The 243,793-nt window shown below is 40.8% G+C and overlaps 2 protein-coding genes across 2 annotated transcripts; one reads left to right on the forward strand and one right to left on the reverse strand.

Moving 5' to 3' along the window:
- The first annotated feature begins 27,075 nt into the window (after positions 1-27,075).
- ISM1 (isthmin 1) lies at positions 27,076-73,532 on the forward strand. The gene is made up of 6 exons (XM_075864533.1): positions 27,076-27,771; positions 51,476-51,697; positions 64,987-65,251; positions 66,383-66,526; positions 69,662-69,751; positions 70,479-73,532. The coding sequence occupies exons 1-6, from the start codon at positions 27,655-27,657 to the stop codon at positions 70,994-70,996; spliced, it is 1,356 nt and encodes a 451-aa protein (XP_075720648.1). The 5' UTR covers positions 27,076-27,654; the 3' UTR covers positions 70,997-73,532.
- Positions 73,533-119,183: 45,651 nt separating this feature from the next.
- TASP1 (taspase 1) lies at positions 119,184-241,578 on the reverse strand. The gene is made up of 15 exons (XM_075864534.1): positions 241,477-241,578; positions 234,348-234,404; positions 223,444-223,614; positions 220,207-220,274; positions 217,630-217,698; positions 216,931-217,051; positions 212,925-213,009; positions 206,571-206,650; positions 197,920-198,026; positions 179,203-179,322; positions 174,391-174,469; positions 148,998-149,108; positions 134,647-134,760; positions 134,496-134,569; positions 119,184-120,454 (listed from the first exon to the last, which is right to left on the reverse strand). The coding sequence occupies exons 3-15, from the start codon at positions 223,583-223,585 to the stop codon at positions 120,362-120,364; spliced, it is 1,263 nt and encodes a 420-aa protein (XP_075720649.1). The 5' UTR covers positions 223,586-223,614; positions 234,348-234,404; positions 241,477-241,578; the 3' UTR covers positions 119,184-120,361.
- Positions 241,579-243,793: the final 2,215 nt, after the last annotated feature.

Here is a 243,793-nt window from a genome sequence, read left to right on the forward strand (position 1 = left end):
AGCTTAAAGAGGCTCTGTCACCAGATTTTGCAACCCCTATCTGCTATTGCAGCAGATCGGCGCTGCAATGTAGATAAGAGTAACGTTTTATTTTTAAAAAACAAGCATTTTTGGCCAAGTTATGACCATTTTTGTATTTATGCAAATGAGGCTTGCTAAAGTCCAACTGGGCGTGTTTAAAGTAAAAGTCCAACTGGGCGTGTATTATGTGTGTTACATCTGGGCGTGTTTACTTCTTTTACTAGCTGGGCGTTCTGACGAGAAGTATCATCCACTTCTCTTCAGAACGCCCAGCTTCTGGCAGTGCAGACACAGCGTGTTCTCGAGAGATCACGCTGTGTCGTCACTCACTTCCTGCCCCAGGTCCTGCATCGTGTCGGACGAGCGAGGACACATCGGCACCAGAGGCTACAGTTGATTCTGCAGCAGCATCAGCGTTTGCAGGTAAGTCGATGTAGCTACTTACCTGCAAACGCTGATGCTGCTGCAGAATCAACTGTAGCCTCTGGTGCCGATGTGGCCGACACGATGCAGGACCTGGGGCAGGAAGTGAGTGACGTCACAGCGTGATCTCTCGAGAACACGCTGTGTGTCTGCACTGCCAGAAGCTGGGTGTTAACGAACAGAAGTGGATGATGCTGATTCGTCAGCATCATACACTCCCATTCCTAACGCCCAGCTAGTAAAAGAAGTAAAAACGCCCAGATGTAACACACATAATACACGCCCAGTTGTACTTTTACTGTAAACACGCCCAGTTGTACTTTTGCAAGCCTCATTTGCATAAATACAAAAATGGTCAAAAAATGCTCGTTTTTTAAAAATAAAAACCTTACTCTTATCTCCATTGCAGCGCCGATCTGCTGCAATAGCAGACAGGGGTTGCAAAATCTGGTGACAGAGCCTCTTTAAAGAGGTTGTCCCAATAGGACAACCCCTGTCCATATGCCCTATTATGGGATCCCTATGTACTAGAACGGAGAGTCACTCTATAAAAGCGGCACGCGCTCTGGCGTACCTGGCACGTCCTTGCATTATATGGATGGTCGTTCATCTGAATGGCAGGGATGCAATACTACATGTTCCCTGTAATGGCTGATGTAGGGGAAATGTGTATTTGGCTGCATCTTCCCCAGTGACAGCAGCGGATCACTGAGCAAGGGAAGCCGTACCCATGGCAATCAGCTCATCACCACGACGGATTCTTTTTGAAAAGGGGTTGTCTTCATTTGCCATGCCTAAAATATAGATTGTATGTTTAGGTAGATACATAGAAACATAGTTAACTGTCGAGTATGATCATACAGGTGCAGGACTGATTACACTTACAGTGCTCTTACCAGAGCTCTGTCTCGTAATAAGCCTTGCATCTGTGTGTCCACATGTCAATATAACAAATCGTTATCCACTGGAATTACACAATCAAGGCGCCTACTGAATTACTGCAAGCAGAGATCTTGAGACATATGTGTTAATGCAGAAAGTATTGCGTCTCAAAACCAAAACCAAGTGTGTTTTTTCCATGCAGCAAATACCAGAGCATGACCACTGAGTGTATGTGCACCCGAGGGCCAGTTTCAGGCAAGCATAAGAGAACATTTTTGCACCACGTATAGCGGTCGCAAATCCCAATACAATGGCGGTTCTAATCTCCAGAACTAACAGCATTATAAAGGATAATGATGGGTCTGGATTTGTGTCTGTAATACGGACGCAAAAATGGATTCGTACAATACGGGGGCAAAAATGCATTCATTTTACACTTGTGTGAAAAAGGCCCTAATGGAAGCAATGAAGGTTGAATCACGTTTTTTGTTGCAATTGTGTGCAGTTTTGCTAAACCACTCCAGTGACAACCTGATACTCAAGGACATACTGTATGATCTATAGAATCTGAACAAGATCAGTAGCACAAATTTGCTCAAATTTGAATATCAACCTAGAATATTGCAGTATTTCTTTATTTTCTATGTCCAAATCTCTTTTAGGATTTAAGGGGAAAAAAGCAACATAAAAAATATCTATCTATCTCTCTGTGTAGAAGTAATCATGACCTAAGCACTAATGGCCCTTTTACACCGGCCAATTATCAGGCAAACGAGCCTTCACAGAACGCTCTTTCTCGATAATTGCCCAGTGTAAACAGAGCAAACTCTCGTTCATCGGCTGATTGTATAGTTTGAAATGGCCAAAATATTATCTTTGTCGGCAGCACATCTCCCTGTATAAACAGGGAGACATGCTGCCGACATGATAGAAATGTATGGGGACGAGCAATCGTAGTAGCAAGCGCTCGTCTCCCATACATAGCTCAACAAGCTGCGCCGAAGTAAAAGGACCTTAAAGAGAACCTTTCACCTGCCCATACATGTGCAGCTGAGCGCAGCATGTAATAGGGAGGGCTGCACAAACCCTGGGGCACTTTAAAAAATGTTCCTATCCTCCTCCTTTATTTAGATATCAGTGACATTATATTTGGTGCCCAATATTTAAAAAGCCCCCCTGAACTGTCAATTGGGCGTGTAATTGGCAAGGGGGCATGTAACATGGCGGTGACACTGTCTAATCACCTAACGGACAGTGTCACAGCATGTTCTGGAGAGAGGAGAGCGTGTGAAAGGTTCTCTTTAACTTGTCCAGCAAGATACACTATTTTCAAGATTTGCAACACTCCTAAACATGTAATGTATTTACTTTGTCATTTGTACCCAGCCATTGTCCAGTCTTAGGGCCTGTTCACATCAGTGTTGACTTTCCGTTCCGGGGTTCCGTCGGAGGTTTCCGTCGGGTGAACCCTGCAACGGAAAGTCAAACTGAAACCACAGCTTCCATTTCCGTCACCATTGATATCAATGGTGACGGAAACATTGCTAATAGTTTCCATTCATCATCATTCCGGCAGGTTTCCGTTTTTCTGACGGAATCAATAGCGCAGTCGACTCCGCTATTGATTCTATCATTAAAACGGAAACCTGCCGGAAACCATTAGCAATGTTTCCATCATCATTGATATCAATGGTGACGGAAATGGTAGCTGTGGTGTCAGTTTGACTTTCCATTGCGGGGTTCACCCAACGGAAACCTCCGACGAAACCCCAGAACGGAAAGCCAACGCTGATGTGAACAGGCCCTTAATAATATTATTTACAATGTATATCACGATGATTCTATCCCTATTGTCTATAAGGAAATAAGCACTAATCCAGACAGCAATGTCTAAAAGAAGAAAATTTTGTTTTGTATATTTCAGTGTCAATTGACAGAAAACAAGTGCAATAAATTTGCAGACTATGAAAAAAATATTTCACCCATCTGAAGGTTAGAATCCTATTGTCTATCCCTATTGTCCTCATCTGCTGTTTTATTCATTTTGATTTGGCCAAAGAATGACTACATAGGATCTTACATGATGCTATCATATAGCAGCACCTAAAACCAACTCTAGCTGCCATGACAACCCATGTTATCGGCCTATGTGAAATTTAACACATGGGCTAGAAAGAAAAGCTTTTATTAGTTGTTTGGCCTACTCACGTTAAACATTTGGCCTAGTGAAATTTGACAAGCATCTACATTAGAGCTGAACCATCCCTTTTGTGTAATCATATGGTGATGTAGAAAAAGTGATCAGTAATGTTGCCTAGACCAGTTATTTGATTTATCACATATGCGTTGGAGGCCCCATTCGGAGTAAAAAATAGTTTTATACATGGCCTTATGAACATAGCCTTACACATAGCCTTATGAACATAGACATACACATAGCCTTATGAACATAGCCTTACACATAGCCTTATGAACATATCTTTACCATAGCCTTATGAACATAGCCTTACACATAGCCTTATGAACATAGCCTTACACATAGCCTTATGAACATAGCCTTACACATAGCCTTATGTACATAGCCTCCTTACACATAGCCTTATGAACATAGCCTTACACAAAGCCTTATCAACATAGCCTGACACATAGCCTTATAAACATAGCCTTACACATAGCCTTATGAACATAGACTTACACATAGCTTTATAAACATAACTTTACACATAGCCTTATGAACATAGCCTTACACATAGCCTGTAATGGCGGGGTAGGGAGACAGACAGGTGAGCCCTAATCTACCCGCCACTCAGTCCCTGCCTACTTGCAACGGCCCGTCCTAAGCGACGGCGTACAACTGGGCGACGGTCCCTACGCTCACTAAGTGCACGACAGACCAACAGACAAGGGTACACAGAAGCTAAGGGAAATAGGGCTGTTGCCCACGGCAACCCCGTGAGCAACAAGGATAGTGAACGAGCCGAGTCAAACCAGGAGTGGACGAGGTACAAAACGCAGAGCAGAAGAATAGTGAACGAGCCGAGTCAAACCACGAGTGGACGAGGTACAAATTGCAGAGCAGGAGAATAGTGAACGAGCCGAGTCAAACCAGGAGTGGACGAGGTACAAAACGCAGAGCAGGAGAATAGTCAGTCAAGCCAGGGTCAATATGAAGCAGAAGACAAGTAGTAAGTAGCAGCAGCAGAGCCAGGAAACAGACTGAAACAATCACAGGCAAAGGAGGAGCAGGAAGTGAAGGTATAAATAGACAGAGGGCGGGAGCTAGCTCCGTCTGGCCAGGCTGTGATAGGCTCTCCCACTCCTCAGCCTCCCAGGCTGATTGGTGGAAGAAGGGGTCACTCGACCAGACCTAGGAGCAGGTGCAGAGTGAGTAACCACGGGCGTCGACACAGAAGCTGTGTCAGGCAGATCCTTTACATAGCCTTATGAACATAGCCTTACACATAGCCTTATTAACATAGGCTTACACATAGCCTTATAAACAAAGCCTTACACATAGCCTTATGCACATAGCCTTACACATAGCCTTATGAACATAGCCTTACCCATAGCCTTATAAACATAGCCTTACACATAGCCTTATGAACATAGCCTTACACATAGCATTATGAACATAGCCTTACACATAGCCTTATGAACATAAATATACACATAGCCTTATGAACATAGCCTTACACATAGCCTTATGAACATAGACATAAACAGAGCCTTATGAACATAGTCTTACACATAGCCTTATGAACATAGACATACACATAGCCTTATGAACATAGCCTTAGACATAGCCTTATGAACATAGCCTGACACATAGCCTTATAAACATAGCCTTACACATAGCCTTATGAACATAGACTTACACATAGCTTTATAAACATAGCTTTACACATAGCCTTATGAACATAGCCTTACACATAGCCTTATGAACATAGCCTTAGACATAGCCTGATGAACAACGCCTCACACATAGCCTTATTGTCACGAGGGGTCTGTTGACCCACTGGGCCGTACCGCCTTGGCGGTAAGGCAGCTGGCCAACAGGGTGCAGGTGAATGTCTATAGTTCATATAGGTACCTGTGGCAGCTCAGACAGCAGCAGAGCAGGCTCGGCTAGGACTAGGCAGCAGGTAGACGTCAGGCGAGGTGAAGCAGGTCAGACGTGGGATACAGCCCGACACGACTTTAGCACAGCACAGTGCTCGACCATGCTAGGAACAGGAACTTGAACAGGTACAGGAAACAGGAAACGGGAACAGACTAGGAGGCCATCACATAGACAAACCTCATGCATTCTCTCACCGGACACTATGGTCACAGGTACGGACAATTTAGATGGAAGTCCAGCTTTACCCAAGGTTGTCACTCCTAGCAACCCTAGGTTTTGGGATCTTTGGGGACACTGGCGCACGAGATGACCACCGAGGCCGCAATAAAGACAGAGTCCAGATGTGCGTCTGCAGTGTCTCTCCTGGGTGGATAAATTATACTGGTACATTATCACCGACTCCTTAGGAGGATCGACATCTGAGGACAGCAGGGCTGGCTGCAAAGTAGAAGCCAGACTGGGAAGGACTCCCTCCCATCGAACCTCTTGGAGGCGTTCTCGGATCCGTGTATCAATCTGGGCAGACAGAAGGATGAGGTCATCCAGGGTAGACGGCAGATCCCGAGCGGCAAGTTCGTCCTTAATTCTAGAAGCTAGTCCATGCCAGAATGCAGCCACCAGAGCCTCATTGTTCCATAACAGCTCTCCCGGCAGGGTGCGGAAGTGGATGGCGTACTTACTCACGGAGGTGTCTCCTTGTCGTAGGTGAATGAAAGAGGCCGCTGCAGATGACACCCGTCCAGCCTCCACAAACACCATGCGAAAAGTCTGGAGGAAGGCTGGGAAGTCACGGGTCTCTGGTCCTTGTCTCTCCTAGATAGGGTTCGCCCATGCAAGAGCCTTGCCAGTGAGGAGAGCGATGATAAAAGCGACCCTGGCGCCACCAGGTGAAAATGTCCTAGCATACAGGCTGAAGTGGATCTGGCATTGATTAAGAAATCCACGACAGGTACTTGTTTCTCCATCATAGCGGTCAGGAAGTGGCAAAGAAACACGTGGGTCAATACTGCCAAGTGGTGTAGTCTGAAGATCAACATTGGCAGGAGGTGTAGTAGGAGAAACAGCAGCTTGTGCCTCCTGCCGACGTGCAAGAATGTTAAACGCCTGGAGGAGTTTGTCCTGTCGAGACCGGAGGTCTAGCATATCCGCTCGCCTCTCTTGAGACGTCGTCATAGTCTTGAATCGACCAGCGGGGGTCCATGGCTGAGCGTACTGTCACGAGGGGTCTGTGGACCCACTGGGCCATACCGCCTTGGCGGTAAGGCAGCTGGCCAACAGGGCATAGGTGAATGCCTATAGTTCATATAGGTACCTGTGGCAGCTCAGACAGCAGCAGGGCAGGCTCGGCTAGGACTAGGCAGCAGGTAGACGTCAGACGAGGTGAAGCAGGTCAGACGTGGGATACAGCACGACACGACTTTGGCACAGCATAGTGCTCGACCAGGATGGTATGGAATGCTAGGAACAGGAACTGGAACAGGTACAGGAAACAGGAAACGGGAACAGACTAGGAGGCCATCACATAGACAAACCTCATGCATTCTCTCACCGGACACTATGGTCACAGGTACGGACAATTTAGATGGAAGTCCAGCTTTACCCAAGGTTGTCACTCCTAGCAACCCTAGGTTTTGGGATCTTTGGGGACACTGGCGCACGAGATGACCACCGAGGCCGCAATAAAGACAGAGTCCAGATGTGCGTCTGCAGTGTCTCTCCTGGGTGGATAAATTATACTGGTACATTATCACCGACTCCTTAGGAGGATCGACATCTGAGGACAGCAGGGCTGGCTGCAAAGTAGAAGCCAGACTGGGAAGGACTCCCTCCCATCGAACCTCTTGGAGGCGTTCTCGGATCCGTGTATCAATCTGGGCAGACAGAAGGATGAGGTCATCCAGGGTAGACGGCAGATCCCGAGCGGCAAGTTCGTCCTTAATTCTAGAAGCTAGTCCATGCCAGAATGCAGCCACCAGAGCCTCATTGTTCCATAACAGCTCTCCCGGCAGGGTGCGGAAGTGGATGGCGTACTTACTCACGGAGGTGTCTCCTTGTCGTAGGTGAATGAAAGAGGCCGCTGCAGATGACACCCGTCCAGCCTCCACAAACACCATGCGAAAAGTCTGGAGGAAGGCTGGGAAGTCACGGGTCTCTGGTCCTTGTCTCTCCTAGATAGGGTTCGCCCATGCAAGAGCCTTGCCAGTGAGGAGAGAGATGATAAAAGCGACCCTGGCGCCACCAGGTGAAAATGTCCTAGCATACAGGCTGAAGTGGATCTGGCATTGATTAAGAAATCCACGACAGGTACTTGTTTCTCCATCATAGCGGTCAGGAAGTGGCAAAGAAACACGTGGGTCAATACTGCCAAGTGGTGTAGTCTGAAGATCAACATTGGCAGGAGGTGTAGTAGGAGAAACAGCAGCTTGTGCCTCCTGCCGACGTGCAAGAATGTTAAACGCCTGGAGGAGTTTGTCCTGTCGAGACCGGAGGTCTAGCATATCCGCTCGCCTCTCTTGAGACGTCGTCATAGTCTTGAATCGACCAGCGGGGGTCCATGGCTGAGCGTACTGTCACGAGGGGTCTGTGGACCCACTGGGCCATACCGCCTTGGCGGTAAGGCAGCTGGCCAACAGGGCATAGGTGAATGCCTATAGTTCATATAGGTACCTGTGGCAGCTCAGACAGCAGCAGGGCAGGCTCGGCTAGGACTAGGCAGCAGGTAGACGTCAGACGAGGTGAAGCAGGTCAGACGTGGGATACAGCACGACACGACTTTGGCACAGCATAGTGCTCGACCAGGATGGTATGGAATGCTAGGAACAGGAACTGGAACAGTTACAGGTACAGGAAACAGGAAAAGGGAACACACTAGGAGGCCATCACATAGACAAACTTAGGAAACATCAACAACGCTCAGGCATAGAAGCAGGGGGCTGGACCCCTCTTATAGTCCAGGGTACTCACGGGTCAAAGTTCATCAAAAGGTTCGGTGCGAATGCTGCCCCTTTAACAGCGGGCGCGAGCATGCGCGCGCACCCTACGGGATCTGGCTGAGGTGAGTGGACGCGAGCGCTGGCGTCTCCTGAGGAGGAGGCTGGGGCCAGCGCTTGCCGACTCGTGGCTGCGGCTGTCAGGGGAGGTTGGAGCTGACAGCTCGCATCCACGGACATTACACTTATGAACATAGACTTACACATAGCCTTATAAACATAGCCTTACACATAGCCTTATGAACATAGCCTTACACATAGCCTTATGAACATAGCCTTACACATAGCCTTATAAACATAGCCTTACACATAGCCTTATGAACATAGCCTTACACAAAGCCTTATAAACATAGCCTTACACATAGCCTTATAAACATAGCCTTACACATAGCCTTATAAACATAGCCTTACACATAGCCTTATGAACATAGCCTTACCCATAGCCTTATGAACATAGCCTTACACATAGCCTTATGAACATAGCCTTACACATAGCCTTATGAACATAGCCTTACACATAGCCTTATAAACATAGCCTTACACATAGCCTTATGAACATAGCCTTACACATAGTCTTATAAACATAGCCTTACACATAGCCTTATGAACATAGCCTTACCCATAGCCTTGTGAACATAGCCTTACACATAGCCTTATGAACATAGCCTTACACATAGCCTTATGAACATAGCCTTACACATAGCCTTATAAACATAGCCTTACACATAGCCTTATAAACATAGCCTTACACATAGCCTTATGAACATAGCCTTACACATAGCCTTATGAACATAGACTTACACATAGCCTTATGAACATAGCCTTTGTCATCAAATGTGAACATACTGTAGTCTTAGATTTTCTGCCCCCTAAACGAGCACGGATCGACAATACAGCATGACACAGCTCAATTTAAATGGAGCAATGATCGGACTGTATGGGAAAGAACGATCGTTAATACGAACGATTGTTGGCCCCCATAAATTAGTATCTTGTCATCTGCTTACACATGAAAATGTGCTTCCGAAAAGCAACTATTTTTTGTGCCACATAAAAGATGTTATGGGCTGCTCACTGCCCTATTTAAACAATTTCCACTAGGGTCTATTTCTTATGGGTTGATTCACAAATAACATATTTAGATATTTACTTATTGTTGCTTTTATAGCAGCAACATATTCTGCAGAGATTGTCCTCATTCACTTCAGTCCCTGTTCCCAATGGGACTCCCAATCTAGTTTCTCTATCTCATAGTTCACCTGTTGATGATATGTCTTGTGTGTGCAATGATAACAAAAAGTTTACGATAAAATTAAAAGTGTACGTGCACAAGTTTTATGTACATGGAAGAAACATTTCCGCTAAAGGGGCTCAAGGGACCACAGTCCAAAGCTGTTGAAGTGTAGTAACTATTATTATTTATTTGGCAGTAAATAGGACAAATTCTGGTAAAAATGTTATACTAGTATATATCAAGGGTGGCCACAGTGTGACTCAGGAACACATTTGCCTCTTAGGCCGCTTTTGTGTGGCTCTTTGCTCCCCAACCCCCTACCAAATAAGTTTCCGTGATCCAGTCAGACAGTTCAGAATTCCTGGCACTGCTCGAGTACATGGCTGTGTATCTGCCATACATTTTATATCAGGGATGAATTACTGATCACCTCTGTCCAATGGTATTCTCTAGTTCATATTGACACAGAAAGAGATTACTACATTTGTATGGTGAGTTCGATGTCCTGTTAGTGGAGTAGAGAGGAGTGCAGGAGCACAGGCCAGTGATTGACAGCCAGCTATTATTGGGTAGTTTGCTGGCCATCCCTGGCACACATAAATGTATTGGTCAGTTGATCTATATTTCATATTTTTAATTTGTTTTAAATCATTAATAAAAAATTATATTTGGACGTAATATAAAGGACTGTGGCTGGTTATAAATTATTCCAGACTGTGTCAGAGTTGGCATGGAAAAGTTCATGGAAATGAATGTGAAGGAGAATTGGTATACCGGACATGAAGTTAGTTTAAAGAGGCTCTATCACCTATCTCCTATTGCATGGGATCGGCGCTGCAATGTAGATAACAGTAACGTTTTGTTTTTTTTAAAAACTTTCATTTTTGGCCAAGTTATGAGCTATTTTATATATATGCAAATGAGGTTTGAAATGGACAACTGGGCGTTTTTTTTTTTCGTTATGTCCAACTGGGAGTGTATTGTGTTTTTAACTGGGCGTGTTTACGTCTATGACGCTGACCAATCAGTGACCAGTCAGCATCATACACTTATCTCCATCGATTTACACAGCAGCGATGTGCAGCCACATAAACAGAGATTAACGTTAATCAAGTGTCCTGATAATGAATACATATGATCATCCAGCCTGGACGTCATGTGTATTCAGAAGCCTGGCACTTCTGACTCTTTTCTTTGAGATTTCTAGCAAGTGAAACGAAATCTCGTTTACCTCCGTAATCTCGCGAGATTTCGCTTCCCTTGCCGGAGTCTCACAGAAAAGATTCAGAAGTGTCAGGATTCTGAATACACATGACGTCCAGGCTGGATGATCATGTGTATTCATTATCAGGGCACTTGATTAACGTTAATCTCTGTTTATGTGGCTGCACATCGCTGCTGTGTAAATCAATGGAGATGAGTGTATGATGCTGACTGGTCACTGATTGGTCAGCGTCATACACGTAAACACGCCCAGTTAAAAACACAATACACGCCCAGTTGGACATAACGAAAAAAAAACGCCCAGTTGTCCATTTCAAACCTCATTTGCATATATAAAAAATAGCTCATAACTTGGCCAAAAATGAACGTTTTTTAAAAAACAAACACGTTACTGTTATCTACATTGCAGCGCCGATCACATGCAATAGGAGATAGGGATTTGAGAATCTGGTGACAGAGCCTCTTTAAACATTCAATGAGCAGATTAAATAACGGGTATATTTATGAATAAACAGTGGGTGACCTAGAAGCTCTTACATCCAGCTATAGTGGAACATATAGGTGATTATGGGTTGGAAATGAAGTAGGTATGACAATTTAAGGCCTTTAATATGTACTTCCTCATACAGTATAAAGCTCTTGTAACTTATTTGTAGTATTGTGTAATGTGTCTGTTTCCCATAGGCAGAGATTATTAATATTGCTCAATAACTCAGGGACTATTTTGCCTGAACATGTATTTGTTGCTTTTTAACATTGACAAATTATGAATAAATATTGTCCTGTGTCTATGACTCACATTGTAGCTTTGATATGTTGGCTAACCCCTTTCTCACATCTACAAATATTCCTGTATTCAGTTTCTAGAATTTCATATTATCATAAGGAATGACCTGGATTACACTACAGGGAGTGTATATAACGATAACCGTTAAAATTCTTGCTAAACTTCAATGAGAAAACCGCAAGTTGTATATTCCCGGTTAAATGTATTTTATTGTAGTAATCCAAGCAATTCATGTTGTCAAAGTAAAACTGATGTACACAAATGGATTTAAATCCCAAGGTAAACAATTAGTAGTTCTTATCTGTCTGCTTTTGTGAAGGTTTTTTTTACTTGTTTGTACTAAAAAGCAGTGAAAGATTTAGCAGTTCATTGTGTCAAAGAGTCACAAAAACTGCCAGAAGGGAATAGCCAGCTCAGTTTCCAGAGCAGGTAGATCCGGCCTTGCTTAAAGAGGATCTGTCACTAGTTTACTAATGCCCTATCTCCTAGCCAATCTAATGGGCGCTGTCACACTGATAATGCTAGTGAAAATAGTGTCCCAAAACATTTATTATTTTAAAAGTTATGAACTTTTTTCTAAATATGCAAATAAGCTTATACTTGACAAACAGGTGTCAACAGCAGCGATTCTCCTGAGGCGGAGCTACCTCACAGCCTCTGACACTGTCCTATCAGCATCGAGCTCCTTCACACAGTGTGAGAGACTGAGGCTGGAGGGAAGGGGGATCAATTCAAACAGCCATATCTCCGGCTGTGAACCACCTAGAACAGTGGTTCTGGTAGAATATGAAAGATGAGATTCTAATCTTTCATATGACACCTGGATTTCTAGCTTAGAAACAACCAGAGATATCACCAGTTGAAAACACAGTTGGGAATGGAAGCTGTATACTATATGATCAGGCTATGTTGCTGGGCTGGGAAGAGGAGAACTGTATGACGCTGATTGTACAGCGTCATACAGAATACATTACACTGCCCAGAGTGAAAAGAAAGACTCACCTCCTATTTCGCAAGTATAGCCAAATTTGCATATTTAGAAAAATGCTCATAACAATAAACGTTTTTGAAAACAAATTACACTGTAGTTATCAGCATCGTAGCACGTATTAGATTAGTTAGTAGATAGGGAATTAATAAACTAGTAATAGATCCACTTTAAAGGCTATGTACACCTTTCTAAGCAATTTTTTATTTTTTTATTAAATTTATGAATTTTGTATTTTTAACAACTTTTAAATTCACTCTTATAATAAAAAATGTTTACTATTTAAGATAGAGCTGTTATGTATCCTGTATACATAGAAGCTGTCTCGTTCTGTCTCAGCCAATGCCACAGGCTGGGTTCACACAACCTATTTTCAGATGTAAACGAGGCATATTATGCCTCGTTTTACGTCTGAAAATAGGGCTACAATACGTCGGCAAACATCTGCCCATTCATTTGAATGGGTTTGCCGACGTACTGTGCAGACGACCTGTCATTTACGCGTCGTCGTTTGACAGCTGTCAAACGACGACGCGTAAAATGACTGCCTCGGCAAAGAAGTGCAGGACTCTTCTTTGCAGCGTAATTTGAGCCGTTCTTCATTGAAGTCAATGAAGAGCAGCTCAAGATTTACGAGCGTCACAGACGCCTCGCATAATGCGAGGAGGAGCTTTTACGTCTGAAACGACACAGCTGTTTTCTCCTGAAAACAGTCTGTCTTTTCAGACGTAAAAGGCACTTCTCGTGTGCACATACCCTAAGAGTGGGTCCTGCATGGGTCCTGCCTGACACACACACACGATCCAGCTAATAACTAACACATATAAGTTCATAACAGAACGCTATAGCTTCTATCTATACAGGATAAATAGAAGCTGTATCTTAAAAAGTAAAAAAAAAAAAAGGTTAATTAAAGTGAATTTGAAAGTTGGTTATAAAAACTGCTAATTGCAACATTATCTAGTGTAAAACAAAACATTCTGACCGTGCTATAAGGACCCTTTTACACCGGCAGCTGGTAAATGAGTGGTGATCCACAATGTAGCACATCGATTGGCGCTCGTTTAGCTCCATTTACATATAGCAATCATTAAGTTGTATGGGGATGATCGAGATCATTCGTCCCATACAGTTTGCATCATCGTCGGCAGCACATCCCCTGTTTACACGGGGAGATATGCTGCCAACGATTATTTTTCGGACCACATGAAAGATGCAATCATCATTTGCTTGTTTGTCGGCTCATCGCGGGGCCTTTTTATAAGCACTGATGATCGGCATGGATCATTTCATTCACCTGATCATCAGCCTGTTTATAAGCGCCATTACCGCCAAGAAGAGGTGTTCATGTGCAACAACAACCTTGAGAAAAGCCATTCAGTCAAAACGTTGATGCATTGTTGTTTGTTGATGTGTCACTTGGTGAAAGTGGAGACTTGGAATTTCTTTTTACGGTCTGGTTCCTACAATACCCAGAGAAAACGCCAACTAGACAGCACAATTCACCTATAGCATCCCTCCTTTCCCATGACTTCAATTAGGGTCCAGGTACTACGCTGGACCTGAACTTCGGTGCCTCTAGCTAGCCTTCTGGTTGATGCTCTGGATAGCATAAGCAGAAGGGGAAACAGAGAAATGATGGGGAGGTTGGAGATATGGTTACTAAGGATTACAGCCAACAGTTCAATAACAAGTTCCATGTAAGAGAAGAAGGTCTAACATAATAAGGGATCAGTAACGGTCATATAGCAGAGTGGGGTACGTGGTACAGTTGCAGAGTTCAAGAGGGTAGTCAGACCAAAGTTTGGCATTGGTGATGTAGCAGAATCGTGTCGGAGACTCATTTCGGCAGCAGCCAGCAGTGAGAGACAGAGCTGGATCACGGCGAGGTAAGTACGTTGAATTCTTTAATTTTCGGTAACGTAACAAATGGCAGAAATCCCTGCTCATCAAATTCTACAAGTTGTTGGAGCACTAGGTTAAGTTACCATTGTCTGGGAGTCTTTGTAAATTTAAATGTCTTCAAAAATCAGAAGACCACCAGATTCTTAAAAGTTTTTGGGTTCCCAACACACAGGTTGCACATCTCATTTACAGTCCAATTATCTAGAATTTGTGCAAATTCAATAACCTACAAAATAGTCGAGTTACCAGATTAACGAAAAATATAATCTAACAGAATCCAAAAATATAAAATACAAAAGTCATGTTTCATGTTCTATACTAATATACTTCAATAAAAGGTGCAATAACCACTATTATTTCTGCATGTACAGTAAGTCAACACCATCAAGGAAACATTGAATAAATATTCCCCTTTTCTAAAATCTCTGGTCCCTTTAGCCTGTATGAACAATCTGGGCCGACCAGTTCTCCATATTCAATTATCCTTCCAGCCACATGTTCTAGATTATCTAAAGACCATTTTCCTCTCGATCTATTTTTACCTTTACCTTTTCGTCTCTGTCACTCCTGTAGGTCTCTTTTTTTGTTTTTTATACCTCTGGTTTCCTCGTCCTTTTTGACATTTACTTTTTATGTTATCTGTAGCGCTATTTATTAATGAAGAAGATTGAAATCTATTGGTAACAACGACATTCAATTTTATGATTCTGTATTTGGACCAGCAAATATTCACATGCTTGAATGTGGCCAATGATTGGATTATGATAAAACTGGTCTCTAGGTAAAAAATAAAAAATAAAAAAATAAAAATATATATATATATATATATATATATATATATATGGAATGATATGACCATGGTGGACTGACACTGAAGGAGCCAGAGCATGGTCTCATTGTAAATGCCAGGTGTGCTGTTTCAAATTTTACAAAAACATCTTTTTGGGGGGACTTTTAACATACAATAGACTAAAGGGTCTAACAAGAATGGCACCACAAGCTAAACATCAACCTAAACATTCCTGTCATTGAAAACAACAAAAGGAATTGATTTGTGCAACACCAGTAGACAAATTGCAAATCAATAGGACAATAGTGTGCAGACAACCATACCCAAAACCCATGACTCGTCAGTCCTTGTCACAAATAAGCTTTAAATGCCATCAAACACAAGGTGCTCTTCTGTCATTTAAAAACAAAATGTTGCTGAAGTGGTATCGACACCGAGAGTAGACAAGTGACCAAGCATCATGCTAATAATATGATGTGACAACATATATCCCCATAGGTCAGGTACATGTTCATGGAAGAGGTATCCAGTTGAAGGACCTGTGGGTGACGTCACGCTGTGTCTGCAGTGAAAGAAGCTGGCTGGAAATGATGACGTCACGCACAGGTCCTTCAACCTTGGCGTCGGAAGAGAGAAGACACCACAGCTCCAGGCGTACAGTTGAATTTGCAGCAGTGCAGGTAAGCATAGTAAACTCCCTAGAGACGAGCATATTAACCTTTTGGACGCCTGGAGCTGTGGTGTCTTCTCTCTTCCGACGACAAGGTTGAAGGACCTGTGGGTGACGTCACGCTATGTGTCTTTAGTGAAAGAAGCTAGGTGGGAATGATGAGAAGTGTATGATGCTGATTTGTCAGCGTCATACACTTCTATTCACAACGCCCAGTTGGTAAAAACACAATACTGCCCAGTTGGTAAAAACACAATACACGCCCAGTTGGTAATACGAGAAAACACGCCAAGTTGTCCATTGAAAAGCTCATTTGCATAAATATAAAATTGGTCATAACTTGGGCAAAAATGATCGTTTTTTAAAAAAAAACAACTTTGCTGTTATCTACACAGCGCCGATCACATTCAATAGGAGATAGGGATTTGATAATCTGGTGACAGAGCCTCTTTAAGTAGGACTATTCATATTTTTTCTGCGAATTGTGTCTTATAGAAAATCTCTAAGGTATTCCGAAATTAAGGAGAATCTGTCAGCAGTCACACCTGCCCACAGAACTGCTGGCAATGCTATATATATGGTGGAGAGTGTAGTGCAAGTTGTATGACTGAGAAATCAACGTTTTATTGCCCCAGGTGACACGTTTGCAAGTGCTCCGGAGGTGGCCCCTTGATGTTCAAGTGCTCCAGGTTCTCCTCACTGAGCTCTGCCAGTCCTCCCCTCTGCTCTGAGTGAAGCCCCATAGGATAGAGAAAAGAATCTAACATGTCTATCGTCTATCTAACATGTGCCACTGTGATCAATTTGGCGGATCTTCTGCCTGTCTCCTCTAGGTTTATGTTGTTTTTATTTTAGACAATATTAATACATCTGCCCCAATGTGTCGGATTCTCCAGAGAGATATGCTCTTTGTAGCTACTCTCCACTGCACTTAATTGACGGAGGTCCTGAATCAGGGACCTCCTTCTATTAACTCATAATTTCCGAATAGGGTTTTTAACCCATTTTTAAAATGGGTCTTCTAAACCAGACAACGCCTGAAATGACTGAAAGGAAATTAACTAAAAGTTCTATACTTTTATATTTGTAGAGGGAAATAATATTTCATAAATTAGCAATGCTAAAATCATTTTGTTAAATGCTCACTTTTTAACAAAACCCATCCAGAAGAATATTACATTATTGTAATGACGGGGTAGGGAGACAGACAGGTGAGCCCTAATCTACCCACCACTAAGTCTCTGCCTACTTGCATGGCCTGTCCTAGGCTACGGCGTACAACTGGGCGACGGTCCCTATGCTCAATAAGTGCACGACAGACCAACAGACAAGGGTACACAGAAGCTAAGGGAAATGGGGCAGTTGTCCACGGCAACACAGTGAGCAACAAGAGTAGTGAACGAGCCGAGTCAAACCAGGAGTGTACGAGGTACCAAACGCAGAGCAAGAGAGTAGTCAGTAAAGCCAGGGTCAATTTGAAGCAGAGGACAATAGTATTAGCAGGTGCAGCAGAACCAGGAAACCAGACAGAATCACAGGCAAAGGAGGAGCAGGAAATTAAGGTATAAATAGTCAGAGGGCGGGAGCTAGCTCCGTCTGGCCAGGCTGTGATAGGTTCTCCCACTCCTCAGCCTCCCAGCCTGAGTGGTAGCAGATCGAGTCAGTCTAACAGACCTAGGCACAGATGCAGGCTGATTAACCACGGGCGTCGACAAAGAAGCTGTGTCAGGCAAATCCATTACAATTATACTTCAATACTCTGGGTCAGTGGCAGCGTCGGCATGGGGTTCCAAGATCCCACCAGAGGAGATGATTCGGAGTCCACCCTCCTTCTATATAGAACATGTACATGTCCACATTTAATTTCATCATAGTCCTTGATGTTATTATTGTGCACACAGGATATATCATCAATAAAGTCTCTTAGGTAATTTTGGAATTATCCCATCAGTACTAGACCCTAGTGGCAAGTGATTGGCTTCAAATGGGGTTGTCTTCTGCTGGACATTTAAGGCCCTTTATTGTGTTAGAGCATGGGTGCACTGGCATCTTTTGTATATGTTATGATCATGTGAAACATAATTTTATCATAAATCAACAAGATGTAAAATAGTATTAAAAACGTACCTACATGAGATCAAAGATAATGTTACATTTTTCAAGAAATCCACCATTTTTGCGTCTTTCTGTGTAAACAAATAAAGTCAACATGAATAGTGCAATTCAAATGTACTATAACAAATGAAATCTTTTACTATAATTTTTCTTTTTACTTTTTTTTCCCCCGTAGTTTCCAATTTCTTACCAGTCACTTTTAAGCAGACAAATAAATACTGCTTGGCTCTTATAAGACATAGTAAATGCCACAAAAATATATAAGTGTCACACAGTTCCCTTGGTGACACAACAAGCACAAACAAGTCCTGAAATGTTGCTCGGCATTCAGTACATATGGTGCTGACAGTGAAAGGGGTCACATGACGGTAGATCATATCCAATGTGTCTATATACACTGGCTTAATCGGATCTATGTTATGACAAAGTACAGGTTACTTGGCGCATGTGCACCCCATTTGCAGCATACTTCTCACAGGAATGATGAACTCCATTCCAATATTGCCAGTTTACATCTTTCTTACCACACTGAACTGGATGCCTACAAATATGTGGTAAAAAATATTTGTACGCTAGAATTCTGGTGACTGCTATATATAGTCCACAATTTACAAGTCACAACTGCAGTTAACAAGTGACAAGTTACTTAGCTGTTCAAATAATGGTGACAGTGTAAAGCCACACAGGGCTCCAGATCTTAAAGGGGTTTTCCTGGATATGTTTTTATTTTTAGGATTTTTATTTAGTATGAATAGCTTTGGAATTTAATATATTCTTTAACAAAAATCCCCCTCCCTTTGGCATCCACAGGACTAAGCACCTTTGCATGTAAACGTTGCAGCTGAGCTCAGTTCGTACATAGTCTCCGCTCTCGCACCCAGTAAAGGAACACATACATTGCACGGAAAGATTGATCCCACTGTGGCCGTATCACAGAAGATACGGATGCATCAGGTACACCCTTTCTGTGCAATATATGGGTGTACATTTTCTAATCCAAAATAATTCAAGTAAAAAACAAAATTATCCCGGAAAACCTATCTAACATATATGCAATTTGTTAATTATATAAACCCAAAATGATATTATAAAATTCTGCTTCCCTGCAGCTGCCACCAGGGGGAGCTGTTTAGAATTGAGTTCAATGTATAAATGTGTTCCCGTAGCGGTGGCTGCAGGCACCCAGAATTATATTATATTACTCTATGGCTAAGCTGGGGATTTGTAGCTCTGTACCAGGAAAACTTCTCTCCAAACCCTAGAAACATATAGTGTGAAATTAATCAGCCCAGAAATGCAGACCTATGTAGATTTTGTTTTAAAGGGAGGACATTCCCTTTAAAGATTTGGAAAGTGCACATACTGCTATAAGGAGAATGACTACCATGAAGAAGCAGAGTAACCACATCATGACAACCTGTGTTTGCAGACCTGTATGCTGCTGATGACTTCTGCGGAGTGAGTGCAGGGAAATTGAATTTGCCAGCACTACAGCCGGTTATTATAGGATTGTTCCTTCTTGAAAAAGGAACAATTCCACTATTAACATTATTTTGTTGAATTGCTCATCTGGAAATAACACAGATTTTTTTTTTCCTGTGTAAAAGAAGCATGATTTTTCTGCATAAAACATATTGTCCTCCTGACCCCAGTCTATAGTATGTAGCAAGGTCTAGGGAATACAAATCAAGGATTCTGTTTTTAACATACATTTTCTGCATACCTATAAAACTACAGTCTGTGGAAGTTATAACCAGCATATAAATAAAGTTCTATCCCATTGATTTCTAAGCCTGGAAAAATTTTGTCAGGAAATAACATAAAGAAATATGGAAAGATTAAAGTATAAACTGGCTGCATTTTTCTTAGAAGTCAGAGATCACAGCATATCAGTAGCACCATGCTTTATATCAGTTATTATCAAAGAGCACTTCCTACAAAAATAAAGTCATCGAGTTGCCCTCTTCTGTGTAGTTGGTAAAAATGATATTCAAAAGGCTTTTTTTTTTCATTATTATTATTATTATATAAATTTATTTTGGTATTCATATAACTGGGTGACAGCCAATATGGCAGACTCCAGATTGGCAAATCTGCCCAGTATTGCAGTGATACATTCCTTGGTCTTACATAAAAAGGTACATTTAGGAAAGTTGGCGCGCAATCCCTGTGGTAGCTGTAATATTAGCCATATTGGTTGTCACTTCACAGTCTCAATATTTAAACAAAGTTGCCCCTGCCATCAGATACACCTTATTCTTATATCAGTAAGCTCTTCACCCCCGGAGTTGTAATCACTAAATAGATATACAATGCCTCCTGTTGGTGACTGGTCCAACCCTGAACAGCTTTTCTTTTTTTCTTCCTCATCTAAATAGCTACAACATTATGTGCTGATTAATTTCTTATATGTCTATAGGGGGTCAGGGTTTCCTTTTTCAGATACAGAGCTCCAAATCCACTCCATTGACAGTTACGTGATGTAATTCTGTCTGTCTGTAGTCACCACTAGGGGGAGCTTAGGAGCAAGCTGCATATTACTGAGAATACTATCCCTCTAGTGGTAACTGCAGACAATCCAAATTTTACTATGTAATTCTACGGGGAGAATTTATAAAGGACTTTATGACCGTTTTCTGGTAGCGTATCTGTGTCTCTGCTCCTTTCTCCTGCTTCCCCTCTCCTCTCCATAGACTTCTATGGGCAGCAGCGGCTGTGTCCCTGCTCCACCTCCTGCTCCCCCTCCCCACTCCATAGACTTCTATAGGTATCATCTCTCTCTCTTTTCCTGACTCCTCCTTCTGCTTAAGCCTTTCTTCTCCATAGACTTCTATGAGCAGTATGTCTGTGTATTTCTCTTTCTACTCCCCCTCTCCATAGACTTCTATAGGCAGGCAGCGAAGAGACAGATCCCCCACCTCCTGTAGTCTGTCTCCTCTGCTATGTAACTATGGACGGATTTTGTTTGACAAGAGGGGGTGGACAGCAGATCATAGGAAGGAGGACACTTAGTGGCAGTAACTTTACACAGAATTTGCATGAATAAAACAACTACAATTTAGCAGTAAGTAAATTCCAAAGTTGTTCTATATCAGATATACTATTAGATCTACATTCGTTGCTTGAAAAGTTAGTGTACATTTAAGGAAACAATGATGCACCAAGCTTAGCGACGCTTAAAACTACTGGGCTTTAATGCAAAATCTGTACCAAGGCCCTCCAACCATCACTTATCATTTACAGTACTGCTGTCCTTTTATGTGGCAAAGGGGCTTTTGTTCCTGACAGGCACCAGGGTGACTGCAGCCTTTGTACCCACTACATTTACACCACAGTAACTGAGTATCTTCTAAGGTCATGAAAATCACTTGGCATTTGGGAACACAAGCTTGGACTTGAATGTACTTTTTCATATAAACAGATATGTTATGTTTTTCTTTCACTTTCCTGAGGTACATAAAATTGTCCTCATGAAATAGTGATTTTCTTTTAACTATGCACCAAGCATTCCTTTGGTATGAGTTATCATATTTATGTGAAAGTCAGTTGCTATTAGTCAGCATGCTCGGAACGTGAGGATGAACCCACTGCCTCTGTTTATAATGCCATTTGGCCCAGACACCATCTACAAATCCTTTTTACAATCCTAAGGAGCAAGGGCCACATTCCCACTTCTTATTCATATTTCCGTTCCTATTAAGAACGCCCAGAGAACACTTACAGTGATGGTACTTGGAAACCATGTGGCAAAAATTACTAAAACCACAATGAGACTCCTGTACACACGCTGCCCAGGGTGAAACTCACTGAACTTTCACACTGTCGTTTCCTAAAGTTTATTTTCTTACTACACTGATTTTAAATGTGTTGTGACCCCGTGTCTGATGTTACGGTTTATGTACTGTAGGTATGCTGCCCTGTCATTTCTTATTTAGGTATTAAATGGATTCTTCCTTTCTTACAGGAAATTTAAGCTGCTCTGTCTCCAGTTCTCTAACACGTGTGAATAATGCTCTCTAAAGCCTTATTCGGACGAGCGCATTATACATCCGTGTGCTGTCCGTTAAAAAGACATACAGCTATATACTTGTTTTCGATGCCAATCTGATGTTGCCACATATCTCCATTGTGTATGGCTATTTCTTAAGGTTTCGCCCTTTTGGTCGTTAATTGTTAAATTTCTCCATGACAAATTCCAGTTTCTGAGGCTTCTTTCCCCCCAGGTTTGCTTGTTGGGGGTCCTGAATGACGGAGTACCGGATTTTACGTTAAGATTTTCTTTTGTTTTACACTCTTCTCCCACAGAAAGGTCATTATTATGTGCTGGAAGGTGACAGAGGTCCCGATTGTTATGCACTGGCTTCAACATATCAATAAATATTTACCCCTGTATTAAAAACTGTATAATCATAAGAAATGTCCGTACAAATTTGATCAAATCTGGTCTAGATGGCTGAATACGCCTGAAACTGCTGTGTCAATCTCCTCTCGGTAGATGTGAGTGTCGGGATTGGGGTGAGTCGAGAAGCGCTTCTGCTTGTCTGTTGTGTGAATGAGCGCTGCTGGTATGTATGGTATGGATACAAAAATCTCGGTTGGATAAAAATATCAGATTGTTTCTTTCATGTTTACTTCCCCTTTTAAGACAGGGAATCTGTATGACAAAGTGCAATATGTCCTGAATTGTGGGGTAGTATCATCTTAGCCAACCATTGTAATTGACTGCATATTTTTACTCAAATTTTCTTGTATGCTTTATTATGTCATTGTTAAAAAAAGAAAAACAAAAGTATAAATAAAAACTTAAAAAAATAAATAAATGGACAGCACATGGACCCATGCAATTAAATGGGGCTGTTCACACGGCTGTTGTTTTAACGGACCATGTGAAGGGCCTGTGAGAAATAGGGCATGTCCTATTTTCGTCTGTTTTCACTGATCCCTCAATAGACTCAACTCTATGAGTGATCCGTGAAAACGGGCCCCGCACAGGTGCAACTCGGACGTGAAAAACTTCCGTTTTCACGTCCGAGTTTACACTCGTTTATCTGAATAAGCCCTAAGACAGACAGACATTTCTATTTGTAGTAAGAACATCCGAGTCATTTATAAATAGCGAAAGCATCAGTGCTATATGAAATATTTGTGCTATAATTCAATTATTGTTTGATGTGAAAATCCAACTTAGGACAACTTTCTAGAAAATATTTAGGAACAGCTTGAAAAATACCTGATGTTTTTTGTTTAGTAAATACTTGAATTCCCCATGAAAAACCAAAGCTGGAGCTTCTGTTCTTAGAACTCTGCACTGTGCCGTTCCTCTGTCATTCCTCCTAAAATTTCGTTTATACTACATTCGAATTCAGGAAAAACCCCACAATATTATTGTCATAGAGTGTGAAGTTGACTTTAGTCAGCTTTAGCCAGAATGCAATGTTTTAAAAAGTGGCAGTCGTTTTCTTCTTTATGGAGAGCGACTTTTCAAACTTTTCCTAGAGAGCGTTGCCCTTAAAGGGAACCTGTCATCATTTTTGACAACCCTAAACTGCTAATGCTGCTATATAGGGCCTAGGGAGACATTTGAGAACATATCCATGCATAGCAGAAGTAATAAAGCATACCATCTAGGCTTGATTGACATCTCTCATGAGTCACCCACTGCTCATCCTATGTCTTCCAAAGTTAAAACTTTTTCCAAGGAATGCTTTATTACTGCGGCTAAACATGGATATGTTCTGAAATGTCTCTCTAGCCCCTATATAGTGGTAGTAGAGTCGTAAAAACTGATGAAAGGTTCCCTTTAATACTCCCTACTAGCTGGATCTCTGCCCAAAAGCTGCTTTAATAAGGAAGTTACATCAACTAAATTCAATTTGCTGCTTAGTGTCTCTTTAAGAATGAATCCATTGGGCAGTGAATATTCTGTGACACATAAATCTATTCTCATGGTTTTGACATAATAAATATTCGGGTATGATCAATTTTAGCTATATTATTAATACTTCTAAATTAAGTCAAATCCCTTCTTTTCAGAACCATTTTGGGCACTAGAGGGGCTTATTAACTATCCACAGGATAGGTGATAAATGTTTGAACCTTGTAACCTTGAACCTGTCTCAATTGTTTAGTTGCTTGTTAACCACTTTGTTAGTGTTTCCTGAAAAATATTGGCGAATTCATTAACATATTCTTGGGTTCCACTGGAAACCTCCACCGATCTCCAGAATGGGGTTTCCGGCCCCGTTCCTCCACACTGTACGATCGCAATAAGGAGGATCTTGAATGGGGTAGTGGTCGCGCATGTGCGTTGCCGCCTAGTTCAAAGTCTGTGGGAATGACGGAAACAGCTGACTGCTGTACTTGGCTGTCTCCATCAGTCCCATAGACATTGAATGGAGCAGCGGGCAGATGCACGACCACCGTTCCATTCAAAAGAGGAAGTTTGGGAATAGGTGATAAATATTAATTGCGGGAAAACAACTTTAATAATCAGACACAGATTTGGCAATTTTAAGTATTTGTGGGTTCATAACTTAGATGTGATCGATTTCAGGTGGATCCTGGACCCGCCGACACTGAACCCGTAAGGTCCGCGGGACTGACGGATTCAGTGTAAAATGAGCGATACAGCTGTTCTGTATAGAGAATACAGGGCAGTTGTATCTCCAAAACTAAAACGATTTTTTAACACAGACTAATTACAAAGTTACACTAAACACACTGACTGATCTAATGATTTAAAAAAAAATTGTGATTTTCACGCGCGTCGCACGGACCTATATTAGTCTATGGGGCCGTGCAGACAGTTGCGTGATTCTTACGCAGCGTTAGTCCGCTGCGTAAAAGTCACGACATGTCCGTTCTTTGAGCGTTTTTCGCGCATCACGCACCCATTGAAGTCAATGGGTGCGTGAAAACCACGCATGTCACACAGAAGCACTTCCGTGTGACACGCGTGATTCGCGAAACAGCGGTGAAAAGGATGAGTGAAAACAGAAAAGCCCCATGTGCTTTTCTGTTTACAAACATCCAAACGGAGTGTCATAATGATGGCGGCTGAGCGAAAAGCACGCAGCCACGCATCATACAGGGCTGAAACACGGAGCTGTTAAGTGCCTTTTGCGCAGGCAAAACGCCACGTTTTTTTGCGTGCGCAAAAAGCAAATGCTCGTGTGAATCCAGCCTAGCTGAGTTAGTAAAGTTACATAGAGCAAATAGTAGCACAGACAGACACAGACAGATAGACAGATAGAAAGATAGACAGATAGATAGATAGATAGATAGATAGATAGATAGATAGATAGATAGATAGATAGATAGATAGATAGATAGATAGATAGATAGATAGATAGATAGATAGATAGATAGATAGATAGATAGATAGATAGAGAGAGATAGATGATAGATAGATAGATAGATAGATAGATAGATAGATAGATAGATAGATAGATAGATAGATAGATAGATAGATAGATAGATAGATAGATAGATAGATAGATAGATAGATAGGTAGGTAGATAGAAAGGCTCATTACTAACCATAATATTAAAATAAAATTCTATCTGTAATTGTTTTCTATGGTACGTTTGGAAATGAATAGATTAAATTGTCTGTAGAAAACTTGATCAGCAATGAGTGAAATGTGTATTGACTGTTGATCAGAACTGCGTACGGGTGACGTGTATATAGCAATCTAACAAGTTACGGGGCACATTGAATATACAGGTTGTGGACTTTTAGACTGTCTATGTAATTGTTTGTATTGCAATGGTTTTCTTTGCAGACACTGACCTGATTGTGTGTTTTTCTCAGAAACTATAAGACTCCATATTGTTTTAAGGGCTAATTCTTTTAGACGTAAGAACAAATGAACGTATTGCGTCCAGAAGAAATGGCCATATTTTCTTCTTTATGGAGTTCCGTAGTCATGTATTAGATCCATGTTGGATCTATATTAATCTGTTAACATCCATACATCTTAGAAAACCCTGAACATACAATCCTCTACTGTCTCAACCGTATTATACGGATGGTTTTTAAGATCCGTATAGTGGATTTGATTATTTTGAGTCTCCACTTAATTCTTTGGAGAATTCTTAGTCACAAATCGGCATCCGATGATGCGTGCTGCGTTTTTACTTTTACGGCATCCGACTCTGTGTGCGTCCATGCAAAATAACGTTCATGTGAATTGAGCCATTTATTATTATACGTTCAGTGTGCGAAGAATATTGCGCTCGTTGCAGACAAGAATACTACACAGATATAAAAAGGGTCGCGTGAATTAGTCCTCAAATAAATAATTTGCACCACTTCCACGGAAGCAAATGTGTCACGACTTATACGACCGCGTTAGGTACGATTATTTCTTGCTAAAAACCGGAGTGAATCCCAACAGAGGAAAGCGGGAAAAGCTAAACTGTGGGACCTTTTCCTCAATTGCGATCTTGTTTTGCACATGAAATATACAGAACTAACATGGAGCAAAAACACGGCGAATGCCCCCTAACACCGCTACTAAAACAAAAAGATGTTCTGCAGCAGCAGCATGTCTCTCCCATCCCCCATTACCCTGCAGACATGTTCGGCTCTACGCTTGGTTTGTATAAGATGAATTAGTTGTGTCAGTCAGAAATCTTTTGGCATGACCCTGTCAGCGACCCCCAGGCCACCATATAGTGCTATGTGAGGCGGCATCATCCCCTGTGGAGAGGAGAAGGGAGATTGTTTGTAAACTGACTGAGCTGGAGGAAAAAGAGGGAGAGGGGAGAATGGAGGGGGTGGGAGGGAAGGGTAATGACAGGGGGAGGGGGAACACACACAACAACCCGGGGACTGCACTATAAAGACCATTTGACACGCTGGGCGTCTATGTGCACAGACTGACAGTGAGGAGAGACTTGTGCCCAGGAGTAGTAGTGACAGGGGCAGCAGACCGCAGGGGGGCGCTGTGCTGAACTGGGAACTTTTTACGTGCGGCAGGTAGGGGAGCGTATGGAGTCCTGATTATAATGAGGAATGGATACACAGCAGCCACAGAGCCGGAGATGAAGAGCAAAGGAAGCATCTACAGCCACCCATGATATGTGACTGTCACATTGTACCAGTGCACGATAACCCCGCACCGAGCTGCACAGCGACCCCCGCACTGCAGCTGGTGGACTGCGGTATTGCACACCTGTGCACATTTGGGGATCCGGCGTTGTGGGGTGCAGCCCATGTTAAATCTGGATCTCCGCTGGCTCAAACAAGTCCTGCCCGCTGGTGATCCGCCTCCACCCCCGGCTTGGGGAGACCCTCACTCGCCTCCTCCCTCTCCTGAAGCTTTCCCTGGGGCTTTGTTCCTTCCTGTCCCGCAGTGGCTCCCAAGTGCTGCTGCTGCTGCGGTGGTGGTGGTGGCGGTGCTGGCGGCGGCTCCTCCACCCAGCCGGCCCCCTTGGACCCGGAGAACGGGGGGTCTGCTGGCCCGAGTGAGCGGGCACTAAAAGCTGGACGCATCAAGAGGATGGTGCGGCTGGCAGCGGAGTTTCTGCTGCTGCTGGGACTTGTGCTGCTTACACTACACATCACTGTGCTGAGAGGGAGTCCTGCCAGCCCTGCCAATGTCAGCAGCCAGCACCAGGTGAGAACATGGGCACTAGCTATAATCACTGCTTATACAGATGGAGCAGAGCTTGGTTTGTCATCCTGTGCAGCTCATGAGATCACCATGTGCAATCTAACTTCTACTACTACTGACCAGAGATGCGCAGAAAATGCAGATGCCACATTCAGCTCTGCTACTTGGTGTAGTTTTCTTAATATGTTTGAATAGAGAATGTTGTAATCTGGCCTGAGAAATAACTATATCAATGGGAATGACACTTATCTACAATATTTGCAATGTGTATCTTAATAGAATTGGTTACAACTATTGGAAATTGACTCCATCCTGATAGTGACAAAACCCTGGCTGGAGGAATCTCGCTGTATGTGGGCCGCTTTATGTCTGTGGGATGTCAAGGATCTGCCTGTTTCAGGTTAAATTATTGTATGTAGATATATATGAATATTACTATACCGGTATTGTGAAGTATTCTTATATGTATTACTTTGTAGTGTGTTCCGGTAACTTGGCTCACATCTTCTGTAAAGCCGGCCACACACAGGGCGATGTGTCAAATTCATCTGTGGTGACCAATAACCATAACCTTAGTGCAAACCGCTGTGTACGAATGCCAACATGAGCCTGGGAAATTGTCTATTGATTGGTTTTTCAATTAAATTATTAAACGTTATCAATGCCAAGAACCATGCGGGCTTAGATCCCTGCTAAAGTCATGTAGCAGAGCTGAATTTGTAAGACTGCATTGTTTGGGTACTGCACAGCTTGCTGATGTTAAGGTGTAGTATGTCCTTTGTAAAGTCATAGATAACGCATTGTGACATCACCTGGGGTTGTGTGAAATTGAAAAAATTAGCAATGCTACATCTGTCATTTATATAAAAAATATTTAAAAGAAAAAACCACTAGAAGACCTCATTGTAGACACAAGTATATCACATAAGCTGGAAATATATGCAAAATTATTTTGTCATACATTTCCCTTTCAAACAGACCTACAATCAACAATGTGGTATTTTTATCTTGTCCTTTTGTGTTAGATGCCATGGAACGGAGTTACTTTATTCAGAAACTTTAATTTTACCAACTCCATAAGACTGGTCTGGGCAAGGCTCTGGGACTTGGTAGCCAATGTACCTCAAAATCTATTGATGGCTCCTGGAGTGTAACATATGACTGTAGTGTAAATATTACTACCAGTATCCTAAATAACTAAGACTTGTCATAAGATTAAAAAAAAGAAAACATTGTCTGAACTGTCAGTATTTATGCCATCCACTTTCTATGTTTTAATAGCGGAGATTGTAAACTCTTCTCAACAGAGACAGTCCAAGGGTAAACGGTAAGATTTATGCCCATGTATCAAAGCAATCCTGAAACTTAAACATTGAACTTCAAAAGGTGGCATCAATTTCATGTGGTATTTCTTCCAGTACACGGTCCTATTTGATACTGTTGTAAAAGAGTTAGCTAAAAAAAACTGTGATGACAATACTGAAGGTATGTGGTGAGATGAGCATTTCAAGGCTAATAAGGGAACTCGTTGAAGATGTTGGTAACATGGCACAAAAGGGGTGGGCAATAGTTGGAACATTTGAAATATCTGAACACTATAACCCTATAGGAAGTTATAAACCAGTAATATGGATTGAATTAAACTAGATAAATTATGCTGTAGCTGTAGCCTCCTGACGCTGAGGTGATGACATTACTTACATCTACAAATTGAGACTTCTAATATTCTCAAAGGAATGATCTATAGTGAAGTAGTCATTGACTAAACTATATAGTACTCTTTCAAAGCATCATGTGTATATGTGTATACATATATTCATCCCCCCCCCCCCCCCCCCGCATTTGGGATGAACACATATTGAAGCAATTGTAACTGGGAGGTTGAAAGACGTACAATGAGGTTCTACCACTACTGTGTGCTCATCTCATACATTGTGGAGCATTCATATTGATTTACAAAGTACTATATACCCTATTTATATATACTCGGAGATATATATATATATATATATATATATATACATATATATGTGTGTGTATATATATATAATGCTGTTAGATGTATCATAGATATTTGACCCATTGACTATGTACTCTTGAGGCTTCTCAAATATAATCTGCAGGACTCATTGTGGACTTTAGAGAGCCTTTAAAATATTGTTGACCACTGTAGACCGACTTGCACGTGATCCAATCATAAATAACTCTATAAAGTGTATGTGCACCAAGATTCAGAACCATTCTCTAGAACGAAAGCTTTACTGGGAGATTTCAAAGACTGAAGCTAATGGGCGTTACAGTCCCATTGATGTCATGCGAGCGCCCAATTTGTGTATACAGAATCCTACAGTGAAGCTCTCAATCTCAGAGCTCCGGTCTTCCTAGTGATCCTTGGTCTAGGCTTATGAACCCCACCAAATACAACTTCTGATGTGTCAGAAGATTTTTAAAAGGTACACTTAGCCCGTTAAAGTTCATTCAAGAGGAAACACCCCCCCCCCCTAAAAGTTTTGATTATATACCATAATTAAAGTTAGCTTCCTCCAACCTGTGTCTCTTTAGTTGTTGTAAAATGCCAACTCCCAGCATGCTGGGGGTTGTAGTTTAAGAACAGTTAGAGAACCACAGGTTAAAGACAACTGATCTAAGGGTAAGAAACTTTTAATCAATTCTTTATCTCTGAAAGAGACTTTCTAAGCGGGTCCCTTATATATATAACAAAGAGAAATCCGTGCCAACAACGCCCTGAGAAGTGGTGCTGCTACCAAAGTGATACCAGAGATTGCTGGGCTCTTCCATCTCAAACCAAAAGATGCTTCTTTCTCTATGTAGCAGAGTTGGTTCTAATTGGAGCTCTTGGTTGTTCTAGGACATATATTTAGATGTCAGTGAGTGTGACATGGTCACCTACATTACCATGTAAGAATCCTATGCATTGTGCATGCCCTTTATTCGACAGGTACTATGTGATCTAGATTCAGCTTGTTGCAGTCTCAAAGGATAATCCAAAGCCATAGTAAAACTGTCACAAGGTGACGATTATTTAGGAGGGAAACTGTCCTTGGTGCTATATGTAAATTGCATAGAAAACCGCATGTCTACAGAAATATTATATTCCTCGTTCATACTCTTATTGATAAGTCACACCAAGGCGACCTCAGAATCATGACCTTTTAGGTATGCCTCCCTAATAGTAGAGTAGACCAAATTACTATTAGCAAATGAAAAAAACTAAAAATAAAAAAGTCTGAAACTCCAAAACACCATGACATTTCTAAAAACTTCAACTTGAAAATCCTCCCTGTAGTACTGAATGGTTTAAATTATCCTCCTCAATGTAACAGGAATTGAAAGCTCCAGTACGGTAATTCTATCTCTTCAAGTCCTTTCAAGTAAACTATTTTGGTTTAGGCAGCTGTATAACTATAAATTGTAATGATAACAAATATTAGCGTGACCATATTTATCATGTATACATACATATAATCCTCTATCAGCTGTAAGGATCTTGTATATAATCAGTTGTTGTTGGGACACAGAATATATAGAATTATTTGTGTAATTTAAGTGTTTAATGTTCCACCGTAATTTTCTGCTATAAGATCATGTTTTTGGTACAATGTCTGCACAGATGCCGCGCTCTTCATAGGTGCTCATGGGCAGAGTAGAGGTGTCTCATTTCATTCCCATTCATTTTATGGATGCTAAAAGATTTTGGGGCTGTAATCCATTCTCGGTGCATTGCTCAGCACTGATTTTGACGTCGCGATTCTGAAGTTTGTGTTTGAAAACTTCTGTTAGCCCAAGAAGTTTTTTATTTTTTATTTTTTTTAAACAGAATTTAAGCCCCAAGTTTTACCCTAGGAACTACATAAGGATTTGAACACCAATAAGACGTGAACCAAACGTCTAAACTGTGTGACGTTAAAACATAAAGAACATAATAATATTTTACATTGGAATGATGAAGTCCATTTGGTATGTGGAAAGAATTTGGTCAGAAAACTCTCCATTCTTAAAGGGGTTGTCTCATCTACTCAACTCTGTTACCAGATGTCCTAGTAGGGCTTATAGACATCATGGGGGGGTCCCCTGTTCTGGACCCCCCCCCCCCCCCCTCTATGGTCCAGAGCAGACAGTTGCTATCTAGCAGTGACTCTCGCTCTGGTGAAAGCTGTCCTTTCATGATGTTTCCTGGATGGCCAACTGAAAAAGCAGCTGTTCGCTTTGGGGCTATCTCCTGAGTCCCCTCACAATCAATTGATCTATATGTGTTGTCTTCATAAAAGACTATCAATGGTTAAAATGTTTGGTCACTCTTTCTGATATCTGCAACTTGTCACTTTAAAAATGTTTTCATTTACTCCTTGGCAATAAACGGCTTGTATCTGGTTGCTGAGGAGCAACTGACAGAAGCCTAAAACACAAGTGAAGTGGCGAATCTTATCAAGACTGAACCTACATGTACATGAGCTGTGGGTCCTTAATGCATCGCAACGTGAACAGCCTGCAGATTTCAATCCAATTTATGAAATTTGCAGCGTTTCTTCATGAAACAGACAGGGCATGGTGTTAATGTCTGCAGTGTGTGAATGGGGTTTTGTAAAACCACTTTCCCTTGCGTTTTACTATATTTCTGTGTGGATTCCGCACTAAAAATTAACGATTTTGTGTGATTCAGCAACATGTGAACATGGCCTAAGATTCCCATCACATTCAATCAAGAACAGAATCCTGGCTCCCCATTCTTGGGATCATCTGTCCCACAATGATGAATTTATGACATATCCTATAGATGTATCCAAATGTCTCCAGTAGGATAACCCCTTTAATTTAAACAGGCTCTCTCCATGTTGGTCATATAAACAAGTGGACAGTTCGTGTATGATCATCCTGTTGGGATTTCTCGGTTTGTACAAGTGTCCCACTAAACTTCAAACCTAATAATAGTTCTGGTGCCAATCTACTTAATGGTGATTCAGCCACCTCCTTGAAGAGCATTCACCTATATAACACTGGGATATACACATAGAGGATACGTTGAAATATTGTGTGGCTCTTTATTTAGCAGCCCTGTTCCTCAAGCATATTATACAGCGAGCAGTTGTAGTTCGCATGACTGTGATCATCTTACAGCAGTACTTTCCAAGAAGCTTGATTACTTTTAGCAGGGCTACAACTTTGACCAACATAAGAGTAAAGCAAGACACTAGTGATTTTTGACAATCAAAAAGGTTGATTTAGACCATTTTCGGCAGAAAAAGTTGTGCTGTTGTGTTGAATTTTCTTTCGCTCATTGTGGGATGCCTTGGAATGTCGTTCGTGCCAAAAGACAGATCTGCATTCCATCGATAGAAGACGAGGCCAGAGATGAAGGCAGAGATTGATCAGTGATTTGTCATTTTAATTTATGGCATTGCTGTCCAAAACTATATCCTTCACAGACCAACTTTGAATAATAAGTCGAACATGAAAACGGATGTCTGAATCCCCTAATATATGGCCAGCTTAATAAATGAGAATCTCACTCATTTTAAAGATCGAATATTCACTTTTTCGGTTTATATTCAGACAGGTTTTTGCTTGGTCTGTAATTTTAAATATAAAATACACCCTAACAATATTACTTATCCTACAGTACAAGTCCTTAAAGAAGCACTCTGGCTATTTTTTTTTCCCTCCACCCCCTTCTGTTTGAAGTGCAAGGTAGTCCGGTGTGTTGGCTTATCCAGTGCTTTATTTCACGGTTAGCCGCTCTGTTCCAGGCTGCCGTTGGGTCACGTGATCTATACTCTGACCACCCAAATCCTACAGTGTCTGTTGTAGGAACCGGAACTTACATCAAGGCTCTCATAGACTTGCATTGACAGACTGATCCCCGGCTTATTCAGCAGACGCTTTAAGGTTTTGGGGGTCAGAATGGAAGTCACATGACCCAATGGCGACCTGGAACAGAGCGGCTACCCATGAACTAAAGCGCCAGGTAAGCCAATGACTACCTTGACCTTCATCACATTTTTAAACGGGGGAAAAAATAGCCAGAGTGCTTCTTTAAGGCTAGAAATCCATGAGGACATGAGGTCGCCCACGAATTTACTCCACTGGAAACTTCCCTATGGAAAAAGTTGCACGTGACCTTCTGGCCATTGCAAAACATCCAACATGGTCACATTTTTTTCAGTGGTCACAAGGAAGTTTACAGCGTGGTTGCAGTAATCCTGAAATGTTACCACAACTGTGTGTTATCGAGGAGCCCTAGCCTTACGAGAGTAACCAACATTAAAAAAAAAACACCTCCCCTGCGATATTTTACAAGGGTTTACCCTTCAAACATCCAGAATAATAAAATCTTTTGTTTTTTCCTTTTTTTTCATGACTGGAAAAATACTTTCCTTTCACTTTTACAAAAAAGACCATTTGTTACATACCCTAAAGTCCTTTTTATCCCCCCCACTCCCCCAGATATAAAGCAACCATTGCTCTAAGAAAATTATCATAATGTTGAACAAGAATCTACTAACATTGAGCTTCATGTGGATTTGGAAATGTATTCCGCGTTATTTAAGACCAGACATAGTCTGGGGATATACATGAGGATTTTCCTTAAGCGATTTTGCCAGTAGCTTTGAACTTGACTTTGCTTCTGATAAATTGGAAAAGAGCAGTCACAGCTGGAGAAGTGATAAAGAAATGATGGCACTTCTAAAAAGAAAACCACTGACCATCCCGAACAAAATCCTTCTGTTGAAAAGATCATTGATTTTCCCCTGACAATTTAAGTGAACATCTGTGCGGTATTGAAGTGGATTTCTTCTGAGGTAGCATGTGCCATGGTGTGTGATATTTGAGATCACAATGCAGGGCCTTCTTTCTGCACCCTATAATGAATATAGCAGGTCTGTTGATATTTCATTATGCCGTGCCGTTGCGTATCATCACTATTTAACGTGCTTGTTCCAGGAATGATCGCTATGTCTCATCTCAGATCAATTTTATTTATGCAAAAAAATATTTAAAGGGTTTCGTCAACGGACTCCATTCTTAACCCTTATGCCCTAACAAGCAGCTCTGGAATTGCAGTGATAAGTGCTCTGCAAGTTATTGCAAGAAAAGTATTGTTTTAAAAAATAAAAAGTAACTTGTATTATTATTTGTTAATTCACCATAGACATAAATGTATTTTTGTGCTGTATGCAAAGTTTTTATAAAGATGGGTCCTAAAAATTTAGTACCCATTCATTCTGGGCATTTGAACGGGGGGTGGGGGTCGGCTCTCAGACCCTACCAGAGCCTTTTCACATTACACATCAATAAATGCTATTCTCTACACCCCTATTATCTACACCCCTTTGCGTATTTTTGTACAGAGAAAATATTTTTGAGAATTTGTGCAGGTAAGACCATTTTCTGATGACCATAATACAGCCGCATGTAGGTGTCTGTATTATGGCTGCCACACTTGAACTTCCCATAATACTATTGGACAAACTTGACTCATCTTAAACCCTAGGTTCGGTTCAGTAGAACCCCTGGGGATCCAAGCGTTACAGCCCTAATCTGGTCAAATACGGGTGCAATATACCCATCAGGTTGGTGAATGAATAGAGAAGTGGCCGCAGTTATCCCCTTTCTGTCTTAAGGGACTTATTGAAACAGCCGACCAAGAATGCTTGGCTGTTTCCATAACTCCCATAGAAATGAATGGAGGCAGATACACACATGCTTGACCACCTCTCCATTCATTCTCCGACTGGATGCTGCGGCCGCTTCAAAAGGTGAAACTGGGTTGGGGGGCATATATCTTATACGGGAACAACGCTTTAAATTGTGTTCCCATGTCAAAGTAGTCCTCAAATCTCATGCCTGTCCCAAGGGTTTTACACAGAAATCATAGGGTCCATAGCAAAATTTAGAATGGGCCCAATCGCCACTGAGAATTCGGACAAATGTTGGTTAACATGGCGTGGGGTCAGGCCTCATGCACACGGCCGTGCCCATAATCACATGCTTCATAATACCCGGCACGGTACTACGGCACGGACATCCATCCGTAGTGCTGCAGAAAGGTGTCTGCAACCAATAGAACCGAATGGGTCCGTAAAACCGCTGTGGTACGGTCTGCGGTTATACGGTCGTGTGCATGGGGCCTTAATGTAGCATTGTTTTTCTAGTAAGAAGAGTGGCAGAGTGCGACTCATCTATTAACAAAGTGCGACTCTGGAGTCAAGCCTGCTCTTTCCACCCCAGTTGCACATGTTGGAGAAAGTGGAACGGGGGCTTCATAAATATGGCGTTCAGCCTAAATGCCACATTTTTCAATGGATTTATGCTCAAGGGATGCTTAAAAAATGTTTTTGCAGTGAGCTCCCCCTAGTGGTGGCTGCAGGCAAATGCTGAGACTTTTTATCGGGAAGCAGAATAAAACCATTTAGAGCCGGGCCCCCATCCACCACGTGCCCCTTAGCAGTGGTGTTGTCTGCCTCCATGGAAGGTACGCCACTAACGGTCCACCTATTTGTGCTACTTATGTGTGTGGCAGTACTTCTATAGTCAAACTTCTGCAGTACTTGTGGAAACAGCACACTTGCACTAAGGCCTCTTGCACTCGACTGTATTACAGCTCTGTATATCCGTTTTACAAAGCCATAACACACCAATAGACTTCCATGTGGCCATAAGTTACCTCCATATGCCTTTGATTCCATACTAGGATTTTATTGGCAGAATTCATATATATCCAACAGAATAATTTTTTTTGCCAAGTTCCATCGGACACCATGTTATCGAGCTATTCTCTGTAATATGTTTGTAAACACCATATGGAGTTGCAGGGACTTTGTGCCTCCGAATGGGCTCCATGGTCTGCCTTATGTGGGAATGCCCGCATGACAGTTTACATGTGCCCTGGGTTCAAGCAATGCAAAATCCTGCTCTATGTAACAGTTTTTATTCATTTCAAAGGAAGGCGGACTGTTTTGTAATGGAAAATGGCTACAAATTGGTAACAAGAAATGTTGCACAAATAGTTGGAAATAAATAAAAAATCTCCTCTACACACTTCAAACTTGGTTTGTAGTGGCAACGTGTTATTGGTCTGTTCATTGTAAGACTTTTTGACCACAAGTATATTAAACTACAGTTTTTCCGGTGCAATCAATTTAACAAGTGTCAGGTGGCATTACTGGTACTGTAAATGCTTTGTGTCTATAAATATGGCATTTCCAGACCCCGACGTTTCCGCGTGCTAATTATAAAAGCAGGCCTTATTTGCTACCCATTATCACAGGGAGTGCAGCAGAATTACACCATTGCGTCATTCATTACATAACTATATGTATGTGCATGGTTGTACTACCGCAATGCTGGTTGGATCTTTATAGGTCAACTGCAAAAGAAGGGTGAATCCTCCATCGCAGCGATCGCTGAGGCCTTCTGGGTGATCTATGGTGGTGCATCTATATGTTCCAGTCTCCAGGGAATGACTTGCCTTGTTTTGCACCAGAACTTTTTTGGAACAAAATGGTCACCACGTGCTAGATTAGCCACGACTTGTCCTCAATCGACCTGTTCCTCATCTCTAGGTTGTGCATTAAGTGCTGCGGTTCGCTAGAGGGAAAGTAAAGGAGACTTTCAGTAGTGATGGGAAGTATTAATTTATTGATCATTATGTCGTACTTTACCGAATTTGGCAGGGTAAGGTTGCATGAGGGTTATCAATATTTTTTGTTTTCCTTCCCTTACAATTTTTGATTTCAAACAGAATGGATGAAAGCAAAATGCGTCCTAAATTTGTTTGTAAATGAATTGTAACTTGTTCACAATTTTAGTTTCCTCCTTGGTTAGGGGTGTACTCCTACCCTTAGGGTATGTTCACACGAGGTCATTACGTCCGTAATTGATGGAAGTATTCCGGCCGCAAGTACCGGACCGAACACAGTGCAGGGAGCCGGGCTCCTAGCATCATACTTATGTACGACGCTTGGAGTCCCTGCCTCGCTGCCGGACAACTGTCCCGTACTGTAATCATGTTTTCAGTACGGGACAGTTGTCCGGCAGCGAGGCAGGGACTCCTAGCGTCGTACATAAGTATGATGCTAGGAGCCCGGCTCCCTGCACTGTGTTCGGTCCGGTACTTGTGGCCGAAATACGTCCGTCAATTACGGACGTAATGTCCTCGTGTGAACATACCCTTACAATTCTATTTAAATGGAGGACTGATTGTAGAGATCTCTATTTCTTAGGCCCCCTGCACACGTAGCGGATTTGTTGCAGATTTTCTGTCCAGATTTGAAGGTGGAAAAATGTTGCAGGCAAGTGAATGAGCTTTATAAAATGGAAATCAGAACATGCAGCATGCTCATTCTGTTCTGGATGTTCACTGTGAATTTAATGCTTTTTATTGTAGGTGAAATCTGCAGCAAAATCTGCACGTAGCACGTGAGCGTGTTGCTATGGAAAATTTGCAGCAAATCCGCTAGGTGTCCTTAACAGGCCCCTGTTCTGGCTTGTAGAGGGGTGATCCAAGCAGGCCCTTTACCTGCAATATCAAGTGGCCATAATTAATGGGAACACTATTTTGCAGGTAAAGGACCGTTTTAACCGCAACAATGCACGGCCATTAACGGGCTATTTGACAGCCGCACCAAACATAGTGGCGGTGCAGTTGTTGGCTGCATCGCGACCGGGTGAGTACTGCTTTGCGTGGCCTTGCCCTAAAAGCAAATTGACTTGTCAGCTATGCCTGTTAACAACCTGTTACGGTCTAAAAAATTAAGATTTTAGTCGGTCATGGTGGCAGTGGACTATGCATTTTGCCTTTGTAATTTCTCTGGTGCTTTAGTGGTCCTTTTGCTATAAGTTGATATGTGGGTCATTGAATGGATGCCATTAACAATTTCTTAAGCCCAAACATTATAGGTCACAACTCACTGAGAAATTAGGTATCCACACAGCTGTCTTTTATCCATATTGTGTTATCACTGAATATCATAAGGGACACTCCGGCCAAAACTAAACTTTCCCATGTGCTCCATTATGGTATTCCATGGCAGTTTATTTTTCTTGCTGCTTCTATCTCTATATATCAGACTGGGATGGTTGCTCAGTAGCAGTGTGTGAATCCGGCTCGGTGACACGCTTTCTCTATTTGAGTCTATGGAGATCTATGTGTCACCCATCACAGGCTTCAGCAGTTCCGGTACCACACTAGTTTTGCAAGGGGGGGGACGACAAAAACTTCTATCAGCAACCACTGTTACTTAGAAAGGTTCCTGTCACATAGGTATAATGTAGACGAATATAGTGCAGCCTCCCTGTCTGACTTATGGTTTCTCAGCTTATTTAGGAGAATATAGAGAAAATGATAATCACAGTGTCCCCCAGCATGCAGAAATGGTATGGTATTTAGCTGGTCATGTGATGCTGTGCTGAAGCATCACAGGATTGATAGCAAAGCAGAGAGGAAGAGAAAGCTGGGGAAATCTAAGAATCCAGATGGAGGCTTTTTTAAAGCACAGACAAGGCATCAGTTCAAATAGTAAGTACAGTATACATAAAAGAAGTGTAGAGTGTGGTATACAGTCAGGTGGGGGATGCAGACGTGAAAAGTTGTGTTTCCACTGGAGGTCTTCTTTAATAAAGACTATAGTAACCTAAACATTATAGGTTGTAGGGTTTCTCATGATGATGCTTTGAATCGTAAAAATGTTCCACTAATCCCATCTTAAACCTGCCAGTATGTCATCAAGAATAGGCTTTTTGGGTTTCTTGGCTTATCCAGGTGGTTTAAATTATTGCAATTAATATATTTTCTAGCTTTGTGCCAATTTATCCTAAAGCAGGTGCTGGCAGACCGTAAAAAAATTGAAGATTATAAAATGCTCAAATTAGATTTATTAATCTTCCAACAATTAATTTTGAATTTGTGGTAAAAATGTGCTTTTCAGCAAATATACCAAATCCGGGTTTACTGCTAAATTATTTTTTTTTTTGTGTGGAACTGCTGCTTTTATGTTATTGCCACATATAATGGTTCCCATATTTCTTAAGGATTTCTTAATTTTTAAACAGATCAAGTTACTCTTATAGCAGTGCCTGATTTGCTTTTAAAGCTAAATCTAGATAATATATGTAACTATATAAAAGGAGGATCATAGGGTTGTTTCTTGTTTACAGTGCTTTCAAAGTATTTGCCCCTCATCCGATTTCTTCTATTTTTGCCACATTTAAATGTTTCAGATGAACCAATTAGATTTTTTTTATAAGATAATGACAACACGAGTAAACACAAAATGCAGCTTTTAAATGATCGTTCCATTTATTAAGGATAAAGATTTATTAATTATAGGACATTCTCCTTCAGGATTTTCTGATAGAAAGCAGAATTCATGGTTCCATCAATTCTAACCAGTAGTCCAGGTCCTGACCATCTCACATCCACCACTATGTTTGACTATTGGTATGATATTGTTATGGTGTAATGCGGTGTTAGCTTTATGTCAGTTGTAAAGAGACCCATGTCTTCCAAAAAGATCCACCTTGGGTGTCATCTAGATGTTTCCTGCCAAATGCGAGACGCGATTTTCCGTTCTTTTTGGTCAGCAGTGGTTTGTGTCTTGCAACTCACCCGTGGATGCCATTTTTGCCCAGTGTCTTTCTTATTGACCAATCGTGTACATTGTCCTTAACTGAGACAAGTGAGGCCTGAAGTTCTTTAGATGTTCGTCTGGGTTCTTTTGTGACTTTCTGGATAAGTCATTGATACGCTCTTGGTGAAATTTTGGCAAGCCGGCCACTCCTGGAAAGGTTCACCACTGTTCCACGTTTTCTCTTTTTGTGGATAATGGCTGTCACTGTGGTTCTCTGGAGTCCCAGAGCCGAAGCAATGGCTTTATAGCCCTTTACAGACTAGTAGATTTCAATTACTTTATTTGGCATCTTTGAATCATCATTTGAATCTCTTTAGATTGTTGAGACCTTCTAGCCGGCTTCACATTGCCAGACAGGTTCTATTTAAGTGATGTTGAGATTCAACAGGTCTGGCAGTAATCATGACTGGTTGTGGCTAGTGAAATTGAACTCAATTGTCAATTGAATTTCTTTAATTGGTTAATTTAGTAGCAAAGAGGGAAATTACATTTTCTCATAGTGTCAGGTAGGGGCTGAACAGCATTTTTCTTTGAATAAATTAAATCCCCATTTGAAGACAGCATTTTGTTCTTACTTGGGTTATCTTTGTCTAATATTAAGGCCAACTGCACACTAGAAGGAAATGCTGCATAATTTCCATGTGGAAATGCCACAGCGGTAACGCAAAATAAATGGACATGCTGGAATCTGCACCGCACGTCAGTTTCCGCACTTGTTCTCGGCTGGGTTTTTTTCCGCTGCGTGTGGATGAGATTTTTTAAAATCTCATTCACTTTCCTGCTACTGTAATATGCTGTGGAATACAAAATGTCACAAAACCAAAATGGCAAAACCCTTAAAATCCATGTTGGGTTTTTTTAGTTTTTTTTTTTAACAAGCTCTTGAAAATGCTGGAAAGTGTGTGAAGATTACTTAACACTGAACTCTGGCAATAACAGATGGATTCATAGTCCGCTCTAATCTTATCTACAGCGTTCTTAGTTTTCAGCACGCTACTCAGCCGATAAGTGTTTCACCAGTCAGATTTAGATGTGTATATTTATTATGCTGACATACAACTCTGTTAGTGAATGTCCACCTTTTTAATAACATATTGTTTTAAGGATTTTAAACTATTTATAGGTGACAAAGCTTGTGGTTTTTTTTCTGATAAAGAGCAAGAAATCCCTGAGAAAATGAAGTCATCACTAGGGGGAGCTGACTGCATACAGGTTTATTATGAAGTCTAATGTACCCTTTCCTGTCACAGCCATTTCATTTTATTTTTTCCTCCCCACCTTTCAAAAGCCATAACTTTTTTTTATATTTTTCCGTTGATAAAGCTATATGAGAGCTTGTTTTTTTGCTGAACGAGTTGTAGTTTTTCACGGAACCATTTATTGTACCATATATTGTACTGGGAAACTGGAAAGAAAATCTTTGTGGGGTGGAATAGGAAAAAAAACAGCGATTCCTCAATGTTTTGAGGGGTTTTGTTTTTACGGCTTTCATCGTATGATAAAATTGGCATGTTAACTTTATTCTACCAGCCAATACAATTATGATGATACCAAATTTATATAGTTTTTTCGTTTTTTTTTTATGTTTTACTACTTTTACAAGGAAAAAACTAATTGTTAAAAAAAATAATTGTGTTTTTGTTGCCATATTCTGAGAGCCATAACTTTTTATTTTTCCATCGACCGAGCGGTATGAGGGCTTATTTTTTGCGGTGTGAGCTGTAGTTTCTACTGGTACCATTTTTGATCACTTTTTATTACATTTTTTGTGGGATATGTAGTGACCAAATAAAAGCGATTCTGGCAGTTTTAATTTTTTTATTTTTTACGACGTTCACCGTGCGCGTTAAATAATGTTATATTGTAATAGTTTAGACTTTTACAGACGCAGAGATACCAATTTTGTTTCATTTTTATTTACATTACTTAAGAAGAAAAATGGGAAAAGGCTTTTTTTTTTTTTTTTTTTTTTAACACTACTCAAAACTTTATTAAACTTTTTTTTTTTTTACACAGTTCATTAATTCCCCTATGGGACTTGAACCAGCGATTGTTGGATGGCTGGTACAATACAATGCAATACTAATGTATTGCGGTATATTGTCATTTTTACAGGCTCCTGTAAAGCCTCAGAATTGATAGCAGCATTTAAAGGGTTAAACAGCCAGGAACCGCTCGATCCCTGTTTCTGGCCGTTAGTCCCAGTTGTCAGCTGTAATACACAGCAGTTACCCGCAGCGTATGGTGCGGGCTCAGCGGGTGAGCCCGCTCCATACATCACCCCCCAGCATAATGACGTGGTGAACGTTCACTTTAAAACTTCATCATGTAACTTACTGTCTCCTATCTCAAAATTTCCATCTTCATGACTGAATCATGTGGTTTATCAATGAACGGTGACTCAAATTGCTTATTATTTAAGACCTAATGATAACACTGAACCGTATTATATGTAATATGTGATAAGTCATGTTTAGCGTTTGTTGTACTAGACTATATTTTACAGTTCTACTCTCAACTATAATGCTCCATTTTACACCATAATCCCGAGAGCGTACCTGGGTACCAGTCCCCGGCTAGTGTACTTGGAAATTGGTTGACGTCTTGAAGACGGTAATGTAGAGTAGCACGGCGTAGCAGGGACGTCTTGAGAAAGGTTAAAGCAGAGTAGCACAGTATAGCCGTAGTTCGGCAATAATTTTTTTCTTATGTCCCATTTTAAACTCCTACCTAATTTAAATCCATAAATTTATTTCCCCTTGTGAAGTAGAGTGACAAAAACAATGTCACATGTAAATTCCTGGCCAATCCTATTTTATTTACATTTTCCTTCCTACATTTATAAAACAGCCCGTACCTGTATCGGTCATGTGTTGCTACTCGACCAATCCTAATTGATTTATAAGTGTGGTACACCGACCTGCAGTTATTGGACTGGAGAACATATAGAGTGATTAGACACGTCGATAATAACATCTTGATACTATTTTACTTGTGTGTGCACGAGGGTGGTGACTGATTCGCATTCGGAATTTGCGTCATATTTCTAAACAGCCATGGCGACTTTTCTCTTTGGTGTATTATTCAAGGTTGCCATACTGCTTTAGTAAGGTCCCTCTAAATGAGCAATTTCGTAGCAGTAAATGAGGGATGAAGCAAACCTTTAGAAATGTAAAGTATAGCACGGATGTCTAATCTGAACTTGCTGAAACCACTTGAACCCAAAAATTCACCTCCACCACTGGAATCAACAATATTAAACCGACCCTCCAGTCTCAGGACAAATTTATAAATGTGATCGGGTATATGGAATAATACTACCTGGTGCCCGCCAGTTGTGCCCCTCTGCCGTGAATCTGCCATTTTAGTGTCCCCTCTGTGTTGTGGCAAAATGGCCGCAGCGATTCTCAAACTGAGTCTAAGACACTCCCTCTGTTCACGGATTGGACGGAACTTCTCACATGAGCAGCTCTGGCCAATCCGAGAATAGTGGGAGTGTCTCAGACTTGTAGTCTGAGAAGCGCTTTGGCCTTTTTGGGACAGCACAGAGGGGACCCTAAAACAGCAGATTTACGACAAAGGGGCAAAACTGGCGGGCACCAGATATTATTACTCCATATACACAATCATATTTAAAATGTTGCCCCGGGACCAGAGTGTCGCTTTAAGAGACTTTCCCTGAAACTGGCAAGGCAAAAGTTGATATTCTAGTCTTTGACAAACGGTCTATAGATTTAGAAAATACCTGGATTTGTGTCCGCAGCCAAAATCAAAGCACACTGGAAATTTCCTAAAATTTTGGGGCTGTATTTCTGCTAATCGAATTGGTGATTAAAATAAAATCTCAATGCTCAGAAGTAAAAGCAGATCCCCCATCATGCAATACTAAGGACGTGTCTGATCTCAACGTCTTTCAAATTTTATGGTTTTCTTCTGTTATTTTTTTCCATTTAAAGACGTTTGATATTTCTGAAGGCATCCTTGTTTGGGCTGAATTTTATTTTTGTACAGTACACCATTATGTAGTATGTTGTTGCCATAAAATATATTTATTTATTGATTGTATATAATAATGTAGAATATATTAGAGCTGTTGGCATTGTTGCTCGGGTACCATTAATATAGGCATGTATAAAGTTCATTTTCAGGTGTGATTCTTCTAGGCAGTTGTTTTTTTTTAGCCAAAGTGACAATGGCACTACACTTTTGTCCTAGAGTAAAGCATTTTGTGCGGGGCTCAATCTCCTTGGTTATGCTTATGTCTACAGATTTCATGTGATCTAGTCATCGGGCATGCTGCAACACTTTGATATTGTTTATGTAGGATGCAGATTGTTGGTTACTTATTTAGTCACCATTTTGGTCACTCTCCTACCTATGGTTTTTGTGGTCAGTTGTTGGTATAAGGTGTAGAACTGGTGAAGAATCATTGGGTCTGGATTGAGCATATCCAATATGGCAAATCTTCTTGGATTTTTGTGCACTAAAGTATGTATAGTGCTCAATGAAAGGTGTTTTTACAGATTCCAGTGTAGCTCGGAAATGAACAAGGTTCTTGGCATGAAACACAAGTGCAAGATGGCAAAGACCTTATGGTTCAGGATCCAGCTACAAATTCAATTTGCAAACTTAATGGCAAGAAACCTGTGGGATTATACAAAATGCAGAATAAGAATATCCGCTTTCTAATGCTAAGTATAGACTGAAGTATAGTCCTGAAAATAGTGGAAATCCATCTGTAGAATGTAGAATTTATGTCTTGACTATTTCTGACACCATTTACCGATTTTCAATTTTTTTTTCTTATATAAAATATTTTTACCATGTTTCATTTTCCATGGCCGATCCTAGAATATACTGAAATAATAGTTTGTTGTCTTAAGATCAGTTCAGGAGAACCACACAAGGTCAGAATTTTGTGGTCGTAATACAGACACTAACATGCAGCTGTAATTGGGGTGTTCTGGGGGGGGATAGCTGCTTCCTGAGAAAACCGCTGACCGTTTTCTCATATATAGGGCTGGTTCTATCCACAAAACGTAACAATAATTGACCTGACTGGCCACCAGGAGTCATATTCTACATAGTGCAGTTGCTGTATGCATATTAATTTTCTTTTCTATCTTTCTTTTCTATCTTTCCTTTCTACTTGTCCTTACTTTAGGATACACAAACTGCAACAAAACCCCACTTTGTGAACAAGACCTTAGGGCGAGCTACGTGGTGTCGATATTAACAACCAGATTGTTGGCTCAGGGGCGCAGCATGCGCCGTACTAATCCAGTATTCCCTTGCTCGTATGCTGTGATGTATACCGATACTGTATCCCAGTACTGTCATTCATATAGTTATTGGGGTTTCAGCCCTGGAATAACAGCATACAAAACCTGCTGCAGTGTGAATTGTATGTGCTTGCTATAGAGGTTTTTAAATTGGTTTACAACGTACAGCAGCGTAGATTGATGGTGCGATATTAAGGGCATGTTCAGACGTGGCGCAATTGCTGTTGAATTCCGCTGCAGACAGTCCGCAGTGGAAATCTGTAGCAGCGTTTTTTTTCATTGTTTTCTATACCTTTTTAGGTAACTTAGTTCAGATGTTGCGGAAAATAACAGTGCAGAATTTAGGCAGCATTTTCACTCCGCAGCACGCACATTCTGTTATGGAGAAGCAGCGGAATTTCACTGCGTATTTCAGCCTTTGTGATGCAAAGGCTGAATTGTGCGGAAAGTCTGCTGCGATAACGTCTGAATTACCTGTCAAATATAAACATTTTGCTGTAGATTCATTGCATAATTGCCGCGAATTTGCAGCAACATTTGCTGCAGAAAAATTCTGCCACTTCTGAACATGCCCTAATAGATTCTAATTAATTTTTTTCATAAGGTTGTTTTATTGAAAAGCATTGCAATATACTATAATTTAGTAATTCTATAGGCTTTGCGCACTTAATGTGCAGTTCTTCTTTTAAAAGCAGAGTTTTCATGCAAGATCTTACCGGGAAGTTATACCGGACAGACATTTCTTTAGGATTTTATGAGTGTGACTGTCCTATTTAAAGGGAATGAAGTCAAGCAGTAAATTCACCGTTCACCCTTTTCACATTGACCGTCTCTCCCAGCATGGAGTCTTTGATCTTGTAACAATAGAACATTGACATGGTGTAAGATTAGGACCCTTGAGGAATAAAAGAGAGCCCAATGCAATAACCCTTTGTTTGGATATAGCCATAGCTGCTTTTCTACACAGCACAATATCAGTAACACGGCGATACTCACTACAATATGTAGAAATATATGTTCTGGAAGAATTCAATGTTGAACTTTATTACCCTTTTAGCATGTTGACATTGTCAAAGTAAAGTTCAATTTTTGTAAGTACTGTTTTTGCATTGCATAATTATTTAAAGGGGTTAATTTATCAGACACCATTTATTCTGGGGGCCTCTGATCGCTGTGTATCTGGAGCTGATTTTGCTGTCGACCACTCGTTAACCCTGCAGCAGCCACTACAGGAAAAATGCAGTATTACATGCGGCCATTCAAATGAATAGTCTCAATGTAATAGATGAACGGCTGGAGTCTGCCAGAGCTGGAGACGTTACTTGTTAGAGCCTCTGGCTCATACAGAGGGTCCTGAGCTGCGACCATCCTCTACAACCCTGTAATATGTCATGTGGACAGGAGTTGTCCTGATAGAACAACTCCTTTTAATTGGCAATTACCCAATGTTATTGGAAATTGCTCTTCTTACAAATTGGGGTGTTTTAGTGGTGACCCTACATGAAGTTTCAAATATATTTACAGCAGCCTGTATTCTTTCTATATAATTTAATGGATGAGCATTGTCTTTTTATTTTTTAAATCTGTTTTTGCTTTGTAGATTTCGCACATTCTAGAAGTATTAGTGTTCTCAATTTCACTCGCATAATAAATGATTTGTACTAAATATCATATAGATATTTGGAACTATTAAAAACATTTTATAGAAAGTGGCTTAGACTGCTGAAGGGGAGCCCTATTGGACTTTTCCCACAAAAGACCTATCCATTACTTCACTTGGGACCAGTGAATGAGATCAGCACTGTTTATATCTGGTGAATACTATAATGCTTCCTGGTGATACTTGTGAAGAGGGTGTGGATGGAAAGTTTTTGTAATGTATATGCTAAAATACAGGAACAAGTTCAATAACCACAAAATTTTGAACCGCTGAAATCTTAAGAATTTGACCTGGAAAACATTCATCACTTGATATCCCCAATAGATAGTTTGGGTGTTAACGGCTTAGAGAGTGTCGCATATATTAAGTGATTGAAACTGGTTTCTAATATAGGAAGATTTTAAAAACCTTAGGGTTTGAAAGAAATTCCGACTTTGTTAAAGAGGCTCTGTCACCAGATTTTGCAACCCTTATCTGCTATTGCAGCAGATCGGCGCTGCAATGTAGATAAGAGTAACGTTTTTATTTTTAAAAAACGAGCATTTTTGGCTGCTGCAGAATCAACTGTAGCCTCTGGTGCCGATGTGGCCGACACGATGCAGGACCTGGGGCAGGAAGTGAGTGACGTCACAGCGTGATCTCTCGAGAACACTGTACTTTGCTCCATTCATCTTTCCCTGACCAGTCTCACTGTCCAAGCCGCTGAAAAACACCCCCACAGCATGATGCTGCCACCACCATGCTTCACTGTAGAGATGCTATCGGGCAGGTGATTAGCAGTGCCTGCTTTCCTCCAGACTTTCCTCCTTAGAATTGAGGCAAAAAAGCTCAATCTTGGTTTCATCAGACCACAGAATCTTGTTTCCTAATCCTAAAAGTCCTTTAGTTGCTTTTTTTGAAAACTCCAGATAGGCTTTTACATGTGTCTTTTACTGAGGAGAGGCTTCTTCCTGGCCACTCTACTATTAAAGCCCAGATTGGTGGAGTGCTGCAGTGATTGTTGACCGTCTGAAAGTTTCTCCCATCTGCAAACATGATTTTTGGAGCTCAGAGTGACTATTGTGTTCTTGGTCACCTCACTTACCAAGACCTTTTTCCCCCGATTACTTAGTTTGGTGGAGGGCGGCCAGCTCTAGGAAGAGTCCCGGTTGTTCCAAACTTCTTCCATTTTAAGAATGATAGAGGCCACTGTGCTCTTGGTAACTTTCAGTGCAGCAGAATTTTTTATGTACCTCTCTCCTGATCTGTGCTTCCACACAATCCTGCTTCTGAGCTCTACAGGCAGTTCTTTCCTCCTCATGGCTTGGTTTTTGCTCTGATATGCATTGTCAACTGTGAGACCTTATATAGACAGGGGTGTGGCTTTTCAAATCATGTCCAATCAAATGAATTTACCACAGGTTGACTCCAATCAAGGTGTAGAAACATTTCAAAGATCTAGAGAAATGGGAGGCCCCAGAACTAAATCTCAAGTGTCATAGCAAAGGGTCTGAATACTTATGTCCATGCGAAATTTGAGTTTTCCATTTTCAATAAATTTTCTAACATTCTGTTTTCACTTTGTCATTAATGGGGTATTGAGTGCAGGGGGAAAACTTTTTTTATTTTTTTTATTTTAGCACAAGGCCTCAACATAACAATGTGAAAGAAGTGAAAGGGTCTGAAGACTTTCCGAATGCACTGTATATGAGAAATACCTGATGGGAATTAAAACATCACTCTTATATTGGAACACATACAATCAGAAATAAATAGGTCTTAGTACCAAGATCATTATCTGTGCCTACATAGTTATGTAGACAAAGCAACGTGACCACCACATTACACTTATACCGAAGCACAGCGATGGGTGGTCACCTTGCTGTTGCATGGCCTGTTGCTATGAAATACCCGACAAACTTTATAATAGTCTTATAATATAATAATAATAATACAAAGAAGGCAACAATGTTCATGTACTTGTGAAATGTGTGGATTATAATATAGAGGGAACATGCAGGAGGCGTTCAATAAGTGCTGCATTTACAACTTGCCTCCTAGGGGATGCTGTTTAAAGTGATTGTGGTGTTCATGGTTTTGCTGCTGTAATGCGGACCTCACTTTAATACACTCCACAGGGTGCACTGTACACTGCTGGCTCTGAAATTCTTTTCATTCCTGTGTGTTCGTGCAAGGTTATTTAAACTCCTCATTTAAAGTGCAGGAATGGCCATCTGACAGGTCTATGCTGTGATGGGTTTATTTGTCAGCACAGAGATGTAATTGTTTAGCTTTCTACTACTGTGTCTCCTCTATCCAAATGTCTAGGGATGTTAGGGCTGCAGGGTTGTATTAGAATAATCTACCCCCGCATGAAATGCCTAATCTGATCCCTACTATTTACAAATGTCCTTACACCATGTTTTTCTTTGCACATTCTGGACTCCGTGGTATTTTACTGCAGCAGCCAGATGTTATGTTTGCAAACAGAATTTTTATAAATCCTATTCGCACTTTTTTGCAAGAATAAACCCTATTTCTAGAATTTGTGTGACGGTGTGGGCTGCAATGAAATCAGTAAGGCCCCTTGCACATCACATTTGGAGATCTTCTTTCCTTTTGGTCTTTTTAGATCAGATTTGATCATGGCACAAGAGGAGAAACGGTCCCTAAGAAAATATTGGAGAATTCTTCCCCTCCCTCTTGTGCCATAATCATCATCCTTTTGCAGATCTCCTGATTGTGATGTGCAAGGGACCCTACTCTTTTTATCATGACCTTGAATTCTAGGAACATTTAGTTGAACCACTTCTTTAAAAAACTGTACTGACTTATTATGCCTCATGCATACGACCGTTGTGCCACTCGGGTCGTTTTTTACGGCATCCGAGTGGCACCCGATAGTCTTCATGGATCCATTCACTTTAGTGGGTGAATCGGGTCTGTGAAAAATGGTACAAGTCTGCGATCCGAGGAAAGATAGAACATGTCCTATCTTTCCTCGGATCGCTGACGGGACTCGGATGGCACACACAGTCGTGTGCATGGGGTCTAGGGCTGACTCTTTGTTTGGAAATTTGATCAGGTAAAAATGTCTAAAGTCATAAATAATATGACTGACGAGTTTGAATGGTGATCTGTTAAAAGAGTCTCTGTCAGTATACTATGCTGCCCTTAAACATTATGGAGACAGGTCCACTGTAATATCAGGCCCAAAGGAAACAATAAAAAGTTGAGCCGTTTAGCTAAATTATGAATGAAGCGGAACCTGTTATGAGCTAAAGTAGCACTGTGGTCCCTTCAATCTCAGGATTGGTGGGGGTCCCAGCATTTGGCCCCCCAATTGTCAGAAAGTGATGGCATATCCTACTGATATGCCATCACTTTCTGTGATGGGAATAACCCTTTAACTATAGTAATCAAATGATTTGGTTTAAAAAAGTATGACTCTTGGCAGCTGTAAGCTACCATATACCAGACCCAAGTCCATGTGATTTCTAGAGCTTTAACCAAAAACGGAGAAATTATTCTAATACCTGAAGTTGGCAAAAATTTACATGTTTATCTATTTACACCTTGTTTCAATTTTCACAGACCAATGGAGGAATAGTCACAATGGAGAAATCAAAAGTTGCAATTTGCGCAATTTTTAAAGAAAACTTTTAATGAATTTACGGTGCTCAGGCGATTTTTAAGTGGGCAAAGCCTAGCTGAAGTGGGCAGGGCACACATGGCCCGACACATTTACTCTCATTTATGCCAGAAACGAGCATAAATGATAGGGCATAGATTTCCCTTTCTGGCGCAAGTACAGCATAGGATGCAACAAATTTATTAAGAGGCGTGCACCTCTTAATAAATAAGCTGCATCATACTCTGCGGGCTTCATATTAAGACTGGCGTATGAAACGCCATGCTTAGTAAATATGTCCCATTCATATCGTTAGTATTTTAGCTGTTGTGTAGATGCTTTTTGTTTTCTTCCACAAAGTAGTTGTCATTTGAAATATCTGATATTTCTAATTTATATAAATGTATTGTATCCTAAGTTTTACATAAGGTTGACTATGCATCGTTTTAATAAAAAAAAAATTGACTTTTCTGTGATTTATTGTTTTTTGTTTTTGCTTCTTCTGCAGAATGAAGAGTCTACTTCTGAATCCAACTTTCCATTTTCACATGGTGAAAGACAAGAATATCTGGATGACCAGGCTACGCGCAGGTCTCTTCCTAAACATCATCTTATGACCAATGGACACTCCTCTTTACAAAGAGATGGACCAGGCTCATTCCTTTTGGATCTTCCAAACTTTCCAGATCTGTCCAAGGCTGATATTAATGGACAAAATCCAAACATTCAGGTAAAAAGCAACTCTTCTATTTGGAAGTCTACGTGGTAAAAGTCATTGGTCCATAGTGTCAGTAGCTTTTTCATCATTCTCTTAGGTCAATGGAGAATTACTCTTTAATTTAGAATTTTATTTACTCCTGTGACTAGATTTTTGTCTGTAGGGTTTAAAGAGTGATAGAGCTTTTCAAATGAATGCAATATCTGCCTCAAATGAGAGTCATCACTCCCTGCACTAGAAGAGGGAGGAGAAAATGCACTGCCTATGTCAGGGGTATCAAAATATTTTTCGTTAAGGTCCATTTACCTGGTTCTGCCATCAGATGAAGGTCCAATCTGGACAACAACTATAAGGATTTGTTCACACGGGTTGGATTTGACATAGGAAATTTCAACCCATGGATGTGTGACAGAAATCCTAGGCTTATCTGCCCCTTGTAGTGCCACACACAGTGCCCTTTTTAGATAGTTGCCATACAGTGTCCCTTGTAGAAAGTGGCAAATAGCCACAAACTCCCATGCTGTCATCCAGCGATGCAGGTCTAGCCTCTTCTGGCCAGGCCTACTCCACCACGACGCAAGCGATGCGATGATGCCTTCCTCATAATCCCTACTGTTGCTTTTTCTTAGCCAATAGAAACTACATAACATGATAAAAGGCTTGAAAGAAGCTTCTTCTTTTAAAAGGCACATGGTAGGCTTGGGGCCCTGTTACAAGTTTTGCACTGGTTACTCCTCTCCGCTTATCCAAATTTTCCAACATGAATGAAAAGGTCGTGTTCGCAAAGCTCTTACACTACTGTGGAACAGGAAAATACATGGCAAAACCACTCACAGCATTTATTCTCCTTAACAATGATCTGTACTTTGTAGACACCACTTTGTTTAGCTGTTGGTATGTTGATGTTACTATAGGAAGTAAAATGTCAGTAAAAAGTGGTCCATACAAGCCCAAATATGGCTAATTATCTCGAATCACCATAAAAAAGCTGGTGGATGTTTTGTCACTTGGGTGAGTTGCTCTGTCCTTTAACCCCTTAACGCTCCATGACCTACTATTAGGTCATGCTAACTGTAGCGTTCGCGCTCAGTGACCTAATAGTAGGTCATGGAGTAAACACGGCGCCGTTCGCGCGGGGCGCGTTCATGAGCTGTGATAGCTGCTGTTTCCGACAGCAGACTATCACTGCTCAATGTGCCGGGACCGATCGCGGAGCTCCCCCGCCGATTAACCCCTCAGAAGCCGCGTTCAATAGCGATCGCGGCTTCTTAGGGGTTAATCCGCCATCGCCGGCCTGCTACACGATAGCGGCCGGCGATGGTGACTATGGCAACCGGACACCAAACAATGGCGTCCGGCTATGCCATAGACGGAAGCCTAGTGGGTCCTGACAACGTCAGGACCCACTATGCTTGCTGTCAGTGAGTAGCTGACAGCTCTAATACACTGCACTACGCATGTAGTGCAGTGTATTAGAATAGCGATCAGGGCCTCCTGCCCTCATGTCCCCTAGTGGGACAAAGTAATAAAGTAAAAAAAAAGATGTGTAAAAATAAGAAAATAAAAGTTTTAAAAGTAATAAAAGTAAAAGTCCCACTTTTTCCCTTATCAGTCATTTATAATTAATTTAAATATATAAACAAACAAATAAACTATACATAATTGGTATCGCCGCGTCCGTAACGGCCTGAACTACAAAATTATTTTGTTATTTATCCCGCACGGTGAACGCCGTAAAAAAATATATTGATAAACCGTACCACAATCACAATTCTTTGGTCACTTCACCTCCCAAAAAATGGAATAAAAAGAGATCAAAAAGTCGCATGTACCGAAAAATGGTCCTGATCGAAACTACAGTTCGTTACGCAAAAAATAAGTCCTCGCACGGCTTTATTGATTGAAAAATAAAAACGTTCTGGCTCTTAGAATAAGGCAACACAAAAAGTGAATGATTGTTTACAAAACGTATTTTATTGTGCAAACGCCATAAGACATCAAAAAAAACTATAAACATCTGGTATCGACGTGATCGTATCGCCCCGCAGAATAAAGTGAATATGTCATTTATAGTGCACGGTGAACGCTGTAAAAAAAAAAGTATACAAAAACAATAGTAGAATTGCTGTTTATTAGTCACCACGCCACCTAAAAATGGAATAAAAACTGATCAAAAAGCCGCATGCACCCCAAGAAAACTACAATGGATTCCTCAAGGGGTCTAGTTTCCAAATTGGGGTCACTTTTGGGGGGTTTCCAATGTTTTGGCACCACAAGACCTCTTCAAACCGGACATGGTGCCTAATAAAAAAGAGGGCTCAAAATCCACTAGGTGCTCCTTTGCTTCGGAGGCCGGTGCTTCAGTCCATTACCGCCCGAGGGCCACATGTGGGATATTTCTCAAAACTGCAGAATCTGGGCAATAAGTATTGAGTTGTGTTTCTCTGATAAATCCTTTTGTGTTATAAAAAAAATGGTATAAAAAGAGTAAATTTCACCTCTACTTTGCTCTAAATTTCTGTGAAACACCTAAAGGGTTCATAAACTTTCTAAATGCTGTTGTGAAAACTTTGAGGGGTCTAGTTTCTAAAATGGGGTGTTTGATAGGGGTTTCTAATATATGGGCCCCTCAAAGCAACTTCAGAAATGAACTGGAACCTAAAAAAATAAATAAATGAGGCAATACTTCGCTTCTTACATTATACTGATAATGAGCCGTGCCCACCCCGAGATGACCCCAGTTTTGACCGTTTGGATAAACGGAGACCCCTATTAGACCGTTTCAGTGCCCGGTTTTCCCAAGCATACACCCCCGAGAAGTGTTTTTCTATTGATGAGTCCCTGGTACATTTTAAAGGGAGGGTTCAATTCCGCCAGTACCTGCCAGGTAAGAGGGCAAGGTATGGCGTGAAGATGTATAAGCTGCGAGAGGGCATCAGGGTATACCTACAGATTTAGGATATATGAAGGAAAGGCCACCCGCAAACCAGACTGCATCCTGGACTACAATAGGTACATGGGAGGGATGGATTTGTCAAATCAAGTCCTGAAGCCCTACAGCGCCATGCGGTGTGGTATAAGAAGCTGGCCGGGCACATCATACAGATGGCTTTGTACAATGTGTACGTGCTACGTCGATGTTCAGGCCAGAGGGGAACTTTCCTGGAATTTCAAGATCTAATCTTTAGGGACCAGGAAGGGGGGGCACCCAGTACTTCTGGAAGCGAGGCCACACGCATCGTACCAGGGCAACACTTTCCAGGAGAAGTTCCCCAAACCGGTGGAAAGGGAAAGAGTCAAAAGAGGTGCAGAGTCTGCTATAAGAGGGGGATAAGGAAGAACACAATATACCAATGTGACACGTGTCCCGAAAAACCAGGGCTCTGTATAAAAGATTGTTTTAAAATGTATCATACATCCCTTGATTTTTAATTTACCCTGATGCACTCCGCACAGCTTACCCCCCTCATCTTTCCCTTCTGAGCCCTGCCGTATGCCCAGGCAGCTGATAACAGCCACATGTAGGGTATTGCCGTACCCAGGAGAACCCACATTACAATTTAAGGGGTGTATATCTCCGGTGGCGCATGCTGGGCACACTATATTGGACACTGAAATGGCATATATATATATAAAATTGCAAATCTCACACTGCACCATCTGCTGCGCATTATCTTTTACACAGTACCTGTGGGGTCAAAATGCTTACTACACCTCTAGATGAATGTCTTAAGGGGTGTAGTTTTTAAAATGGGGTCACTTCTCGGGGGTTTCAACTGTACTGGTACCTCAGGGGCTTCTGCATACATGACTTAGCACCAGAAAAGCTCCAGTAGGCCAAATGGTGGTCCTTTTCTTCTGAGCCCTCCCATGGGCCCAAACGGCAGTTTATCACCACAAATGGGGTATTGCCGCACTAAGGACAAATTGGGCAACAAAATGGGGTATGTTGTTCCTTGTGAAAATAAGAAATTTTGATCAAAAATGACATCTTATTGGAAAAAATATCATTTTTTTAATTTCACAGCCCAATTCAAATAGGTGCTCTGAAAAAACTGTGCTGTCAAAATGATAACAAAAACCATAAATGAATTCCTTGAGGGGTGTAGTTTCTAAAATGGGGTCACTTCTGGTGGGTTTCCATTGTTTTGATACCTCTGGGCCTCTGCAAATGCGACATGGCACCCGAAAACCAATCCAGCAAAATCTGGACTCCAACAAACACATAGCGCTCCTTTCCGTCTGAGCCCTCCCATGGGCCCAAACGGCAGTTTATCACCACAAATAGGGTATTGCCGCACTATGGACAAATTGGGCAACAAAATGGGGTATGTTGTTCCCTGTGAAAATAAGAAATTTTGATAAAAAATGACATCTTATTGGAAAAAATATCATTTTTTTCATTTCACAGCCCAATTCAAATAGATGCTGTGAAAAAACTGTGCGGTCAAAATGATAACAAAAACCATAAATGAATTCCTTGAGGGGTGTAGTTTCCAAAATGGGGTCACTTCTGGTTGGTTTCCATTGCTTTGATACCTCTGGGCCTCTGCAAATGCGACATGGCACCCGAAAACCAATCCAGCAAAATCTGGACTCCAACAAACACATAGCGCTCCTTTCCGTCTGAGCCGTCCCATGGGCCCAAACGGCAGTTTATCACCACAAATGGGGTATTGCCGCACTATGGACAAATTGGGCAACAAAATGGGGTATGTTGTTCCCTGTGAAAATAAGAAATTTTGATCAAAAATGACATCTTATTGGAAAAAATATCATTTTTTTCATTTCACAGCCCAATTCAAATAGATGCTGTGAAAAAACTGTGCGGTCAAAATGATAACAAAAACCATAAATGAATTCCTTGAGGGGTGTAGTTTCCAAAATGGGGTCACTTCTGGTTGGTTTCCATTGCTTTGATACCTCTGGGCCTCTGCAAATGCGACATGGCACCCGAAAACCAATCCAGCAAAATCTGGACTCCAACAAACACATAGCGCTCCTTTCCGTCTGAGCCCTCCCATGGGCCCAAACGGCAGTTTATCACCACAAATGGGGTATTGCCGCACTAAGGACAAATTGGGCAACAAAATGGGGTATGTTGTTCCCTGTGAAAATAAGAAATTTTGATCAAAAATGACATCTTATTGGAAAAAATATCATTTTTTTCATTTCACAGCCCAATTCAAATAGATGCTGTGAAAAAACTGTGCGGTCAAAATGATAACAAAAACCATAAATGAATTCCTTGAGGGGTGTAATTTTCCAAAATGGGGTCACTTCTGGTGGGTTTCCATTGTTTTGATACCTCAACACCTCTTCAAACCTGGCATGCTGCCTAAAATATATTCTAATAAAAAAGAGGCCTCAAAATGCACTAGGTGCTTCTTTGCTTCTAGGGCTTGTGTTTGAGTCCACGAGCGCACTAGAGGCACATGTGGGACATTTCTAAAAACTGCAGAATCTGGACAATACATATTTAGTAGTATTTCTCTGGTAAAACCTTCTCTGTTACTAAAAAAAAAATTGAATAAAATTGAAATTCAGCAGAAAAAATGAAATTTGCAAATTTCATTTCCACTTTGCTTTAATTCCTGTGAAATGCCTGAAGGGTTAAAAAACTTTCTATATGCTGTTTTGAATACTTTGAGGGGTCTAGTTTTTAAAATGGGGTGTTTTATGGGGGTTTCTAATACATAGGCCCCTCAAATCCACTTCAGAACTGAACTGGCACCTTCAAAAAAAGGCTTTTGAAATTTTCTTAAGAATTTGAGAAATTGCTGTTTATGTTCTAAGCCTTGTAACGTCCAAGAAAAATAAAATAATGTTCAAAAAACGATGCCAATCTAAAGTAGACATATGGGAAATGTGAACTAGTAACTATTTTTGGTGGTATAACCGTCTGTTTTTCAAGCAGATACATTTAAACTCTGAAAAATGCTATTTTTTGTAAATTTTCTCTAAATTTTGCAATTTTTCACAAATAAAGACTGAATATATCGACCAAATTTTACCACAAACATGAAGCCCAAAGTGTCACGAGAAAACAATCTCAGAATCGCTTGGATAGGTTTAAGCATTCCGACGTTATTACCATATAAAGTGAAATATGTCAGATTTGAAAAATGGGCTCTGAGCCTTAAGGCCCAAACTAGGCTGCGTCCTTAAGGGGTTAAAAAACAATGTTGATAGTCCAGTCACTCCTGGAAAGAATGGCTGTAAAGATCAATGGAGTCCTAGTGTTTTAGACATGGCTTTGGAAAGTTTCCAGACATTTTTCTTCTTATCTGGAATTTCTTTTGATCACATAATTTGTGTTATTGTGGTATCCACTTATATATCATAGTTTGAATTCAACAGGGCTGGCTATGTTTAGCGGACTAAAGACTATTGCTACGTTTTATTTGGTGGATAGATTGAATTATGAAGGGTGCAGGTACATTTGCATAAGTGTTGAATAACTCTCTATTCCTTACATATCCTATCCTTCCTATGGAGTTATAAGTTAAAAGGTACTATTTACTCAGGTTGCCGATGTTCAGTCTGACAGATATGCAGTACTAGGCGACCCATGGACGAGACAAATACAATTAAATGATTGCAAGGTATATGTTGGAAGAATGATACATTGCCCGGCATGGGATATATTCTCTTCTGTTAGGTCTCCGTCTTTATGCTGACCTGGCGTTGCTATTTTATGGATACTAGACTGCATGTTTACATGTGATGACGTTAGTAGCAGATCGTTTTGTGATCTGTATGGGATACTAGTTACAACAGCTGTCTGGAGTATGTTGATGATACATAGCATGCTGCAAAATGGTTAATAGAAGAACAGTTGACATAAGATTGTTGCACTAGTCTCATTTCTTATCTTGTTTGCAAATTTTATGCCATGATACCGCAACAGCTGTTACAAATTCATGATCTCCAGCTGCTCATTTATACAATTGCAACGAATCACTAGATTCTAAGTTATTGATTTGGGGAGTCTTAGGACTACACAGTAGAATGCAGGCTTTCATGATGGTTAGCCCTGTTGGCATCTATTAATCTGTACATACTTATTTTACAAGTAGAGCTCTATTTTACTGGTGAAGCAGGATATACTAGCTAGAGGTGTAACATCTGTGGATCATTAGAAATTACAGGGTTTGGCCATTTATACCAGTAATGCCATTGTATTCTGTTGGGCTCATAAACATCTGCATAATCTTTTGCTGCATAAAGATCAGTAATCTGAGTATCTGATGTCGCCCCCTCCCCAACTGTAGAACCAAGTTGGAGAATAATGTAGGATGTGACTATGTGAACAAAGCATAACTTAAATTATATGTACGGCATTTTTTTTTTTTTTTTGGGCAAAGCTAGAATTTTTAAAGATGGGTCCCTTAAATGCACACTAACTTTTCAATAAGCTTTCCATAAATTAATGGTCTAAGCGAATATAAAAAGCTTTGTAATATATCTTAGATAAAAATGCCTCTATCTTCTCTTATCAGCCCCCCCCCCCCCCCCTCTTAACTGTTCACTCACTCTAAATGTACTGCTTTTTCCGTCTTAAGACAAGACAGACTATCATCTCACTAAAGGATTAGGCTACAGTAGTAAGTTGTTTCTCACCCCAGTGCTGGATTCACTGCTACACTGCTCATTACTGCTGTACAATCTCCTCCATGCTGCTGCAGCTTCTATATTTGTGATAGAGATCGGAGAGTAGGATTCTTTTCTTCTATGTCTGCAGTTTATAAAAGACATGACAGCAGTTAGTCTCCACCCACTGGCTCAGGGAAGACTCCGAATTCGGGAGAGAGACTGCAAAGGGGAAAACAACAAAAAAAAATTTTTAATACAAGTCACATAATGGCTAAAAATAGTGTTATTCCTCTTGTACACATAGATGACAGATTATTCTGAAAAGTCACCTGAAATGACAGGTATCCCAACAAAATGTTTATTTGTGTTTTTGTAATTGTACAACCATCTACTACCCCTCATCTCACTAGTATTTGCTGAGGATTGCTGGGAACTGGGTTGAAGACTAGACATAGTACAATATTTCAAGCCAGACCTAAATACAGATGTTAACAATTTGAACGTCTTGTTTGGAGTACAATTTTCTACCTTTAATAATGTAAACAGTTATTTCAGTAATGCCTATAATTTCTTTAATCGGGTCAGTTTATCTTCAATATGAATGATGTGGGTTATGTCTAAATTTCATTTTAGTTGGTTTAGAAAGTGTTTAAATTCAAGAACTGTCTCAACTTTTTTTATAGAATTGTACTGCAGCCTGGAAATGTCCAGGAAGGCAGACCTATCGCATATAGTTCTGCAAAATTCCTGCCAGTTACTTCGTTTACTACCTATATGTTCTTCCAGGGGTGACCACTCCACGAGCCAGTTACTTTGTATATATATATAAATATTAACGTAAAATATTAACGTGAAACAATAAAATTACTTTAGGGGTAGCACTACAGCCAAATTGGTACAACTCTAACCAGGGCTATATCTGCATGGAGTTTGTATATGGTTTTGAAGACCCGATTACTGGATTACCAACCACCAAACCACAAAAAATAAAGAGTACTTTTATCTTTAAAAGATGGTAGAAAAACCAAGCCACAGTCTTTCTTCATATCTGAAAATGTCCACAAGTGTTTCTGTCCATCCTTCCGCTGTGAGAAGACGACTCAACGCTAAGGGTCTGAAAGGATGTGTAGTTGTCAAGAAGCCTTTACTCAACTTTACACAGACCTCAACAAAAAAAGAGCATATACACTAGAACACAAAAACTGGACATCTGAAAGGTGAATTAAGGATTCATAGACCGAGGCAGCATGTATGACAACAAGGGAAGGAGACTGTCCACAACCATCATTCATTCATTGTGGGGGATCAGGGAATGTTTGAGGATGTGTAGTAACAACTGGAGTTTACAATGTATTTATTTGAAGGCATCCTGAAAGCTGACGAGTACAAACTAATTTTAATAAATCATTGAAAACATTTGAATACGAAAAAAATAATCGTATAGAAAAATAACCAAGGCCTCATTCACATCTGCATTGAAGGCTCTGTTAGAAGTGTCTGTCACAGATTTCATCAAAATATCGCAACATGCATTGCTATTTTGCCCGGTAACATAACAGAAACCCGACAGAACTTATTAAAGTAAATGGATTCCATGGGGCGCCGTTGGCGTCAGTTATGTAACTGATCCAGCACTTTCATCATAGGAACAGAAAAATGAAAATAGTGGAACAGAAAAATAGATATAACAATGGAGATGTGAAAAAGGGTGTGTTCACATGAGCGTTTGTTTCTGCTGAGGGGTTCCGTCTGAGATTTCCGTCGGGTTAACCCCCTCAGCGGAAACCTCAGCTTCCGTTTCCCTCACCATTGAACTCAATGGTGACGGAAACGTAGCTAATGGTTTCCGTCTGTCACCGTTGTGACAGGGTTCTGTCATTTTGGACGGAATCAAAAGCGTAGTCGACTTTCTCAATGTTGGTGGTTGTCATCCGCTTCTTTTCTCTTCAACTCTGATTGTTTAGGAGGATTGTATTGTATTACTCCAGTTTTGTTTTTCTGTTTTGAATGGTATAAATACAAGAAGTTGGGTGCGACATAGCGAGGATATCGGTATTTGTCCAGTATAAGCTTTTGTTGCATCAGAAGCTGTTTTTGGGCGAATAAGTAGGTGTCCATATAAATTTTTATCATGTGTGAAGAAGGTGTTTTGGCTCCCCATTAAAGGATGGAGGAACTGTCTTTAAACTCTCAACTTTTGGCAACAAGTCCAGCACAATTATGCAAGATTTCTTTCTTTCAGGCATATAATAACTCTCTGAAAAGGAATTTATTAACTTGCTTTGTCTGCTTTTCATGAAATCTAAAACATTGTTTTATTAGTGAGAGAACTGTCTGACCCCTAGGTGTATGCGCACATGTATTCAAAATCCTGGGCTTAAAGCAGATGTTACTGTCCTTGAAATTGCTGATATTCTAAAACATCTGTGACGCACATTTTCTCAATAGAAAGTCAGTCCATGATGTATAACATGTAAATGTGATCTGTAAGTATCTATCTTATAATGCCTAGTTTAATATAATATTTATGTATATGAGAAAATTAAACTTATTTGAGACAGAAGGATCTGTATCTCGTAGATCAGGATAAAAGCTAGAATTAATCTATTCAAAATGTGACATTGTCCGTAAATCAGAAATTTAGAGTGATCCAAAAAGTTTAGTATTTTTATGTTATTTTTACTTGGTGATATTAACATTTTGCTATTTAGTTAATACAGACATTTTTGTAAAGCTGACACAGGCTGTATAGCCTTATTGGTTCTCACCTTTGAAGTAGTAAATTCAGTCTATAACAAAGTGACAATTCACCGGGAAGCTCATAAAATGGCCTCTGCAACTGAATAGAAGAATGTCAATATCTCTTACGTAAATAAAACAGCAGTAACAAACTTTTGTCTACTGTGTAAGGCATCTTGTTGTGTGCACACATTTGTGGTATACGACGACGTATACGTTTTTAAAGTTACAAAAGCGTATGCATTTGTAACATACGCTTACATTTTTTTTTTGTATACGTTTTTATACGTTTGTGTCCGTTCTTACTTCTAAAAATGTATACTTTTTTTGTTCTTGAGCTAAATCAAACTTTTTAAAGTCAAGATTTCCCATATAGTGACAAATGTTTACGTTTTACGTATGCCAAGGTAGAGTTTTTGATTGCATATGTCGTCTATACATCGCCATTAACTTCAATATAAATAAAAATGTATACGTGTGGTATACGATTGGAAAAGTACTGAAAAGCATAGTAGACTATGCTTTTCAACAAATGGAAAAAAAAAGGATAGAACGTTAGCAAATAAAATGTATGTTCAAACTATACAATTAGGGCATCCGTCCTGACCATAGAAATCAATGTACACGCTGTGGTACACGGTTTAACACTGTTTTTTCATGTCAAACCGTGCAGTAAAAACGAAATGTGAACTTAGCCTTAAATGGAACAGTCAGATATTTATGCTGCCCTGTCTGAGGGCTGCATAAAGGAGTGACAGACATGCTGATTTCAGCATGCTTTCACTTATTAGTTAATGTTAAGTAGTTTAGGACAATTTAGAACTTATACTTGAGGCCGCAAGTATAAGTTCTAAATTCTCCTAAGCTACTAATGCTCTGTTCACACCTGCGTTCAGGTTTTCTGTTGCTCTGCTCTGTCATAGGAGCAGAACAACAAAAAAACAGAGCCACTGGATCGGTCACAAACCCACCACACCCGACGAGACTCATTGACTTTAATGGGTTCTGTTGGGTTTCCATCATGGGGTCCGGTGTTTTGTCAGACAAAATAGCACTGAAAGCTGCAATATTTTATTCTGTAAAAACGACTGAATCTGTGATGGAAGCCCTTAATGGCACCTGTGGCGCAAATGTGAACACAGCCTCTATTTTCACGACTTTATTAGATTTATGCTAATGAGTGTCTTAATGCCCAAGTGGGCGTGTTTTTACTTTCGACCAAGTGGGCATTGTGCAGAGGAGTGTATGACGCTGACCAATCAGCGTCATGCACTCCTCTCCATTCATTTAGTCAGCGCATGGGGATCCTGCTAGATCGCTATGCGCTGTCTTACACTAACACATTAACAATACTGAAGTGTTTAGACAGTGAATAGACATTCCACGGGATGTCTATTCACAAACTCTGCACTTCGTTATTCTGTCTGTGGTAGTTACAGCAGAGGAAGCGTAATCTCGCGAGATTACGCGGTAAATGACAGGTTACAACGAGATTATGCGTCCTCTGCTGTAACTACCACAGACAGAGTAACGAAGGGCAGAGATTGTGAATAGACATCCCGTGGAATGTCTATTCACTGTCTAAACACTTCAGTATCGTTAATGTGTTAGTATAAGACAGCACATAAGGATCTAACAGGATCCCTATGTGTTGACTAAATGAATGGAGAGGAGTACATGATGCTGATTGGCCAGCGTCATACACTCCCCTGTACAACGCCCACTTGGTCGAAAGTAAAAACACGCCCACTTGGGCATTAAGCAACTCATTAGCATAAATCTAAAATCGCTAATAAAGTGGTGAAAACAGATCGTTTTTTTTTAAATAAAAAGCACTGCTGTCACCTACATTATAGCGCCCATCTCCTTATGTAGGAGATAGGGCACTTATAATGTGGTGACAGAGCCTCTTTAACATTATCTATTAAGTGACAGCACGCCTCAGACAGGGCAGCATAAATCTCTGACCGATCCGCTTTAACTTCTAATTTACTTATAGCTTTCCACCCATAATCATAACATTGGACATATATAAGTAAAATTGGAAACTATAGAACACCTTTGGGTTTATTTTTGAAAAGTATTCTTAACCCTCTTATGTGATCTATTTACCTGCTGCCCATTAACCACAGTGTGCGGTGATATAAAAATTGATTTCCCCCCTTCCAGGAGTCCCTTGTATTGGTAAAACTGGATAGTTTCTAAGGAGTAAAAAAATACGTAATATTAGGAAACCTGAGTAAATATATAAGGTATTGAATTCTTGATTTAAAAACATGGTAACTCCCAGTTGTCAATTTATTCATACATTTCCAGGAATAATAACCGAGGAATGACAACGCAGAGTTTTTTCAACAGATTTGTTATTTCATGCAATACAAGTATTTACAAAAACAGACATGTCATGAGAGCGCACAAGTGCTCCTTACAGAATGCTGGTTTTCATTACCTGTATAATCCAAAAAGATGGTTTAATTTAATAACTTGTTGAACAATAATTGCAACCAAACATTTTGATATCGATCTTTCACATTGTTGTTGAACTTTTTCTTATTGACTTTGAACACATGATCTCCTTTCATGGTATGTGTTAAACCAGATGTGACCTTGGCCAGCAATTGATTTTGATATTTTGGTGGAGAATCTATTTAAAGACATTCAAAGTACAATATTGGGTCGAGTGCTTCCCACACTACCACATATTGCCTGGGGTTTCTTACTTTCTCTCTAGATGTTTTTTTTTTAAATACAGCATGGACCAGTAGTGTTTTGGCATTCATTCTAGTATGTGTATACATGTTGAAACAGAAGTCCTCTGGATGACTGTATACTGGAGTGTCAATAACCTTGCTGTAAAGTTTGTTGCATAGTAATATAATATATGGCCAAAAAGATAGATTAGAAGTGATCACTCTTATGCATCAAATAGACCTTACTTTTTCCCTTATTACTTTGTACTGTCTCAGGTTACAATTGAAGTAGTTGACGGAACAGACACAGATCCGGAAAATGAAATGCCAAAGGACAACAAGCCCAGCTGGCCAGTTCCATCACCTGACTGGAGGAGTTGGTGGCAGAGGTCATCAACACTACCCCGGATAAATTATGGAGGCCAGGATTACAAATATGACAGCACCACTGAGGATAGCAACTTCTTAAACCCTCTGAGTGGGTGGAACAGACAAGTTCCCAGTCACCGTACACTTGATCTGAAGGAACAGCCAGAGTATGGTAAGTTCACGTTACACAGCTCATCCTATGCACAGATGAGGGGGTCGGTAAAATACAGTTCATTGTATATTTCAGAAGATTGAAAAGGTGGGCTACTTTTTAAAACACTTATTGAGTTGATCGCCGCAGGTTCGGCTCCTGAAACCTCAATCAGCTGCAATCGCCAGGAAAAGTTGCGGCCAGCCACACAACTTTTCTTTTATCCAGTAAAACTTGTAATATAGTGTCGCTTTCATAGAGATGTCACTTCACATGACCACAGCAGCAAATCACTTCATGTCACAATAGTCACATGATTGGCCGCCACATGAAAATAGGACTAACCACGGGGAACCTTGACGGAACTCACAATATGTATAATATGGATTTTTATTTTATTTTTTACTGGCATCAAAGGGTTTTCCCTTGATGCCATAAAGGATATGCCATAAATGGCAGATAGATGCGGGTCCCACCTCTGGGACCCACACCTATCTCTAGAACGGGGCCCGCTAAACCATGTCCTATCTTTCTCTGTTCCCGCTACGACTTGTAATTTCCGACCATGTTAGTAGAAAACAGCGTAGCTCGCTGAGCCACGCTGTTTATGTAACTGACATTAATTTCTATGGGAGTTACGTAAACAGCATAGCTTAATGAGCTACGCTGTTTTCTACTTACATGGTCGGAAATTACAAGTCGCAGCAGGAACAGAGAAAGATAGGACGGGGTTTAGCGGACCCCATTCTAGAGATAATATGGGACCCACATCTATCTGACATTTATGGCATATCCTGTGGATATGCCATAAATGTCCCTGATGGTTTTAGAATTTAGAACATCCCATTTGTATGTGACAAGTCATGTTCTGTACTGACCGGCTTCATTGCATTCAAATATAATCACTATTTTATCTATACGTTATTATAAAGGTTATGTATTGGCTGCCAGTCCAATCAGTGATTTGATTACAAGTTTTTAGTTTGCTTTCCAGATATTGGCAGATGTTTAGGAGATAATGGTTAGAAAATAAATAAATGACTGCATTTCTTGTATCTTTAGAATAAAAGAAAACTGAAAACACGGAATTGTACAGATGATATGACGATTATAAAAACAAATAATTAAGTGCTTGTTGCTGTTTCTCCATAGATTATGCGGATGGAGAAGGAGACTGGAGCACTTGGTCTGTGTGCAGCGTTACATGCGGCAGTGGAAACCAGAAACGTACCAGGTCTTGCGGATACGCCTGCACAGCCACAGAGTCGAGGACGTGTGATATGCCAAATTGTCCCGGTATGTGAAAAAATTTTCAGACCTTAATATCTTAATGTAATGCATTTTTTCACCACCACAAAATATCATTGCCACTTCTTTAAAAATTAGGTGTACTTATGGGTATGTATCACAGACCTGTAAGCACAATGACCCATATTCTTCCTCCGAATATTTCTATTACGTGAGAACACCTCTGCAATACACATACACAAAATTAATGAATGGGGAAGAGGGGGGAGGTAGACCTCCAGCTCACCGTTTGGTTGTGTCTGAGTGCAGACAGCGCCCGGATTCCCGCGCGGCCAGCGGTACACAACAGGAAGAAAAAACAGAACCAAGATCCAGCGCTGGGTGTGCGTTAAAAAGGAACTCCTGTTCCAATTTTATTGGTATAACAAAGATAAAAATGATAGAACTATATGGAGTAGTTCTGTGGCAGAGTACAGGAATGAATGTTAGGTGAAGGATAGCAGTAAGCCCTGTTCAAATGTGCCTACGCGTTTCTGACACGTCTGTCCTTATTCATGGCATGCATGCCATGAATAAGGACACAGACGTGTCAGAAACGCGTAGGCACATTTGAACAGGGCTTACTGCTATCCTTCACCTAACATTCATTCCTGTACTCTGCCACAGAACTACTCCATATAGTTCTATCATTTTTATCTTTGTTATACCAATAAAATTGGAACAGGAGTTCCTTTTTAACGCACACCCAGCGCTGGATCTTGGTTCTGTTTTTTCTTTCTGCAATACACACTTTTTAAAAAATTATTATTATTTTTTTTTTTCTCATGGATTCCACCGCATGCGTAATACTCATGTGCATTAGACCTTATTGTTTGTGTGGCTAGTATGTTTTTTTTTAAAGAGAATGGTTACTTGGTTAGTGATCCAGGTTACTCAGAACACCTGGAAAATGTACATGCAGTTTATGGGCTCCTAAATTCTAGGGCTTGATATTTTGCTTCAAGCCCTAGTCTCCTGGAAGGATGCCACTATAAAACTACCAATGAAGTATAATAAGCCAATTATTTATTTGGTATGAGTTATGCCCCCCCTAAATATGGATCTGTGTAGTTACTAGGGCTGCCCACAGCTGTATTTTGGTCTGAAAAATGAAAATGAATCCAAGCTGAGAAAAGTAGAAAAATCCTTCCCAAAGTTATAAGTTCCTGCCGCATTTCATAGGGTCCACAGCATTATTCTGCCATTTTGCGCTCGTAACATTCACAGCACAGGTGGCACCTGGTGATCAGATTTTACACAGCAGCAGTGCAGGCGTAATGGAGGATTTGGTATAAAAATTTTATTTTATTTCTTCACTTAAAGTCCAGTACCACTTAATTCCTTTCAAATAAGTCATTTTTTGGCAGTTAAGGGCGTTTCCTAAAGTTGGTAAGAAAAGTGTAGCGTTTCATAACCAATGAGGTGTTTGTAATTAAAGTTCTGTGTGGTCTTTGAGCCTCTGAAGCTTTTACAAAGCTGCCATTTCCAGCACAATACATTTACAGTAAGTAAGATTTTATGGTTCACAGGATGCAGGGTTAACATTGATTTTTTTTTTTTTATATATACACATATTGCTGTCTTTGGCGAATGACTGAACATGTCTGGGTACAGTTAAGCAGCGCTGTACTTTATACCACCAATTACAAACGCAAAATTTGGTTTGTGTTTCTTTGTCAATGGCTTATTCACAAAAATAACATTACCATGACCGGAAATCTCACCAGTTTCAGTTCACTACACTAGTAGCTCATCTGCCATCTTCCGCCTGGTTTACATAATAGGGTATGGCTTGGCATCAACTCCCCTAGTTAAAGGTGTTATAGTTATAAGTTTAAACTGTTACATTTAATAAAATCAAAGAACTTGAGTTGTCCTTGTATGAAGTCTTTAAATCTTCTTGAAGAAAGATTGGTGACTACCAATATGGTCACCATTGAAGATCGCACAGGGGCTTTGCACAACAAGTCCTGAATAGAAAATCTGCCTAGTTATGCCGCAATATATTTGAAAAATTATTTTCCATATTCAGAAGTCTTGGGTTATGACAAAGCTGGACAACATTGGTTCCCACATCGGTTGTATAAAATGTAAAAAAAAAACAAAACAATTTAATATAATTAGGCAGTTACTTGTTTCTTTAGAAAAGTTTAGTGTTGCCCAAGTGACGTGCACATCTTCTTATATGGGTGATCACTTACGTGGGAGTCGTAATAGTGGTACAGACCAAACAATTCAAGGCTGGGAGAGAAACCCCAACACGTTTTTCACACGATGCTTCTCCGGGGGATTTATAGCTGATAGGTGCCTCTCCTTTCCCATTTATTTTTTAGTAGAAAGTGCAACTGTCCCAATTGAAAGAGATTTACGAAGATTCCTTTGGGTGCAACTATTTCATCCAATTCAAAAAAGCTGTGCCAGGACTCAACCCAGTGCATCTGCACAATGGATGTTACATTGGTACGCTTAAACACCTGCCACTGCCCAGTGGATGGCACAAATCTGTATAGAGAAAGGGAGGAAACCTCCAGCTCACCGGTTCTGCGTCTCCAGAAGTCTCGCTCGGATCCCCGCGACGGCATGCCATGACTAAGAACGCAGTCTGCGTTCGAAACGCGTAGGCTCGGGTACATACCCTGACTACTCCTGCCTAGAGACTGCGTCTCCTTCTCAATTTTAATGATATCTTCAATAAACATGGGAATTGCTCTTCCCTTTTAATTACCATCAGCGCTGGATCATCTTTTCCTCTCTCTTTGCCATGGCACAAATCTGTCTAGTTCCAGCCACAAAATGATGTCTTGATAAATGCTATTGTTTGCTGCCATTTGTTAGCCTTCGGCTTTTTATTTCACCTGACTTGAATTCGAAGGTTCAATGCCTGGGATGCAGGTGCCAGCGATGGCTTTAAGAATGAAGTCTAGCTTGTACAGTAAGGGGTATTTAAAATCGAAGTAACTTATTAGTGTTTGTTCTGAATAACCTTGTGCCCCTTACTCAATGAAAGCCATGCTTTGCCACCTGCTTTGATCTGTTTAAACCACCTGCAAATACTTGTGTGCAAAACAGATTTGTATGTGCACGTTATACAAGAAAGGTTGTAGCTGCTATTTATTAACTGGCTTTACTTCTTCTTTTCTGCAGGAATTGAAGACACATTTAGAACAGCCGCAACAGAAGTGAGTCTCCTTGCAGGGAATGAAGAATTTAATGCTACAAAGTTGTTTGGCGTTGGTAAGTGGTAAAATGTTCTTAAAGGAGTTATCTGCTTTGGACTAGCTTTTTATTGGCTGGGTCCATGATGTTAAGCTAACCACAAGGTGTCCCACAAGCAGGGGACCCCCAGTAATTTGTGAGTGAACTTTTTAGCAAGTGTTCAATTACCCTGCAGCGCCTCCACAGGGGAAACATAGCATTACACAGTGCCCATTAAAATCAAAAGGCTGTTCATGTAATGCAGGTACCTGTCGAGCCCTCCAGAGCGAGAGGTGCTCTTTGGATCCTGAATTCTTTATAGGGTATTTGAAAATAAATTTTCTAAACCGGACCAACCCTTTAAAGAGGCAAAATGTGTGCTTTGCACGCTTTTACACGTTAAAATATAAGATTGTTTACTAATTGTACTCTATTAACTAAAGACTAGTATAACAGATGCCAGTAAAAAGTTTCAGAACCCTGTAATTAGAGGGTTCCAGAATAGCATTGCATTAGGGTGATGGCACGTAGGTCGATCTAGTGCCAGTATCTTCTCCAACCTACAAGACACCATAGCAATGTATATAAAGTTTTTGAAGTATACAAAAATCATGGTAAGCTCACGGCCACTGGCTACTTGCTTTGCAATTTGCTGGTGCTTACGCCCATAGCAACCATACTAGTAGGATATGTCTGACAATTAACCATTTTGTGTTTACTACAGGTCTAGCTAACAACTGTAATGCTTCTTCCTCTTTGTTCCTAGATACTGACAGTTGTGAACGTTGGATGAACTGCAAAAGCGAATTCCTCAAAAAGTACATGCATAAAGTAGCCAACGATCTTCCAAGCTGTCCTTGCTCTTACCCTACAGAAGTAGCCTACAGCACCGCTGACATATATGACCGTATTAAACGGAAAGAATTTCGTTGGAAGGACGCAAGTGGTCCAAAGGAGAAACTTGAGATTTACAAGCCAACAGCAAGATACTGCATACGGTCAATGCTTTCTTTGGAGAGCACAACTCTGGCTGCCCAGCACTGTTGTTTTGATGATAGCATGCAACTAATCACCCGGGGTAAAGGTGCAGGGACCCCAAATCTGATCAGCATAGAGTTTTCTGCAGAACTACATTACAAAGTAGACATATTACCATGGATCATGTGCAAAGGTGACTGGAGTCGGTATAATGAGGTGCGACCTCCAAACAATGGACAAAAATGTACGGAGAACCCCTCAGAAGAAGACTATGTGAAACAGTTCCAAGAAGCTCAAGAATTCTAGACACTTGCCCTGATGGCTAGATATTTATAGCAAGATGGAGTTACCATTTTAGTGCATGTGTCTTGTGTACTGTGAGGTGTACAAGACTGATGCAAAAGTCTACCTTGTTTGTAACCAATGCGGATACATATCTCTATCTAGATTACCCCTAGGAATCTCTATAAAAATTTGTCCGATAGCAATTTTTTATCTGGATCCTGTGAATTATTTACATTATGAAATTTTGCTTATACAGACCATGTTGAAGCTGGAGCTCTGTGTAGAAGACAGTAACCGCTTTTGGAGTGTTATTATTATTGCAACACATGACCTGCCGTTGCCTGCTACTGCATAGACCGCTTGTGATGCTGCGCAATAGCCAGATAGTCTTCCAGTTGCAGTACAACTGAGTGTGATTTATTGTATGTTGCCCTAGCTTTAAGGACTACATGGGCAGTTCATGTATATGGCCCATAAAGCCTCTTTGCCCCTGCACATTTTTATATAAACGTACTCTAAAGATGCCCTTACAATCATAATATTTTTGCACGGATATGACTGTCTAATATAGGCAATTGAATATTCCACCGTCCTTCCATTCGTAACGCAAAATTACAAAGGATAGGAATTTTATTTTTATTTTTATTATTACTCCCAAGTAAAGCTCCATTTACATTACGGTTTTTCCCTAGATTTACCATGTACGCCATGAAAACTAATGACGTACACGCTAAATGTATCCGTAGGTTAACATTAGCTCGATGGAAGCTTTTGGCCTCCGCATTTGCTTAATATTCCATATTATATTTTTTGTGGTATATTGACAAATTATATTGAACTGCGCTACTCCATACAACGAAATCCTGTAAAAACATGTAAACGTGCAGTAAATGTCTTTTTAACATGGGTGACTGATGCCACTCTATCTGTTTAACATATACGTCATGAAATGCTCATGATATATATGTTAAACAGATGCTCTAATAGTCTATCGGTGGCATCCATCACCCATAGTATATTATGGCATAAATTTAACGTATATGTTGTAAAAAGCTCATGATGTATATGCTTAACTGATGCAATTATAGCCTATGGGAGATAGATACCACTGTTAAGCATCCATCACAGCCTAGGTTTTAACGTATATGTCGCCAGCTTTTACTGGTGTATGTTAAACCTAGGCCAAAAAACTTAATGTGAATGAGGCCTAAGCCGTTATGGAGGATCTGACAAACACTCACCCTCTTCCTCTATTAATATATGTAAAATTGCCTGACCTGAATGGGATTGGGGTGATGATATTTACAGTTCCCATTGAAATGAATGGGATGGACCTGTTAGGTCCTCCCGAGTGAGCAATGCTCTCTGCTTTGGTTAATAGATGAGAACCATCTGTTAACTCACAATTGGGCATTTGAAAATGGGTTTTCTAAATCAGACCACCCCTTTAATAGTTTACAGACTTCCATGTAAAAGTGATGAGGCTTCTGTTGGGGTCAGGCCGATAGACTTTGCTCACCACATTTCATCCATCATGTCATCCTAAATCAGGAACTCAAGTTGTCTTATATTAACAAGCTATTAATAACATTGTCACATATATTAAAGCTCTCACTTATTATGTTATCGAAAACAAAATGGTGGAGAGTTATTATAAAAACAGTGGTGTATTTTATAGTGACCAATCAAATTACGACTACGTTTTGTAAGATATATATTTTAAAGTAAAAAAGTACTTGAGTGATTGCTGTAAACAAAGGAGAGTCCGACTTCAATATCTTTCCAAATGGATTATTGGACTGGAAGACTGCTGTGTGTGGTAAAAATCCTCTTTCTTGTCTGTCAAACTATCTTTCAATATATTTATGACTAGCGTTCATAGCTCTTATATTTAAAGTGACTTGTATTACAGATTTAGTGGTTTTCAATGGAGCTTCCTTTTCTTTGGATCTGATTGGGATAAAAAGTTATTATCCATACCTTAGGGCTTTAAAGATGGGGCTTTTAAAAACTTTTTGGTGTTTTTTTTTTAATGAGAATCCTTCTTATTCTAATGGGTAACCTATAGCATGCTACCTTTTTCCCCCCAAATGGACACCATGGTTATTTATACACAATTGGAGGAATTCAGGGTAGCTCATTACATGTGACCTTTTTTTTCAGGGACTAAAAATGTTAAGAAAAGTGGCACTTTCTCAAAAAGACAGTGTTTTGTCTTGTTCTATGTTAATATGGTGTTTAGGCCTCACATTTATTTTTTATTTTTGGGCAGGTATCAACCAAATGGCGTTTAAAAGAAAAAATTATTTGAAGAGCGTGTGGGGTTCATGTTATTGCTGTTTACAAATACTACAATATTTTTGTAAAGTATTTATTACGTTGTAGTTATATCATGCATTGTGCATGTCTATTGTATTGTGTTTTTTTTTGTTTTTGCTTTGTTTTTATTTTCCTCTGTTGGAATGTGATCACAAATGTGGGAGATAACCACAAAGTTTGAAGCTGGTCATCTGTTATTTTTGATGTCCATTAAGAAGGCAATGCTAAATAAATTCACCCAAAGAGTTGTTTTTTTTTTTTCCTTCCTATAGTTTTTTTGTTTGATTTAACTTCTCCAAATGGTTTTCTTTATTATAATAATAATTAAAAAAAAAAATAGGAACCTCTTCAAAAATACATTTTATAGTAAATGGCTTAACTTTGAGTCAAGGTCTAAGGCTCTGTAGACCTTTTTAACTCAGACTAAGCTGACCTGGTTAGCAGTATGAAGTACCAAACGTACAGCTCTGGTACTCATTGAATAATCCTCTGTCCAAATCTGCATTATGGCTTCCGTTTATAATGTCAACTGCGACGCAGTGCCCTATCCGTCGTATGATGGATACTACCAGCGCCTAACAGACCTTATTGACTTAAAACAGGTTCTGTTTCAGATTTGGTTAGATTTGACTGATACGATAACAGAACCCAACGGACCCCATTAGAAGTCAATTAGGACCGTTGGGTGCCAGTGGTATAATATGTAAGATTGATCCGGCACTGCATCATGGTTTCTGTTATAAACAAAAGTCACAACGCAGAGTTAAACAGAGACTTACACATGGAGCACCAGAGTTGTACTATTGGTTCTTCAACTCAGAACAAGTTGACCTGGGTAGTAATCTGAAGTCCAGAAGACATGCCTTCAGATAGGAATCTGGGTTTGGAAAACACCATAAATTGCAGTATGTGATGGCAATATTATTTGCTCTTTATGTAGATTTACAAATCTGAGCATTTAAAGTAAACCACTGGATCTGAGCCTGTTCTGTGAGATTGTGAAAAATTTCCTTAAAGAAGGAAAAGGTTTTCCTAATCTCACAGGACAGGACCCTCACTTAAATGCAGGCTCATTCATGGTTTACAAAACCCCATTCACATTTTCAATGGAAAAGTCTGCCTCATGTCGTTTACTTTTGCCACAGATTTTAACCATGGTAGTTCTATAAATTTCAAGAGTATGATATTTATAGGGGTTATATCCTATATAATCTTGAAATGAACTGAACGGTCTGGTTTCTAATTTAAATAATCGTGTGCTGGTACGCATTAAGAAATAAAGGGTATTGTAAAAGTTTCTCACTCTGCTTTTTGTACACAAATTGTAGCTGGTATTATTCTAGTAATGTTTGGGGACACATAAAATATACTTCTTCTGCAGCGCTGTACATATATTGTAATCACACCAGTTCCTGACCTTAGTGGGGCTCAAATTTCCCTATCTCAGCATCTTAGACAGGCCAAATAACCTACAAGAGCTCAGCTATAGGTGGTGCAGAGGTAGCTGTTACACCGAGACCCTAAAGACAATTTGCCACAGATATTATAAATTGCAGATCCTAGATGGCGGGCCCTGTAACAGATTTTGCATCGGGGCCAAGGACACCTCTGCTAACCTACCAGTATATTTCGGGGTTTCAGTTTCTTGACTGAAGTAATCCGAGTACCCGGAGGAAATCCACACAAAGACTGGAAGAACATTACATACGGCATGCAAATGTTCATTTGGTTAGATCAGAAACCTATATCCAGGGCTGCAACTTGCTAACCACTGACCCTTCATATTCTTTTAGGTGTACGTTCAGGTATCGTGTACAATGCATGTGGATAGGTTCTTCAAAACCCCATTCAATTGTGGCAAATAAAAAAGTCCACATGGAAATTAGAGCATGCTTGTTCTGTCACGTAAAAGCAGCGGACTGTCAGACTTTGCAGTGCAAAGGAGCAAATCTGCTACAAAATCTCCAAGTAATATGGATTTTGCAGCGGATTATCAGAGGAAAAATTCTGCTATGTCTGGACATATTCTTAATTTTTCTAGTTTAGACGTGACCCGTAGTATAATATACTTGTGTGCATGGAGTACTTTATCTATATTGTTAAATGTCTGATCAGTGATTGAAAAAGATTAGGAACCAATATCACCCCCCCCCCCCCACTCACCTAAATCTTGTGTTACTGTATGTTATATGAAGAAAAATATAAAACTGAGCCACTGTGGTGAGTTCGTTGATTTGAATCTGCCAAGGGTAACATTTTCATGGAGTTTGTAGGCGAGCCCTGTGTTAATGTGGATTTCCTCCAAAATTAGTGTGTGCTTGAGATAGGAAAATAGGGAATTCTCTGAAATGAGGATTATCATACAAGGTGAGAAAGTAGTTCGAAGAGAGAGACCAGAGGGGGATAACCCTGGCCATACACATGGGATATCTGTCAGCCAAATGATATTTAATCTGCAATTAAAGGGGTTTACATACCGCATATCTGCAGGATTTGCCATAATTCTGTCTGCCATGACCCCCACTGATCCTCTGTTCAAAGCGTAGGATTGGTGGCGCAAGCATGGTCATTTTCTATTAGGCCTCCTATACACGGGATAGAAATGCTGCGGTTCAGACGACCCATGATGAAACATCTATCAATATGCCATGAATGTGTATGATGGAAAAGTTCCCTTTGGCCAAATGTGCATATGAATGATGGGAGAGTGGATCGGCTGCCATACATTGCTGGTGCCATTTATCCTTCCCTAATGATTGAATATCAATATTTAGTTTATAATCTGGAAAGCAAATACCGAAGATAACACTACAATCCTATGTGTAGGGAGGGCTCTAGTGGATCTTGTGTAGCCATTTGATCTCATGTCATTTAGTATCACATGAGGAATTTTATATTTACGTGAAATCCCACTTTGCAGGTTTGGATCATAAATGGCTTTTCCTGCAGATAATTTACTTTTTTTGTGTGTATTTTGCTGTCCTATTACTGTAAATAGACAATTGTATATATAACTTATTCACAGTTACGTTAACATGACAATCACACCCTTATTCACAGTAAAGGTATTTATGCAGGAAAAAAAAAAGTTGATTTCAGTTACTAAAAAATAACATACTCTATTTTTTTTGGCAATGTGAAAGCAAAGTTTCTGTTTCAAGTGGAAATGACTGATTTTATACTTCATGTTTATTTTTTCTACCTTTCTGGCTTCAGACGTTCAGCCAGTCATTCTCATTTATCCATTCATATTTCAGAACCCATTTTTATGCAGCAAAGGAATAATAAAGCACACAGGTAGGGCCATAAAATATGCCAGTAGAACATGATTCCATGTCACAGAGTGCTCTTGTATTTCACTGACTCCTGTATGACTACACTGGTAACACAAGTAAAACTATTTTAATGACCGCCACACTCTCGGGGTCTGGTGATGGATCTTTGCATTTGTAAAAGAGCAACTCAGGCTATTTGGAAACAAACTCTGGAAATACTTTGATGATTGACAGATCTCCTACTCTCTAAGAAATGTATTTGCAAAGAACATAAACTGACTGCAAGTACGGAAATACTGGAAAGAAACATTTTATTTTTTTTAGTTTACTAGCAGCGAACATGACTTCATCCATAAATCTTTCTTTCCGCACCTCTGAGCACTAAATTTTGTTCCTATTATGTAAGGCCTTGTTCATACTAGCATTTTAAGCGTTAGCTTTTTTAAAACCTATTTTGTGAGGAAAAAAATAAAAAGTAATCCATTGAGTGACAAGTCCCACTCATCTCAGTGCAAGTTTGCATCAGATTCCAAAATGCTCCTTTTTTATAAATTTTTTAACCATTTTTTTTAAAGATATGTTTTAACTCCTTTAGGACGCAGCCTGTTTTCGCCTTGTGGACACAGATGATTTTTTCAAATCTGACATGTGTCACTTTATGTGGTAATAACTCCGGAATGCTTTTACCTATCCAAGCGATTCTGAGATTGTTTTCTCGTGACATATTGTACTTTATGTTAGTGAAAAAATGTGGTCGATAAATTCAATATTTATTTGTGAAAACTTCACATTTTCAAAAATGTGCATTTTTCTAAATTTAAATGTATTTGCTTGTAAAACAGATAGTAATACCACACAAAATAGTTATTAGTTAACATCCCCCATATGTCTACTTTATGTTTGCATAATTTTTTTTCACGTACTTTTATTTTTCTAGGACGTTACAAGGCTTAGAACTTTAGCAGCAATTTCTCATATTTTCAAGAAAATTTAAATAGGCCATTTTTTCATGCTCCAGTTCAGTTCTGAAGTAGCTTTGAGGGCCTTCTATATTAGAAAGTCCCCATAAATCACCCCATTTTGAAAACTGCACCCCTCAAGGTATTCAAAACCACATTCAGAAAGTATTTTAACCCTTTAGGCGTTTCACAGGAATTAAGGCAAAGTAGAGGTGAAATTTACAAATTTCATTTTTTTTGCCGAAATTCATTGTAATAAAAAAAAATCTGTAACACAGAAGGTTTTACTAGAGAAACACAACTCAATATTTATTGCCCAGATTCTGCAGATTTTAGAAATATCCAACATGTGGCCCTAGTGTCCTAATGGACTGAAACACTGGCCTCAGAAGCAAAGGAGAACCGAGTGGATTTTTGGGCATCCTTTTTTTTAGGAATATATTTTAGGCATCATGTCAGGTTTGAAGAGGTCTTGTGGTACCTAAACAGTCGAAACCCCCCAAAAGTGACCCCATTTTGGAAACTACACCCCTCAAGTCATTTTTCTAGGGGTATAGTTAGCATTTTGACCCCACAGATTTTTGTGGAATTAGTCTGTGAAGATGAAAATCACCTATTTTTCTGTGGAAACATAGAATTTTTTCATTTTTACAAGGAATAAAGGAGAAAAAGCACCCCAACATTTGTAAAGCAATTTCTCCTGATTATGGCAATACCCCATATGTGGTCATAAACTGATGTTTGGACCCACAGCAGGGCTCAGGAGGGAAGGAGCGCCTTTTGGATTTTGGAGCGCAGATTTTGCTGGATTGGTTTTCAGTGCCATGTCGGGATTGCAACGCCCTAAGGGACCAAAACAGTAGAAACTCCCCAAAAGTGACCCTATTTTGGAAACTACACCCCTCAAGGAATTTTTCTAGGGGTATAGTGAGCATTTTGACCCCACAGGATCTTCTTTAGAGCTAAGGTGACCAAAAAACAGCGATTTTGGCGCTTTAAATTCTTTATTTCTTACAGCGTTCACCGTGCGCAATAAATGACGTTTTACTTTATTATGGCGGTCGGTAGGATTACGCCGATACCATATGTGTATTGTTTTTTTAAGTTTTGCAGCGTTTGCACAATAAAATTAAGTTTCTATAAAATATATTTTTTTTTGAGACACCCTATTCTGAGCCGTAACTTTTTTATTTTTTAGTCAAAAAAGCTGTGGGAGGTCTTTTTTTGTGTGGGACGGGTTGTAGTTTTTATTGGTACTAAGTTGGGGTAAATGCAACTTTGTGATCACCTTTTATTCTATATCTAGGGAGGGGTGGTGACCAAAAAATAGCGATGCTGACATAGTTTTCCGTTTATTTTGTTTGCGGCGTTCACCGTGCGGAAAAATTAACATCATAGATTCATAGTTTGAGTCGTTACGAACACGGTGATACCAAATATGTGTACTTTTTTTAACGTTTTAAATTTTTTCCCTATAATAAATGACTTATTATAGGAAAACCAAAACTTTTATTTTTACACTTTTATAAAACATTTTTATTAACTTTTTTTTTACTTTTTACACTTTATTTTTTTGACCTACAGCTCTGATCACTGCTAGAATACATTACACTACCTAGGTAGTGTAACGTATTCTAACTGTCAGTGTGACGTCACAGTCACTCTGACAGTAAGTCTAGGAGGGCCAGCAAGAGGCTGGTCCTCATAGGCTTCCATACATGGCAGACCCGGAGGCCGTTGCCTGGCCTGCGGATGCCATCACAAGCATCAGCAGCCCCCAATTGCATGGGGGCTGCTGATGTGCTACAAACCCCCTACATGCGGAGATCGCAATCGAGCCCCGCATGTAACGGGTTAATTGCCTAAATCAGCGGCGATGAGCCGAAGGTTGGTCCTGATGGGCTTCCGTCCATGGCAGACATGGAAGCCATTGTTTGGCTTCCGTTTGCCATACTAACTATCAGCAAACTCCGCGATTTCGGACTGGGGTCTGCCGATATGCTAGAAACCCCTAAAATTCGGCGATTGCAACCGATCGCCGAATTTAAGGGGTTAATTCACCGAAATCAGCGGCAAAGGACCGCTGGCCGGCAAGAGTGGAGTGTCAGCTGTCGGCGACAGCTGACCTCCCGGCTCCCGGTGCACACTGTTGCCGACAGTGTGCACTGGAAAAAAAACTCAGTAACTGTATGTCCTCGTGCGGGAAGTAACCTTCTGCAACGACGTACAGTTACTTACTCGTGCGGATAGGGGTTAATAAAAAAAAAGCAAAACTTATGTTGCCTTTTTTTCCATCTTTTTACATTACAGTGCCTTTGTCATGAGACAAGGGCACTTTGAAGGAAAATTCATTCACATAGATAGATAATGCACATGAAAATTAAAAAACTGAAGTTTTCTTTTTTCACTAGATGTATGCTTTAAAGCGTACCTCCACTTTCAGTGAAAAACGCTTATAGTCCAGGAGTGTTGTCGTGGAAGTCAATGGCTCAAAATATATATTAGACTGAAATTTAGACAAGTGTTCCAACAGACACTCACGCCAGGAACTTTATTCATCATCCTAATCAGGAGATTTCATACCGATATATATCGAGAGAGGAGAAATAAAACACAGATGCTGCTGGTATGCTCAAAATATTCCTCTGGGGGTTTATTGCCAAACTCAATTACAATAATATCATTCAAAAGGAGGGTAGGCTTGAGGTAGACCAATCAGAGGCAATGTGACAATAATTATTATTCAGCCAATAGCATACCATAAGAATATTTCAAATACATAATTATAATTCTTCATTAAAATGCTGACATCAGGTAACACCTGGAGAAAAGCATACAATGGAGTGGTGTTAACTGTTCTTTCCCATGAGGGAGTTTGTTGCAATAACGACAAATAGTTGCATTTTATGTCTGGGCGTTCAGGTAACCCGCTAGCCATGGATGCATGAAAAATAGCTGCATTTTATGTCTTGGCGTTCAGCCATCTCGCTAGCCATGGATGCATGAAGGCCACAGAATGAGCACATAAAGATAACACATTTCTTTGAGACTTGAGCAGAACTGTGAAGAGGAAAGGTCATTAAAATAATGGAGAATACATATCTTAGTAATTCGGCATCCTGCTTGATAATTCATAATGTAAGTTAATACAGAGAATATAAGCAAATAGACCATCCTTCACAGTGTGCACTATAATTGTTTTTCCAAATCACTTGTATTACCGTTATTGCTTCTAGCAGCAGCATGGACTGTGTAAAGTCTGTGCTCCCGGCTGCTCATAACTCTTCAGTCGGAGACAGAGCGTCCTGCTCGCCTCCATGGCTCTCGTAAGCAGAACGGTCACCAGCACTATAGAATCCTACAGCGCTGGCGGCCATTCTGCATACGGGAGCCATGGAGACAAGCAGGGTGCTCTGTCTCCAGATAAATAGTTATGACCAGGAGCACGGACTTTACACAGAGCGTGCTGCAGCTAGAAGCAAACATGGTAATACATGTAATTTGGAAAAATGAATATAGTGCACACTCCTGCACTATAATTGTTTTTCACTGAAAGTGGAGGCACGCTTTATAGTTCAGCCGTAAGTGAACAAGGAGAGGTCTGCAACACAAATAGAAAGTTGTTATCATTGTCAGCCATAATACAGTGCAGCTACCGCCCAGTGACACTGACACTGGTCACTGTTTCTACAAGCTTGCTAACTCACATTACACTTGATACTTCTCCCCTAAGGCTGGGTTCACACGACCTATTTTCAGACGTAAACGAGGCGTATTATGGCTCGTTTTACGTCTGAAAATAGGGCTGCAATACGTCGGCAAACATCTGCCCATTAATTTGAATGGGTTTGCCGACGTATTATGCAGACGACCTGTAATTTACGCGTCGTCGTTTGACAGCTGTCAAACGACGACGCGTAAATGGACTGCCTCGGCAAAGAAGTGCAGGGCACTTCTTTGCCACGTAATTTGAGCTGTTCTTCATTGAACTCAATGAAGCACAGGTCAAGATTTACGAGCGTCTCAGATGCCTCGCATAATGCGAGGAGGAGCATTTACGTGTGAAACGAGGCAGCTGTTTTCTCTTGAAAACAGTCTGTCTTTTCACGCGTAAATGCCTCTCATTGTGTGCACATACCCTAAAAGTACATTTATTCTCTGCATGAATCGGTGCCAAGACTGCTGTAATCACAGGACTTTATTAGCTCTATAGACACACAGACCGCTTGTAATTCCATGTTTTGGTAAGTTAGTCATTTTAACTATATCTCTTAACCTATCTATACACTTCTGCTGTTGACTGCAACAGGGAGGAAGTAAAAGACTGCAGTAATTCAACTCTCCTCCTAATCTGCCCTGTATTAAAATGAATAGATTGTGTAGAATGCAAGTAAATGACACTTAAAAAAAGTTGAATTTACAAACTGAGTTGCATATCCTAGGAAGGATCATTCCTGGAATCCGGGACTGTCTCACTGATCCTGGACACCTGTGGCCCAATGGCCCGCATTCACTAGACTGGAGTATCTTTTGCCAGTCTAAGTAAAGAAGTTAGTTGGAGTGATTTGCGCCAAATTTATTAAAAGGCATACACCTCTTAACAGATTTTGCGCATTTGGGATTGTCTAATAGTCAGAAAATCAATATGCCTGCTATGAACAGGTAAAGAAATGCACTCAATATTTGCACCACTTTTTTTGCTTTCTTCATAATAAATTTGACTAAATTTATGTTTCCTGATGTACTTAGGCCTCCAGCAGTACAATAGAACTGTCCCCTGTCATTAAATCACCTGCACTCTAATGATAGTGAGATGACTCTGCTGGTCCTGTTCTAGTCTACACAACAAAGCTGCAGTAAGCAAGAAATATTAGCCTCCTGTGTTTGCTCTACTGCCAAGTGTGAAACCTGGAATATTTCAGGCTTTGTTTTATATAAATAAAATAAAAAAATACACCAAAAATAAAAAAATTATATTTAGAATAAAACCCTAATTGAAATAATATGTAATTGACATTCCCTTCAAATAAAAACCTGCCATATATTTCCATCTAATGGAGTTTTACTGAAATCTACAGGCCTGAATTTCCTATGTTTGTTGCTGTGAACACAGAATTACTGTATCATTTTTTTCCATTTCCCAACACAATTAATAATTCTTTAAAAGTACAAGATGGAAAGCAATTGCACAACTTTTGAAAATCTCATCCATCCTTTCCTTACAAAATCACCTGCAGCAAATTTACAAAAGGAATGTGAGTAGGTCGTTCTTGGAGTAACTACAGAAATACTTTGCTTTGAAGACTCCAAACTGCATTGCTAGTAAAAGCGCTTGGAACTTCACCATCAAACAATTGCCAGCCAAGGAATTTTACAGAATTGTTAAGCTCTTGACAAGGATCCAAGCTTTGTAAAAAGAGAAAGGATGTTAGAGAAGAGCTGTAGGTCAATGGATGGACATAGTTTAAAGAAGTGGTTCACTAACATATTGGTGTTTCTACTTTACATAGTGAGAAAATTACCTAGAGGATCTGGAACACTTAACGTTTGTTTGTGAGCAAATGTGTTCTGCATTTTTATGTCCTCTTGACTGCAATTTCTGTATTTAAAAGAGAGAAGCCATTCAAACGCATAGAGCTTAAGGGCTGCCAGTCACTTAATGCAAAAACACTCAGCTCCCTCCCAAGCAGACCATGAAAATGAATGAAGAGTATGACTGTTTCTAATATATAGCAGCCAAAAGAAACCTTGGAGGAAGCAAGGAGGGTAAACTTCATACAACTCTGCCTATGTTTTCTCCCTCCAAAAATAAATATTTCTTTTGGCGAAGCTCAGATCAAATGCTTCATAGGTTATTCTGGCATCTCTAAGTTAACACTAAAAATAAGACTAATTATCTTATATGTCATTTTATTTGTTGCTGCCCAAATTAGCACTTACAGTTAAATAAGAGATGTACAGACAGTATATTATTTATGCGTAGCAAGCTTAGTTACAGAATTAACAGACAAATCTGACAGCCGTGTGCTGATGGCTGTGTGGAGGCCGACATAGACCCTGTGACTGCCATATGGTGCCTCTGTACAAAGATATTTTCCCCATATTATTATCTACAGTATAATAAGGTATTCAATGTAGCATGGCAGGTATTGGAGTCAAACAGAGGTACATCAGGGCCCCATAGAAGTTTATGGGTCCTGTATTACAACTCAGAGGTTATAGGTAGCCATAATACGGTCATGTGCATGAGGCCTTACTTGTACAAGATGTGCACCACAGGTGTATTATTATTCTCATTCTAAGTGAAACTTTCTTGCTTACTTGAGTACATACAGCTTTAGACAACTAAATAAAGGAGTTGTTCTAAAAGTAGCGCCAAGCAAAGATCCTGTCATGTTTTGCATGCTTTAGTAACCCCTCGACGCACCATGATGACACTGTACATCATGGTGTGGGGAGGGCAGTATGGAGCGGGCTCATTGTCGAGCCCGTTCCATACACTGCGGCTGTCAGTTGACACCTTACACTATCGGCCAGGATCAGAGATAAATCTGATCCAAGCCGTTTAGCCACTTAGGTGCCGCGGTCAATAGCAACCGCAGCATCTACACCGCTAGAAAGAGGCTGGCGGCCCCCTACGCCATCCCATTGCTCCCGAACACGACGCGATTTCAGGGTACCGATGGTTGTCATGGCAGTCCGGCGGCCTAATGAAGGCTCCAGATTAGCCATCTTTTTGCTCTATTAAGCCCTGCCTCTGCTGGAAAAAATCACAATATACTGCAATACATTAGTATTGCAGTTTATTGTACTATGGGGACTAATAAAAAAGGAAAAAACAGTTAACTGGTTGCCGACACAGGGCGATAATACTCGTCCTGAGTGGCGGGTGCTTGCCGTATTAGGACGAGCATTCTCATCCTGTGTGGCCCACAGTGTGCCGGCGTGATCAGGAGCGGGTCAATGGCTGTAATACACAGCTACAGCCCCGCTCTGCCGTTAACATGCCGTTAACATGCCGTTAAAATATGACCGCGCCATTTAAAGTGAAAATGAGATCCCCCTTTGATCGCGTCACTGGGAAATCCTGTACGCGATTGAGGCCCATCCCTTGTATGGCCGGACAGCCCAGGGTCCATTGAAGGACCTCAGGGACGTCTGACCATATTTTCTGTTGTTAGGGCATACTGAGGTATGCCCTAACAATTTCCTGTGATCTATCAGTACACAGGCTAATAGATAAATGACAGTGTATTAAAGTTAAAAAATGTAAATAAATCCCCCTATGGGATTAAAAAAAAATTATTTAATTTAAAAAAAGTCATGTTAAATTTAAAAAAATCAGTAAGAAAATACACAGAAATGCATATGTTTTACAATTAATAAACTTTACAAAATATAAGTCCCAAAACATAAAATAATACAGACATATTTGGTATCATCACGACCGTAACAACCTGTACAACAAATGTATAACATTATTTATGATGATCGGTGTATGGTGTAAAAAATAAAAAAGCAGCGGAACTGCTTTTTTTCAGCATTTTTGCCAAAATAAAACTTTATAAAAATTAAGCAATGTAAATGTACCAAAAAGTGTCACTTCCATAAATTACAACTCATCCCGCAAAAAACAAAGTCTCATACAGCTACCTCGAACAAAAAAACAAAAAGTTATGAGCGCAGGGATGCAAAGAGGGAAATATGAAAAAATTGTTCTGTCCTCAAGAGTAAAATTGGCCGTGCCCTTAAGGGGTTAAATAAAGGTTTTAGTAGTGTAAAAAATATAGAAAATTATAAAAAATTCAAAAAACCCTGAATAATGTAATAAATGAACATAATTGGTATCACTGTGTCCGTAAATATCCAAACTATTAAAAAATAACATTATTTAACCCACAGGGTTAAAATGTAAGATAAAAAAAACAGAATTGCTGTCTGTTGGTCACCTTAGTGCTAAACTTTTTTTTAAATAAAAAGTGATAAAAAAGTTGTATGTACTAAAAAATAAAGAAAAACTACAGCTCGCCATGCAATAAACAAGCTTTCACACCACTCAATCGACAGAAAAATAAAAAAGTTATGGCTCTCAGAATGTCTAGCTGACTGACAGATTCGGCTAACAGCGGCGCTATGCAGCTTCTATGTATAGTGGATACATTGGAGCTGCAGACCAAAAACGAAATAAGATTGTAAATTTGAAAAATGTATATAAACACTAAGCACATAGATTTATTTTAAGGAAAAAAAAAAAAGGCTACAAAGGTTTACATAGCCTTTAAAAACTCTGGGGTGAATGCCATCTGGACTTATTGCTTTATTTAACTTTAAACGCACAAGTTCACTTAAAACATCAGCCTTTAGAAACAGTGGAGTTGTGTACAAGAAACCCATTTTCAGGCGGATCATGTTCCGATAATTAAAAATAAATATTACCCGGTAGGGTATCATTGCAGTAATCCGAATGGTAAGACTAGAGGAGTTTCTATATTCCTGCATAAATCCTTTCAGGGTAGGGTGGTAAATTCCTATCTGGACTCTGAGGCACGGTTTATTTTTCTGAAATGTGAATTGGGTGATCGCACAGTCACTGTAGCCAATATTTATGCTCCTAACACTAACCAAGTCCCTTTTTTCCTTAAAATGTTAGATGATCTGGGCTCTTTCTCGTCGGGCACACCTATACTATGTGGGGATTTTAATTTGGCCATTAACCCTTTGATTGATACGTCCTCCGGGCGGACTTCCCTGGCATATAATAAGTTGAGTAAATTGAGGAAGAGGCTCAGAGATATGCAACTTTGTGATGTGTGGCGTTTAGCTCATCCAGATAATAGAGATTTCACCTTTTATTCCTTTGCCCATAACTCCTATAGCAGGAGAGACTATATCCTGGTTCACCATAGCTTACTATCTTTTGTGGTGGATACTTCCATAGGCAGTGTGTTTCTCTCTGACCACGCTCCAGTGTCTTGTGCACTGTGCTTTTCACCGCAGCGACGCAGAGAATTTACCTGGCGGCTCAACGAGTCTTCGCTGAAGGATTCCTTGTGTATGCTAGAGCTGAAAAAAACAGTGGAGAATTTCCATGAGGATCATGCTAGGGACGCAACTGCTCCGGTGGTGAAATGGGAAGCCCTCAAATGTGTGCTTCGGGGGGTCCTAACCAAGCATGGTTCTCGCCTTAAGAAGGAGCGGGGTGCGAAGCTGAATGTGCTACTAGTCCAGTTGCAGTCTCTAGAAACCCAGCATAAGCAGACGTTGCAAGAACGTACACTTCGGGAACTTACTAGGACACGCCATGACATTCAACTTCTGTTGGACAAGAAAAGCGCTCGGCTCCGTCAGGTTTGTTCCTGCTATTATTATGAGTGGGGTAATAAGGCGGGGAGAGCGATTCGTGAGCGTGGGGCGTCTTCTTTTATACCCTCTATAAGAACTGAGTCGGGCAGCTGGCGTACAAGACGGAGGATATAGCATCGTCCTTTTGTGCGTACTACTCATCGCTTTATAATCTGCCCTCTCCAACTTCGGGTAATATTCCTCCCGAGCCGCTGCCCTCTCTATCGGAGTATATTAGGGAAACAGCGTTGCCACGGTTGTCCCGAGATGAGGCTCTGAGTCTAGATTTACCGTTCACTAAAGAGGAAATAATGCAGGTTATTAAAGCTTTACCAGTCGGGAAGAGTCCGGGGCCAGATGGGTACACGGCGGGTTTCTACACGTCATTAGCGGAGGAATTGGTACCATCGTTGCAGGAGTTGTTTAATTCCATATCGGACCAGGCTAAATTCCCTGATTCATTTTTGCAGGCACATATCACGGTAATCCCAAAAGAGGGTAGGGATCCGCAACACTGTGCGAGCTATAGGCCGAACTCTCTCATCAATACAGACACTAAGATGTATGCAAAGCTTATAGCAAATAGACTGGCCTGGTTCCTGGGATCGCTGATTCACCCGGATCAAGTGGGTTTTGTCCCAAGGCGCGAAGCCAGAGATAATACGCTTAAGACCTTCTCCCTGATTCATCACGTGAAGGAGAGTAGCATTCCATGTATGCTCTTGTCGCTGGATGCGGAGAAGGCCTTTGATCGGGTGGTTTGGGGGTTCCTGGAGGCGGCTTTAAATCAGATGGGTGTGGGTCAGTTAATGCTGACGGGTATATTGTCCCTCTATAATAATCCCCAGGCGAGAATTAGGATTAATGGTTCTCTATCTGCTCCATTTAGGATTGGGAATGGTACTAGACAGGGCTGCCCACTTTCACCCCTGTTATTCGCGGTGGTTATGGAACATCTTTTGGTAGCGGTGAGGAAAAATACTGACATAAGGGGTGTTCAGGTAGGAGATATGCACTTTAAGGTATCTGCGTTTGCTGATGACTTACTATTCTATATTACACAACCACACCTATCATTACCTCCTCTGATGAAATCCATACAGACGTATAGTTATTTTAGTAATTATAAGATGAATATCTCTAAGAGCGAGGCCATGAACATTTCATTGCCGGCTACGGAAGCTCATCAGGTGCGGAGTAATTATTCTTTCTCATGGAAGACGGGCTCTCTGATGTATCTAGGGGTGCGGATACCTGTTGCTCTTGCGGATTCCTACTCTCTCAATTTCCTGCCTATTCTCCAAACTCTTAGAGCTGATTTGGCCAAGTGGGAAGCCAAGGATTTTTCTTGGCTGGCAAGAATAAGTGCTGTAAAAATGAATGTCCTGCCTCGATTGATGTATCGCTATCAGACGGTTCCGTATGTACTTCCTAGGGTTTTTTTTCCTTCAGTTCAATAAAGCACTGAACAGGTTTATTTGACAAGGTAGACCACCTAGGATTGCGAAAGCGACTCTTTTTAAGATAAAGCGGTGTGGGGGATTGGGATTGCCTGACTGTCTGGCCTATTACTTTGCGGCGGTGAGTGTTCGAGTATTGGACTAGTTCCACCATGCGAACTCTAAGCTATGGGTGAGGTTGGAGGACTTCTTGTCGCCGGTTCCCCTTACTGCACTCCCGTGGCTTCGGTTGAGGTACTATACAGCGAGAGGCAACGCTCTGCTCCCTTTGGTGGCGGGACAAGCGGTACCCACGTATAAACGTTTCCGGGCTTTAGCGATACTGATACTTCCTGATGGTCCGCTGGTGGAGATATCACATAATGTTGATTTCCCCCCTGGGATGCATCCCAATTTCTTAGCCTATGCATCCAGACCTTCGCCTCTGACTTTTTGCAATGTGCTAGTGAGTCAGGGTCTTAGGTCTTTTGAGGCATTGGTCCCGGAACTGGAGAGATCACTGGTTTGGTGGTGGAATTTTTTGAAGATGCAGCATTTCTACACTGATAATAAGATGAGGCTGTGTTTGCATAGAGACATGACACCGCTGGATAGTTAAAACTATCTCCCTCATTTACAATTTTTTACAGGACTTAAGTAATGACGTTCCTCCATCCTTTGTGAAGGGATGGGAGAGGGAGCTTACTTCGCCCCCGTCGCCGGCTGACTGGTCAAAAGCATTTGCCTTATGCCATAGATTCTCTATCTCTTCTAAAGCCCAGGAAACTAATTACAAGATATTGTCTAGGTGGTATAGGGTTCCAGCATTTCGTCACTCATTTTATCCGGCGGTACCTGATGAATGTTGGCGGTGTAGCAGGGTGGGTGGAACTATGCTGCACATCTGGTGGGGATGCCCATTAATCAATGCATTCTGGTCTACAGTAGTGGACTTGATACACAGGATCACAGGTCAGGTGCTTCCCAATACCCCGAAGGTGTTGCTACTCTCCATGCTCCCCGGAGCGGTCAAAAGATACACAAAAACCCTGATTAGTTTCCTGCTGATCGCAGCGCGCACTGTTATCCCACGTTTATGGAAGACCAGTAGCGTGTCAACGATTACTGACTGGTTCCAGGAGATACTGCATCTGCTGAGAATGGAGGAAGCAACACAGGACCATCACACAAATTCATGGACTGCGGGGTTGGTCTGGCAGGCTTGGAGGGAGTTCTGTGAGTCAGAGGATTATTTGCTGTATGCATAGGTCCCATGGGGTGTGTAGGTTAGGTTTCCTGGCAGCTTGAGGGAGAATTCCGCTAGCTGAAAGCAGGGGGAGCACATACACTGTATTGAGGGGGAGGTGGCTGGGCTGGAGGGGGGGGGATTTCATTGGTCTGATCCGTTAGATGGTCTTTGGGTTCTCTTGATCTGCTTACATATTTTATCCTCTCTCTGATTCAGGGCGTAAATATAAGTTCATTGTGATGTGTAATGGTTCTGATGCAGATCGACGTGGTGCCCATTGTACTGAATGTACTGTCAGTATTGCTTATTTTGTATTGACGTGTATTCCTGATATCCATGTATCTTGCCTATAATATTATCCTCTCTTCTACTGGATCAGAAGACTGCTGTGCATTGTGTTTTGGAACATTATATGCATAATTCCTTTATTTTATCTTTATTTGGTTCTCTTCTTGCTTTCTATTGCTATATATGTATGATGGATGCGTATATTTTATGTTTTGATGTATAAAAATTCTGATGAAAATAAAAATAAAGGAATGTTAAAAAAATATATAAAAAAAAAAACAAAAAAAAAAAAACAAAAAAAACAAAACAGTAGAGTTGAACCTTTACGAATTGAGGTAATATCACACCCAACCATTGTGATTTTGAAAGCCACCTTCTGTAAGGTTCCATACACACGGTAAAACAAGAAAAATAGGACATGCTCGATAATTCCCGACACGGTTCTATGGCACGGATACCCATCCGTAGCACTAGAACCGAATGTGTCCGTACTACGGTCTGCGGTTTTACGGTCGTGTGCATGGGGCCTTAGTATTGAAAAAGTAGGTATACAAATGGTCAGGGATAGCCTTTTCTTCATTAATATAGTTCTTTTTTTTACCATTTTTAATTCTTGTAATTTAACAGTTTTTATTCCGTCACTAATATACCTAAAAAAAAGTTTTTTTGCCTCCTTAAAGGGGTTTTCCAAGTTATTTTAAAAATTGGCCACGGTAGGAGGGATGCAAAAAAAAAAACACATGGATCCCCGTCGTACCAGCACTGCCGCTTCTGTACCACCCTGCCGATGTGTATTGACATAGTTGCAGCGATGATGTGCTTGTACACGCATATGATCGCTGCAGCCAATCACTGGTCTCAGTTGGTATACGGCACAGGATCGCTGAGGCAGTGCTTGGCTGCAGCGATCACGTGGGTATACAGACACGTCATCGCTGCAGCTATGATAATACACAGCGGCGCTGGAATGACGAGGATCTGTCAGGTAAGTAATGGCTCTTTTTTTTTTTACATCCCTCCTGGCCAATTTTTTAAATAACTCGGAAACCCCCTGTAAAAGAGTTAGCCATTTCTTCTTCCTTTTGTGCTTTAGCAGCATTAACAATATGTTTTGCCTCCTTCTGTCTAGCTTTACACCACTCTGTCAGCTACAATTCTCTATACCTTTCATAGGCAGACTTCTATTTTACTATATGACTTACTACTTACTTCTCTAGAGTTTTTTTTTTAACTTTTGCTAATTTGTTTGACCTATTGCTTAGTTACCTTTAAGGTGACCATTTTTAATGCTGTCCACCGGGCACTCACTCCTGAGGTTTTATTCTCCACCCTTTAAATTTTTGAATACTCACCATTTCCTTGAAATTCGTCTTTTTTTAAATCTAATATGTTGGGTGTAGGATTGCTCAACGTCTGTTTTTATGTCAAACCATGATGTTTGGTGGTCACTAAAGTCCAAATTTTCTTACATCAGATCCCCATATGTAAACACTAAAACATGATGCAAAGGAAGAAAAATTTCCGTAAATACTAAATCGAAGATATTATCTCCTCTGCTTGATGATTTATCAAGCTGTTTTAGAGATGCCCCCTTTAAGTGCCTCTGTCAGATTCCTGCTTTTGCATGTGAGTGCACTAGAGATATTCCAATCAACATCAGATATATAGAAATCTCCCATCATGACAATATCTCGCTTTATGAAAACTCTGCAGAAATCAAGAACGTCTGAAGACTAAATAGCTACTCTACTTAAAGCTCAGTCTTTACACGGAATCTGTTGCACATAAGCAAACCATATTTGACCCCTTCTCTTATATCGCATCCCTGTAGTTTATACATTCATGAGATGATAACCATCTGTATAAAGTAACCTATATCAATAGCATAAATAGGCATATGGCCTTCAAAAACACCAGGTATTTTTAATATGCCCAGGGAATAAAAGATGGGTCACTAACCAAGAAAGCACAAGCATAAGAAATTGTATGAACAGAAGAAAATAGAGGATATCCATAAAGTAGAAGAATAGTCAACACAACCGTACATGAAAAGTTGGAATGCTTGCTGCTGGCTGGACCTGGTTATTAAAACCAGTTCTGACATTTTTTATAATGTTCTTGGCATAGCATAGTTGCCATGTACTACATCCAAGAGGAAGCCTTTGCTGTATTAATAACCAGTTCTAAGAAATCCAATTTTTCTCAACTAATTGGCTACAGATGCTATGAAGAGGTCTCAGACTGGTATTCTAGTGACACATTCGATTGCCACCTCAAACAGATGTGGTCCACAAAAAAAACATACCTAACTGATCAGGAGTACCTATCATTACCCCTAAAAAACAAAATCACAATTCCTTCTCAGACATCTGTAGCTGTATATTAGATATACTGCAGCCAGAAATGTCATATTTTGGGTAATTTCCTTGCCTCTCGATCATATTGGAGAATGTTAATTCTCTCTTTATAGCTTTGCTGAGTGGGTGGCATCATCTTGGCGTCCAGCATCATCCCCCTCTTCCCTCTCCCTCTCGTCTCTGTCTTTTTAACTTTTTTTTATTTTTGTTTTTTTACTGACTGAAAGAACTACAGGCTGCTGGAAGGTGTGGAAAAAAACGATGACAGACTGATATATTGTAGCAAACTAGCAAAGAGAGTTTTGCAGCTGTTGCTGATGTATTTAGCTCGCAGAGCATTGCCTAGATTTATCAACATCAGGTTCCCTAGTTGTCTGACCAAGATATGCGTGCAAAGCGCCTGCAGACTAGCGCTCTGTGGAAAAATGTTCCTACTTTAATATACAAATAAAATAATTATAATATTCCAAATACACCATATATTAATGTGGAATATATATAAATATTATTGTATGTTACAGTAGTTTCCTACACATTTTCCAGTATAGGATAGCTCATGGGTAGCGGTTGGCCATCACTGTGACCAAAGAGGCGTCCGACCAACAGCGAAACCCTGTAATGACCGGTCTAAGGAGAGACTACTGTGGGGAATGAATGGTTCTTGTGTGCCAAGTAATAAAGTCCTTAGAGGTAAACCCCGACTGAGCTTGGATTTTCTCTGCCCTACATCTTTCCTTATCTTTCCCATCCAGCCCAAACGTCTATAATGAGTTTCCCAAGCCACGTCTCTTCTCTGCATAGTTTGCTACCCAGATGTCTTTGGCTCCTCACTTTTGCAGCACATCCCCACCAGGAGTAACGACACGTACTCCTCAAATGGCCACACACGTTGCCTCTAAATATAATACTTCCACACACTGTGCCCCTTGAATAAAACAGTGCCACACCCTGTGCCCCCTGAAAATTAGTGCCACATTGATATACAGTATTGACCCTGAAAATATCAATGCCACACAGTGCCTCCTAAAAATATTATTGCCACCTGAAAAAATGTATGCCACATATATTGCCCTTAAGCACCTCAATGCTAGCCCAAGTGTCCCTGTAAACCTCAATGCCACCAACAGTTCCCCCTGAAAATATTAGTGACATACATAGTGCCCCTGTAAATAGTGCAACAGATATAGTCCTTCTGAAAGTTAGAGTGCCGCCCATAGTGCCCCCTGAAAATACTAGTCCTACATATAGTGCCTGCTGACAAAAGTGCCACACATACTGCTGAAAATAAGAGTGCCGCTGATCCTCACAGTAAATAATATTTACCAGTCCCCGTTCCATGCCATCTTCTACCATTGCAGACCAAGCCATGCCTCTTCCGGCCAAGTTCTGAAGTAGGGCTCCCTTGCACCCATCACCATGCTCAATTGGGTCCTTGGAATGTGGATACAATTGAATCCAGAATGAAACTGCTGTGGCATCACGCTTCTTTCCAGTTTTGAGAACTGCTGTTGTTTTAACAACCAGTTCAGGTGAGCCAGGGAAAACTGGCTAAATCCCTCCCCTGGTATCCACTCCCCAGCTGTGAGAAGGACTACTGTAGGTATGTACGTGTTTGTAACCTCACAAGGGTGTTCTCATTCACTGACAGCATACAAATATCTTGAAAACCGTAAGGAATTAAACCTCAAAATATATTAAAAACACGTATACCTTTTCATTTATACAGTGATTGAGCTTTATTTACATAAAACTCTAAAACCCCTTTAAATGTTCTGAGAGTAGTGTATACAATGAATGTACACTAAAGTGTAGCATCATTTTTGTGAACCTGCTACAGTACATTGTATTTATTTAAAAAGGCTATTGTCCCGATAACAAATAACGAAGAAATGGGTGGGATTATACTATATTCTGACCAAATTAAAGATTTCCCTTAAATGGGTTGTCAACTGTTAAAAAAAAAAAAAAGGTTTTGGCTGCTGAATATGTGTTAAAATAACAAAAGAGACAATGTTCACCTGTTAAATCCTCGTCTACTCCAGTGCTGATGCTTCCATAGTCCTCCGCCGGTTTCAGCTGCAACGTAAACAGAGACTGGCGGGGGACCATAGGAGTATTGGCGCTGGATTTAACAGATGAGAATTGGCTGTTTTGTTATTTTAACACATATCTAGGAGCCAGATTTTTTTTTTTACTTCTGGACAACACATTTAAAGTTGTTTTTTTAATCCATTCTTATTTTCACATCAAGTAAAGACCACTTTTAAATGTACTCATATTTTTGATATCCATGCTAAAGTTTTCTTGCAGGAGTCGTCACAGGCCTGTGTTTTTTTTGTGATGGATGATGTCACATACATTACAAGTCCACACTGAATAAACCTACTCTCCCAATGTATAACACCGACCCAGCCGTACATGGGGCAGGACTGGGTTTCTGAGCTGTTTAGCATGCCACACTATAGCTGTGACGCATGCTCAATGAGCATAACCTCAATCCCCAATGTACGGCACATCAACAATAACATGCCGTACATGGGGCAGGGCTAGGTTCCTGAACTCCAACGCATGCCTTGCGAGCATAAACTCAATAGCCACCCAATGTACCGCACATGGGGCGATCCAACGCATCATGGTAAATGAAGATTTCAGCGTATTGCAAAACTATGGACCCACCCCCCCCCCCCCCCCTTTCAGGAAGTCTAGAAGAAAAATGTAAGAGCATGCAACAGAATCACTGTCTAGTAGATGTAGGACCTTTTTCTTTTTTCGGAGACCAGAACACCCCTTTCAGGGCTCATTTACACAGAACCATAGTACAGCTCTATTCAACCTCCAGGTTGTACAGTGGTGTAATCCCATAGCAGTCTCTCCGTTTTTTTTTTATCAGAGGCCGTATTATAAAGGTAATCTTCCCTAGAAAGCATATGGTGAAACACTGAGGCACCGTGCGACGACACACGGTGTGCCTATGGCTCTGTACTACAAAGTGGTAGGAAGCCAGTATACAGCTGTACAGGCTCCGTGCCCATGGCCCTGCTGTGTTTATAAGGCTTATGACGTAGCTTAATGAAGTCATATTATATGTGGTATAATTGAACTGTAAAGCAAAACGTTGTCACTCACTTAATGCAAAAATGTACAAAAAATGTACCCATTTGAACACGGTTTTTAATTCATTGGGAGCGAAGGAAGGAAATACAGTCATAAATCCATCATAAACTTAATCTGATGAATGCCAGATTTTGAAATATTCTGTATTATTGGCGAATCATAGAACAATATATAAAAGTTCTATGTAATATTGTTACTTTCTATATTTATATTTTACTTTATTTTTTAGTTACTGCCCTGAGTCACCATGAAGACCTTTACTTATCCCAACATTGTAGATAATTGTGAAGAATTTTACATGTCCCTAAGGCTTTGATCCCATGCAGCACTTAAACAGACTAAAAGGAGTAGTTATTGCAAGGTTTATTATTTATACTTTGTTAATGCTTTTGAGGTTGTCCATACATTTGCTTGAGTGGTGCTTTTGATCACTGGGTACTACACAGTCTGTTCTGGATTTAAGATTGCCAGTGATCAAACAGTGCACCTGGGATGGTTCCCTTGGACAAGGAAAAAAAGCCTTATCTGTTTTAAACTTCATGATCAAAGCTCTGCAGCCAACCTCACTTTCTGCTGTGCAGCCTTTAGTGCACGTTTCAGCAGTACAATCACTGGCTTTCCATTTTATTAACCTTTTCTATTCTCTGCTTAGTTATTCTATGCCTGAGGAGTCGGTTTGTCTCTTAAATATATGGCCGGGTTCACACGTTGCGTAATTACTGCAGATTTTCCGCAATGTATTTGATTGCGGAAAGACTGTTGCATGATACAGTAGCAGCAGAATGGATGAGATTTGAACAAATCTCATCCGCAAGCTACGTAAATGATAAGCCTTCTCTTTATGGTAGACTTAGACACTGATACACCTAATTCCAGGAGAGTGTTCTTCACTTGGGTAGATGTTGTGAAGGGGTTTTTCTTCACAATGGAAAGTATTCTGCGATCATCTACCACTGTTGTCTTCCATGGACATCCAGGCCTTTTGGAGTTCACGAAATCACCAGTGCGCTCTTTTTTTTCAAGAATGTATCAAACTGTTGATTTGGCCACTCCCAAAATCTGTGCTGTCTCTCTGATGGATTTCTAAAAAAATGTTTTGCCTAACGTTGGTCTGTTTTACTTGCATTGAGATCTCCTTTGACCTCAGGTTGTGGGTTCACAGCAACAGCTTCCAAATGCAAATGCCACACCTGGAATCAACTCCAGACCTTTTTCCTGCTTAATTGAGGATGGATTAACGAGGGAATACCCCATGCAGCCCATTAAGTAGCTTTTGAGATAATTGTCCAATTACTTTTGGTCGCTTAAAAAAGAGGCAGCTACATATTAAAGAGCTGTAATTCCTAAACCCTTCCTCAAATTAAAGCTGGGAGTCTGCACTTTAAGCCCAAATTGATTATATTACTGTTAAAAAAATAGTAGCAATTTAAAAAAAGCAAATAAAGCACCAAATAACTTTTATTTGCTTAACCCCTTCCCGGCATTTGACAAATCCATATGCCAAAGTCGGGTAGGGGAAGTATGGAACGGGGCTCACGTAGTGAACCCACTCCATACGATGCCGGTGTCGGCTGTTTGTTACATACAGCCAACACTTCAGAGTAACGAGCGGCATCGCACTCGAGCGCGATCCCGCTCGTTTAACTCGTTAAATGCTGCAGTCAATAGCGACCGCAGCATTTAAATCGCTAGAAAGAGGGGGCAAAAAGGCCTCGCATTGCACTCACCAAGCTCATGATGGACAAACAAGAAGGGGGTTTGAACTTCCCGAATATCAGGGGCTATAACGTGGCATGTCTCTTTCATCATGTAGTGGATTGGCTTCACGAAACGAGCCATTATTCCAACTTAGATCTGGAGGGGGAGTATTCCTCACCCTGGAACCTGAAAGCTTTGCTACATTGTAGAGTTGCTTCTCTTCCGTGCCGTCTCAAAACCTCCATTGTATTGAGAGATACAGTCCTAGATTGGAAAGCGGTACGTAAGCACTTTGACCTATCTCACCTGCTATCGAAACATATGCCGTTGGGCGGACACCCGGAATTTCTACCGGGAGTATGCAGGGGGGACAGATTTGCCTCTTGGGGGACTGTAGGCATTAATAATGCAGGGGATCTTATGCATATAGAGGAAAGGAGATGGTTAACCGGGGCGGAAATCACCGCTAAACTTAGACCCTTAGAGGGTAGGGTTAATTTTTTACAAATTCTTCAGGCACGATCATTCTGCACCTCTAGGCTCAGGGATTTGAATAAGGAAGCCACCTCTCACACTCTAGATGAGGTCATAGGTCCAACGACTGTGCGTGCGACTATTTCAGGGTTGTATAGAGCACTGGGGGATGGTTTTGTTCGTCCACAATCAAGGGTTAGATTCAAAGTCTGGGAACGATGGACTCAAGATTCAGGTATAGGTGAGATCATATTGGGGATTGGGAGATGGTACGGAAGAGTGTTATAAACGAGAGCTGGAGGGAAACCTATTTTAAATTGATGCATTCGGCTATATATGGCTATAATTTTTTACCTTTACAATCCTTCCCCGACCGCATTACGTGTTGTCCCAAATGCAACACCCCCCTGACGAATTTGTTGCATGGAGTATAGGGGTGTGTTCAAACTAAACGATTTAGGGTGATGGTACACAAATATATTTCGGATCATTGGAAAACGAAACTCCCAATGACGCCTCAAGCGCTGCTGTTCCATCAGGCGCGACTGCCGGAGGAAGAGGGTGCTCGAGGGGTGAGATCTCCTCCCCTGCAGGTGCACACGATTTTACTGGTGGCCTTGAGATGCCTCCTGAGTAAATGGCTGGAAACAGACACGCCGGGGTTAGACCTGATAGTGTCTCGCCTGAAACAGTTATTAGTTCTTGAGAGGGTGGAGGTGGAAAGACGGAAGGAAACGGGAACCAAGAAGCTATTCGCTAAATGGCAAACATTCATAGAATCGCAGTGCACATCGGCCGAGGTAGTGGAAATTGTTACGCCTTTTCGGCACACAGCGTGGTATTATACGCAACTCTTGGCAGGCACTTTAGGGGGTCTGCAACTTTGATCCAGTCAGGGGATAAATGAAACGTAGCTACTCATTGATGACCTAAGTCGTGTCGGGGATGGGGGAAGTCACCTTTTCTGCTTATATGAAGATCGACACTTATGCCATGTTTGTATGTCATGTTATGTTGTGTTTAATTCAATGTTAATTTGATGACAGTTGAGTGCTGTGCACTTATGACGCAACCTTTGCGTGGAATGTTTATAAGAAAATGTGAAAACTGTTAATAAAAAATGATGTTTTAAAAAAAAAAAAAGAAAGAGGGGGCGACCCCCTCTAACAGCTCATCGCACCCCCCGCAACGCAATCGCGTGTGGGGGGGGGCGATGGTTGCTATGGCTGCCTGGAGGCCTAATGAATGCCCCCAGGTCTGCCATCTTTGTGCTCCTATTAAGCGCGGTCTCCGCTTAATAGAAGCCTGTCAGAATCACGATATACTGCAGTACATTAGTATTGCAGTATATCGCGCAAGTGATCTAACAATCACTGGTTGAAGTCCCCTAGGGGGACTAATAAAAAAAGTAAAAATGAGTTAACTAAAATATTTTTTTAATGTAAAAATAAAATAAAAAACTTAAAAGTAAAAAAATTTCCCATTTTCCGCATAAAGCATAGTAAAAAAAATGAATAAATAAACATAATTGGTATCACCACGTCCGTAAAAGTCTGATCTATTAGAATGTATCATTATTTAACCCGCACAGTGAACGCCATAAAAAAACATTGTAAACGCCTGAATCTCTATTTTTTGGTCACCTCATCTCCTACAAAAAACGATCAATACGTCGCATGTACCCCAAAATGGTATCATTAAAAACTACAGCTTAGTCCGCAAAAAATAAGCCCTCATACCACTTAATCCACGGATCTATATGGCTCTCAAAATTTGGCGACACAAAATACATTTTCTTTTTTACACTTATAGAAAAAACTATACATATTTGGTATGACCGTAATCGTATTGACCCACAGAATAAAGTTAACATGTTGTTTTAATTGCACAGTGAATTCTGTAAAAACGATGCGCAAAAAACAATGGAGGAATCGCTGTTTTTTTCATTTTCTACCCCACAAATAATTTTTTCCCCGTTTCCTAGTACATTATATGGCACAATAAATGGTGCTACGAAAAATTACAACTCGTCCCAAAAAATCAAGCCCTCATAGGTCTTTATCGACGGAAAAATAAAGACGTTATGGCTTTTGGAAGGTGGGGAGGAAAAAACTAAAATGATCATCTGAAAAAGGGCTGCGGGGGGAAGGGGTTAAATGCATTGGAAATACGACACATTCAATTCCAAACCAAAACAATAACATTTATCCAGTTTGTGCTAATCCTTTACAGAAAGTAAAGAAAAGGAATATTAGGCTGTTCAAAAAAAATAGAGGTGTCAGCATTTTTCTTTACAAACTCAAAAATGTAATGTATAAACTGAAAAAATGTTTCAGATTCACTTTACTGAACTAATATTTAGTGGCATAACCATTGTTTCTGAGAACTGCTTGACATCTGTGTTGCATGGAGTCGACCAAATTCTGCCCCATCTGAACAGGTATTCCAGTCCAGGAAGATTGGACGACATTCCACAGTTCTTCTGCATTTTTGGGTTTTGCCTCATAAACCGCATTTTTTATGTCATCCCAAAAGTTCTCTATGGGATCGAGGTCAGGGGATTGGTCTGGCCACTCCATTACCTCAATCCTGTTTGTCTGTAACCAAGATGTTGGTCGCTTACTTGTGTGTTTTGGGTCATTGTCATGTTGAAACACCAATTTCAAGGGTATTTCTTCTTCAGGATAGGGCAACATGATCTCAATTATTTTGACATATTCAAACTGATCCATGATCCCTTGTATGGGATAAATAGGCCCAACACCATAGTTACATAGTTACATAGTTAGTACGGCTGAAAAAAGACACATGTCCATCAAGTTCAACCAAGGGACGGGAAAAGGGAAGGAAAAATTTCTACACATAGGAGTTAATACTTTTTTGTTCTAGGAAATTATCTAACCCTTTTTTAAAGCCATCTACTGTCCCTGCTGTGACCAGCTCCTGCGGTAGGCTATTCCATAGATTCACAGTTCTCAGAGTAAAGAAGCCTTGTCGCCTCTGCAGGTTGAACCTTTTTTTCTCCAGACGGAGGGAGTGCCCCCTTGTTTTTTGAGGGGGTTTTACAAGGAACAGGATTTCACCATATTTGTTGTATGTGCCATTAATATATTTATATAAGTTAATCATGTCCCCCCTTAGTCGTCTTTTTTCAAGGCTAAATAGGTTTAATTCTTTTAATCTTTCCTCATAACTTAAATTCTCCATGCCCCTAATTAGCTTCGTTGCTCTTCTTTGTATTTTTTCCAACTCCAGGGCATCCTTTCTATGAACTGGAGCCCAGAACTGAACTGCATATTCTAGATGAGGCCTCACTAATGCTTTGTAAAGTGGCAATATTACATCCCTGTCCCGTGAGTCCATGCCTCTTTTAATACACGACAATATCCTGCTGGCCTTTGAAGCAGCTGATTGACACTGCATGCTGTTATTGAGTTTATGATTTACAAGTACACCCAGATCCTTCTCAACAAGTGAATCCGCCAGTGTAGCTCCCCCTAGGACATATGAGGCATGCAGGTTGTTGGTACCCAGATGCATAACTTTACATTTATCTACATTAAACTTCATCTGCCAAGTGGATGCCCAAACACTTAGTTTGTTTAAATCTGCCTGCAATTCATGAACATCTTCCATAGACTGAACTATATTACATAGCTTGGTGTCATCTGCAAAAATAGAAATAGTGCTATTAATCCCATCCTCTATATCATTAATAAAAAAGTTGAATAATAGTAGTCCCAGCACTGAATCCTGGGGTACACCACTTATTACCGGGGACCATTCAGAGTAGGAATCATTGACCACAACTCTCTGGATACGGTCCTTGAGCCAATTCTCAATCCAATTACACACTATATTTTCTAAACCTATAGTCCTTAATTTACCCATTAGGCGTCTATGGGGGACAGTGTCAAATGCCTTTGCAAAGTCCAAAAACACTAAATCCACAGCGGCCCCTCTGTCTAGGCTTCTGCTTACCTCTTCATAAAAACAGATTAGGTTAGTTTGACAACTTCTGTCCTTAGTAAAACCGTGCTGGCTGTCACTTATAATACTATTTTTTGTCACATAATCCTGTATATAGTCCCTCAAGCATTTTCCCCACGATGGATGTTAAGCTTACTGGTCTATAATTACCCGGGGAAGACCTAGAGCCCTTTTTGAAAATCGGCACCACATTTGCGCTGCGCCAGTCCCTTGGCACTATACCAGTCACTAGAGATTCTCTGAATATTATGAAAAGGGGGACAGAAATAACTGAACTAAGCTCTTTAAGAATTCTAGGGTGTAACCCATCTGGTCCCGTGGGCCTTGTGCACATTTATTTTATTTTATTTAGCTTGGACCATATCTACATTCATCCAATTCAGTATATCAACTGATATATTAACTGCACTGGCACCGGCTACATCAGCTGCTCTTTCTTCAGTTGTATATACAGAGCTAAAGAACCCATTTAGTAACTCTGCCTTCTCTTGATCCCCTGTGACCAACTCCCCATTACCATTATCTAGGGGTCCTACATGTTCAGACCTTGGCTTTTTAGCATTTATATACTTGAAAAAATTTTGGGGATTTGTTTTACTATCCCTGGCCACCTGCCTTTCATTTTGTATTTTTGCTAATTTTATTACCTTTTTACAGATTTTATTAAACTCTTTATATTTTACAAAGGCTGCAGATGTACCCTCAGATTTGTATTTTTTAAATGCCCTTTTTTTGTCATGTATTGCCCCTTTCACAGAAGGTGTAAGCCATGTGGGGTTTAAATTGAGTCGTTTATACTTGTTACCTATAGGAATACATTTTGCACTATAATAACTCAAAGTAGATTTGAAAATCTCCCATTTATCATTTGTACCATTATTTGACATTAGTTCTTCCCAGTCTATATCCTGAATTGCAGCCCTCATCCTGGGGAATTCGGCTTTCTTAAAATGAAATGTTTTTGCCCTCCCAGCCTGCGTTTGTTTTTTACAGTATAGCTAAAATGTAACTATATTATGATCACTGCTACCAAGGTTTTCACGAGCATTGACATTCCCAACAAGATCTGCATTATTAGAAATGACCAGATCCAACAGAGCTTCACCTCTAGTCGGGTCTTCCACAAACTGGCCCATAAAATTTTCCTGCAACAGGTTGAGGAAATGTCTCCCCTTTGCAGTTGAAGCTGAACCATGACACCAATTAATATCCCGGAAATTAAAATCTCCCATTATCACTACAGTACCCGCCTGTGCAGCCCGCACCATGGTATGAGAAACATCCCCATATCATGATTTTTGCAGCACCATGCTTTACTGTCTTCACAGTGTACTTTGGCTTGAATTCAGTGCTCGGGGGTCATCTGACATACTGTCTGCGGCCACTAGACCCAAAAAGAAAAATGTTGCTTTCCTCAGTCCACAAAACTTTGTGCCATTTCTCATTGGGCCAGTCAATGTGTTCCGTGCCAAATTTTAACCTCTGCAGGACATGTCTTGTTTTCAACAACGGGACTTTGCGGGGAGTTCTTGCTGGTAACTTGGCTTCTCTTAATGGTCTTCGGATTGTAAGAGTATTACTGATAACTTCACATCTTCTTTGATCTTTCTGGAGGTGATCATTAGCTGAGCCTTTGCCATTTTGGCTATTCTTCGATCCATTCGAACAGTAGTTCCCGCTTCCTTCCGCGTCATTCAGGTTTTGGTTGCCACTTCAAGTCATTTGAGATCATTTTAGCTGAGCAGCCTATAATTTGCTGCACTTCTCTATGTGTTTTTCCCTCTCCAATCAACTTTTTAATCAAAGTATGTTTTTCATCAGAACAATGTGGGGAACGACCCATTTTCGCCAGTATTTCAGAAGGAAATGCACTATAACCAACATGTGCAACATTTGCCACCCTCCTACCTTAAATAAGGGCCAAAAGTGACACATGTTATTCCACAGAATGAAGGACTTCGCCAATTTAACTCCTCACTGCTATTATTTTGAACAAGCCCCTTTCAATTAATGATTCAATTACTCAGAATGAGCGGCATGCATGGAATTGTTGACTCTGGGTTTTTTCTACTAGTTACAAGTAAATTATTTGCTATGCAGAAATATCACTTCTACCAAAAACATTGATTTATCCGGTTAATGACGTTGGACTGCTATTTTTTTTTTGACACTACTGTCTGTACACTACCGGTCAAAAGTTTTAGAACACCTACATTTTTCTGTTATTTTTTACATTTGGGGATATACTAGTCCTTCTCAATGAATTAGAATATCATCAAAAAGTTATTCAATTCAAAAAGTGAAACTCGTATATTCTATAGATTCATTACACAGAGTGATCTATTTCCAGCATTTTTTTCTTTTAATGTTGATGATTATGGTAACAGTTAATGAAAACCCAAAATGTAGTGTCTCAGAAAATTAGAATATTCTATAAACCCAATTTCAAAAATGATGTTTAATACCGAAATGTTGGCCTACTAAAAAGTATGTACAGTATATGCAGTCAATACTTGGTCGGGGCTCCGACTGCATGAATTACTGCATCAATGCGGCGTGGCATGGAGACGATCAGCCTGTGGCACTGCTGACGTGTTATGGAAGCCCAGGTTGTTTTGATAGCGGCCTTCAGCTTGTCTGCATTGTTGGGTCTGGTGTCTCTCATCTTCCTCTTGACAATACCCCATAGATTCTCTAAATTTACTTTCATCTGAAAACAGGACTTTGGACCACTGAGCAACAGTGTTGGTCCACTGTGTTATATGAAGTCCAGAGACAACGCGGCCATCTACCAGGAAATTTTAGACCGCGCCGCATTGATGCAGTAATTCATGCAAAAGAAGCCCCGACCAAGTATTGAGTGCACATACTGTACATAATTTTCAGTAGGCCAACATTTCGGTATTAAAAATTATTTTTCAAATTGGGCCTATATAATATTCTAATTTTCGGAGACACTAAATTTTGGGTTTTCATTAACGGTTAGCCATAATCATCAAAATTAAAAGAAAATGCTGGAAATAGATCACTCTGTGTGTAATGAATCAATATAATAATAGGTTTCACTTTTTGAATTGAATCACTTAAATAATTTTTTTGATGATATTCTAATTCCTTGAGAAGAACTAGTATACACACACACACACCTATAATATATATATATATATATATATATATATATACACACACAAAGATTTAAAAAAATTGGATAATCCAAATGTCATTAAAATACAAATTCATATATTAAATACAAAAAAGTGCAAGCAAAGTGCATAATATGATTATGTAAAAAAAAACGGTATAATCAGACAAACATATTGTATTATCACATACTGTGCAAAATAAGTTTTCATATTTTAATTATGCTAATTGGGATTTTGGATACATGTGTGATTGTTATGATACTTTTATGTTTTGTACATCAATGAAAACATACACAGTCGAGTCATATGACTCAATAAAGTGCTGGTAGGTTGTCTCAGGTATCTGGAGCCGTGCTGACTGCAGTGCCTCCCACATTTGCTGGAGGGTGCGCGGGGGAGGATTCATAGAGCGAACAAGATGATTGAGGTGGTCCTACAGATGCTCAATTAGGTTCAAGTCTGGAGAATTAGGGGGCCAGAGAAGTACTTAGAAGTCTTGGTCGTGCTCTTCCAACCACTGTCGGACATTTCTAGCCTTGTGACATGTCGCATTGTCTTACTGGAAGATTCCATCAGCCCCAAGGAAGATAAACAGCATGTATGGGTGGACGTGATCTGCAACAATGGATTCATACTCAAATCGGTTCAGAGTGCCTTCCACTGAGTGGGTCCAGAGAATGGCATGAAAAAAATCCCCAGATTATAACTCTGCCGTCACCAGCTTGCGTTCTTCCAGCAATGGTTGCAGGGTGTTTGTTCTCTGATGTTTCTCGCCTAACACGCCAATGTCCATCTGTTCGATGAAGCATAAAATGTAAGTCTTTGGAGAAGGCAACACTTTGCCAATCATCGGTGGTCCTATTACAATACTGCAGTGCAAATTGAAGCCTTTTTTTCAGATGCACCAGCATGTTAGCATAGGAGCAGTGACCATCCGTCTGCTTCAGAGCCCCATACGCAGTAGGGTTCGCTGAACTGTTGTTTTAGACAGACGTCTGGTAGCCCCCTGGTTGATTTCCATGGTGAGCTGCTCCACTGTTGCGTATTGTTCGTGCACCTTCAAAGCAGACGTTCATCTCTCACATCAATGGCACGTGGTGCTCCGCAGTTTCCACGTCGTTTATTCCCAATGGTGCCATTTGTCCACTCACGATACACTTTCTCCACAGCAGCACGCGAACAGTTCACAAACTGCGAAGTTTGAGAAATACTGCCACCCTTGGGCCGAAAGCCAATAATGATCCCTTTTTGGAACTCTGACAAATCGCCCCTTTTACCAATGGCAACAACGAGTGATATAACTCTGACAAATCGCCCCTTTTACCAATGGCAACAACGAGTGATATGTGTTCAGATAACCTATCGCACACCTTATATACCCACCAAGCTAGCCGACAACATATCACTTCCTTCATGGGCTATGCGCTGCAGACGTCGAAAGTAGGATGTGGTCCTAATAATGTAACTCGACTGTGTATTTTGCACTGTATGTGATAACTATATTATCCACTTTCTTGTATTTATTGTATGGATTTTTTTTAATGACATGATTGGATTATGTACATTTTTGTACTATTTGTATGAGATAGGTGTGTATATATACCCACACACAACTTGTTCACATTTCTTGAAATGACTCTGGTAGAGTCGAAACCTTGCCTGTACACTATGGGTGAATAAACGTATCATTTAGATTAAGCCAACATTTGGAGTGCCACTCTCTTTTTGCTATAGTTTATACTGTATATATACATATGCATTATTTATTTTTAAATATCAAAAGTACACGTGAATATATGAAACTTTGAATTATATCCTATAAGGGAAACCCAGTATCTTTAAGAGTACGTCCAAACGTGGAAAAAAAATCTATGGTGAATCCGCGGCAAATTCACAGCCAAATACAAGTCTTACATATGGATTTTGCAGCGGATTTCACCGTATAACATTGAATGGGTAAAATTCTCTGGGAAAATCCACAGCATTTCCACAACATAATGAGCATGCTTGTTTTTCTACATGAGGATGGGGTCTTCAAAACCCCATCCACATGCATTGTATTGTAAATTGCTGTGAATGTTCAGTGTGGAGTTCGCTCCGCAAATAAGCAGCGTATGAATTCAGCATGTTCAGAAAACCCCTCAGTCCCAGAAAAATCAGTTTGGTGTAATTCTGTAAATAGAAGACAGAGAGGATAGGGATACAGCTATCTACCTGATTTATTGCGGATTTTGGTGCTGATTTATAAGCCAAAGCCAGAAGTAAATTCAAAAGAAATGGAAAATATAAACGAAGAACAAATACTTCTCGTTCCTCCTGGATACATTTCTGGCTTTGTCTCAAAAATCTGCAACAAGTCTCGATGTGTGAACATAGCCTTAGAATTAAAAAAAAAAGTAGAACTATGTTTCAGGCTGCAATCTTTATTCATTTAAACATTTTTAGACCGATTGATATTCAGTTTGCAACCTGCTATTAGTTTGAGACTTTTCTCCTGTGGATGTCTCCCTCCCAGGAATACATGCTGGATATAAGTTCGGTGACTCCAGGATGCTGCTGCCCTCTCTAGCTCTCATGTATCTGCACAGCTTTCTTCCTGTACTGATTTCTCCTTCTACAGTCCATGAGGGATCTCTTTTCCCTTGTGCTAACAGACTCTGATGCTGCGGAGTGTGTTATTTCCCCTTCCCTCCCCCACATGTGCTCTTCTCACTCTTTAGACAGATATACAGCCTATGTGATTTAATCATCCCCCCTGCAGAATGGTGCTCTCCTTCCTGTCTTCACTCTGATACTGACAGTCTGTCTGATCTGCCCAGAGGCATAACTTGAAGCTCATGCAGAATCTGTAATAGGGCCCACATCTATCACATATCATTCATTCCACTTGGAATGAAGGACTTTTTGGGATGGCGTGGACCCACTTTGTCACGAAAGGATTTGACATAGTGCTAATCGGTGGAGCAGAGTCCAAGGGATGACTAGGTCTTTACCATTAAACCTCCATACGGATATGTGGCCATGGCCGCTAGTATCCCCAGGTCGTACCCCTAGTCTCCCTTGGCAACGACCGATGCGGACAGGTATGATGCAAACAATATGCAGAATCAGGTATAGTGTAGGTCAGGGCAGACAAACACTCACAGTTAGCAGAGCCAAAGGTCAGGGCAGGCGGCAGAGGATCGTCACAGGTAATAAGCAACAGGTCAGTGCAGTTGGCAGGCAGAAATAGTCTTAGTAAAGGCAGAGGTCAATAATAGGTAATCCAAACAAACAATAATGCAAGTTTTCACTAGCAAGTAGGAGGAACCTAATTGCTTATGCAAAGCAGTGGTGTGGGTGGAGCCCTTTTATAGACTAGGAAAGCTGGGTCAACCAGACCGGAGAGAGGGAGAGACGTGGCGCTGGCCAGGAGCCAGAGTACGCAGTAGAAAGGTATGTATACGGTGGTGGTGGTGGTGGCCGTTACACCTTTAATAAATGTAATCATCATGTATAAACATTACTGTCCTGTGTGCTTCATGGCATTTCCATTCTCTAGACCTCCGAGTGCATAAAATATCAACAAAAAGAAATATAATGAAATGAGAATACGGCAATTAATTGAAAATATGCATCAAGGTTCACAGATCATGGAAGGCTTGTACGCTCTGCAGGAAAGGAAATGTCTTGATCCAGAAAGTGATCCATTTGCCTCCTTTAAATCCTCAAATAATCTCTTAATTGCCTCAATATGTTTTACATACTTACAATCAAGATACTTTAATTTATTTATTTTTTTGCATGATCCTTCAGCCGGGATTTAATTTCATGCTATACAGAAGAGTTATGATGGCTTCACACAAACAATGCTTCATTGGAGAGGTAACATTGTATTTGCTCACTATGCAATCTTGGTTCCTTTGGCAATGGTGGGGTAAATCTAGCCTGGATATATTCCCAGCAGAACCTGGTGAGTATTGTTCTTAGTCCTAAATGTGAAAACCGCAAGGTAATTTTTCAATACTACAGCTCTGCGTTTACTTTACATTGAGCCATCCTTGGCTTTTCTTTGACATTTCTGAATGTGATCCACGGTCATTAAATTTCTGTAGTGTGCGGTACGGCCAATTTTAGATGTAATCCTTCCTTCACTTATACAGTTTACAGCCAAAGTGCATTTTTGCGTTCACATCTTGCTTTGTGAGCTTTGGAGTTATGTATGTTTTAGAGCTTTTGCCAAGATCAAAGGTTGAAAAATGTAATCAGTTAAAAGAAACCGATGAAAAATACATTTTTAATAAAGGGGAACCATTAAAGCAAAATACAGCTGACTCCTGAATACTTAGTTGTTTTCTGCATTTTGCTTATGATGTATATTGCAGATATCACATAGGGTATTGAGTCATCTAATCAGAAATTAAGTATGTTTGAAAGGAAAGTATTCTCCGCCGACTTTTGTATAGTCTAGCTGTAGCCTGATATGACAATTGTAGATATAAGACTATTGGCAAGCTGGCTCATTTACTTACTCTACTTATTCTACAAAGTGTATGAATTATCGGTCACTGTTTACAATTTCCATCGTAACTTTCCATCTCTTATGAGGAAATCAGTAAAACGAGTGTGTGTGTGTGTGTGTGTGTGTGTGTGTGTGTGGGGGGGGGGGGGGTTCAGTAATCTGTAACTCAAAGATAATTTCTCTTATTTTAAGAGAAAAATATGCAGCAACTTTCTTTTTAATAGAACTGTTTGCATCACGGAAAACTGGAGGAAAGAAGAAATAGGCAAGTAAGATTTCTATAGGATCTTCAGCATTGGTATAATATAGGACACATCTTGGAATGTAGAAATGTTTGTTATAAATCACAATAGTTAGAGGTGTTGTCTTATTTAGAAAACCCAACGTTAAATACTGAGTTATTCGAGGAAGTTCTGCTGTTCAGGATCCTCCTCTATTGGCCAGGGAGGAGGGCGATTGCAAAAGAGTGTTTCTCGGTCCGGAGGACCGGAGTCATCCATACATTACATGGGTGGCCCACTAATTTCAATAGGTACTTTGTAATTTTTCATTTCACTTGTGGAGGTTACAGTTGATCGCTGCTGGTCCCAGCAGGACACTCTATGATCAGCTGTTCACATCACGTTTATCACTTCTGTCGAAAGGTATACAACTGGAGGAGTCCCGACGTATCCCACTGTATGAAATCCCCGGGCACAGGGCTACTTTAAGCACTGAGCCAAGGGAAGCTCGTTATATCACAGTCTATATATGGACAGTGATGTCAGGGGCTTTCAACTACAGAGTCCCCGGCCAGAGCATGGCAAGTGCTCTGGGCGGGGACTCCTGTCTTGGGAAAGACCTTGATGTCACTGTCCATATATGGACAGTGATATCAGAGGCTTCTCCAGCCCCGGAGTTCTCAGCCAGAGCGCTACCGATGCTCTGGCTGGGGATTCTGTAGTTGAAAGCCCCTGACCTCAGTGTCCATACATGGACGTCAGGGGCATCCCCATACCCGGAATCCCCGGGCCAAGCGCTACCTGATGCTCTTCGCTTTATTAGGGCTGGGTTCACACAGAGTTTTTGCAGGCAGAAAATCTGCCTCAATATTCTGTTTGCAATTTGATGTCAATGGGAGGTCAGAGACGTAAACGCCCGAAGATAGGGCATGCCGCTTCTCTTTCCAGCGAGCCATTTTTTCTGCTCGCGGGAAAAAAACGCCTCCGCCTATCATTGAAATCAATTAGAGGCATTTTCAGCAGTTTTCTGCGTCAAAAAAACTTTGTGTGAACTGACCCTTAAAGTGGCTGCAAGTTATTTTTTTTAATTTTGTTTAATCTCTACTCTTTAGTTTGTAAACGCTTAGGGTATGTTCACACGGCAGCGTCCGTTACGGCTGAAATTACGGTGCTGTTTTCAGGAGATAACAGCACCGTAATTTCAGCCGTAATGGCATGTGCAGGCGTCTTTCGCTGCATCCATTACGGACGTAATTGGAGCTGTTTTTCCATGGAGTCCATGGAAAATGGCTCCATTTCCGACTGAAGAAGTGACATGCACTTCTTTGACGTCTTTTTTACGCGCCGTCTTTTGACAGCGGCGCGTAAAAAAAATTACCATCGGCACAGTACATCGTAAAACCCATTCAAATGAATGCGCAGATGTGTGCCGACGCTCCGGAGCCGTATTTTCGGACGTAATTCGGGGCTAAAATGCCTGAATTACGTCCGTAAATAGGGTGTGTGAACCCAGCCTTACAGGCACGGCCACCTCTCCCTTTGACTAGTTGTTGATTATTTGCCATTTTGCATATAATATATATATATATATATATATACATACACATACATACATACATATACACACACTACCCAGACAATTTTGTGTTTTCCATGAAAACTCACACTTCTATTTATCAAATGAGTTGCAAATTGACTAGAAAACAGTCAAGACATTGACAAGGTTAGAAATAATGATTTTTATTTGAAATAATAATGTTCTCCTTCAAACTTTGCTTTCGTCAAAGAATGCTCCATTTGCAGCAATTACAGCATTGCAGACCTTTGGCATTCTAGCTGTTAATTTGCCGAGGTAATCGGGAGAAATTTCACCCCATGCTTCCAGAAGCCCCTCCCACAAGTTGGCTTGGCTTGATGGGCACTTCTTGCGTACCATACGGTCAAGCTGCTCCCACAACAGCTCTATGGGGTTGAGATCTGTTGACTGCGCTGGCCACTCCATTACAGATAGAATACCAGCTGCCTGCTTCTTCCCTAAATAGTTCTTGCATAATTTGGAGGTGTGCTTTGGGTCATTGTCCTGTTGTAGGATGAAATTGGCTCCAATCAAGCGCTGTCCACAGGGTATGGCATGGTGTTGCAAAATGGAGTGATAGCCTTCCTTATTCAAAATCCCTTTTACAAATCTCCCACTTTACCAGCACCAAAGCAAACCCAGACCATCACATTACCTCCACCATGCTTGACAGATGGCGTCAGGCACTCTTCCAGCATCTTTTGAGTTGTTCTGCGTCTCACAAATGTTCTTCTGTGTGATCCAAACACCTCAAACGTCGATTCGTCTGTCCATAACACTTTTTTCCAATCTTCCTCTGTCCAATGTCTGTGGCTAATAAAAGGAAAACATTAATATGGGCAAAAGCACAGTCTCAGATATGGCTTTTTCTTTGCCACTCTGCCCTGAAGGCCAGCATCCCGGAGTCGCCTCTTCACTGTAGACGTTGACACTGGCGTTTTGCGGGTACTATTTAATGAAGCTGCCAGTTGAAGACCCGTGAGGCGTCTATTTCTCAAACTAGAGACTCTAATGTACTTGTCTTGTTGCTCAGTTGTGCAGCGGGGCCTCCCACTTCTCTTTCTACTCTGGTTAGAGCCTGTTTGTGCTGTCCTCTGAAGGGAGTAGTACACACCGTTGTAGGAAATCTTCAGTTTCTTGGCAATTTCTCGCATGGAATAGCCTTCATTTCTAAGAACAAGAATAGACTGTCGAGTTTCACATGAAAGCTCTCTTTTTCTAGCCATTTGGAGAGTTTAATCGAACCCACAAATGTAATGCTCCAGATTCTCAACTAGCTCAAAGGAAGGTCAGTTTTATAGCTCCTCTAAACAGCAAAACTGTTTACAGCGGTGCTAACATAATTGCACAAGGGTTTTCAAGTGTTTTCTAATCATCCATTAGCCTTCTAACACAGTTAGCAAACACAATGTACCATTAGAACACTGGAGTGATGGTTGCTGGAAATGGGCCTCTATACACCTATGTAGATATTGCATTAAAAACCAGACGTTTGCAGCTAGAATAGTCATTTACCACATTATCAATGTATAGTGTATTTCTGATTAATTTAATGTTCTCTTCATTGAAAAAAACTGTGCTTTTCTTTCAAAAATAAGGAAATTTCTAAGTAACCCTAAACTTTTGAATGGTAGTGTGTGTATATATATATATATATATATATATATATATATATATATATATAGAGCCCTTGGGGGTTGTCCTCCTGGTACTGCTTGCTGCTTCCTACACCTGTTTTCTGTGAATAAAGAGAGCAGAGGGGTTGCAGCAATGTGTTGCTTGGTATCCTTGAAGCCTCTCTACTCCATTTACTAACATGTCATTTAATTAATATCACGAATATGAAAAAAAAACAACCAACATGGCGGATATCAGAGACTGCTATTAGACAATCCTTCTGTCACTACATGACCACTGTGTCTATTACAATGTAAACTATTATAATTACTTGTTTTTACAGAGCCGACACTGAATCATTTGCTGTTCGTAGGTGTGAGAGGGGATGTTCATCAGTATTTGGCACCTTTGCAATCTCCCTCTATGTAGCATTGTGGTTCGTCTGCATCCTGTTGGGAACTGGTGTATGAACCTGCCCTTGTGTCAGTAAGTATGACTTTATTCAGTGATTTGCTTTTCGTAGTTAAAGTTTTATATTCCTCCTTAGAGTACCACTACCAGTAACTGCAGATTTTGACTCAGACTACCCAATCAGGCAGTGTAAGTGAATACCCAGTTTTTAGAGGGTCAAATACTTTTGTGGAATGGAAAGATCCTCATAGAGGGAGAATTGGCATAAAGAATGAGTATAGTGATCTTAGCATACCTGGTGTAATAAAGAGACACCTTTGAACTGATACTCAACTGCAGATATGCATTGGCTATTTTGGCAATCGGTCATTTGGACATTGCAGCTGGCACTACTTAGGCACATCGGCCGGCAGTTATAAGTCCAATACTGTTACTAGGCCAGTTTTATAGTAGCATTAATCAGTGAATTTCCAGGACTGCAGGTAAACCCGGCCATACATATGTCATACAGCTTATCCAGCCGTCACCATAAATACGCACGCTCAACCAAGAATGGAGAGAGCAGGAACAAAGGTTTATACATGCTAAAATCCAATAATCCCCATTCTTCTTTTCCTTTACCTATGATGTTGCTGGACAGCTGGGAGGCATATCCCCACCCATTTTTTTATTTTTATTGTCCCAATGCACCCGAAAATAATAATGACGCAACTTTACAAAATAGTCTAAGAGAGTATGGCGGTCAGTTCATACTACTCAGGATTTGTTTGTAGTCTGTTACCATGGAGATGCATAGGTCTGCACAGGAGTTGTAGACACAAAGTAATAGAAAAATTAGCAAAGTTGATTACGTTTGCATTTTAGATGCATGGTTGCTAAAGTGGACATAGCATTTGTCTACTGAGTAACATTAACTTTATGCATTATCATGGTGCACATAGACAACAGTTCAATGCAAACTTCAGCTCTGCTACACTTACACACTCATCTGCAATAGTGAGCTATACTATCAGTCACATTATAAAGCCTTCATTATAATGGGCTATTGTAGTAGCACACACACCATTCAGTACAGGTATAAAGAGCGTGCCATGTCTCTTTGGCATTGATTGGAAGCTATAGGTCTAATGTTTATACAGTCAGTGTATAGGCACCAAAACATGGGATAAACAAAACTCTATAAGTTTCTCTTGGAAATATGGGACAGTTGGCAATGAAGCACATGAGCAATTATGACTAGATCTTCCAGGACTTGTGTTCTACTGGACCCCACACATAATGTGGTGCCAAACCTCCCTTCACTGTGTTTGTTGGCAACATTTAGTTCTCAATCACTGCCAGAGCAGATCAGATAAAAGTAACCACAATTTATTTTTGAATGTCACTCTTCATGAGTCATTGATAGTGCAATGTGCAGAAGGAGCAGAAGAACTCAACTTAGATGTGCATTCTGGGACATGTCTGTGAGATTTACGGCCTTTTATGATATATGGGAGGCATTTACAGACTCAAAGCCAGTTCATCATTGCATTACTCTCCTGATAGACTCTTCAACAATACTCTACTAAAATCGTTATTAAACCACAATCCACATCCAATATTATTATGTATCATGGTCAGTGCTCAGCTGTCTGCATTTTTTATCTCCTGCAGGACCAAGTAAATCAATCTGAGTTAGAATAACTTGTATCAGAACTACACCATATGGACAAAAGTATGTAGACACCTGACCTATATGAGCTTTTTAGACATCCCATTCCAAATTGAGTTGGCCTACCTCTTGCAGCTATAAACAGCCTTTGCACAACATTTTGGAGTGTGTCTATGGAAATTTGTGCACATTCAGCCAAAAAAGCATGTGTGCGGTCAGGCACTGATGCTGGACAAGTAGGTTTGACCTGGAATAGACATCCCAATTCCTCCCAATATTGTTTGATGCGGTTGAGATCAGAGTTCTGTGCAGGCCACTTTGGTTCCTCCACACCAAACTCGTTGAACCATGACTTTGTGGACATTGCTTTGGGCACATTTATACTGGAACAGGAAGGGCCTTCCCCAAACTGTTGCCACAAAGTTGGAAGCATACAATTGTCCAAAATTTCTTTGTAAGCTGTAGCACAAACAAAGCCCCAGACCATTATCCCTCCTTCACAAAAAATTTACAATAGACCCTATGCATTCTGGTAGGTAGCATTTTCCTGGCATCAGCCAAACCCCAGTGGCTGCCGTTAGGAAGCGTCTGCGTCTTTAAGACCGCCATGACTACTGATTTACCTTCTGGGCGGTTCTGTTTACTTCCTGAGCCTTTCCCACTTCTCGGTCTTCTTGTGGTCAGGTGTTGGGTTGAGTATTTATACCTGGCCTCCTCCCTCTTTCTTTGCTTGTGAATTTTCTCCTTACTTAGGTGTTGTAATCAAGCTCTCACTTACCCTGTGCCCCAGACTTCTGTACTTCTTGGAAACTGACCTCGGCTTGTCTCTCGTTAACCCCCTGTTTACTGATTTTTGATTATCTGCTCCTGGCTGGCTCTGACCTCTGCTATACCAGATTTCCACTCGCTCTGTTTTGGACTTTGTTTACCCTCTGGCTGTCTGGTTACCTGTTCACGTATAGCCTGCATTGCACACCTTATCCAACACTGAACTCTGTTAGAACAACCTGGGATCTGTGCAGCAAAAACCATCCCTTACGGTGGGCTCTGGCGAATAACTCAGAGTAGCCTTAGATTCTGTCGATCAGCGTTGACGGATTTGGGGTTGCGGTTTTATTTGCACGCTTACTCATGACAGTCTCCAGCAGCCTTTTGGGAATTGCGCAACCCGTGATTCCATAACAGCCGCGTGCTTTACACCACTCCAACCAACGCTTGACATTGCGCATGGTGAACTTAGGGTTGTGTGCAATTGCTCGACCAGGGAAAGCCATTTCTTGAAGCTCATGACGCACAGTTCTTGTGCGGATTTAATTTCCAGAGGCAGTTTGGAACTGCGGCCTCGCTCTGAGTTTGCATGGTCTATTACTTCGTGCCTGAGCGGTTGTTACTCCTAGATGCTTCTACTTCACAATAAGGGTATGTTCACACGCAGTGTTTTCAGGTGTATTTCGGGACGTTTACGCCTCCAAAAACGTCTGAAAAAAACGGAAGCTGAACGCCTACAAACATCTGCCCATGGAAATCAATGGGAAAAACAGCATTTAGTTCATACGGGGCATCTTTTTATGCCGCGGTTTTAAAAAACAGAGCATAAAAAGACGCTCCGTAAAAAGAAGTAGCATGTCACTTATTGAGTCATTTTTGGGAGCTGATTTTCCATTGAACACTATGAAAAACGCCTCAAAAGAAGCTCCAAATTAAAAGAAGCTTCATTTTCAGTTTGAAAAGCGCCTGAAAATCAGAGGCTGTTTTCTCTGAAAACAGCGCCGTAATTTTCAGCCGTTTTTGACTCCATGTGTGAACATACCCTAAAGGTATGTTCACACGCTTAACAAAAAACGTCTGAAAATACGGAGCTGTTTTCAAGGGAAAACCGCTACTGCTTTTCAGAAGTTTTTTAAGCCACTCGCGATTTAACGGCTGTTTTTGGAGCTGTTTTTCTATAGAGTTTATGAAAAACGGCTTCGAAAACGGCTGAAGTGACATGCACTTAATTTTTGCTGCCATTTTGTTACGCAGCCGCATAAAAAAAACGGCCCATCGGAACAGAACGCCGTTTTTCCCATTGAAATCAATGGGCGGACATTTAGAAGTTTTCTGCTTCCGACTTTTCGGACGTTTACGGCCCGAAAAACGGCAGAAAATAGGCCATGTAAACATACCCTAACAGTACAGGGCGCAGCAGGGTAGCAGGAACAGCTAAGTGCTAATGGTGCACTGTGTGGCTGGCACTGTTATGGGAGCACTGTGTGGCTGGAACAGATAGGAAGCACTGTGGCAGGCTGTTATGAGCAGTACTATGTGGCTAATACTGTTACGGAAGGCACTGTGCGACTGTTTGAGTTCTATTTTAAGCAACTTAAAGCAAGTCAGACATAATAATTAATGTGTTATGCTTAGTGCAGGCCCAAGTGGCAGTCTCTTTGAAACACTGTCATTCTTGCACCCCCCTCAGGCCCTGCGCTAGGCATAAACAGTGCCTCAGTATTACCCAGTGATCCATTAAAGTTTAATTGCTGCCTAATCCAACAATGTGGCCCTCAAACCAGAAAAGATTATGCACGTTTTTACATACAAACCAATATCTTTTTCCTTTAGCTTTGACACTAAAAGACTATAAAATTAATTCAAACAGATTTAAAGAGGATCTGTCACTAGTTTAGTAATGCCCTATCTCCTAGCTAATCTAATAGGTGGTGTCACACTGATAATGCTAGTGAAAATAGTGTCCCAAAACATTTATTATTTTAAACATTTTCAGATTTTCTAATTATGTAAATGAGGCTATACTAGACAAGTGGGTGTCAACAGCAGCGATTCTCCTGAGGTGGAGCTGCCTCCGGCGCTGTCCTATCAGCATTAAGCTGCTTCACACAGTGTGAGAGACGGAGGCTGGAGGGAAGGGGGATCACTGCAAACAGCCATATCTCCGGCTGTGGACCACCTAGAACAGCGGTTCTGGTAGCATATGAAAGATGAGATTCGAACTTTCTAATATTTCATATGGCAACAGTTGAAAACACAGTCGGGAATGAAAGCTGTATAATAAATGATCAGGCTGTGTTGCTGGGCAGGGAAGGGGGAGAAGCTGTATGCTGATTGGACAGCATCATACAGAAAACATTACACCGCCCAGAGTAAAAAGGAAGAGTAACCTCCTATTTGGCTATTATAGCCAAATTAGCATATTTAGAAAAATGCTCATAAAACTTTACAGTGACATTTTTTCCAAAAAACTTTTATTTGCAGTCATCAGTTTCATAGCGTCTATTAGATTAGTTAGAAGATAGGGAATTAATAAACTAGTGACAGATCCTCTTTATGATGTTATAGATGATGATATATGCAATTTAAAGAGTGCTACTGAGTAGCATCCAATCCACTACAATTGCTGTTACCTTCAATTAATAATCCCACCCTCAAATTTTACCACTTATACGGTGACCTGGTTTGCTAACACTGGATACATATATTATACAGATCATATAATAATAGTAATAATAATAATAGATTATAGCAAAATGGAACTAAACGCATACATTATACTACCATGTCCTCAATTGCATGATGGGACAATGCTATAAGGCTGATCATGTCATAACAGTTTCATTAATAGTTACTATTTTAGAAGAAAACTTTGTGTTTTACAATTGACAGAGATTATGGAATAGTTTTTTTTATGGCAGTATACTGCGGTGTTAGTAAAGAGGACGGAGATCTGCTCTGCAGTAAAGGCTGTGGTGTAGCACCTGTTGTAAACTTCAAAGAGCTACTCTTATGACCACAACTTTCACGCAGCATGAAAAATGTGTGTGTTTCCTTTGAAGTTTGAAGCAGGCAGGACATTGTATTGTCAGAGACTGCACAGAATTAAAGGATCTGCCAGCAATCATGTTGTGAAGAAGAAATCTAACCTGTAAGCCCAACTTTCATATCTGTTCTATAATGAAGCATAGACCGGCATTATTATGTGAGGTCAATACTGAAAGCGAAGATATCAGGGTGCATCTAGCTATAGCAGAGGTCACAGACTATATATCCTCATGACTAACTTTTAGAAAACCATTTCCATTAGGTTATTGGATCGAAGAATAATCTAATTGGCCGCATATGAATTAACCTCTTAAGGACAAATTCATGTTTTTTTCTTTTTCATTTTTGATCCCTGCATTCCAAGAGCGATAATTTTTTTATTTTTCCGTTGACACCCATATGAGGGCTTGCTTTTTGGGGGATGAGTTATATTTTTAATGCCACCATTTAATGTACTATATAATATACTGGGAAACGTAAAAATTATTTTGTGGACTGGAATTGAAAAACAAAACAGCAATTCCGCCGGTCTCTAGTGGCCATTATGAAGAGTTTTTTGCAATTTACAATAAAAATATAATATTAATAATCAGTTTAAATGATGTCATTTTCTGATGATATATTACCTTTAAGCACTCTGTATGGGCACTGCATGTAGAGATTAGATGCTATTCGTTCCCAAGCCACAGACTGTGAAATCTCCTGCGCTTATAGGTCAAATGGAAGGAGCTTCAATTATTTAAGTGTAAAAATCCTCAGAGCCAAATGTATAGTAATATTTGACTTTATTTGCAGTCATAGAAAATAGGAGCAGTAATATTCAGTTTACAGTATATAGACTTTTATATACTTTGTAGTCTTACTACAGTACATTTTCATTTGCAAGAAACATCAGTGGACAAGTGTTGAAATATTGACCAGCAGTACTAGCAAATACGTGTTATATAAGATCACCGCTTTGCCTGGAAGCCCATCTAAAGTATACTGTAGACTTATATGTTATAATTGATATATGTTTCCATTAAGCTCTAAAGTGTGAAATTATTTTGTATATTTCCTTTGCCTTAGTTTTACGATAAAATAATATGTGCATACCATAAATATGTCTCCATATGCCCTATAAATAAAATTAATTCAGACTGTCACTTAAAAGGGCTGTTTGAGATTTAAAAAAACACAAAAAAAATAAGCAAACAAAACATGGCTATTCCTTGCTGAAACAGCACCACTGTCGTCCACAGACCATGTCTGGTATTGCAGCCCAGCCTCAGTCATATGAAAGGGGCTGAGCTGCAATACCAGACACAGCCTATGGACAAGAGCGATGCAATTTCAAGAAGGAAGCAGCTTTTTTTTTTTTATCTCTAACATTTCTTTTAATTGAAAGAGAATATAGTAAACTAATGTAACGCTGAAACAAAAAAAATGTAACAAAATAAACTATATTTGCCCATCCTAGGTTATGCAAGGGAAAAAGGAAGGCAATTTGCATCCGAGCAAACGTCTCACTTGCACTGAGAACACTTACCTACACGACAGCCAGGCATTTAAAGGGATGTCCAAGGGATACATAATTACTCAAAAAGCACTTGTAATTTTAAGGGAAATATAATTAGGAAACTAGTAAAATATCAGAGAACAAGATCAAAAACAAGCATACACTATACTTTGGAAACAATAAATCATTAGGAAAATGGGTACATCTAACCGACACAAAGTCCAATAACTGCGGAGAGGTTGAAGCAGCCTACTGTATGTAAGCACATTATTATCAGAGGAAGCCTTTACGGTGGCACAATAAGATTACAGGATACACAGCTGCATGCTGTTCGGGTTATATGGTGCATATTGTGCAATGACAAGAGCTTCTGAAGCAGAGTGTAATATCTCCATGAGTGGGTCATCTGTGAGGAAGAAGCAGCTGGTGGACCATTGAAGAGTTGTGTTCAGCTCTGTGGACTCTCTAATCTACACACACCTCCTTCAATGGCAACAGACTGGCCAGCCACTGCACCCGGAGGAAGCCTGGAAATGTGGGTCTGAAAAAAATAAAAGGAAGGTTATAAAGTAAGCGTTAGGAAATCAAATTTTTTTTTTACAATAGCAAGCCTTGTACTATATATAACCTGCAGTGAAAGTAGAGATACAGTCCAGATATAGAAGATGCTTCAAAAGACCAAACCAAAACAGAAAATTCAGTTTAAATGTGTTAACCCCATCACAGAAAGTAACCCCTACGGATCCGGAGGATTAAGGGGCTGCAGAATGGTTTAGCTCTGCGGCACTTCCACCGCTTTGCCCTGCACAGAGGCGCTGTCAGCCACCTCCTGTGCAGGGAACTGCAGCACAGCGCCATAAAGTGAATGGGGCTGCACTGCTGTTGGCGTGGAATGCCTCTGTGCAGGGAGCTTTGAAGGGGCTGCTATGTTGTGACCCATTCAATCTCAGGAACGGTCAGGGTCCCGGCAGTCTGATTAGATAGTGATGGCATATCCTAGAGATATGCCATCATTCTCTGTGATGGAAATAACCCTTTTATTAGAGTCAAGGACATTCTCTTCCTGACCAAGTCATACTGATCTAAAAAAGGAATATCTGCACTTCTGGAGGATCTTTACAAGCTGCTTTAGCGGTCTCTAGGTAGTCAACTATGAACATTTTTCACCAACTAAATAGTGGCTCTACGCAGACAAAGATTTTTCATGGTCTATAGCAGCTCTCCATAAGAGCACCACAGATCCGGCCTGGATGGCTATGAGAGGGTTCGTGAGATTGCATTCAACACTAGGAAAAGTTCAATTGTTTTCTGCCAAGTCCATCACAACTTAATTCAGAGCTTGCATACCAAACCTTACCAAGGCATGTGTTAAAATAACGTAGCATCTGGCAAACATAACATAATAATGTTTAGAAAACCGTTAATCGAAAACAATATCCATAATTGTGCTACTGAAAATATAATTCAATTGTTTTTAACCATCTTAAAGCAGTCTCAAACATGACCGTACCTATACCAATCCCTGGTAGTCTAGGACAGTAAAGGGATTTAATGTTCACATTACTGGTGGTCTAGGGCAGTGAAGGGGGTTACTATTTTATGTGCTTTTGTCACTTCTGATTTAGGACCTTTCCGTACATGGGTTCCATTAGACCTTTCCGTCGTAGTCGACTGCGCTATTGTTTCCCCGAAAAAACCCCTGAAAACTTACTGAACAGAAATAATTAGCAACGGAAGCATTACCATTGAAATCAATGGTAATGTAAACGGAAACTATGGTTTCCGTTTACCATTCCGTTCATGGGTTCCTCCGATGGAAAGGTCTAACGAAACCCATGAACGGAAGGGTGACACTGATGTGAATAGGCCCTTATTCGTTACTGGTTCAAAGTGGACAAAAGTGTGTTCTTTTGGCATACGTTGAGGCTATATATACATTTTCTTAGGAGTTAATGGGTGACTTATGCCACTATATGGCACACATATGTATGCGTTGGCGCTCTACATTTGGAATATACGGCGAGAGATTTTCTTAGGCCCCATGCACACGACCATAAAAAATTCTCAGTAAGTGTGGACCTTAATACGTTCTGCAATTACAGACCAATTCAGTTCTATTGGCCACGGACACCTTTCCGTATCGCTACGGATGGTTGTCCGTGCCGTAGAAAAGTTTCCGAAAATTAGGGAACATGTCCGTTAGTTTGCATTTTGCGGGCCATTCTTTGTATGGGAGCACAGCCCGAAAATGCGGGCGGCAGTTGGCGGCCGGCCGTGCCCACAATCGCGGGCCATGATTACAGGCATGGCTGTGTGCATGGGGCCTTAGAATATACACTTGAGGTAAGCAGAGCCAATCTTTAGAAAAAAAAAAAGGTGACTGAAAAGAAAAAAAAAATACCTTATTTTTTGTAGTATCAAGAAAACACCTAGACAGCCTAAGAAATGTAACAATAAATAAATTTCCGCCACTGACCATCATACCTAGAGGACCAGCCATCTCTGTTTTAGTAAATATTTGTATTCCCCATAAAATAACTATTCTGGAGAACCTTTATTTAAAACGCTGCACTGTGTCATTCCTGTTATTCCTCCTAGAAATTTATGAATAAATGCACAACTGGATGTTAACATTCTCCATGTCAAAGTGGCGTGTCCCTACACAGTCTGATACTGTAAGCACTGATTGGACACGGTCAGACTGGGTAGGGACACGCTACTTTGACATAGAGAATGGTAAATTTATTCATAAATTTCAAGGAGGAATAAAAGAGGAATGGCACAGTGCAGAATTCTAAGTAAAGGTGCTCCAGAATTCTTATTTTATGTAGAATACAAGTATTTACTAAAACAGACCTATCAGGAATGTTGACGGGTCCTTTTTAGTAGATCAATAAATTGTGTTTGGTCATTACATTGGTATTCCCATTGTATATCCCGCTAGAATATGCCTTAACAGTATGATTGGTGGGGGTCCGACCTCTGGGATCTCCGTCGATTCCAGAATAAAAAGATCTGAGGTCCCTTTAGCTTTTGCCCTGGACAGTGGTGCTCCCGTCCAAAAGCAGTGCAGGGAACTGCAACACAGCTCCATTCAGGAAGGAAGCTAAACATAGGAACAAAAAATACCTTGAAAAGAACAATGCTGGATATGTTCGTGTTTTATAAGACACAAGGAATGTTTCTGATGAACATATGCATTCTAAGCTTCACACTAGAAATGGCTCCTAGCTACAGAAGCTTGGGAGACGGAACTAAAAGAGGGAGATTAACTCATTTTAAGAAAGGTCAAAAACATCTCTTCAGAAGAGGACTGAGAGCAGCAGCTGCTTCTGTCATCAGAATCAAGATTACCGGCTGGAGAATATGATAACAATGTAGACCAGATGTCAAAGGATGCAACTGTGAAGACTGCGATCTTCATAAGCACTGGGATTTCACCTATAAAAGGAAATGCCTGAAGCACCTTTTACACAGTCCAATTATCGAGCAAACGAGCGCTCTCAGAAAGCTCGTTCCTTATCATTGCCATGTGTAAACAAGGCAATCGCTCGTTCATTGGCTGATTGTATTGTTTAAGCTGCAAGAAATTTTATCGTTGTTGGCAGCACATCCACCTTAGTAAACAGAAATATATGAGGACGAGCGATCGTAGTAATGAGCGATTGTCTCCATACATCGCACCTTGGGAAAGGAGCAAATGAGCGCCAATCGACGTGCTGTCTCATTAATCGGCACTCGTTTACACTGCAAATGTCAGGCCGTGTAAAAGGGCCCTTAAGGCCAATGGGCGGGCAAAGGAGCGTTCATATGAACGATGAACGCTCTCCCCCGATCATTGCCCTGTGTAATCGGGGCAACGATCAGCTGATGCTCATTGGCTACTCTGCTCTTTTATGCAGAATTAAAAATTATCGTTGTCGGCAGCACATCTCCCTGTCAGTTAAGGGAGATCCGCTGCCGACATGATTCAAATGTATGGGGACGAACGATCGGAGTAACAATCACTCGTCCCTATACATTAGAAATCATTGCTCCGTAAGAAAGGAGGAAACGAGTTCCGATCAACAGGCTGCCTTGTTGATCGGCGCTCGTTTTAAAAAGAATCCTTACTCTGAATGATAAGCAAACACAGACCATGGATAATGTAACATAAACAAGATATTGTATCTCATATGCCTTATCTTCTTGTAAAGGGATAGTTTGCGTTCTCATGTAATTTGAAACGATTAGCATTCTAAGTGAATTAAGGGGGTTTTACACTGGACGATTATCGAGCAGATGAGCATTCACAGAACGCTCGTTGCCGATAATTGGCCAGTGTAAACAGGGAAATGATCAGCAGATGATCGAGCAAACGCTCGATCATCTGCTGGTCGTATCGTTTTAAAAAAGTGAAATATTATCATTGTCGGCAGCGCATCTCCCTGTGTAAACAGGGAGATGCGCTGCCGACATGATGATAATGTATCGGAGTAACGTCCACTCGTCCCAATCCATAGCTCCATGTGACAGGTGAAAACGAGCACCGATCAACGATGCCTTGTTGATTGGCGCTCGCTGCACCGGCCGGTGTAAAAGGGCCTTTACAGTAGTCTACATGAGGACATAGCGTGTCAGAGTAAGTGACTTTGTACTGGCAGATTTGCTGCCCAGTGAATGAGCGCGGATTGTTACATCATGTACATTTAAACAGAGCAATGATTGGAATAAATGGGGACGAACGTTTGTTAATACGATCATTCGTCCCCATAAATTGGCATTTTGTTTGCAGCATATCTTTTTTACATGGGGAGATGTGCTGCCAACAACCATTTTTTAAGTCACATAAAAGATTTGATAAGCTGACAAAAACTTATCCACCCAATCATTGGCCTATGTAAAAGGGTCCTAATGTGAAGTGACAATCTGCATTTACATTACATATAGCTGTACAAATGGCTGCCTCCACCTTTAAATCGCTTTTAGGCCCCTTGCACATTAAGGTTTTTAAGCCTAAGTTTGGCATATACACTAGGAAAAGCTCCCGACATATACATGAAACGTAGGTTGTGACAGATGTTCAGCAGTGTAATCCATAAACATATTGAAAGATCCATGACATTTAAGTTAAATGTATACCTGTGATTATGCCATACAGTGGCATATGTCACCCATAGAATCCCATGTTAAAAAAGACTAATACAACACAATATACTTTTTTAGCAAGTCCACTTCAATATTCCATCCAGCAAAAAAAAGAAGAAAAAAAAAAGTATACTGGGTTTTTACCAGCCCGACGGTGTCTAAAAGGACACTCTTTAGGCCTCCGTCGGGCCAATGGAGCCCTATGGACAAGCTTTCCCAACCTAAACGCTTAACGTAGGGCAGATACATGATGTGCAAGGGGCCTAAATAAAATTTATGGTTTAAGTCTTTTTTTTTTTTAGTTGGTTATAACTAAATTTCCACTGTGGAAATTTACGGTGCAGTCCAGAATACACAGCCAAACCGTTGTAATAGCGGGTGATCCGAACGATACACCAGCAAAACTGCCATTATGCGGAGGGGTACAGACTATGTACACAGCTAGACTACACAGTCAGGCTACTGTTATGGGGAGAGGGAGTACAGACTACACACCCAAACTGCTGTTACACAGGGTTCTCCAAACTCTTGCTATAGGTGGTGGTACAGATGACAAAGATTTATTTCCGTTATAGAGGGTGGTACAGACTACACCACCAAACTGTTCTGCAAAAAACCAAACCAATATTTATCGACCAGAAAGCTGGTGTATAAGAAAAAAGGGATAGCGGCCATCTTGCCAGCACTATGAGCGGAAGCATTGGTGGCACTTAAATGAAACCTATAGTTCTCTAAAGGAGTATGGAGAGCCATCCCTGTGCGGTCTATTGCTAGTCAATGGCCAGAATGTGTCATGCTTTTAAAAAAAACTATCCAAATAAGAAAGTTATCCGTTACGGATTCTGAAGGAGTTTCTAATGAATAATTATAATGGTAAATTTTAGCTTATAAAAAAAAAAAAAGGGGGATTCAAGCTGTTGTAAAATATAGCCCAGTCGCCTGCTCAATGTTACTATAGATCTCTGCAGCTTTAGACCACAGATGAAGAAAATGTGGTTGTTAAGGATTTTCAGAGAAACCACACAAGTTGGAGACATGACTATACAATGACAGGGAACAAGGCTGCACTATTACAAGTATGTATCACTAAGTGCTCTGCAGATGGGATTACGGCTTTTAATTGTATGTGGTTTACCACCTGCCCTTTTATGTTTTATGAAGATAACTAAAATTATTATTAAGGTTCTAATTTACCATTTAAAGAAACCTTAATATGTAAGATTACAGTTTTATAATACTGGCTTTGGTGTTCTGCCAATCCCAAGAATGTATGATTAGAAATTGCTTAGCCGAGACTCCCTGGCATGAATCTTCAGAAATATCTGCTGCCACTATAAAATCTGTCAATGAAGAAAAATGGTAATAGGAAATTTACATGCATGTATTTTCCTTGGGTTAAAAAGGGAAGTATAAATCAGAGTATTTACACTGAAGGAACACGGGAAAAACGAATACACTGTGTTACGCTTAGTGCAGGGCCTGAGGGAGTGGTGCATGGCACAAAAAACCCTGAAGATCGTGCACTGCTCCCGACACAAAGTGAATTAATTTTTACTGGAGTGCTCCTTTAACTTGACTACGTCATTAAACTGGGACAGTATAAAAGCTGGAAAGCGATTTGTACTTTTGCAATTTTACATGTATTAATAATACAACAGTTTTAACCAGTTCAGGACCGGGCTATTTTGCGCCTTCAGGACCAGACACCGTTTAGCCATTTTTAGCACGTGTTAGTTAAATGGCTATAACGTTTTTATTTGTTGGGCTAACGACGTGATTTTTGCGACGTTTTTTCCGTAGACAATGCAGGTTTCATTTTTTATCGTTTTTATACACACCTTTTTTGCGATTTTAGAATTTTTATTCATAAAGTTTGAAAATAATAGTAAAAAAATAAGCTTTTTTACGTTTCAGCTATTTTTTTGGGGTAATAACATAGTTTTAACCTAAAATAGACCTTTTATTTGTGATCGTCATTGTCTACCGTAAATTTTAATATATTACATGTCTATATTAGGGTAATTGGGTCAGCGCTAGCGTTACAACAATGATTGGCGGGGGGAACGGTATTTTTTTGGGGTGGGTATTTTATGCGTATTTATTATTTAATTTTTTTTTGCACTTTACTTTATTATTTTTTTATTACTATGGTCTGTCCCCCAAAGGTCAAAAAAGACCTTTGGGGAACTTTATATATATTTTTTCTTTCTTTTACACCATCTTTTCCCCTGTAGCTGGAGCTGCACAGCAGCCCCAGTTACAGGGGAAATCAGCCCTCTCATAGTGACGATTGTCACTAATAGGGCTGTGCTGGGTCTTGTAAGACCCAGCAGCAGTCTGTCACTAACGGGACCCGGCGATCATGTGACCAGTCACATGATCACCGGGAGGAATAGAGACAGCGCCGCTGCTGCTGTCTCTATTCCTAAACACAGCGTTCATTGAGCGCTGTGTAAAAACACATCGGAGAAGACAGAAGCAGTGAAAGCTGCTTCTATCCTCTCGTCACTGACAGCCGGAGACCCGACATTCAGCTGCCCGATCGCGCGGGCAGCAAGTTAAAACCCGAGCCGTAAAAATTCTATGGCTTGGGTTTTAAGGACCCTGACCGCAGGCCGTAAATATACAGCCAGCGGTCGGGAACCAGTTAAAGACAATGGATTGGACACAGCCAGGATAGATGGCACCCTGTGCGAAATTATCTTTCGGTGCCCCACCCCATCATAAAAAAAAAAATGCCCCATAAAAAAATTATAATGCCCCTTTAGTGCCCCCGTACCGTATAATAATAATATAATATATTACAACCCCTTCAAGGACACAGCATTTTGTCCTCTAATTGTGCCCACAGTATTACGCCCCCTGTAGTACCCCTACACAGTATAATGTCCGCTTAGTGGCCCCCACACAGCATAGAGCCCCCCTGTAGATTTCACCATACAGCCTCCCTGTAGACAGAGCCATAATCCCCCACCTCCTCCTCGTAGATCGTGCCATACAGCCCTCCTCCACCTCCCCCTTGTAGACAGTGCCATACAGTCCCCCACCTCCTTGTAGACCGTGCCCCCAAACAAAAACAAAAATTGGCCCCGTTCCGACGACGAACTGAGCTGCTCCACGACGGGATTGTTGTGTAGGCCGGCGTGATCCTGTAGCCTAGTACAGAGTTTCCCAACCTTTTCGGACTCGAGGCAGCACTGGAAAAATACAATTTCCACAGGGCACCCCTACCAAAAATTGTTTTGAGAAAGACAGAAAACGGCTAAAAACAAGCACTACACTCGTAGGGTATGTTCACACACGTTTTTTGTAAGGCACAAAAAAATCTGCCTCAAAATTCCTTCAGGAATTTTGAAGCAGATCTTTTATTGACAGAGTTGTTTGACCTTTTTTTTTTTTTTGCGTTTTTTCTTAAGCCGTTGAAGCGAATGCAAAAGACAGGCAAAAAAGCTCCAAACGGGCGCTGCAGGTATTTTCTGCCTCCTATTATTTTCAATTGGAGGTCAGAGGCGGAAACCACTTGAAGACCATCAACCCGCCACTCAGATTCCCCCTGTAGGCGTCGCCACGCAGCCACCCTGTAGGCGTCGCCACGCAGCCACCCTGTAGGCGTCGCCACGCAGCCCCCCCGGCAGGGAGCGCCACGCAGCCCCCCCGGCAGGGAGCGCCACGCAGCGCCCCCGGCAGGGAGCTCCACACAGCCCCCCCGGCAGGGAGCGCCACACAGCCCCCCCGGCAGGGAGCGCCACACAGCCCCCCGGCACATATATGGACAGAGACATCAAGTGGAGCGCTCCAGGAGCGGAATCCTCGGCCACACAGTGATTCCGCTCCTTCAGGGAGCTACAGTGGCGCTAGTAGATAGCAGAGCAGGAAAATACTTCCCTGCTCTGCTATAGTGCCGTCGCTACCGCTGTAGCAGCTAGCGGCACCACCGCCCTCATGCCCTGTGTCGCCGCTAGCAGCCGCTACAGCGGTAGCGACGGCACTGAGTGAAGAAGCACCCGGACTGAAAGGTGACTGCTGAGTCGCCGGGACCGGGCGCTTCTGAAACAAGCAGAGGAAGGGAGCCAGCGCGGCGCGCCCTCCCACCTGCTGGAGTGATGCGCCCTGGGCGAAGGCACAGCTTGCACACCCCTTAGGCCGGCCCTGAACACAGCACACTATAAGCAGACAAGCCACTGTTCTGGTAGCATCTCAATAGACTATACTGTACATATAACGAATGCATATTTTGCATCTATCAGGCCCCTTTCACACCCGGTTTTAATAGAGTTGGGGCATATAGTTTTATTTTTTTTCTCCCAAGGAAAACCATAAACTCAACTGTAAAAAAAACACGTATCCAATACAGATGCATGTACATCTGACAGTGACTTTTTTTTTATTGCATAGCAGTCTTATATATAGCAAGTAAAACAAGAAAAAGTTTACTTCTCAAACATATGCCCAAAAAAATATCATATACCTCACAGTATTAGTTTGCATACTTATTTTTTTCTATATAATTATATCTTACTAACATAAAAAATAAAAATAAAATGTCTGATTAAAAAAAATAAAAATAGGAAACTGTATTTAACCCCTTCCTGAAGTCAGATGGCGAAGTATAGGGAGGGTCAAGAGCGGAGCCCGCTCTATACGCAGCATGTGTCGGCTGTATATTACAGTCGACACCCAGCTCTAATGGTCAGAATCAGAGATAACAGATCTCAGCTGTTTAGCCACTTAGGGTTGCCTCTAGGTCTGCCATGTTAGCACTACTATTAAGCCCCACCAGAGGTGATCAAAGGATTGTATGTTCAAGTCCCCTAGTAGGACGAAGAAAAAATAAAGTTTTCAACAATATAAACAGCAAAAGTTAAAAAAAACAAAACTTTTCCCATGTTTATGTCAAACAATGTAAACAAAAAAATCAAAACATAATTGGTATCGCCACGTCCGGAACGATCTGAAATACAAAAATTTTATTTATCCCGCACTGCGAACGCCGAAAAAAAAGTGACCAAAAAGTCGTATGTACCCCAAAATGGTACCAATAAATAGTTTGGCCTGCATAAAAACCAGCCCTCGCACAGCTCCATTGATGAAGAAATAAAAAAAGATATGGGTCTCCAAATATGGAGACACAGAAATAATATACAAATAAAAATAATTTGTTTAAAAAATATATATATATAAGTAGTAAACCATAAAAAGATTCAGATAAATTTGGTATCGCTATATTTGTATTAAAAACCGCAGTGAATGTCGTAAAACCCAAAAATTTTAAATACAACGGAGGAATTGCTGTGTTTTTTTCTCCCACAAAATAATTGTTAAAAGTTTCACAATGCATTGTATGGTAGATCAAATGGTGCCATTAAAAATACAACTCATTCTGCAAAAATAATCCCTCATACGGATATATCTATGGAAAAATAAATAGGTTATGGCTCTAGGAAAATGAGGGATGAAAAGAGAAAATAAAAAATGTCTATTTTAAAAATAGATTTTTCATGAATTATACAAAATAAAAGCACTATGGTCTCTTAAGTAAAGAAAAATGCTTAGGTTATTCAGTTATTTCTGTCCTTCTATCGTCACAGTATAATAGCCAAGAAGAAATGAGGAAAGAAAAATCTAAAATGAGATTAGAACATAGTCTAACACATTTTAAAATGCAAAATCAAATCTTTTACAGAAGGAAAAATGGTATTATAAGTGAGTAATGCGATTCCCTCAGCGGGTCAGTTGTACGCTTTGTTCCCCGACACCTCCAAACTGTACAGGAGTGAAAGGCAGGAAGGCACCACACACCACTTCTGTGGTTATAACTGCGTGCTGTAGAAGTTTTAATCCCCATTGAATATGAACATGATTTGCATTACCCTCAACATTTCTAAAGAATATCAAGAAGAATTAACATTTACCAAAAAATAATTAAATTAAAGCCTCAAGTGTTACTACTTGAAAAAAAGAAACCTTATTTTACTTTGAAAAAATAAAAACAACACATATACAATAGTAATTCTGGATAAATTAGATCTAGAAGCCAACTATCTGTAATAGTGTAAAGTGTGAAATTCATCACCTACAGCATCTGTTCCTAATCCCTTTTCACCATCAAAAAGATATGAAATGATTTGGATGTGAAGCAAGCATTTCATTTAGCCAAAATCAACTGCAATGTTCTTCTACTCTCGAACCCATAGTCTGCCATCAGCAGTGACATAATAAGCATGTGCATGCCCTACTGTCAATTTGCTGGATAAACTACTTATAAATCGGCAGAATTACACACATGTTGCACATACGAAAAACATGCGTATATAAGACTCCTGGCTTTGATTAATGTAATTACCATGTGAAACACATAAAACGAACATGACTAATTTATGGTCATCATAACTGTCCACTATAATCATCTACTCATTTAAATGGATACTAGCTTTTCAAACAACGTATGCTAATCTAATAGTATACCTGATATAGATCAACTTTGTAACTTACTTACTGTTGCATTTTAGTTGTTTTATCTATGAAAACGCTGTGAAGATACTGACACTAGGTGTCTCCCCTTCCTGCAATCTGCTGTCCACCCCGCGTTGTCAGCCAAAATCCATCCCTAGCTACAAAGCAGAATTGAAAGGCCGCAAAATGCAGGGGGTGTCTCTTCGCTGACTCGCCACCCAAGTCTATGGAGGGGGAAGCAGTAGGAGGGAGCAGAGAGAGAGAGAGAGAGAGAGTCTATGTGCATACAAGTCTATGGAGAGGGGGGAGATCAGCAGGGCTGGAAGCAGGAGCATAGTGAGAAAGACAGACGTGCTGGTAAGATTTCTAAGTCACCCCAGTGTTGGATTCTCAGCTGCACTGGTCTGTACTGCTGTATAAGGCTGGGTTCACACGACATATTTTCAGACGTATACGAGGCGTTTTTTGCCTCGTTTTACGTCTGAAAATACATCTCAAATACGTTGTCAAACATCTGCCCATTACTTTCTATGGGTATAACGCTGTATTGTTCCCACGACGCGTAATTTTACGCGTCGTACGGCAATTACGACGCGTAGAATTACGCCTCGTAAAAAGAAGTGCAGGACACTTCTTTGGATGTTTTTGGAGCTGTTTTCTCATAGACTCCAATGAAAACAGCTCCAAAAACGGACGTAAAAAACGCTGCGAAAAACGCCGCGAAAAATGTGAGTTGCTCAAAAAACGTCTGAAAAACAGGGGCTGTTTTCCCTTGAAAACAGCTCTGTATTTTCAGTCGGTTTTGGTCACTACGTGTGCACATACCCTAATGCTCTCCATGTTGCTACAGCTTCTATTTATGCGAAAAAGATAGGAGAGCAAGATTTTCCTCTTCTATACGTACAGTGTATAGAAGACATGATAGCCGCTCGGCTCCACTCACTAGCGCAAAGAAAACGGAGAACTAGAGAAAGAGCCTACAGAGCGGAAAACTGATGAAAAATGCAAGTCATAATAGACAGCAATAGTTATTCCCCATGTACACACATATGACAGATTATTTTGAAAAGTCCCCTGAAATGTTAGTTAAGTTCCATCGTTGAAGAAATTTTAGAGCATACATTCAGGACTTTTACGTTTTTCTTTTTTAAATTCTTACAACTATATAAAAATCGATACACAAAGTGAATCTCAACACTTTAACATGTCGTTTTTAGGTCCAAATTCTGTGCGTATTAATTTCTTAATATATCTTTACAGTGGTTGAATTCTGCCACCAGGCAATCTCCTAAGGTTCTCCCTAATGGTGGCAACATGTTATCATTTAACTAAATGGCCATGCAGAGTATTTAGTGCGATGTAACAGAGAAACAGAGCTCCAGCTGCTGTAAAGATATTTTAAGAAACTGATCCGCACAGAATTTGGACCTGTTAAAATTGAAAAAACAAAACATTCACTTTAAAAAAGGGACGTCGCAACCTTAAAGGGGTTTTCCCATCAGAGACATTTATGACATATCCACAGGATACGTCATAAATGTCAGATAGATGTGGGTCCCACCTCTGGTACTCGCACCTATCTCTAGAACAGGGCCCCCTAAACCCCGTTCTACCGCTCCGTGTTGCGGCTGAAGTGTGTGATCTCCAACCATGAATTACGGAAACCGCATATCTCACTGAACTATGCAGTTTCCGTAACTCCCATAGTAGTGAATGGCAGTTACGGAAGCAGCGTAGCGTGCGAGCTACAGTGTTTCTGTAACTACCATTCAGTTTTATGGGATTACGGAAATAGTGTTTCCGTAATTCATGGACGGAAATCACACAGATTCAGAGGCGAGACTTGCATCTATCTGACATATCCTGTGGATATGTCATATTTGTCTCGGATGGGAAAACCCCTTTAAAGGCTATGTACACCTTTTAAAAAAACATTTTTTAATACAAACGTGTATCAGTGTGATTGGTGCAACATTGTATTTACGTTTTATTAAAAAAAAATCTTTTTTGATATACAGCCGCTTTGTATTCTGTATACAGAGCAGCTGTATAGCGTGCCGATCTGAATTAGTCAGGTCAGCGGGACTAACTGGTTCAGTGTCAGCGGATCCGGCGAGTCTCTGACTAAGTGAAATGTATTATTTTAATTTTCCAAAAAATATCTCCTGCTACAATCCAATGCAGCATCTCTCATAGTTTTGAATCGGCAGGTCTTGGTCCTGCATTGATAAAGTCATCAGTAGTGACTGGTACCACCTATGTAGTAGGTTGTGTTTTAGCGCATAAACTCATTATCTGTATCTTATACAAGAAGAAGAGCTGCAGCAGTTGGGAGACCACAAATCTAAATAAATAATGACACAAAGGCATTTATTTAAGCACAGGCTACAAGTGAATGGAGCTTTGCTGTAGTTCCCTACACAGCTTGTGGCCCTGAGTGCTGCAGTCCAGGGAAAAACTGAGAAGAGGCTGCAGCGCTACTTTAGTGCCCTTCAATCTTAGGCTACATTCACACGAGCTTGTCCGTTTTGCGTATTTCCTGAATTTCATGTCCGTGTGCCATCAGGGTGCGTTGCATATGGCATCAGTTTGCTTTGCGTGTGGCATCTGTTTTCTACGGCTGTGCCAGCACTTTTATTTATTGTTCTCATTTCTCTGCATTTGTTAGCAACTGATGCGTAAAATACCATCCGTGGGCTGTCCATGATTTTCAGACACACTCATACACTTCAATGGGCCACCACGTCCGCAAAAACGCAGCAATATAGGACATGCAGTGAGTTTCACACAACTGACACGCGCTGTGTGAAAACTCACGCATGTCTGAATAGCCCCATTTAAATTAATGTGTCCGTGTGCTGTAAGTTATTTTAACGGACAGCACACGGACGAGGAACATGCTCGTCTGAATGAGGGTTTAGGCTGTTGGACCACCACCGATCATAAAGTGATGGTATATCCTAGCGATAACGCATTAATACAGTAGATTCTACTTTACAAACCTTGGCTTTGCCATCCTGAGCAGACATGTAACCAACACACATGCTCTCTGTAGTATGGCTCCACAGGAACTCAACTGCAAAGAAAGAGAGAGAATTAGTGCATGCACAGATCTGAACATAGGACTTCGCCATTAAGATTTGTTGTTTGTACCTAGCAGAGCCTGCTTATCATCATCTGCCGAACCCAGCTTTGAGGAACATCTACACGATCGAAGAACAATTACACCGCCAAGAATGCTATCTTCATTAGCCAGGAAGGGTGAGCCTGAAAATCATTACATATATGGGACATGTTTTTTTCTTTTAGTAATATTGAAAAGAGATGTAAAAAAATACAGATCATTTGGATAAAAACTAAATTACTGAGTAGTTAAAATAGACATGGTGATAAATAAAAGGTTATTCACTGTATAACAAAAAGATATGCAATTTTCCAATATACTTTCAATTCTTAAAATTAAAAACTGTATAGTGATGATCACACAGGAGCAGGACGGGTCACAGTTCAGTTATCATAGCATATAGTATAGGCACAAGTTCTCGGAGTGAGTTTTGGCACTGAAAACAAGTAGTTTTCATTCCTTTCATGGCTCATACTACCATCGATATAATGAAAGATGTTATACCTGGTGGCAGGAATGACAAAGAAATGTAACATGGCAGAGAAGTGATGCCCTGAGGATCATGCTGCCAACCAGCCAATGATCTGTTGTGGACCATGAATTTTTTTTTTTTTACCTGTATGGGATGTCCAGGATTTAAAAAAAAAAAAAAAGAAGAGGGCTTATTTTTTTTCCCCAGAGTCAGTGCCACTTTGTTCAAGGGCTGGTATTGCAGTTCTGCCCTATTTACTTGAATGGGGATGGTTTGCAATACTAGACAACTTGGAGAACAAGAGTGGAGCTATCTCTGGAAAAAAAACACAAAACTATTTTCTAATCCCGGACAACCCTTAAGTTTCTATTACATTAAGGCTGGGTTCACACGACCTATTTTCAGGCGTAAACGAGGCGTTTTACGCCTCGAATTACGCCTGAAAACACGGCTTCAATACGTGGGCAAACATCTGCCCATTCATTTCAATGGGTTTGCCGACGTACTGTGCCGACGACCTGTAATTTTACGCGTTGCTGTCAAAAGACGGCGCGTAAAATAACAGCGTCGTCAAAGAAGTGCAGGACACTTCTTGGGACGTAATTTGAGCCGTTTTTCATTGACTTCAATGAAGAACATCTCCAAATTACGGCCGTAATTGACGCCTCGCAAAACGCGAGTACGAGCAATTACGTCTGAAATGCAGGAGCTGTTTTCTCCTGAAAACAGCTCCGTAATTTCAACCGTAATTGTCGTTATCGTGTGCACATACCCTAAAATAGAATAGGGCAATATTATTTTATTTTTTTTAAGAAAAAATGTATTTCATGTAAATGCTGGTACATAATAAATTATCAAAATGTTTCCATTTATTTTTTAGATATTTTTAAAAGCGTAAACTCAATTTATTATGTTTCAAGCATCAAAAAAATTGTGGCGGAAAAGGCTAAAATGTGACTGTGAAAAATTATCAGAGGAGAACTACAAGGGATGGAAGATATTGTGATTCAGTTACAAGGCAGGGATCATATAACTAAATCACAAGGTTACTCTTGTTAGGCCAATTTAGCTGAGAAAAGAAAGCAATAACCAACAGAAACCAGATTGCAGATGGTTTAAAAGGGCAAACTTAGGAATTAAAACAGAGGGAACATGCAAGAAAAACAGATGTTCAATTAGTTTGAAGCAAATTCCAAAATAGCAGAACTATGTTATTTTTAAGACTCTTGAAGAAGAAAAGGACAAGAAAACAGCAATGGGTTAAGAATCAGTGCAATCAATAATTAAGAGTTGGAAGAGTAACAGGTTGAAAATTTTAAGTTTAAGAACATCAGTGCTCGACACTGTCCTAAGGCTATGTTCACACTTGCGCTAACGAGGCCCGTCAGGTTTTCTGTTAGTCACCAGCGCTATATTTTAAGTTAAAAAAAAAATGCCAGAACCCAGAAGACCCCTAGTTAAAATAATGGGGTCTGTCAGCATATGCCGGTGTATGTTTGCAAAACTGATCCGGCATAGTGGTCAAAAATCTATTGTAAATGGAAGCCAAGATGCTAATGTGAACAGAGCTCTAAATAAATAGACTTTTAAAAGAATAGTCCTATTTTGTGGAGCTTCCCAAGTTTGACGGTATGCATCAAGCACTGCAACATAGTCCTGCTAAAGCTGTTTTATCACTCAGGTGAAGAAAAAGTTACCGACTTACAGGGAAGTGGTCAATTTATATAGCTCACATCCCCAGCACTGCAGTGCAGTTAGGCTGGGTTCACACGACCTATTTTCAGACGTAAACAAGGCGTATTATGCCTCGTTTTACGTCTGAAAATAAGGCTACAATACGTCGGCAAACATCTGCCCATTCATTTGAATGGGTTTGCCGACGTACTGTGCGGACAACCTGTCATTTACGCGTCGTCGTTTGACAGCTGTCAAAAGACGCCGCGTAAAATTACAGCCTCGTCAAAAGAAGTGCAGGACACTTCTTGGGAAGTTTTTGGAGCCGTTTTCTTATAGACTATTGAAAACAGCTCCAAAAACGGCCGAAAACACGGCGCGAAAAACGTGAGTTGCTCAAAAAACGTCTGAAAATAAGATGCTGTTTTCCCTTGAAAACAGCTCCGTATTTTCAGACGTTTTTGGCTCAGCGTGTGAACATACCCTTAGTGGTAAAGAACTAGATGTCCTAGCAGGCTGCCAAGGCATGGCTAAAGAAATAAAAGCATTCAGCCAATGACTGCTCCCTAAGTCAGTGATGTTAGTTGTGCATGGTTTTATTATTTAAATTCAAGCTCTAAGGGTATGTTCACACGATGAGAGGCATTTACGTGTGAAAAGACAGACTGTTAACAGCTGCCTCGTTTCACACGTAAATGCTCCTCCTCGCATTTTGCGAGCCGTCTGAGACGCTCGTAAATCTTGAGCTGTGCTTCATTGAGTTCAATGAAGAACAGCTCAAATTACGTGGCAAAGAAGTGTCCTGCACTTCTTTGCCAAGGCAGTCCATTTACGCGTCGTCGTTTGACAGCTGTCAAAACGACGACGCGTAAATTACAGGTCGTCTGCACAGTACGTCGGCAAACCCATTCAAATGAAATGGCAGATGTTTGCCGACGTATTGTAGCCCTATTTTCAGGAGTAAAACGAGGCATAATACGCCTCGTTTACGCCTGAAAATAGGTCGTGTGAACCCAGCCTAAAGAGTTCCTGCTTCGACAGGGCCAACATCAGCAAAAAAACAAAGGCATTTTGTAATAAGAGATATTATAGAGATAGTGTCTTTTTTATGCTCAATATTACGGAAAAAGTTATTCACTTTAAGGCTGGATTGAGTCATAGTGAAATAGGAAAGGATGTTCCGTCCAGATTTGCAGATGAATAATCCGAAGCAGAATACAGTACCAGCCACGTAGATGAGATTTAAAGTATACCTGCCGTTTCAAGTGACTTTCAGAATAAGCTCTCATATGTGTGTTCATGCAGGCTCTCTCTCTAATTCTTCAATTTCCCGGAGCTAATTGGTCGAGCCTAAATGCTATAATGTCTGCTATACACAGCAGACATAGAGAAGAGGAGAATCCTGCTCTCATCTCTTTCATATCTATAAATCTGCAGCAGTAATGAGCAGTGTAGATATAAATCCAGCACTGGGTTCAGATGGAACACTTTCTAGAAAGCTGCAGCAGCGCCTCGGTGTCTCTCACACTGCTCCTGCTCTCCTTTCCCTCCCCTCTTCATAGAGTTCTATAGGCAACAGTAACATGATCCCTCAGTGAGCGGATAATTCAAGCAGTAAAAAGGAAGGAGCCTGTTAAGTGGAGGAAGAGACCATTTTTTCCTAGTAAGACATATAATAACAAAGTTTCTAATATTTGCTTATTTATGCAAGGTTTGTTAAAAGTGCAGTGCCTATTTAAATAAATCTACATGCTGCAAACTTTTTCTACATGGAAATAGACCAGAGGTGTGGATTTTAAAATCCACAGCATGTCAATTTCTCTTGAGGATGTTACCCCTTTTAATGAGAAAGATGAAATCTGCAGAAAAATCCACATGAGGATTTTGCAGCGGGTTTGCAGCAGAATCCGCAGGCAGGTCTTTCCACTACGTGTGCATCTAAGTTCGGAGCTTTCCACATTTGTTACTTTCGAATAAATCTAGCATTGGTGGAAGTGGGTACACTTTATTTTTTCTCCTAAATTACACCAGCTGTGTATCAAATAAACGAAAAAAGGGCAAAGTACAAAATGCTCAAAAGCTCTCTTTGCCAAGTATGAGGGAAGACGATTAGACGAGCAGCAATTTGGTAAACAAAATTCCCAGAAATAGAGACTAATGCATAGAACGTCCAGGGGCTTACAGTTCGTGTTAAATAAGAGACGAAGGAAAATGATGAATGGGACTGTTGCATGATGTGGAAAGTATTAATCCATGCACAAAGACATCACTATTCTCAATGCGTTGAATTGTTGAGCAGGTGATTACACTGACAAATATATTCAGTGCATTGTCTCTTACAAAGTTCTTCATAGCATGAAGCAAGATCAAAGTAGCTATGTTGTGAATTTAAGCCAGCCTTGCAAAAAGAAGTAAATGTGACAGTGCTATTCGCCTCCTTTACAGGAGATGACGTACTTGCCAAGACAGGAAAAAAAAGTTGAAAACGAGCAGGGGAGTTGGAGTTCAGAGAACGGAGATGAAGGGAGAAAAAAAATCTCTGGATCAGCACGGGGTAAAGGCAGGGGAAACCCGAGAAGAGCAAGGATTAGAACAGAACGTTATGGGGTGCAAGATTTCAGCTATTACACATCTTTCAAACAGTTTAGTACACACATTAGAACAGTAGAGATGTTAAAGTTGACCTGTCATAAATCCACCATCTTTAACACATAGAGGGTTTCTTGCTCTATTGTTAAGGCCAAAAAAAAAAAAAGTGTTTTTCACTTTGAGAGTTCTCCACCCAATGTAGTAAAGTATCACCCTCAGACAGAGGATGTCAAGGACAGGCTCGTTCGAGCAGCAGGTTGCAGATGTTGACACGTTGCAGAATTGCAGTCTATTTCCATCACAATACCATTTAAAAGTTATTTGGTGGTTAAAACATCATGTGCATTAGGTATGTCAGTCTTCTACCTCATGACGCACATGCAAAGTTTTACTAATGGTAGTGAACCAAGCAGCAGTTTTATAATGGAAAAAATAAAAACAAAGTTACTTTGGTAAAAAGAAAAAAAAAAAAAGACACTTGTGCATCAAGTTTAACCTCTCTCAGAACTAGCTGTTGGATCCAGAGAATGGCAAAACAAACTTCTGGCCAACTAAAGCCAATTTTGCCTCATGGGGGGGATGATAAGTTCCTACCCGGATAATTTCCATGAATCAATTGAACATCTCATATTAATGATAACTCCCAGTGCTATTATTCATCACATAAATATCTAAACCTTTTTCAAAATGTTTGAAGTGTATTTTCTTTTACTGCCGGCTGTGGTCAATGATTCCAAAGTTTGCACACATATTCTACAAAACCGAAATAGGGCTGTTGTAGATGTCCATGAGCGCTGTACTGTACCTCCGTATGCTTGATGAGGCATTTTTTTTAAATTATTTCTTTAAAGCAAGTAAAATATAATCTAGGACGTGATGACAGGTCTGCTTTAAAAGATAAACCCACTTAAAGAGTTTCCTTAACTCCTGGCAATTTTTAACTTTCCCTTGACAAGAGATCCGAAGGATCAAGGGAGTGAAAGTGGCTAATATTTAGTTACTTTGCTATACTGAACCAATTCCACACGAACATATTTGCTTTTGGAGATATTCTTACTATCAAAATGTATATTTTTCACTTTTACATTCCAAATGTCCAACAACGACTGTGTTCCCACTGCCTGCAATATGCAAACACATTCACTGAATTTTTTCACATTTAAGGAAAAAAGAATATGACTCGGTGTCAACTTTATTAGGTGCACCTTCCCAGTACTGATTTACACAGCACACTTTGCCCCCAAAATTGCATGAATGCATTGAGACACGGAGTCAACAGGGCTAGCAACGTTCCTTAGAGGTTCTGGTCCAGATTCTGCAGATTTGTTGGTTGGACATTCTTATTATGTTTAGAACTATTCAGGTCTTTGGAGTACGCTGAACTCACGGTCCTAATCGAGGAACCTGCTTTGGATGGTAACTGCTTTGCAACATGGTGTTTATCCTGCTGGAACTAGACATTAGTAGATGGGTAGACGGTGGCCATAGAGGAGGAACGTACAAGGTCAGCAACAATCCTCTGCTAGGCTGTATTATTTAAATCATGCTCACTTGCAAGTAAACACTAAACCACCATAGACAAAGGGTAAGATACAGTGAAGGAAATAAGTATTTGATCCCTTGCTAATTTTGTAAGTTTGCCCACTGTCAAAGACATGAACAGTCTAGAATTTTTAGGCTAGGTTAATTTTACCAGTGAGAGATAGATTATATTTAAAAAAAAAACCTGAAAATCACATAGTCAAAATTATATATATTTATTTGCATTGTGCACAGAGAAATAAGTATTTGATCCCTTTGGCAAACAAGACTTAATACTTGGTGGCAAAACCCTTGTTGGCAAGCACAGCAGTCAGACGTTTTTTGTAGTTGATGATGAGGTTTGCACACATGTTAGATGGAATTTTGGCCCACTCCTCTTTGCAGATCATCTGTAAATCATTAAGATTTCGAGGCTGTCGCTTGGCAATTCGGATCTTCAGCTCCCTCCATAAGTTTTCTCTGGGATTAAGGTCTGGAGACTGGCTAGGCCACTCCATGACCTTAATGTGCTTCTTTTTGAGCCACTCCTTTGTTGCCTTGGCTGTATGTCTCGGGTCATTGTCGTGCTGGAAGACCCAGCCACGAGCCATTTTTAATGTCCTGGTGGAGGGAAGGAGGTTGTCACTCAGGATTTGACGGTACATGGCTCCATCCATTCTCCCATTGATGCGGTGAAGTAGTCCTGTGCCCTTAGCAGAGAAACACCCCCAAAACATAATGTTTCCACCTCCATGCTTGACAGTGGGGACGGTGTTCTTTGGGTCATAGGCAGCATTTCTCTTCCTCCAAACACGGCGAGTTGAGTTAATGCCAAAGAGCTCAATTTTAGTCTAATCTGACCACAGCACCTTCTCCCAATCACTCTCAGAATCATCCAGATGTTCATTTGCAAATTTCAGACGGGCCTGTACATGTGCCTTCTTGAGCAGGGGGACCTTGCGGGCACTGCAGGATTTTAATCCATTACGGCGTAATGTGTTACCAATGGTTTTCTTGGTGACTGTGGTCCCAGCTGCCTTGAGATCATTAACAAGTTCCCCCCGTGTAGTTTTCGGCTGAGCTCTCACCTTCCTCAGGATCAAGGATACCCCACGAGGTGAGATTTTGCATGGAGCCCCAGATCGATGTCGATTGACAGTCATTTTATAGGTCTTTCATTTTCTTACTATTGCACCAACAGTTGTCTCCTTCTCACCCAGGAGATGGGTTTTGTAGCCCATTCCAGCCTTGTGCAGGTCCATGATCTTGTCCCGGACATCCTTAGAAAGCTCTTTGGTCTTGCCCATGTTGTAGTGGTTAGAGTCAGACTGATTAATTGAGTCTGTGAACAGGTGTAAAGGATCTGCCAGGCACAGCTTCGGGGTTAACGCCCATAGGTAATCAGTCTACACCTGAATCTACGTCTCTGAGACTGACTCCATCTTCCACCACTCAGGATGGCAGGCTTAGGAGTGGGAGAACCTATCGCAGCCTGGCCAGACGGAGCTAGCTCCCGCCCTCTGTCTATTTATACTTGCCTTTCCTGTTCCTCCTTGCTTGTGATTCTTTCCGTGTGGTTTCCTGGCCCAGCTACAGCTCCTACTATTTTATCCTGCTCCATACTGACCCTGGCTTACTGACTACTCTTCTGCTCTGCGTTTGGTACCTCATGCTCTCCTGGTTTGACTTGGCTCGTTCACCACTCTGTTGCTCACGGTGTTGCCGTGGGCAACTGCCCCTTTCCCTTTGCTTGTATTCCCTTGTATGTTTGTCTCGTGCACTTACTGAGCGTAGGGACCGCCGCCCAGTTGTACCCCGTCGCCTAGGGCGGGTCGTTGCAAGTAGGCAGGGACAGAGTGGCGGGTAGATTAGGGCTCACTTGTTCGTTTCCCTACCCCCGTCGTTACAACAGGAGTCTTTAATACAGGTGACCATTTAAGACAGCTGTCTTTAATGCAGACACCAAGTTGATTTGGAGCGTGTAACTGGTCTGGAGGAGGCTGAACTCTTAATGGTTGGTAGGGGATCAAATACTTATTTCTCGGTGCACAATGCAAATAAATATATATAATTTTGACTATGTGATTTTCTGTTTTTTTTTTTATATAATCTATCTCTCACTGGTAAAATTAACCTAGCCTAAAAATTCTAGACTGTTCGTAACTTTGACAGTGGGAAACTTACAAAATCAGCAAGGGATCAAATACTTATTTCCTTCACTGTACATACATGGATTCATGTGGCGTACTCCAAATTCTGACCCTTGGTGAGCCTGTAAATCACTGTAGCTTCAGCTTCCTATTCTTAGCTGACAGAATTTGGACCCAGCGTGATATTTTGATGTTTAAGGGCTATGTAAACCTTTGAAGACTTGTATTATAGTGTTTAATGCAACTTCGTAATTGCTTTTTTATTACATTTTTTACTTTTTGAGACACAGCTTCTATGTATCCTGGATACATAGAAGCTGTATCTTGAGCTGAAACCCAAATCAGTCATGTCAGCGGGACTGACGGCTTCGGAGACAGTGGGTCCTGCGTGTCTCTCTATATGAACGTAGCTGTGATTGAGAACAGGTGGATCCTGCATGTTAGAGACACGCAGGTCCTGCCGACACTGAACCCGTCAGGTCCACGTGACTGACAGATTCAATGTAAAACAAGCGATACAGCTGTTCTGTTTAGAGAATGCAGAACAGCTGTATCTCCAAAAGTAAAATATTTTTTTTTATAAAGACTAATTACAACGTTACACTAAACACACTGACTAATCTATTTATTAAAAAAATAAAAAATGCCCTCAAAAGGGTGTCCTTAGCCTTTAAACACTAGAATACATAGTATTAGTAAAAAAAAAAAAGTTGTCTTCAAAAGGTTTACATAGTCTTTAAGCCCTACCACTTCAAGGTTTGACATGCTGTACGTTGAGAAATAGTCTACCGCTTACCACGGTTGGAATAAATTGGTATTTGAGTAACTTTCGCCTGTCTCTTTTGCCATTCTTCTCAGACCACGCTATTTTTTGTATGCACCATTTTCTGTAAACTATAGAGAATTACGCATATCAATGTCTAGTAACAAGAATCATTCCATGTCCCTCACATCAAATTTCTCCCCCTTTCCGGTGTACTGAACAATAGCTGAATCTCAACCGTGTCTTTTATGCACTGAAATGCTGCCACATGATTGGTTAATTAGATATTTGTCAGTTCTATGGGAGTTAAAGAAACAGACGAGCCCACAGCAATAGTGCTTGTGTATAGTAAACCCTTAATAGCCTGCTAGGTCTGTAAATACATATACACAGCCCATTATAATTCAGTGCTATAGTCTAACTATGAAAGGAAATATACAACTATAGTCTAAACATCACAAAAGTTCAAGGAAAAAGGCCCTAACAATACTCTCCAGGAGAGAAGATTTATCTACATTTTATAAACCATATTTTATCTATTCATTATTTGTCCAAGTTTTTTGAAAGCGTTAAAACACAAATATTTATGGCAACTCTGTAGTCCATGAACTTGGCTACATCATAAAAGAACCCATCAGTAACACATCCCCATTTGTAATATTTGGATGATTCCTGTGTATATACAACATCTTATTTGCCGGAATTTCACTGTTCGATTTACCACTCAACAGATCGCAGTCCAGCGCATTAACATTTAACAAATGTGTTTTCACAAATCTAATTATGCCATGTCTTTTATTTTTAGTTCTGAAACATTGGTTGGCTGTGCTTTGATTAAAAAAAAATGACATCTGCCATTGGTTTGTCCATCACCCGCAGATTAGAGAGCTCCAAGTGTCTAAGCCAGGCATTGCCTTCTTGGAAGACGTCCCAAGACTTTTATAGAGTTTGAGAGATGCTCTTGAAATAGGAGGGAAGAAATGTACTGAAATATCCAAAATTGGTCACCTCCAAACACACTACAAGATGGTATTTTGTGGGAGAACTTGATATTGCCCAACCCATTCCTCAGCTCTCTGGCGCTAAACCAAGAATGATTTTTAATGGAACCTTCTCATGTACTTCTAAATGAATATCAATTGTTTTATCTCTCACTGCTAAGCAACACAAGTAGTAGTATTCTGCATCTAAATGTTTTTTAGTTACTCGCAGCAAGTTATTAAAGGCAGCTTCGTTATAATTAGAGTAGAGCAGTAATGTTAATACGTATGTTTTATAAAGCTGCAACATTTTTATTCATATAGCTATAGGCTTGACAAGAAGATCTACTATACACACTCTTCTAGTCAAGCCTATAGCTATATGAATATAAATGTTCTCCTGTTGTAACATACTGTGGGTCTCGTGCACAAAAAATATGTTCGAACAAAAAGTAGGAGTGTTGTCCAAAGCAAGCAATCGAAATCACTTCTTTTATTTTCAAACCCTGCCGTGGAAAAAATAAATCTAGAATCTGATTGGTAGCCATGGAAAACAGTGCAACTTTGTGTCAGTCCTGTTGAGTTTGGGGTAGGCTAAAAACAACGCTAACTAGGCTGCATCTGAGGTCGGTCAGTTTTTCAAGTAGAAACATGGCGGAAAATGTTAATAGGAATTATTTGCAAAAAAAGGAATGGCGCAGGGTCTTTGTAAATATGGCTTCCAGGTAGGACACAATATTTTTCAATGTATTTACGCCAGAAAACTAGGCCTAAATGGATGGATAAACCAGCCCATATGTGTTTAAAAATGGTACCTCATAAGATTATGTCGATCTATAAATGCATGTATAATGTGCTGCAAGGATACTCACCCTTGCAAAGGATGAGATATATACACAGAGATTCCAGGGTTGCCCTACCCCGGGGACAATTTGCATACCTGGTGGTCTTGTCCTAAAGCCCAAAGAGTATGCTATATGATATGGTCAGGGACATACTATAAGGAGGAATTCCTGGGCGGCATTGCGCTGTAGAACCACTGTAGGGATCCGTCGGAAATCCAGTCTGTTAATTTCTTATATATTTTTAGCTGCAAAAGGAAGTTATATCAAAAGCCTGGAAATCATCTTCTCTTGACCTCTCTGATATTATATGTAGAATGTCCTGGCATATCATTGGCGAGAAACGCTCCTCAATTCTATCTGATACCCATGATTAATTCTTACAGATTTGGACCCCTTGGCTGCAATATGCCCACCCCCTCTTCCAATGAAATTCTTTCCGTATTGAGGGGTAGCACCTTCCCAAGACTTATTTTCCCCTTTCTCTTCTTCCTTTTCCAGTCTCCAGGTGTTTTTTCATACTTCTTGTTTTGTGCACCTTTAAAAAATTATTTTCGGGGAGATTTATCTAAACTAATTAAGAGTAGCCCATAACAATCTACCAGGAAGGAATCTGATCGGTTGCTATGGACAACTGTTTTTCGAAAGCTCATTTATAAAACAAAAGGCAGATTTATAAAAACAGAAGGAAGCGAAGTGTGGAGCGGTTGGCCATAGCAACCAATAAGATCCCATCCTGATTGCTATAGGAAACTCTTCTACGTTCCCTCGCATCTGTTCTGATTAACCTGTCTCTTTATTCTCAATGAATTTTCTGAATTTATCCAACAGATCCAGTAAGCGTAGCGCAGGCTTACACACCACGTGAGTGCGGATTTCCTATGGGGTGAACTTTTCATCTCATGGGTAGCCTGCTGAAAAGAGCAGGTATCAAGCATTACAAGTAATTTTCACCATATGCCCCAACTATTAAGGTGTCAGCACAATTTGAGTACAACTGTAACATATATGATGGAATTCCGTTTTGGCAATAATCGGAAATGTAATCCTTTTTTCTTTTTCTACACACGATGTATAACTTGTACAAAAGCCATGAGGCTGGTTTAATTATTCCTTTAAATACACTTATGTAAATCTTAGTTTGGATTGTAAATAGAGGCATCTGCTCACTGTCAGCGAGAACTGTCCAAGTCAACTTTGATTTCTTTCACAAACTAAGCGCACTTGTTTTATCCTTCTTAGTCCTCATGGGAGAGAATTGGGGTAACTGGAAACCACTTCACCAGTCAGATTTATGCGTGACACATCAAATGCTTGTTTTGCTATTTTTGTATAGATAAAATTACCCTTTATGCAGATGACATTATCCAGAGCTAAGCTATAAACAAATTTCTTAGCAAGCTGGAAGAATTTCTTTTTTTATCTGGCAGGCATATGTGAAAAAAACAGCTCTTCAGAATATATACCCAAATAGTTCACTTCATAAGTCGCATTTATTTATATGACTGATATAAAATGTGGGTAAAAGGCCTTGAGGTTTACAAGTACACCTTAAATGAAAACCTGCAGGAAGACAAGCTGCACAACGCTGTTTGCATAATGAAGCCACAGTGAAAAACAGAACAAGTCTTTTATTTTTTTTTTAAGAGGCAGCTTGAAAATATATTAGTCCTTCTCAATGAATTAGAATATCATCAAAAAGTTAATGTATTTCAGTAATTCAATTCAAAAAGTGAAACTCAGATATTCTATAGATTCATTACACACAGAGTGATCTATTCCCAGCAATTTTTTCTTTTAATGTTGATGATTGTGACTAACAGTTATTGAAAACCCAAAATTTAGTGTCTCAGAAAATTAGATTATTATATAAACCCAATTTCACAAGATTTTTTAATACCGAAATATTGGCCTACTGAAAAGTATATGCACTCAATACTTGGTCGGGGCTCCGACTCTGCATTACTGCATCAATGCGGCGTGGCATGGAGGTGATCAGCCTGTGGCACTGCTGAGGTGTTATTAATGCGGCGTGGCATGGAGACGATCAGCCTGTGGCACTGCTGAGGTGTTCTGGAAGCCCAGGTTGCTTTGGTAGTGGCCTTCAGCTTGTCTGCATTGTTGGGTCTGGTGTCTCATCTCCTCTTGACAATACCCCATAGATTGTCTATGGGGTTTAGGTCTGGCGAGTTTGCTGGCCGATCAAGCACAGTGATACTGTGGTTATTAAACCAGGTATTGGTACTTTTGGCAGTGTGGGCAGGTGCCAAGTCCTGCTGAAAAATTAAATCAGCATCTCCATAAAGCTTGTCAGCAGAGGGAAGCATGAAGTGCTGGAAAATTTCCTGGTAGACGGCTGCGTTGTCTTGGAACTTGATATAACACAGTGATGCAGTAATTCATGCAAAAGTAGTCCCGACCAAGTATTGAGGGCATATACTGTACATACTTTTCAGTAGGCCAACATTTCGGTATTAAAAATAGATTTTTTAAATTGGGCTTATGGAATATTCTAATTTTCTGAGACACTAAATTTTGGATTTTCATTAACGGTTAGCCACAATCATCAACATTAGAAGAAAAAAATGCTGGAAATAGATCACTCTGTGTGTAATAAATCTATATAATATACGAGTTTCACTTTTTGAATTGAATTACTGAAATTTACTTTTTGATGATATTCTAATTCATTAAAAGGACTAGAATAAAAGGGAAAATCTCTAAAATATTTTTGCTTTGTCTATAACCAATGCTGTCTATCCCTGTAAATATCTCCTGAAATAATTATAATAATATAAAAACTCTAAGGCCACAGTCAGATGTGGCAGAATTGCCTGAATATTCACCAAAAGTCTATAGCCACTTACAGTACAATACATATGGATGGGGTTTTCAAAAGCCCATCCACACGTAACGGGCAATAATCTGTGGCATTTCAAATCCGCCATAGACAGGCAGCCTGAGCCTTGCCTCTGGCAGGGCCAAATAGGTGTACTAAGATGGCTGACCTGGAGGCCATAGTTAGGCCCCTAGCTGCCATAGATGCCGGTGTCGCTATTCACTGCAGAACCTGAGGGGGTTAAACATCCCGGCTGTTACAGATGATACCTGCTGCGGATCCTAACTCGCGCTATTACTGTGGCGTAAATGTACCGCAGCAAAAATGACCAGTTTTATTAGTGCAGAATTTTACAAAAAATATTGTAAAGCTTGAAATATTCAATAAATCTCCCATGTTCTTCAGCAAATACCGAGACAAAGGTCACTACACGTTGGAACTCCGGTTTCCATTAGGTTACTTTGTACGTTTAGTCTTTGACTACATAGAGTAAAACATACGCCACTAATATAAACATGTCTTGAGTACCTTTTGTAGAATTAGAGCTTACCGATAAATTTATTTTGCATAGACTCTAACAGAGCTTGATGTGCATCTTCAGCCTGCAATGCAAGAGAACATTCCCTGGCCAGTATGGTTCTAACAAGGTGCTCTCCACAACCTACAAAAAGAGAAAAATATGCAGATTAAACGTGATTTTATATATTACATTACAACAAGGGCGAAAACACAGCACTCCTCAAAATACTGTAAATCAGTCCATGTGCAAGTTACCAGTAGAAGGATGAATCCAGTCCTTAATTTGTAATGGATAGCAGAAATATAAGGCAAGTAACAGCACCAGGACTTCAAGGTTGATGGAGAGATGTTGGTTTTATTCACCAAAGTGAGCGACGTTTCGGTTTACATCTGAACCTCCCTCAAGCTTGAGAAAGGTTCAGATGTGAACCAAACGTTACTTGCCTTATACCTCTGAGATTATCCGGGGACCAGAAATTGCAAAAAATGCATTGCATTAATATTTATATATAAAAAGAAGTCACTCACTAATGTACTATAAAATTGAAACATTCGGTACTAAATGCTGACATTCAAACCCGGTGAATTTTTCCTGAAAGTCCTGTAGCTTTTCTAATATTGACGACGCGCCAATACGGCCCCACGTGACTGGGGGCTTGCTTCCTGTGCTGTTCGTGCCGGCGTGTTATCAATGGCATGACCGCAAGGGGCTGTCACATTGCCTATTGCTGGAGTCCCCGAGAAGAGCATCAGCTGATGCTCCGCCTGGGGACTCCAGCACTGCTGCCAAGGTCACTATCCATATATGGACAGTGACGTCGGCAGCAGTACGAGAGTCCCCAGGCAGAGCATCAGCTGATGCTCTGATCAGGGCATCTACTACTGCTGCCGACGTCACTGTCCATATATGGACAGTGACTTCAGGGGTTTCCTATCGCTGGACTCCCCGAGCAGAGCATCAGCTGATGTTCTGCCTGGGAACTCCAGCACTGCTGCCAACATCACGGTCACTGTCCATATATGGACAGTGACCGTGACGTTGGCAGCAGTGCCGGAGGTCCCAGGCAAATAGCCTGTGTGAACATACCATTAGCTTGACTTTTTCAATGACATTACAGTGGCTTTTGTTGTGTGACATCAAGCTGCAGCACGTTTTTAGATATACACACCTGACTGGGGGGGGGGGGGGGGGGTATTCTGAAACTGAAGCATAAAAAAATAATAATAAAGAGTGTTCGGGATACGACAAAGTACAGTCAAAATTACTTTAATCCTACATTAATGTGACTGAATTATCACATATTATAGATATTCTAGAGATTCCGTTGCTCTGCCTGGCGACTTCAGCATTGTAAAGCTCCTGCGATCATTATCCACATGTATGGACAGTGACGGCAGGAGCTTCCCCAGGGCTACTGATGCTCTGGCTGGGGACTCTGGCATTAAGATCCTGACATGACTGTTCATATACAGTGCATTCAGTAAGTCTTCAGACCCTTTCACTGTTTTCACATTTTGTTATGTTGAGGCCTTGTGCTAAAATAAAAAAACGCAAGTTTTACCCATCATTCTGCACTCAATACCCCATAATGACAAAGTGAAAACAGAATTTTAGTTTGCAAACTTATTAAAAATGAAAAACTAAAATGTGCATGGACATAAGTATTCAGACACTTTGTTATGACACTTGAAGTTTCGCTCTGGGGGTCTCCCATTTCTCTAGATCATCTTTAAAATGTTTCTAAACTTTGATTGGAGTCCACCTATGGTAAATTCATTGATTGGACATGATTTGGAAAATAACACGTCGATATAAGGTCTCACAGCTGACAATTAAGATCAGAGCAAAAACCTGTAATCATGTTTTCAGTACGGGACAGTAGTTCCGCGGAGAGGCAGGGACACCTAGCGTCCTAGATAACTATGATGCTAGGAGCCCGGCACACTGCAGTGTGTTCAGTCTGGGAAATGCGGCCGACATACGGACCGTATATCACTGACTAAACACGCTCGTGTGAATCTGTCGTAAAAGACACATGAAAGCCCATCTGGAGTTTGCAAAAAGGGCACCTAAAAGACTCTCCCTGTGAGAAACAAGATCCTGTGGTCTGATGAAACCAAGATTGAATTTTTATGGCCTTAATTCCAAGAGTCATATCTGGAGGAAACCAGGCACTGCTCATCACCAGCCCAATACCATCGCTACAGTGAAGCATGGTCTATACAGAGGAAAACAATGCGGCACTCCGTTGCAGATATACGTCGGGAGTACACCGATGGAAGGTAAAAACGTGATGTGAACGGTGCCTAACAAAGACCGTGTAACACATGCACGAGATTCTAAACCCAATCACAGAACAAAACAAGAAATACATTTTCATGCACAGCACTGATGCTCTGCATAATGCTTCATAGCCAATTCATGGACAGCACAATTGCATCTAATGTTTTCTAAACCAGCATTTAAGATTCTTAGATACATAAATGATCAAACTTCCTATACTATATGCTTCCACTGTTACAGCATCTATAGAAGATGGAAACAATTACGGTACTTGCAGCCAAATACAGGAGCTCTATGAAAAGATATTATCAGTAGTTTTGAAATCCAAGATACAAATGATGATGTACATGTACAAAAGCCATGACAGCTAAATATGGAACAAATCAATTAGAGTGAGTAAACAAACCAGTGCAACACACACTTGGGGTCTTTTACGAGAGATACCTGCTAAATGTCCTGCTTTTTGACAGATACAGTAGATTTCAACTTACAATTTATACAGTAATTTTCATGATGTCTAGTAATGCAACGTTTCAGACTGGAGAAAACATGTAAACCCCTTGGTGTCATGTGCCGTACATGTACACCGCGGGGATTGTGCGGGCACAGGAGCTGTGCCCTGGTCATCCTCAGCGATTGTCAGCTGTGTATTACTGCAACGACTGGGATCTGAGAGAACTCCGATCATGGACATTTAACCCCTCAGAAGTCAATAGCGAATGTGGCATCCAAGTTGCAGCACCCAATAGACTTAATCGTGGGGCAATGATGGGTTGCCATGGCAGTTGGGAGCCTAAAGGCCCACAGGTCTGCCATGTATACAGTTGTTTAGGCTGCTTGGGACCCCTCTATGACATCCAAATGCCCTAATAGAGCATATTCAACAGATCAAGGTTGTCTTCATTAGACAACACCTTTAACCATTTTCAAGCAGCTGTATTCTCCTCTTCTAGCTAGGCTTCATAATACACAGGAAAATCTTATAACATGGCTGATAAAATAACAATATTCTGTATGAAGTAAGATTCAGGCTCTTGGCTTAACTCCTTCCAGCTAAAGCCGCTTTTGACCTTCCTGACAGAGCCTTATTTTTCAAATCTGACGTGTCACTTTATGTGGTAATAACTTTGGAATGCTTTTACCTATCCAAGCGATTCGGAGACTGTTTTCTCATGACACATTGGACTTTAAGTTAGTGGTAAAATTTGGTCGATACATTCAGTACTTAATTGTGGAAAAACACCAAGATTTAGTGAAAAATTGCACAAATTAGCATTTTTCTAAATTTAACTGTATCTGCTTGTAAAAAAAAGATAGTATTACCACACAAAATAGTTGCTAATTAACATTTCCCATATGTCTACTTTAGATTGCCATAGTTTTTTGAACATCCTTTTATTTTTCTAGGACGTTACAAGGCTAAGGACTTTTTCAGTAGGGCTGGGCGGTTATTCAAATTAATTTGCCCTCAAGGGCTCTCCCGATTCTGTTTAACAGAATCATTGAATTTATTCTCTTGCGGCGCAGTGCTGCCCCCTGCCGCCGTAGCTCCGCCCCACCGGCCCCTCACTGCCTGGTCTGCCCCGTTCTGTTCCTGCTTCACCATAGAACTGCTGTTCTGTACTGAACAAAATTATATAGTACAGAACAGCAGTTCCGTGGGGAAGCAGAGGCTCCTCGTATATAGCCACACCGCCTTGTAGATCGCACCCCCTTGCATATGCCACCCCCCACTCTTGTAGATCGCGCCACTATAGCTCCTACTAGGTGCTGAATCCCTGGCTAAAGCGTCGGCAACCCCTGGCCGGGGATTCAGCTCCTAGTGGCAGCTAAAGCGGCGCGATCTGCAAGGATAGGGGATGCGATCTACAAGGGAGGAGGTGCTGTGATCTACTAGGGGGGGTGCTATCTGCTAGGGGGAGGGGGGTGCTATATGCTAGGGGGTGTGGCACTATCTACATGGGCACTATATTAGGAGGTTGGCACTATGTGGGCACTGTCATTACATGTGGGCACTGGCACGGTCATTACATGTGGGCACTGTGACACTGATGTGTGCACGGTCATTACATGTGGGCACTGTGGCACTATATGTGGGCACTGACATTACATGTGGGCACTGGCACTATATGTGGGCAGTGTCATTACATGTGGGCTCTGTGGTACTGTCATTACATGTGGGCACTTATGTGCACACGGTCATTACATGTGGGCACTGTATGTGGGCACTGTGGCACTATGTAACTATATGTGGGCACTGTGGCACTATGTAACTATATGTGGGCACTGTGGCAGTATCTACATGGGCACTGATGTTTTCAGGTGATTGGGGAAAAAAAACCCTGACAAATGAAATCCATTTTATTTTTTAATTGGCCATGAGAAACGGACTGGCTGACTGGAAATGGATCAGAATTAGAAGACACTGATCCAAAATGGACATGCAAAACTGACAAATTACACGGATAATTTTTTATGGTCCAATCATGGTTGTGTGACTCTGGCCTTAATGTTATTTATTTAAAACCCCATGCTTGGGCCGGTACTGCACAGGGTCATGCTCACACTTCAAACATCTCTCTCTATTGGGCCCGCTCAGCGCTATCTGCCTGGCCGTGCTGCAATTTACACTGCTCTCAACTGCAATGTCAGAGTCTGGCTGAGGTGGTGACTGGCAGAGGGGGATGTTAGTGCACACAGCGCATCATTGATTATAGATTCTGTTTTGCCTTAGAAGCAAAGGAGCACCTAGAGGATTTTGGGGCCTTATTTTTATAAGAATATATTTTAGCCACCATGGACAGCAAGGTTTAATTGGTCTTGTGATGCCAAAACAAATAGGAAACACACCAAAAAGACCCCATTTTGGAAACTACACCCTACAAGGAATTAATCTAGTGGTGTAGTGAGCATTTTGAGCCCACTGATGTTTCATAGATTTTATTAGACTTTGGACGTGAAAATGAAGATTTGGAATTTCTTCTAATAAAATGTAGTTTTAGCTAAAGGAAAACAGTGTCCACAAGGAATAAAGAAATAAAAGCCCCCTAACATTTGTAGAGCAACTTCTCTGGAGTACGGAAATACCCCATATGTGAGCACAAACTTCTGTTTAAGCACACGGCAAAGGTCAGAAGAGAAAGAGCGCCATTTGGCTTTTGGAGCACAGATTTTCCTGGATTGGTAATCTACCCAAAAGTGACTTTATGTACGAAACTACAGCCCTTGGGGAATTAATCTAGGGATGTAGTGAACATTTTGAACCCACAGGTGTTTCATAGATTTTTATTTTTACTGCCCAATTATAATAATTAGACGTAGCTTTAGCTCAAAATTTTTCATTTTCTCAACAAATAAAGAAGAAAAAGCAACCAAAAATGTGTAAAGCAATTTCTCCCGAGTACGGCAATATCCCATATGTGGTAATCAACTACTGTTTGGGCACACAGTAGGGCTCAGAAGGGAAGGAGCACCATTTGGCTTTTGGAGTGCAGATTTTGCTGGATTGGTTTCTTTAAATTTTTCGCTAGATATGCCATTTTAGTGGCAAATATGTTGTGCCAAACATTGTTAAAAGGGCTCTTCCGGGTATGGCTATGCCATATATGTGGAAGTAAACAGCTGTGGGTACACTGTAGGGCTCAGAAGGGAGGGAGCGCCATTTGGCTTTTGGAGCGTGGATTTTGCTTGGTAGTAGTTTTGTTTCGAGTTTTACTGGTATCTTAGTTTATAATGTGGGGGAATATGTAAGCTGGGCAGAGTACATCAGGGCCATAGCCAGATGGTATAATAATGGGGTAAAAACAGAATAATCCATAGATATGTGTTACGCTGTGAAGCAATGCTTTAGGCACAGGCAAGTGGCACACTGATAAATGGTGTCCTTTCTTATCCCCTTTTTGTACACACTCTTCACCTTTGCAAGTGTTGTCCTGGTATAATACGGGCACCCTCGCTTCCAGCATATATTTTTGAGGCCTCCCCTTCCTGGTTCCCTAATTTTAGGGCCTTGATAAATCACTGTTTGAAACAGAAAAATTCTCCCCGCGGGCTTGCACAACTGCATATTCTCTCTCCAGACTTATTGGAGCCTTAACTAATTTTATTTTTCATAAACGTAGTGGTAAGAGGGCTGTTTTTTTTGCGGGACGAACTGTAATTTTTATTGTTACCATTTTAAAGTACATGCGGCTTTTTGATCACTTTTTATCCTATTTTTTGGGAGGCAAGGTGACCAAAAAACAGCAATTCTGGCATAGTTTTTTTTTAATACAGCGTTCACCATGCGTTATAATTTACATGTTAATTTTATTCTGCGGGTCAGTAAGTTTTACGGCGATACCAAATTTATAGCGCTTTTTTATGTTTTACAACTTTTTGCACAATAAAATTACATTTGTAAAAACAATGTATTTTTTCTGTTGCCATGTTTTGATAGCCATAACTTTTTCGTTGACTGAGCTGTATGAGGTATGTATGTATACCGGACGTCGACTGAACTGTATGTATATTTTGCAAGGCGAACTATCGCTTTTATATGTACCATTTTTGGATACATGCGTCTTTTTCATCACTTGTTAATGCCAATTTTTGTGGGCAAAGTGACCAAAAAACAGAAAATCTGGCATTGTTTTTTAATTATTTTTTTTTACGCCGTTCACCACATGGAATAAATAACATAATATTTTTATAGTTTAGGCCCTTACAGTCGCGGTGATACCAAATATGTATGGTTTAATTTTTTCAATAATAAAGGACTTGATAAGGGAAAAAGGGTGATTGTGTTTTATTTTATTACTTCAAACTTTTATTATATTTTTAACAACTTTTTTTTCCACTTTGTTTTAGTCCCACTAGGGGATTTGAAGGTACAACTGTCTGATTTATTTTCTAATATATTACACTAGCTATGTTGTGCAATGTATTAGATCTGTCAGTCGTTCACTGACAGCAAGCCGATTAGGCTTCACCCCCGGGCGGGGCCTAATGGGCTTCCGTAAGGGCAGAGCAGAACGCCATTGTTAGGCCTCCTGTTGCCATAGCAGCAGTCGGCAGCCCTGCGATCGCATGGCAGGGCTGCCGATTTACTACCAACCACTAAGACGCAGAGATCGCTGCATCGAAGGGGTTAATGGCAGGGATCAGAGCTAGCTCCGGTTCCTGCCGTTACAGGAGGGTGTCAGCTGTATGTTACATACAGCTGGCATCCACCGCTGATAAAGCCGGCTCAGCTTCTGAGCTGGCTCCATCTTGCCACCGGCTACGGAAGCCATTTAGACCCTGCCTCTGGGCGGGGCCTGAAAGACTTCCGTACTAGGCAGACTGGCCACTATGAGGGTATATTCACACGTAGAGTCAAAAACGTCTCAAAACACAGAGCTGTTTTCAAGGGAAAACAGACCCTGATTTTCAGACGTTTTTTGAGCAACTCGCGTTTTTTACAGCCGTTTTTGGAGCGGTTTTCATTGGAGTCTATGAGAAAACGGCTCCAAAAATGTCCCAAGAAGTGTCCTGCACTTCTTTTGACGAGGCTGTAATTTTACGAGCCGTATTTTAACAGTGACGCGTAAAATTACAGGTCGTCAGCACAGTACATCGTAAAGCCCATTGAAAGTAACGGGCAGAAGTTTGCCGACGTATTGGAGCGGTTTTTTCAGACGTAATTCGAGGCGTAAAACGCATCCATTCGTTTGAAAATAGGTCGTGTGAACCCAGCCTTAGGCCTCCGGATGCAATTGCAGCCACGGCACCCCGACAATCGCTATTGACCACTGCATTTAAGGGGTTAATGGTGGGGATCGGCGCTAACTTCAGTCCCCTGCCTTTACAGCAGGGTGTCAGCTGTAACATACAGCTGACACCCAGGGATGATGGCACCGACTCAACTTCTGAGCCGGTGTCCACCATTTGTCATATGAATATGGCAAATGGTGGGAAGCACTGGCTTTCCATGACGTATACATACAACAAATGTCGGGAAGGTGTTATCCGGGAAGTGAAATGTTTTTCTTAGGGGCTGCAAATAAAAATTTTAAAAAAAGCAATATCTATCCTTGTGCCCAGCGATCCAGCGTTGTCGCTCTGGCGGCAGTCCCGATGTTTGTTTACATGCATGTAGCATATGACTGCTGCACCCAGTGCTCAGCTGCCAGCAGCCCTACGATTGTCCGCAGCGGTTACATGCTACGTGAGTGTAAACAAGCACCGGGACTACCGCTGCAGTGACAGCGCTAGATTGCCAGGGGCAAGGATAGGTAAGTATTGCTATTTTGTTTTATTTATTTAATTTGCAGCCCCTAAGAAAAAAATTATACTTCCCGGATAACCTCTTTAAGGTGAGGAAATTATTCACCCAATCTGCGTATGTCTGATTTATCACCCACTAAGATTCATTGGGGAATTTATTCACCGGGTTTGAAATGTGATTTGGGAGAATGCTTGAGGAAAAAATAGGAAAATCAATTCTCTATGGACCAGCAAATCAGTGAAACAGGCAAATTGATACGCTTACCCCTAATCCTGACCAGAACTGAGCACAAAGCTTGACTTTGCAATTTATATGCTGTATAGAACCAGCTCCTTCCCCGCCCCCCACAGTTGATATCTCCCAGAGAAGGAGAGAATCTCATCAGATTTTTACTTCAGTCTGCGGAAAATATAGTAAAAACTGTATCCTCTGTAGTACTGAGCGAAATCCAATGTTCTGCTAATTATATATATATATATATATATATATATATATATATATATATACACACATATACACACACACACACACACACACACACACACACACACACACACACACATATATATATAGTTCTAGGTTCAATATTTTTTTTTACAAGAATTGCTCCACCCTGAAGGCCATAAATATGGCGATCCTTAATGAGTTAAAGGGGTTCCCCATTCTTTAAAAATTGTATGCAAAAGGTTTTAACTGTAGTAACATTTATCAGTTGCTAATGTACTGTCTGTAGCTGAAATGCCTCTGTAAGCCACTACATTGCAAATTGTAATAGAGGGGCATGCAGGCAGAAATAAATCTAGGCAATGTCTGTGAGAGAATAGAGGAATGATGGGTACTGCAGTGCTTTACATTGTAATTTAGCCCAAAGAAAGCTCTTGCAGCATCAAAACAACAGAGTTGGGTACGTTTATGTAAAATAACTACTTCTGAGCTATGGTAGTGAGCATTCAGACACGTACTGGAGGTATTTTTTTTTAACAGAAAAACCCTTTTAACTTAAACACTGTCTCTGAATAATGTAGGTACAGCATTTTCTTTAGTAAAGGCGCAAAAGCGGATACGGCCGGGGTAGAATAAGCTTGGTGGTGGGTGTACAAAACATGTGCCCCAATAGTAAAATTAAAGAGGCTCTGTCACCACATTATAAGTGGCCTATCTTGTACATGATGTGATCGGCGCTGTAATGTAGATTACAGCAGTGTTTTTTAATTAGAAAAAATATAATTTTTGACAGAGTTACGACCTATATTAGCTTTATGCTAATGAGTTTCTTAATGGACAACTGGGCGTGTTTTACTTTTTAACCAAGTGGGCGTTGTGGAGAGAAGTGTATGACGCTGACCAATCAGCGTCATACACTTCTCCCCATTCATTTACACAGCACATAGCGATATAGCTATATCGCTATGTGCAGCCACATAAACACACTATAACGTTACTGCAGTGTCCTGATAATGAATATACATTACCTCCAGCCAGGACGTGATGTGTATTCAGAATCCTGACACTTCGCTAACACAATCCCGACACTACAGCACGGAAAGCGTAATCTCGTTTGAAATTACAGTTTACAGCGTAATCTCGTGAGATTACGCTTGCTGTGCTATAATGTCGGCCTGTTAATTTAGGTCGGTTGGCAGGAAGGGGTTAAATAATTGAAATGATTTCCAATATATCATTAACAGCACAGAACAAAGAGTGCCGTAAAAATACAAGTTTCTCTTCTTCTCTGGGAGATAAAGTTATTGTCATTGTCTGCCATGTTACAGATACTGTTACAGCTGCAGCCCGGTCACAGTTACTGTTTCAACAAGCTTGCTAGCTCACGTTATACCTGCCATTCCCCCCCTCCCCTCTCACACTGCATAGACTGATTGCTTAGTATTAGCTAGCAAGTTCCTTCTACAGACACACACACAGTTTGCAATTCCTTGTTTAGGATATTTAAGCCATTTTATTCTCTCGGCAGGGAGAAAGTAAAGGGCTGCAGTAATTAGAGTCCCCTACACTTCTACTGAAATAAAATGGTGTGTGTTACCTGCAAGTAAATGAAGCTACCAAACGGCATAGAGCACGTTTTTCAATTCAAAATTAACATTTTGATTTTATAAACATAGGCACATATATTAATAGGTTTTTAAGTAGATGACTGAGAAGGCACGCTTTACAACTGTTAAAAAGTTAACTGTTGAATGTTGAAAAACGGCTAGTAAAACCTGGTCACATACACAAAATAAGGAAACATTTATTTCCTATAAATTTATAGAAACAAGCACCATAAATGTAAAATACAAAGCTTTCCTAGACTAGCCAACAGCAAATCTACTGAAGCTGTGAAGTTATCAGAGCATCACTAGACAGAATAAGCAAATTCAAAAGACAAGGAAAGCTTGGTGACAACCTCTCTAAAAACTTATTGGTTGTCAGTTGTCACTCAGCTTTTCCCAGCAATAAATATAACTAAACAGAATTTGCAACGAATAAACACTAGAGGACAACAAGAGGACCTGTTTCAGGCAGATTGGATTTTAAGAGCTTTTTACGTACAATCTCAATTATCAACAGCCAAAATAGCAGAATTTTCCATTGAAATGTCCCTTAGAGTACTAACCTGTCACTATACATCTATGTCTATAATTGTTTGTACAGATATCACAGCACCCACTACACTTTCTTCCCATGTCACGACCATACATTTAGATAGATTCCCATAAGTGTCCCATTTTGAAAAAACAAAGAATGGATTTAGTTAAAGAGCAGAGAGATAAGTTGGTGAAGAACTAGTCACCATTTATAGTACCACTTCATAAACGTCTGACAAAAATGTTATTTTCTAATAATGTAACTTTCGGAAATGTAAAAAAATATAAGTTGTAAAAGTTAAAAAAATTGCAGATTTTACAATATTGTGTTTAAACGAATCTTGAAAAGCCAGAAATCACAAGCTATGGGTGTGCGAAAGTAAATATAGGGAAAGAAGAAAAAGTTTAAATCCCGCTACATTGTAATTTAATCTTTAAACCAGACAGACTGATCTGTAACTATTGCTTCAAGTCACTGGCCTATTTACATTAAGCCCCTGTATATATAGCCTCCCAATCTAGTAATGTCAGAAATAGTTAAAACCACATTACAAGAATCTTAAATCATAACATTCCAACCACTACTGAATTAGGACAAGCTTAAAAATAGCCACAACAAAAGAAAGCTTGCTACAATATTCATTTTGTAGAGGACAATAGAAAAAATTGCCGTCACAATGCAAGATGGGCCTGCCAGGCCCTGGAAGGCCCCATCAGACTTCATCCATATGAATAATCTTTGTGAACGATGGTAGGAAAGTGGCTAAACAGAAAGAAACTCTTGTGGAGTAGGGCCTACTAGCAGCATGTCGTGGAGAAATTATTGTAGGTCTCCTTCTTTTGAAGGACTCTGCTTTTAACTCAGGAAATTAGAAACAGGAGTGCCAGAGGGCATACATATCCAAGGCTGTACACTGGAACACACAAGTTTTCAATTACGGAACATGAAAGGAACTTCTGATGAATGAAAGAAATGAAATCCAGTCTTATTTCTGGGAGCCATATGCTGAAGACTTTGGAAACCTGACATCAACTCCAAGCTTGGTCTTGCTTATTCCTGAGTCAGGTTATGCTACACAATCTGGTCCCGGATTCCTCCAGTGCTCACTACTGATCGGGCGCTTAAATATTACAGAAAAATCCTGCTCAGGCCATATTCACAGAGTAGTATTTAAGTCAGTATATTGCTTCACTATTTTTAAGCTAAAACCAGGAGTGGAACCTACACAGAGAAAGAAAAAAATAATGGAAACATTTTCACCTATATCGTGTTTTGGACCCACTCTTAGTTTTGGCATACAATACCATAGCAAATGACGTAAAAGTCAGCAATACTCAGGTAATGTTTTTCTCCTTCAGTTATGTATTTCTAAATCTTATAAGATTGAAAGGAACAATAATTAGAAAAGGTTCACTTTCATATTCAAAGCAACTTTGCCAATAGCCTTAAAGGGTACCTAACTTTTCAGGTGTCTTTTCAGAATAAGCTGTCATATGTGTGTACAAGAGGAATAACACTATTTCTGGCCATTATATGACTTGTATTTTGCAATATTTAGTAGTTTTCAACTCTCTCTAATTCTCAATGGTCTCTGAGCGAGTGGTTGGAGATTAACAGTCATGATGACGTCTATACACTGCACACATAGACTAATGCTCTCATATCTCTATCTGTCACATATATAGAAGCAGTAGCAGCATGGAGGAGTAATAGAGTAATGAGCAATGTAGCGGAGAATCCAGCACTTAGGTAAAATATTACACTTACCAGCATCCTTTGTCCCCTCTTTCGCTCCTCTGTGCCACCTCCCCTCTCCATAAACTTCTATGGGCAGCACGTCTGTGTCTCTGCTCCCTCCTCCCTTCTCTATGGGCAGGTAGGGAAGAGAAACACCCCCACTTCCTGCAGTCTGTAACTAGAGGAAGCAGTTTTACACAGGATGATTATCGGGCAGACGAGAGTTAATATAACGCTTGTTGACGACAATTGCACTGTTTAAACGGGAACAATCAGTAGATGAACGATTAAACGCTCGATCATCTGCTGGTAGTATAGTTTAAAAAAAAGTAAAAGATTATCATTGTCGGCAGCACATCTACCTGTGTAAGCAGGGAGACGCGCGCTGCTGATATGATGACAATGGATGGGGATGAGTGATCTGAGTAACGACCGCTCGTCCACATCCACAGCTTCATGTGACAGGAGCAAACGAGTGCTGATCGGCGCTCGGCTGCTCAGGACGCTTATCGGCTATGTGTGCAGTTGATTAAAATGCATAGTTGATTAAAATGTGTAAGTCCTGCAGCTTACTAGCCAGCTTTGCTGTCTAAGGGTATGTTCACACGGCCTATTTACGGACGTAATTCGGGCGTTTTGGCCCCGAATTACGTCTGAAAATAGCGCCTCAATAGCGCTGACAAACATCTGCCCATTGAAAGCAATGGGCCGACGTTTGTCTGTTCACACGAGGCGTATATTTACGCGCCGCTGTCAAATGACGGCGCGTAACTAGACGCCCGCGTCAAAGAAGTGACCTGTCACTTCTTTGGCCGTAATTGGAGCCGCTATTCATTGACTCCAATGAATAGCAGCGCTAATTACGGCCGTAATTGACGCGGCGTTCAAGCGCCTGCACATGCCGGTACGGCTGAAATTACGGGGATGTTTTCAGGCTGAAACATCCCCGTAATTTCAGCCGTTACGGACCCCCGCCGTGTGAACATACCCTAATACTGTGTAATATAGCAGATTCTTCTCATCGTTAGAGGGTGGGTGAGATGACAACTCTATTGTACTGCTGAAGGCCTAAATAAGGCAGTCTAGTAAAGGTCCTCCTACACGGCCCGACTGCAGATGAACGAGACAGCTCATCGATCGGCGCTCTTTTGCTCCTTACACAAGGGGCGGTGCATGGGGAGGAGCGTAAAGATCGTTATTACAAAAACAGTGGTGGAATTGCTGGTTTTTAATCCCCCAGCAGAAAAAAAACTATTAAAAGTTAATTAACAAGTTATAAGTGTCCCAAAATGGTGCCTTTGAAAAATGTAACTTGCCCCGCAAAAAACTTTTACTCTTTTTTTTTAATTATAGCCTTTTATTTTTTATTCTCCATTCGGACAGAACTCTTAATTGAATATTCTGTTGGTTTCCTGTTACCAGAGTGCAGTGCATTGTGGGTGCTCAGTTAACAGCAGACTTCTAACTATGCAACTGCCAAATCACGTGAACATCTGCAGAGTGCAGATAAGCTGCATACAAATTCAAGGAGGAAACAGCAGAATTTTGAAGTATACATTCGGTGTGAATGTCAACAATAAAAAAAAAGGTCATATCGCTCAGTACAAGATCAAGGAATATTTTATTTTACATAAATTTTTATTAACCCCTTTATAACGCTCTCTACAAAAGACGTATCTAATACGTCCTGGCAGGGAAGCACTTCAGTAGCCCAGGACTGGTCTAAGATTTCCTTGCTGCAAGTGGCTTTAGCACGGGCTAGATCGCAGCTTTCCAACAAGACCAAGATCAGCTAGAGATGAGCTCCCACCAGCCTGTGTGAAGAAGCAGGGGGGACAAGTGGGGGGGGGGGGGATGTGCTGACCGCGTGCTGGGGGGTCCCTGTATGACTTTAGATGACACCTGGTTGCTGATGTTATTACCACCAACTATCAGAGAGCATATTTGGTCACAAATAAGGGGTTTTTCAGAAAAAAGAGTAAGATGAAGAGCAGTTGCTCATCTAATCACCTATCTGTGGCTAATTGGACCATTTATTAACTCCACGACCAGTTTACCAGCGTCCAAACCGTGGCATCAAGGACACCAAGTACTTACACCACACGCAATTCAAGAAAAAGCTTTATAAAAAAAATAAAAAAAAAAACAAACCTTCATATAGAGTGAAGGTCATCGGAATGCCCGCACTTCTTGATGTTTAGAACAGCAGTAGATCTAAAGACTGTACTGTTAAAAGGATTAGTGGTAAATATAATGCAACAGCAAGAGAAACTAATTGAAAACAGCAACACATGGTCCATAAGCGTGCCAACTTTTACAGCTCTCTCAAGAGATTACCACAGGAAAATACTATACAATATATTCATAATTAAGACACATATAAGGGCCTGTTCACATCAGCGTTGTCTTTCCGTTGAGGGGTTCCGTTGGAGCTTTCCGTTGGAGGGATCCACTCAACGGAAAGGCAAACAGAAACCTTAGCTTCCGTTTGCATCACCATTGCGCTCAATGTTTTCTGTTTGTCACCATTGTGAAAGGCTTCAGTCGACTCTGCAATTAATTCAGTCAAAAGCAACGGAACCCTGTCACAACGGTGACAAACTGAAACCCTTAGCAAAGTTTCCGTCACAGCACTCGGCTGTTTCAGTCAGCCTCATAGACTTTAAATGGAACGGAACCACGCATGCCCGGCATCTACGCCATTCAAACTCCTCCTATTCGCAGTCCTGCGGCTGGGGCAGAACGGGGGACCCCATCTGGCAATCAGTGGGGTTCCTGTCCTAGTGGTCAGACACTCACTGATGAAGCATTTTTCAGCTACTCAGTGGTTAGTTGAAAAATGCTAAAAGCTCGAATACTCTTTTAATGACAGAGCAATTTTTTTAATTTTTGGATTTCAGAAAACCATCTTTTAAATTTTCCATAGGCACAGCTGTGTGAGGACTTGTTTTTTGCGCCACAAGTTTTATTTTTTAATGACACCATATACTTTATTAATTAACTATTAATAACTTTCTTTTGGGGGGTAATGGAAAAAAAACCTGAAATTCCACCACTCTTTTTTGCGTCTTAAATTTACGCTGTTTATGGTGTGGAATAATTACCATATTAACTTTATTCTGCGAGACATTACCAAATTTATAGGTTTTTTTTATGTTTACAACTTTTTCACATTAACCCCCTAACGACATGCCACGTTTATGTACGCGGCAGCCATTAAAGGGAAGTATAGAGTGGGCTTACGGGCTAAGCTCGCTCCATACTTAGCGGGCGACTGCTTTGAAATACAGCCAAAAACTCACTGCAGTGGGCAGAATCAAAGATTACTCTGATTCCACCCATGATGCAGTCAATTGTGCCCACGACATATAAAGTGTTCGATTGAGGGGGGCATGTGTCGTCATATTCTAAGATTTTTCAATTTTCTGTCGACACTGCTGTATGAGAGCTTATTATTTGAAAGACAACCTGTAGTTTTTATTGGTACCATTTTGGGGTTTATACGACTTTTTGATCACTTTTTATGCATTTTTTTGGAAGGCAGGATGAACAGAAAACAACAATTCTGGCATTGTATTTTACAGTGTTTACCGGGCGGGTTAAATAACGTAATAGTTTCATAGTTCAGGTCGTTACAGACACAGCTATACCAATTACGTGCAGCTTTTTTTAATGATTTTTCATAATAAAGCATTTTGTAAAGAGAAAGGTGGGTTTTTCATTTTTGCACTTGGGAGTTTTAATTTATTTATTAAGAACTTTATTTTAAAAATTACTTTTTAACATCTTTTGCTAACTATACCCATCAATAAATCCCTTGAGGGGTGTATTTTGCTAAATCGGTCACTTTTGGGGGGTTTCCACAGTTCTAATAAAAAGGAGGCCTCAAAATCCACTAGGTGCTCCTTTGCTTCTGAGGCCTGTATTTCAGTCCAGTAGCACACTAGGGCCACACGTGGGATATTTCTAAAAACCGAAGAATCCGGGCAATAAATATTGAGTTGCGTTTCTCTGGTAAAACTTTCTGCGTTACAGAAAACAATGTAATAAAAGGATTTTCTGCATAAAAAAAATGAAATTTGTAAATTTAACCTCTACTTTGCTTTAAAGGAACAGTGTCATCACCCAAAAAAATTTTCATATGTTCAAGATGTTAGTGCTTTATTAAAAACGTTTATATTTATTTGTGTGTTTGTGTTTTACTTTTTCTTATTTTTACACTTTTTCTTCCCTATGGGGGCTGCCATTTTTTGTTCCATTTCTGTCTGTGTCGATTAACGACACATACAGACATGGAATACGGCAGCCACAGTCCCATAGGGACTGCGAACGGCTCCCGTCCCATTGACTTCAGTGTACGGCGTCTGTGTGGGAACTGCGCATGCGCCGCTCCCACACAGTCCAATTCGAAATTGGCGCCGTCCGGCGCCATTTTCCTGTGGACCGGAAGTCGCGGCCGGACAGTAATATTACTACTTCCGGTCGCGGCTTCCGGATTTGTGCACTTGGACCAGCGGCAGCAGACGGAGCGGACGGGCCGGAGGGAGCCGCGGCGGCAGGAGCAGGTAAGAGATTTCAATGTATGTTCGTGTTTGTGTGTGTTTACTACTGTATGTAAACCTACTACACTGTGTGTTAGCTCAAAAAATGGCGACACACAGTGTAGGAGGTTACACCGTTCAAACCCCTCGTTTATCCCGGCACTAGCCAGGATAAAGGAGGGGGAGATGCTGAGAGCTCACTAGAGCGAGGGCTTTTAACCCAATGTTGCAATGCTGCAATTTTGGGAATAGCTCCATCTAGTGACCAAAAATGGGTAGTATTATAAATTAGAATTAATTTATAATATTTCCTGACTATTTCCTGACTCGTGAAAAAAATAAAAAAAATGTGAACAATGTTTAATCACCCACACACTAAATGTTTAATTTTTAAAAAAAAAAACATGTTTTTCTGGCAACACATTCCCTTTAAATTCCTGTAAAACGCCTATAGGCTTAAGAAACTTTCTAAATGCTGTTTTCAATACTTTGAGGTGTCTAGTTTTTAAAATGGGGTGTTTTATGGGGGTTTCGAATATGTAGGTCACTCAAAGCCACTTCAAAACTGAATTGGTACCTAAAAAAAGGCTTTTGAAATTTACTTCAAAATATGAGAAATTGCTTCTTATGTTCTAAGCCTTGTAACGTCCTAGAAAAATAAAAGAATGGTCAAAAAATTATGCAAACAAAGTAGACTTAAGGGAAATTTGAACTAGTATCTATTTTGTGTGTAATTACTATCTGTCTTACAAGCAGATACATTTAAAATCAGAAAAATTCTATTTTTTTTCAAAATTTTCTCTAAATTTTGCTGTTTTTCACAAATAAACACTGAATATATTGACCAAATTTTACCACTAACATAAAGTCCAATGTGTCACGAATAAAATCTCAGAATCGCTTGGATAGGTATAAGCATTCCAGAGTTATTAGCACATAAAGTGACACGTCAGATTTCAAAAATGGGCTTGGAGCCTTAAGGCCAAAACTAGGCTGCGTCATTAAGGGATTAAAGAAGTGGTCTCATTAAAAACATTTATCACATTTCAACAGGATTGTTGATAAATGTATGATCGCTGCGGTCCAACTGTTGGTACCCCCAACGATTGCGAGAACAAGGGTCCCGTACGCTCGTTTGAATGGAGTGGTGGTTACGCTGCTGCTCAATTTATTCTATATGGGACCGATCGAGAAAGCCAAGCTATTTCCGCCAGTCCCAGAGAATGAATGGAGGTTGTGCGAGGGGGACACAATACCCCCATGATCGCTGCAGGTCCCAACATACATACATTTATCACCTATCCTGTGTATAGGTGATAAATGTTTTTGTAAGACAACCCCTTTAAATAAAAGAAAAACACAAAATTGCCTTTGGTACAATAAAAAATGCTTTATATGTATATATAAAAAAAACAAATTACTGCATTTAACCCGTGCTGTAAAATGATGACGTTATTTATCCTGCACGTTGAACGTCATAAAAAAAATAAACAGTGCCAGAATTGCTGTTTTTTTGTCCATCCATTTAGTTGTGCAAAACTAATAAAACACACACACACATTATATATATATATATATATGTGTGTGTGTAAGTTTTGTATGATTGTCAAAGCTGCTACTAATCAATCAGTTTTTACACATTTGAATATTTCAAAGAATAAACAAATGTAACTTCAAAGGGTAGATTGTGTTTAAATTTAAAGAATTTGCAGTGTCAAGAAGTTGATGTTACCCCCATAAAAATAAATGATTCCAGTAAGGACTTGAAAGTCGTACCTAGAGTTTGGAAATATACTAAAACAATATTTGTGTTTCGCTGAAATAACATGATCATTTATGAGCAATGGAGACAGACGCTTCTATTCTCAGATTTATTCACTCGCTGTTTATGCTTGGTCTACCCGCTTTCATAAAATACACATTTCAATAACTTTAGGCATTGGGACACAGACAAAAAAAAAAAATTTGATTTACTTGTCAGACTATAACAGGACTTTTGAAAATCCCTCTTCTAGTTTAGCCAGTTAACATTTGATAATTTTATTAGTCAGTAAATTTTAAAAGGGTTTTAAGCAGTGATAAAAAGAAAAAAAAATGTAAATAATAAATTAAAAGGTGTTCAAAATAGCAACAGTAATTTTTTCACGTGACCACTCCCTAGCCCCCTACTGGTGTTTGTTTACACAACTGCCCCAATGACACAAAGGAAAAAAGTTAACGTTCCTACGCCAGAATAATTTTTTTTCAAACGGCATAGAAGTTGAACTTTTGTGCAACTTTTGGGCCGTTTCCCCCACTCTTGCTACTTTTTGCTTAGGAAAAAAGTGTGTAGGGTTAAGCGGTAAGGGGCGTGACCACATGGGGGCGCAACCCATTTACTACAATTTCTGCTAGAAACTGGCAGAAATTATAGCATAAATCTACGCCAGCTTCTGGTGTAGTGTCACATGAACAGCTGAAGATGCGTCAAATTTATCAAGAGGTGTGTGCATCTTAAAAAATGTGCCGCATCTTACTCTAGCTTGGTTTTGGCAAGAAAGAATGGTTGAGGTGGAGGCTTCTGTATATGTTTTCCAATTCTTCTACTCTGCCGCCTATTTGTCGGACCTTCTGTTTGATGTTCTGCAGCTCATGGATTACCGGATAAAGTGCTTTGGTTAGAGCTCTGCTGTTGAAAAACCAAGATACAGGTAGGTCTCTGTGGTAAGGTAACCCAACTTAAAGACGAGCAGGGGGAAGCCATTTAAGAAGTCCTAAAGCGCAAAACCGAGAAGGGTGTAGATGCTGGCTTCTCTGTGGAAGAAGCTGCTGTTCAGAGATATAACGTGGTGACAGAGCCTCTTTAACACCATCCATCTAAGTGCCCTATATTGTACATAATGTGATCGGCGCTGTAATGTAGATTACAGCAGTGTTTTTTTTTATTTAGAAAAACTGTAATTTTTCAAGGAGTTGTGACCTATTTTAGCTTTATGCTAATTACTTTCTTAATGGACACTGGGCGTGTTTTTACTTTTTGACCAAGTGGGCGTTGTGGAGAGAAGTGCATGACGCGGACCAATCAGCGTCATACACTTCTCCCCACTCATTTACACAGCACATAGTATTCTTACTATATCACTATGTGCAGCCACATACACACACATTAACGCTACTCAAGTGTCCTGACAGTGAATAAACATCACTACCAACCAGGACGTGATGTCTATTCAGAATCCTGACACTTCGGTAACGTTTGTGTGAGATTTACAGCAAGGCATGTGTAATCTCGTTTTAAATGACAGTTTACAGAGTAATCTCGCGAGATTACGCTTGCCTTGCTGAAAATCTCACACAAACGTTACCGAAGTGTCACACCAACCAATCGAAATAGCAAAGAGCTCACCCTGATTTTTGCCATATGATCCACATCACTGGTATCTACATCTCCCTTTACATTATCGCTAACTGGTGATGCCAGCATGCTGACAGACTCCCTTTAAGTAAAACTTAATTTTTCAGGCACTTATAAAAAAAAATATGGGGAAAATGGAAAACAAAAAAATGGAATTTGTCAGCTCTCTATTAATATGGATGGCCTATCCCAAGGATAGGCTATTGATAGCTGATCGATTATGTCTGGCTCCATGCAAGCCTTCCAAACCCCCATCCCAATCATGCAGCTGATCGGCGGGGGTGCTAGTAGTCCACCGATCATTCAGATATTGTAGGCCATTAAAAAAAAACAAGTCTTGGAAAACCCTTTCAATTACAAATAAACCATCGGATATTAAAAAACAAAAACAATTCTGTATGTAAAATCTATTTCAAGATGTTTACAAGAATATTGAACATTGTACTATAGTTCTTCAGGCAGCACTAAGTTGATGTGAAAAGCACATATGAACCGATATTTATTTCCATTGTGGGAGGCTTTCATTAACTTTCTTTTACATCTCTTAATTATATACCTAAATCCTCTTAAATGTTAAGCTAGATGACTTAATTTAAAGACCGTACCCACATCCTCAAGAAATCACTACCACATAAAAATTAAAAGAACTCAGAAAAAGCACCAATTTAGTACCACAAACCAATATACTTGGTCTTTAGCAAGCAGATGGCTAAGCCACACAATCATAGTTATGGATTTAAGCTTGCATCCCGCTCACTTGATCTGTGCACTCTTGATAAAGATTACTCACTGGATATAAATGAGCCAGCCTTCTGCACTGAAACAATAAATATGCACTTTATTATATCACTATTTTGTATCAAATTTTAAACTGGAATCACATAAAATAACACTATAACATTTTAGAACTCTGCGTTTCATCATTCTCTGTCAAATTTTATAATAGTCAAACAACATTAACAAATAGACTTCAAAGGCTAAAATTCTCAGATCTTGGTTCACTGATTGTATTTCAACTAATTGACCAATTATTGGTGCACATATAATAACATACCAACTATCTAAAGCAAAAAGCTACGAATTCTACACTCACAATTTTTGTCTATTGGCCAGTTGGCTTGTGTGCGTGCACAGAGCATTTATTAGCTGTAAAGCTTTGAAAGCCTAGGCTAATTTATATTCCTCTCTTATCTTATTTATCAATTAGGAAAAACTATATATAGAAAGAAATATAGTAAAATTCCTTTAAACTGGCATCTAGAATTTCAAGTTAGCCTGGAATCTCAGAAAATTGCCCAATTATCAGACACTAGATTCTAGAAGACAAGGAAAATATTGTTTTGAATGGATGCTATGCAAATTCTTGATTTTGGGCAATTCCATATCTGCTCCTCTCATGACAACAGCTGCTAATTGAAGACAAAGATATTTTTTTTAAAAACTGCAATTCTGAAAAGAACTTGTTTTTCATACAGACAACCAATTTAAAGGGCAACAAAAGTTTGAAAGCTTAGACATGACAGGAGTTTTGATCGTTGGGGGTCCAAGCACTGAGACCCCCACCGATCACTAAAACAAAGCGGCAGAAGCAAATTGGGTGAGCACGGAGCCGTTTTGGTTCTGATCTGCTTTTCTCAGAAAGCCGAGCAAGTGGTGCATTAGCTCAATATAAAGTCTATGAGCCCGTACACCACTTGCTTGGCTTCGGGCCTCCAGGGTAGAATTTCACCTTTTGGAATGCTGCATTCTAAAAGTTTCTTTGTTTTTTTATGTATTTCTTCATTTACCCCCAACATTTTAGTTTTTTTTGAGGGACACATGGGCTTTTTTGTTATTTAAAATTGGAGCAGATATCAATGGATTTTGTAGGTCCTATTTAAGGGAAACATGGACAGAAACATATATTTTTTTTTAGTTTAGTGGACCATAATTACCCAAAAAAATTAAACCTCTTATTATCCTGTGCATGGCGATGCTAAATATGTGTACATTGTGTAACGTATGACATCGCTATAGCATAGAGAAAGAAAACCTTGTTTTAGTTTTAAATGACGCTTCGGCATTTGGGAACATAGCGCTAAATGTCAGCGCTGTGTTAAGAGGTTGTTAGTGGCAGGGAATTGATTATTTCCCTTCCCTGTCATAGTATAGGGTTGCTCTGTCAGTGTGACTGCCCAATCCTGCAAATGGCACTGCATGCAGGAGTGCTCAGTGCATTCAAATATAGCGTGTAAATTAACACGCTTATGACACAGGAACCATGCCATTAGTGCATTCATTTAGGTGGGGTGGGCAAAAAGGGGTAAATAAATAAAGAGTTAGAATAAGCATGTGTTATTTGTACTGTAGAATATGGGGCCATTATGCCCCATGGAAGGCAAGTTGTGGTGTGCTGGTTTAACTGGCACACGACAGAGAGCCACAATTCAGGAAACGTCAACTAATGCTCAGCTACGTAGTGCCCATGTGTGCAAAGACATGTGTGGGAGTAAACCGAAGTACCTAGAGTCAACCCATGAAAATACAGGGATAATCTATAAGGTCCATAAAAATTTAAATCTCATGTTTTCACACATTACAGTTCTATAGCTTTTCTTTTGCCTTTTTCTGTAAAATTGCAGCAATTTCCGCGATTTTGCATAAGTAATCTAGATACGACCGGAACGTGGGCTTAAAGGTGCAAATCACAACAAAGAAAATGTCCCCTTTTGGGCTTCCCTTTTTCTTTGAATGACAACTTGCTCTGCAGTGCTTTAGGTAAAAGACACTACCGCTTAAGAATGGCGATTACAACTCCCATGTGTCACGAACCTGGAAGGAGATATTGGAAGCCTTTTTCGGATAGGAGAGTCTACTAGGTAATATATGGACTTACTAGTCGGGGACCTGCAGATCGCAGCGCTCTAATTGCCCCCTTAACATGGATTGTTGGAGACAGACAATTGACGATATGAGGATGTAGTTCTCTATCAAGAGATAAGAATAGTTTAACGAAGCCAAGGTCAGGGTCACAAGCAATGATTCAGAAACACTCGCGAAGATCAGGTACACGAATAGTCAATTACAAGTGCTGAAGTCAGGATAGGACCTAATACTCTGGCACCTGTTGATGCTAAGAAAGAGGCTCATAAAGCGGCCCAATGAAGTCATGTGACATCAGAGGGAGGTCTTCTAATTTAAAGGTAGTGCTTTATGCTAACCACACGAGGGAGCTTTAACATGTAGCCCCCCACTTTGGCCACTACAGAGAGTTCCATGTGTTATATCACACACCCACCACTGCGCTGTAAATGGCAGACAGATGAGGCCGGGGAGAGGAGGAGAGTCTGCCCAGGAGCTGGGACTGTTGGCCATAATGTAGGCACTTGCCGCTATTTTGTTACACCAGGTAAAGTGTCATAAAGCTTTATTACTTCTTCACTGTATAGCTTTCCATTTTTGTTTTTGAACCAAAAGAAGGATATGCTTTAAAAAAAAGTAGCACAAGCCAGACGTAGCTGACTCTTTCCACTGTGAATTTGCAACAAAGTTGCATATGTTACATTCGGAATTGCAGCAGGTTTCCCATTTTGCACTGCAAAGAGTGAAAACTACAGTGAAAATCTGCAGCATTTCTGTGGAAGAATTTACATGCTGCACATTTGAAAATCTGCAGCAGGCCCTATCAATAGCGTGCTGCGCTATCGTTTCCGGTAAATCCAGTCAACAGAAAGAGTGAGAGAAGCCATTACAGTCAATGAGTTCCGTCGAGTGCCGGTTGTCTCCGTTGTAAGCGAGCCTGCGCTTCTAGCATTTTTGTTGTTCTGCTCTTCTGACGGAGCAGAACGCAGATGTGAACAGGGCCTCAAGATGTCCATAAAGTGGTAAACCAATGGATGCCGTTTGCTCCTTTTGCTCAACCATCTAAAAACGACAGTTTGGTGAGCAACACACTTACCATATACAACTTAAATGGGTTTAGCAGTCTGAAGAAATTTGTGCAATTCCCCATGACAGTTGTATTTTACATTCTAAGCTGAGCTAAGTGGAAAAACATACTTAGTAATCAGTCATGTAGCTGGTGAAATATGCAGAATAAAAGTATGCAATAACTACAAGGATTCATAGTATCAAACAAAGATTAGTATAGGAAATGCTCACCTATGCTTCACATACTAGAATGTATAAGTGTGCCAATAATAATTCTCTGCCAAAATCCCTCCCTGCACTGCAAGCTTGTCAACTGGCACAGGAACCTTTATGACAACCTGGAATCCATTGGGTAGAATACACATTGGCTGAAAGATTCACAGAGCAGTGATGGGGAATTTCAGATCACTTGCATGTGTATCACTCGAATACCCCGGCTGCAATAGTGACAACACCACTGCTGTAGGGAACGGCTTTATCTGCTTAATTAAAGATGAAAAAAAAAAAAATACAAGGTCCAGCGGTAAAGAATCAAAGCCGTCATCACCTTCACACATACACTATTTGCAATAAAATAACTTGGATTTAAATAGAATACATTTGGAACAGTATTGACAAAAGAACCCAGCTGTGCAGAATATGCCTATGTGGCACACACATGTTCTGATTTACTTGTTCAGCGCCAGAAGTAGCAGAAAGTAATCATGGAATGGAAGCAGTAAATACCTGAAGTACTCACAGCTGTAGAATAAGGGTTGTGAACTCCAGTGTTTTCAGCCCAGCAGCCACATCCATAAAGAGCAGCCTAAAAAGACATCAATAATATCAATAGTGCAAAAATCTACTGCAAATAGCCAACATAGTGCTAAGGAAGATCATTTTATTTTATGTTGTAATACAGCAAAGCCATCTGAACGCGCCCTGTACAGTGGCACGGATCTGTAGTTGTGTGCTCCCTCTGTAAATCACAGTATTCTCCCATAGAAGCCATGTTTCCCAGGAAAAACACCACAGTAATACCGCATGCCACAATTCTTTTTCCACATTGACTCAAACGGTATATGTGAGAAAAGACAAAACCTTTGTAGTGCCTCCATATAAAACCGGGGAGGTACTGCATAGTAGGGGTGCCATATTACAAATCTGTAATGTATCAATGTGTATTAGGCCTTAAGCTAATGGCTAAAGGCAGCATCAAAAATTGGAATCTATTTTTTCAATTTTACACGTGCTCCATTTCTAAAGTGATATAATATATATATTTTTCTCTCTCAAAACTCACAATAACCACCTATTGTAATGTCAATAAGGTAAAAAAGACCTGTCCTTTCAATCCCTAATGGCGTCCGAGAGTTCAAGAAAGTAGCTGCAGGAAATGTTTACTTTCCTGGAGCGATGACGTGCCACACCAGCACATGACCGTGGCAGCCAGTTACTTATAGCCATTGGTGATGATAGGATGTACAGCATGTGACCATTGAGGCCAGTGATTGGCTGCAGCAGTGATGTGTTGATACAACACGTCATCGCACCAGGAAAATAAACTAAGACCGGCAAAAACCACGAGTGCATCAGTGCTGGAGTGGTGGGGAATTTAACAGGTGAAGTAATGTTTTTTTTATATTTTATAACATTTTCTGCAGCTAGTTTAAAGAGGCTCTGTCACCAGATTTTGCAACCCCTATCTGCTATTGCAGCAGCTAGGCGCTGCAATGTAGATTACAGTAACGTTTTTATTTTTAAAAAACGAGCATTTTTGGCCAAGTTATGACCATTTTTGTAGTTATGCAAATGAGGCTTGCAAAAGTCCAAGTGGGTGTGTTTAAAAGTAAAAGTCCAAGTGGGCGTGTATTATGTGCGTACATCGGGGCGTTTTTAATACTTTTACTAGCTGGGCGCTCTGAAGAGAAGTATCATCCACTTCTCTTCAGAACGCCCAGCTTCTGGCAGTGCAGATCTGTGACGTCACTCACAGGTCCTGCATCGTGTCGGCCACATCGGCACCAGAGGCTACAGTTGATTCTGCAGCAGCATCAGCGTTTGCAGGTAAGTAGCTACATCGACTTACCTGCTAACGCCGATGCTGCTGCAGAATCAACTGAAGCCTCTGGTGCCGATGTGGCCGACACGATGCAGGACCTGTGAGTGACGTCACAGATCTGCACTGCCAGAAGCTGGGCGTTCTGAAGAGAAGTGGATGATACTTCTCTTCAGAGCGCCCAGCTAGTAAAAGTATTAAAAACGCCCCGATGTACGCACATAATACACGCCCACTTGGACTTTTACTTTTAAACACACCCACTTGGACTTTTGCCAGCCTCATTTGCATAACTACAAAAATGGTCATAACTTGGCCAAAAATGCTAGTTTTTTAAAACTAAAAACGTTACTGTAATCTACATTGCAGCGCCTATCTGCTGCAATAGCAGATAGGGGTTGCAAAATCTGGTGACAGAGCCTCTTTAATTTCTTAAACTCTGACAACACCTAGGTTTCAACTGTATGCATACATCCATTCCAAAAGAAAATTGGGAGTTAGGCTCTGTTCACACCTCCGTTAGTTCTTTTTGGTCAGGCTTCAGTTGCTTTTTGACCGTCAGAATAAAGTAGCATGCTCCCATATTGTATACAGTAAAAAAAACAAAAAAAAAAACAACGAATACCTAATGGCAACATGACTGATCCATTATTAAGTCAATTAAGAGAAAATTCAGATCCGTCATAACCGATCATGACAGATCTTATATATCAGTCATGGCTCCTGTAAAAACGGAAATCATGAAGGGAGTGCAAACAGAGCAGTCAACCATATTATAATGCCATAGTGATGGGTTATTCCTCCCCCTAGAAAGGAAGGGCTGGAGGCGTTCTTCTAGTCTTCTCGGCGCATGCACAAGGAGGGGGCGGCAGCCCTGGATTGCTAGGCATATCACATGACGCGCTCGGCATCACATGACCGAAAGTCACCGATGATGCTCGCGTCGGTGATTGGCTGGCGAGGAGGCTTGGCTTCAGCCAAGGGGGGGGGGGGGGGTGGAGAATAAGTTATGTATACTCCCGCATCCTTAGGGAAGCATGCCGCTTCTGCGTGTGTTTAGAATCAAACGTATTTACACAATTTAATATCGCTGGCTCTATAGTGAACGGACCTCTGATGAAAGGATTATATAAAAACGCGTAGGGTCAATTGTGAGAAGGGTTATTTAGCGTTGATGACAGCGTTACCGATATTTTTATCCTGGTACTGGTGTGCTCCGGAAGATTCCCTGGTTGCTCCACTGCTTTTGGGAATGATTCGCTGCAACACCAATGGTTAAACGTTTTGACCCCATGCATCATATGAGTACATTCGTCCAATAGGGTTCGCAACTGGATCAGTGAATGACTTACTATTTTTAAAATTTAATTGCGCACGTTGGGATTTTGTCACGGTGTTGATTGTACCTCTGATTTTAGCGAGATACTAATAAAGAATTAAAAATTTTACTCTTTAGTCACAATCCGTGAATTAACCATATTATACAAACAAACACATGTATTGCAGTAATATAACGTAATATTATGCGCTTTAAATCGAGATGTAATGGTGTATATAACTTGTAGCTGGATGGTTAAAATCTAGCAGTGAACCAAGACAATCTACACAATCAGTTTATAAATCGACAAATGCAGTTCTGGCCGCTATTTTTTTTCAAATGTTTTTATTTAATATTTTTAGAATTATTTTTTTGTAAGAATGGGGAATGGATGGGAGAGAAAAAGAGGATCATAAGGAGTAGAGAACCGGCAAGGATGGCTTATATCTATAGTCTATAATCAATAGGTATTGTTCTTGTTAGTTCCATTTGAGAAGAGAACACTCTATTTCAGTAGCAGATCTGTGCTGTAGAAGTCAGATTGAGATGACAAGTATTTTGTATTACATGTTTAAATAGTGCTTAAAATTACTTCATTTGTGCGGTTGACCATTTTACGTTCCGTAACATCATTGGGGGGGGGGATGGAAATGAGGACGTGCAGAGCAGTCACCTCAGCGTTAAACATTACAAGTAATAGGAAAATTGTCTGTGATCTGGAGATAATATAAGCGGTCTACCTGCTATATTTTGTTCTAGGAACAAGGAGGTGGTTTGGAAGCCATTATAAATCCTCTATTTAATGCGTGTTGGGAGAATTTGGATAATGGTTTTTCATGTTTCAAAGAAGTCCTTAACTTTGGATCCTATTGTGAGGAAGCATTACCCCAATCCATTCTTAAGAGAAATGTCAAACAAAGTGTTGGTTATTCCAGCCCCAGCCATGTTTGGAGAATGGTTTTGCGTGATGCTGCAGAGATGCAGCAATTAGTTGTTTCTGTGGTGGAGGGATCCTGTCCCCCACAGATCGGATCAAAGAAGGCCCAGACAGGAGCAAGCGGTAAATGGTGGGTAATGTGTGTGTTTACGAAGAGCAGTATCACTGCCATTGTCTTTGGATATAATATGCCACCTCCTCCCCGCATATGAAACAAGTCGCCTCTGGAATATTTCCCCATCATAAAATTCCTTTGAGGAGAAATGTAACCTCTATGTGGTATTTTCCCAAAAAAATAAATCCAAATTAGGAAGTGTCTGGGAAATATTTCAGGGCTTTGGACAATGTTTGAATATAATGTGTGGCGTGAGCTCCAGGTCATGTGAAGCCCGTTTAGACAGTCCTGAGGAAGTATAGTCAGTTTATTTAGGTTTGTAAGAATAAGTAAGAAACAGAAATTTGTCCCCTTAAGGTGGTCAAACTATGACAAAAGGTGTCTTCCCAGTCCCCCTCTCCTAGGGCGCGCAAGAATTGTTGGGGTATAGCTTTGTGCTTGGAGAAAATTGAAAAAGTGGGGGAACAAGAAGTAAAACAGGCTTAAAAGAAGGAAAGTGAAAACTGTGAAGAATACAGAAAATATATTGGAAAAGTGTATAACTTCATTATACAAAAAATAATAAACTTGCTGAAAGTAGACCACCTCTTTAAGTCTTAGAATTTTATTATTATGCTGGTTTTCCTATCACTTATGGAAAAAAGAAAGCCAGCAGACAGAAGTTGTATTTCCTTAAATGGATAGGACAACCAATTAAAGAATAAATTCGTTATTAATGTGTTTATTTTTGCGTAAAAGGTAAGAGAAAAGGGTCACCACGGCCTTATTATTGTCTTTTAGCAGTACTTTAAATATTAGACAGCTATAAGAATTATAAATCTATAAACAAAGGCTTCCAAACCGTTCCCCAACTGGATCCTCCATTCAGAAAAACAAATTACAAAAGGACTCCACCATTTATTATCCAAATACACTAGAATGTGCCTTAGCCAAGAAAATTATAAAAACTCCACCCTTTAATAATAATAGCATTAAATAAAGATTCAATTTGGGGAAAAAAAGGGTTCTAAGAACAAGTTAACTAGCAATAATAATAATAATAATACTAATAATAATACTACACTAGTCCTATATATGGATGGATAAAAGAACCAAATGGACTATTTTTTTTTTAGAAATAAAATATTCACCTGGCCAACTCTTCCTGGATGTTTCATGGCTAATCCACCACTGGAGACAGCAGCAGCTACATTTCCGTCTTGGTCAACAACTATTGCTCCAACAGTATCCAGAGTTCCTGAGTCATTTTCCTGTGGGGTAACAACAGCAATGACTTAAAGTAACATTACCGGGTTAGCAAGGCAGCCTTTAATGAAAACCGATACTACTATAAATAATAAAAAAGGAAATGTAAGCATTTCATTTCAGTTGAGAAGGTCACGGAACGTACGTAATAACCCTCCCATTGCTTATACTGGCATAAAATAAATAGAACACGGTTTATTAGATATACACACCATATTATTGTAACCTCAAGAACTCTCGTGTTGTCACAGTTACTTTATACCAAATCTTTTACTTCTAGCATTATATAATAAGGTCATGTTCAGTGCTACACCATCAATGCAACACAAATGAACAATGACATTCTTTGAACGGATGATGGTATTTTACCTCGAAAAAAAAAGCACAGCTAAGGCTACATTCTCACTCGTGTTCAGAAGATACGTTCTCTTGTCCATGAAAAGTTTGGGAATTTTCTTTGCTTGTATCTGTTCCCTTTATTTGTGAATACTGACGCAAACAACAAATCTCATGAACGCCAGTGTGAACAGAGACCAACGCTTATGTATTTATGCATATTGGTTTGGACAACCTTTTTATACTACAGGTCATCAAGAGTAGAACTAACCCACCGAATACTACTACCTCAACATAACATAATTGATATGCATATTGGTTTGGACAACCTTTTTAGACTACAGGTCATCTAGAGTAGACCTAACCCACCCAATACTATTACCTTAACATAACAATTGATATGAATATTGCTTTGAAAAACATTTTTAGACTACAGGTCATCTAGAGTAGACTGAACATGCCCAGTACTACTACCTCAACATGACCTAAAAATAAAATTTTAAAGTGGTGTTTTTACTAAGCAATCCTATATCGTCCTACAACTGTATTTTGCCATGGAAGTGCAATTATCCTACGCATTTCATGCTAAAGACCCCTCACTCAGGCAAAAAGACGGGAACTGGTAGCAAAGGACCATAAGTTCTTGCAGGAAACCATACATCTAAATTCCTCAGTGCTTAATGGGTTGTCTGCTCAAGCTACGAAAATCCAGTTCTTCAATGTCCTGATCGGTTTTTCAGTTTCCGGTCACTTCAATGGAATTGGGCTGTAATTGTAATAGCCTGACCCTGGGGATAACGGTGCTTTCGGAGGTCCCGAATGCCACTGCAATAAGCAGTGTAAACTTATATCAGCAAGGCCAAATTCATGTCGACATAAACGTGCATTTGGCAAGCCATGAAGCGGTTAGCAAAACTATAACAAGTTACTAAAGAGTATACAAATATACTGAAATTATAAAAGTAGGAAAACTATATAAGGCTCTGTTCACATCTGCGTTGGGGGTCCCGTTCTGACGTTCCGTTGGAGCTTTCCGTCATAACGGGACTCTGAGCAGACACATACGGACAGTTTCCATCACCATTGATTTCAATGGTGACGGATCCGGTGCTCCTGGTTTCCATTTGTCTCTTGTGCACCGGATGCGTAGTTTTGCCGGTAGCAATTGCGTAGTCGACTACACTATTGCTTCCAGCAAAACTACGCATCCGGTGCACAAAAGAGACAAATGGAAACCACGGGCACCGGATCCGTCACCATTGAAATCAATGGTGATGGAAACGGAAACGTTTCAGTCAGTGTCCGTTTGTGTCTGCTCATGGTCCCGTTCTGACGGAAAGCTCAGACGGAACGTCAGCACGGGACCCCAACGCAGATGTGAACAGAGCCTTACACACCTTTTCAGATAAGGTTACAGCTAATTGTAGTAAAAAAGCAAAGCAGATAGAAAAGGTCTTTGAAATAAAAAAAACATTATAGAATATATCAATTTCTCTCAGGTAGCCAGGAGCAAGTAGACTCTTGACATGCCCTACAGTCTGTTATGGGTCAAGAGTGTGGCTGCTGGTAGTATTTACAGTAGATGGAGAAACAAGACAGATGACATCTTTAAACGCTTAGTAAATGTGGCATACAATTATTTCACCTAGCAACCTGACCTCTGTGGTTATAAACATTAAAGTGCATCCAGAATTTATATGGAATCGTATCCGACTTTATTAGGAAGGTCTTTTAATAACTCAAAAATATGGAAACCGTTTCTGTAAAAATGGTAAAATGTGCTTGTGAAAAATACCAGATGATTCTTTCTGGAACAGAAATTACTTTACGAAGGTTAAAGAGAAATGTCGGCGTGAGTGAAATACTAGCCATTATATATATTGTAAGTTGCTCATACTGCAAGACCGGTTCCTTTACCCCACGGCTTTAAATGGAACAGCATGTGTAGTAATCACCATCATATAGAATCTAATTTATTTGTAATAATTGGGAGAAATGTAAGAAAAAAATAAAAATAAATGTGCTCCCTACAACATTATTTGCAATAAATACTTAATCCAGAAATGTGGTAAAATATGCAAGTAGTTTTTTGGCTGATTAGCAACAATTGCTCGTTTTTAGCACCAACTAAAATCTTCTGTACAATATAACATTTATCCAAAAAGTTTTAAAATATGTGTAGGTCACTGATCCTTATGTGAGCTGTGATATTGTGGTCATGGATCTTCATTGGAAGATCACGTAAAGAAAATAGATTAGAAAACACTTTGGATTGCTTTTATTTTTAAAAGATTGGCTTCGCTATGGAATACTGGGAGAAGAAATTTAGGATTGCCCTAAACTACGATCAATGGTCTAAAATTTGGTTTAATGCTAGCAAGTCCTCAATCTGTGTTACTACTTAGGAGAGAATTCCTACTAGGTACAGAACTCACGATAGTCTTCATAAGTTTTTTTCCTGATTGTTCCCCGCTGTGTTGGAGAGGCTGCGGCCAAATGGATACTCATGCCCATATACTTTGGTGCTATGCCGCAGTACAGGATTACTGGAAGAAGATTACTGGAATATTGTTCTTCATCTCCTGCACCCGTGTACAGGTATTTCCAGGTCTAAGCCGAACGTTAAAGGAAACGGGGCCCCGTGTTTGGAAATTTATTAGTAATTTTTTTTCCTTCTGTACGTTGATAGATTGGCCAATACTGCCGACAGCCTTCTATTTCTGACTCGAAAACAAAATGGAACTAATGACCGCCAGGCTCCAAATTACCATGATGAATTTTGATAAAGTGTGATCCTTTTAGATAGTTTGATGTCTTTTTCTAAAGTAAGCCTTATTTGCTCTCCTCTCAAGCACAAACTTTAGCATTTTTAGCTAAACGTAGGGCATAAACGTGATGCCCACTGGGTATTACTCACAAAATCCACTATTGATTCAATTGATTAAGATACAGTATTTGTATTTTTGACGACAGCTGTAGATACATATTCGAAGTGGCACAGCCATTTTGTGTCCAAAATACATAATTTGGATCTTTTTTTCCCCCCTACAAAAATAAAATAAAAAAAATCTTGGGTGGGCTCTTCTAGTTACATAGTTCGTACGGTTGAAAAAAGACATAGGTCCATCAAGTTCAACCAAGGGATGGGAAAAAGGGAAGGGGGTGAAACAAAAATTCTACACATTCAAGCCCCATGCACGCGACAGTATTTTTTCCCTCCCGTAAATACTGGCCGTAAATACGGGTCCTTTGTCAGAGATTTTTAACCCGTATTCCACCCGTATTTACGGACCCGCAAAAAAAAGGGGGGCTGTAAATGGGTCATATGATCGCTTTGACGCCATTTTCTCTGCTTCTCTTTATTAAAAAATTTAAACCCCCTGACGTCGCCTAGCAACGCTCCCGTAATTACGGGTGCACACACGTAGCTACCGGTAATTTCTATGGGCCTTCCCGTGCGATAATTTCGGCCTGAAATAGGACATGTTCTATATTTTTCAATGACCCGGGCACCTTCCCGTAAGCAAAAGGGAAGGTACCCGTGGCCAATAGAAGTCTATGGGCCTGTAATTACAGGTGTTTTTACGGTCGTGTGCATGGGGCCTCATATAGGAGCGTATATTTTTTGGTTCTAGGAAAATATTTAAGCCTTTTTTAAAGCTGTCTCTTGTTGCTGCTGTGACCAGCACCTGCGGTCGGCTATTCCACAGATTCACAGTAAAGAAGGGGGTTTTACATTGAACAGGTTTTCACTATATTTCTTGTATGGGCCATTCATATATTTATAAGTTAATCATGTTCCCCCCTTTCCTCATAACTTAGATTCTCCATGCCCCTTATTAGTTTAGTTGCTCTTCTTTGTATTTTTTCCAACTCCAGGTCATCTTTCCTATGAACTGGACCCCAGAACTGAACTGCATATTCTAGGTGAGGCCGAACTAATGCTTTGTAAAGTGGTATTATACCCCTGTCCCGCAAGTTCATGCCTCTTCTAATACATGACAATATAAAAAATAGCCTTAGAAGCAGCTGATTGACATTGCATGCGGTTATTTAGTCTATGATCGACAAGTGCACCGAGATCCTTCTCAACAAGTGACTCCCCCAGTGTAGCTTACCCAAGGACATATGATGCGTGCAGATTGTTGGTACCCAGATGCATAACTTTACATTTATCTACATTAAACTTAATTTGCCAAGTGGATGCCCAAACACTCAGTATGTCTAAATCGGCTTGTAATTTCTAAACACCTTCCATAGATTGAACTATACTATATAGCTTGGTGTCATCCGCAAAAATAGAAATAGTGCTATTAATCCCATCCTCTATATCATTAATAAATAAAGTTAAAGAATAGTAGTCCCAACATGGAACCCTGGGGTACACCACTTATAACCGGTGACCGTTCAGAGTAGGAATCATAATTTTTACTTAATTATTTTTAAACTTTAATGTACTGCCATATATCTATATGCCAGTACATTAGCCTGTGTACTGATCGGTATGTCCTAACAACTGCCTGGGAACTAAGTATGCCCTAACAGGAAACATTGTCAGACAGCCCTGGGGTCCTTCAATGGATCCTGGGCTGTCTGCCCATATACAGTATGTCCCTCGATCACCAGTAAAACGATCCAAAGGCCACCCCCCCCCCCTTCTCATTTTCCCTTGAATGCTGCTGTCAGCTTTGATCGCAGAATTCAAGGGAATAGCGGTGGAGATGAGAGGTTTCTCTGATCTCCACCGTTAGAGCGGGGCTGCGTCTGTGTAATGCAGCCATTACCCCTCTCCTGACAATAAGTGTACGCGCGGTCAGCATTAGATGACGCGGCGGGCGCCGCACTAATGAGCGGCCGTACAGGCACTGAAAAGAGAACATGGGGGTGCTTTGCAGTGCGCCTGCCATGTTCTGTCTTCAGTGCCGGCAATCATTAGTGCAGCGCTGATCGCATCACATTATGCTGACCGTGTGCGCACAGCCCCGCTCTAACAACATTCATGTGTTACTATATTTAGCAGTGCAAGTCGCACAGCTTAGTATCGAAATTTAGTGTTTTATATGTGATGGGAGAAGTATAAATTTAAAGAATTTTCCAACTCGTTTCTCTTTACAAAATGGAAGTCTCCACCCAGTCCATCCGAAATAAAGATAATCATTTTTCCCCAAAAAATATGAGTGGGAAGAGCAGTCCCAATCCAGACCTGTAGTATGGATTTTCTCGCAGCTGCTGACACATAGTACAGCAGTTGTTTTTTTTGGTGATTCAGGATACTGATCATAGATGATGGCAAAATACCAAAAAGCCCCTATTTGAGAGTAAGTGGACATTGTAAATATAGCAAGCCTGAAGCAAATTGTTGTATTTGTAACCAGAATTAATAGAAGGGCATGTCAAGAAACAATGCAATAAACCTGTGTGTGGCATATTACATTTAGGTCAAAAATGGTCAGGAGTTCCCCATGAGAAATCCCCTGTGAGGGGAGACGTAGACTCTGTGGGTTACCTTGAATGACATTTCCTAGTACATGGCAGAGGGAAGGTGTTGAGCCGCAACAACCATAGATGTGTCGTCATGTGTCACATTTTCTAGGTGTTCCACCCACGAAGATATGCCTGACTATGAAGTAGAATAGTCAAGAGGTTTCCATAAATCAGGATTTTTGGCCCATGGAAGGAGGTAAGGGAACCTGGGGTTTAGTCCTAAATGTTGTCTAGCCTTGGTCCACATTTTCCACGCTGTCATAAGGGGGATAGCCTGTTGTTTGGTTGATAAAGCCGAGTAGGGGGCACGGAGAACACAGGTCAAGGAAGTGGGCAAGGAATATTGCTGATCTAAAATATGGTCAGTAAAACATGAGCTGCCAGTCAGCCAGTCTCCAATCACGTTGGTGAGAGGCCCCAGATTACTTTTAAAAGAGGTCGTAACATCAAAGATAGACTAGTACATAGTCATGTTGACATGGGTAAAACTACAAATTGGCTATCATCAAACCTGAAGGGAACTTTTTGTTGTGGCAGATGCAAAGCTTGTAGCTCTATTTGGAACACCAAAACCTTTATGAACAAAAGCACAGGAGAAACGTTCGATACTAGAACCTTTATTAACTGTATAACTAAGGGGGTGGTATACCTTATAACCTGTATAATGGGACACAATATGTTGGAAAGACCAAGAGGGAATTTAGACGAAGGGTGAGGGATCATATCTGTGACATTGCTAGGACAGAAGACATCAGTATCTCGACACGTGTGGGAACATCATTCAGGAGATCATACGGTACTTACATTTCAAGGGATGGAACATGTTCGACCATCCTCAAGAGGTGGGGACTGAGATAGGAGGATTCTGCAGAAAGAGGCCCAGTGGATCTTCAGGATCCAAACCATTAAACCACTGAGGCTTAATGAACAGATATCCTTTCTCCATTTATCTAATTTGGACATCAATCTAACTATAAAATAATATAGGTATTACTGTACCCCCTCGTAGCATTTTTCATTTATCATCTACCTACCTTGCTTATCATTTAGGTCTTTTCTCACCTATATACTCCAGTGTTATTCTCAGGTTTTGGAGCATTTATAACATGAGTGGCCTCATTCTGCATTGTGGTTTAATCCATTCGAGGCAGCTTCACACCGCACATATTTGTAGTGATAAGTTTCCATTTGGTGAAGTTTGATTGCTGTGCGTTTTAACCCGATTTAGTCCATCATGTTGCTCTCGCACTCTGAATAGCTCCTTTGCTTTATGTATCCCTTTCTACTTTATTTGTCCAGCGGTGTATGATGTAGCCGCCTGTAGCTCCCCTACTGACTACTTGATGCTTGATGCATTCATTTCATTGGACGCGACGTTACTAAGGGGGCCGCTCCAGCTGGTGGGCGTCAGTGTGACGTTTGACACACCGGTTGGTCGAGGTTCCGATGGCGCTTATCATGTAGGTGTATATAAGGCTCTTGAGTTTCCCCGGCGCGCACTAGACCAGCCATCAGTGTGTAGTGCACGCCGGATAATACAAAACAAACAGCACAATATGTGCTGACCAGCAGTGAGAAATGATCTATGATCTGTGCTGCCAACGCCTGTACTTAGATTCTTTGGCATTGGTGCCCTTCTTTTTAAAATACTATTAATAAAATTATTTTTAAACGTTTAGACAGGCAGTAAAATATAACAGTCTCCAATCACCCACAATTGAGCTGCCATGTTGTATAAATGAATTTGGGGAAAGTTGCTCTACCTTGTTTTCTTCTTCATCTCCCTAAGGGTATTGTGCACACGATAACGACAATTACGGAGCTGTTTTCAGGAGAAAACAGCTCCTGAATTTCAGACGTAATTGCTCGTACTCGCGTTTTCCGAGGCGTCAATTACAGCCATAATTTGGAGCTGTTCTTCATTGAAGTCAATGAAAAACGGCTCAAATTACGTCCCAAGAAGTGTCCTGCACTTCTTTGATGACGCTGTTATTTTACGCGCCGTCTTTTGACAGTGACGCATAAAATTACAGGTTGTCGGCATAGTACGGCACTTATAATCTGGTGACAGAGACTCTTTAAAGCTCAATGATGCAACATCGTGGAAAGGAATGGCCATGATAGTAAATCAAAGGCTTTTTCCACATTGAGACCCAGCAACGTCATCATAGGGGAAGAAGGGTCACAAGCAGAGACTTTGGCTGCCACCGCCTGACGGAGGCTTTTGGTGAAGTGTCTGTTTCTAAGGAATCCCAACTGATCCGAGGTGATAATGGGTCCGAGCATAGTTTGGAGGCGATCTGCTAGGATTTTGGTAAGTAATTTATAGTCTTGGTTTAAAAGAGAGATGAGTCGATAGGAAGAAAGAGGAGATGGGTCCCAGTCAGGCTTTAGAAGCAATATAGTCAGGGGGGTTCAATTTATCACTGTATATGGGCAGAAAAATCGAGAAATAGCAGAGGTGACATTTTCTGTGATATCATTATCCAATAACTCCCTACAGTTTGTGGGTAATTTAGATAAATTCAATTAAGACAAAAAAGGATCATGTCGTTTACTAATTCATTTTGCATAATGAATACCTATAAATGTACATGTGGACCTATCACACATCCACAAAGGAAGAAAAAATAGAGCCAAGTACAATGGTGTACATTGTAACAAATACATCGTTTTATTGAAATGCATATAAAAACATACTGGCCATCAAGACCATGAGCCCCGACGCGCGTTTCACGGTAGCTTTATCATTAGGTTAGCCACACGAGATATTCATCAGCGGTATTTTCCATCTACTTAGTACAATCCAGGTAATTATACATTGTTCTATATCTATGTGGAGAGCACCAAAAGGGCATCCAGACAGGGTAATGTCTGGCATCCACCCCCAGACGAAGGCTCGAGGGCCGAAACGCGCGTCGGGGTGGATGCCAGACAGTACCGATTGTGACATGGGTAAGACGTCCTGCTTTACCTCAGAGTCTTCCATTTATTTGGTGTGTTGCTGCTTTCATGCATGCATACACCCACTGATGTCCATATACATATGAGTGTGACTGTTGTTGCACTTTAACTCCTGCATCTGACTGTGATTAATACTTACCGCTTGGTGTGGTTTTCACCTATATACTGGATGCAGGACTGTGTGCACACTTCTTCTATAATCATATTTATTTATTTACTTACTCATGTAATAGGAACTGTCAATTTTCCCATTGTCACTTTGTTATCTAATGTATTACAACCTTAACATTGCATACTCTACTGTCCGGTATCCTTTCATACTGTGGCTATCATCTTTAACTTTTAAATGTTTTTTGTTATTTGTTCTAATAAAACGTACTATTTTTAATCTTACCTTGGTGTGTCGGACTCCGTTTTTAGGTTTATAATTATACATTGTTCGTCTTAAATGTGAGCTATATAGCATATGTATACTCATGATACTATCTGTATTCAATTAGTGTTCATCGGCAGTAGTTTACTATTGGTCTTGTCTCAATCAAACTCCGCCCATTTTTTGTATAAATTGAGCATTCATCGTCTCTCCTGTCAGTACCCCTTGATAAAGCTACCGCGAAACGCGCGTCGGGGCTCATGGTGTGGTGTTCACCCTAGGACTAATATGACTTATACTGGTTGGTACATTCTTTGGGACCGGGTTTGAACCTCGGTTACTCCCTTGATACACTGTGTACACACATACTTGTGTGCTTTGCATGTTCCTTCCTTTTATACTCGCTGTTTATTCAGTGTTTGAGTTATTGTATTGGTATGGCAACTTATATTGCATTTGTGGTTTGTGGATTTTTCCATTAAGAGTATGCCTTTCTGATTTATTATTTTTCTTACACCATTTTGTGCTGAGTATAGTCCACTGTGTCATATTTTGGGTGTTTCCCACATCTTTGTATTTTAACCGTGTGTCCTATTTTAGGTCTTGATGGACAGTATGTTTTTATATGCATTTCAATAAAACTATGTATTTGTTACAATGTACACCATTGTACTTGGCTCTATTTTTTCTTCCTTTGTGGATGTGTGATAGGTCCACATGTACATTTATAGGTATTCATTCTATATATTTTTTGATATATGTGGACGTTTAATTGAAACGTTATTGTTTGGTCTGTAACTATATAGGTATTCATTCATTTTGCATAAGTTCGTGGTCCAATATATGCCAGAATGAGACCTTGGATCCACCAATTTTACTATAGTATGGTTTGAGCGCCTAGGTCTGTGTATCCTTGCTAACAATGAGCCAATCAGGTTACCCTATCTTAACTATCTATTCCGAATCGTAAGAATCCCCCTGTCCCTGCAGATAAGTGTCCAGTAAAGATTTAGCAGTCAGGTAATTAGGTTTAGAACCTAAAGTTCAAGAGTCCACTAACAATGTGTGCATTAACAAGATCCGCATTAAAGGGATTGTCCACCTTCTAACAACTGATGACCTATATACTGATGATCATCTAATCATCAGTATATTATCGAAGCGGGTCCGATACCCGATAATCCGCTCCGGTGGCCTGCAGTACTGTATTCCGTGGCCCGAGCTGAGTGCTTCCGGCATGTACGTACGGTGCACGGAGGCACCGGACCAGCTGATCTGTGTGGGGTTTGGGTGTCGGACCCCCGCAGATCATGTACTGACAACCTAGCTGGTGGATAGGTCATCAGTTGTCAGAAGGTGGAAAACCCCTTTAAGGGCATCAAATCTCTTGATATTCCTTCCTTTTGAATTTAAGATAGGATAGGAGATTATAAGTCCTTGCATAACTGCCTTGGAGGTTGATTAAAATAAGGCCACATCATCCAGTTGAGTTATGTTATCATCTACATAGTTTGACCAGTGGGTAGAGAGATATTTGTGGAAGTCATCGGAGGTCGACAGATATGAGGCAAACTGCCAGTTTCGACTATGAGGTATAGGTGCACCTATGAAGAATTCTATTAAAATCGGAGCGTGATCAGATAAAGTTTGGTGAAAGACAAAAACAAAATCACATTTCCAGTTAAAATATTTAAGCGATTTCCTTGCCTTTAGTGAACAGAAAAATTCATGCATCCATAAGTCCACCTGACACAGGTGTACAGCTCATTACAAAAGGAAACTTTACCTAGCCATGTCAGCTGGACATGACATGGACCTGCTTTATAAACCCACAGAACGCCCATACCCCTTGCATCACTGGAGTTCTGACACATTTAACCCCTTAGAGACATATCACGTATACGTACGTGACAGCCGTTAAAGGGAAGTTTGGAGCGGGCTCATGGGCGGAGTGTGCTTCATACTCAGTTGGTGATGGCTGTGTTATACAGAAGACACCTCACTGCTATGGGCAGAATGAATGATCACTTTGATTCCGTGCGTTTAACACCTTAAATGCCGAAGTCAATCGCGACCGCGGCATCTAAATAGTTAAAAATAGGGGGCGCCCCTCAAATACACCATTGCGGCCCTGCCGCGACGGGATCGGCCGGTAACGATGATGGTCATGGCAGCCTGGGGCCCTACTGAAGGCCCCCAAGTCTGCCATCTTAGTACTCCTGTGAAGCCCTGCCAGAGACTGTCAGTATCACGATGTACTGCAAAACATTAGTGCTGCCGTATATCATGCAAGTGATCCAACCAGCGATTGCTCGTTCAAGTACCTTAGGGGGACTAATAAAAAAAAAAGTAAAAAACAGTTAAAGTTTTTTACAATGTTGCAAAGAAAAGGAAAAAAATATATATATTTAAAGTAAAAAAAAATAAATATATTTTCCTATTTTCCCCCTAAAGCAATGTTAAAAATAAAATAAGTTAACATATATGGCATCGCCGTGTCCGTAAAAGTCTGAACTATCACAATATAGCATTGTTTAACCTGTTCGGGGAATGCCATAAAAAAAAAATATATATATATATAGAAAACAGGCAAATTGCTGTTTTTTGGTAACCTTAGCTCTCCAAAAAATTTTTTATATAAAGTGACCAAAAAGCCGCATGTACCCCAAAATGTAAGCCCTCACACAGCTAAATTGATGGGAAAAATTATGTTAAAAGTTATGGCTCTCAGAGTATGGCGACACAAAACTTAGTTTTTTAGCAAATAGTTTTATTTTTAAAAAAGTGGTAAAACAAACACAAAACATATATATTTGGTATCACTGTAATCGTATCAACCTGTAGGACAAGGTGAATATGTCGTGTTAACCACCTGATGGACACCGTAAAAACAAAACCCACCAAAAAACGGCGTAAACGCTGTTTTTTGACCATTTCACCCCACAAATATTTTTTTCCCAGCTACATTATGCGGTAAAATAAATTGTGCAATGAAAAACTACAAATTCTCCCGCAAAAAACAATCCCTCATATGGCTACGTCGATGAAGAAATAAAAAAAGTTATGGATTCTGGAAGGCGGGGAGGAAAAAAAACCTCAAATTGGCTTGGTCTTTAAGGGGTTAAAGCAGTGGGCTATACACATCAATGAAGAGTTACGAAAAATGTTGTTCCAAAGATTCCCCATGAGCTGAAATCTCTAAATTGTGGTGTCAAAGAGATGTAGGTGATCTAAAGAGGAGCACAGCTCCTTAGCTCTGAAAAGTGGTGGAAGTGTCCACCGATGTAATCGGACACGTATATTTTCAGCCGGATTGCTGAATGACTGCGCAAATTCTTACAACCATTACTTTTCTTTCCTGAGAAAAAGATTTAATCCTTAGTTTCACAATCTGCAAATCATCCACTTTTCACCCATGGTTACATTTAAAGCCTTAAGCAGACAAGATTTTTATTTTTATGGCATAAAGAAACCTAGTTTGATATAGGACAGACCAGAATTACATTCCTATAAAGTGAGCTGTAGACACCTCCAGCCGCAAAACCGTTATTAAACTTTAACATCTTCAAATCCATCTTACAACTAAATTGTCGAAAATCTGTTGCATCACATGGTTTGTGCTGTTAAACAAAATTACACAACATGCTAGCAAATAAAACCAAAAGGAATGGAAATAAATTGTGGCAGTAAAAATGTTATGGCTCCTAGATTCATTTCCGAAGCCTGTTTAATAGAGACAGTACTTACAAAACCGATTTCAAATTTCCTCAAGACTAAAATCAAGATAAAACATAGGAAGCAAATGTTTGTATAAAATGTATATTAAAAAAAAAGGAGCAGTTATTTCTTGACCCAATCATGGAGAGAGAATCAGATATATGTAGTGAGGGGTTTCGCCTGTACCATATTCATTTTCATTTGATGGATATTTTCCATCGATCATTGAAATTCTAAATAATTCCAACAGACCCCAATATTATATTTTAGAGGAGTATAAGAGCACTCAATAACTACGGTTGCCAATCATAAATTAGTGTAGCAATCTTCTCGTCAAAAGCTAGTTCATAGTAAAAAGTCCACTGGAAAGAACACCCAACTGAAAGGACCACCCCACGTGAAACTATAGACAAAGTCCTGCCAAAACATATACTTTCCCGATTTTCTCTTAACCCCTTGAGTACCCAGCTCATTTTGGCCTTGAGGACCAGACCCATTTTTTCAAATCTGACATGTATCACTTTATGTGGTAATAACTCCGGAATGCTTTTACCTATCCAATTGATTCTGAGATTGTTTTCTCGTGACACATTGGACTTTAGTTTAGTGCAAAAATTTGGTCGATAAATTCATTGCTTATTTGTGAAAAACACCAACATTTAGCGAAAATATGAAGAAATTATGATTTTTCCCATTTTAAATGTATCTGCTTGTAAAACAGATGGTAATACCACACAAAATAGTTACCAATTAACATCTCCCATATGTCTACTTTATGTTTGCATCGTTTTTTGAACATCCTTTTATTTTTCTACGACGTTACAAGGCTTAGAACTTTAGCAGCAATTTCTCATATTTTTAAGAAAATTTCAAAAAGCGATTTTTTCAGGGACGAGTTCTTTTCTGAAGTGGTTTTGATTGCCCTATATATTAGAAACCCCCATAAAACACCCCATTTTGAAAACTGCACCCCTCAAAGTATCCAAAACAGCATTCAGAAAGTGTTTCAACTCTTTAGGCGTTTTACAGGAATTGAAGGAAAGTAGAGCTGAAATTTTCAAATTTCATTTTTTTTTACAAAATTCATATGTAATACATTTTCTTCTGTACCACAGAAGGTTTTACCTGAGAAACGCAACTCAATATTTATTGCCCAGATTCTGCAGTTTTTAGAAATATCCCACATGTGGCCCTAGTGTGATAATGGACTGAAACACAGGCCTCAGAAGCAAAGGAGCACCTCCTGGATTTTGGGGCCTCCTTTTTTCAGAATATATTTTAGGCACCATGTCAGGTTTGAAGAGGTCTTGTGGTGCCAAAACAGTGGAAACCCCCAAAAGTGACCCCCATTTTTTAAACTACACCCCTCAGGGAATTTATCTAGGGGTATAGTTAGCATTTTGACCCCACAGGTATTTTGCTATATTTTCTGGAGTTAGTCTGTGAAAATGAAAATCTACTTTTTTTCTGGAAAAACGTAAAAATTTCTAATTTTTGCAAGAAATAAAGGAGAGAAAGCACCCCAACATTTGTAAAGCAATTTCTCGCGATTACGGAAATACCCCATATGTGGTAATAAACTGCTGTTTGGACCCACAGCAAGGCTCAGAAGGGAAGGAGCGCCATTTGGATTTTGGAGCTCTGATTTTACTGGAATGGTTTTCGGTGCCGTGTCACGTTTGCAACGCCCTGGAGGGACCTAAACAGTGGAATCCCCCCAAAAGTGACCCCATTTTGGAAACTATACCCCTCAAGGAATTTTTCTAGTGGTATAGTTATCATTTTGACCCCACAGGTTTTTTGCTGAATTTATTGGAATTAGTCTGTGAAGATGAAAAGAGACTTTTTTTTGGAAAAAACACAGAATTTTCTAATTTTTATAAGGAATAAAGGAGAAAAAGCACCTCAACATTTGTAAAGCAATTTCTCCTGATTACGGAAATACCCCATTATGTGGTAATAAACTGCTGTTTGGACCCATGGCAGGGCTCAGAAGGGACGGAGCACCATTTGGATTTTTACAGCTCAGATTTTGCTGAATTGGTTTCTGGGGGCCATGTCGCATTTGCAGAGTCCCTGAAGTACCAGTACAGTAGAAATTCCCCAGATGTGATCCCAATTTGGAGACTATACCCCTGAAAGAATTAAATTAGAGGTGTAGTGAGCATTTTGAGCCCTCAGGTGTTTTATAGATTTTATTAGAATTGGTCCGTGAAAATGAAAACATTTTTTTTTTCCAATAACCTGTAGATTTAGCTCATAATTTTTCATTTCCACAAGGAATACAGGAGAAAAGACACCCCAAAATGTGTTACACAATTTCTCCTGATTACGGAAATACCCCATATGTGGTTGTAAACGGCTATTTGGACATACGGCAAGGGTCTAAACTGAAAAAGTGCAATTTCGTTTTTGGAGTGGAGATTTTACAAAACTTGTTTTTGACGCCAGGTTGCATTGCGCTGAGGTACCAGTACAGTGAAAACTCCTGAGAAGTGACCCCATTTAGGAAACTACACCCCTCAAGGAATTCATCTAGAAGTGTAGTGAGCATTTTGACCCCCAAAGGTTTTGCAGAAATTAGTGCACAGTGGATGTTGCAGATTGAAAATTGACATTTTCCACAGATATGCTATTTCAGTGCCCAATGCGTTGGGCCCAGCTTGTACCACTGGAGACATACGCCCCATAAATTGTTCAGCGGTTCTCCAGAGTACGGTAATACCCCATATGTGGTCATAAACCGCTGTTTGGGCACACTGCCAGGCCCAGAAGGAGCGCCATTTGGCTTTTGGAGCGCAGATTTTGCTTGGTAGTAGTTTTGTTTAGTGTTTTACTGGTGTTTCAGTTTATAATGTGGGGGCATATGTAATCTGTGCGGAGTACATACATTTTTTGCGTGACACACTGTCGTTTTTATTGGTACCATGTTTGGCTACGCGCGACTTTTTGATCACTTTTTATTCCATTCTTTTGGAAACGTGACCAAAAAAGGAAATTCTGCCATTGTTTTTTATGGTATTTTTTTTACGGTGTTCACCGTGCGGGATAAATAATACGATATTTTTTTAGGTCAGGCCGATACGAACGCGGCGATACCTATTATGTCTAGTTTTTGTCTTTTTTTTCATTTTTTTTCTAATTATAAAGGGCTTGATCAGGGAAACAAGGCGATTATTGTTTTTATTACGTAAAACTTGTATTTATTTATTTATCTAAAACTTTTTTTTTACTTTTTTTCACTTTTTATTTTACACATACTAGGGGACTGGAAGATCTGATCTTCTGATCCTCTGCACAATACACTGCACTACTTCTGTATGTACTGATGTAGTGCAGTGTATTGTAACTGTCACTTTACAACTGACAGTTGAGCCTATTACGTCCTGCCTTGGGCAGGACCTAATAGGCTCCCGTACCTGGGAACTAGGAAGCCGTTGCTAGGCTTCCTGGCTGCCATTGCAACCATCAGAACCCCGCGATTTTTCGCGGGGGGGCAATGGGGTGCAGAGGGAGCCCCCTCCCTCTGTATCAGTCACTTAAATGCCGCTGTCGCTATTGACAGCGGCATTTAAGGGGTTAAACTACAGCGATCGGAGAGGACAGTGATCGCTGTAGTTGCAGTGGGATGTCGGCTGTATATTACAGCCGACATCCGATGAAGATGGAGCGAGCACAGCTCCTGTGCCCGCTTCATCCTCAGGGCGTTACTATACGCCCATTTTCGGGAAGGGGTTAATAAAAAGTGTTTGTTTTTTTTTTACACCGCTTTCTCTGATCTCCTCACGTATCTCACAGAAGTGAGGAGATCAGAGAAAGTGACAGGAGCTTTCTCCTGCAGACGACGTCACAGACGGCTGTGATTGGTCAGTCTTCAGAGACTGACCAATCACAGCAATCGCCGGCATTGGGGACTGCTAATTGGTCCCCAGGCCGGTAGCAGAGACGGTTAGCTGTCAATGACAACTGCCGCCGCTGTTCTGTCACTATGTGATTTCACATAGTGACAGTTTATTCCTGCGCCGTAATAGTACGTCGAAGGTACGCTGGAATAAGCGGCCAGCGACGTACTATTACGTCAAAGGTACGCAAGGGGTTAAAGAGGCTCTGTCACCAGATTTTGCAACCCCTATCTGCTATTGCAGCAGATCGGCGCTGCAATGTAGATTACAGTAACGTTTTTATTTTTTTTAAACGAGCATTTTTGTATTTATGCAAATGAGGCTTGCAAAAGTCCAAGTGGGCGTGTTTAAAGTAAAAGTCCAACTGGGCGTGTATTATGTGCGTACATCGGGGCGTTTTTACTACTTTTACTAGCTGGGCGTTCTGACGAGAAGTATCATCCACTTCTCTTCAGAACGCCCAGCTTCTGGCAGTGCAGATACAGCCGTGTTCTCGAGAGATCACGCTGTGACATCACTTACTTCCTGCCCCAGGTCCTGCATCGTGTCGGCCACATCGGCACCAGAGGCTACAGTTGACTCTGCAGCAGCATCAGCGTTTGCAGGTAAGTAGCTACATCGACTTATCTGCAAACGCCGATGCTGTTGCAGAATCAACTGTAGCCTCTGGTGCCGATGTGTCCTCGCTCGTCCGACACGATGCAGGACCTGTGAGTGACGTCACAGCGTGATCTCTCGAGAACACGCTCTGTGTCTGCACTGCCAGAAGCTGGGCGTTCTGAAGAGAAGTGGATGATACTTCTCGTCAGAACGCCCAGCTAGTAAAAGTAGTAAAAACGCCCCGATGTACGCACATAATACACGCCCACTTGGACTTTTACTTTAAACACGCCCACTTGGACTTTTGCAAGCCTCATTTGCATAAATACAAAAATGGTCATAACTTGGCCAAAAATGCTCATTTTTAAAAAATAAAGAATTTAAGAAACATCTGGAGATGTGCGTCTAAAAGTCAGCTTTCATCTGTTTCTTGGGAAAAGTTAAAAAGAAAAAAAATGTGAACAATCCAATAATTGTTGCAGTATCAGCCACAATATGGCATGGCCATCATCATCTTCCTTTAGAAGGAAGTTTACAGTAAGTGAAGTATGCCCTTAGACGCTACCACTATGAAGGCTGCAAATAAGATTCATAAGAAAGTGGATGAGTGCCATGTTGTTAATGAAGTTTGATCAGTGAGAGCAAAGAATATCATATTGCAATGTGCGGACTCCTAAAGTCATGTGCCAAATTACCACCATGTTTCTAATGTAATTTAAAACAGGATCTAGAAGCTTTTGGACATATCTGTTTTAGTAAACACTGGTAGCCGTAGCCCACATAACAATTCTGGAGAATCTTTTCTTAGACCTCTGCATTGTGCCATTCCTCTGTTATACCTCCTGTAAATATATGAATAAACTGACAACTGGGCAAAATCATTCCCACTTGTCAATAGGATATGTCCCTACACTGTGACACGGTCAGCACGGATTGGCAGTCCCATTGAAAAGGGGAATGATGCTGCTCGGTTTTCAATGTGTTTATACATTTCCAGGAGGAATAACAGAGAAATGGTACAATGCAGAACTCTAAAAAACAGATGCTCCAGAATTTTTATTTTATGGAGAATACAAGTATTTACTAAAACAGACATGTTAGGTCTTCTTTAAGATATCGAGAATAAAGTGGACTGCTGTGCATTATTGCCCCTACACATATTGGATAAACACACTGGAAATAAATAGCAGCCACTGGATGCAGCAGTCACATTTATATAAACCAACCTTTTCACTTGATTGTCTTCTTTTCTTTAATTGAATGTAATCGGTTTCCACCTTTTCAGCCAATTCCAGTTTTCTTTTGTTCCGTTTAAAAGCAGCCAGGCTTAACTCTGAAGAAATAAATATGCATAAAAATAACATCATCACCTCCTGAAGTGCGAAAATAATATATATATATATATATATATATATATATATATATATACACATACATACACACACACACACTATATGGACAAAAGTATTGGTACACCTACACATTACACCTACAGGAGCTTCTATGACATCCCACTCTAAATCCATAGACATTAATACGGAGTTGGTTCCCTTTTTGCTGCTAAAACAGCTTCCACTCTTCTGGGAAGGCTTTCTACAAGATTTTGGAGTGAGTCTGTGGGAATTTTTGCCCATTCATCCAGAAGAGAATTTGTGAGGTCAGGCACCGATATTGAATGAGAAGCCTGGTTCTCAATCTCCATTCTAGTTCATCCCAAAGGTGTTCAATGCAGTGGAGGTCAGGGCTCTGCGTGGGCCAGTCAAGTACTTCCACTTCAAACTCACCCAACCATGTCTTTATGGACCTTGTGCACTGGGGCACAGTCGTGCTGGAACAGGAAAGGGCCTTCCCCAAACTGTTCCCACAAAGTTAGAAGATACAATTGTCCAAAATGTCTTGGTATGCTGAAGCATTAAGATTTTCCTTCACTGGAACTAAGAGGCCTAGGCCAAGCCCTGAAAAACAACTCCATAGCATTATCCCTCCTCCACCAAACTTTACATTTGGCACAATACAGTCAGGCAGGTAACGTTCTTCTGCCATTCGCCAAACCCATCAGACTGTCAGATAGGGAAGCGTGATTCATCACTCCACAGAACACGTTGGCACTGCTCCAGAGTCCAGTGGCGACGCGCTTTGCACCACTCCATCCGACGCTTGGCAAGGTGCTTGGTGATGTAAGGTTTGCATGCAGCCGCTCGGCCATTAAAACCCATGCCATGAAACTCCCGATGGAGTTTTTGTGTGGATGTTAATGCCAGAGGAGATTTGAACTGTAAAGTTAGAGTCAGCGCTGGCAACTTTTATACACTATGCACATTAACACTTGGCGACCTCACTCTAACTTTACATGGCTGAGTTGCTGTGGTTCCTAAACGCTTCCACTTCGTAATAAGAACACTCACAGTTGATCGAATAATATTTAGGACGGAAAAAATGTCACGACTGACTTGTCACAACGATGACATCCTATTACAGTATCACCCTCAAATTCAGTAAGTGCCTTAGAATAACCCATTCTTTCACAAATGTTTGCACAGGCGACTGCATGGCCAGGTGCTGGATTTTCTACACCTGTGGCAACGGAACTGAAACACCTGAATTCAATATCCCAATACTTTTGTCCATGGAGTGTATATATCCCAATAATCTAGCATCCTTAAAACGGCAAAAGTAACAGATTATCGAAAGAACACTCTTTCGGTATATGTCGGCCCATAGAAAGATACGGATGCTTTTTGCGTTTATATTGGGATCATTTCCCAGCATATATGCCAGATGTTTGTGGTGTGAACAGAGCCTAAGATGTGTTAAGTGTTTATTTGCCTCTCACGAACATCTTTTATAATGTAGTCCTTTAGACTACATTCATATAATTCCGGGAAAACAGCAGCTTCCATCTACATCCCTTCTTTGAATCAGGATTAATAAACACATTAAATAACGGAAATACAGACAACTTCATATATTTTTAGAAGGAAAGGAAGCTAACCCCATACTCCCGACATTTGCCATCTACTTTAATAATAAACATGGCTTCATTTCAGAGCCATTCATATCTACACATTCACTCATGATGAGGTCTGAAGAGAATTATGTAACGTTTACTATGCCGGATTCCATGTCTAGAATGTTCTACAGAAATATTTGTTTAACAATTATATTCTACAGCAGGAAATTAACAGTTCTCTGTCTTTAATATTAAGAGGGACGAAGACAAAACAAACGAGAAGAGACCGCAGATGAAAGTAAAATTTTACTAATATCGCTCTGTTTGGCAGACATTTATCAAGATCGTGCTAAACAATGCAAAGAACAGCATGATCCAAGATAATTGTTTTCAACTGTCTAAATATAAATAGACAGCACATGCAGTCCATCTCAGATCCCATTTCTTCACAAGGTTATATCATTTATTTATTCGGGAAGTCATGTCTACTTGTCATCTAGAGATTAAAGACTCAATGACATCTGCATTGGAGATTCCGTTAGGGGGCTCCATTGGAGAAACGGCTGAGAACACCGGAAACATCGCAGACACACCAACAAAACCCATTCAAGTCAATGGGTTTTGTTAGCTGCCGGTGGTGACCGTCGTGCAACGGAAATGGCACTTCCGTTTTTTTTTATGGTTATGCTTCTCTGATGGAGCATAACAATTGAAAGCCAAACGCACATGTGAATGTGGCCTAACAACCATACAAGATTGATGTGCCTGTTATTAGATTCTATCAAAATATTTTAAGACCGCTGCAAGGGTGTCCCAGCAAAAATTCAATCTCTTGGCACCCAACAGACCAGAGACATGGCTGCTATAGTGTGCAACCAATAGGTAGACATAAAAGCTGCAGGATTGGAGTATAGTGTGCTGGATTATCAAGAATAAACCATGATTAAATATCAAATAAAATCTGGGTGGCAACCAACATGGCGGCCGTAACAGCTCTGATGGCGGTGGTCACCCAGCTTTACTAGTTTTGAATAAATACAGTTTATTGAGCTTAACCCAGCATAGCGCTGTATACATCTATATATACAGAATGAGGTAGATCCGCTCTTGGGAATTACAAAAAGCTAAATTGAACATAACATTCTCATTTCAACAAGCTTTATTTATAAGAAACTAAGAACTAATTTAGTGACATAAGCTGGCGCTGAAAACTTGTGAGTAAAAAGCTGTACAATAAATTAAAGCCAGGTGACACTTTGGCTAACACATGGTTTATGCTAATAATTTAACCCTTTAGGGATGAAGACAAATTAATGCTCTAACACCACAGGAAATGTTAGATGGCATTTGTTATTTCTTAAACTTAAAAAATTAAATTAATCATAATAATGTGGGTGAAGAGGGACAAGCACAATCTATTGGTGAAGAAATAATGTGAAAACTTTTGATGGACGTTCCTTAGCAATGGGCTCTTTGCATTTGATTTGTGGGGTGGGAGCGATATAGAGAAGAGTAATTAAGTTCACCGCCTGGAAGAACGATTAAAAAGTAAGTTTATTGGTTAAATTCATAAAATTGTGGCTCTACTAGCCGTTGATGCCAGACCAGGCTAAAGCAAGAGATTGCGACACGATAGGTGGTGTGGAGTGATAAATGTCTCCTTCACCCCAAAGAAACCACCTATCTATTTATTGTATAATAACGCTATATCTTTGCCATTAATAATTGTCTATCTAAATCCTTTGCATTTGATTTGTGGGGTGGGAGCGATATAGAGAAGAGTTTTTTGTTTGGTTTGCAATGGAAATGGTAATTACTGGAATAAAATGTGACAATCCCATCACGAACACAAAACAACAAATACATTGCTATATTCGACATTTATTTCCCCCAAACGCTTCTCCTTTTCAAAAGACTTGATTTAAATTTATTTTATTGAGGTACAGAAAAGAACAGTAGCGTAAGATCTCCCCAGTACGTAAAGGAGCAAGACAAGCCGATGTACGGCAAAAGCAAGAGTGCAAGTAAAAATGATAATTATCATAATTCATAATTTTAGGCCACTCAGGGAAACAGACACTAGGACAACAAATCCAGGGAAAGAAAACAAAGAAGCAAAGTATTTTCAGAAAATAATACAATTAAAAAAAAAATATTTCCAGTATAAAATAAAAAGGTAAAGCCCATACTCACCTTCCCTAGCATTCCCAGTGATGCCTCACTGCTCCCCCCATGCGGTCCGCCCGCCTTCTGGGATGACGTTTTATCCCATAAGACCACTGTAACAGTCACATGGGACGCAACGTCACCCCAGGAAGCCGGCTCAACACAAACTAGATGAGGAAGCAGGGAAGCCTCACTACGTTAATGCCAGGGAAAGTTCTCCTCTCATTTCCTCTGCAGCGGCAAATCCGGCCGAAAATCTGCACCAAATCTAACACAATTTTGTGCATACTTTCAGACGGTTTTCCCTGGGATATCTTGGTCGGGTTTGCTGCTTTACGCATCGAATCTGACCCCTGTGAACATACCTTTAAATTCGCTTTTGCTGTCAAGCCAACATAAAATTCTCCTCATAGGGGAGCATGTGGGGGCAGGTAACATTAGTGGGCCTAAAAATGTTTCTGTACAAGAACAGGTGCAAATGGGGCTCAATGGCTTCTGAACGCGTATTCCAGAGAGAGATAGGGGAGCTGGATCTCCTCGTCTCTGTATACTGTGTATGGGAGACATCAAAGGGCTAGTCTCCCCATTTCTGGAGCGGAGCTCAGGAAAAACTGACAAATAGAGACAGAGAATACAGAGGGGAAACTTGTAAAAATTACCTTATACAAGTCTTATAATCCTATTCCTCATGTATACACATATGACAGCAGATTCTGAAAAGTCACCTGAAATGACAGCTACGCTTAATATTTGGTTTTTGCGTGTAACCACATTATAAGAAACTTTTTTTTTTAAAATTATTGTCGAAGTAGCTGTTAGGGTGGATTCACACGCAGTAGATTTTGCTGCAAACATTTCTGACAATGAAAATCAGTTCCATTCGTCTAAATGGAACAACCCCATACAGATGAATAGAACGGAATTTCAGTCGCAGAAACTTCTGCATGTGAATCCACCCTAAGGGTAGGAACACACTAGGCGTAAACACTGCGGATTTTCTGCAACGGATTTAATTGTGGAAAATACGCAGCATGATACAGTAGCAGCAGTGTGGGTGAGATTTCAACAAAGCTTATCACCACACAGCGGGAAAAAGCCACCAGAAAAAACTCAAATAAAAATCGACCTGCGGTGCGTTTTTTAAATCGCTGCTCATGTTGCAGGTTTTCCCCATTGAATTCAATGGGGTGCTAAAACCCGCAACAAAGTGGTGTGCATTGCGACATTTGCGTCGGAATTACAGCGATTCTGCCGGAAAAATCCCAAGTAAGAAGAAAAAAAATACTAAATTTATACTTACCCAGAGTTTATCACTTCATCTCTAGTCCGGCCTCCTGGGATGAAGTTTCATCCCATGTGACCGCTGCAGTCAATCACAGGCTGCAGCGGTCACATGGCCTCCAACGTCATGCCAGGACGTCGGACTACGCACAAAAAAAAAAAAAAAAAAAAAAAGAGAGAGGGGCTAAGTATGAAAGTTTTTATTATTTTTTTTGCGAAGCTGCTTTTCGCAGCGGAAATTCTGCCCGAAAAAACGCACAACAATGTGGTGTGGTTTTACGGAAGGCATTCCCTGCGGTGTTCAGGCCGGATACGCCGTGCAGCTTAAGTCAGTGTATCCGCCCTGAACACACCTGGTGTGTTCCTACCCTAAGAGGGCTTCTTTTTTTTGAGGGTCGAGTTGTAGTTTTCATTGGTTGGTACCATTTTGGGGTACAAAAGGCTACTTGATTACTTTTTATTGCTTTGGGAGGTGATAAAATCATGATTTTCTTTTATGTTTTTTTAGGGCATCCACTGTGCAGGATAAAACACTTTTTCATGTTATAGTATGGGTCGTTACCGATGCAGCAATTCCTATTATGTGTAGGTTTTTTTTAAAGTTTTCAATATTTTTTATAATACTGCATATTCTAAAGGGGAAAAAAAGTTGTTTTTTCATTTGGGATTTTTACTTTATTTTTCTGTAAACTTTATTAAAACTTTAGTTTTAAGTCCCTTTATATGACTTAAACATGCAATCGAATTTCAATGTATTATGCAACACTGACAGGCAGCCTAATAAGCTCTCGTACATGGCAGACTGGGGGCCATTGTTAGTCTCACAGATGCCATGGCAATCTATCGGCACCCCGTCCAGAGTTATCGCTGATCCTGGGCGTTAGATTGGTGTGTCGGATGTAATACACTGTGCCCTCACCATCAATGTAATGGTAAGATGGTTCACAGGAACAACCCACTCACTATACTATTACAGCAAAGGGCAGGCGAAGGGGTTAATTTTAATGCCAAATTATGCTTCACTATATAATATTTTGACAAGACTTCTGGACTAATTAGCATTTTGCCTCCAGCCCCAAACAGATAAACGGTGTGCTCACAAAACAAAGTACATAATAAAAATAAAAAAGCCAAATCTTTATCTGGGGCACACCAATCCCCGTAGCTTTAACTCTGCTACAGTCTGTATAGCCTCTAACATGAACAGACCGGAACACTTTACTTCCAGGGAAGAGGCTCTATCTACATATGTTCTGCATTTCGGTCTCAAGAACAGCAATGGCATCCCAAGCACTTAAACACAGTTTTCATGCCTATATTTGAAGGAAGCCAGACAGATTGTGGTAATACACAGTTAATCTGTTTTCATTAATCCTCTCGGTCTTTAGTCACCTTGTAACTGAGCCTCTAGGGCTTTATTTTGTTTAAAGAGGCTCTAGTTTACCCCCATAATTCCACCAGCTACAAGAATTATAGTAAAATCTCATTTGAGCCCAGTAGCCATGTTCCTGCTTCCACTGTATAGTACTTTGTGGATAAATTAGGGACTGCAGCAGGACTCCCCACACAGGGCGCGAAAGGGAGAAGGTACCATCTATGCCTATACCATCCCCCCAGCTAAAAGCAAGGTCTGTCGCTATGCAATGGACTTTGGTCATTGTAACTGCAAATCCTAAATATGAAAAATAATATATTATATATATATATATATATATATATTTATTACAAAGGAGGCAATATATGTACATCTGACAGGGGTGGAATAAAATATAGAAAAAATAAATTAAGCTTGGGGTGTTCTTTGAGGCTGGATTCTCACATTGCGGACGCACCGTGGCCATGCACTCGCGTTGGGCCTAAAATGTTGTTCTGTGTGGGTTGAAAATGGACTACAGGTAAAATAACTTTTATGGTTAATGGCCACGCAGTTACGTAGCTAAACGGCAGTTTACCGCGCAGCCACTAACAATGAAAGTGCTTTTTACATGTAGTCAATTTGCAAGCCCCGCCAATCTACATGTCAGGTGTTTTAGCCATACCCATTGCAAGCAGATGCATCAAATCAAGCACACAGCCATGCAATTTCCATAGAAAACTAACGGAATGTGTCGTACTGAAGAGCTCAGCGACTTTGAACGATGAACTGACATAGGATGCCACCGTTGTCACAAGTCAATTTGTGGACTTTCTGATCTGCCAGAAGTGATATTATTGTGAAGTGGAAGTGTCTAGTAGTAACCACAGCTCAGCCAGTAAACGGTAGACCACACAACAGAGTGGGGCTGCCAATTTCTGAAGCTCTGCTACATCATCATTTACTATAGAGCTCCAAAGAACTGTGCGTCGGAAGCTTCATGATATGGGTTTCCAGGATCGAGCAGATTCAACCAAGACTAAGATCACCATGTGCAATGCCAAGCATCAGCTGGAGTGGTGTAAAGCACTGGATTCTGGAGCAGTGGAAATGTGTTCTGCAGTAATTAATCACGTTTCACTATCTGACAGTCTGATGAACAAATCTGGGTTTGGCAGATGCCAGGAAAACATTACCTTCTGGAATATATACTGCCTACTGTAAAATTTGGTGGAGTAGGGATAATAGTCTGGGGCTGTTTTTCAGGTTTTGGGCTAGGCTTTTGGACTATTTCCAGTGAAGGGTAATGTTAATGCTATAGTATGCTAATAAATTAGACAATTGTATGCTTCCAACTTTGTGGCAACAGTTTGGCAAAGGCTTGAATAACCTCAACCTCATCAAAACGTTCGGGATGAATTGGAAAACAGATTGCGAGCCAGACCTTCTTGTCCAACATCAGTGCCTGACCTCACAAATGCTATTTTGGCTGAAATGGCACAAATTCCCACAGACACACTCAAAAATCTTGAGGAAAGTCTTCCCAGAAGAGTGGAGGCGGTTATAGTCGCTCATGACTTAGGAATGGAATGTCCAACAAGCTTATATAGATGTATGGGTCAGGTGTCCACATACTTTTGGCCATATAGTGTACAACACTACTAAAAACTTGCAATACTATATCTAGCTAATGAAAAAGACCTTTCTATGATGTAACTGGAGATGGTAAAAATCATTTCACCAGGTTCAAGATTCAAATTAAAAAGGAAAATTTGTAAATGTTCTTATTTCTTGAAGACTAATGAAATTTCTTAAACGTGGACACAAAGTCCAATTTTACAAAGAGCGTTTCCATTTCCTATATATAGAGAAAACGTGAGGCCTCCTGCACCTGTGGCATCACGCGCCTTTGGACCTGTTGCTATAAACGAATTGTGGCAGATTTGCAAAGGGGTTGTCCAGTTAGGAAAACCTCTTAAAACAAGTTCCCTGCTATTACAGAATCTGTAAGAAATTAGGTCAATTAGTACATAGCAATCAATATACCATACTGTACTTAGTCATCATGACACAAATAACAATGGTAGATTGGAAGTCCAGGCATAATGCATGATACATGTACTCACTTGTAGCCATGATGTCTTGAGGGCATGTTGGTATCCCATGATCTACAGCCCATTTAAAAGCACCATCACCAACTAAAAAGCTGAAAGAAACAAGAATTAAAAAAATACAAGTCATACAAATATACAACTAACATGTTTAAATGTCCTACAGAAAAAATTTATAAAATAAAGTCTCTAGATCCGTATAGTACATCACATACACGTTTGCTAAATTTCGCCTCGAGTGTTTTCAAATTGTAATAAAAATTGGTTAGAAAACTACTTGAAGTTTAAAAGGAATGTCCACTTATATAAGGTTTAAAAAAAAAAATCTATAATGGGAGCGATGTGACCATAGAAGTGACATACACAGGACTGATAGACATGGAGATGGGGAGGAGAGAGCATTCAGGGCGCTGTAGTAAGACCCTGTACTTATGGCGAATAATCCAGTGCTAAGAACGGGATTAGATTCCATCAGGTCAAAGGAGGGAAAACGTGGTCAAAATTTAATTTAGGAAAAGCGTGACTCGAGTCAGTTTCTGTCACCAAATACACATCTTCAATACGGCGCCATATTATTGGCAACTGATGGCGGCAAAATCTTGTTTACATTTCTACACATGCTTGTGAAAAAGACATTTTTACATGTACTTTAAAAATAACTGCAGTCTTTATCCCCTTTAGTTCATCAACTATTTAGATTTCCCAAATTCCTTACAAGACATGCAGAAGGTATATAAATATGTGTCTCGAACCACTACGCTATTAAAAAAAAAAAAAAGGGAACCCTGCCATGGCACAATCAGCAAATATCTGTATTTCAACCCTATCACGTCTTCTGTTTTAATTGACTAAAAAACATTTTTAAATAAGTTTGTTAAAGATTTATGATTCTGGGATATATTGCACAGCCAAGCATTTACTGAAGTTTACCCTGCGAGACTCGAACATCCCACAGTTATGTGCACTGGCATATACAAGTTCAAAATGTTACGGAGCATAGCAAAATGCTGAGGTCGTCTCTTAAAAAGATGTATTATCAGTTAAATACGCAGCGATCCAGGACATAGGGGCTCAGCGACTGTTGACAGCACAGGTCAGTCATTGTACTGGCAAAGTAATCCAGAGCTGGCACTATGCACTTCCTGGCGTAAACGCGTAGTGATGAAATATAAAGCCAATACTGGCGATGTTTTTGGAAAGACACAAGTCTCTTCAGACCGAAAACGTGCTGACACACTGTTTCTGAATTTTATTTACTGGTGATCTGCAGTTACTTCGAAAATCCCCATTTCTATTAGAGACAGAGGCACTTTTGAGGGCACTTTCTTGGTAAAGTTTTTGTTTGCATACCTGGCATGGTTTGTGAATGGAATATTTACAATCGGTGTAGCGGTTACAATTAGTTGCATATGAATGGAAGACACCAATTAATATAAAAAAATCTTCCGGCAATATTATTACAAAAACTTGTAATTTGTCCATCTCTGTGGTGCATATAACGGGGGCTTTGGGTTTGAATCTAAACATGGCAACAGGACACGTGAAGGTTGAATTTTCTCCTCCGTTTGTATGGATTTCCTCATGCAGTCCAAAGGATATTTGCAAAAATTTAAAAATACACATATATGGTTTTGCCCCGATCATAACGACGTGGAAAAAAAAATTAACACATTAACTAAACCTTATGGTAAATGCCGCAAACAAAAAAAACTCACAAAAAACAATGGCGAAATAGTTTTTTTTTTTTTACATCACCCCCAAAAAAAAAAGAAAAAAAAAAAGTTAACCAATACATCCCATGTACCCCAAAATAGCAGCGATAAAAACTACACCTCAACCTGCAAAAACGAGTACACACATGGCTGGAACGACCAAATAAAAAAAAACAGTTACGGCTCTTGGATTGTTGCGATGCAAAAACAAATTATTTTTGTTTAAAAGAGTTTTTATTGTGCAAATGTAGTAAAACATAAAAAACCTCTACATATGTGGTATCGCCGTAATCGTACCGACCCATAAATTAAGGGTAACATGTCGACGGGAAAAAAAAAAAGTTAACTCTTGGAATGCTTGGTTATTAGGGCCAAAATAGGATTGTCATTAAGGGGTTAAAATGGGTCACTTATCACAGACATTGGTGGCACTTAGGGCCTGCTCACATCACCGTTCGCTTTCCGTTCCAGGGTTCCGTCTGAGGTTTCCGTCGGGTGAACCTTGCAACGGAAAGTGAAACTGAAACCACAGCTTCCGTTTCAGTCACCATTAATATCAATGGTGACGGAAACATTGTTAATGATTTCCGTTCGCCACCATTCCGGCTGGTTTCCGTTTTAACGACTGAATCAATGGCGGAGTCGACTGCGCCGGAATGGTGACGAACGGAAACCATTAGCAATGTTTCCGTCACTATTGATACCAATAGTGACGGAAACGGAAGCTGTGGTTTCAGTTTGACTTTCCGTTGCGGGGTTCACCCGACGGAAACCCGGAACGGAAAGCGAATAGTGATGTGAACAGCCCCCTAACAAGTGTCGGGGTTCAGCCGCTGCGACCATTGACTATAATGGGCGTCCACGTGGTCGCCTGAAAAATCTAGACAAAATGAGATAAAGTGGAACCCCACTGATCAAACAATGAAGGCATATCCCAAATAAAGCTGGAAGATATATATATCTATATACACACACACACACACACACACACACACACACACACACACACACAACCGTTCAAAAGTTTGGGGTCACCCAGACAATTTTGTGCTTTCCATGAAAACTCACACTTATATTTATCAAATGAGTTGCAAAATGACTAGAAAATATAGTCAAGACATTGACAAGGTTAGAAATAATGATTTTAATTTCAAATAATAATTTTCTCCTTCAAACTTTGCTTTCGTCAAAGAATGCTCCATTTGCAGTAATTACAGCATTGCAGACCTTTGGCATTCTAGCTGTTAATTTGCTGAGGTAATCGGGAGAAATTTCACCCCATGCTTCCAGAAGGCCCTCCCACAAGTTGGGTTGGCTTGATGGGCACTTCATGCGTACCATACGGTCAAGCTGCTCCCACAACAGCTCTATGGGGTTGAGATCTGGTGACTGCGCTGGCCACTCCATTACAGATAGAATACCAGCTGCCTGCTTCTTCCCTAAATAGTTCTTGCATAATTTGGAGGTGTGCTTTGGGTCATTGTCCTGTTGTAGGATGAAATTGGCTCCAATCAAGCGCTGTCCACAGGGTATTGCATGGCAAAATGGAGTGATAGCCTTCCTTATTCAAAATCCCTTTTACCTTGTACAAATCTCCCACTTTACCAGCACCAAAGCAACCCCAGACCATCACATTACCTCCACCATGCTTGACAGATGGCGTCAGGCACTTTTCCAGGATCTTTTCAGTTGTTCTGCGTCTCACAAATGTTCTTCTGTGTGATCCAAACACCTCAAACGTCGATTCGTCTGTCCATAACACTTTTTTCCAATCTTCCTCTGTCCAATGTCTGTGTGCTTTTGCTCATATTAATCTTTTCCTTTTATTAGCCAGTCTCAGACATGGCTTTTTCTTTGCCACTCTGCCCTGAAGGCCAGCATCCCAGAGTCGCCTCTTCACTGTAGACGTTGACACTGGCGTTTTGCGGGTACTATTTAATGAAGCTTCCAGTTGAGGACCTGTGAGGCGTCTATTTCTCACCTGTGTGTGCTGTCCTCTGAAGGGAGTAGTACACACCGTTGTAGGAAATCTTCAGTTTCTTGGCAATTTCTCGCATGGAATAGCCTTCATTTCTAAGAACAAGAATACACTGTCGAGTTTCACATGAAAGCTCTCTTTTTCTAGCCATTTTGATAGTTTAATCGAACCCACAAATGTAATGCTCCAGATTCTCCACTAGCTCAAAGGAAGGCCATTTTTATAGCTCCTCTAAACAGCAAAACTGTTTACAGCGGTGCTAACATAATTGCACAAGGGTTTTCAAGTGTTTTCTAATCATCCATTAGCCTTCTAACACAGTTAGCAAACACAATGTACCATTAGAACACTGGAGTGATGGTTGCTGGAAATGGGCCTCTATACACCTATGTAGATATTGCATTAAAAACCAGACGTTTGTAGCTAGAATAGTCATTTAGCACATTAACAATGTATAGAGTGTATTTCTGATTAATTTAATGTTATCTTCATTGAAAAAAACTGTGCTTTTCTTGCAAAAATAAGTAAATTTCTAAGTGACCCTAAACTCTTGAATGGTAGTGTGTATATATATATATATATATATATATATATATATATATATATATTATGTCAATGAGAATAAATCGGTAAAAGAAAAAACATGGCTGAATTATATACCAAAATAATAAACGGGCAAAACATGACCGTCCCATTTCATATGTGAGCAAACCATTCATTATTCCTACACCTATAGGAGGTGGGAATATTACCATGTGTCGATCCATGTTTTGTTCATTTTATTTTGGAACGATCTGAGCGTTGGTTCCATTGTAGAAATATTAAATATCAAGCAGTCTTTTGTAAAGTAAAAAAAGCTGTGTTTTCACTGGCCGCCTCACAAGAGACTACGCTGATAGTTTTATGTATATGGGAAAGGTTAATGCAATACTCTTAGTAGTAACCGATTGCAATGGGTTTCTCGGAACGTTCTGCTGATTGCTAAGAAATTCTCTGCTCATGTTTTTTATTCTGGCAGTTGTTTTGAATTGGGCAACAGATCAGAAGCATCAGAATGATATCATGTGCTTTCCAATACTTTGTCTTTTGATTACAGCCTTGATCAAAGCAAAAGGTATTGTAACATTAAATTATTTGGTAAAGTAGTGTTGGTAACAGGCAAGAGAAAAAATAAAACTCTGACAAAACAGTTTAATTTAGGAGCAAACTTACATTTCCAGAAAGAAATGTGGTCTGTTCACAAGAGGATTAATTGCCTAATATTTTCAATGTCAGTGCATGCAATCCCTAAACACGAAAGTCATCTGTTTGAAGAAATCCCTGTTCACCACTACAAAAGGAAAAACCTAAGTGCATGCCAAATGCTGTTAAAAACAGCGCAGAGGATCTTTGCTAAAATAGTATCATTTGTTTTTAAGTTGGATTTTCAACCTCTTGTTGCCTAAAGCAGAACAGACAAACTAAATTAGTAATGTCAAAAATATCCACATAAACTACAAGAGACCAGGCAATTAATACTTCTCAAAATCGGTGGACAAAATGTTCCCAGGATGTAGAGAACAGATCACACATCTGCCGCCTCCACAAAAAAGGATTAAGAAGTGGGATAATTTAATACGTTTTCAATTTGTTGGCTTTTCAAAGAAATGAAAAAAATCGAAATGCTCTGCGATATTAAAAAGCAAAATAAAAGACAAAAACTAAATAGAAAGAATAAAATATATAAACAAAAATTGTAAAATAAGAAATGTAAAAACAAAATTAACATATGCAACAATAAAAAGCACCTGAATTAATAAATGTAAAAGGAAAAACATTCTTCAAATTTTTTATTTTTATTCCAATTCATCTGAAATAAAAAGTGAAGGAACTTTGCAAATAGTCTTAACTAATCGTGTCCTAGCGCTTTGTGTCTACAGTTTCTATGCAGACCTATGTGTCTCCATGTTAACAGACTACAAATAAATCCTGTGTAGTCTGATCTTGCAGTCATACTGCCATCCATTTAGCCCCTACTTTATGTTAAACTTTTTAGTGATCAGTTGGAGACAGATAGAATATAGTATTACTGCTGGATCAGATTATTACAGGGGTTGTTTGTTACCATGGAGACACATAGGTCTGCATGGGAGTTGTAGACATTTTTTATGCATTGGAACAATAACAAAAATTGGCTGTGAAGATGGAACTATCATCTAACATAATAGTTTATGTGTAAGCAGGGGTGCAAACGAAGCTGCACAGAAAAAAAAAAGTATAGGAAAACTAAACCTAAAGTCAGCAGCACCTTATAAAAAGGTAAAAGCTGCTAATAACATTCTCACGTAAATAAAAAAAATTCTGCAGGTTCTTAGAACTGGGGATATGCAAGTAGTAGTTGTAGTAGTAGTAGTAATCATATGGATAGACATTTTTATGTGCCTCCAAAATAGGTGAATGAGTCTTGCAATGCGTGGAATTGTGGAAGGACACAAAAGTAATAGATAAATAAAAAGAAATTAAAAAAACAAATCCATAAGTTACTAATAAATAATATATCTAAAATTGTAGTCTAGCAAACCCCTGGAATAGCTCATTAATATTATGAGCTGGTGATCAGAAATATGATTTGTCTGGGGTGTATTTTGCTTTGACGGAACATCCCTTTAAAACTCAATAGAAACATAGCTATATAATTACCATGGTGGGATTCTGCCAGCAGAGAGTTTTCCCTTTTGTCCTTCAAATAGTAACTTGTTTGCTGCCAGAACTGGATTTTTTATCCCTAAAAATAAAAAGAATACATAAAAACATTAGAAATGTGAACTATTATAACCCTGAAATAAATGTGTGTTCTTCATTTTATAACTAAATCTCTAATACCAGTTCTTTATCTGCTGTGGTAGGTTTCCTTTTTTGTAGGCGGCTAAAAGTAAAAGGTGAACCAATTCAAATGGGGCCTACTAAAAAAATTCTATTTTGTTAAAGTTTAAAAGGTTCAGCCATGTTTTCATTTCCTGATTATTCTCAATGACATCATATATATCTATATCTTTTCCAGATTTTATGAACCTGTTCAACAACTCAATTTATCAAAAATGTTCGGGAAACAAAATGGTTTAATACTTGGCCCTTTCGTCTGATTCCAGCAAACTCAAACATGGAATTTGTTCAACAAGGTTAACATGGGGTGAAATTCAAGCAAAGCTTATAAAACACACAAAAAAATGTGATGAAGATTAGACCTATGAAATCTCCATCACATTTATTGGAAGCAATGTTTGCTTGTTTTTTCCGTTTTTATTACAGAGTATTAGGGCTCATTCACACGAATGTGAATCTCGTCCGTGTGACGGGCGTTAAAACAACGGCCGTCACACGGACCGATGCATTTCAATGGGGCCGTTCACGTGAACGTTGTTTCAACAGAGAGTGTGAACGCTCCGTTGAAAAATAGGACATGTCCTATTTTACTGCGTGTTATGCATCCCTCGATAGACTGTAGTCTGTGGGGAATCTGTGACAACGTGTCCCGCCGGATCCACCTTGGACGTGGCAGTTTTTCACGTCCGAGGTGGGCTACGTTCGTGTGAATGTAGCCTTACAGTTTAGTAATAAAACTTATACACTGTATGATGACCAGTTATACATTTTTCTTATATGCTTTCTGTATCAATTCCACGTGGTTCTCAAGATCTCTGAATAGGAACCATCACAGTTTACTTGTCATGTGATGATCATACAGGTGCTCTGCTGGTTAGAAGAGAGGTCTCTCATAAGTGTACTATAACCAGTCCGACACCTGTGTGATCATAACATGACCAGGACAGATATAGAACACCGGGAAGTAAACACTAAATGTTCTTATTGAATGACTGCAAGCATTATTTATTGAAACAGTAATACCCCTTTAATTTCTGTCTTCTATTGTTAATATCTAAAAGGGTTGGGGAGATCGCCTGGAACTGTTACAGGGAAGAACGATTGCCTAATCTTCTGTATGATTGGCATTGTCAGCCAACAGTCCTTAAAGGGTTTATCCGGGGACCAAAAATTGAATTGCAATAATATATTTATGTGAAACTAAGTAACTTACTAATATACTTCAATTAAAATTTCTGTTCTAAATGGTGCAGTTCAAACCTCGTGAATTGATCCCAGAAGTCCTGGTGCTTTTCTAATAATCAGGATACTCCGACACGGCCCCATGTGACTGAGCTCTTGCTTCATGTGCGGTTTCTGAACATGATCACAAGGGGCTGTCACACTGCCTATTGCTTGAGTCCCAAGCAGAGCATCAGCTAGCGCTTTGCTCGGGACTCCAGCACTGCTCTCGACGTCCATATTTGGTCAATTCAGGGGTTTCCTATCGCTGGAGTTCCCGAGCAGAGCATCAGCTGATGCTCTGCCTGAGGACTCCAGGACTTCTGCCCACGTCACGGTCACTGTCCATATATGGACAAAGAGGTCGGCAGCAGCACTGGAGTTCCCGAGCAAAGCATCAGCTGGTGATCTGATTGGGGACTCCAGCTAAAGTAAACCCCTGAAGTCACTGACCATATATTCTTAGGGACTCCAGTACTGCTGCCGACGTCACTGTCCATATATGGACAGTGACAGAAGTGCTGGAGTCCCCAGGCAGAGCATCAGCTGATGCTCTGCTCAGGAACTCCAGCAATTGCAAACCCCTGAATTGACCAAATATGGACGTCGGGAGCAGTGCTGGATTCACGAGCAAAGTGCTAGCTGATGCTCTGCTCGGTATTCCAGCAATAGGCTATGTGACAGCCCCTTGCGGTCATGTTCACAAACAGCACATGAAGCAAGCCCTCAGTCGCGTGGGGCTGAGTCGGAGCATCATCATTATTAGAAAAGCTCCAGGACTTCCGGGAACAATTCACGTGGTTTGAACTGCATCATTTAGTACAGAAGTTGTAATTTAAGTACTTCAGTAAATTACTTCGTTTCACATAAATATATTATTGCAATGCAATTTTTGGTCCGCGGATAATCCCTTTAAAGATGGGTAGTGAAGACTTCCCATAGGATAAAACCTGTAGAATGGTCTTCAGTTACCTATTTAAACTGGTCAAAATGTATGCATTTTATAATTTTGTGCGAAGGGGTAATTTTTGGCTCATACATACTGCCGCATAGTACCCAATAAATCAGCTGCTATTTACCACTGGAGATATTTTTAAAACCCTCCCAGTTTTAAAGTTATAAACACCTCTGTTTACATATTATAGTAGTTACCTTGAGTTTAAAAAAAAGTTATCCATAGCTCTCATGTACAGCTTTATTTATGTACTGCCCTCCCCTGCTTCAGACACTGGATACCTTCTCTATGTGATCTCCTCTGCCCTGTGCGACAGACACTGATGCAGTCTGTGTGTGTGATCTCCCTACATCTCCCTGTGGACTGACATGGGCGCTCTCCCCCCTATCTAGTAATACAGGTTGCTCTGCTGTGTACAATGACAGGCTGTTCGTAAAGCAGACAGATGACAGCCCTGATCGAACAGCAGTCCAAAGTATTTTGTTGCCGGTAACTATGTCAGAAGCAGCAGCACAGCCAGCTATGTGAAGCAGTTGCACTCGCTACAGCAGCTACACCCTGCTATGTGGCTCGCCATAGGAGCCCCGAGTTCAAACCATATGCTTTTGCTACAATATCACATCCGCATTAACAATATTACAGACATATCCTATGCCCAGAAAAGTGCTAATTTGGGTGGTGGTGTACCAGTGTGTTAAATTTCAAACTGAAATATTTATCTGCAAATTTAAATTTCATGATTTTGTGTTTGTCTACATTTAATATGTTGACATTTTTTACTTACTCAAAATTTTATTAGGCTCACAAGGTATAAAAAGGTCAGAGACCGCTGCTCTACAGCAACAAAATGGTGGTTTAGCAAGGAAATGAACAATAAAAAAAATTTCTGTGAAAATGTGTACATAACCTTTGCAAAAAATTCTACAACTGTGATAATTTTAGTGTCAAAATGAATGCAATCTTAATTTAGAAGGCCTCTGGAAATATTCTAATCTCTAAACACAATTTTACATTCAAGGTAATTGAACCCAAACATATCTGTCATGCCCATGGCCGCGGGCCGTCAGGCTCACTCACCTCCTGACCCCCTGAGTGCTGGCCCCAGTCTCCTCCTCAAGAGCCAGCGCTCACCTCGTCCGGGCCCCGTAGGGTGCGTGCGCACGCTCATACCCGCTCTTAAAAGGGGCAGCGCGTGCACTGGACTTTCATGTTTAATTAGCCCATAGCACCCTGGACTATAAGAAGGGCCCAGCCCCTTCCTCCCACGCCGGAGCCTTGTTGTCGTACCCTAGTTTGTCTATGGAAATGGTCTCCTAGTGTTTCCCAGTGTTCCCTGTATCCTGTAACCCGTGCTATCCTGGTCAAGTGCCGTGCTGAGCTGAAATCGTGCTGTGCTGTATACCACGCCTGTCCTGCTACACCACTCCTGACATCTACCTGCTGCCTAGTCCCAACAGAGCCTGCCTTGCTACTGTCCGAGCTGCCACAGGTACCCTATACGAACTAAAGACTGTAACCTGCGCCCTGTTGGCCAGCTGCCATACCGCCAAGGCGGTACGGCATAGTGGGTACACGAACCCAACGTGACAATATCTCACTGTCAGGATCATACAAAGATGATAATTAAAAATTTAATATGGACCATACCACTCAAGGATCCCACTGCTCCAAAACTTAAGGATTTTCCATCCATAATGCTGGCGTCACATTCAATTTCTCCCAGTAGATTCAAATTGGAACCCATTCCAGCATTTGTAAAAGGGGAATCCTACATAGGGTATAACAAATAAGCTATTACAATTATTGTGTTTTCTGACACTACTATTTAAATATGTAACACAAAGAGTGTGAAAGTTGGATGAGCACATGGCATAGGACTAGCACTTGGGAATCAGAGTCAGATCTGAAGTCAATTAGTCTAACAAAAGGACTGAACAGAAGTTAAAAATACATGAAAAAGGAGCTCAGAACGTTTTTTAACCACACTATTATTTAAGCCATCACAATTACAAACGGGGAGCCAGAAAATTATTTTCTGGGAGTGCTTCTGTGTAGAAATACATCGCAGCCCTGAAGGTGGGCAATACCCTAATTTTTACATAGTTGAATGAACAGATTGACAATGTCAGCTGTTTTTTACTGTGACTTATAAGATGATATGGGTGTTCCTTATTCATCATGGTTTTATCCATATACCATCCTGTTAATGTAAACATTTGAAGGTGTGATTCTGTACATGAAGATACACAATGTAATGGATTGTGTTCTATACCACCAGCCTTTTTGTATTCTACCCAACATTACAGTTTTATTGTGACGATTGTACAATATATAAATCAGACGTACCTCCAACTCCAGCAAAGCTGCAGTAACGGCATCTGTGGCCAGATCACCAGCTTGTAGCTTTTCAATTGCCTGTATAAGAAGAGTTAATGTTACATATGAATAGGACAATCAATAAAAGAATGACATTTGTCATAAGATATGATGAATTATGGAATTTTATGATATTTTGCTGCGATAAGCATTTTGTCAGGGATTGAATACAAATGATAAAGAACTATTTAGTTCAGCTTGGGCAAGGTCGTTTTCCGGAATAAAACACTGATGTCCTATTCTGGGGATAGGCGATCAATGTTTCATTGTGAGAGGAACCCCACCGATCAGCAGAACAAAAGGGTCATGGCTTCCCAGCTAATAGGGTTCAGCTGCAGTGCCAGACACATCCACATGAACAGATGAGCCATCGTGCCTGGATAAACATTAAAGCGCAGAAGTCCCCAATTTATCAATCTGCCCAAGGAACACCCACCCTCCCTGCTGTACCCGCGCATCTACAGTCCAATAAATGCACAGTGTTGCTCAGCTGGCAGCGTCGCACATTTACAGCAAAGAATTAGAAGGGGTTAATGTAGGTTTTGTACATAACAGAATCAAATGGCTGTCGTTTCTATGACACTCATTTTTCTATGGAAAGAAAAGTGTCAGCCATAAACTAACCACCGCTCCCTGCATGGGTTTCAATAGACATCGTACGGTGGTTAGACTAGGACAGAATCGTGTAGGATTTTCCGGATACATAACCACCAGGAGCAAGACCCACTCCTCAAATATTACTGTATCCAAAAGAAAAAAGTCACATAAACACAGCTTTCATGTTTGCAATGTTTCTTTTTGGTTTATTACCCATGTGCGACGAGTGAAATGCTGACACCCAGCCAAAATGCGGCACACGGGTGACCAGAAAAATAAAAATAAAAGAAGATTGCAAACAGGAATTCTGCTGTCATTTGACTTTCTTTTAGTTTCGATTGACAGGTGCACAGTCATGTGACAACTAAGCTCCTCCCAACAAAAAGTTAAAGTCTGATGGAAATTATGTGTCGTGGGAGTCGAATGAGAAAAATTAGGCCTTTATATAACATAATTTATCGTATACATTTGATTTTCAGATGCAATCAATGACTGGAAAAGGGTTGGCATCCCGTGGAGGGAGGGGTTACCATCAATATAACACAACGTTGAGTGAAATTTTCCTTTATCAGCGTACAAAGAATATATACAAGAATTAAACAGTCACAAAAAGAATAAACAGTTTTTGCCTGAATAAAAATTTCACATTTGGAAAACATTTGGAAAAGCCCGGTTTGCATTGCATGACTTGAGATGAATGCACGTCTGGCATGTTAACATCTTGATTTTTCAAGCTGTGATTCATCCTTAAGTGATCACAAAATTGGTAAGGATGCGGGTGAAGCATGTCACTGCACGAAGGTCAAGCTCCTCACACATTTGTAGGAACAGGAAATATTGCCTTAACAAAAGAACGGCCAGTCTAGTAAAAAGCACTTACTCATTACAAAATCCTTCCCCAGCTCCATATAAATATTCTCCGGAACGTCTCCGGTGCCATATCGGTCTCCTCATTTCCCAAGATTACATTTTAGCTGGCTCTTCAAACAAGGGAGAAATTCAGACACTGCACCGCTCAAACACACGCCAGCAGTAATCATTTCCCCTAAAATGACTTTTTTTTTTGACCATGTGCTTTAGGTATTCAGCTCCAGTCAAAGGATGAATTTTTTCCTGGGCCAATTACAGACTAATGAAACTACAGGTTATGTAATAAAGATGCTGTCGTCAGACAAAGAATTCGGCAGAAAGTGGCCGTCTAAATGGGGCTGGTGCAATGAAAGGCTCGTTCCTTTCAGAGATGGAACCGCATACTTTTCTGGTGTGTAACCTATTGGCATGTGCGTGCAATCTGAATTACAAAGAATAAGTGAATTACACACATATACGGAAAAAAGTATGCATTCTTTTACACATGACAAGCTTATTTCCTCTGCTGCCATGTGGAAAGGCCAAAAGACAAAGCAAAGTAATGTAACATTTGCTTGTAGGTAAGAAAAATAAATAAATTTCAATTTCCACAAATAAAAAACATTTGGACCACCTAGGCGGATGTCCTCAAGTTTCTTGGAAACTCCTTAAGAGAACGTTAATTTTGGGCAAGTAGTTTTGACAGTGAAGCACGTAGCGAATATGAAATCAGGAAATTATTTCTGTAACCAGTAACTCGCCCATGCACCTATTCACATTGAGAGTTTATAAAGTAAAGAACGGAGTTCATCCCGGTCTTCTCAACAGCTCCAATAAGATGCGCTACTCACTGCGACTGATAAGCTAGGAGAGCGAGGACATTTTTATTGTAGAAGGAACGGTAAAAACTGCATGACAACCCCCAATGAAATATGTCATGTCAGCCATACCGGTTCTCTCGCACTTTTTTAGGTCCAGCTTAGGACAATCAAATATATAAAATACATACATTTTTGTTTCCTTCACTCTCATATATAAATACCAATTAAATTGTGCCCCTCACAACAAGAGATACAGTGATCGGCAGAGAAAGAATCCTACCTTTTTACATGCTCGTTTACAGACATGTTTATATTCCTTAGCTTTTGATTCAGAGTGATATCCAGCACCTACATATCAGCAAAAAATAAGAGATAAAACGTCATTATAAACAGTATGTTGCTGCTGAGCTGTGATAAGTCTTAGGCTCGGTTCACACTAGTGTCATAGCTTACGTTAACAATAGAGCCATGACTGATCCATTTTTGTATGGATCTCAATGATTATGCTATTCTTGCCGTTAAAAAAAAATACCTGACATAAAGCAAATAATGCCAGTGTGAACAGAGCCTTAGATCTGGATCCAAAACAGACCATATTACAGGGCTCAAAACTACAGACTACTATAGACTAGACAATAAATATAGGGCAATAACAGAGAGTGATTATGTTAGCAAAAAAGACCCCACAATCATCCTAATTTAACATATGTATAATTGCCTGGGACTGCCTGACAACCCTGCACCTGACAAAAAGCAGAAGGGGACACCCCGACATGTGGTCATCAAAACCTTTTAGTGGTGCAGGCTTCTGGCAACCATATTGCAGCAAAGAAGATATGAGAAAAACGAAGACAAAATAGGGTCATTAACCCCTTCCCCCGGCTTGCATTCTGGGCCCTAATGTCCAAGCCATTTTTTACATTTTTCCATTGTCACATTCAAAGAGCTATTACTTTTTTATTTTTGCATCGGCATAGCTGTATAAGGTCTTGTTTTTTGCGGGACGACTTGCAGTTTTTATTGGTACAATTTGAGAGTAGATGCGACTTTTTGATCACTTTTTATCACATTTTTTTTAAGTCAGGATTAACAGAAAACAGCAATTTTTTCCATTGTTTTTTATTTTATTTTTTACGGCGTTCACAGTGCGGGTTAAATAATGTAACAGCTTTATAGTCGGGGTTGTTACGGACGCGGCGATACCAAATAGGTGTAACTTTTTTGCTTTATTGTAGTTTTTTTTAATAGTAAAGCATTTTGTAAGGGGAAAAAGTGGGTTTTTCATTTATTTTTTTTCACTTTTTTTTTTTTATTAACTTTATTAAACTTTTTTTTACTTTTATACTAGTCCCACTAGGGGACTTCACTATCCTCCGATCGCTATTATAATACACTGCAATACTTTTGTATTGCAGTGTATTACTGCCTGTCCGTTTAAAATGGACAGGCATCTGCTAGGTCATGCCTGTGGCATGATCTAGCAGGCATTCGCTCCAGGCAGACCTGGGGGCCTTTATTAGACCCCCGGCTGCCATAGAAGACACAGACACTCAGCGATTTTATCGCCGGGTGTCGGTGGGAGAGAGAGGGAGCTCCCTCCCTCTCTCCAAAACCACTCAGATGCGGTGCATGCTATTGTGCACCGCATCTGAAGGGTTAAACGGGTGAGATCGATACTAATATCGATCTCACCCGGCAGAGCAGGGACGCTCCCAGCCCTCAGCTGCCTCTGGCAGCTGAAAGCAGGGTGATTTGACGGCTCCCTGCTCTGTTTACTTTATTCTACAGCAGCGCCGTGGAATGGCGGCGCTGTAGAATAAAGCCCATTAATGACCGCCGTGAAAAGGCTAATCGGCGGTCATTAAGGGGTTAAGGACCTGTTCAAATCACGTGTTTTTGTTTACGTTTAGCATGTACACTGGGAAAGGAGGGGGGCCTTGAATAATCCTTGTTTTAACAATACGTCCCAAACTGTCCTATGGATATACTTAAAGGGAACCTGTCACCAGCATTTCACCTATTGAACTTTACTTATCCCTCACTGGCCGCTGCTATCAAAGTTCATTGCCGTTATCCCCTCTCCTAAACTCCTCCTCCCACTGTAAATAACGGTCTTCAAACATTTCGCGCCTTTTATAATAATCCGGTGTCCCTTTATGCGCACACATCAGAATAGGACATCAATGTACAAGCGCAGGATTTAGTGTGCTGGGGGAAGGCGAGGAGCTGTCAATCAAAAGTAAGGAGGCGAGGTAAACTCGGAAAGAATTGTGGAACGAAGATTTGACTCTTTTCAAATGAAGATTTGACTCTTATGCTCATGAGTATACGGCGCGGGAACACTAAAAAACTGAATACTAAAGCTACAGAGCCTACTAAGAAGATAATTATAGGTTATATAGAAATTATTTTTTACTCACTGCGACCAGGTATTGCTGGTTTAATAGGTGAAATGCTGGTGACGCGTTCCCATTAAAGGGATTGTCCACTACTGGACAACTGATGACCTATCCACCGGACCCCGCACCGTTAAGCCGCTCCGGCCGTTTCCGAGCAACGGACGTACATGCCGGAAGCAGTTGGATCCGGCCACTAAGTGGCTGAGCTGAAGTACTGCAACTTTGCTCCAATTCAAATGAATAGGAGCAGAGCTGCAGTTCGGTAGCACGGCCGCTATGCAATGTACGGAGCCAACTTCTTTCTGGTTCCTTACATTGAATAATGGGTAATAACATTCGGTGCCCAGAGGCTACTGGAGCGGCTTAACGGTGCGGAGTCCGGGTGTAGGACCCGCACCAACGATATACTGATGACCTATCCGGTAGATAGGTCATCAATTATTCAGTACTGAACAACCCCTTAAAAAACCTCATCTATAGCAGTCAATGTGTACTGCATACCCGCGCATAGTAATTGTATATATACCTAATGCTCGCCAAAAGGAAAGCTCTTGAATACTATAAAATTCACTATCAGTCTATTTGGATAGGTAGGGACAGCTAATTTTAATATCATTGTATGGTATAGGGAACGGTCTTTTAAATTTTAATCATGATCAATAAAATGTACGTTTTAGACATTTCGTATGAAGTGAAAATTAGGCACCCCTTTTTTGCCCTAGGGCAATTTGTACCCATTTGTTTCAATATGCCTTACCACCCTCCTAGGATAGTTTTTTGAATTTCTGCTTTACGCCGGCAAAACATCCGATGTACACGCTAAATATGTCCATGCACCCCCATTGAAAGTAAATGGAGTGGTGGCAGAGCATGGACAGTACTACTTCATTCCCATAAGATAGGGGATAGGTGATAAATGATTATTATAAGAAAACGAATTTAAGGTTATTGAATTTGGTTATCCCACTAACCAAATTTCTCACCAATCCATAAGATAGTTGTTAAATTTGACATCACTAGGTCCTCACTTACCCAAAGTACGGGGAGCCTAAATCCCTTGTTCCTCCCTCTCTTTTTAATCAAGACATTACAGTTCCTACCCTTACATTACTACTTACCTGCGTGCACCAGAACAAACCCAGCTCGCTTTCCCTTCTGCTCTTTACTGGAGTCTACTTTGGTTGAGTCTGTCTCTTTTTTACTAGACACCTGAGATGATTTAGAAGGCAACGGTTCTGATGTATTTACAGCCTTCTCCATAGTGGTACCACAAGGTTATCATTGCTGTCCTGAGGAGAAACATCCCAAAAATTATAAATTAGAAGTAGTAGTTATAGACAACAAAATACAACAAGGAAAGTTCATATTTTCCCCACTATTACAAGTTATGGTATATTGCTATGATATGCAAGTATTTACTTACTGGGTAGCTGTCTGACAAGACCCTCATCGATCTTAACCCCTTACCGCACCGGTACGTCCTGCATTGAAGTGCTTTAAGGCACCAGGGCGTACCGGTGCGTCCTGGCTAAAAACTGTTACCCTGTCAAAGGACAAGGTGACAGGAGTGTGCCGTCAACTGTTTATGACAGTTGATCGGCACAGTAAGACGGCAGGGGACCATTCACAGCGGTCTCCTGCCGGCGATCGCTGTGATTGGTCAGTCAAAGCAGACTGACCAATCACAGCTCCATGACGCGATCACTGCCGGGTATCGGCTGTGCAACACCCCGCTGTAACGGCCAGGACCCGAGCTAGGCTCCGATCCGGCCGATTAACCCCTTCGATGCATCGATCAACGCGATCGATGCATCGAAGTGTCTTGTAGCCTGTCGGCAACCACGATGGTTGCCACGGGCGCGGGTGTCAGCTGTTTGTCACAGCCGACATTGTGTCCTGACGACCAAGACCGGAGCTAGGCTCCAATCCGGCCGATTAACCCCTTAGATGCATAAAAAAAAAGTACACATATGTGGTATCCCCGCGTCCGTAACGACGCAAACTATAAAAATATCACGCTATTTTACCCGTTGGGTGAACACCGTAAATTTTTTTTTATAAAAAACGATTCCAGAATCGCTGTTTGTTAGTCACTACCCCTCGCAAAACAGAATTAAAAAAAGGATCTAAAAGTTGCATGGAACATGTCCTATTTCAGGCCGGAATAACGGCATGGACAGACCATAGAAGTCTATGGGGCTCCCGTAATTACGGGTGGCTACGTGTGTGCAGCCGTAATTACGGGAGCGTTGCTAGGTGATGTCAGGGGATAGTCACTGTCCAGGGTGCTGAAAGAGTTAACTGATCGGCAGTAACTCTTTCAGCACCCGGGACAGTGACTACCGCTGGAGTTAATAGTATTAAAAGTTAAAGAGGCTCTGTCACCAGATTTTGCAACCCCTATCTGCTATTGCAGCAGATAGGCGCTGCAATGTAGATTACAGTAACGTTTTTATTTTTTTTTAAACGAGCATTTTTGGCCAAGTTATGACCATTTTTGTATTTATGCAAATGAGGCTTGCAAAAGTCCAAGTGGGCGTGTATTATGTGCGTACATCGGGGCGTTTTTACTACTTTTACTAGCTGGGCGTTCTGACGAGAAGTATCATCCACTTCTCTTCAGAACGTCCAGCTTCTGGCAGTGCAGACACAGCGTGTTCTCGAGAGATCACGCTGTGACGTCACTCACAGGTCCTGCATCGTGTTGGATGAGCGACAACACATCGGCACCAGAGGCTACAGTTGATTCTGCAGCAGCATCAGCGTTTGCAGGTAAGTAGCTACATCGACTTACCTGCTAACGCTGATGCTGCTGCAGAATCAACTGTAGCCTCTGGTGCCGATGTGTCCTCGCTCGTCTGACACGATGCAGGACCTGTGAGTGACGTCACAGTGTGATCTGGCAGAAGCTGGGCGTTCTGAAGAGAAGTGGATGATACTTCTCGTCAGAACGCCCAGCTAGTAAAAGTATTAAAAACGCCCCGATGTACGCACATAATACACGCCCAGTTAGACTTTTGCAAGACTCATTTGCATAACTACAAAAATGGTCATAACTTGGCCAAAAATGCTCGTTTTTTAAAAATAAAAACGTTACTGTAATCTACATTGCAGCGCCTATCTTCTGCAATAGCAGATAGGGGTTGCAAAATCTGGTGACAGAGCCTCTTTAACTTACCTGCTTCTTCCTCCAGTCCGGCCTCCCGGGAGGACGTTTCATACCATGTGACCGCTGCAGCCAATCACAGGCTGCAGCGGTCACATGGACTGCCGCGTCATCCAAGGAGGTCGGACTGGATGTCAAGAGGGACGCGTCACCAAGACAACGGTACGTATGAACTTCTTTTACTTTCAATCGCTGCGGAAACTCTGCCCGAAAGGGCTGCCCCTTCTCTCTTTCCAGCTCGAAGGGGCTGCTGTGTAGTGCAGAGAAAACGGGTCCGTAAATACAGGTGGAATACCGGTGACACCGGACCCCCATTTACGGGCACGGGTCCGTAAATACTGGTGGAATACGTGTGACAAAGGACCTGTATTTACGAGAGGAAAAAAATACGTTTGTGTGCATGAGGCCTAAGGCCCCATATGCACACGACCGTATTTTTCCCTCCCGTAAATACTGCCCGTAAATACGGGTCCGTTGTCACACGTTTTTAACCCGTGTTTACGAACCTGTGCACCTAAATACGGGTCCGTTGTCAACCGTATTCCACCCGTATTTACGGACCCGTAAAAATAGGGGGCAGGAAAGGATGTCACATGATTGCTCAGGCGCCATTTTCTCCGCTTCTCTTTAGTCAAAAATTTAAATCCCCTGACATCGCCTAGCAACGCTCCCGTAATTACGGGTGCACACATGTAGCCACCCGTAATTACAGGGGCCCCATAGACTTCTATGGGCCTGCCCATGTCGTAATTACCGCCTGAAATAGGACATGTGTATTTTTCAAGGTACCCGTGGCCAACAGAAGTCTATGGGCCCGTAATTATTGGCGTTTTCACGGTCGTGTGCATGGGGCCTCAGGGCTTGTTTTTTTCGGAATGGGTTGTCGTTTTTATTGGTACTATTTTGGGGTACATGCGACTTTTTGATCACTTTTTATTCTATATCTTGGGAAGGGTGGTGACCAAAAAATAGCAATGCTGGCATAGTTTTTCATTTATTTTGTTTGCGGTGTTCACCGTGCGGGAAAGATAACATTATAGTTTTATAGCTTGGATTGTTAAGAACGCGGTGATATCAAATGTGTGTACTTTTTTTTAACGTTTTCATTTTTTTTCCTATAATAAAAGACTTATTATAGGGAAAAAAAATACTTTTATAAAACATTTTTATTAACTTTATTTTATTTATTTTTTTACTTTTTACACTTTATTTTTTTACCTGCTGCTCTGATCGCTGCTAGAATACATTACACTACCTAGGTCACAGACACACTGATAGTAAGTCTACGAGGACCAGCCAGAGGCTGAACCTCATGGGCTTCCATACATGGCAGACCCGAAGGCTGTTGTCTGGCCTCCGGATGCCAACATAAGCATTAGCAACCCCACACAATTGCATGGGGGCTGCTGATGTGCTACAAACCCACTAAATGCGGTGATCGCAATCGATCGCCGCATTTAAGGGGTAAACTGCCAAAATCAGCGGCGACGAGCTGCTGATCGGCAATACTGGAGTGTCAGCTGTCGGGGATAGCTGACCTCCCATTTCCCGATGCACACATTGTCGCCGACAGTGTGCATCGGGAACGACACAGTGACTTCCTATCACTGACAGCTGACTTGTGTCTGGAGCAAATACGGCGATTTCAGAGAGGGGTCTGCCGATATACTAGAAACCCCTAAAATGCGGCGATCGCAACCGATCGCCGCATTTAAGGGGTTAATTGTTTAAATTAGCGACAAGAGTGGAGTGTTAGCTGTCGGCGACAGTGTGCACCGGGACCGACTCAGTAACTATATGCCCTCGTGTGGGAAGTAACCTCCCGCGACGACGTATAGTTACTGACTCGTGTGGGTAGGGGTTAAGGCCCTATTACACCGGCCAATTTTGGCTGGTGCAGCGAGCTCCAATCCATGAAACAGCTTGTTGATCGGCGCTCATTTGCGGTGTGTCAGAGACATGTAGGACCTGTTCTCAGCTGACCTGTCAGTTTAGTTGACATGATGGAATCGGTTGAAAGAGTGTGTGAAGCGTATTTATTTATGTTTTTACTTTAGTATCCCTATGACAACTCTGCTTTTCTGAAGAACTGCTGGCCTATCCATTCACTTCTTTTTGTACCAGTTATAGAAGATTTGTTTTAATGTCTTATGTATCTTATTTATGGGTTTTTTCCATAAATAAGCAAATTAAAGATTTATGACCACAAAACGTTTAAAGAGAGGAAAATGATTATTAATGAAATGGTCTTGAATCTTGATAGGTGTTTCATAAACAATTAATTTTATGACATTTTAGGTCCCCGATCATTCCTCCGATTCTTTCTTACCACAAATATTGGGCTGTAAAGTATCTTTCTAAATGTCACTTTCTCCAGTTTCCAAAAGGTTTGTTCCAAGACAAATTGTTAGTAAGGCGATGACTGCGTCATGTTAATCCCCAGTTTTGAAGTGAATTTTCAATTTCATTCATTTTTTTTTCTTGGGGATCTCAATACACTGGTTTGACTTGATGTTTTCTCACTGGCGCTAGACGAAACTCATTGTACATTTTGGTTCTGGTACAGTTCTGCTTGCCAGTCTTTTTTTAATACCTTGGTTACTGCCCTATATATTTTAGGATAGCCAGTTCAAACAGAAGGAAACCTCTTTTTCATTGCCTAAGCACAAATTGCTTCCTCTGTTCCTTTCATTTCTTCCTTAAGAGGTTTATAATTTCTTTATACATTTTTCTGTTCATCATACTTGGTGGCACTCACTTAATCCTTAACCTAATAAATATTGTATTACTGAATATAAGTTTTGACACCCACACCATAACCCAGTTCCAGTATTCATTTTCGTTTTTTTTGGATATCTTGTGCAGCCACTTCAAAAAAAAAAAAAGGTGGGCTGGTGTCAGCACTGCTTGCATAGCATCAGGGTGTAAAGGGATACGCCCCATTAACAAGGGAAATGGTAACACCCAGTCCAGGAAGGAATATCAGAGGAACAGCACAAGTTGTAGGAAAAGATGCTCCAGAATTATTTTGGTATTTACAAAAACAGACCTGAAGGGAGAGCAGACAGCTCCTCTTTAAAGACAATTTCCACTTTAGCCAACTATAGGTGGCACTATTGAGGGTTTTCTTCCTTCTGGAGAAGAGCAATTTTGGATACTTTCTCCCAGGGAGAATTGCCTTAAAGACCCCTCTACCAGCAGGATCTCCGCAAGGAGAATCAGTACTTCCCGAGCAGGGGCGTAACTAAAAGTTCATGGGCCCGGTACAAGAGTCCTTCTTGGGTCCCCCCCCAACTTCTTCTCATGGCTGATGGCCCGCAGCTCTCAGCTGCATCGCTGGTTCCCCTAAGTAACCCAACGATGCAGCACTAGCAGCCACGGGCATCGCTAAGGTCTTAAGAACGCCAGGGACAACAGCCCCAATACATGTGCCCCCCCAAATTTATATAACAGCATATCTATAGCACTACGACCCCTATAGCTATGGATGGGGTTAGATACATGGGCTTAGCAGATTTCATCACATAGGATAGGCTTAGATATAGGGCCCAGCTCGCTGACACTGCGGCTCCAGCGCTGGACGCAGGAAAGCGAAGTGTAATAATTGCTTTGCTTTTTTATGTGGTACTAATTTTTTTGTGTGTTTTTTTTTTTACAGGTTCGGTTATTAATCTACTTCGGATTCAAGGACTACTTCGCCGACCGCGGCTTTTTTTATATTTAATAAAATGGTTACCGAGGATTGTGTGTTTTTTTTTATTTAAGTAAAATATTTTTTCTATGTCCTATGTATTTTTTTAAGCTTTATTACTACCTCCTTAGTAACGGCCGCTGGCTGATTGACAGCGTCCACTACTAAGGCAAAGCTTAATGTTGGCCGGTGAAAAGGCTAGCACTAACCTCCATTATTAACCCGGTACCTATTGCCACTAGGGGTACCGGGAAAAACCGGGTGTGATCCAGTGCCCGACCATCTGTAATGATGGCAGGTCACCGGGACGGCAGCAGGCCAATATTACTAGACTGGGAAAGGGCGGAAACCGTGGCCCTTCCCTCCCTGGTAATGCTAGCCTGCTGCTGCTATGTTGTATCTGGCTGCTTATGAAAAAGCACATTTTTCATAACCAGCCAGCTACAACATAGCAACAGCAGGCTAGCATTACCAGGATGGGAAGGGCCACGATATCTGGCATTTCCCAACCTAATACTACCAACCTGCAGCCGCCCCAGTAGCTGACCATCACGGCAGATGGTCGGGACTGGATCGCACCCAGCTCTTCCCGATACCACTGGTGGTGGTGGGTACTGGGGTAATAATGGGGGTTAGTGTCAGCTAACACTAAGCCCCGCCTTAGTATTGGGCGCTGTTAGTCAGCAGCCATTAATAAGGTGGAATGAATAAAGTTTAAAAAAAAAATAAAATAAATAATATTTTATTAAAATAAAATACCCACACACAACCTTGTTAACCATATTATTGAAAAAAAAAAAAAAAAGCAGCCATCGAAGTAGTCCTCGAATCAGACGCAGTCCAACGACCGAACCAGTAAAAAAAACAACAACAAAAAAAAACCCATTAGTAACGTATGTGGCAGGCTTAGATACATGTCCCACGTGTGATACTGTCTGTTGGACCCTGTATGTAAGCCTACCACAAGGTAGGCTTAAATACAGGGCCCAGAAGACAGTAATGTTATATTTACCCTCCTCTTCGGCTCTGGGCACTGCGAAGGTCCTGACGCCATTCAGCGTCACAACGTTGTGCACGGCGCACATGGCATTGTGACTTCATGACTCTGAAAGACGTCAGGACCTCCGCTGCACTAGGGAACGAGATGGGGAAGTATACGGTCTGTTCCTATAGTAACAGGGGCCCGAGTAGTTAATTACACAGGCCCCAGTTACTATAGTAACTTTTCATAGACATGTTGAGGGGGGGCTGTGGACGCCCTGGCTTTGGGGCCCGGTCGCAATTGCGACTGCTGCGGCCCCTATAGCTACGCCGCTGCTCCCGGGCGTCAGTACACACGGTACTCTGTATGGACGAGGAACAATAACTCCAAACAAGTGCTGTCTACATATGGGTGTGTCTGGTTTGGCTGATAAACCCAGTCACGTTCCAAGCCCTTTCAAAGAATCGATAATGAATTACTGGAGGTCTACCTATAGGTCACAATTGAAAGAATTTTTTTTTCCTATAGGAGAGCTATTTTTGTACCAAAACACAAAAAGGCCACATTAGTAAGTCAGAAGTTAAAGCAGCAGCTAAAGTCTAGGGCCCTTTCACACAGGCCAATGATCTGAAGATCGAGAATTCATACGAAGGTTAGTTACCAAGCACTGCCCTATGTAAGCAGGGCAAAGTTTACATAGCCCAAGTAGTTTTTTTTCCGCCAAGAAACTATCAAACGCTCACTCGTCGGTTGATCGCATCGGTTATGCACCCAAAGAAAACGGACGCTAGTCAGCAGTACATCTACCTGTGTAAACAGGGGATGTGCTGCCGACAAGATGCAAATGCATGGGGATAAACGATCGTAGTAACAATAATTTTTTCCCATTACTAAACGATCGTTGCTCCATTTGAATGGAGCAAACGAGCACCGATTGTCAAGCTGTATTGTCATTGGCACTTGTTTAAAATGTAAACACGGCGATAACTGCCCATGTGCAACCAGCATTAGTAATTTTGTTTTATTTACTTAGGCCTCGTTCAGACAGCCATAGATCCCTAGGATGCTATTAGTTCAGGTCCTTAGACCTGTGGTTGTACCAAATACGGATGCCTGACAGAGGTCTAACAAATACTGATATTTCTTCTGGTTTGTAGCGACAGCCATTTTTGCAAAAGTGACAAAGAGAAGAGCTGCCAAAAATTTGCTTCTCTGTAGATTATTACTTTGGTATTCCTTACACATCATGATAAAATTACTGCTGGAGAAGCTAATTCAAAGGTGGCAACCAATATGGCTATAATTCCCATTGTCACTTTTGAAAGAAAGGCTGCTGCTACAAAACTGAAAAATGCTAATATCTTCTGATTTACTAGTAAATGGTAATTTTTACATTTTGAGTGGAATAAAAAGTGTTGAAGATACTCAATATAGCGATAGAGCCACTAGGCAATGAAGTCAAATGACATCATTATGGATGACATCCCTTTGGCCAAATTGTTTACATCTAGCCGCAAGTTACTGGCAATAGGAGACAGAAGAAGAATATTTAGGGAGGACCTGTCCTGTTCCCAGAAATGTAAATCTTCTGCCATAACTGCATTGCTCCCTTCGCCCCCCCCCCCCACCCCCGATTGCAGCGCCTTTTATTTTTTGTTTGTAAACAAAATAAAAAGCGCTGGAAGGGAGCAATGCAGGTATTGCAGATGATTAACATTTCTGGGAACATGATAGGTCCTCTTTAATACTACTATAATAAGTGATTTTTTATTTCCTACAGATGCTCACCGCAGCTTTAAAATACTACAAATAAACCCCAAATTCTGAACAAACCGCATAAAATTCTACAAGAAATAGTTTGTCAGGTGCAAATTTTCCAATATGACAACAAATAAAAATATTTGTTATCAATTGATGAATATTAAGGCCTTATTCACTCGGCAGTGATAAACGGCCATGTGACGGCCCCCATAGAAGTCAATGGATCCGTTTTTAACGGCTCGCAATACATGTAACAACCATTAAAAACGGATCTGTGACATGGGGATTTGCAAGGGAACTACTAGTTCCCTTGCTGGCTATCGGCGACCCGATGACACTCACTCACCGATTCACTGCCGACTTCTCCTGGTCTGGTCGCTAGTCTCGTGGGTTCTGCGACGTTATCGCCTTCGCAGATCCCGTGAGACTAGCCATCAGACCAGGAGAAGTCGGCGCTGCATCGGTGAGTAGGTGTCATCGCGTCAACGCAGATCCCTTGAAGACGAGGGACCTTACCTGCAGAAGACAGCGCTGCATCAGTATGTAGGGCATTCATGTCAGGCTGCGTGGCACCATCTACGGGGAGGCGTGTGGCACCATCTACGGGGAGGCGCGTGGCACCATCTACGGGGAGGCGCGTGGCACCATCTACGGGGAGGCGCGTGGCACCATCTACGGGGAGGCGCGTGGCACCATCTACGGGGAGGCGCGTGGCACCATCTATAGCAGGGGTCTCAAGCAAACGGCATGCGGCCCCTGGGGCTGTCATCTGCGGCCCGCGGGACACAGAGCCGCTAGTACAGATTCTGCTCTGAGACTTTGGAATTCCCTGACATCGCTGTCCACAAATGAACAGCAATGTCTGGGGCTTGCCCATAGCCGGAGTCCCGTGCAGTGCGCTACTACAGGCTCTGCTCCGGGACTCTGTGGAATTCCCTGACATATATGGACAGCGTGTCAGGGTCTTCCGAAGAGCGGAGACCCGGGCAGAGCGCTGGTATCAGCTCTGCTTCGGGACTCTATGGAATTCACTGACATCAGTGTCCATGTTTGGACACACGATGTCTGGGGCTTCCCCAGAGCCAGAGTCCCGGGCAGAGCGCTATTATAGGCTCTGCTCTCGGACTCTGGGGAAGCCTCTGACATCGCTGTCCATACATCGACAATGATGTCAGGGGCTTCCCCAGAGCAGGAGTCCCAGTGATGTCAGGAGCACAGCTGGAGTCCCAGGAAGAGCCTACTAGCGCTCTGCCTGGGACTCCAGCTCTGGGGTTGCCCCTGACATCTCTGTCGATATATGGACAGTGATGTCAGGAGCAGAGCTGGAATCCCAGGCAGGGTGCTAGAAGCTGCTCTGCTCCGGGACTCCAGCTCTGGGCAAGCCCCTGACATCACTGTGGCAGCATCCGCGGAGGGCACTGCGGAGGCATCCGCGGGGGGCACTGCGGCAGCATCCGCTTTAATCAGTTTTTCATGGCCGTTAAAAAAACTGATGAATTCCATTGGTCAGGCTTTTTTTTGTCCCAGCCCCCTGAAAATACCCAAAAGGAAGGTCACATGTTCACCTAGACACTATTTACAGCCCCCCTGTACATGATGCCACACAGCCCCGATGTACATGATGCCACACAGCCCCGATGTACATGATGCCACACAGCCCCGATGTACATGATGCCACACAGCCCCGATGTACAGTGAAGGAAATAAGTATTTGATCCCTTGCTGATTTTGTAAGTTTGCCCACTGTCAAAGACATGAACAGTCTAGAATTTTTAGGCTAGGTTAATTTTACCAGTGAGAGATAGATTATATAAAAAAAAAAAAAAAAAAAAAAGAAAATCACATAGTCAAAATTATATATATTTATGTATATGACGCCACACAGCCCCGACGTATATGACGCCAAACAGCCCCGACGTATATGACGCCACACAGCCCCGACGTATATGACGCCACACAGCCCCGATGTATATGAATCGGTGAGTGTATGTCATCGAGCCACCGATAGTCAGCAAGGGAACTAGTAGTTCCCTTTCAAATCCCCATGTCACAGATCCGTTTTTAACGCTTGTTACATGTATTGACAGCTGTTAAAAAAGGATCCATTGACCTCTATGGGGGACGTTAAAAAAACGGCCGTGTGAACACACCCATAGAACAACACTGTTCTGAAAATGGCCGTGTGACGACCGTTAAAATAACGGCCGTCACACGGCCGTTTATCACTGTCGTGTGAATAAGGCCTAAGAAATAATAGTGAGCGTGTATATTTTGTTTGTTTCTGGGTTTAGTGGCAGAAGGACTGAACAATGGAGGTCATGTTACGTGAGATTGAAAATCGAATTGAAAAAAACATTTTTGTTAAAATTTTACTGCAGGTAATTTACGGTAACAGATGGGATAAGCTTTCACAGATACTCACATGCTTCGCTTGCTGTCTAGGAGGCCTCCAACTCACAAAAAAAGTTCATTCTTCAACCTGCACAGTGAAAAATGTTAAATCAGTAAAGGACATCAAACATCAAACTATAGGCAAAAATACTATAATGACTACCCCTGTTTAACGTACACTAATATAATACACATCAATGGAAATTTTCCTTTGACATGTCCATAGATAATATTTGTATAAACATTACATTCTGATATCAGAACACGATGATTATATAGAGATAGGCAGTGCTTATTTCTTCGTATAGAATCTCTCTGACTGATTGACATAGCGTGCCTCCTCTCCACACATACATGTACGTCAGTGTGATCACACAGGCACATAAGCTGTGCCCATGCTGTCACTGCGGGAGCCTGGAGGTAATTGATTTGCAGGAACGGAAATAATTCCAATCCCAGCCATTTCCCCTAAGTGGCGCCACTTAGAGCAGCAAGCCGCCATCATAGATTCAGCGCCAGCTAGAACGCTAAACCAGTCCCCAGTACGGCTCCGTGCCCGACGAAGGTCTCACGACCGAAACGTTGCACATATAGCCACTGGCATTACGAAAAAAATCAAAATAAATTCACTTTACCTTTCCAAGAGTGTGCCGAATGCAATTCTTTCTATTTCTTCAACTGGGTTGGGACCCTATTCTGAGCACCTGAGAAAACTGGTGCTATCTGAACAACTCCACACTCTCCTACACATGAAGACAGGCATTCACTTGACCTGGTCATCTTCCGTCTCTGCTCAGTTTCTGACTTTTTTAACTCTCCTCTCCCGCTCTCTGACCACAATCTTCTCTCCTTTACTATCAAAAATTCTCTGCCACCTAAGAACATGCCTACCATCAGACATACAGAAATTTACATGCCATTAATACTCAGCAACTCAGACAGTCTACAGTCCACATTGTCCCCTCTTTCCCTCTCCTGTCCCACTCTGGTTGCGAAACATTACAATGACACTCTCAAAAATGGTTTTGATGAAGCAGGCCCCCCCCCCCCCTACACTCCGAACCACCCCGGCAAATACATCCACAACCCTGGCACACGCCTCAATCCCGCTTACTTCAGCGGTGCTTGAGATGTGCCGAACGTCTGTGGAGAAAATCGCATTTGTCAGCAGACTTCCTCCATTACAAATTTATGCTGAGAACTTACAACGCTGCCCTTCACCGAGCCAAACAAGTCTATTTCACTTCTCTCATCTCCGCACTGTCTAATAATCCAAAACGCCACTTTGATACTTTTCATTCCCTCCTTAGTCCTGAAGTGCAGACGCCAATCACAGATTTCAATGCTGAAGACCTGACCAATTATTTTAAAGTTAAAATTGACAAGATCCGCCATGATATTATCTACCAGTCCCCTAGTAACATCGATCCCCTTCCCTCCCGCACTCACTCTTCTTCATTTTCAGTATTTGACCCAATAACAGAAGAAGTCTCTAGGCTCCTCTTCTTCTCGTCCTACTACCTGTCCTAGTGATCCTATCCCCTCACACCTCGACCAGTCCCTCTCCCCAGCTCTCACTAGTCACCTGACTAAAATATTTAACCTCCTCTTTCTTCTGGAATCTTTCCCTCCTCTTCTGCCAACTGCCTTAGATTAGCAAGGATATAAAAACAGGACGGGTGTCTCTATGGCGCAGCCGATCGGTGAATCATTCACGGTTAGAGTGGTTCATTTTTTTTCACCTACCTTGTCTTCATCACCGAGACGAATGAACCACTCTAACCGTGGATGATTCACCGATCGGCTGCGCCAGAGAGAGACACCAGTCCTGTTTTTATATCCTTGCTATTTCAATATTGAGGCTTCTGCCAAGCTCTCAAACCGGTTCTCAGGCTGCAACCGAACCCAAACAACTACACACTAGAGGTTTTTTCGATCCTGCTTCACTGGATGTTATGCTCCCAGCATAACTGCACAAGGTCAGCATAACCTGAACCCAGTACACACCTAACCTTTATACCGTTTCATGCACTATGTGCGCTTTGTTGCTTTTTCTTCTTTTTGTCTAGAACGTCCTTAGATTAACATCCGCCATAATCCGAACCTCCCACTCCCAGTCCTCTAGAATGCGCTACCCCAGACAATCAGATCAATTCCCAACATCCTCAGTTTTAAACGTGCCCTGAAAACACATCTTTCTAGACAGGCCTAACACATTCCCTAATCGGACTCCTTTCCCTGGCCCCCCTTTTACATTAGTCATGAGAACTTGACCACCTCATTCAGCAGTATCCCCCACACTCCTTGCACTTCATGTCTGTCATACACAGATACTGACTGGTGACCGGCTCATGCAGCTTTGTGTACTACCCCATATTTATAAAAGACGGCTGGACCATTGTACTTAAAGAGGCTCTGTCACCAGATTTTGCAGCCCCTATCTGCTATTGCAGCAGATCGGCGCTGCAATGTAGATTACAGTAACGTTTTTATTTTTAAAAAACGAGCATTTTTGGCCAAGTTATGACCATTTTTGTATTTATGCAAATGAGGCTTGCAAAAGTCCAACTGGGCGTGTTTAAAAGTAAAAGTCCAACTGGGAGTGTATTATGTGCGTACATCGGGGCGTGTTTACTACTTTTACTAGCTGGGCGTTCTGATGAGAAGTATCATCCACTTCTCTTCAGAACGCCCAGCTTCTGGCAGTGCACAGACACACAGCGTGTTCTCGCGAGATCATGCTGTGACGTCACTCACAGGTCCTGCATCGTGTCAGACGAGCGAGGACACATCGGCACCAGAGGCTACAGTTGATTCTGCAGCAGCATCGGCGTTTGCAGGTAAGTCGATGTAGCTACTTACCTGCAAACGCTGATGCTGCTGCAGAATCAACTGTAGCCTCTGGTGCCGATGTGGCCGACACGATGCAGGACCAGGGGCAGGAAGTGAGTGACGTCACAGCGTGATCTCTCGAGAACACGCTGTGTGTCTGCACTGCCAGAAGCTGGGCGTTCTGAAGAGAAGTGGATGATACTTCTCGTCAGAACGCCCAGCTAGTAAAAGAAGTAAACACGCCCCGATGTACGCACATAATACACGCCCACTTGGACTTTTACTTTAAACACGCCCACTTGGACTTTTGCAAGCCTCATTTGCATAAATACAAAAATGGTTATAACTTGGCCAAAAATTCTCGTTTTTTTAAATAAAAACGTTACTGTAATCTATATTGCAGCGCTGATCTGCTGCAATAGCAGATAGGGGTTGCAAAATCTGGTGACAGAGCCTCTTTAAGAAGCACTTTTTACATTTTGTGTCTCCCCGATTTCCTCATAGATTGTAAGCTCTTGGGAGCAGGGTCCTCACTCTTGTTTGAATTGTAAATAAGTTTTGTCACTATGTAATGTCTGATTTTGTCTCTACATGTTCCCTCTGAATTGTAAAGTGCTGCGGAATATGTTGGCGCTATATAAATATAGATTATTATTATTAATATTATGAATCCTTTCAAAGGGACATTCTGCAGCAGCTGTGATGTTTATTATAAGAAACATAGTACTACAAACTATAAACGCTTAAAATATGCAGTCACGTCAGAGAATACATAGCCTACAGCCTTATGATTTAATATGTCGGGAAACTCTTCGCAGAATTCTTAGGCCCTGTTCAATTCCTTCTGGAATTTTGATGCAGATTTTGACCTGCCTGCACTCTCTTTGCGAGGCGATTTCAGCAGTAAAAACTCTGTGTGAACAGGGCCTTACACTGTTCTAATTTACATAAGACTATGTTGGCACAGAATATTTTCAAATGTATTTCGGCAAAATTAATGCTTGCATTACGAACCAATATACACTTGATATACTCCTGATAACAAAATCCCATTCAATAAGAAATACGCTGTGAAGTCGAAACAAGGAATATATTTACTGAATTTAAAAAAAAATGCGTAAAAAGACGCTTAAAATAAATTGGCATGTCACTTCTTGAAGCGTTTTACGAGCGGATATTTCTCATTGAAGTCTTTCTCATTCAGGTTTTAAAAAACGCTCTGAAGATATGCCTCAAACTATGCTTTAAATACGCTTGCAAAATTGAAAAACACTTTGAAAATGCGGTAGTAAAAACTTGGATTTCAGAGTCTGATTTCTCTTCAAATCTGAATCATATTTCCCAGCTTGTAAAATACTTGTGAACTTTTAGGCCTTATTCACACGAGCGTGTCCGATTTGTGTCAGCAAAAAACAGGTTAGGGCCTGTTCACATCAGCGTTAGCTTTCTGTTGAGCGGTTCAGTCTGAGATTTCCGTCGTGGAACCCAACGGAAAGTCAAACGGAAACCTTGGCTTCCATTTGCATCACCATTGATGATGCTACGCTATTGATTCAGTCGAAAAAACAGAATCCTACCGGAGCAGTGACAAACAGAAAGCATTAGCAATGTTTCCGTCACAATTTATATCAATGGTGATGCAAACGGAAGCCAAGGTTTCCGTTTGACTTTCCGTTGAGGGGTTCCACGACGGAAACCTCCGATGGAATCCCTGAATGGAAAGCGAACGCTGATGTGAACCGGCCCTTATTCTTCCTGCATACGACTGTCCGTGTTGCATCAGTATGGTTTCCGTGTGTCATCTGTTTCTCTCGTCCGTTTTTCTCTTCTGCGAGCACTTGGTTTCACTTCACTTTTTTCCTGTGCATTTTTTAGCAACTGATGTGTGAAAAACGGACAGCACATGGATGTCGTCCTTGTCCTATCCATTTATTTTTTTCATGCAAAAATGGACCAGAATAGGGAATTCAGTGACACACGGTCCTTGAAAACAAAAAAAACAACAAAACGGACAGAACACTACAAGAAACACGCTTGTGTGAATAAGGCCTTTGGGGTGCATTATTCCACGTATAATACAATACTGCTGTATTATACTAGGCACAGATTTGTCTAAAGCAAGGCAACTGTCTATACCTCGACTATGAAAACCCACAGATCACACGTTTATAGTCCATCAATCTTACAACCTGGAAAGCCCCTAAAGGTTAATGTAAGTTCGGTGGGGTTCCAACTCCAAGGACTCTCGCGATTCAGCAGAAAGAAGTGGCCACGGCCTGCACAGACGACAGGTAACAGCCCAGAGGATCTGAAGGTCCTTTTACATAATGCCAATTGCCTCTTCAGCAGCCATAACTATTTTATTTTTTTATTGATGTCGCCATATGATGCCTTGTTTTATGAATAGCATTTTTTTTTGCCGCGCACGTTTACACGAAATAACTTGTTTAAGTAATTCTCCAGGATGTTACGGTCGTGTAGATACCTTATATTTGTAGGTATTTTGTTTTTATGTAATGTATGGCCAATAAACTATATTTTAAGCTAAAAAAATGACTTCTTGTGGACAGCTCTTTAATATCATAATATTTTGTTAAAAAAAAAAAAAAAATGTTACTCCCATGAAAGGATAACTTTTTAACAACTTTACTTTTTACTTATGTATTATCATACTCCTGTATACTAATACATGACACTGTCATTATGACACAGACTGCTGTTAGGACAACACATAGTGTACCCTAACAGTAGAAATACCGAAGACAGCCCTGGGGTCCTTTCAAGGTTCCCAGGGCTAACTTCAGAGGGATCCCCTAATCTCTGATCGCATTACTGGGTTTTCGGCGACGTGAATAAAGAGGCTAGTCCCCTTTGCTCATGCCACAGACCGCAGAGATCAAAGGGTTAAATAGCTGGGGTCAGCGTTTCCTCTGATCCCAGCTTTATTCGGAGGCTGCTCTAAGTACAGCTCCTGCTAAGGCCCCATGAACACGACCATAGATTTCGTCCGTAATTACGGACCCATTCATTTCTATGGCCGACGGACACCCTGCATATTTACGGGAAGGTGTCCGTGCCGTAAAAAGCCTCCTCAAAAGATAGGACATGTCCTATTTTTTGCTTTTTATGGACCGTGCTCCCATACTTTATATGGGAGCTCGGCCCGCAAATGGGGGTGGCTGTCCGTGGCCAGGCTTGCCCGTAATCAGTGATTACGGGCTCGGCCGTGTGCTTGAGGCCTTAGAGAATGAGCGCTCATAAGCCTTTTCTACAGGGACGTCAAAACGCGTCGCTGTAGACTTTGGTCCTGCACCGCATGACATCAAAAGTTAGTGGGCGGTAAGGGATCGTGCTAAATTATGTTCACACTGTGTTTGTGGTGTACGTCAGAGGTACATGTCAGGAAGATTAGTATGGCATATAGTCGTATAGGTCGTTGAACGATTCACAGTATAAAAAAAAAAAAAAGTATATCACATGGTATATGTACCTTAGTAGGATGCCGCTGTATTGAATAGTGGTGGACTACACCATCAACACAGATAAAAAAAAAACAAAAAAACAACAACGTTATGCCGATGCATACCGCCACAATGTGTGCTGAATGGACACCCTATGGATACTTTCGGCTTATGCTGCAGGAGCTTTCCTGGTGATTGCACCAAATTTACACGGTTTGATGTGTGAATAGTCTTATTAGGTTTTCTTGGCGCGGACTTTGTGTAAAAAATATTTAGTATAAAAAGACTCACACTTTTGCCACGGATTCCGCACAGAAAAGCCGCAGATTATCTTAACTGAATAACAATGTGGCTAATCTGCCTGCAGATCCGCTGAATAATCCGCAACACAAATCCAAGTTTCAGCTATGGACGTCTGACGCAGATTTTCTAAAAAAAAAAAAAAAACAACGCCACAAATCTGTGCCATGTGATTCCCTGATAGTCCATACCCTGTAATACCAGCAGATCCAGAATGATAAAACCTGTTCTAAATTCTACAAAGAATAAATCATGATGATTAATAAAATGTTAACGTCAATAACATCTCAAAACCTGCAAAATAAAAAAGGAACATTGAGAAGCTGCTTGAAATATAAAGACTGCATAGGTTTGCAAGCCCTACACCTGAGCAGCCTCTGTAGAACTACAACTCCCAGCATGCTGCAAATTAGGATTTATGCAACAGCATGCTGGGAGTTGTAGTTTAGTTTAGTAGATGGGCAGCTACAGGTCAATACGTCGTTCCTTACGCCCAGAGGCATGAAATAACCGAATGACTACAGACGAGGGAATTTATAAGTTGGAGAGGCGCTACTAAACACTCACAAGTAACCGGCGCTGATGTGTCTGCCCCCGGCCCCAGCAGCAGGCCCCTCTATCCCAGCAGCAGTCCGGAGCCGGCTGACGTTTGCGCATGCGTGATGCCTATTGGTGGGTGGCAGATCACGTGATTTCATATAGCGCGCCTATCTTAGGAAATTGTGAGAATGAGTAGACGAGACAAGCGGAGTAGACGAGACAAGCGGCGTAGCCGCGTATCTCCTGTACTTGTATCGTTGTAGCTGCTGTGTATAATCCTCTCACTTGTGCCAGCGTATTATGGTAATAAATACGGAAGGAATCTATTATATATTTTAAAACCTGTAACAATGGTGAGGTAATGTAAGTTGGTATTATGATATTAAACCAGTGGTTTCCAACCTGTGGCTCTCCAACTGTTGTGAAACTACAACTCTCAGCACGTGCTAATATCCGCTAGCTATGTGGGCATGCTTGGAGTTGTAGTTTCACAACAGCTGGAGAGCCACAGTAACCACTGTATTAAAAAGAAACAGCTGTGATGATATTAGGCGACCCAATGTAAGTTATCCTTGGAAATAAACGGTGGCTATATAAGCTGTCTGTGGCATGGCACATTTTTTTGAATGCCACAGTGCCTCTATTTCACAAATAGTTCCCCCTGGCACGGATACAATTGACAGCACTGGCGAGGCAAGGAAACCATCGGTTCCCTCCCCCCATTTGGCGCTTTTTTGTGATTCAGACGGCGCAGACAGGGTGGGTAGCGCTGTCTAGAGGGGTGTGTGTGGGTCGGTATCTACACAAGGTACTGTGGCACAATCTACAGGGGTGTGTATGTGTCACTATTTACAGGTGGTACTGTGGCACAATCTACAGGGGGTGTGTATGTGTCACTATTTACAGGTGGTACTGTGGCACAATCTACAGGGGGTGTGGCGCTATCTACAGAGAGGGTGGCACTATCTACAGGGGGTACTGTGGCACTATCTACAGGGGGTGTGTGGCACTATCTACAGAGGGGTATGTGGCACAATCTACAGGGGGTGTGGCGCTATCTACAGAGAGGGTGGCACTATCTACAGGGGGTACTGTGGCACTATCTACAGGGGGTACTGTGGCACTATCTACAGGGGGTGTGTGGCACTATCTACAGGGGGTAGTGCTATCTACAGGGGGTGTTTGACACTATCTACAGAGGAGTGTGTGGCACTATATACAGTGGGTGGTATGACACCATCTGCAGGGGTTGTGTGGTATTATCTACATGGGGTGTGGCACTATCTATGGGGGGGCTCTATGGGGGCTACAGTCGGGAAGGGGTTAAAGTATAATGTGTCATGAAAAAACAATCTCAGATTTACATGGATAATTATAAGCATTCCAAAGTTATTACCACTTAAAGAGACACATGTCAGATATGAAAAATAGGGCTGCGTCCGTATCTCATACATCCTGGCAGGAAGGCACTTCAGTAGATCCAGCTGGAGCTAAAGTAGGTTGAAGTGAGAGCTGAATATACTGCACTTGCAGCTCTCACTTCAACCCGTGCTTCTAAAGGCTGTAACTCGGGCTGGATCATAGCTAGAGCTGCGATCCTGGGCCTGTTTGGAAGCTACGATCCAGCCTGAAGTGCAGCTCCCATTTCTGCGTGTATTGAGGAGGAGAGGAGGAATGTGCTGGTAGTGTTCAGGAAGAGAAGCTGTCATATTCTTCCTGTTCCTATAAGATATGGGGGTTCTTTTTTTTTTCAGAATAGAAGTGAGAGGATAAGCAGCTGCTCTGCTACTAATTGGTCCCTGTAGTTAAGCCTATCATGTGTGAGCCAGTGTGCTGGGCCCTATATCTAAGCCTATCCATAGCTATAGGGGTCCTAATCCTATAGATATTTTGTCTCCAATTTATATATATGTATATACACACATACGCATACATTTAAGGGGGTAGAACATATGTAATGGGGCTATTGTCCCTGATGTTTTAAGACCTAAGCAACACCCCTGGCTTCTAGTGCTGCATCAATGGGTCACTTAGACCCAGAGATGCAGCTTAAAACTGTGGGCTGTCGGCCATGAAGAGAAATTAGGGGGGGGGGGGCTCGAGAAGGACTTTTGCACAGGGGCTCATTCGTTTTTAGCTAAGCCCTATTCCTATCCTAGTATATGCTGTAGGATGTATTTTATTGCATTCATGATTCATTAGTGTTCTAGTAGAATTAGCATGCAAGAAACATTAAGAAAAGTTATCCCTCTTCGTTACTATAAGATGTTTGGACAAGATGTGCACTAATCCTGTTCCACATAGGATATACACAGTCGAGTCACATTATTATGACCAGCAGCTA

Source organism: Rhinoderma darwinii, chromosome 4 (genome assembly GCF_050947455.1).
Source record: "Rhinoderma darwinii isolate aRhiDar2 chromosome 4, aRhiDar2.hap1, whole genome shotgun sequence".
Classification (NCBI taxonomy): Eukaryota; Metazoa; Chordata; class Amphibia; order Anura; family Rhinodermatidae; genus Rhinoderma; species Rhinoderma darwinii.

Excerpts from the sequence above, each read along its gene's own strand:
- ISM1 (XM_075864533.1), top strand. The coding sequence starts at position 27,655 with ATGGTGCGGCTGGCAGCGGAGTTTCTGCTGCTGCTGGGACTTGTGCTG. Across the intron at positions 27,772-51,475 it reads ATGTCAGCAGCCAGCACCAG|AATGAAGAGTCTACTTCTGA; the intron begins GTGAGAACATGG and ends CTTCTTCTGCAG. Across the intron at positions 69,752-70,478 it reads TACAAAGTTGTTTGGCGTTG|ATACTGACAGTTGTGAACGT; the intron begins GTAAGTGGTAAA and ends CTTTGTTCCTAG.
- TASP1 (XM_075864534.1), bottom strand. The coding sequence starts at position 223,585 with ATGGAGAAGGCTGTAAATACATCAGAACCGTTGCCTTCTAAATCATCT. Across the intron at positions 134,761-148,997 it reads TATGCAAAATAAATTTATCG|GCTCACCCTTCCTGGCTAAT; the intron begins GTAAGCTCTAAT and ends AATGATTTTCAG. Across the intron at positions 134,570-134,646 it reads TGATAAGCAGGCTCTGCTAG|TTGAGTTCCTGTGGAGCCAT; the intron begins GTACAAACAACA and ends CTTTCTTTGCAG.